The sequence below is a fragment of the Pleurodeles waltl genome, chromosome 3_1 (assembly GCF_031143425.1).
Source record: "Pleurodeles waltl isolate 20211129_DDA chromosome 3_1, aPleWal1.hap1.20221129, whole genome shotgun sequence".
NCBI classification, from domain to species: domain Eukaryota; kingdom Metazoa; phylum Chordata; class Amphibia; order Caudata; family Salamandridae; genus Pleurodeles; species Pleurodeles waltl.
In genome coordinates, this window is record NC_090440.1 from 1,741,020,369 (window position 1) to 1,741,233,165 (window position 212,797).

The window sequence follows — 212,797 nt, forward strand, 5'->3', positions numbered from 1 at the left end:
CAAAGACATTAATGTGCTTAAATATTGGAGGACACATATGAAATGTGGATCTTTTAAAAATAGATTTAAGAATTGGCCTCATGTTTGCTATATTTGGGTTTCAATAATGAGAACATCGTCTGACGGTTTAGCTTGAATAAAGTTGACACATTTGAAATAAACTGGGTAGAAAACGTTATATTTGTAAGTTTTGGGAAAATTCTTCTAGTAATCATCTCTCTTCACGCTGATACCTGAAATAAATGCATTTTTTTTGCTGAACGTTTTTGAATAGGCCAAAATCCATTGAGCAGACAAGTGTGGCGAAACTGCATTTCGATTTAATGTAAACCTTGCTTTAACTCCTTTCTGCATAAAACGTGCACTAACTGCTTGAATACACTATGCCATCCAAAGGATACTTTGTTATGCGTTTGTAGTATTTCAGTGTATGCACTTCCACTGAAGGTTAAAGAGAAACACATACCTGTTATTTGATTAAAACATCCTAACTCAGAAAAATCACTGACCATGTTTGGATACCTTGTGCATCGGGAAGCTCAGCGTTGGCAACTTCTATTCGTTTTTAAAATTAACTCTATCGCTTTAATCCAATCCATCAGATTCCTTCTTTCTGACCATAGCTATTCAGTTTGTAGCTGTAGAATGAAGGGTATACCTATTCTGTTCTCATTGCAGAGATGCAGATTGTTTCCACAGGTTGAGAGTGTGAGTAGAACATGCCATTACCTGACAGTCATCCAAAGCCTAAAATATTTGGACTGCAGTTTAACCCATGATTCCACCTCTTCATAAAATTATTCACCCACTAAACACGCCTAGGGTTGCCATAATAGGAATCACATAACAAGTAAGCAACAATTGCAAGCAGCATTCAAACAATGAAAACTGGGTTCCTTTGATAGAACTTTCTAGGCAGGGTTGCTTTCTTTTCGTAAGTTTAAGCTGCAAATTGAGTGCCTATAGAGTAAGTGAAATATTATGGCATCCCTACTTATAGCCATAATCAGTTCTTATGAATTGCAAGTTGGAAACCTCTTTGGTTATGCAGAAGCATGCAGATTTACCTGACAGAACACTGTGGAAACCAAAATGTTGTGCACCTGAAAGTCTGCAAAATGGCATGGAAGTGAAAAGCAATCAACAAAGTCAGAAATTGCTGGTATAGAGTATCTGCTTAGGTCGGTGGTGAACTAGATTTGAAAGCTGCATTTACAGTACTGTACCACGTAGTTGGATTAGAAATATTTTATGTGCAAGAATTACTTAGGCTTTGGGAAATGAGTCTGTCGTTGAGCAATGGCAACTTGATTTACTCTGTTCCCTCACACAGCACTCTGTCCCACCGGCACTGAAATATATATTTTTGTAATTTTCTACAAGGCTCATCTGGGCACCAGAGGAAACACGTGTAGATAAAACTATTAGAAGTTCACAACACATTTGCAACAGTTTTTTTTCATTTATTTTTTTTAAAGCCATTGGATTTGGCTTCAGGTACAGCCTTACAGAGTCCGAGACATTTCTTCTTTTTTCCACATTGACGTTCCATGTAGCAGCAACTAAATTCTTCCAAATTCTAAACAAAAAACTTGCTGCTTATGTCTCTTGTTATTGCACTTAGACTATTGTTCTAATATACTTGCCCTACTATTGCAACACTACAGCACTTCATAATAGCCTTTTGAGAATCTGAAAAGAAGACGCTTTTGCAGTTGAAGGGTTTTATTGATCAAGAATAGGTCGAAACACCGCTCTCTTCCTAACTGCAGTAAAGCGATCTTCTCCTACATGTTTTAAAAAAAAACTTGGAACATGGATTCCACCAACACATTGCACGGTCCAGTACATCCCTGTCCCATCCAGCCCGACATCTTTACTATGGGACTCTCACCAAATGCACTGCAATGGAAAAAAAAACATGTAACTGAACAAGTTAGTTTCAAGAACTAATTTAATGTTATTCTCATAGATGGGTAAAAGCGAATTGCAGAGATGTTTTTCACTGAGTGGTGGACGTCAAATCATGTCAGCGAGAAGGCATCCCTGCTTAGACCATTTTATCTATGTCACTCGAGACACCTGGATAAGAAACATCCTTATGATTTACTTTTTACTCATCTTTTTTATGTGATTGATGGCCTCCAAAACCACCTGTCCATGCTCTCAACTGCAACGTAGTGGTAGAGAAGTAATGGGGGAGCCGCACCTAACAAGGCCTCTGTTATGGATCCTAGTTCCAAAGGAAACAGATAAAGAATACCTTACCTGCCTTCATGAATGTCAATTCCCCAAAAGGCCAGGGGGCAGTGAAAGTGACATCACTCGACCATTGACCTCCCCTTTCACTTAAATATATACTTACACATAGATTCACACTTAATATACACACTCTCTCATATAAACACACTCTCACCCGCAAGCACGCACACAACATACATTTAAGGAGCAGCTCATGCAATACCACTCTTCCCCTGCCTAAATGCTTCCACACAATTAATACCCTAGACACATTTCTTATTCTTTAAAATTGGTAAAGGAATCTTCTCTGGAACACGACCCAGAATTACCACAAAAAAAAATCATGCAAAATCACAGCAAATAAACAGCACAAAGCAGAATAGCTACATATCTACTAAAATATGGATCTGCTTTGCTCTCACTGTGCTGGCACAGTTTTGGCTGCTAGGTGCCAATGCAGACACCCTTATGCCATCGTTCAACAGTATCTGCATTGTGGAAAGCAAGGTGAACAGGAAGCCCTCTCTTTCAGTGCAACAGTTATGAGCTGAGGCATTTCCCACTTCGTATTTGAGCTGTAGAATGCAGCACAAATGCAGAGGGAAAACTGAGGAGCGATGAAAACATTTCTTTTCATTACACCTGGCTCAAGGAGGCATAGGTCTGCAGTTCTTTGTAGATGGGGATTTGCATCAAAATCAATGAGTGGCTGCCTGGGAGTACTGATGCACCACCCATGGAACGCCCCTTGATGCAAAGTAATGCAAGGCAGAGCATTCCACAGCTTTGTGTTAATTTTGGTTATAATCCACAATTTTTCAGTGGATTGAGTACCATCAATGCACTTTTCATCGGGGTTTGCATTGGAAAAAGTAAAACAAATCTAACACAAAGGTATAGTATGCATTTAACCTAAACATTTGCCTCACCCAAGAGTTGCCTTAATTTTCCTTACCAGAGAGATAAGGGTTTTCAGGCACTACTATGAATAAACTATCTTTAGTCACTACTTGTCACTACTTGTCAGTTGCCTCATCAATACCATCCACATCATGCTGATATTCATTAAAGACTAGTAATGCACCCAGACAAAAGTTGTCACAGATTCACAGTGAGCCATTATATTGCTGTGTCCATTCACCTATGGCTAACCATTAGAAATTTGCAATATCCGTCAGACCCCATTTGCAGGGCTATGGTGCAAAATCTGCACTTCCGTGCCAAATTTAATCCTTTAAGCTCCAAAGTTGTAGTGGTAGTGATGTGAGTAGCCGCAGAAGTCTTGGGTTTCAGCAGCACGATCCACTGCTGGCACAGTTCTTGATGGCAGCAGGACAGTGTGCCTCAGTCACAGTTTCTTAGAATCAGCACAGTCTGTCTAGGGCACAGTTCATGTCTACAATGGTGATGACCATTGTCTGTGATTCCTGCCTGAAACTACCAGCATGGAGAGACTTCACCCATGCTCTTCAGCTCAAGTTTCGGTATTCCTACTTCTAGCAGATCCACACACCAGCAGGTTGTTGCTCCCTGGACAGTCACACCTCCTCCAGGTTTGGCAGGCTCCTTCCCCTCTCTCAGCAGACAGGTTCAGATGAGAGTAACTTTTGTTCCCTCTACGCAAGTGTTGGAAAATGGGTTATTGGCAAGGGCAGGTAGGTACCTACACTTAGCAATAGACCACTAACCTCCACTTAGGTCTCAGTAAATTAAACCCAGCTCAACCCTTGGTAGCTTGGCAACGAGCGACAAGGCTTAACTTAGGAGACTAAGCGTAAAGTATTCAAATATCACAAAACAGTAATTAAATAAAACACAGGAAGCAGTTTAAAAATTAAAAATCATTTTATGAAAATAGGACATATTTGTTAGCTTTCAAATGACACAAAAACGAATAAAATCGGATAAGGGGAACCAGAGATATGAATTTTTAAAGAATTATTGCTTTCTAGCGCATAGAAGCAACTAGCGTTCAAAGGGTTAAAAAATGGTCACACTGGAAAGGAACAAAGTCCAGAGTTCAGGCTACCCACGAGGTAACACTGGCACACTTACTTTCAGAAGTGTTTTATTCAGGAAAATGGTCCACAGCACCAGCGCAGTGTTCAGAGGCTCTGGTGTACCTCATGGGGTCTGGGACTACAACTCCCACAATGCACCTTTTCTACTTATGGAATTGCTCCAAACGTCTCCAAACTTCTGGATCTTCTTCCAAAGGTCCTTTTTGTGTCCTGGAAGTGTCCACAACTTGATCCAAGGTTCCAGAAGCTCTGAGTTGCTCCTTGGGAGTTGGGACTACAATTCCCAGAATGCACCTGGTCAGAATCATCAAATGGCCACTGGACGCTGGTATGCTGGGCTCTGCTTACAGGACTTGATGCAGGGGACTCTGGGCAGCTCCTTTGTACCTGTAGCAAATAGGGAGTCCCTTCTTCAAGCAGTAGAAGACAGGTAAAGTCCTTTTAGTGGTGAAGCCCAAGTGTGCAACTGGTGCAGTCCTCCAGAGTGCAGGGTGCTGGTGCAGGTCAGGGGTCCAGCAGGGCAGTCCTTCTCCTGTAGTTCTTCCTTGTTGGAATCTGCCAGTTTTATCCCTGCTCCTGGGTGAAAAACAGGGTGGTCCTGGTTCTCCAATCGGGCAGGGTCCTTCCCCCTGTGATGACCACTTCCTGGGAAGTGTGGAAAAAGTCAATCCCAGCGAGCAACATTCCTCAAAAATCCATCATGGCTGAAAGTGATTTTTGGAGGTTACATCTGGCTGAGCCCACCCACTGGTGTGGCTACAAATCCTAAACACACCCCTCTCCTGTCCTTTCCTAATCTAATCAAGGGGGCGCCTAATTGTCTAGGTTTGCAGGATGTGAGGGTGTTGCTGGGTTGCTCCAAATGTCCTTCTCTGCCTTTGAAGACCGGTTTGGCAGCCCTCCCTCTTCCTGCTTCACCATCTGCTGAGGGGAGATCTCCTCCCACAGGCACATCTCTTTGTGTGGAGCCAGGCCACTTCACACCTCATCAATGCAGCCTGGCCAGCCTGCCAGAGGCTGGCCAATCAGAGCACAGCAGCAAAAACTCTGCAGGGCTGAAGTTGGCAACTTTTCAGGTAAAGTTTAAAACTCTTTACCTGAACAAGTTATATTAAATCCCACAACTGGAAGTTGTGGGATTTATAGTAACAATTAATTTGATACCAAACTTCTGGTATCTGTTACTTAAGGGGACTTTTCAAATTAAAATAAAGTCTTCCCCATTCTAGCCTATGAAGGCCATTTACTACAATGAGGGAAAAACGAATTTGGCTGTTTTACCTCACCAGGGCTTATAAAACTATTTTTATAAGGTCCCTACTTATAGTTACATGGCACCCAGCCCTAGGGGCACATAGGGCACACCTTGGGGGTGACTTATATGTAAAAATAAGGTAGTTTAAGACTTTGGAACTACCTTTAATTCCAAAGTCGAATTTGCATGTAACTTTAATTTAAAAGCAGCCACGAGGCAGGCCTGCCTTTAAAATGACACGGGGCACCTCAGCAGTGCACCTATGGGTGCACTACCTATGCTGGGGTCCCTAAACCTACATGCCCTACCACATACTAGGGACTTATAGGTAGGTTGACTTAGCCAATTATAATTAGCCTAATATGCATACTGAGTTCACACAAAGCACAGGCCCTGGGACTGGTTAGCAGTACCCAGGGCACCATCAGAGTCAGGAAAACACCAGCAAAAAGTTAGGGGGGCTCTGCAATCAGCTCTATTCTCTCAGACAAGCCCCCCCGCCCCGCAGCCCACACGCCCAGGAGACTCAGCCCAACCCTTGGAGAGTCTTCCTGGCTTGTCAGGAAAGGAAGACGGTGAAAAGAACAGGCTGTCGCTTTGCAGGGCCTACTCTGCCTTACATCCTCCTGCCATGGTCACTCCCTCTATGTAGTGAATCCATCCCAACAGTGAAAGGACCCATCTCAAACTGAAACTTCCCTATAGGGGAGTCTGCCTCCTCTCTCTCTGCCAACTTGGGTAGTAAGGTGCCCACCTTCCCTACCCCTAACTTTGCTAGGGCAACCCCTAGCTTACCCAAAGAGGTCACCCAACACTTGAGCAACCCCACCATGACCAACAGGGTCAGGGGGCTTACTTTGCTTTCGCACCCCCGGGGTCTTCCTCCCAGGCCAAGTAAAGCACTTCCCGGAAGGCTAGCACCCAGCAGAGGCTACTGACAGCTGTCAGTACTCAGAACCACACCCTAATCTTTCCACTGACAGGTGGCTGAGCTGCTTTAGGGGCAATTGTGGGGCCCTGGCACCCCTCTTGCTGTCTAGAGTGGGGGCTACCACCTCCTGTGGCAGACACCCTCCTTCCACTCTCCCTTCTGTCAGTGCAGGGGCAACACCCTGCATCTGAACAGCTGCCTGACTACTCAGGACTTTCTTGGGGTCAGGTGAGGCCTCCCCAGGGTCAACTCTGGGCTCCCCCCTTACTGGGGCAGAAGGCCTTTGGCTCCCTGGAACCCTTTTTAAGAGTGGCCCACCCTTCCTTTTCTTCTTTCCTTTTCTTGGGGACCCCTGTCTCCTAAATGTAGGGACTGACTCCCCAGGACTTTTGGTTGGGGGGGGGCCCTGGGCGACTGCCCCATCTGGGACCAGACTCGCCTCTGGGAGGTCATTGCCCAGGATACAATCTAGGGGAGGTCAGCACTGACTACCACCCTAAACCAGCCAAGTATACCCTCCCTCTCTAGGGGCACTATGGCTACAGGTTTGGAGGTGACCTCCCCTGTGGCTATCCTGACTTTCCTGGTCTCTCCTGGGACATACATGTCTGGGGTCACTAGCCGGTCACTCAGTATAGTGTGACCGGCACAGGTGTCTCTCAGGCCAGTGGTAGGGATCCCATTCACCTGAAAGGGGTGAAAGTGCCTACTCCCACCCTCCGGTCTCACCAGATTAACATCTGGTCCTGTCTCCCAGCCCAATGCTGGCAGGACTTCATCATCTGAGGAGTTCTCCTCCATGGCTACACTAGACAGCCCAGTGCTAACCACCTTTTTTGGACAGGCTGCATCTCCTCTGAAGTGACCTGTCTGCTGACAGTCAAAGCAAGCCTAACTGTCCAAGAGCTTTTTTAACCCTGGGTATTCCTGTCTCTGCTTGTCAGGGTGGGAGTGGGATTTACTCTCCTCCTTCTTAGTGTTCTGGGGTACAAAGGGAGTCTCTGTGGTGGGCTTACCACCTCCCTCCTTAGGTTTCTGGGGCCCTGACCCCCACCCCTTTTTTGGAGTCTCCCCCCCCCAGGACATGACAACCACCCCAGTTCTCATCCACTCATCAGCTGCCTCCCCTAGCTCTCTAGGGTTGGTCAGCTTAGAGTCCACTAGATGCTGGCGTAACCTTTCTTGGATACAATTGGTGAAGATTTGCTCTCTCATGATCAGATTGTATAACCCCTCATAAGTATTTACTTTGTTACCATGAATCCAGCCCTCTAGTGCCTTAAGTGAGGTGTCTACAAAGTAAACCCAAGGCTGGGTACTGACCTTCTGGGTGTCCCTGAACTTCATCCTATACTGCTCTGGGGTTAGACCAAACTTCTTGGTTAAGCACCTCTTCATACTAGGGAATGAATCTGCCTTCTCCCCACTTAAGGTCAGAAGCCTGTCCCTCCCTGAGTTGGGGACCAACTCCCATAAAAGTGAACCCCAGTACTGAGGCCTAATCCTTCTCATTTGGAGTGCCCTCTCAAAGGCCTCCAACCACTTGTCTATGTCATCCCCCTCTACATAAGCAGGAACCACGCCCTTGGGTAATCTGGGGCAAAAAACCCCACCCATGGACACATCAGCATCTCTGTCACTGCCACCATCTCTTTTCTCTTTCTTTGCCCACTTTTTCTTTTCTAGGGCCAGCTTCTCTGCCTCCAAAGCTATAAATGCTAGCTGGGCCTTCAGCTCTCTTTCCCTGAGGGACAGGTTCTCTTCTCCTGAAGGGACCCCCTTCCCCCAGCTTTCTTTGGGTATGACCCTAGTGACTGTGTGTAGTGAGGACTGGTGTTCCTCATCCTCACTTAGGCCCAGATGCCCTCCCTCCCCTGAGTGGTTGGAGCTAGCATCCTCCCCTGCTGCTTCCTCCTCTCGAGCTTCCTCTGGGCCTACTTCTTGGGCCTCAGCCCATGCTGTCAGGGATTTAATCATGACCTGCTTCCTGAGGTCAGTGGTTGCAGGCAACCCCCTTGCAGTACACAACCCCCTAAGTTGAACTACTGTCAGTGAGGGTAGGCTAGCCAGATCACGCTCCATGGTTCCCTAGTTTTGTGTCAACAAAAACTTTTTGCAAAAATTGGAAACAATAATTTAGAAAAATCACAAATATTCAATAATTGAAATCAATCCAAATGAAAAACATTTTTTGCACTAGGACAATTTAAAGGATTTTTAATTTGTTTTACTTAAAACTGTAATGTGATACTGAACACAAGTACAGGATCCCACCACTGCGCACCAAAAATGTTGGAAAATGGGTTATTGGCAAAGTCAGTTAGGTACCTACACTTAGCAATAGGCCACTAACCTCCACTTAGGTCCAGCCAGGTCTCAGTAAATTAAACCCAGCTCAACCCTTGGTAGCTTGACAATGAGCGACAAGGCTTAACTTAGGAGACTAAGCATAAAGCATTCAAATATCACAAAACAGTAATTAAATAAAACACAGGAAACAGTTAAAAAATCCAAAATCAATTTATAAAAATAGGAAATATTTTTTTAGCTTTAAAATGACACAAAAACTAATAAAATCTGATAAGGGGAACCGTAGATATGAATTTTTAAAGAATTATAGCAACTGACGCTCAAAGGGTTAAAAAGGTCACACACTGGAAAGGAACAAAGTCCAGAGTTCAGGCCACCCACGTGGTAACACTGTCACACTTACTTTCAGAAGTGTTTTATTCAGGAAAAAGGTCCACAGCACCAGCCCAGGGTTCAGAGGCTTTGGTGTGCCTCTTGGGGTCTGGGACTACAACTCCCACAATGCACCTCTTCAACTTAGAGTTGCTCCAAACGTCTCCAAACTTCTGGATCTTCTTCCAAAGGTCCTTTTTGTGTCTTTGATGTGTCCACAACTTAAACCACGGTTCCAGAAGCTCTGAGTTGCTCCGTGGGAGTTGGGACTACAATTCCCAGAATGCACCTAGCCAGAATCCTCAAATGGCCACTGGACGCTGGTATGCTGGGCTCTGCTTACAGGACTTGATGCAGGGGACTCTGGGCAGCTACTTTGTACCTGTAGCAAACAGGGAGTCCCTTCTTGAAGCAGTAGAAGACAGGTCAAGTCCTTTTAGTGGTGAAGCCCAAGTATGCAGCTGGTGCAGTCCTCCAGAATGCAGTGTCCAAGTGCAGGTCAGGGGTCCAGCAGGGCAGTCCTTCTTCTTCTGTAGTTCTTCCTTGTTGGAATCTGATAGGGATCTGAGGTGTGGGTGCAGGTCTGCCAGTTGTATCCCTGCTCCTGGGTGAAAAACTGGGGGTCCTGGTTTTCCAATCAGATGCAGGGTCCTTCCTCCTGTGATGACCACTTCCTGGGAAGTGTGGCAGAAATCAATCTCAGGGAGCAACATTCCTCAAAAATCCATCATGGCTGAAAGTGATTTTTGGAGGTTACATCTGGCTGAGCCCACCCACTGGTGTGGCTAAAAATCCTAAACACACCCCTCTCCTGCCCTCTCCTAATCTAATCAAGGGGGCACCTAATTGTCTGGGTTTGCAGGATGTGAGTATGTTGCTGGGTTGCTCCAAATGTCCTTCTCTGATTTTGAAGACCGATTTGGCAGCCCTCCCCCTTCCTGCTTCACCATCTGCTGAGGGGAGATCTCCTCCCACAGGCACATCTCTTTGTGTGGAGCCAGGCCACTTTACAGCTCAAGGCAGCCTGGCCAGTCTGCCAGAGGCTGGCCAATCAGAGCACAGCAGCAAAAACAATACAGGGCTGAAGTTGGCAACTTTCCAGGTAAAGTTTAAAACTCTTTACCTGAACAAGTTATATTAAATCCAAGAAATTGAAGTTGTGGGATTTATTATAACAATTAATTTGATACCAACCTTCTGGTATCTGTTACTTAAGGGGACTTTTAAAATTAAAATAAAGTCTTCCCCATTCTAGCCTATGAAGGCCATTCACTACAATGAGGAAAAAATTAATTTGGCTGTTTTACCTCACCAGGGCTTATAAAACTATTTTTATAAGGTCCCTGCTTATAGGTACATGGCACCAGCCCTATGGGCACATAGGGCACACCTTAGGGGTGACTTATATGTAAAAATAAGGTAGTTTAAGACTTTGGAACTACTTTTTAATTACAAAGTCGAATTTGCATGTAACTAATTTAAAAGCAGCCAGCAAGGCAGGCCTGCCTTTAAAATGACACTGGGTACCTCAGCAGTGCACCTATGGGTGAACTACCTATGCTGGGGTCCCTAAACTTACATGCTCTACCATATACTAGGGACTTATAGGTAGGTTGAGTTAGCTAATTATAATTAGCCTAACTTGCATACTGAGTTTACACAGAGCACAGGCCCTGGGACTGGTTAGCAGTACCCAGGGCACCGTCCGAGTCAGGAAAACACCAGCAAAAAGTGGAAAATGGGGGCAAACAATTAGGGGGCCTCTGCAATCAGCCCTGTTCTCTCACAGTAAGACTTAAGTTGATGTCCTCTCATCTCTGGGAAGCTGGCTGTCAGAAAGACACCAGCTCTGGTTGCACAGCACCCCTGAATACTCTGCAAAGCACTCCCTTCGTTGGTCATAGATAACTGGGAGCAACAGCTGGGGTCGTTGCTCCCTCTTATATACATTTGAAGCAGACAGAGGATGTGAATTCTTTCTCTTTGCTTTCAGGACCGGTATGACATGGTTCTTCCTTCAAGTGTCCCTTTGAGGGGGCTCTCAAGCCAAAGCCTCTTCTAGAGTGATGTACCTTATATCAGTTTAGTCTCCAGCTTTGAGTCCCCTCAACAGATGTACAAAGAGATATGAGGTTTCTGCACCTAGCTATTGACAGTCACACTGCACAGTGATCACAGACGAAGCAAAAGACTGGGCTTGCTTATAGATGGGTCCCATTTACCCTAATAACAGAGACTGAAGCTCTTTGAAGTTAATCAAGTTTCTGGGCCCAACCCACAAGCCATCCTGTCAAGAGAAAACAACTCTTCCCACACCCCAAGATCTTTTGTTTCAGCTCTGACAGCAAGTTTGCACCTCATCATGGAGGGCTATTCAGGTGCAAGCTGCCAGTTGGAGCTCATGTCAATGGGGTTCTAGAGAGTTTATGCAGGGAAAAGGTAATTTCTAAAAGTACCGTCCCAAAATATTAATTACAAATCCAGCTTCACCCTGAATTGGGCTTCTAATAATGAATGAACTTTGGAGCTGTTTCCTAGTCAGAAATAACATTAATACATGTAATATTATATCCCAATGTGTTTCTATAGAAAAGCTAACTCTGCTGCAATGAAAATAACTGTTGGGGCCTTTTCACTATAAGAACATTAAACTTCCATATGTTCTACATTTGAATAGCCTGCACCCTGCCTTATGTGCAGTAAGGCCTACTTAGGTGGGATTTCTCGGTATTTAAAAGGAATGTTTATGCCCATCAAAATGGGTTATTTTGACAGGTTAAATTTCACTTTTAGAACTGCACAGCCTTGTTACGTTGGTAGGCATGCATCCATGTCTACACTGTCACTGTAGGGAGTGCCACAGTAGCTGCAGTTTAGTAGACACATTTAATTTGCAGGTCCTGGGTACACTTAGTATCATATACTAGGGACTTGAAGATAAGTTAACCATGACAACTAGGGCTATTACCAATTTCAACATATTTTAGGGGTTAGAGTGCAAACACTGGGTACCAGTGTGCAGAGTAAAAACAATTGTAAAATCTATCAAAAAGTGGAGGTGACTACGCAAAAAGGGGTATTTTCCTACAATTACCATTCTAAATTGATGGTGGAGAAATTTTAAAGTACAGTCATCATAAAGAGGGTGTTTTTTATGCAAGAAATTTGTGATGGGTAATGATGCCCAGAAAGCTTAGGGCCTGATTTAGAGTTTGTTGAACAGGTTGTTCGGTCACAACATGACAGACATCTCATCTGTTTGATTACAAGTGCATTAGGATGTAACACACCTGTAATAAGACAAACCAGATATCCATAACATCATGAAGGACTAATCCTTCCACCAAACTCTAAAACAGGCACGTAGTATTGATCAATAGGCTTCAGGTTTGTTGAGAGAAGAAATCTAATAGTAAAGGACACTATCCATCTGGTCATTGCCGCCCATGGACCTAAGAGGAATGGAAATTCTCAGGGCTATTACTGACTTCAAATGCTAATACAGAGTTCAACACTTGTTGCTACCATGGATTAGGGATTGAGGTAGTGCTACAGTACGTATTTCCTAATGAAACAAGAAACCAGAACAGAAATAATTCTTACTTTTGAAGCAGCTTTTCTCAAGTAAGTCCCTGTAATGGAATATGTAGCACAAGGACTGAAAAGGTACCTTTCCAACCCTAAAACGTGCCCAGACTAATCTCTCAGGGATGTAGCTACTACCTAGTTGGTTCCAGTCATGGACTGTTGAATGTATGAATCTAAGGGAAATTGAAGGCCTACAGATACTAAAGTACCATTAATGCAACTTACGCATTCCACAGCTAATGGTGTCCAAATATACATAAAGCACTCTGCTGCAGTGTGAGTTAGGGGGCTTGACGGGGCATGGTTAATCCCTCAATCCTAGTTGTCAGTAAATGATTTATTATTTGAAGGGGGTAAGAACCCACTTAAAAATAATCAAAATCTTGGTAAACCACAGAAGCCCCTTAATAAACGTGCTAAAACCTCTATTTGCCACAGCATAGAGCAGTCAGGGTTCACTTAGAGGCAGTACTCAAACAGTAATCAAATGAAACCACAACACAAGAAAAATCACAAACAGATTTAGAAAAATAGAGAATATTTTAACAAAATTACACCAAAATGTTAAAATCTGGGTTAAAGTCAAAAGCTAAGGTCGACTGTGATGGACAGGACCACATTCATCCCGTTGGAAAGTTGACTTCGAAATTGTTCTCGCGAAAGGGGTCGTAGATGAGCCATTAGCAGAGCAAGGTAGATCTGAAACAAGATTTGACGTTGGCAGGGTGCTGGAGAATGGGTTGTGGTTATCGAAAATGGTGAGGGAAGCTTCAAGTAGCCCAAGTCCAAAGCTAGTGCCCATAAAGGTCTAGAGCGTAAATCAGCAGTAGTGCTGTAGAAAAAGTGAGTTTTATCAATCTCCAGCTTTTACCTAGTCTGTTGGAATTGAACTGCAACAGCAAGATCACCATATCAGTTTTTAGGCTCTTGCATGGTAAACCGTGAGGACAATCATAACATTCTTGCCTTTTATACATCCCAGTGTGTCCCCACCACACCCCTCCTCTGCCAGGCAGGGGGGAAAAAGATTTCTGAATTCACCTTGATATGTAAAAAAGAGTTTGGGGGATAAAGCTCCTTGACCACAGAATGTCTACAGTCTGTGTTTTGGATTTTAATATACTTCATGTGGAGGAACTGGATAGCAATGAGCTAAATCTCCGATAGCAGCATTCACTGATCTAAGTGATAATTTAAATATGACCGATCTATGGAGATCAGATTTTCCTTATGTGCTCTAGGTTAAATTAATTATGTGCCTAGAACACAGAAAGGTCATTTTAGTAAAAATATGATGTTTGTAACACAACTTGACATGTCTTTCCCCTCTTCAGCGTGTGCTAACATGGAATAGGGATTGCCTTTCCCATATGTGGGAAACCTTAGATGGACAAACACTAGCATGTTTTACCACAGTACTGTCAGAGGTTTTCCTTATTAATAATGGGATTGACACCTCACAAATGACTAGATGAGGCTTCTTCGTGTCTGTTGTATGGAGAGGTTATGGTTATATCTGGCATACAGGGGAAGAAGGTTATAATAGAATACGCAGCCCAGATACTGGAGAAGCAACACGTGACGATTGTGGTTCCTGTGGCAAGGTTATGTTGATATGTCTGGTACACAAAGAGTTAGGCATGGTTTGTACTGAATTGTGTGTGCTGGGCTTCATATATGTTAAAATCATGCAGCTTTTTGCTCACAGTTTTTAATACTGTAAGGGTGCCAATATATAAAAAGTTGTGCATTGGTGTCTAGATGTAGAAGCTGAAGGTAAATATATTGATTTTTGTCAGATAAGGGCCTCGTGGAGACTAAACATGTGAGTGATATCTTTTTTACATTTCATTGGGCTCTATAAATGAGATAAATGGGCTCTTAAAGGAGAAGGATTAAAAAATAAAAGGTGTTTCTTGCCCTCATTCTGTCCCTTGATATTGCAGTTGATTTGGACTGCAATTTTATGATGGAGTTCGGTGTGACAAAGCCACAAGCCTATAAAGAATCTCAGTCAAGGGAAGCATCTTTGCCAAAGATGTCCTGCTTCATTTTCTGAATATACATAGAGACCATCAAGGATGGATTATTAAATCAATAATCTATGCAATTGTGATTAAAGAGAAGGTTAGCAAGCATTTGCAAAGCCACTGTGTGTCTCTTGCCGATGCTTTTTGGCCATATCTCTTGACTTTGCCAGTGAGTCGTAAAATGTGCTGGCATTGGTAAATCTAGTAGCAGAGACTGGCCATCTTGAAAGTGTAGTCTTTATACTTTCAATGTGTCTGCCATGTGTGATGCAACATGGCATGATGTAACCTGGCAGCCATCTTGAAAGTAGGGGACATATTGTTTTCATACTTTTGAAGTTGCTGTCATGTTGTGTCATGCAATGTGGCAACCACTTTGATAGTACAGAACATTATTTTCACACTTTCGGGGCGAGCACCATTTTGTGTTAACCCATGTTATGTCACACAGTGTGGCAGCTAACTTAACATTAGAAAAGATACACTTTCAAGATGGTCAGTCGCCACAATTGGCTTTCCAAATGCTGGTGCATTTAAAAAATGTGGGCATTGGCAAAACAAACAGTGGTAGACTATGAGTAGTGGGAGTTGGGTGGAACGAAAAGAGCTGAATGCTGAACAGAGAGGAGATATCAGAGGACTGGAGTGAGAGAAATGCCAGGAGAAGAGGAAAGAGAGGTGGAGGACGGTAGAGGGTGAGTTGAGCACTGAGGGAGGATGAAACTAAACAGGTAGGGTGGGACATGTTGGGGTGATAAGGGCAAATGTACTCTATACTAATATGGAACCTAAAGATGGTGCAGGACGTGTAAAGCTGCGCGGCAGAGTTAGCGACCCTTGACCCTAGCGTAGGTCGCTTCCCCCGCCTCTGCAGCTCCACCTGCCCAGGCTCCTGCCACCTCCCAGCAAGACCAGCTAAACCGTAAGTACTCCGCCCACCCAGCCCCTCGTTACTCACCTCTGTTTTTCTGAACTTCTGTCTTCTGCTCTGTCCTCCATCTTTTTCTTCGTACCTCCGCTGTCCTCTCTCTGTCCATCTCCCTTCGCATTTCTGCTCCTCCCTCTGGTAGCCATCTTCCTCCGGCTCTGCTCTTCTCCTGTGTCCCTCTCTTCCTCCTCACCGCACTTTCCTCGTATTCTGCTCTTCCTCTGTGTCCCGCTGCTCTTCTTTACCGCATTTTCTTCCTGCTCCGCTCTTCCTCTGTGTTCTTCTCTTCTATCTCTCCCTCCTCATCGCGTTTTCTTCCTGCTCTGCTCTTCCTCTGTGTTCTTCTCTTCTTTCTCTTCTTCCTCACCCCGTTTTTTCTCGTGCTCTGCTTCTCTTCTGTGTTCTTCTCTTCTTCTGCACCCCATCCTGCGTGTTCTCTTCTTCATCTGTGTTCTTCTCTTCTTCTGCACCCCGTCCTGCGTGTTCTTTTCTTCATCTGTGTTCTTCTGTGCTCTTCTCCTCCTCTGCACCCCGTCCTTGCGCGTACTTTTCTTCTTTTCTTCATCCGTGTTCTTCTGTGCTCTTCTCCTCCTCTGCACCCCGTCCCTGCGTGTTCTTTTCTTCTTTTCTTCATCTGTGTTCTTCTGTGCTCTTCTCCTCCTCTGCACCCCGTCCTTGCATGTTCTTTTCTTCTTCTGTGCTCCTCTCCCCTCTTCTTCTGTGGTCTTCTCCTGGACTCTTCCCTCCTCTTCCTCTGGACTCTTCTCTCCTCTTCTTCTGGACTCCTCTCTCCTCTTCTTCCGGACTCTTCTCTCCTCCGCTTCTGTGCTCTTCTCTTCTTCTGGACTCGTTTCTCCTCTTCTTCTGTGGGATTCTCTCCTTCCTCTTCTATTCCTCTCTTCTTTCTGACTCCTCTCCTCCTCTGTAATACCCTGTTCCCTATCTTCTTTCCCTTCCCCCCTACATAACCCCCCCACCCTCTGCTCTTCCGCTTGGCCCCACCCCCCCTGCTCCCATTCGTCGCCACGCCTCCCGCCCCCAGCTAACCCCTCCCCCCTCCTCCCTCTTATGGCACCGAGTTAGCGACCCTAGGATAAGTCGCTTCCCCCGCCGCTGCAGCTCCACCTGCCCAGGCTCCTGCCACCTCCCAGCAAGACCAGCTAAACCGTAAGTACTCCCCCCGCCCAGCCCCTCGCCTAGCCCCTCGTTACTCACCTCTGTTTTTCTGAACTTCTGTCTTCTGCTCTGTCCTCCATCTTTTTCTTTGTACCTCTGCTGTCCTCTCTCTGTCCATCTCCCTTTGCTTTTCTGCTCCTCCCTCTGGGAGCCATCCTCCTCCGGCTCTGCTCTTCTCCTGTGTCCCTCTCTTCCTCCTCACCGCACTTTCCTTGTGTTCTGCTCTTCCTCGGTGTCCCGCTCTTCTTCTTCGCCGCATTTTCTTCCTGCTCCGCTCTTCCTCTGTGTTCTTCTCTTCTATCTCTCCCTCCTCACCGCGTTTTCTGCCTGCTCTGCTCTTCCTCTGTGTTCTTCTCTTCTTTCTCTTCTTCCTCACCCCGTTTTTCCTCGTGCTCTGCTTCTCTTCTGTGTTCTTCTCTTCTTCTGCACCCCATCCTGCGTGTTCTCTTCTTCATCTGTGTTCTTCTCTTCTTCTGCACCCCGTCCTGCGTGTTCTTTTCTTCATCTGTGTTCTTCTGTGCTCTCCACCTCCTCTGCACCCCGTCCTTGCGCGTTCTTTTCTTCTTTTCTTCATCCGTGTTCTTCTGTGCTCTTCTCCTCCTCTGTAATCCCCCCTTCCCTTTCTTCTTTCCCTTCCCCTCTACCTGGCCCCCCCCTCTTATGGCAGCCGCGCCGCTGGCGCACCAAAGGCAAGCCCGTCAACGCCTGGACCGCGCAAAGCGCCATGACCCCTGGCCCCCAGCACTCCCAAACCCCGCATCGCCGCTACGACCCCACCTCCCTCCACGCTCTCAACCCGGGACGCTCTAGAACCTGCTTTCAAGCCAACCCAAAACGCACTCATGGACCTTTCGCATGCCTGACCTGCAAGCACACCTCCACCGCGACTGCACCCCGCCCGCCAGCCCACGTGCCAATAATCATCTCAAATGTATCCTCATCAATGCACGCACACTCCACAAACACGCCATTGAACTATGTGACCTCCTGAACTCCACCGGACGTCGCCTTCATCACTGAGACCTGGATGAACGCCGCCTCGGCCCCCGACATCACCATAGCCATCCCCGAAGGCTACAAGATCACCAGGAGAGACCGCACCAACCAAGTCGGTGGAAGAATCGCCATTGTTTTCAAGGACTCCAACGTCACCACCTCCACCGAAGACACCCCCCTCGCCGCCAAACACATGCACTTCCAGATCCACACCGACCCCAGGACCACCCTCAGAGGAACTCTCATCTACAGACCCCCTGGACCACGCGCCCTCTTCAGCGAGTCTATCGCTGACTTCATCTCCCCGCACGCCCTAGCCTCGCCGGACTATATCCTCCTCGGAGACCTCAACTTCCACCTGGAGCAGAACAATGACCCCAACACCACCACCCTACTCGACAACCTCGGTCTCAAGCAACTGGTGAACACCCCCACCCACATCGCCGGGCACACGCTCGACCCCATCTTCTCCGCCAGCAACCACGTATCCTTCAGCCACTCCTCCGTAATACACTGGACCGACCACAGATGTGTCCACTTCACCTTCAGACGCACGACTCTCCACCTCCGCACACAACCCATCCCACACAAACATTGGAACAAAATCCCCACGGAACAGCTTCTCTCCACTCTCAGCGACAACCAACCTACCTTCTCCACCGAACCAAACAACGCAGCCCTCAGCCTCACTCATTGGATCACTAACTGCGCGGACAACCTCGCACCCCTAAGACACGTCCCAAGAGAGACCAGCACCAGGAAACCTCAATGGTTCACAGACACCCCCAAGGAATCCAAAAAAAACTGCCGTACCCTCGAGAAAGCCTGGCGCAAGGACCACACCGCAGAAAACATGTCTGCCCTCAAAAATGCCACCCGCGAACACCATCAGCTGATCCGCGCCACCAAAATAACTTCCTTCACAGACAGACTGGACAAGAACACTCACAACAGCAAAGAACTCTTCAACATCGTCAAAGAGCTCTCCAATCCTAACGCCAACTCCAACACGCCCTCACAAGACCTCTGCAACTCCCTCGCTACCTTCTTCCATCATAAGATCACCGACCTACACGAAAACTTCGGACACCAGACCCAGTCATCCACCACAGAACCTACACATCACCCTCAACGCCTGGACTCACATCAGCGCGGAGGAGACCAAAGCTAACATGAACTCCATCCACTCTGGTGCCCCCTCGGACCACACTTCATCTTCAACAAAGCCGACGACATCATCGCCCCCCTTCTCCAGACCATCATCAACAGCTTGTTTGCTTCTGCCACCTTCCCCGAGAGCTGGAAACACGTGGAAGTACACACCCTCCTGAAGAAACCTACGGGAGACCCCAGCGACCTGAAGAACTTCCGCCCCATCTTGCTCCTCCCCTTCCCTGCCAAAGTCATCGAGAAGACCGTCAACAACAAGCAACTGACCAACTTCCTTGAAGACAACAACCTACTCGACCCCTCCCAGTCCGGATTCCGAGCCAACCACAGCACAGAAACCGCCCTCATCTCAGTCACAGACGACATCAGAACTCTGAGGGACAACGGAGAAACAGTCGCCCTCATCCTGCTCGACATCTCGGCTGCCTTCAACACCGTCTGCCACCGAACCCTAACATCCCGCCTGCGCTCCACCGGTATCCAAGGACTGGCCTGGACTGGATCACCTCTTTCCCCTCTAACCGCTCCCAAAGAGTCTACCTCCCTCCGTTCCGCTCAGACCCCACCGAGATCATTTGCGGCGTCCCACAAGGCTCCTCGCTCAGCTCGACTCTCTTCAATGTCTACATGAGCCCCCTCGCCGACATTGTACGCAAACACAACATCAACATCACCTCCTACGCCGACGACACTCAGCTGATACTTTCCCTCACCAAGGACCCCACCGGCGCCAAGACCAACCTGCAAGATGGAATGAAAGACGTCGCAGAATGGATGAAACTCAGCCGTCTGAAACTGAACTCGGAAAAAACGGAAGTCCTCATACTCGGAAACACCCCATCTGCCTGGGACGACACTTGGTGGCCCACGGCCCTTGGCACCGCACCTACCCCCTCAGACCACGCACGCAACCTCGGATTCATCCTGGACCCACTTCTCACCATGACCAAACAAGTCAACGCCGTATCATCTTCCTGCTTCCTCACTCTCCGCATGCTCCGAAAGATCTTCCGCTGGATCCCCGCCGACACCAGAAAAACTGTGACCCACGCCCTCGTCACAAGCCGTCTGGACTACGGAAACACCCTATACGCAGGAACCACCGCTAAACTCCAGAAACGTCTGTAGCGAATACAAAACGCCTCCGCCCGCCTCGTCCTCGACATACCCCGCAACAGCCACATCTCCGCCCACCTGAGACACCTTCACTGGCTTCCCGTCAACAAAAGGATCACCTTCCGGCTCCTCACCCACGCACACAAAGCCCTCCACAACAAGGGGCCCGAATACCTCAACCGTCGCCTCAGCTTCTACATGCCTACCAGTCAACTTCGCTCCGCCAACCTCGCACTCGCCGCCGTCCCTCGCATCCGCCGCACCACAGCAGGTGGGAAATCCTTCTCCTACCTGGCGGCCAATACATGGAACTCCCTCCCCGCCAACTTCAGGACCACCCTGCATTCCGGAGGCAGCTCAAAACCTGGCTCTTTGAGCAGCAGTAACCCCCTTCCCCTAGCGCCTTGAGACCCTCATGGGTGAGTAGCACTCTTTATAAATGTTTTTGATTTGATTTGAAAGCTAAATAACGAATCAAAGTACTTAAAAATAAAATAGAAAAATATTTCCTTGATGTCATCAATGGAATGATAGAACTCTGCCAATCAAAAACAAGGGGTAAGGGAGAAATTAAAACAAGCCAACCAGCTAGAACGGGGCTTACTGTCAGCTGAAGCTATCTTTTAGTGTGATACATAAAGGTCTAGTGGAGGAAGATTGTAGGACTATATCATCAAATACTAGGGGAAGGTTTACTAACATTGGATGCAGCACAACTCGACAAGACAATTTCCTTCACTACAGCAAATGGAAGTAGTAGGAATGCGCCATAGCTAATAAGATGTGGCACATTCCAGCTGTCTGTGTGATGGCACACTTGAGTGCCGTCTAGCGACAACGCAGGCACTTTTGTTCTATGTTGCAACGGTGCCTGCGTTGCAGGCAGGATTGTTTTGTGCGTGAAGGGGCATCTTCCTACACAAAAATAATCTTCTCAGACTTTCTTCCTCTTTTTATGTGTGCTGCTGAATGAAACACACTTAGAAAGAGGAAAAATAAACGTATTTCTACTTGTTACTCCTCGACTGGTAAAGTGTAGCATTTTGACGCATTCCCAGGTTTGCTAGTGCTAGTAAATCTGGGAATGTGCCAGGACCCATGAGTAGATGCATAAGAACACCCATGCTCCGCTGATGGAACTCCTTCCCATGGCAGAGTAACCCAAGTCAGTGACTTGCACTGCCATGTTACTCCAGATGTACTATGCCACTCAGAGCCATGCAGAGCTTTGCATGGCATAGTAAACCTTACTTGAGGGCTTGCGTCACCTTGCGTAATACAATGGCGACACAACCCCTTGGCCAAATCTGGGCCTAGGTTAAAAAAAAAACATGTGGAAAAGCCCTCTTATTTATAGTTATAACAGTGCCTTCATTAAAGGCTGGTCAGCTAACAACATGCTTCAAAAGGCCACGTCTTATGTTTCACTTGACTGGGACTTTTTATGATCTAGCTTGGAAACATTTGGCTTTGGAGATGCATGTGTTCATGTGCCACAAAGTAAAGTGCTTTAAAACATCATACCTGGAATAACTGATAACCTGTTCCCACAACTTGTTTCAGAGAAAGTCAAATGTCACAGCCGTCTATTGTGTCTACTTTTTTCTAATATTTTCTTGAGCAATGGAGACTTTTGGAGTGATAAGGGATCATCAAATTGAAGGCCACAGTACAGGGGTCACAGTTTCTACAGTCACATAAAATGTGGATGACTTTGCTTCCCTTAAATAATACTAATCTTGAGCATGTGTTCCTTAAGGAAACAATTAGTGATACCTTCTGGTAAATGATTAAAAAACAAATCCTTCTTTGCAGTCCCACCGGGAATATTAAGAGGACTTTATCAAAATGTAATTACTGAAAACTTAGAATACCTTGTGGTAGTACGCCTAAAGCATTACAAAGACCTTTCCGAGCAAACTATTGTGGTTTATGGATAAATCTGTGCTCTGTATAGTTGCCCACCAAGGGTGTTCGTTAACAAGATGTAATTTTGCCACACATTTTCTACAGATTTGCCTTTCCCATGTAGAGTTTTAATTAAGGTGCATGCTTAAGTGAAAGAGTTAGAGGCCACATTTATCGGGGTTTTAAAATGACTACAAGTTTCTAGAGAAATTGCAGCTTCCGGTGACAAAGGAGTATTAGGCGATTGCATCATTGTCATGAATCTTAGATGTAAACTGGAAGGATTTCAGAGGCAGTAAAAAGGTTAGCATTTAAGGAAAAGTGTTATCTGCCATAAATATCATCTGTAACCTTATAGTGAGTATGACCCATTATTGCAAAGCAAAAATTGAATGGTATTAAAATATACCATTCTTTCTATCTTATAGGGCTTAACTCAATGTATATGTTGGCAAAACAAATTAAATAGAGTTATTCAAGATTTAGGGCATTTTAGATTTTGTTGTAGGTGCTACAGATAACTGATCAACACCTTCACTGTAAAAAATGGAATTTATAACGATAGCAGCACCAAACTAATTAGCGTATATTGCACTTTGAGGGGCTGAAGTAAATCCATGGCAATTTCTTTTGAGGATGCATTTTAACAAGGTTAACATGGACATACGACATAGAAAGGAACAGCACATTGAAGAGGAATTGTGGCCCTGATTAAAGCAAATCCTGTATGTCATTCAAATAGGATAAATATTAATTTCTGACAGTGAATTCAAGGAACCTATTATACTACTAACCAGATGCATAAATTCTGGATTATCTGGTTGGACTTGTACAATCTATTTTAGATCCACATACGCAATAGACCATATGCTTTAGGTCTTTTCTATATTAGTGCAATGTTCACCTAATTGTTGTGAGATCTATAATGGATTGCTAAATACAGAACTTAGGGCCAGATGTATTGAGGTATTTTACATTTGCAAACTGTGCGAATGCCCGTTTGCGAACGCAAAAAGCCATTTCAGAATGTATGAAAGACATTCTGAACGCAATTTTAAGGAATCGCTAAAATAGCGATTCCTTAAAATTGCGACTCTCTAAATAAGAAATCGCAAATAAGGATTCCTTATTTGCGATTCCTTAGCACATGTTTGAAGCAATTCCTAAATGCGATTTGGGCATTTAGGAATCGCTATTTACCACCAAGTTTTGGGGTGCAGCAGAGGGGGCCTTAGGCCCCCAGCACCCTGGGGTTTTGCATTTCCAAAATTGCGATTTCTAGTTAAGAAATCACAATTGTATAAATGCAAAAAATTCGCACATAGGTGCGAATGGGGCCGGTATCGCAATTTGCGATTCGGTAATAGCATTTGCGATTTTTAAGAAATCGCTATTACCGATTCGCAAATGTGATACATGGCATTTTGCGAGTCGGAAATAGCGATTTCTTAAAAATCGCAAATTCCGAATCGCAAAAGGCCTTCATGATACATCTGGCCCTTACTGCTCGATATTCATTTTTATATGGCAGAAGTTAAATAAGGTTTAATTAGCTAAGTCAGGAAAGATGTTGCATAATATACATTATTGACAACAGAAATTATATATTCTAGATTTAGATTTGTTTGGATCCAGCAAATAGTAATTTTAAGTATAAGGCTACATGCGTAAAAATGCAGACCGCTCAATGAAAGTAATAAAAATCAATTGAAGAGAAATTGTATGTGTTCCTCACAAATCTTTCATGTGTTTGGGGCAATATCCGGCTCTTTGCCAATGGGCAATTTTGATGTTTTAATAATATTATAACTTTCTGGTTACGTGGATCAGTATGAAACTCCATTAGTAAAAGTGTAGGTGACTGCTTGGGGTGAGAAAAGTCACATATATAATGTGGCCCTTAGACTTAGCTTATACCTATAGTTGTCCAAAGTTTATCCCCTCACTGCCTGAACAAGCCAGAATGGGCAGACTTTAGTTTTACCATGTTAGATATTTAATGAACGTTATGTATAGTATGACCTTTTTGAAGTCAAAGAGATAAATCATGTATTTAGTAAATTATTAGGTGTGAGATTGTTATATCATTCTTGGTGTTTTAGTATAGCTTTCAGATTCAGTGTTGTGAATTTCTATTTATATTAGACATTGTATTATACATAGATACATTTATAATCATTGACCGTATTAATTGACTTATTTACTAATTTACTGTTTTTTAATATTGTGCCTTAAAATAAGATGACAAACTTCAGCAAGGGTTCGAGATGCAATTATGCATATGGGTGCTAGTCATAGATGCCCAGGAATAGACAATAGGAGCTCCCGGTTCTCCAGGACAGAAACAAGGTTGAGAATCTGAGGCATAGTGGGACAGCCTCTGTGAAAAATGATCCTTGATCGTCTCTAGGGAAACTCGCCCACGTGGATGATTAGTCCTTGTTTATTGAGAGGGAGAAACCTGGGCAGCAGGGTCCTTGAATACATGTTTCTTTCCTGAGGTGAGCATTATCAGGAAGTCAGGCTCAGGGAAGAGCAAGCATGTTGATCGAGTGGGTATTTGGGCACCACACCTGAGATATTGTATCCTTTTTAGGAAGAATACAGTGAAATGAGCAGACCCCCTTTAATTCAGGGTAGGGGTGACCTCCCCCGCCCCTGTAAGAATTCTTTGAGGTACTTGATCACTTGATTCCAGTGTCTAATTTAGAGCAGGCAGCCAGGCCTCCAGTTGAGAAATGTAACATTTTGAGTCCTCCATGAAGCCAATGTGTATCCTATATGGCATTACAACAAGCAACCTCAACTGCAAATAGGCATTCTCTTGTCTTCATGGATGAGGGTTGAACTAGCAGTTTTTTCTTGGAACCTTCTTCTGTTAAAGTTTGCGTATCACATAAGTATTATGTACGGTTGAAAAGATGTAGTGCAATAATCTATCAAGTCCTGTGGAGTTTGTGGGATTCACTGATCATTAGTTTGGTTCTGTTGCCAAGTAGTTCACTCAATCATAATCTGCTAGCTCTGTGGACTTTGTCTTGAAAGACTGACAATAAAATATGGTTCTTACTATATCGTCCCAGAAAATCAGCACTAAAGAGATCAAGGAGCGGTCTAACACAAGGGTATGCAAGGAATCAGCAGGTATCGGTGGGGAATAATGCAACTCCATTGCTCTGAATGGAGAAGAACCCTAAGTAAAGTAAAATTCAGTGTTGCACAGAAGTGCTATCTTACAGGTGTGTAGTTAAGTAAGGCATCTAATTACCCTAGCAGCACCTGCTTGTCCTCTGGATGTGGTGTTTAAAGACTTAGTTTAAACTGATGTTACCTACACAGGATTTTACACGTGCTCTGAATGCGCCCCTTCCCTGCCTCCAGCATAAGCCTCCTGCCTCATATTTTGTCAACAATCTTAAGTAGAAGGCGTCAGTTTGGAAGAGGGTGACATCCTCACAGATAGGGTCCCAAGAGGTGAACAAGCCCTCATAGGCCTTTTTGGAACACTCTCCGCAGAAAGACTGATTCATCGCCATGATAACGTAAGCTGGTAAGATGGAAATGCTCTCCAGGTTGGTGATGTGAGTTAAGAGCAAAAGTATGGACGTGGAGCAACAACTTGCTTTCTTGAGTAGCATACATATATAGAAGTGGTCTGTTGGTGGTTTAATGTAGTACTGAAACAAAACAGGCATCAAGAATAGCACATCTGAAATCTGTTCTAAGAAATATAAAATATTATATTTGTAGCATGTGTAGCTATAGATACACATGCTCTGCATACTCCTGCCACATAGTGTTGAGTGTTTGTAAGTTGTTTTTGACTCACACAATCTGTTGTGACTCCACTCTTAGCCCACAATGCACATAAAGACTACACTACAGGTTTTTTTTCCATCCATCGGGTTCAAATGTTTGAGGTCCAGGACCAAAAAACCTTTCTTTTCCTGGTTGTTTGGTGGCAGGAAATTGCTGCTGCTATTTTCTGTGTCAGAGATCAAGACCGTCCATTCCAGCAAAGAGACATAATTGCTGGATTGCTATTAATGAGGCTCACCTTGTAATGTCATCACAGAGTATCCCAAAGGATTGAGGTCATGTTTGAAGAAGCAAGATTGTGTGTGTGTGTGTGTGTGTTTTTGAGTGGGGGTTATATTATGAAGAGTGCACCCTTTCTATTTAACCCTAAGTGCAAAGCTAAATTTACTACACTTTAATGAGCTCTGAGTTGCCTTGCAGCTATCCCAAGGTGCCTGCTATTGGGGCAGAAGAATTTTTTTCATATATACTTTCATGTAGGAAAATCCTAACCAGACCTCACTTACACAAATAACCACACACACACACACCAAATTTCTAAATGGAGAAGGTTTATTTTTGAAGGGCAAACTTTGCAGGATCATAGTTTTACCCCCTATTGAGAAGGTTTGGGACTGGGCCCCACAATTCACTCTGGCCCTTGGCCTACCACACAGCCACTCCCGCCTTGGCCTCACACTTAGTTGCCACACTCCTCACCATATTCAAACAACAGTGACTCGGACCACAACAGCCCACATTTCCCAGCGGAATCCATATTATGATCTTTCACACTCGGGGAGGATTATCGACTTGACCCTCCCCGGACAATCCAGACTGAGACCTCCCCGACCATGTCAGGTTTTCCTCTCCTCCTGACAATACCACACAGTTGCAAAGAGAGAAGCACAGCACCACAATGTGAAACTTCATATAGTACAAGAGGAGGACAGTTTGTTGGTTGAGAAACTCTTCAGGACTGAAATCTCCAGTAGCTTTGAATACTCCTTAGCATAAGACCACAGAGACAACTTTAAAGACCTAGTCAAGGCTAGGGTTGCCAAACACTGGGTCAAAAAGAAACACAAAGCATCTAAAGACATGGTTTATATCAGGGCCAGGTCGTGCTTGATCCAGTAGTAGTCTGCACGGCTCAAAAGAGTGACGTAGCTCAGGAGACATTGGTGCTCCTCCCAGGTAGGGAGAGTAGTAATGTGGCTGGCAAGCGTGTCTGGTTTCACAGAGGAGATTGCCAGTTCAGTCTGACTGCTAACCAGATTCGACCACCATCCTTGGAGGAGATGGAAATAGTCATACACTTTACACTTACCCTGAAGCTTATCACCAGAATGACCATGATTGGTGGCAAAAGAAAAATGTATCTCCAATGCCAATGTCAGTCATTTCTTTGACACTGCTGATAGCCCCTCATCAGAGATGATTACCAGCATTCTGCTATGGTGAATCATGTGGCTGGGAGTCTCCAGCTTCAGGCTAGTAATGCATCAGCAGCTCCCCTAATGGCTTCATATTTTGCAGTAGTATTGCGAGCAAGGCTGCACATGCACTCTTTGTAAGTGTATCTAGTGAGACAATGGTCACAAGTGAAGGGTCGCTAGTAGGATCTAGTATGGGTGCTGCCCTTGATTCATTGTTTCCTTCTTTGGTAAAACAGCAAAAACTTGTAGCTGATTATGCCGTTTTTCAATCCACTTTCACAGGTGACCTTTATCAAGGATGCCTCACTCATGGGTTTGGGAGCACCACTCTACAAGATACATGGATGTGAGAAGAACAGTGTGGCCATATTAATTAACTCTAACTTATGGCAATTAGCCTAGTTCTCAGAACATTTTACAAACTTATTCAAGGCAAAACAGTTCTTTAAAGACAGTCATCATGAAAGCAAAGTACTGCATCTAAAACTCACTCGCTCCCTGCTGTCTTCAGTGGCCCCTAACATTTGGCATTGGGTCATTTGCATCATATTTAGATACTAGCAGAGCATGTGCCAGTGGTGGGCAACAACTTTAGGGATCTGCTAAACAGGAACCAAGTCCAGAAAATTGGAGATGTATCCCCATGTCCTCCAAGGTACTTTCCCCATGGAGCACTCCACCATTGATATCCATGTACCCACAGTCCCAGGGCAATGCAATAAGAATAAAATGGTTAGGGATATTTGATTATGCTTTTCTACCACTTCTTCTGATTCCATATTTGGTGAGAAAGATAGTGTCAATCACCCTCAAGCTTGTGGCTCCAATGTGGGTGAGGCAACCTTGATGTTCCGTGCTTCTGGATATATCTGTACACCTACACAAAAAACACCTACTGAGACAGGTTCTACTGACTCATGATCAGTTCACATGACCAGAACGCAGACAGCTGAATCTAGCCATCTGGTACCTGAGGTCTTAGAGTTTGGTTACCTCAAACCTGCTGAGCAGCATATGTAAAGCATGCATGCCTAGTATGCAGCGGAGTGAGAAATGTTTGTACACTATTGCATGGGTAACCACACACACCCACCCACCCTCAAAGTCTCTGTGCATGGAATTGTTGTTTCTAGCAGTTGCAAAACACGCAATTGGCATACATGTCTGTCTACATTTAGCTGTGGTAGCAACCTTTATCCAGAATAGCATATGTCTTTATTTAAGATTCCTGTTATCAAGCCCTTCATTGAGTGCCTTAAGTGAGTAATTCCTCAAATGACCCTTTCAGCACTAGCTTGGGACCTCAATATTGTTCTTTATCAGAATTACTAGTGCTCTTTCTCCCATCACTGTGCACCTGTGACATGTAATTCTTGACATGGAAAGTAGCTGTTATAATTGCTGTCACATCTCAAGAGGCTCTGCGAGTTTCAGGTTTTGATCATAAAGGAACCATTTGTTCATTTTCATAGAGGTGGGGTGGTTTTGTGGAAAAACCTAATACTCATGCCCAAAATGGTTTCCTCTTTTCACGTTAATCAGCCTGTTGAGTTAGCCATGTTTTTATTTTTGCACACCAAGATTCTGTCGCTTGACCACATCTATCATTCAGACACAGCAACTATTTTGTGGTTTTTGTGAAGCATCACATGTGAAACCCAATTTTCAAGGCAGATATTGCCAGTTGGTTTATTAAAAGTACACAAACATGTAATGCTCTGACTACATTCCACTTGTAAGAATCATGCCATTATGGCTTTTCTGGGAAACATTCCTTTAGCAGACATCTGCAAGCTTGCTACATGGCCAACATCACATGGATTTGCTAGACGTTACTGTGTGATCTTTTAGGCCAGTCAATAGGCTTTAGTTGGCGAGGCAGTGCTGAGAACTTGTTTCAAACATGCACACTATCCACTCCCTAGCCGCTGCTTCGATGAGAAACTGCTTCACAGTGCATGCAGAGCATGTGTACCTACAGCCACGCAGACTTTGATTGGAAACCTTTACCCTGTAACCATCTGCTTGTTGCTTGTAGTACTGTAGATACAATTGTGCCTACCCTTCTACCTAGATGCTGGTGAAAAGCATGTATGACAATCATAATATAATAATATTCAACAAAGTACAGTAAATACAAAGATTCACCAACCTTTTCTATCGTGAGAGCTACTTCTAATCATTGCAAATCATTGTGAGCTTCTAAAGGCCAAACATTGTTACCAGAGACCCCCAAGCCTACATTCCTCGACATTAAGCCTAATATCAATAGAGCCACATGTGATGCTTTGAACAAAATACTCTGACTAAGGACAAAATGACTAGGCTGCTGTACTGTGTGTGACAAGAACATAATGTGTGGGGAAGTATGAACCTGTGTGTATGAGTGGGATGTGTGCATGGGACACTGAGAGGCTGTGTTTGTACTTGTGAGACAGGAGAGACTTTTAGCCATATGTGACACTGTTACATAATATAACACACACGTACAACCATTTCTTTTAAATGGGAGAAATGTAAAGTGCAGAAAAATGTTCTGCAAAAATGTTCATAATATTGAAAATGTTTCTCCAGCTGAAAATTCTCCCATTTAAAAAAAAAAAAAAAAAAATGGGTGTATTTTTCAGTTATAAAAATGGCAATGGATCTACCAGCCACTGGGAACAAGGTGCCAGCTGTGTGTTACTGTGAAACTTTGAAATGGGAGAAAATTAAAGTGAAAAGTTATTGTTGTTAATATGGATTTCATAAACCGTATCATTAAAATTTTCTCCCATTTCAAAATGTTGCATTTATAAAAAGCAGGCATTTTGCTCCCAGTGACCTGTAGACTCTGCATGCTTAAATGGGAAAAATTTAAAGTGAAGGATCTTGCTTCATAAATCATTAAGACATAATTGGCTTCATTTAAAGTAGAAAAAACATTAAGACTTAATGTTTCATAGAAATATTTGTCTTCCCTTTAAATTTGTCCCAATAAACATTATGGCTGTATTATTCAGCAAGCAATATTGCAGTACCTTCTAGCTTTTGGGAGCATGAGGCCTGCTGTTTGTAAATGCCACACTTTGAAATGGGAGAAAAATAAAATTAAGAGTTATCTTAATCATTAAGTTAATTCTGCATTTAATTTTCTCCCATTTCAAAGTGTGGCATTTACAAATCAGTAACTTAACTCTTGATTTTAAATTTCTGCCATTTAGAAGTGTTTTGAAACATCATTTTTTCTCACCCTCCAATATTTAGTTGACAAGGGCTTTTATTTAAGAGTTAAATAATTCAGTACATCAATTCTTCACCTTTGTGCCTCTTCATGGGTCATACTTCTGAGTCCAGCACTGCCCGTTATCTGGCCCTGCTATAGGCAGCCTGTTGTAATGTAAATCAAACACATCCTTCCCTTAAATTTAAAAGGAAAATGGGACCTGGTGCCAATTTAAAAATGAACTCAAGCGTGCGAGCTACTGATAACTTGTGATTGACTGATTGGAGACACCTGATATATACTATTCTGTCTTTAACACTAACCTTCAATTATATTACTCAACAGCTGAGCAGAAAAATATCCAAGGTGGTCTCTTTGGCTTGGTGCATTGTGGGTGAGGATGGAGTCACAACAGAGCTTGTGGCTGAAAAAGAAGATTGAAGAAAAACAATTTGCTAATATCCACACCCAATACTAGATGGCAGTAGTATGTGGAACACGTGAATCTTTAGCACTAACATGATATAATCAGATGGTCACTGGGTAAGGAATATTGACCTTACAGCATGAACACATAGTGGTGCATTATACATCAAATCGCTACATATTTTGCATTAGTAAAGCCGCTTTGACATTCCTGGATTGTCTGAGCTGAAAAGGGGAGATGAACTGTTGAGAGCAATAAGACTTCTGTGATAGTACAGGGAAATGCATGATTTTCTCAATCTCCTCATCCAGCTTATAAGCAAGAGGGATGACGATGTGCAATTTGTGTTTATTGGATACCATAAAAGAAGAAGGGGATACCAGGAGGCGAAACATAACTCAGAGACTGTACAAAAACCACAAATAATCAGAAGGAGATACCAGAAGGCCAAACACAGCCCAGAGACTGTACAAAAACCCACAAATAATCAGTGAATGTATTGTGTTGTTGCTCTTGCTCTGCTGTTAGCTCTGCTGCTAGGAACATGAGCTGCAAGCATCAGCAAAGCCAGTGACTGTACCCTTTGTAAATTATAGATAGTAGCACCATACCTTCTCTTAAGCACACACTGTCAAAAACATAGTGCTCTCACACAGAAACATGTGGTATTGGTAATGGGCGGTGGTAGTGGTAGTGGTAGTAGTAATGGTAATGATAGTAGTAGTGGTGGCAGTGATGCTGTTGATGGCAGTAGTGGTGTTTGATAGTATTGGTGGCAATGGTAGTGGTAGTGTTAATAGTATTAATGTTGGTGATGATGATAATTATGGTCATAATGATGAAGGGGTGGTAATTCTGACTGGATTAGTAGATGTGATAGTGTTGTCTGTGATAGTGATTCTGGTATTGGTGGTGAACTAGAAATAGAATTACAACAAATAGTTGACAGTTATTATGAATATAAAGTGGTGCACTGAGGCATCACTCATAACAAGTATATAAATTACTTATGACACAGCTGACCTATTTAGCAGGCACTGCTTCACCTTTTAAAGTGGTGCGTGTTGGTAGAGATACTGGTGGTGATCTTGGTTATTTTAGTAAGTGGTGGTACTGATGAGGTCCTACAGGGGTGGTAATGGTGGGGTTAATTGTGTTGATGCTGGTAGTAATGGTTTTAGTGGTAGAATAGATGACAATGGTAATGCTAGTGGTGATGTTTTTTTAATGGTGCTGGTTGTGGTAATTGTGACTATGGTAACAGCAGTGGTGATTGGTGTGGTAGAAATCATGCTAGTATTGGTAGTATTGCTAATTGGGGTGCTAATGACGGTGTTAATGACACTGCTGTTAATGTCAATTGTAAAACATTTCGATAAGCACTACACTGCAAGAGTGACTACTGGATGCTCAGCATTGAAGAAAGTAGCACTCGCTAGGGAACAAATTCTGCAGCTCCACTCCTAAAGGGTGTGTAGCACCAAGATCTCTGGATGTACCATCATAGACTGGTGTGTTACTAAGGAGGAGGTTAGACCTTTGGTTTTCTTCAAATGAAGCACACAACTTCCAAGTCTCCCAGAGATGCTTCAGAGTGCCGCAGAGTAGCATAGTGGTTTCTCCCTATTGCTCCACAAGTTGTAGATTTAACTCAAAGGACTCAACAGTTTTACATCATAATTTATAATTCTCACCTCTAAGGCAGCTTTACCTATCTGTATGCAAAAGGCTGTGCTGGACCCACATGGCCTAAATTAGATGAAAATGGTGGGAAGGGGACACTTAAAGATATATGACCTAAGTAATTAAAACATGTGCTCTAAGATACTGTGCTTTACATAGCTTGCTACATGACCAGCATTTAGGTACCTCTTAATGAGCTTTCTGCATCCAGGCATCCTAAACGACAACAAACATATGCTTAAAACAAGCATTACCCTCTGGCTTTACAAGTGCTTGTTAGCAATGTGAAAAGAATAACACCATTTCTGTTGCAAATAATTAGAATTGGTTAATACAGATTGTACATATGTGACAATCAGTATGTGCACAGTGGATAGAGGCCATAGATCGGATGATCATGTAATCTGAACACAGTTATGGCCCACTTCCTTCAGCCTGCACTCCAGAGCTCTCAACTGTACCCCACTATGAACACCCACTCACAACCAGAACTCACCCAGATACCTAATACCAATGTTTGTTCTTTCAGTGGTTTTCCTATATGGGATATGAAACCAGACAGTAAAAGGACAGATTAACGCACACTGCCTTGCAAACCAAACACTGATTGGCTGTCCTGTGGGTTGATATAAAATGTGACTCATATTGGCTACAAGCCATTGGTGAAAGGGGGCTGACCAGGTGACCCACTCTATGTATGCTGGTCTTTGACCTCAACTAAAGTGTGGATTTCTACTCCATCAGAGCAAGGGCTTACCGAAGCTGACCCAAAGCTCCTTTCTGTATGTAACATTACTAGGAATATGATATATACATTTTCAAGATCATAGTAATCTGTCAGACAGCTAGAGATTTATCTGATCCAAACTTGAAAAGGAACTCACCCTCTAATGATTACTGCTACATTTCCTACAGCACCCTCCATTTTGTGCCAGGCCAATCAACTGCACTGTGACTGTACACATATACAAATTTCATGTAATGTTCACAGGGCACTTCTCCACTGGTGAAATCCTGTGCCACCCCTGCATCAGAAGAAAGGGGCAAGGCTGCGCTTCAGACGTGGCAAGCACTACACAAATAGATGCTGTTGAAATGAGGCCAATGGGCTAACAAATGAGGGAGACCTGAAACAAGTGTTTGGTTTGGAACATGTTCACTGAATATCAGTTTTGGCATACATGCAAGAATCTCTTCTGTTGTCCTAACTCTGTACACCTAGATGATTATATTCTTTATTTATTAACCATCTAATTTTGGAATTGCCTAATTTTTTAAGGTCTTTTCTTTCAATTTAATTTATGATTTAAACTGTACATGGCATAGAAAAAGGAGATAAAGTGCTGCTTATAGCCATTGATACAATGTGTGCCCTTAGTTGTTTGCATGACAAAAAACATACCACACAACAATATCAAGAGTAACTGAAAGCTAATACCTTTATTGACTTCAAAATCAATAGGGAGGACAATTAAGATATTAATAGAACCAAACAACCATGTGGCGAGATTTTCTTTGTAAGTAGCACTGTTTTCCAGTTTCGTGAAGTGATAATCCAGTGTTGAGACCTTATTTAGTGTTTGGCAGATGGGAGACCTATACCACAAAATGGCAGATTTTACCTTCACTGAATTGAGTGTACTGAAATATTTTTCACTCTAAATATCCCAAATAGAACATCTGCCACTTTATCGCAGATGTTCAGCTTCACCAAACTCTATCGATGGCCTTTTCTGTTGAGTAGCTTGCTACCAATCATATTAATATGTATTTTTGAGAAATAGACATCAGTAACAGTCTTTACATTTTAATGTTAATTGTCCAGTGGGGGAAGGCAGGCCCCTTGGTCCGAGTGTAGGATACCCAAAGATGCAACATAGTACATAACTTGAGTTGAGGAGATAGACAAAGTGTCACCTGTGCTATGTGTCCTAAACATTCCCCCCCCCTTTTTTAATTAAGTTGTGTTGATCTGACCAATTACTTGCCCTATTAAATGCATAATGTGGTCTTTGGATGTAAGTTTTCCAACTAAAGTTTCTGAGTGGGTTGAAGGCTAAAGAACAAGATTTTGGTTAATCTGAACCGGACTGGTGTAAGCGATGTGGAAGCTGTGATTTACCCCAGAGAAGTTTTTTGATGGGGAGAAGTAGGGTGGGTCATTCAATCCATCAACCTAACCAGTGTGAATATGGTATGTGTGGCTATTATTTTTTAGATTGTGCAGATTGAGGATGCACAGTGTATTTGCGTTATTATAATCTTTCGCGTGTAGAAAGCTTGCTTTGCTTTTCTGACTTCAAAGTTTCAAGCATGGAATTGCAGTCTTAAACTTGGCTGCTCTAGACTTGACTTATAGCATGAGCATGCACTTCCTTCATACTGAGAAATATTGCAGATCAGCGTAAATATTTCGTGCTTATAGAGATGAAATCAAATTACAGGCTTTCTCGCAAACAGACTAACAAAATGTGATAACATCTTGTATTTGTTTTTTCAATTTCAGGCACCAAGTAGTCTAATGGAGACTCTTAAATACGTTAGAAGGAAAGAAACCTGGAAATGGGTACGTATTTACATTTTGGATCTAATTTTAAAGATTATTTTTTAGATAGCATTTGACATTATATGCCCTTCACATACTGAAACCACTGAGATGTGTGGGCATTCCTAAGGAAACAGTGGACAATAACAGTGGAGCTTGTTGTGAAGTGCATAGAAATGAATGATGTGAGAGAATATTATAAGATGTATTCTTCCAAAGAAGACACCATACCCAAACACCTTAGGGTACCATGATTTGCATAATGGGGTAAGCGTCTTGCCTTTGTAAAGTATTTTGCCTCAGTCTGGCAAATTCCAATCATTGCTGGTCCTAATGTGTCATAATATTAACCATTGCACCTCTAAGTGAACAACTATGGTTTGTGAGGGCTGGGAATAAAACGTTGAGCAATAGTGACTTAAAAAAATTATTAAAGTTGGATGGGTAGAGGTGGGGAAGCAGTGGAGTAGCTGTGGATAGAGGCGGGAACACCGAGTGGGGCGATATTAAGGGGAGCATGAATACACATCCAATTTCATGGTGTGCTAAAAGAAAAAAAAATTGTTTCCCCCAGTGCAAGCCATGGAAGGACACAGGTCATACAATCAGAACATAGAAAAGAAGAAATGCTTCTAAAGAGGGACAAACTAAGAATAGACTGAGGGAGGAATAGCATTGATTAGGAGGCAGGAAAATTATATAGAGAAGAAAACAATCCAATCAAGAGGAAGAGGCAGATCCAAAACCTACTATATATATATATATATATATATATATATATATATATATATAAAACAGGATTGCAAATCCATATCTGTTCAACAAATTACTTCTTCAAAAAGAAGACAATGTTACAGCCACTAGTGTCATAATCCAAAAGTGAAATTAATCAGGCAGAGCAAACAAAAACAGCAAAAAACAAAGTTTGTTTTTTGCTGTTTTTGTTGAATATAACATATATATATATTTTAAAGGCATTGGAAACTATTGTTCTTTGATTAACAGATGTAAAAGAAGAACATCTGATGTAGATCTTTATTCTGTCTGGTGTTGCTTGGGCAGAGGTGGGAGTTGACTGACTTTATTTCTTGCAACTAATTCTTTTGAGGAGGTTTGCTTAAGACCTGAAAAAGATGGGGTTTTTTTCTGACTTTTACATTTCTAGTGCATGCTTCTGCATATGGTAAGATAGTGAGAAGCAAGTTTTTCAAGCTAGAACTTAGAGTTTACCAATTTTCCCCTTTAAAGGCTTTGCACTGCAGCTCTTTATACTTAGTTTTCTTTTTTAGTAATAGTTTTTTCCCTGGGTAATAGCGATCTCTCAATTAAGTCCAACTACCAAATAATTTTGAGTTGTGCTTAATTTAGTTGCATAGCGCATTGTGATCCGAAAGGATGTCAAATCAGGGGATGTGCTGCTGCAACCCACTTCTAGGAGGGCACATGCTGTGCCTGTGAAGCCGGGGCAATACTTATTTTGAGCCTTCAAATAGCCCTAGTGGATTGTTCTGGCTAGGTTGTAAACTCCACACTTCTGCCCTGAAGTGTAATGTTTTGCCCACGTTTTCTTTTAACATCTCAAGAAGACACTTGAACATGCTTGTAATGATCACCCGTCTCACTTGGGTGCTCTACCTGCCATATTAACATTCCAGCTGCATGGAAATGTGATATTTCTTTCCTGCGGGCATTTAGTGGGCCCTAGTCTTAAAATTGTTCTTTGAGGTACCCTTCCATCATTTTATAGCATGAATTGAATTGCATTCGAGGTCCGGCCTAAGAGGCATCCACTATTTTAAAATATTGTAAGTGTAATACCTTGTAAAGTAGTGTCATAGATTGTACATGTGTTCGGTCAGATAATTATTTCTCACATGCATGTCTAACAAACATCATTGTTTACAGCTGTAATCAAGTAGCCTCAAATTGCTTATGCAATACACTCCACATGTTAATTTTTTTGGCTGAGCCCCATGCATCTTGGAGTTGTTAATCCATTATGTTGTAAATGCTTCCAAATGCCCTTCCTGCACATTATGTGGGCTAATTCAGTACCCATTAGCAGTTCCTCTTCTTTAGTCATACCTTTTCTGTAAGTAGGGTCCCAGAAATTCAGAACAAGAACAGTGGCACGGACCTGATACCTAGCCTCTCAAAATGTCTAATTAAACTGCCAGCTTCCCCTCTGTGTTGTGTGTATACATGTCTATATATGTTGTTCGATATATATATATATATATATATATATATAATATGCAAGAAAGGACGGCAGCAGGGAACTCTGGGTAGTTCCCAAGTTTTAGGGGGAGATCTCTCCCCATAATAGCCAGGGTCAACTGGTTCAGAAAATCTGAGTGTTTCAAGTTCAGTGCATAGATTGCCATCAGCGGGAGGAGATCTCTATCCAAGTGTCCCTCTAATACCACATATTGGCCCTCTGGGTCAATTTTGCATGACACTTCTACATAGGAGACCCCTGGGGAAATTAAGGTTAGGACCCTCATGCAAAAGCAGAATACACTGTGCCACGTACTCTCTTCCTTCATTTTCTCTGCACTTTCTGCATATCAGTGGCTTCCAAGAATGTCTCATGTAAGCAAGCTCTATGAATGTGGTGGCATCTGAGATATGCATAAACCTCATGCCTTTTCCTAGGTGTTGCCTTGCCCGAATGTTTCAAGTCAGGAAATTATACGTTGGGACCAGTGTCTGTATGTTGTCTCCCATCTAACCATTCCTCAATAAGCCTCCAGTCACAAAGATAGTCCCACAATGTGTCCAGCTGGTGTCCCTCATTGAGCACCCATTGTATGTGACCTGGTCCAATCTCTGACTCAGCAACAACTTAAGTAAGCACATTTCCAACCCCCGCCACTCACAACTGGGCACTTATTAGGTACCCTGCCACTAAAATCGAAGGCATCTTCAACTGTGTGTGTATCCATAGGAAACGAGTAAATGTACCTTGCAGTAAATGTGATACAGTGAGGGTACCTTCATAGTGGTCTGGTTGAACTGGCTCCCACCTCCCCCAATGACCACCTGCCTCCCCAGGATCCCCTGACCTCAAGGTGTGCCCAGAATCTGCTATGAATGGCTGGTTCACAAGTGTTTCATGTATGTTAAAGGTCCAACCTGTTTCATGCAATGTCATCCACCGATCATGGAGTGAGAGCTGGACCATGAACTTCTCCTCCTCCCGAGGCACTTGAACCATTCGTGCCGGTATGAGTCTGAACCACAATCTAATGATAGAACAGTGAAGGGGTTCTTGCTGTGGTGCAACACATCTGCCACTACTTGTTCTCTTTTTTGGTGGCCTGTTTTGAGGATGGGCTGCTTCCCCTCTTCCAGTTGTGTCTCTGTCTCTGCATCCATGTCTCCCAGCTTCCCTCACGGGAGACTGTCCCTGTCCAAGGCAACTTGCCCTTTTCCTGTAGCCAGGCCCATACATCCTCTGATGCCTGAAAGGAATGAGTCTCCTCAACCCCTATCACCTGTAGTTTTGTGAGGAAGAGGAGGGCATATTTGAGGTTCCTGAGACGGAGTTGTTTTTTGACGGCTGCATGTGCATGTGAGCAGCTGCTGTATCTGTGCTGTGTAGTCTAGGTAAGCTGTAACAGTGGATCCTTCATATTTCCATGGGCCTTTCATTATGAATAGCTGTAAAATAAGATCTGCCTCTATAATTCAGTAGTCTTGCAGTTACTGGGTGGGGGGGGGGGGTGACATCCCGGAGTGCAGTGTGCTGTTTTAGTAACCAAGAATTTCGGTACCTTCCTGCAAGCACCCCATCTATCAGCTAGTATTCAAAGAACAACTCCATGTTTTGACCCTGTGAGTTTTGGTAATCCTGTGAAACGCATATTATTCCATCTTAACTGCCCGTTGGTGTCTTCTGCTCTCTGTTGTAGGCGCTCTAGTTCCGCTTTCATTGTTTGCATTTGGGAATGCACCTCCCTGAGGGTGGGACGCATTGCAGTTATAGCAGGTTCCACATCATCTCCCCTGTCAGACAACTTTCTGTGGTCTGCACGCAGTAAGGGGACTCCCTGGGGAAAATCTTCATGCCCTGACTTGCCTGTAAGATTTTGTCCAACCTCTCTGGGATTCTTTGTCAAGGTAGTCTCCAGTTGATTCAGTGGACCATCTCCCTTCAACATGTGTGGATGGTGCCCTTTGTGTTGCACCATGCTGTGGCGTAAGAGAAGGCCTCCGACCAATCCATTGGGGTTACAGCACGCTGGTCCCTCAAAAGCCACACTCAGTCCTCAGCAGCACCTGTCCATCTACGTTGTCACCGATAAGCCATCTGCCATGGTAAAAAGCACAACCTGCTAGTGCTTTAACCAATGGGAGCTGTGCCAGGTCTTCACCTGCCCAGTGTTGTCAGGGGAGTCAGAGTCCTTCCTGGGTCATCACACCAGCAGGAGCGTTTCCCCAAGAGCGGCAGTCACTATTGCCCATTCTGTGCCAAGGCAAACTTTTGCGAGGGAGGTAAGGTACAATGCAGGTATCACAGTTGGCCCTGCTCCCTTGCCTAACAGCATGTTTCCTTAAGGGCCCACCCCTCTAGAACCATTGCCTAATCACTGTGGTGTGCCATAGAGCTTTGCTTGTGGGGCAGCACCACTGCCAGCGAGATCCTTGCAGCACAGCCCCACTCAGGTCTGGATGGCCATAGTGCTGGTGGATCCGATGGCAGCAGTGTGTCTGTGCCCTGGGCGTTCCCACCACACACCATTTATTGGTGGGCTCACCCACCATTGATTTTACCACTGGGGGCCCCCATCTCCAGGCATGGAGCTCCCAAATTCGTGGCTTGTCATAGCTTGGGCCCCCAGCCACAGTTGGCAGCAGCCCCAATATGCTGAGTCATTCTTGCAGTCCTCCGCTCAGGCCTGTGATGCCCAGGACACAGCAGGGGATGTATGCTCCTGGGGAACAAAGAAGATGGGGTGATTAAGGTAGGATGATGGAGGAACAACCAGGACAATGACCGGAACTCAGAACTACATGCCTGTCACGGCTGCCATCTTGACCACGCCCCCAGCTAACTGTAACTTTGCACCACTGTCACTCCCTGTTTATGACCTTGCATATTATATCACTGACGACATGTTAAATTACATCATTGTGATGACATAATTGGTCATATCTCAAATGATATTGATGGCATCACTTATGACATGATCCACCAATTGTGGCAGTGTGCTATATGGTTTGTGGACTGGAAGTAATTCAACAACCTAAACCTGTGCCTGATCTTTTATAGCTATTCAACTGATAATGGTTATAGCCTTGGGCAATATGCAGGATACATGGTATTTTTGTCAACTCACCCACGTTTACTGTATCTCAGCCTTTTTGTACAGTTATTCACTCACCTAACAAACAAAATGTCTCTGAATTTTAATGAGGTCACTCACCTTTTGAACTATGAGCTATCTAAAAAAGTGTTTTTTCTCTGTTCACATTGATGGGATCACACACATGAGCTGCTATTTTGAGTCAATAGGTTGACTGGGTATGTATTAGCCACTGAAAAGACTCCTCTAGGCAATCCCTAGGGACAATCCTCCAACGGTTGGTAAAATACACTACACACATTCTTGAAGTTAGCAGATTGGCATGCAGCCTTAGAGCATTGCTTACAATCACTCTGAGTTCAGCCATTTTAAAGAGGGTTATCCGTACATTGTATGTTCTTTAGCAATGTGGAATGCACCAAAATCCTCTGAGTAGTTCTGCAAATAAATGATCAGACTTTACAGACTTCACATACAAATTATCTTCAGCACAGTAAAACAGCCATTTAACATGAGCATATGCTACAAGAGCAGCCCATAAACATAATAAAACTAGAGAAATGTAAATGATAAGGACAAGTGTCCAGTTATGTAACCTAGTATATTAATTTAAAAAAATGTGTTACTAAAATATCTCCTGGATTTATCCTCTATATCATTCATTGTTTATACTGATACACTTACCAAATATTGTACTTAATTTTACATGTGCACATGCCTAGTGATCCTCAAGTGGATAATCTATTGTGAACAGATGCTTTGGCTTTTTCTCAACAGTCTTTGACTTTGTCACAATCTACTTTGAAACAAGCCTCTGCAACCCACACCCGGTGTGCTCAAGCTTTATCTTGTTTAACATGGAGTACTGCTTAGATGTGGAACTTTACTGGTAGGTAAAACACTTCCATATAACTGCCACCAAACTCAGCCAGACTTGGCTGCAGGCCCTACACTATTTTTTTTAAAATATTTTTTTATTATGCATTTATAAGAACACATCCATTGTACCACATCTGAGAGGTCAGCACTTACATCTTGTTTGCTGATTAAAGCATAAGAAGCAACAAAGGCATATGCCATCTTACGCTACATCAATAGAAGGAGTCAGGGCTTCACTAAGTACAGTACAATGTTTCCATATTCTGAAACCTCCCGACGTGCACAATGAGGAATGAGAAAACATTACAACAACAGAAGGCTAAGTTCAGAAAGATCGAGAATAGGGAAGAGACAGAAAAAGTGGGGTGGGGGGGAGTAAAGATAGAAGTGAAAGAGGAAAGATCAGAAAAACAATGCAGCCGTCATATCACCAGTATAACTGCAGGCCGTGAGGGATAGCATGGAAGAAAAGCATAACTATTTGCATTCTCAATGGGAAGCATCGAGCCATCAGATGCCGCCAAATGCTTGGGTCTCCAAAAATGAGCGCAGGCCCCAAATGTCTCTCGGCCGGAAGCCCTCAGGCATCAGTTCCCAGTATATCATTAGTTGTTCTTGACAGAACGAAGCATTTCGCAGCTACTCACGACAACGAAGAGCTTGGCTACGCCCCCAGCACATCACGACCCTGCACTTAGGCAGCAGGAGTCCTACCAGTCTCCTGTGATCGGAGGGGATCTCCTCCACATAAACCAGAAGGGCAAGTTTAGGGGTATGCAGCAGTTCGAGATCAGTCATCTCCTCAATCATCCGCAACACCTCTGTCCAGTATTCGCGCAGCGCAACACAGCTGCACGTGAGGTGCAAAAAGTCTGCATCAGGGGCCTTGCATCTAGCACAATGCGCATCAACACGCAGACCCATACTTTGAAATCTACAGGGTGTATAATACAATCGATGTAGGAACTTAAAATGAATAAGGCACAGTCTGTAGTCATGGGACAACTCTCTAATATGCATGCAGCATCTTCGCCACACATCATCATAAATGGCCTCGCCGATGTCTACCTCCCAGTGTACTTTAGCTTTAATCTCAGGCATCTCGCTCTGCATACAAGCATAGAGCTTGGTAATAAGCCTGTGCAGGATTGCGTTTGATGCATGAGTTCCAGCGCTCAGCACACCGACGGCATCGCAGGGAAACAGGGGAAGCGCGTGCAGAACAACTTGCCAAATCTAAGTACATATAGTCGGTGCAACGCAGTATCTCGCCCATCGCTAAGCGCCACCTCCGAGGAGATAAGCAGCCCATCAGAAAACCAAGAGCCTAAGGTGGTTAAGCTAGACTTACGAAGAAACTCACGCACATGGGCATCTCCCGACAACTGCATGTCTGCGATATCCAATACCAGCATCGCAGGAGAAAAAGGCTCAGGCCCTACACTATTTGCCTACCATGCAACCATACATTATATTCAGTGAATGATGGACACTCTTTACTATGAACTTTCTTTTTCAAAATGGTGTAGGAGTTTATGGAGGAAGATGAACAGCAATCTCAAGGATGTGATCAGTGATGTCATCACTGATGTCGTTTGAGATGTGTCATTGAACATTTCATGAGTCATTTAGTATGGAAGATCATAAGCAGTGAATGACTGGGTAGCGCATTATAGTTAGTTGACTAAGCCATAACTGGCTAATTTAAGTGTTGTTTTTATTTTAAAGATACTTGTCTCATTCTGTCAGCTAACTAGAACATGATTTTAACCTTTGTTTTTCCATTTAGTACATATGCACATATATTTACGCCTGTGTGTGTGTGTGCGTATATATATATGTATATGTGTGTGTGTGTGTATATATATATATATATATATATATATATTAATACACACACACATGCATGCAGTACGTCTGTAATTCACGAAAGCCATCAATGCGCCATTTGATGGCAATCCCGAACCAAATGAATAAAGAATCCTGCCACACGTAATACAGATGCCAGCGAGCGAATCCCAGAATAATTCCGTTAAGCAACTTATCTGCTGATATCAGTTGTATCAATCCACCTTCCAATGAGTCAAAACGTGAAGCGCGAGTATGCGTGTGTATCGATGAAGTATCGTCGCTAGCATTGAAAGGAAACTAATACCTCATAAGCAAACAGTTGTTATCTTGCAATTGAGTCTAATTAGTACACTAGGATGTGTCTATGACAGTGTATTAGAATTGGTAAGGTCTGATTCTTCACTAATTGCTCTGAGTGTTTCATATATATTTAACAGGATTCTGTTTTATTATCACGCAAAACACTGGGATCACAATTTGAAAAAGTGTAGATATGGATTTTGTTTTTTTGTAGTCAAACGTTTTTAGGTTTCTTTTAGGTTTGCATTAAAATGTATTATGGTGACTAGAAGACAAATTTGATGGTTGCTAGTTGAGCCACGGAAAGGCCTACAAGTTAAAACATTCCAGTGTTTGGCTTGCGAGATGACCTTGACTGTTGCTCAGTTCAATAGATATGCTCTCAGGAAAAGCCTGATGTTATGTGTGACTCTTAGTTGTTGTTTTACATTTTTAGAAATAAACCTCAGGAGCATGGGAGCCATGATCAAGCCTCTGGCATGAGTTAAGAAAGAGTTAGCTATGTTGGTCCTTCACAGTGGCTGCTTTGTTTTAGACTGTTATAATGTAGTGGTGTGGGGAAAGTGGCATGGTAAGGAAGTGCTTCCTTAGTCAAAGAGTGGATATGAGTTGTTTGCTGAGAAGGATTCTCCTATGCCTTTAACTGCCCTTGTGTATATTTATTTTACTTTTCAGTGTGCCTTTTTTCCTAGGCTCAGAAAACTTGATTGTTCTGCTAACCATTGATTCTTCTCCCTTTTTCTACCCTTCTGTTTACTTTTCAAAGTGGGTCTACGCATCTGTGGGGTGAAACCCAAAGTGAAGGTTAAAATGCACAAGGGTGGGTGGAAGCTAGGAGAGGTAATGTTGCACAGGTAGGTAACTTTTACTTTTAATGGCAACACTGCAGGAAGGAGATACAGATGGAATCGCAGGCTGTGGCTGACACATCACAGAAGCTTTTAGCCCTGCTGCTAGGCGTGCTGACACGTGCAAACCTAAAGCCCAAGTCAAAGCTGAAACACATTTCTAAAAATTAAAGTTATCATCAGACACTGCTCTAGGGCGCTGGCCCTCCTGACTAAGTTTCCCCCTTCAAAATTGATCTCACGCCAACAGAAGCGGTTTTACATGTGGTAGCACGTTTCATCTTAGGGCAAAAGGAATGATCATGTACTGTTAACACACTTCTCGTTGAAGCCAGAGCGATGTAGAGGCCTTACACACATCTACTTCGCATCACCTGACTGCAAAGGTTTAGATTTGGAGGTGGGGTAGTCTGGACCATCACAGAATGCTAAGGCTCTCTGCTCCTGGATCCACTATCCTTTAAAAAGGAACAATTAATGGCCCTGTATTTTTCAGGGAGTGCGAAACAAGTCTGGAACTCTACCTCTGTGCCTACATACCAATACTTTACTGGCAATCTTTATATCGAAACTGAAATCCCTTCTATTCAAAAGAGAGTTTAGCTAATTTCTCTTCTTCCTAAATCATAAAGCTTGGTGTGCTCTGCTTTGATCCATTCCTTGGGAATTGTGATATTATTTGGCACCTTCCTAGTCTTGTACTTGTATTCATTCTGTTACTCAGTATTTATGTCTATGTAATGGATGCATATGATATAATTCTCTGCTTGTACTGTAAAGTGCTCTAACTTCGGGGAATGCTCTCACTGACCCACGTTCAGAGAATTACCTCTCCAGCTCGATATTTGTTGCCACCATTCTAGTCTTTCATTTATTTCATTGTGTCAAATGTTATTCAAGACCATGTAATCTATGTGACTTAGGCAACGCTCTATTTCATTTGTAAAGTGCTTGTACGCTTTTAGGTAATGTGTGCCCTATAAAAAAACAGAGTAAATATATAAATCAGTTTTAGACCATAATATTACAAAGCTTATATAGAAAATAAAAATGCTATACAATATGTACGTAAATAGGCAGTGCTCAAGATATACACCAAAAATGATACACTGGTGAGTATTTTAGTACATGTGCCAGTAAGCTTACTCCAGAATTATAAACAGAAACACCAGAATCATCAGTCTGTCTGTTTACTCTGTATTTATGTACAGAAATCGCAAATGACGTACTCCAACAGTCTGAAAGCTATGAGTTATGTTCCATTGTTTCACAAGAGAATTAACCATACTATTCCGTTGTCTGTTCCAGAACTACCAAGCATCATAAATTACACTGTATATGTAAATCTGCATAGCGAAGTTCGTACCACTATTGCTCCACATAGTAGGCCAATATGTAATGCTCAGTGGAGGTGAATGCTGATATAGTACTTTGTTGGTGTTGCTGCCTTGAGGTGTGGCCTCATAGTAAAGGGGAAAATTCGGTATCACTTCAACAGCTTCAACACTTCAACAACAAGCCTGCCACCAAATGTCTGTGCAGTAGGCTGATCCAAATGGTCAATGGCAGTGGCAAAAAAGCCAATACGTGTAAAGGGTGCCCTATTGCCCCACTTATGTTTGATGTGCTGCAGGCTGAACCAACATGCCAATTATACTTCAGTGATCAATGCAAATGTGCAGTCTATAGGCTACACTTGAAAAGGCAGAGACTCATTGAAAAATGGCATCAGCATAATATTACAGTCACTGGATTCCCCCAAAATCTTCCTAGCTGAAGAGCTTTTCCACATTATAAATGATTTCCAGACTTCCTGTGCTCTGGTACAAAGTACTTCTCACTTTTTCTTTTTGGGAGTGTTTGGTATTTTCTTTTCGGCAACAAAATCAAAACTATTCCCTCAGCCATTTTAGCAGAAATGGTCTGCACTCCATCTTTAACTGAACCCAGTCCATGCATAGTTAGCATGATACTCCCAGGCTTAGCTTCGTTATCAGAACAAGAGATCGCAGAGCCACTAAGCCCAACCACCAATCTGGCTGTCTCCTAGATATTAGCCCTGCAGGTTGGCTCCATGGTCTTGGACTCTTACACCTTACTGAACTAACCACTTTGTTCAGCTGTTCCCTAACTTTGGGTATCTTCCCTAATCAGTGGAAAACAGCTTTGGTTACACCTTCACTATAGAAGCTGACCCTTAATCCAGCTAATGTACCCAAATACCAACCATTTCTCATCTGCCCTACTCGTCAAAATATGTTGAACATTCAAAACTACTTCACCCACATCAGACTGGCTTTTAGTTGGGCAGAAGCACTGAATTGACTGTTTTCTCTGTTGTTGATATCATTTGCGGTTTAGTCCAGCTGTCTTGGTCCTTCTTGAGGTATTGGCTGCTCTTCACACCATTGTCCCTGCTATTCTTTTCTCCAGACTCCATGATACAGGGATTGAAGGTACAGCTCTAAAGTGGTTCACATCTTACCTATCCAACCCTTACCAAGGAGTGACTTTATCTCCTTTCCAATCAGAACCAAATCTCCTGTGTTTCTCCACATTGTTCAGTGTTGTCTCTTTTACTGTTTAACATCTACATGCGCCTGTTGCCTGGATTGTTGTCCCATTTGGATGCAAAAAATAAAACTTTGGACCCAGCACTTTTGGCCTCATTTAGAGTTTGGCAGAGGGGGTTACTCCGTCACAAACATGACTGATATGGGGATTGTAATAGGGCAGACTGGATATCTGTCATGTTTTGAGATGGAATAACCCGTCCGCTAAACTCTAAAAGCCCTTTGTCTTTTACAAATCAAGCATAGATAGAGTCTTTGTTGTGCTACCCAGAACACATTCATCATTGACTATTGGTGAGATATTGAATTCCTGTTTTTGTATCGCAGAATTGACCCGCATCGGCTGCTCTGCTAAAGTGGAGGAGCGTCGCCCCACTGGTTTGTGCAGTGAAGAACAAGGAAAAATAAAATACTGATAACGCAGGGTTAGGGTGGGGGTGGGGCGCAGCTGGGCTGGAGGAGTAGTGTAGTGTACCATAAGTGTGCATGACAATTTGGCCACCCAAACAGTCATGCACACTTAGCATTTCTCCACCCGGCTGAATTGCACAGCTGGGGGGAGAAAGTGTTCACGCTCCCACTCCATGTCTGAGCGCTGAACGAGGATGCTCAGACTAATCACAATGCTGCTGTCATGCTGGAGACAGCAGTGTCTTGTGATTGGCTTAGAGTCTGGGAGCCTGTGTGCTTCCAGGAGTCGGGGAAGAGAAGAGGACGAAAACGAGACAAAACCGTCTCTCCCGATGGAAAAGGTAAGTTGTTTATTTTTATTTTTTTACCGCCTGCCTCCCCTCTTCCCCCACCCTCCTGTTGAATAGTAGCCACCACTAGAATTGATGGTGATTAACTTTATTTTGTTGCTTGATTTCTATCTCCTTTGGTTCCACGTACCCCGCAAGTTTGTTATAGGCTCAACTTTCCCATTCCTAGAGGAAATGGGGACCTTTAGAAGAGAGGGGGAGATGTAATACCTAAATGACTTACTTTTTATGTTCTTTACACTGAGTTCTACTTTTATTTATCCTCATAATCAATCTGTCATCCTTTACAATCTGTTGTACTGCCAGAATACCAGACCAGCATGATTTAGTCGATGGGTAATGTGTAGGCATGGCAAAATCACGAGTGGGACCTGAGCCCTTTTATTTACACCTCAAAGATCAGGTGGGTTTTCAAGTTTCTGAAACGTGGACCCAAGCCAATGAAGTAATGACAATTCCAAGGACAATGCGTAGTGTAGATTGACAGTAAGTAAAGTACTTGTTATTTTCTGGTTAAGTTGCAGGGCTAGGTTTCTTCTCCTGCAGTCTCGGGCAAGGCAGGTAACCCAACTGCTGAAACAAGTAGTAGCCAGAGTGGAGACCCTAGACTGGATTTTCTACGCAGCCCACATCCTCCCTCGTGCTTTCAATATTTGTTGATCTTGTGGACAGGCAGAAAGTTTAAGAATTAAAAAAAATATATGAATAGCAAAGGCTCATGGTTCAAGCTTTACATTTTTCTCCTCTAGTACCCGGCTGTATGGTTATTTGTTAACGTTCACAGTTAAAATGTATTACGTATTATTATTATTATTATTAACAATTTAGCCAAAGGTTACCAACACTTTTGACTCTATGGATCTTCGGTACTCAGCTCAGGAAATGGATCATCGTTAATTTCATTGACCATTTTTTGAATTCCCGAAAGTGCTATTACTCTGAATTGTTATTATGTTACATCTGGCCGCATGGCTTATATTCTCAACATGTACATAAAAATTATTGTGAAATCTAGTAATTTAATTCAGCGTTTTAGGATAAATAACCTTATTATTTGAAATATGGATTGTTTTCCGTGTTAAACAGAACAATTTATTTTCTTAACAGTTTTATTTAAAGGTTTTCCAAGGGGTACGCAGAAGATCGTAAACTACCATGATCATTCCGATGTGTTCTGTGACACACAATTTTCATAAGAGTGAAAGGTGCAGCAATTGAGGATATAGTGCATCGCAGTGCTGGTTTTCTTTTACTACTAACATGGTAGCAGTTGTTCCCATTTACCTTGCCTATATAGAGCCCATAACATCCTTGCTTCACCAGTGATGTGAACACAGTATTTTAAGAGAGCCTGAAGGGAGATAGATTTAATTATGAGTACCTACATTACAAATGCCAATATGTCAGTACATTCATGGTTGAGAATACGATATGAGGGCAATATGACCTTTGGCTTCTGTGGAAAATGGGCTCCAAATTCACCTAGCTGTTTCACCTTATGTTTTTTTCAGAATACAGGAAATGTGCTCCATTGTTATACATATTTTTATTTGCCCTATGGACAGTGGTAGTGTGTTTCGGGATTTCTAGCTCTGTGTTATGGTCAGTTACAATACTAGAAGTAACTGTGAGATGAGTAGGTTCACAGAAGCATTGTGCTTATTCACATCTCCCAGCAAAACCACTAGAGAAGGGTGTGGAGAGTTGGACCCTATTTATATATTTTATGCAATTCACACTTCCTTTCTGATATCTTCAGCTCTGCTGCATGATCACCATAGGTGCAACATCATGCTTAACTGCTGGCATCGACTCCAGCACATAGAAGTGCCAAATATAGGTCCCACTGTCGATTTGGTGAGGTTCCCAAAAAATCATAGCTTATTTGTAAGTTTGATATTCAGGAAACTTATCAAAGATTTGGATTCTTTATTATATACTTGAGGAGTAGCACCTGGTAGTAGATCAAAACTATGCTATTTGTTGAATTTTGTGCAAAAATGTATTGTGTGAGGGACATTTTTCACTATATTTCTCTTGCATTTGATCTGGATCCAGAAGTGAGTTAGATATATTGCAACTTATCACTTTTCTTCAGGCCAAATTCTTTTTTTACAGGATATAAATCCCCTTGTGGTGATTGATCATAAAATATTAACATTTCAGTGGTGCACTCCCTCCCCCCCCTCCCTCTTCCCCCCCCCCCAGTGATCAAAGGCACTGTAGCCCAGGAGAAGTACAAAGTAGAGATTCAATGTCATGGGATTGAGAGGAGATGGAATCATGGTTGGCACCCATGATCTTCACACTGTAGAAAAGTACCAGCGAGTAATGCATGATAGCTAAAGAAAATAAAATATTCATCCCTTCTCTTCCAAAAACAATTTTTAATTGTAATCTCCATTCATACAAATTGAGATTTTATTTGAGTGCTGTAAAGGACCTTACCTGGAAATTTATGGTGGGCTAGTTATACAATTTAGACCATTTGTTACACTTTTGTTTTTCGATGAATGTCTACCATTCTAACCAGTGGGGTCTAATAAATGTTAAAAAAAACAACAAAAAAAAACGGTGGGAGTAAAATAATTTGTCCTCAGTTTGTGTGACCTATTCAGAAGATTTATATTCTACCTCAGCTAAACAGTGCATTGTGTGGGGTTATTAAAGTCTTTGTAGTATTGTGGTTCTAGAGATGGGTGTCTAGTGGCAGGTAATGGCTAAACATTTGCCATTTTCCTTGACCCACTGGAAGTTGTAAAATGTGGATAACCTCCAGATTAGTATTTTTTGCTGATAATAGATTGAGTTGAGTCTTATAACCTGAAACATTTTGAAATTGTTCCCATTTGTATATCAGTATGGCTTTACCTAAAAGTACAAAGCTACAATATTCACTTTCTTGTGTAGTACCCCATAACACTTCTACTACTCCCTCTATGCTGGGACACATGATTTAACTGCATAGGTTAAATTTTAAATGCAATGAAAATATACCTGTGTGCTCTCAGGGAGCAAGATGGTGTCGGCGTAGTGGAAAGGCTCTGAAGCCCCGCCCACCGGAACCAAGCACCAAGCCGCTGCTGCCTCCCCCGTCTCTGAGGAACGCCGTGCTGCAGCAGCGAGGATTTCCCTTGTCAGAGGAACCCAGCCGCTGCCGTTTGGATAAAGGATTGCCCCTGCTTCCTCGCCGGAGAACGCGGGGACGCGGGGGCTCCTGGCTCTTCGGTTTGCTCGGGGACCGGAGAGACGCAATTAGACGCGGTCAGCATTCAGCACTCTTAAGGCTGAACTGCGTTCAGAGTAAGGACTCTGAATTGCCGCGCGTCTTGCTCCGGTAAGGGGGATAGACGTGATAAGGCATCTGGAAAGCGCACAGTGAGTACAGTACAGTGATTTATTGTACTGGAGGCATGCAGTGACTCCTGAACTTTGCTGCTGTCCCCGGAGGGCTTTTGGGGGAAAAAAAAAAAAAGAAGACTCTTTTTTCCTTCTTTTGCTTGTATTCGCACTTAAAAAGAAAGGGCTCCAGGAAACTGGGGTATCTTTTGGGCTCCTTGAAATCTGACTATTTTCTGAGGGCTGAAGGCACCAGGCACTTGGAGGACGGAAACAGCCACTCTCAAAAACTCGCAAAAAAAAAGAACTGCACAGTTATTAACTAATCTCTGGCCTTTAAAAAAAAAAAAAAAGAGAGAGAGAAGAGAAAAGGGGGAGTGAAAAATATTCTCTGCAGCACTGATGTAGTTGTATAAACAGTAAACATTAACGGTTGGCGGTCTTCTCTGACTATTATTAAAGTACTTTGAACACAGGACTACGATATTAACTAATTGTATCAGATTCCCCCATTCGACAAAGCTCTCAGGGAAAACTGAGGAGTGAGGCTAAAATGGTCAAAGTTTCAGGAGGGGGTAACTGAAAATCTGAGAGCCTCAGGTGTGTATGGAATGCAATGTAATGCAGCTTGGTATCTGTATACCCCCTCATGGCTCTTTAAGGAGTGTTATTGAACGAACAATATCGGACGTACTAATTGCAGTGGCCGGAGTCACAAGATTTATTAGATTATTATCTTATGCTGTAAAAACAAATGTGGCGCCTAAAACCATCCGGAATCTTGGAGATAAGAGTGGGGGGGCTAAGATGACACGTATCGGCAAGGATAAAGGAGAGGCAGCAGGGGCAAATAAATGTCTGACCTCAATAACTGGCAAAGCAGCTGGGAACAATGTGTCCGGATCATTGAGAGATGCCAAGACGGGTAATAGCAATTCTCCCCCATCGGAAACAAGGCCGATAGGCAAAAACCAGTCAACTATTACGGCCTTTCTTGCATGCGGGGTGCAAGATAGTCTTCCTGCACATATAACCCCCTCCTTGGAAAGCAAAGTGTTAGGGGTAGAAACCCCTCTCCCATGTGCCAGTATAGAGACTGAAGATAGTAATAAAGAGATAAGTGAGAAAATACCCGGCCTCTCTGGGCTCAGGCAATCTCAAATACAACAATCTGATCAAAATGAGGAGTCCGAGCTTCAAAATAAGGAGGGAGCTATAAAAGCATCAGGACCCGCATTAGAAAAGGATGACCTAACTATCCCTTTAGGAAATGGGAAAAAATGGGATAAAGTAGTTGGAAAGGACCCCCAACTCATGGACTGGGGTAAAGATTGTAGTGATAAATTCTACTCTTTGACAGAAGAGTCCGATCTCAGCAGTGTTGACCGCAGTTTTAGTGAATCGGAAGGGAGTGAGACATCTGAGGCTGGCAACAAATCTCCAAGTAATGAACTTACAGTACGGCAATACCGACAACGGAAAATGGTCAGAATACGCCCTGGTTCTCAGGAGGGTGTTGAAAATGCAGCATCTATGAGTGGTAGGACTTTAAAGTGGGACTACTCTGGTATTGGTTTAATAGATATTCCCACCAGTGGCTCCCAGGGTCTTGTTAATGAGAAAACAGACATTGGAGCCTCTGCTGGTAGCCCTGGCAACGCATTTACGATGGGCACTGAGGCAGGGATCCTGCAGTCAATATATAACTCAATTAAAGAACAGCAAACTGAGACCAGGATCGAAAGCCGGCGTGCAAGGATCGCTACTAAGAGACTGCAGGGGACGGTTTGTAAAGTTGCGAAATCATGCACAGAGATCGAAGCCAAGCTATGCTCAATGGAAGAAAGGATCGTGGCGGTTGAGGAGGATGTGGACACTCTGAAAGAGCAGAACGCTGAGAGAGACGTACAATTGACAGATGTGATGTGGAAAATGGAAGATTTGGAAAATAGACAGAGAAGGAACAATCTTCGATTTTTGGGCATACCGGAGGGGCTAGAAGGAAATAATATACAGGCGTATATGGTCAATCTCCTGCGTGGGGCTTTTCCAGAGCTGGGGATCTGGGACTGGCATAATGAGTTACAACGGGTCCATAGGTTTCCAATAACCCAAAGGGAGGAGGGCCAACGAGCAAAATCGAAATATCCAAGAGCGATCTTGGTCTATTTCGGGAATTATTTGCTACGTCAAGAGATAGCTGACAAAACCCGTCCTAACACCCCACGCTCTTTGGACGGGGTTACTTTCTTTACCCGCCCCAATTTTTGCCATGCTACCGTGGAGCGGAGATGGCGGCTACGACAGCTTATTAAACCATTCTCCGACAAAGGAGGGGAAGCTTATTTGGTGGCCCCTGCTAGACTTAAAACAATAATGAATGGAAAAGTAAAAGTCTTTACCTCAGAAATTAAGGCAAAAGAATATTTGATGGGGGACAAGCAATAGAATATAGAAATATAGGGGAGGAAGTGGTGCTTGGGAGACGGATGGGTGGGTGAGCCGCTGTATTCACGACACCAATATTCAGGCCACCGGTGGTCTGATTGCTCAACAAGGTGGGGGGCAGTCCCGGGGGGGCGGGAAGGAGATGAGGTGGGGGAGGGCGGAGACTGGCCCAGGGAGGTGGAGGGGGGATGGGGGGGAACAGGGAGGAGGGGAGGGGCAAAGGGGGAGGGAGGGGGGAAAAACGAGGGGAGAAAATGGAAAGGAAAGGATCAAGAGAAGCGAGAGAAATAGGGTGGAAAAATAAGAAGTGCAGAGCAGTCGGAACAGAGAATTCAAGAGAAAGTGAAGCTAAATGTAAGGATCCAATTGAGCAGATGGAGGGGAAGGGGAAGGAGAAGAAGGGAGGAAAAAAAGGGAAACAACAAAAATAATAAATGGATAGGCTTAGAATTGCCTCAATTAATATATGTGGATTAAATGACCCTCGTAAAAGAAGGAGCGTGGCCGAGGAATTGAAAACTTTTAAGGCAGATATTTTTTGCTTACAAGAGACACATGTGGAATATAAAAATTCTGGGATCCTTGGCTCGCTTGGTATGAAAGTGATCGCTCGGACAGAACAAGAAGCCAGAACTAAAGGAGTAGCAATATTAGACTGAACTAATAAACTAAATATTGCTCGGCAGAAGGCAGATATGGGTGGAAGATGGGTAATAGTAGAATGTTGTTGTGGACATAGTAGCTTTACACTATGCTCTCTGTACGGGGTGGTTACAGACGATCCAGTAGTTGTAGATGCTCTTGCCATTGAGCTAACAGACTGGGCCCCTCCCTATATTATATGCGGGGACTTCAACTTCAACGGATCTTGGGAGGGTCTGCAGGATTTATTAGCACCTACAACCAAGAGGTATCAGGGGCGCAAACCTCGGGTATATAAGGCAATGGTCGCTATCCAGCAAGAATTAGGATTAGTGGACGCTTGGGTGAAGCTGCGTAAGCCAGACCCTGGATATACTTATTATTCATCCCCTCATGCGAAACTAGCATGACTAGATTATTTTTTAATCTCTCCCGTACTTTTGAAGCAGGGTAAGATTGAGCTATATTCACGGATTGTATCAGATCATAATCCTTTAGTTTTAGATTTAGAACTGGATGGGTTAGAGCCAAAGGTTAGTAGATAGACATTTGAACGAGGGCTCCTTCAGGACCCGGAATATTGTGAGCATATGAGAAAGTGGTTTGTGGAATTTTTGTGGTTTAATCAGGGGTCAGCTTCAGTAGAGATAATCTGGGACACTTTGAAAGCAGGAATTCGAGGCGAAACATTGAGATTTAGTATCAAAAGACAGAAGGATATCCAAGGTAGAATAAAAGAGCACCAAGTGAAGCTGCAGGAGGCAGAGAGGCAACTGATTATAGCTATAGAAGCTGGAGCCGATGTAAGGAGGGCTCAGGAGGAAGTTGCTATAGTAAAAGCAGCAATGAACATGGATACAGCCCAAAGAATAGCGGAGAAATATTTAGCACAGCGTGCACAAGGGTTTGAGTATGGAGAAAAAGTTGGGCGATTGCTAGCGATACGGGCAAGCCAGAAAATAGCATCTGGGGTTATCAGAGAGATTAAAGACTGGCAAGGCCAGATAGTAGCAGAAGTAGATGGAATTAGAAAGGTGTTCCATAGATACTATCAGGAATTATATAATGATATATCTGGACATCCGGAGGAAGAGATGTCGGAGTTTCTACACCCCATTAAGGTGGAGAAATTAGCCAAGAGTGACAATTTACGCTTGGGTGAGCGGATAGACATTTCAGAAATTGACAGGGCAATGAGCGATCTACCTACCGGAAAAGCTACGGGGCCCGATTCGATTCCTTTAGAATTCTTCAAAGTTTTTAAAGTATTACTATTCCCTGTAATGGCAGAGCTGTTCATTCAGGTCCAGAACTGAGGGGAAATCCCCCATCTTGGGATCTGGCCAATATAGTTATGTTTTTGAAGAAGGGGAAACCTTCGTCAAACCCGGCCTCATATCGCCCGATTACATTAATAAATAGTGATGTTAAAATATACTCAAAGATACTGGCTGCAGGATTATCGCGGGTGATCAAGAAGCTTGTTTCCCCTAGGCAGCATGGGTTTGTCCCAGGAAGAGATACTACTAACCATATCCAGAGAGTTATAGCACTCTTGGATGCTACGGAGGTAGCAAAGGAGCCTATGGCGGTTGCTTTATTAGACGCAGAAAAGGCGTTTGACAGGGTGAACTGGAATTATCTGTGGTATGTTATGGAATATCATGGGTTAGGGAAGAAATGTATTACAGCAGTAAGGGCTCTATATAGATCACCGGTCGTGAAAATACAGTTAATGGGAGGACAATCCGAGAGTATTGTGATCAGGAGAGGCACTAGGCAGGGATGCCCATGCTCCCCCCTCTAGTTTGCATTGTATATAGACCCTTTGCTCAGACAGTTGGAGGCAAATAACAAGATTCCACCAATACATAGGCTGGGATGGGATACAAAAGTATTAGCATATGCAGATGATAAAGCCATTTTAACACCCTCCCCCGACTCAGCATTGAGAGAGGTTGAAGAGGTGACGACAAAATTTGGAAAGTTTTCTGGATACTTGTTAAATAGCGCTAAAACGCAGTTCCTGGCTAATCAATACACAAACACCAAAGACAGTCGGAGGGTGGATCATGCAGTATATTTAGGTATCAATATTACACCAATGATAAATGAAATTGTTAATCTGAATATAGATCCTATACTGGGGAAAGCCAGAGAAGATATGTGCAGATGGAACAATTTACATCTGACTATTGTGGGGAGGTGTAATATGGTGAAAATGATCCTCCTTCCTAAACTGTTGTATCTTTTTCGGGCCATACCATTGAGCTTTAATAATCTTAGATTTAAAGAGATAGAAAGAGTGATTATGAGATTTATTTGGGCATATGGTAAGTGTAGAAGAGCAAGCAAATTTATGTCTCTTTCTCGAGAAAGGGGAGGTGGTCATTACCGAATATAAAATTATATCAAATTGCAGCAGCTTTTCAGTACATGCGTCCATTATGGGGTCCCAAGAAAGAAGGAATTACGGAAGTAGATTGCCCTAGTATTTATGAGTTGCAGATAGGATTAGACGCCAATGGGTGTCTGATAACATATCATGAGCCTGGATATTATAAGAAAACTAGATTTAAGGTTTTGGGAGCAGCATATAAGTGCTGGCGAGTATGGTATAAGAAGAAAGGACTCGGTAGATATAATCATTATACCATGATTGAGAAGAACCCATCGCTCCCGGAGATTTTTCAGGATAAATACATGGCAAATTGGGCTTCTTTAGGCATAAGTAGGTTAGGGAATCTCTTTGATAATTTCGGGGTGAAGGCATTTGGAGATTTACAGGAGCAGTATGGTCTTTAGCAAAGGGACTTTTTAAAATATTTACAGATACTGGATTTTTTAGGGAAAAAAACAGGAGGTGTGCAAGGATTTAGAAGTAACCAACTGTTAAACGATATCCTGGCCAATCCTAATATAACCATCAGATCAATTTACCCCTTAATGCTGGCGGATCTGCTAGATGATCTAGAGAAGTATAAGGAGAAGTGGAATAAACTACTGGTGGATGGAAGTAATAACTTTATGAGGTCATTTAAGCTGGGATGTACCATTTTATTATCTTCTTCCTTGCAAGCGCAGCATTATAAGACTATATTTGACCTGTATCATACTCCAGCTCACCTTGCCAAATGGAGGTGTATGGCAGGAACAAACTGTCCAAGATGTGGGAGGTATGGCACGGATATCGTACATATGATGGCTACATGTGGGGAATTGGAGGCCTCGAGGGAAGGTATTCAGTCGGTCTTGAAGGAGGTTTTGGGATGAGATTTCGTCCTTACTCCCGAGATTATGGTTCTCGGGGTAGCTGGCGATCTGGATGGTTCACAGAGAGCATTTATTTTTGTAGCCATGGCAGTGTATCGAATATGTATATCATCCGCATGGCTGAATGTACGACCCCCGTCTTGGCAGCAATGGTTGGCCAGGCTGCTTGCTGTATATCATCTGGAGATGGCATTATATGAACGCAAGGGGAAACACACCAGGAGGAAAGGGAAGGCAATATGGGAGCCACTTCAGGTCTGGATTCTGACTCATAATGAATAGCGTGTAAATAAACCCCCCCCCATCTATCTCTCTCTTTCCCCTGTCTGTTTCTCCACTATCAGCTCAGAATGTTATGTTCTCAGTGTTAAGTGATGTAAGAATATATTTGCTGTATGATTCTTTCCAATAAAAATAAAAAAAATAAAATATATACCTGAAAAAGAACTTTATACAAGGGCGAAGAAGGTCAAGTGGACAAGGTGAGTTTTGCATTCATCATGTATCTTTGTAAAGGCCCGAGGGCAGGTGGAAGCGAATTCTAAACACAAAAATCTGCATTTAAAAATGCCAGACCAAATCCAGCAGTCTGAAGATCTATTATTCTGTTAGGTACCCTCGATGCACTGCAAGCTTGCTTTCTAATTTGCTCTGGAGATGTGAGGGGTTTCTTAACATGTCCTTGGTACTTTGATGGCCTCTCTCATGCCCTCCTTCTCTCAGTAACAAAATGTGTGCTAAGATGGAATAAAAGTGCTTGGTATTTTCATAACCTTATACCTGTTTGTTTTATATTTTTATTAAAGCACATTCAACTTAATTCATTGTTAAAACTCCTGGTTCTGGCTAAAGAATGATAGCTTCCTAACACATCTGCAGTAATTGGTCATACAGCAAATATCAAACTTTAGCTTTCCACTGGGAGGCATAATGTATGCAGGGTATGCTGAGGATGTATGGAATAAGAAGTGAAAAACCTACAAAGTTTTTTTTCTTCTTGGTTTTTCAGTGCCTTTATAGAAAGGTGTGCTTTCAATTGTTCTCTTTGGCACAATGGGGCACATTTGGGAAGGAGGATTCTACTGCACTCAGTTGCCAGACTGACATGTGATGCATTTTACATTTGTTTTAAATCTCAATTTAAGAAGATCAAAGTTATGTTTGCATGCAGGAGGTTATCCGAACTGATGAAACTTTCCTTTTTTTGTGCCTCTCTGGACTGAAGTGAAGGGTGAGTATATCGCCTCTGATTTTTGTGAGTTTGTGCTTTGCATGAAACTTTGACTGGACCAGTTTCTGAGCATGTCTGAGTTATATGTTCTTTATGTATGTGCTGTTCACCTTCACTTCATCTGTGTTTACCTTATGTTCTTAATGTAGATAACAGACTCCATGTCTTGCAACTAATTTGAACAGTTAATAGTAATCTTAACTGGCAAATCAATTGCTGATGCGTAGCATTAAACACATTTGATTTCAAGGAAATCAAATTATAACTCGCCATGCTATATTATATGACCTAAAACTTTCAGCTCCCAAAAACTGATATATACATTTCTAACAGGAATCTGTAAAATAGCATACATGTTTGATGCTTTAAATTGAAAGTTTAATTTTACAGAGAAGCTATTTATTTGAACTTTTGCTTTCTCTAATCAACATTTTAAAGGAGTTTTTGTCAGATCAGTTTTACATGCCTTTGTATTATTTGCTCAAGTTTCAGAAACGTGTAAGGTTAGTTGGCGCGGAGATAGAGGAAAAAATGGCAGCAACTTTTGGAGTCGTTCTTGGTTCACATAGGGTTTGTTTAGGATCTTCCCCTATGTAGACGATCTTCTTTTGTTTTGTTATATTCATAAAATGTCACTTTTCTTAAGACCAGATCCTTATGGAACCTAGTTCTTTTCCAAGTGCATGGGCAGTGCAGGAGCTCCCTACAGCCCGTCTGTGCCAGCCTTTATGTGCCGGTGCTACAGCCATGTAAAATCTGGCGGGGGGGTTGTAAGATCCAGGGCAGCTCTGGAGAATTATGACCGCCAGCACTCCCAGTCCCTCTTGTGGAGGTGAACTGGCTTGTATGACTGTAGCGCAACTGCCACGGTCGTAATGTGGTGGTCAGACCACCGCCAAAGCGGTCGGACCACTGCTATGGTGGTTAGACCACCACCGCAACCCTGGCGGTCTAAAGACTGCCAGCGTTGTAATGAGGCCCTTAAAGTTCTTATTTTTCTCTCTTACTCCCACTTTATAACAACATGTTATGCTAGATCTTTGTCCAGAGATGGCAAGTAAGTCATACTTTGTAAGGTCATAAAAAGGTTTGTCTGTTTGTTTCTGTGCTGTGGACAGGTAGCCTCAACCATTAGAGAATTGCCACTCCATTATTTATGTGTTGGATGCCTGTGTTCACATCCTGAATTGGCCTACCACCATAAATATTTTCAGAGTAGTGCTGATTATTCTCACCTTCATTTTGAATTCTTTACCACGGATCTTTATCCAGGTCATATCATGTCCATGGTGGTAGCTAGAAATGAACAAGCATTCCTCCTTGGATAACAGCTTGATCTATGGCTTTGTCATTCCTGGATTGAGATGGCTTGGTTTGGTGACGGTAAGGATCTTTGATTCTTGGCCTCACAATCCATCACCCTTCTTTTTGCGAACCCACTTTTTCAGGGCCCTCATTCATTCCTTGGAAAGAACATTTTTCCTCCTACATGTATTTCACACTTCAGGAAATTGTATCCTATTTACAGTGCTGTGCTCCACAAAACCAGGAATTTCAAAGAGCAGGGTATCTTAAGACACCCTGTTTAAAAACGGCGTGTGTATCCGGTTGCACATAAAGCAAATCCACCTGTGCTTTTTTTCTGGAAAACAACAAAAAAAAAAAAGAAATCCTCATCCCTGTCCATTTCCTGTTTCTTACCAACTTAAAAAGCCTTTCTATGGCAGTTCTAGACTCTAGAAGACATGAAATTCACAAACTGATCTTCAAAGTGCAGTAAGCTTCATATTGATATTGTCCGGCCTAAAGACATGTTTTTGGTGCTTTTATGTCAAGATTTGTATATGGAAGATCTTGTTGATCTATCCGAGATCATTGAGAAGCATGCTCGGAGTCTCCAAAGTTGTCCTTAATTGATGAATGTGAACAGGGACAAGTAGGCACCATCTATTTACTTATTTTTAATGTACTATCTTTTGTCGGGAGGCACTTTAAATCATTGTTGCTAAAGTATATGTCAAGTTTTAATTTTGGCCCAATCCTTTCTTGCATTTTGTGAATCTGTGACTGTGAGAGCTACATGTTTCTTAAGTTGATATTCAGATCCGAGGGTCAGCAAGGGACAGGCTGAACTATATGCAGCTTTGTTTCTTTGTAGAGAAGAGGTACCCCCATGATATTGTGGAGGGATAGAAATTCATCCTTATAGCGCAATGGTTTCAGTTTTATCTTGAAGCCAAACTGATTTGGTTGGGCCCAGTCCATTCCTTGGTTTTGCTCTGACCAAATGAATGGCATCAGGGTAGTATTACTAGATATAAATGTTTGATTTGGAGTATGGAATATGTAATTTGGGTAAAGTTGTTGTACACATGTGGTGTTGTGATCTTTTGAGCTCTCGAAACGGTTTAGAGATGTTTGAACTTGATTTGGTGACCCACCAGGAGCCATGAAGAGATTTGAGACTCCGGGTTGGTAATCCTCAAACTTCTTAAAGCTCAAACAGTCCTAAAACATGGTTTTATGGTCTTCATACTTTTATAATCTCTTACTTTGTGGCTCTTGTCTAGATAATGTTATAGTAGCCTAATCTTGAAATCACTAAGTCCCTGGTCAGTTTGATGCCATGTGGTAACTTGCTTAGTGTGATAAACGTTTTGAGCACATTAATTGGTTTTATTAACCACCATTATGATTTGAAGAACGAAGAAATGTTTGAGAAACACCTTTCTTTTCTACTACATCAGATGGCCTGGATAAGTCTCTTAATTCTCCAGGCGACATGAATGGCAGTAGTCTGTGGATATTCGCAGAAGATTTTAATCTTTGAGCCGTTAATGAAGGACCAACTTTCCTTCAGTGACTTATGTGCTTCATGCTTGTGGAGAAAATTCTGTGATGAACTTTCTGGCTGATCAACCTACGTACTGTTGAATGTCAACCAGATATGTTTGGAAGAGTGTGATTAAAAATTACTTGGGCAATGGGTCTCGTGTAAGTTTTGAAGATTAATGGTAACAGTGGAGATAAGTGAGGTGGGACCAAAGAAGAGACCTGTTCCACTTTTGAAGAGGCAGATATAATCAATTTAAATTGCTGGATATAGTCTCATCAGGATGATTGGCACCACTCAAGGGCATTTCTGGACCATTTTCCAGGCTTTCTAACAATGTTTTATCATCCACTCTTTTATAAACAGTGGATAGGTTCTTTAGGATAAATAGCCCCTTTAATTAGACCTGAATGCAGACCATTCTGATATTGGCTATTGCCATTTATATACTGCTCTTGGGTGTGAAAACTGATCCTTTTATTGAGAGTATTATTTGATACTATAAAGTATTGTGTTTAGTATGCTACCACAACATCCACAATGTTGCTAGTAGAGGGCAGGATAAGTATTAGGGAATAGTTAGAGGAATCTAATGAGTCTGGCTAGTGCTTCTTTGGTAATGGAGAAAGTAGAGCTTGTTTAATGGCAATGATCACTGAACAATGTTGGTGAAATTTATTTATAACCTTTGTTACATCTACACCCAATAAGCTAACTTAGTTACTTATAGTGATGGCTATATGGTGCTCGAATTGTGTATTTGAGGCTTTCAAATTAGTGGGTGGTATGCACACTTTCTGAAGGCTTAATTGACGTAATAGTGAGAATGTTGTTTAGATAGTGGCGGTTTGATAAAAACGCAAAATGTTTCTTGCTGTTCTGAAACTTATGGCTCTTTTCAATTTTCCCAAAGAAGTGCATCAAAATGTAACGGTGTTGAAAGAAGAGAGAATTGCTCTTAAGTACCTCAGGATTTGTAATAGCTCAGGATCTGTAATACTTTAACTAGTTCACTAGATTGGTATAAAGCCTAATTCATTTTTTTGCAAATCAGGCTTTTCTTTGCCTTCTGGAATGCTTTGTAATATTCCACCATGTGAACTATATTCTGCTTTTTGTCAGTAGCTGCTTGTCAGTATCTCAGATTTCATTTGGCCAATTTAATTTTCTTGTTTGTTTGGTATAAATTAAACCATTTTACGACAGATTTCTGGGCTAATTGTATTTCTTTAGCTGCAGTTGAGCAACAGCATCAATTGGTATGGATGTTTTTGGTGGAAGATGTCAAGTAGAACGAACCCATTGGTTATTGTTTATAGAGATCAAACGATTAGCTGAAGTGGCAAATACTGCATTTTGTTTGGTTGACCATTTTGTCCGTTGTGAACCTAGTTGGCTTGGTTGAAAATATTGAAGGAGTTTTGCAGCCTCATTGTTGCATTCCAGATATGTCTGTAGTGTAGTCGGGGTCTAAAAGGAATGGATAGGAAAGAAAATGAGGAAATCACACCCAGGGCATGTGGGTAAGGTCTGGAAAATGCAACGATCCTCCAGCTACAAAGATGGAAGAAAAACACATGTCCTGAAGGGATTCTTTGACATGGGGTTATGGTCAAAGTGGCATTAGTAGCTTTCCAAATGCATGTTCCATTTATAGTGATCTGCAAGGCACCAGCTTTTGTACCACAAGCTTCTGTGAACCAACTGTGTTTGTAAGGCTTTTTCTTCATGATCCTGCAAGGAATTACTGGGCAACATACATGTTGGGTGCTGTTACTTATCACTGGTGCTCTAGGGCCCTGGGTACCCTTGCAGTACAATTTTTATTGACCGTGGTACTGTCTTGTAGGGAATACTCTGTCCTATGTGCAGTGGTGATGAACCTTTATCTGTCCTGGTTAAGCTTCCTGCCCTCCAAAAAATAAAAAAACACAAGTGGGCCATTGAGGGCTATCAATGCTCCTACAGCCACTGAATGGTTACACAGAATCTGGGCGCTGATGGTATGTGGCCTGAGTGTTTGCAAAGTTCATTCAGGCCAGGGATGGATTGAGCTCAAACTGCTAAGTGATGGAACACTCAAAATAAATGCACACGTTTAACATTGATCAGTTTTGGAAGAATTGGACAAAACAGTGTTCAAGGGCCCAATGTGTAAGCCTCCTGTCTCAGAGAGATGGTGGGTCTAGTTTCTGAAACTATTTGGGGGTGTAGTAATCTAGTTAGGCAGTAGCTAGTTGCTGTTCTATTCTGGATGGTAAGAGGGTGCTAGGAAACTCACCTCACAGTTAGCACCCAAGTTTGTTCTCAGTGTAATGTGCATATATATTAGCAAGAACCAGGCAAAATGTACGGTGTTAAGGGCATGCAGGGAACTAGAGGCACCCACTGATCAGAGTGTCATCATGGGAGTACAAATCTTGTAACAGTGATGAGTCGGAAAGTGTAGGTCATAGCAAGATGGTTCAAACAGTTCTGTAGCACTGGGCACGCATGGAAGACATCTCAAGGATAATGGATTCATATGAAAACTTCATTCTCTTGAACTCACGGAAGGAAGATACTGATGCCCACTAAATGATTAGAGGTTTCATTGACTTCTTACATTCCACATATCTACCTCCGGTAAATCAACCCAGGTACACCACACAGAACTGTAATGGCTAGTGTGCAGAGGGAAAGTTAAGTGGGTAGTGCAGACTGGTCAGCTGGCACTTTTCTTCTGAGTCTGTGGAATGTCATCAAGCCTCTCATGATGATGCATTAGTCCATGTCAAATGGGTTGCAGAACCTCGGAGTCTCCAAGGCCAACTCCTCTCACTGGTGTCCGATAGATCCAGGGTTTGTTATCCTCTCAATCACTGATGCCCGTCTTCTGACAGGAGAGTCTATCTTCTTGTCTTTCAGGAAGCGGCTGCAGCTTGAATCTCATCCCTAGACTGCACCCACAGCCCTTAAAGGAAGAACAAAGTAGTATTTGCATCCATGGCTGTCACATCTTTCACCTGGCGGGGCACTTTTGGCTGGGGACAGCTAACACCTGGGACCAGTCTATCATGGAAACTCTGCAGTGCATTGTTGGTGACATTTACAGCTTCTCTGTGCTAGATGATTGCAATCTACACAAGTTGGTCGGCTGAAATGTGTTGCCTTTAATTGAGATGCAGAAGACAGGGCACTACAGGGAATCTGATAAAGTCACTGTTAAAGTGAGATGAAGCCCTGTAAAACCCATTTCTCTTTCCATTCCAGTGAGCGGTTGTGGGGTAATCTTCTATCCTTAAATCATGGCAACAAATTACTAATGCCTCAGCATTAGTTTTCAGTTGTCTTTATATGTTGATTTTATTTAATCCTTGCTAAGTATCAATGTTGGAAAATGGGTTATTGGTAAGGGCAGGTAGGTACCTACACTTAGCAATAGGCCACTAACCTCCACTAAGGTCCAGTTAGGTCTCAGTAAATTAACCCCAGCTCAACCCTTGGTAGCTTGGCAACGAGCGCCAAGGCTTAACTTAGGAGACAGAGTGTAAAGCATTCAAATATCACAAAACAGTATTTAAATAAAACACAGGAAACAGTTTAAAAATCCAAAACCAATTTATAAAAATAGATTATATTTTTATCTTTAAAATGACACCAAAACGAATAAAATCGGATAAGGGGAACCGGAGATATGAATTTTTAAAGAATTTTTTTTTTTTTTAGCGCCTAGAAACAAACAGCGCCAATCGGGTCATCTGGTTGCACCTCGACCGGGGCAAAGTCAAAGTTTCAGGCCGACCGCGATGGATCCCTGCTCGGCTACAGGTCGCGGGAGGCCTCGGTTAAAAGTTTACCTTCACACTTAGGGGGTTATTCTAACTTTGGAGGAGTGTTAATCCGTCCCAAAAGTTTCGGTAAAGTGACGGATATACCACCAGCCGTATTATGAGTTCCATAGGATATAATGGACTCGTAATACGGCTGGTGGTAAATCCGTCACTTTTCCGTAACTTTTGGGACGGATTAACACCTCCTCCAAAGTTAGAATAACCCCCTTAGTCTTTTTTTTGAAGATTTTCTTCAGCTGGACGAACCTGCCAGTCCAATCCGACCTCCTGGAGCCCTTCTCCGGATACGCGATGCTGGAATCCTCGGTGGAGATTTTTACCTTCGGACTTAGTCGTTTTTTCGAGGTGAAAATCCTTCGACCGGGGTAAACCAGGATCTTGATACGACGTCCATGGAGCCCTTCTCGGATACGATGGCTGGGAGGTCCCGGACAACTTTTTACCTTCGGACTTAGTCTCTTTTTCGGAGATTTTTCTTTACCGGGACGAACCAACCAATCAGGCCGGGTCGTGGTTGAGGAAAGCCGGCTAGAGTTGCCGCGGCGGGTCGGTCCCTCTATGGAGCTTTTTTACAAAAATTCTCCAAACTTCTCCTAACTTCTGGGGCTTCACCCAGATGTCCTTTTAAGGTTCTTTTGGGGTCCACAGCTCACCCCAAGGGTCCAGAAGTTCTGAGATGGTCCTTGGGGGGTGCAGACTACAACTCCCAGAATGCACCTGGCGCAAACTCCTTTTTGGCCACTGGGCAAAAACTTCAGGAGTTGGTGCAGGGGACTCTGGATAGCAATTTTTTACCTGTAGCAAACAGGGAGTCCCTCCTTGAACCGGTTGAAGCCAGGCAAAGTCTTTCTTGTGGTGAAGCCCAAGTGTGCAGCTGGTGCAGTCCTTCTGAGTGCAGGTTCCAGGTGCAGGCCAGGGGTCTAGCAGGGCAGTCCTTCTTCTCCGTTGGTTCTTCCTTGTTGGAATCTGATGGGGATCTGAGGTGTGGGTGCAGGTCTGCCAGTTTTATCCTTGCTCCTGGGTGAAAAGCAGGGGGGTCCTGGTTCTCCAATCAGGTGCAGGGTCCTTCCCCCTGTGATGACCACTCCCTGGGAAGTGTGGCAAAAATCAATCCTAGGAGGCAACATTCTCTAAAAATCCATCATGGCTTAATCTGATTTTTGGAGGTTACATCTGGCTGAGCCCACCCACTGGTGTGGCTAAAAATCATAAACACACCCCTCTCCTGCCCTCTCCTAATCTAATCAAGGGGGCACCTAGTTGTCTGGGGTTGCAGGATGTGGGGGTGTTGCTGGTTGCTCCAAATGTCCTTCTCTGCCTTTGAAGACCAGTTTGGCAGCCCTCCCCCTTCCTGCCTCACCATCTGCTGAGGGGAGATTCCCTCCCACAGGCACATTCCTTTGTGTGAAGCCAGGCCACTTCACACCTCATCAAGGCAGCTTGGCCAAGCTACTAGAGCTGGCCAATCAGAGCACAGCAGCAAAAACAATGCAGGGCTGAAATGGGCAACTTTTCAGGTAAAGTTTAAAACTCTTTACCTGAACAAGTTATATTAAATACCACAACTGGAAGTTGTGGGATTTATTACAACAATTAATTTGATACCAAATTCTTGGTATGTATCATTTAAGGAGACTTTAAAAATTAAAATAAAGTCTCCCCATTCTAGCCTATGAAGGCCATTTACTACAATGAGGGAAAAACGAATTTGGCTGTTTTTACCTCACCAGGGCTTATAAAACTATTTTTATAAAGTCCCTGCTTATAGTTACACGGCACCCAGCCCTAGGGGCACATAGAGCACATCTTAGGGGTGACTTATATGTAAAAATAAGGCAGTTTGAGACTTTGAACTACTTTTAATTCCAAAGTCGAATTTGCATATAACTTTAATTTAAGAGCAGCCAGAAAGGCAGGCCTACCTTTAAAATGACACTGGGCACCTCAGCAGTGCACCTATGGGTGCACTACCTATGCTGTGGTCCCTAAACCTACATGCCCTACCATATACTAGGGACTTATAGGTAGGTTAACTTAGCCAATTATAATTAGCCTAATTTGCATATCCATTTTACACAGAGCACTGGCCCTGGGACTGGGAAGCAGTACCCAGGGCACAGCCAAGAGTCAGTAACCACCAGTACCTGTCCAAAAAGTGTGGGGGTGACCAGGGCAAAAAGGAGGACTTTCCTACAATCAATAATCTGCATATTCATTTTTAGCACAATTAGCAGTTCTCATAGTTTAATTGTACTAAGTTTATTTTGGCTGTTTTGTCACAGCGGTGAATTTTTCACGTGAAGGAATGCTCTGTCATCCGCTTTCTGATTACTTTTGTGCTTCACATTTGAAATGTAGCACTTAGCTTCTGAAACAACAAGTTTTTGTCTGTAACTTCTTAAACAACAACATGTCCGCCAAGTTCTGTGCCACTGTTACAGGTCTTCCTTCTCATGTGCAGGCTATGCAACAAGGAAGTGCCCATGAGGCCTGCGCTGTAAACCATAAAACAGTCCTGGCAAAAATGTTACAAATCAGTCCCACTTCGGAGAAGTGTTCCAGAAAAAGAAGGCCTTGAAGGCATCTTGGAGTCATGGCAGACCATTTCACCATCAAAGCGGCGCGAAAGTGGCCATTCCAGGTCTGGTGCCCATCTAAAATCAATGAAAAGAACGAACAACAAAATGGCATATCTGCACAATACCTAAAGGCAGCTTTTGAGGGCATTATCCATTAACCTTAGGAAGTTCGGCAGACTGTGATTTCTGCTTTGATACACTGCTTAAATAGTGGGATATAGCAAAGATCAGTGCCGTTTCTTCATTCTATGATAATGATGGTAGCACTTCTTCTATAAACATTACTGCTGGAGTCCACTGACTTGGCCTTTGCAAGAATTAAACGGTCGGTAACCCAGCACACACATTACCAAAAGACTAGCAGTGTTTCACCTCTACTGAGCATGAGCAAGAAGCACTATTTCCACCTCAACACTTTTGTAAGATACCTGTTACATGATAAATTTGGTCTTCACAATTTGGCGCACCTACAGTCCCACTGAGAAACACCCATCTCTTCCTAAATAGTTTAATATATAGAAAAAGCTAATATTTTATACATGAGTAGACAGTATGGCTCAACACGTTAAGCACTCACTGGTGGTCTATACAGTAAACTTTTGGGGCACAACTTTAAATGCCAGTAAGACTGACTCAGCCTTTTATTCTTCCTTGTCTGGTATATTAACACCGTGTTTTATACAGCACACAGAAACAATCATTGTGTGGAATGAATCACCACACTGAAAAATGTATTCTAAATCTGTATTGGTGATCTCACTATCACAGTATAAGCGCCCCTAATTTTTTTCAAGTACCAAATCTCATAATAATTATTTTACTGATGTCTAGAACAAATTATGTATTAGAACAAATTAGGGACAGTGCCCCTGCCTTCTATCAAAATGTGTTGTTTTGTCCTTTGCTTGTACTTTCATCTGCCTTCTGAGATCCTCTGCTAAAGACCTCTGTCTCGAGTTCCTTTACAGAGAGAACCTCCAGGGATAAGCAACCATAACTGACAAGATGGTTGCAATGCACATAATTTAAAAAGGGGGAGTTTATTGTGCCAAATGATTACTAGAGAATTTAAATACAGTGGTTGTAAGAATTGTACTGCAAGTCACATTATGTAGTTCCTTCTTGCTGTCCGATGCTTTCTGATAAAGCCAATATTCTGGACAGAGTGAACCTTCAAAGACCAAAGTTGCTTAAAATGTGTTCTGTTAATCCTTTCTACATATGCTGGTGGCTTAAAGCCAATCTGAGTAGGTGGGCTTGAGCGCTTTCCTGAAAGAAAGAAGATGGTTGTTTTTCCAATCAGAGGTGACTAGAATTTAGGAGACTGGGTTTAGACCAGTCCTTTCTTTAAAGTGAGAGTGTTTTCTGGACACGAGTAGCCTGTACACAAACTGGTTTATAGAGGACTTCTGCATTTGCTAACTTATAACTGTGCACTTCATTTTAGACACTCAGTTTGACTGAGTTAGAGTGGCAGTTCCAGTGCACCACATCTAATGCTTGTTAGTGACACTTCGTGGATCTACTTTACTCACTTATGAGATTCATAGTTTTGGTTGGAAAGCCATTTACCATTGCCAACCATTTCAGATGAGATAATGGATAATTTAAACACTTACAGAGCCGGAAAATAGGTTTCTTTGCCCTTTAACTTGACTGAGCTCAGTTAGGTTGATAACCCCAGTAAGGATGAATAATTTACTCCTTACTGGCACTGGGTAAGTGCCTATTGGATAACTTTTGGTTTCACCTCAAGGGTCATGTTGATTATTCTGACCTAGATGTCAACTAGATCTCATGCATGCTTGTCTATTCCAATACAGATGATAACAAATTCTGTCTTTACTGTGTTGATTTGTGGTGGGTTGCAGGCCTCTTGTTAGCCTGAGAGTGAGTCTGGCTCTTTGGTAGTTAGTGGTTTGCGCTGAGATCACCTTGACCAGGGTATTGTCAGAATATTGATTGATTGTGACAGTCTATTTGGCCAACAGTGTCTTCAGGCAGTGCCACCTAAAGAACACCTAATTTTGGAGAAAGCATATGATCTTGTCAGTGGTTACTATCAGCACTGTTCAGCAGATCATCATGTTTCCATGTGCTACTGGCTCGTAGATTTTCATTGACACACAAAGTGGTCGGAAGATTGCTCAAGACTTATTGAAACATCAGTAGCAACTAATGCAATGTATCAGATTAGTCTAAAACGTGTGTTGTTAGTGATAGCATCTCCACTGTTAATGGAACAACTTGCAGGAAGCCAGATTGTTGTGAAACTGTGACCTGTTGTTCATACATACCAGTGTTTCTCCTCTCACTTTCACTTGTTCATTAATTAACAAGCTGTATTGTAATGTTCAATGGCATGTGTAGCTGTGGATACACATGCTTTGCATAAGTCCACCATCTAGTGTTGGGCTTGGAGTGTTACAAGTTCTTTTTCTTCGAAGAAGGCTTTCGAGTCACGGGATTCCTCTCGGTGATACTGTGCATAGCCATAGAGTCCTTTTCCCGCAGTTGGGTTTGGACGTGTTCCCTCTTGCTCCTGTACATCTGAGTTCGGTATCTTCGGAACTTTCCTCTAACTTTCTATAAACGTTGGTATAGTTTCAATTGCATTTTCCACTCACATAGTCGATCTGATTGCAGTCATTGGGGTCAATTACATGCCCATAGGAGCGACCTCGCCCCTTCAGGGCCTACTTCGACACGTAGTTGAACAATGTTAGGCTAATGGAATGGACTCTGTTTCGGTTCTGTCCTCGCTATTGCTCCAAATTTCCCTACACTGATCAGCATGTGGTGTGCAATCTCTGCCTGTCTCTGGAACACAGAGAATAAAACTGCAAAGCTTATAGACGGTTTCACACCAAAAAGACTCTTCGTATCGAAGGGTGCGTCGAATGGAGATGGCATCCAAGTCGTCAGAGCACACACCAGACATCTTCGGAGAGAAACATGCGCAAGAATTAGGACAGCATGTAGCCATCTCAATTGCAGATTCAGATCGAGATTCTGATGTCGAAAGCCAATCCATCCCACCAGCGCAGTAGATGAGTACACCAGCCCCGTTGCACCAAACAAAGACTATTAAAATGACACCTGCATCGGCCTTTGGTCCTCCACTGCCTTCGGGCCATGGTCTGACCCAAAAATTACCTTTGGATGACCAACCCTCGGGTTCGGCACCAAAATAAAAGACCAAAGTGCATTCAGCCTATACTAAACAGCCTGTCACATCTGTTTCGGTACCAAGACCAAAATTAGACTTTTCCTCCTCAGAGCCGAAAAATTAACAGCACTTTCAGAACAGTTTGTTTCAGTCTGAGTAAAGCATTCCATATCCAAGTCTTAGGAATCATAAATTGCTGGTGTTAAATATTCTCCAGCTACTGAGGAGCCATCAGAGATACAACCTATATTGGGTGTTATGGACCCTAAACAGGGCAAGATTAATGTACAGAAAGAAACAGGAAGGATCAGAGCCTCTCCTCCTCCAACAATAACAAGAAAACTGACTTTTCAAGAGACTTTAGACGCTGGGCCCCCACCTATCAAAGTATTTAAACAGAAGGGGAAACAAAAAGCAATATAACAGCCTCAGCCTTCACCACCACATTCTCCTTCTCTTCCTGCTACCCCACCACTACCTCCTTCACCTACACATTCAACACAGTTCTTTACACAGGAATCATCTGCATCACCACATAGAGATGACTTAACTGAACCTCAAGAAGAGGTAGACCCATGGAATATATAGGACATAAATCCCATTCTCCCTAATGATCCAGATTTATACCCAGTGAAGCCATCTCCCCCGAAGATACCACTGCTTATAATCAAGTTATAGTCAAGGAAGCTGCGTATCATAAGGTACAATTACATACAGATCCCATTGAGGATGATTTTCTATTTAATACTTTAACATCTACTCTTAAAGAGTACCAGTACCACCCTATGCTTCCAGGCATGCTTAGACATGCTGGAGACATTTTTAAAGAACCTGTAAAAGCAAGAATCATTACACCCAGGGTTGATTTTAACAAAAAAAAAAAAAAAATAGTGCACCCTCTGATCCAGTATTCTTTATTTTTTAAATTTTTTGGTAAACCATTTTGTTTTACGTGAAATGGCTTAACAGTCCAATAGGTCACTGGTACAATCCGCACAGGTAAAATAATACACCATATAGATCCAACGCATGATACACCAATGCACACGCAGGAGCCACTGCCCCACTTGTCAGATTGCACACATCCCATTATGGTGAAACTAGGCTTCTTTCCCCCTCCCAGCTCCTCCACACCTTTGTGTATTTGGCTGGGCACCCTCATGCTTCATAGACCACTTTCTCCTGCTGAGCACACCAGTCTACTCCCTGACGCCATTTTACGATCGCGGGAGCGGCCTTGGCCTTCTAGTTCACTGCAATGCCCCTTTTGGCCACCAAGCAGGCCACCCCCACGAATGTCCGATGTGCTCTACTGCAACCCACCCTGTTGAGCACCCCTAGGAGAGCTAGTAGTGGAGCCACTTTGACTTCTACCTGTATAACTCTCGATCTCCTCGAGCACCGCCCTCCAGTAACAGGGTATATGGGGGCAAGTCCATACCATATGAAAGAATTCTACGTTGGGGCTTGCACAACGAGGACAGCCTACCTGGGGCTGCAGGCCCACTCTATGCAACTTGTGAGGTGTAAGGTATGCTGTGTGAAGAAAGTATACCTGTACCACTCTGAGTCGGGAGGTCGTAATTAGAGACCGTGGGGCCAACAACGCTTCCCTCCAGTCTCCATCGTCGATCGGGCCCATCCACTGCTCCCATCGCTCTCGGAGCTTGTCAAGTGTTTGGGTGGTGTTATTAACTAATGAGCGGTAGATGCGTGACACTCCCCCTCTGTCCAGGGCACCTATCGTAGTTTTGGCTTCTAAGGGGTTCTACAGATACTTATGAAATTGGGACTCATGCAGCTCAAATTGCTCCTGGAGCTCCTCAATTGATCTCATGGGGGAGCCAGTCCAAACATCACCCAGCTGAGAAATACTTATAAGGTCCCATTTATGAAATCCCCGAAGTGCTGAGACCTCCCATAGCTACCGTCCCTGCCACAGCGGCGTCTGCAGGGTAAGGCGGCGCTACCACCCCATCATTCGCTGCGCAGCCCTCCACCCCACCAACACCACCTGATTCACTTCCAGAGGTCACCATACAACCTCCCAAGCAAGCCAGAGAAGCCCATCGTCAAGAGTTCTAGCTGACACACTGGATCTGACCAGCCCCCTCCCAATCAGTCGTGGATGACCAATAAATGCATAGCTAAGTAGTATAGATAGAGGTTCGACATTCCCAATCCCCCTTAATAAACATCCCCTTGACAGGTAAGGAGCACTAGCCGGGGGTGCGAACCATGACATAAGAACCGCCGCACCACCACCTTCATCTCGCTAAACCACTTCCTATGAATATGGTGCAGAAAATGTTGAACCACGTAGAGGAGCCGAGGAAGCACCATCATTTTATATAGCGCAGTTCAGCCCAGAATGTTGAGGGGGAGCGACCACCAGTGCTGGAGTTCCTTGACTCTCCGAGTCAAGGGTGTCACATTGAGGGACCACGCTAACTCAGGCAAGAGTGCTACATGTATCCCAGGGTACCGGAAGCTATTACGGCAGAGGGGGATATCCCGCTGCCAATCATAGCTATCCCTGGCCGGGCTCAGCGGGACCAGGAGAGACTTACTGGGATTTAGTACCAGACCTGACGCTTCCGCGAACAGGCCTAAGAGCTGCAACACCCGCGGCCCGCTTTCAGCCGGGTTTGCTAAAAACACCAGTACATCATTTGCATACAGCGCAATGCGATCTTCCTGCCCAGTTGGCCAGGCCAACCCATCAATCAGGGGATCCTCCCTTATCAGCCTCACCAACAACTCCATCGCCAGTGCGGAGAGAGAGGGCAGCCCTGACGAGTCCCCCTCCGGATGGCGAGCGAATCCGACCACCCCATTCACCTGCACTCGGGCTGTAGGGTTAGAATAGAGGAACTTCATCAACGCCTGAAATCGCGGGCCGAACCCAACCCTCTCCAGCACCCCCTCGGAGATAGGACCAATCCACCATATCGAACGCCTTCTAGAAATCCACGAGAAGGAGTGCCAGTGGGGGGGGCCAAGAGGGCTTTGTTAGCCAGAGCTACGTGCAGCCGTCTGATACAATGCCTAGTACTCCTATTCAGCATAAATCCAAACTGGTCCAAAATGTATTAGTGAGGGCAACACCTTTCTCAACCTGGTCGCTAGAACTTTAGAAAAAATCTTAATCTCTGTGTTGAGGAGTGAGATGGGTCGATACTCTGAGCAGCTCTGCGATGGAGGCTTCGTCTTGGGAATTACTTCAATAGTTGCCTGGTTAAGCCCCGGCGGGAACCCCCCAGTCCTTTGTGCCTTCTCAAACATGGCTAGCAGGTGTGGGGCAAGCACATCTCTAAACTTACTATGGAGCTCAGCCGGGAACCCGTCAGGACCTAGAGTCTTACCCGCCGCTACCTCTGAGATGGCAGCTCCAATTTCCTCAACACCCAACGGCTCATCCAAGTCCCGTCTGTCGGTCACCGGAATCTTCGGAAAGGACACCTCATACAATAGGGGGTCGTCCCTCTCCGCCAGAGGTCTGGGGTGCTCCTCATAGAATCTTGCATAATAGGTGGCAAAGCTCTGCGCAATATCGCAAGGCGACCTGGAGATCACCCCGACTCATCAATGACTTCCAGAACGATCCTCCCCGCCATCAGGCCAGTTGCCAGTCAATGCAGAAGCTTGCCGTTTTTGTCTCCCCACCCATAAACCCGGGCCACGGAAGCTCGCCACACATGCCTTGCTGTCTCAAGACTAGCGTGCTTAATCTCCTGCCGAGTCAGGATGAGCTGCCTTGTGATTACCTCACTGTCAGCCTCCCCGAGTCGGCCCTCCAGGCGCACCGCTTGGGCCTCCCACACTGACACCGCCTAACTACACGCTTGCTCCCTCACGAAGAAGGTATTTGGCATGCCCCCAAAGGGTAGCTTCACAGGCAGCCCGAAGTGTACCCGGGGACGACACGTAGCCGAGGTTAACAGAGAAATATTCTGACAGGCATTCTCCTATGGCCTGAGCATAGTCGCCATCCTGAATAAACCACGCATTAAGCTGCCACATTGGGCGCTGACCCGCATCAACGTCATCCAGTCGAAGCAAGAGTGGCTCATGATCCGAGACCACGTGTGGGAGCATTTCCACCCCGTGACCCGAGGTACGTCGAGGGCTAGAACAAGAAAGAGGTCTATCCTGGCGTGAGTGTGATGTGCTGCCGATGTGTGGGTGTACCGCCGCAAACGGGGATGCCATGTCCGCCAGACGTTCCACCCAATTAAGCAGCCCTGACGCTCTGGCAGCCCGACTCGAGGACAACGGTCCCATAATGTCTAACTCTGGGTTCAGCATTGAGTTAAAGTCTCCTCCCAAAATAGTCAGTCCTGGGGGAAGCCCCGCCACCACATCCCTAAGGGTCATAAAAAGGCTTTGTAGTGCTCCCGGGGGGCATTCACAATAAGGATGTTGATGGGGCACCCTCCCACCAGCCCAGAGATCACCACATACCGGCCCTGGGGGTCCGAGGGAGAGATAGCCACCACCATGGATAGAGAACGGTGCACTAAAATGGCCGTACCCCGTGAGCCCCTGGAAAAGCCGGCATGATAGACCCTGTCAAACCCCCCTCTCAGCAGCATGGGGCATCGAGTGCCATTTAGGTGGGACTCCTGCAACAGTACCACAGACGGTGTGAAACGACAGAGGGTGCTAAACACCGCTGACCATTTGATTTTATCCAGGAGTCCGTTTACATTCCAGGATAATACTCGCTTTGCAGACTCGGACATAAGCAAAAGAGCAAGGACAGTGCACCCCATGCTCCCACCAGACATTTCCATTGTGACCTATCAAGCCAACCCTGAAAAATGAAACACTGAGTCAACCTTAGCAAAAAAACGCTAAACAACACCTGAACTCCCCCCAACTGCCCCCTCCCCATACTTCCACCCCAGAAACATCTGTCGCCCCAAACAGTAGATACAGAGGGCCATATGTAGGAAAGCTTTTTTCCATAGACACAGAATGGGTAAAATCCTTTGGTACATCTGGCCCAGAATGTCTACAGTGAATGTGGAATGCTGGACCCCTCCATTTGAGTCAGAGTTCTGCAATGCGGCCAATCACTGTCCCTCGCCTCCAGGGGGGAGCGCTCGCTCGAACTCTCCCAAATACTTACAGCACCCGGAATCAGAGTCAGGAGAGCAAGGGAGATTGGCTCAGGTGCTCCCCCTCCACGTCTCGAGTCGGCCTCTTCTCCTCAGGGCCATCTGGCACAGCCCCTCATCCAGCAGGGGCCCGGTGCGGCCGTACATCCTCTGCTGAATCTTCACGAGGAACGCTCCTCCCTCTCCGATGGGGCCGGGTGTGCCTGCTGCTCCCCACATCCCCTGGTGGGGGTCAGCCCGGCCCATCGCCAGCAAACCACTCCTCGGCTCAGGGGGCCCCCCTCGAGTCACACGGCGCTCTTCCGTAAGCCATTCTCATGCAGCCTCCGGCGAGTCAAAGAAGGATTTCCCATCCATCATGCCTTTGAGCTGTGGAGGAAAGAGTAGCATGTATGTCAGTTGCATTGCCCGCAGCTTCTGTTTGACTCCCTTGTATGAGCAGCGCCTGGCCTGCACCTCACAGTATAGTCTGGGAATATCAGGATCCTATGGTTGTCCCAGCGGAGATCCGACTGGGCCCTAGCCTTTCAAAGGACTACATCCCGGTCTTTGAAGTTGAAGAATCATGCTATCATCTGCCACCCAGCGGCGGCCGCGGCATCGGAGCCTTATGGGCGTGCTCTATGCCAAACCACGGGGAGAGACGCTGTTCCGGGGCCCACGATCGAATCCAACACTCCAAGAATTCAATCGCAGAGCTTGTCTCCATTCCCTCCGGAAAGCCCACAAATCGCAAATTATTATGCCTGGAGCGGTTTTCGGCATCTTCTGTTCTGTGGTGCAGTTCACCGGCACAGGTCTGCAGCTGGGCAACCCTAACCTTAAGGTACGCGATCTCGTCCTCAGCCTGAGAGACCCGGTCCTCAACCTCCTTGATGCGGCATACCGCCTTTCGCAGGTCCTGACGCAGGAGGCCCACAACCTCCTTCACTTCACCGACCTTGGCTTCTACTGCCAACTGCGAGGTCTGGATAGCTTGTAGAATCGTGTTCACTCCCCTGGCCGCAGTCTCCACCTCCTGCTCTCGCATTCCCCGAGAAGATCCTTGCTTAGTAAATTGGTCTATATGCTGCTGCGATGCCAGCTGCTGCTTGGCCGCTTTGTCTCTCCCCATCTCAGGTATGTGGTCAGGGCAGTGCCGCTATCGCCAACCGCCCTCCACCCATGTGGTCTCAAGGGAGCCCCAAACAGGGTCTCCAGCTGCACACTCCAGCCCCGGAGGGTATCTCTGGGCCGGTGGGCAGGTCACAGCTCTTATCTCCCGTGAAGCGCCAGCTCAGCCCCAGATCGTTGTCTCCACAGCTGCAATCCAGTGCCCATTCACACCTGACCACCAATCTGAGCTCACCGGTTGTTCAGCGCTCCGTGGTCTGATCCGAGAGTTGGCCCGCCCACCTCTCACCGGGGCGCCACCCTGCCCAAACATCCCCCCCCGTCCACACAACTCCTCCAAGGGTCTCTGTCTCCACACCCAGACCACCGCCACCTGCGCCCAACCTCCGTCTCTCCGGGGGGGGTGGGGATGGGGGTCGGTGAAGCGAGCCAGGGGTCCCAGGATGCCTCAGGTCCACGGAGGTTCCCCACCGGGCGCGTCCAGCCCAATCAGTCTACTGCTGCCAGCCCCTCACAGACCAGCCATCACCTTCATGGGGCCCCGTCTAGCTCATGTCCCCCCGCCGCCACAGCTTCCAGAAGGGCCACGACCGTGTTGACGTCCGCCCCGGGCTCCCTATTGCCAGCGTCCAGCCCAATCAGCCTGCTGCCGTCGGACCTTCAACAACTTCAACAGTCTTCACTTCTGTGGGGCCCTGTTTCCTTCACCGCCACTGCTGTCCCGATCAATGGGGCCCCAGCGCTGTCCACCCCGGGCGCCTCGGCTCTCTGTCTCCACCCAGGCGCCCCCGGATCCAGGATCGACAACTGGCCCTCAGTCTAGGCCCAGTCTAGGCCCGGCCGGGTTGGGGGTCCGCAGCGCTTCCTCCACCATGGCTATTGTTGGGGGGTGGGGGGGCTTGATCTTGGGGAAGCGCCAACTCCTCTTCCCGTCGCTCCTCCCCACCCCATGCCACAGCATGGACCACAGGGCGCGGCCTGGGGGGTCCAAATCACTAAGTCTTTCCTTCGCTGCCAGTGTGGCGCACTCACCAGCCTAGCAGCGCCGCCCTGGCGCACCTCCTCCGAAAGCGCAGCCGCTCTCACCGGCCTCCAAGACTCCGCTGTGGCCCGCCTCGTCCACGAGGCCGCAAGAAGGCCCGCCGCGACAGCCTCAGGCAGCAAAGCCCGTCCGTGGCTCCGCTGCATCGTCCACAGCAGGGGATCGGGTCCCCGGCCCCCCCTTCACCTTCTCCGCGCCCGGGGGTCTGCGGGCGAGCAGTGGGGCACCAGGACAGTGGGCCTCTCGCCGGTGGATGATGGAGGGGTCCAGAGCGCTCCTAGAGTGCGACAGCCATCTTGAAGCTGGTGCCACGCCCCCTCTGATCCAGTATTTATTAGGGTACAATTACCACCTGACTCCATAGTGGTAAGTGCAGCAAGAAAACATACCAATAGCCAGTGTACAAGAGATGCTTCTCCTCCAGACAAAGAAAGTCGAACATTTGATTCAGCAGGCAAAAGAGTTGCCACTCAGGCTGCTAACCATTGGAGGATTGCAAACTACTAAACACTCCTATTAAGATATGACAGAGCTCATTTGGATCAGATTGAGGACTTGCTACAGTATCTTCCACTGGCCCATCAAAAAAGGGGACAACAAATAGCATAAGTACAGGCTATTTCTAACAATGCAATTAGATGCACCATAGATGCAGCTGATACAGCAGCAAGTGGAGTCAACACAAGCATAATCATTAAGAGACATGCGTTGCTAAGAGCTTCAGGATTAAAGCCAGAGATACAGTAAACATGCCCTTCAGTAAAGAACATTTATTTGGGCATGAGGTTGATACCACAATAGATAAGCTTAAAAAGGACTCAGAAAGCTAAAGCCGTGGGTGCCTTATACACCAGACCCACTAGGTGCACTTTTCGTAGGCCACAATTTACAGGTGGTTTCAAACCATCAACCATAGAACCATCCACTTCATAACAAAAACAATGGCCACACTTCCATAACAGAGGTTCATTCAGAGGCTCTTACAAGGGATCTAATTATAGAGGAATAGGTAAATCAGCCACTCCCAAAGGCTCCTCCAACTCAACAAAACAGTGACTGTTGGGAGGAAGATTGCTACATTTTTACCCACAATGGCACGACATCACCACAGATCAAGGGGTTTTATCAATTATCCAACATGGCTGTTGTCTAGAACTCATCTCTACTCCAGGAAACATTCCCCCCTTGTTCACACAGACTTACTCAGGAACATCTCACTTTATTAAAACATGAGGTACAATCACTACTACTCAAAGGAGCCATAGAGATAGTGCCTATATCCCAACAAGAATCAGGAGTATATTCACAATACTTCCTCGTAACAAAGAAAGATAGTACTGTGAGACCAATTTCAGAACGCTTTCATAGTTCACTCTGCAAGACATAATTTCCCTACTACAAAAACAGGATTACATGACCGCATTAGACTTCAAGGATGCTTATTTCCACATTCCCATCCATCCAGCACATTGAACGTATCTATGATTTGTTATAGCAGGAAAGCACTATCAATTCAAGGTGCTACCGTTTGGGGTAACAACAGCACCAAGGGTGTTCACCAAATGCTTAGCAGTGGTTGCCGCATTCCTCAGAAGACTACACATACATGTCTTCCAATATCTGGACGACTGGCGTATAATCCAGTACAATTCAAATTTGTCAACAACTTACTCAGTATACCATCCTACTCAATCTAGGATTCCCGATCAGTTACCAAAAAACTTGCCTGCAGCCATCACAGATACTATCGTATCTGGGAGCAATTCTGAAAATTCAATCAGGATAAGCATACCCAAACCCAATAAGGATTCAAGCATTTCACAATCTCATATCTCAACTACTATACAACAACAATTATACAGTAAAGTTGGTGATGAAACTGTTGGGAATCATGGCTTCATGCATAGCAATCCCCACCAGCCTCAGGACCACCCAGGACCACTCCGCTTTCCGGAGACTCCTAAAGACCTGGCTGTTCGAGCAGCGATAACCCCCCCTTTTTCCCCTAGCGCCTTGAGACCCGCACAGGTGAGTAGCGCGCTTTATAAATGTTAATGATTTGATTTGATAGTACCCACTGCAAGACTACACATGCAACCACTCCAGCAGTGTCTTTCTTAACAATGGTTTCAGGCGCTGGGTCAAATTCTGGAGCTAGTGTTGCTGGACCTCCATACCAACCGCACTCTGCAATGGTGGAATTACTCCAACCTATCAGAGGAAAGGGGCGACCCTTTCAGGACCCTGTAACTCAGACCACAATCGCAACAGATGCATCGATGATAGGTTGGGGAGCTCATCTCAACAACCTCACTATACAAAGACAATTCAACAGACATATCATATAAACAACTTAGAATTACTAGCAGTATTCCTAGCACTCAAAGCTTTTCAGACACAAATCACACACAAGATAGTGTTAATAAGGACAGACAATATGACCACAATGTATTATCTGCAAAATGGTTGGGGGGGGAGGGGGAAGGAAAGGGGAGGAGGAAGGGGGGAGGGGCAGGGGAAACACTCATTTCAATTCTCCCTCTTAGCATAGACAATTTGGAAATGGGCAATTCACAACCAGATTCAATTACTGGCAACTAGCAGACCTCTTAAGTAGGACACAGCAATAAGTCCACAAATGGGAAATTCACCCACAAGTGATTCAACAATACTTCCAGATCTGGGGAACCCCAGACATAGACCTTTTCACCACAAAAGAATACGCAAAATGCCAAAGCTTCGCATCCAGGTACCCATATGCTCAATCCAAAGGCAATGCTCTATGAATCAATTGGTCAGGGATATTTGCTTATGCTTTTCCACCTCTCCCCCTAATTCTATATCTGATAAAGATGAAACAAACCTCATTCACCATGTTCTCATAGCTCCCACATTGGTACATCAACATTGGTACACAGCACTATTGGACCTGTCCGTAATACCACATCAAAAACTACCACTCAGACCAGATTTGTTAACTCAAAGGAGAGGCCAAATCCGACATCCAAATCCCAACATACTCAACCTGGTGATTTGGCTCCTGAAGTCAGAGTTTGGCTATTTAGAAATTCCATCTGAATGTATGGATATTCTAAAGGAAGCATGCAAACCCACAACTAGCCAGTATTATGCAGCTAAATGTAGGCGTTTTGTCTACTATTGTCAACCCCATCAAACCCAAAATATTGATCCACTTAAAGCTTCAGTACAGGATATTGTTTATTTGTTACACTTACAAAAAGCAAATTTGGCATATTCCTCTATTAGGATTCATTTAACAGCGAATACTGCTTACCTCCAAAATAGACAACATAATTCCCTGTTCAGGATTCCTGTTAGAAAAGCTTTTTTGGAAGGTCTTAAAAGAATTATTTCACCTAGGGTTCCTGCAACCCCTGTATGGAATCCTAATATTGTACTCACAAGACTTACGGGGCCACCATTTGAACCCATGCATTCATGTACTCTACAGTTTCTATCATGGAAAGTTGCTTTTTTAGTAGCAATTACTTCTTTCAGAAGAGTTCGCGAAATTCAAGCATTCACTTTAGAAGAACTTTTCTTTCAAATCCATAAAGACAAATTAGTTCTTAGAACAAGTCCAAAATGCCTACCAGAGATAGTTTCACCTTTTTCTTATCAATCAGTCAGTTGAATTGCCAGTTTTCTTTCCACAGCCAGATTCAGTGACTGAGAGAGCTCTTCACAGCCTTGATGTTAAAAGCCCTCATGTACTATATAGATAAAACAAAACATTTCAGAAAATCCAAGCAACTCTTGTGACATTCTCAGAACCTCACAAAGGTAATCCTATTTTAAAAAATGAATTAGCCAGATGGATAGCAAACTGTGTTCAAACATGCTATGTTAAAATTAAGACAATTACCAGTAACCCAAAAGCACACTCCATTAGAAAGAAGGGAGCTTCAATGCCATTCTTAGGAAGTATACCAATGGCAGACATATGTAAAGCTGCCACATGGGCTTCACCACACACATTTACTAAACACTACTGTGTTGATGTAATATCTCCCCAACAAGCAAATGTTGGACAGGCAGTGCTTAAAACACTATTTCAAACTACTCCAACTCCTACAGGCTAGCTACAGCTTATTTTAGGGAGGGGACTGCTTTAGAGTCTATGCAAAGCATATGAATCTACAGCTACACATGCCATCGAACGGAAAATGTTACTAATACAGTAGACATCTATTCGTGGCATGTAGTGCTGTAGATTCACATGCACCCTTCCTGCTCCCCAGAAGCCTGTGGCTGTTGTAGTATTACATATTGTAAATATGGATATACATTGCATGGAGATCTCATCTTCTTTACTATATATCTCCTAAATACTTATACACTCTTTACTTTACCCTCCTGCGAGAAATCAATCTAACAAAGCACTAGATGCCCATGCTCAGTATCACCGAGAGTAGGAGTTGCTCGATCCCGTGACTTGAAAGCATTCTTCAAAGAAAAAGAACTTGTAACACTCTGAGCCCAACACTAGATGGCGGACTTATGCAAAGCATGTAAATCTACAGCACTACATGCCACAAACAGATGTCTGCTGGGTACGTAGCATTTTCCATATCAACCGAGCAGACGTGTTGAATTTCTTTTTTTTTTTTTTCTACTTGCTCATCATATTAGAGCATTAAACAACTTGTAAGACTTTGACGTACAGTCTCCCCTCTTCTGCAGACATGCATTTCTATGCCTCGGGGCATTTTATGGGTGGAGTAGAACAGCAATGAGTGCCTAATCATTTTGAATTAACATCTACATTATAGCTGTTCTTGCCCGAATATCAACTTTATTTTAATTATAATTTGATATTCGGACCTTGACAATAGGAACCAAATAATAATAAATGTGTCTGTGGAGCTCAACAGAAAGACCGCATTGATTTTGCCAGCGTACTCCTCATCATCAGCCCGACTCTTTATCACGTGCATGTGCAGACTGGAACTGAACAAAATATGATTTCTAATGTATATAGACAGCTGCCTAAAAGCAATCAAAGACTGTTGGACTGTTTTAAGCACATTTATCACTGGAAGAAGGAATAACTTTTTTGTCCGCGTTGAAGACAAAATTTAAACACTACTCTTTTGCAGAATGAGATGCTCATAGATACCATTGACATTGTCTCTTCTACTGGTAATAGCCCTGAAACATTATAAAACCCTGAGGAACCTAGAAGTAATTTTTGATTGCAATTAATAATTCAACCACTGAAGGCATCACTACTCCGCAAAATCTGAACACTTATTCAAGCAAATGAGACCTGGTGCAGCATTTTAGAGCACACCTTATAGCCAGCTCTGACAGCTGTTGTGTGATCTTCATGGCTGCAAGTTTTCTGACTCATCACCGTTCATACAAAAGCAAGCAGCAAGTCTAGGTCTTAGTTAGAAGAAATAGGGCCAGGTTCTTGGAAGCTTTCCACTGGCCCTTGAAGTAATTTTGAATTGCATCCAGAATTCAGAGCACCCTACACAGAAAATTCAGATTCAAGGGCACAAGTTACATGCCGAAGCCAGCAATACATTGTTAAACGCGGGAACCTTCTTTCAACAAATCTGCTAACCATAATACATAAATATATAGTGTGGAAGCAGATTCTTTGACCCACAGGCACAAAGTTGTGGACCACTCTACTACCAGACATAGGGGCAAAACCCAACCAGCTCCTCTTCAGAAACAACTGAAAACAGAACTTTTCTATTAGCGGCTTATCGATAATAAACATACCCAAAATCAACATTGAGTTAGACCAGATGGTCAACTCATGGCTATGTGCAGGCCAAGTGAACTGTATCTACATTTGAAGCAAACATTTTTTTTTTCACTTTTACCTACAAAGATGAACTTAAAAAGCCTGGTTTTCTTCATCAAGACAGGAAAGACTTGTTTTAAAAGTGTCGTTTGTATTGAAAATCCCAATTCGCTAACACCTGTAAGCAACAGTTACAAATTCCATATTCACAGCCTATAGGTAATCCAGTTAAAAAAAATACAATGGATTCATTAGAGTTGTATGATCTGTGCTTCTTACACGTTTAAAATTCATACTCTCACCTTATTGCAGGACTGAAATAAAGCAGCTCAGAACTTTCCATATGTGTGGGCATTTTTGTAAGGCCAAGTGACTTTTGACCGATTTAGTTCCTGTATCTTTAATTTCCTTTTTCAACCTATATTTAGCAGTAAAATACTGAACAAGTTTCAAAAAGGTAATCTCCTTTCATTTAAACAATTAGTACAGCCCAATTTTCACTGAGGTGATCTCATGACATCATGAGGGTTGACTTTCATTAAAGTTCTTCAGAGAAACCTAGCCTTGTTAGCTGGTGCTGACTTTGAATGCTGCAGAACAATCCAGATGTACAAAAATGAAACTCTCAATCAAGGGAACAATTAGCCACTGTCCACTGGCACTGAAGCCATATGTGAAAGACATGAATATTGTGGTAGCGCCCAAAAAACAAAGAACACTGCACAGGAGTGTCTTCAGTAAGCTTAATTGTTTTCCTTACATCTTTCATTTTTAATGAGCATCTTTGCCAACCGAACCCCATAGCCTGCGGGCATATCCTGCAGGACTGCCAGCTACAAAGCATCAGATGCTCTTCCCTATTAAGATGGACCTTCTGACACTGGTGTTGTCTTTGTATCACTGTCATGCAAGACAAGACGTTCGAGAACAGCAAATATACATCCTCAACGTCCCAAGGCCCTGGTAGAAATCTCCTCACCAGTCAAAGACACCTTTTGTTTCACAAACATAAAACCTCGGCTGTGGGACTTCGTTTTCATAGAATAAAAAATACCAACTGGACCCCAACGGGCGATCCAGCTAGCATCAACACTTTAAGTGAAACTGAACGTTTGGCAAAATTTCCATGCCACACAGCGAGGAACTTTAAATATGCCAGACTGGTCTCCGCTGCATCACATGCAAATGGGTCCTCTGCAGCCCCAGCTGCTTGTAATATGCTTCTCCGAGTTCTAAATGAGCTACTTTTCTCAATAGGATAATACTTTGTAAGTGAAGACTACTTACTTTTGACAATCAACAATGTCCATTTAGAATCCAATATGTACCCAGATGGTCTTTAATTTTCATCACTTCGCACCTCTGGCAGTGGATCAAGGAATGTCAACAAATGATATGCCGTTCTTTGATACATATGAATATAAACATTAACGTATGTAAAAAGTCTTAAGAAGACATTTGACAGAACTCGCCGTTCCACACATTCCACATCTATTTCATATCCATACTTTCTTATGGTATACTATTTTAATCAATGAGTTTAAAAAAAATATATGTATATATACGTTGCTGCCACTTGATCACACAGAGGAGGAACTGGGCATTTTCCTTCCTCACACCAAGGGTCAAGGCACTGTAGACTTCTTGGCACCTTAATTTGAACATATAGAGCATGCTTCTATTCTCTCTGTCAGTAAATGTCTAGTCCTTCCTATGATATAAACTTGGGCGAAGTTTTTGCATGAAAACGTTCAGGAAGAGACTACTGATGATTCTTGCCTGTCCATGTGAAGCTGGATATCACGTTTGATGCCTGGGCTTTTTATTCAACTGATGGGAATGGGACAGAGGGGGACTAAAATAAACTGGCTTGAGGGTTTAGTTGCCAGAGATTCTGAGTACACTCAGTCTCTAAGAAGCAGTTGTGTGTCATCAGCGTGGGAATATAATTTAAGGCCATATGTACAAATTTGCACCTCTAGAGGGCTCGTGTAGGCCATCAGAACCCCGTTCAGAGGGCCATGGCCAAGCAGGAGTTACTGAGCCCAATCTAGGTGGTTGAGGCCTTTTACTTCTGATGTCCCAGGACCCACCCAACTGTGAATCCCACTCAACTGGGTAAAGCGCCCCCTCCTGCACCTGACTGTCCGTTAGGTAGCGTCGCTCGAACAGTCAAGGCTCCCTCGGTGGGAACTGTAGATACAGATCAGTGAGCACGACTCATAACTCAATGTTAAAGCAGCAGACACAATAAATCAACATCTCATCAAATACTTATTTTGTATTTCATTATTTTGTATAAAAGAAGAATTTTAATTCTAATTCCACACATGCAAAGGCAAAGATCACTCAAAAAGCAATAACACTGGTCCCCCTTGAGGTGGACACACTAGTTGTCAGGCCACTATCCGAGCTACTAACGCCTCTGTAGCAAGTGTTCTGTTATTACCCATTCACATGCAGCAACATCCAGGGAATGGAAACTACTAGGCTTATCCCACAGGGTATCCCGCTCTAAGACTCAGTCAATAAGATGTAGTAACTTAGTGTCAAGTAGGGTTCTAAAAACTAAATGAGATATATCCCCCAGGGCTCCGTAGACCAAGTTCCCAGCTTACCTGGTGGCATGACATCTGTCAGCAGTGCAGTGTGGTCCTTGCCCAGATCACCAAAGTTGGGCTGCTCGTGTTCACACACACACACAGCTCCTGGCAGGTGTTGGCTCCATGTTTAGCTGCGCTCACCAGTGTCCTGGAGATCGGAGTTGCATGGCTCCAGCCACACGTGGTAAGTCGTTTCTCTCTTTTGTAGTCTCCTTGCTCTGGCGGGGCTCTGATGACGTCTTTTCTGTCCTTGGACATCCTTGGGCATGAATCTCCCCACGTCTTGGTCATAGCACCACTTGCGCGTCACGGGCAATGGCCCGAACCTCTGGCCTCAGCGCTTCACGTGACCCCTCCTGGCATACGGGGTCACTCCAATGAACATCCCTTATTGGGTCTCGCTGGCCTCAGGATGCCTCTCCCGCAGGCCCTCCTGGGATATGGCGTCACTGCAAATATTCTACACACAAACTACGGCCTGATCAATGCGGCCTGGACAGTTCCCAGGCACACGGTGTAACTGAGAGAACAGGGCACGATCTGTTTCTACCAGAACTTCCCAGAGGGGTTAAACCACTTCTACCTACAGGATCTATGAGGTGCTGCTACCTGTCCCAAAGGGTTAGGCCAACAGCTGCAACATGGTTTGGGACTTGACTCAGTTCCTCATAATCGGGGGTGCTGCCGCCCAAAACTGAGCAGTCTTTTTTTTTTTTTTTTGTGAGACTCTCATCACAGCAGCACTTGACCTTGGTGCACGGTGGACCCTTCTGGCTTACAGGGTTACCAGACTCACCATGCTGCACCCAAGCAATGGTCTTGTCAGTGTAGCACTAGACCTCAATGCATGGTGGAACCACCTGGCATACATGGATGTCAAACTCACAATACTCCACATGGGTGACAGCCCGATCAGTGCAGCACTTATCCTTGGTGCACTATGGCACTTCCTGGCATATGGGGTCGCCATACTCGCAAAACTGCACATGGGAAGATGCCCGGATTAGTACAGCACTGCTCTTTACACCTTGCTCAGGGGGCTCTCATGCCTGGGCTTCAATCTGTATCTTGCTCCCTCCAACACGCTCCTCTCCCTCACGGGCACACTGGTCTTGGCGAGCAGGCAGGTACTGGTGCTCCAGATTCCAGGGCAGGTGGTCTTGGTTTCCCTGAGTGACGTTGCCTCTTGGTTGAGAAAGATCCTGATGTCATCTGTGGCGGCGATCAGTGCAGTGTCATTGCTGTGGTTGACTGGGAATCCAGGTTGTGAGGTCTAGAGAAGATGGCTTTGTTCTAGGTGTTTGTGGAGCTGTTGATTGAAGGCTTACTCGAGTACTTTGACAGGAGAGGGGAGCAGGGATATCTCTCTATAATTTTTTAGGTCACTGGAGTCGGCGGAGTGTTTCCTTACAAGGAGTCTGACCTCTGCATGCTTCCATCTGTCCTGGGAGGTTGCCAATGAAATGAAGATGTTGAGGATACTGGTTAGTTCTGTGCTTTTGGTTTTGATTCCGAGGTTGAAGAGACGTGGGGGCAGGGGTTCGGTGGTTGTCCCTGAGTCATGATGGTTGCAGTAGACTGCGTGGTAATTGGAGACAGGGTGGTTATCCTGGTTCTGGTGATATCCGATTGTGGGAGGTGGTCAAGATTGGAAGTGGTCGGTTAGTGAGGGGGGTCAAATTGTTGTAGATAGTGGTGATCGTGCTGTGGAAGTAGTTGAGAGGGTGTTGCAGAGTTCCTGAGATGGGTGGGTGGTGGTTTCTGTGGCTGTCGAGTTGGAGAATTCCTTGATGGTTTTGAAGAGTTCTTTACTGTGGTTGGCTTTGGTGTCAATGCGGGTGGTGATAGCTGCTTTCTTGGCTGCCTTGATGTGACAGTGGTAGTTGTAGAGGGCCGCCTTGTGCGCTGCTCTGTCGGAGGGGTCTTTGGTTATGCGCCTTGGATTTTTGGGTCATTGGCAGTTGCTTTTGGCCACTGAGCTCTTGTGTGTACCATCTTGCTTGCTTGGAGGTGTTGATTTTAGCTGGTTTCAGTTGGACCACTCTGTCAGCTCATTTGGTGATCCAGGTGGTGAAGTCCCGAATTACCTGGTTGAGGTCTGCAGTGGGCTCGGGTTGTGAGTTGCCTAGAGTCTGTGTTCATAGGGCATCACTTGCCTTGCCCCAGCTTCAGTGGGGGTGCTTGGAGATGGTCTGGGCACTGGAGATGGTGAAATGGACAATGTCATGGCAAGTCCAGGTGAGTTCCATGATGTGGGTGATTTTGTTTCCCTTGCTGGACGTGAAGATGGCCCCCATTGTGTGCCCTGCTTTGTGCGTGGGTTTGGTAACCAGCTGGGGAAGGTCTATGTGGTTCTCCAGAAGGGAGGTGGAGGTGGAGTTGGGGTTGTTGAGGTGGAAATGGAGATTGTCGAGCAGGAGGAAGTAAAGGGAGTCTGGTGAGGTGGCAATGAGGTTAATGATGGCATCTCAGAAGGCAGGGCGTGGTCACAGGGGTCTGTACATTAGGGTGCCTCATATTGTGGTGCTGGCATCGGTCTGGAGTCAGAAGTTGAGGTGTTCCATGAAGGCCTTATCGTTGTCGTTGGTGATGGTGAATTGGATGGATTCCATGAATATGATGGCGATGCCACCGCCATGCTTGTTAATGCGGTCTCTGTATATCATCTTGTAGCCAGCAGGGGTGGCGGTGGGGATGTTGGGGTTTGAGGAAGTGGGTAAGTCATGTTTCGGGGATGAAAGCAATGTCCAGGTCGTAGATGGTGATGGTGTACCAGATTTTCTTGGCTTGCTTGCATAGGGAGCAGGTGTTGAGCAGGATGCACTGGAGATGTTTTGGGCTGGTCGTAGTCCTCTTTGAGGGTGCAGTGCGGGCATCAGTGTAGGTCAGTGGGTCCCATTTGCAGGTAAAGTGGCAGTGCTGTCAGCTGAAAGGTCCTTTAGGCGATCATGGGGAGGCCGTGAAGCAGCTGTTGTTGTGGGGTCCAATGTTCAGGACCTGAAGCTCCTTGGTGGTGTAGCAGAGGAATCACAAGGGATTCTTGGGCTGTCCAGGTAGGGACGGGCACAGATGGACTTGCTTTGATGCACAAGTGGTGCGGCCGCACGGCGGCCTACATTTTATTTCCTGGGGTGTGGGAGGGGCTTGGGTGGGAAGACATGCTGAAGAGAATGTGGTTAGAAGGCGGGAAGGCTGCGGAGTGGCTGGGGGGTTGTGACCGGCCCAAGGGGTCAGACTTCTGATTGGCTGTCTTCATCTTCTTGTGCTGCAAAGATGAAGAAAATAGATGAATACAAATAAAGGTTTGATATAATAATAATAATAATAATAATAATAATAACAAAAGCAATAATAATAATAGAACATCTGGAGCGCATAGCTTCCTCTAAACTAGGTGTCCCACAGTTAAACTTCAGGCTCCTATATGCCAAACACTCACTACCTCAGAAAATCAGTACTGTCTAAACAAGTAAGTCTTCAATCTCTTTCTGAAAAGGAGTTCTGAAGGGGCCTGTTGAACAGACACAGGCAACAAGTTCCAGAGTTTTGAAACGCTGCATATACAGAGGGCCACTGTTTGACAGAACTTTATAACATTAGCATAATTCCTTAAATAAGATCCTCCTATTCACCGGGAGCCATTATTACTTGGCAAGTGAGGATCCCAGGGAGACACGATTTCAAAGATTAACCAGTAAGTGAGCTGCTGCATTCTGCACTCATTGAAAGACGCATCATACAAGACTGTGATTCCCTTAGATACAGCAAGTTGCAGTAGTACAGCCTCGAAATAATTAAGGCCTGGATCACAGTTTTCCTTGCAGTTTCCGGGAGCACATCAGGATCTTTTTCAAGGTTTTAAGGACTCCAAAGCATTTCCAAACCAAAGCTATGATTTGGCTGTCAAGGGACAGTTTCTGATCAAACTATATGCCCAGGTTTTTCAACTTGGGCTGAGGACCAGTTAACAGGCAAAGGGTTTGGGACCATCAAGAGGTCACCCAAATGTTGGGTTGTTTGCCCATGATCAGGATCTCTGCCTTCCCTGCGTTCAGTTTTAGAGAATTGTGCTCCATCCACCCAGCAACCTCCTACAAGTATCATCCGCATAGGTGATTACTGTAAACACATTGTGTTACATAATCTGGGGCAGGGAAAGCATGTATAGTTGAAATAATGTAGCACACATGGAGGAACCGTGAGGAACTCCTTCCTGTAGATTGAACACCCTCAAATAGAATGATTTTTGACACACCTGTAATGTGCGTCCCTGAAGAAAGGATGCTACCCAGCATAAGACTGTGTGACCAACACCGCATCTCCATAGGCACTCAATAAGCGAATTGTGTGATATGGTGTTGAATGCCGCACTGAGATCAAGAGAGTGACTGTCTCATGCAACCAGAATTTGATGAATGGATTCTGAGGCTAACAGCAGGGCTGCCTCTGTGCTGTGGGATGGGCAGGCAGATTCTCAAACCTCTACTGGGAGTCATAAATCCTTGCCAATTTGTCCAAAAAACTCTGAGCGAGGGTGTTACGGCCCTCCTCTGAAGGTATGGTAGATGCTGACATTCTGGACAAAGAAGTGAGCGATTTACAGTGGCAAACACTTCTTGTGAAGACTTCTGTGCTGATTGAAGTTTATTGGAATAATAGTGTCGACAAACCTGCTTAATATGTTGCTGATATTGCTTGAGTGCCACCATATAGTTTTACTGTCTGGATCATATGCCCACCTCCATAAGCTTTCCAGCCAATTAATAAACTTTTTCAACCCAATGAGTTCTTCATTAAACCATTCAGCAGAAAAGACCATTGAGATACAGGGGAAATTTGATCTAACGCACCAACAATCCAGTTTCTAGAAGGAGATTATCTTCCACACACCCATCTAAACTAAGTCTGCTATCCATTAAAGCTTGAGTGAAACTGGAAGTTGTCACTTTCGCTGACTGGTTATCTTGCACAGGCTGGGCCTGGGGATGAAACCCAGTAGGTGTTGAATAGAAGACCGAAAATGGAATAGCCGGATGATCTGATCATATGAGTGGAATTGTGCATTGTGAATTGTGCCTAATGGCACTATGATATTGAAATTAACCATTATTGCCATCAGACTCCATCACATACATCCGTAGATCATCCAATAATTTGTTGTGGTCATACTACATTTTTACACACTAGCTATCTTTGATGTTTTTGGTAGTTATATATCATTATCTAGTATGAAAAATAAAGTACACCCAAACAAGTATGTAGTGCAGATATTGCAAGCCTATTGGTAAAATGTGTATGTTGCTAGTCAGAAGAGGTTGCAGCCTAGCCTTGCAGTTAGAGAAGAGCAGTATATTGATATTCTATCACTGTGCCCACAAAATGACTGGCTAATCTAGATGTTCAAAAGCAAAAAAAAAAATTAACAGCATTTAATAATAATTAAGAAGCTTTGAGAAATAGTTGATGACACTTTACTGCTATCGAACAATGTTTTCTGCTCATTCTGTTTTAAGTGTTTGTAACCAGTGCTGTGGTTTTCTATGACTTCAAATAAAAATGAAACATATTTTCAAGACCAATATATGCATATTTTCGCACCCTATTTAATTTGTTCTTTGCAATCATATAGTGACCTTCATTATTTTATGACATCCCTTGATTAAATTGTGTTCTAGGCTTTCTCGTGGCAGTTTTAGCCCTAAGGCTCAGTGTGACCATCTTAGTACTTTGCCTGAATTTACTGTCACTCCTTTGAATGCTCTTCTGCCATCTTCCATGTTTTTATAGTTTCAAAGGAAAAGCATCAACATTTTTTTTTCCAAAAAAGAAAAAATGTTTGTCTTGCTAATCGAGCATCAGCATGCTTTGAGACTGTGGGATTGGTAGAACGTAAACAAGATCATTTATCAGTTATTGACTGGTGGTGGTTTGTAGTACTTTCAGCACCTTCCTTCCCTTCCAGTGTGATTTTAATTTTGGCTATATTTATTTTTAGTGCTTTGTCTTTTTTGCTTTCATTTTTACATGTTTGTGTTTGATGCTAGTTTAGTTCGGAGTTTAAAATGCTACATATTGTTGACTTTCTTCAAAGCACTAATGGTACGGCACTGTACATTTAATTCCTCACACAGAGAGGAGGAGTCGGGACAAACCGAAATGAATGCAGCAGCAGAGCCTCAGGACTTCAGCAGAACCAACTTTTTAGGGTGAGACTGAGGCACTGTGTGTTCTATGTGAGTCCTTTGATCCATAATGTAATTTGACATTAAAACTATGGCTGGATAGTATTTAATGTCTGCTTCACGTTTAAACTATCCCTTTAGTTTAGTTGTGTTTGCTTTGGATTGTCTTAGTTGAGTGCCAGCACTTCTTTTCACTGTTTGTTGCTTCCCAAGCTAAAATCCTCTGGTGTTTCCTGTTTGTTTTCACAACGTAATAAGTCATATGATGTATGTTCAGCTTTCCTGTTTCAAGACTTTGTAGCGATTGGTACCACAAAGGTATGTTTCACTTAAAACTCAGATGTGCAATCAAACTAGGACGATAATTTCCAAAATGTGTTAAAAGCATGTTCTTTCTCTCGGGGAGATAATCATGTGAATATGCAGCCTATATACTGTTCCTCTTCCCAATTCATACATCATCATGAGGTGAGTCTACACTGTGGCGAGTGATACTCTGCTGCCTACGGGGCCAACAAAACCATTTATGGGTGCCTCTAAAGGACTAATTACATCAAATACTCATGAGACAACTACCAAAGCAGCCCTACAGAATGTGATGACGTTTAGGTATTAGTTAGGCAGAATGTAGCTATCAACAGTGCAGTAGGTGCAGTGGCACAGGGGACCAGGAGTGTTATGGGCCCACTAGACTAAAATTAAGGTTGGCTTTCACTACTAAACAATGAGACGGAGGGCATTTCATTTTCTTCATTGGTGCCCATGGCAATTTGGCTATGTCATTTGCAACAGTAGGCACTGTACAGCTAAGGTAGACCAAGCACCAGGCCAGCAAGGAGCACAGGGTAGCCCTCCACCAGAACCCACAACAAAATAGCAAATTGGGATGCTAATGTGTCAAACCAGAAAGGGTGGAATGTCTAGGGGAAGCCTTGGTGAATGTCCAGTTCGAACATAAAATGTCACCAGCCCACATGACATAAGCAAAAGAAGGTAAGGTCAACTTACTGAGAGAAGCAATCCCTTTGGAAGAGTCAGACAACTGTGGAAACATCACAACCTCCCCATCTACAGCAGCCAACACAAAACTAAGGTGAAGGGCAAGAAGATTTACTGAAGAAAACAGGCTAGTAGCTAAAATCCCAGAGTCAAATAGGGATCACAAAAAACAAACAGGTGACCAAGTAAGCACAAGGACACCCAAATAAAACTTCCCTTTCCCAGCAGCCCAAACTAAAGGAGCAAGACATAGCACCTCTAAAACCCAAAGTTCAAAAATAGAGTCAAATGGGATAGAACCAAAGCAAGAAGGCTGAACCAGCATGTCGTAGCAGCAAATAGTTGGGAATCAACCCTGAGTGGAAAGAACAGGGATGCAGCTTAGAAATCCAACAAAAATTGAGTGAAAACCTCAATAAAAAGTCAACTCCTGCACTAGTGTGCACCATTACACATTCCTAGCCACAGCAGACACCAATGTCCACCCAAGAAAAAGGAGACACAAAGGCATTAAACTTCATGAGCATAAATATGGCGTGTGTCTAAGCAAAATAGACCTTGAGCCAAATAGGGAGCAAACAGAAAACATCCAACAAGCACCTGGTCACCCAGCAATACCAATAGAGTAGTTAAGGACAAGCCTAATAGACAAAATGTACAGAAACAACAACATGGCAATCGGCACACAAAGCCCAAGCCCATTAGGAAGTGAAGGTGTCTTGCCTGCACCCAGTCAAGGAGTGCTACCATAACCCCAGTCCCAATTCCAGCCAGGTGCCAGCAAATGGTAGACTAAGGGCCCCATTATGAGTTTGGCGGGCAGAAAACTCCGTCCGCTAAACTCACAATGGGGTGGCTGCTGCCTGTGCATCAACCTCCCTGCCAGAGCTATTATGGGTTTCCTGCTAGGTCGGCAGGCGAAACCTAAGTTTCCGCCCACCAACCTAGTGGGAAGACGCTACACATAGTCTCTGGCTCGTAATCGAGCCGGCGTCAATGCTGTCACCTTCAGTGTGCACCAGCACTCTCACAATGTTCACGGTCTGCAAAGCAGACCCTGAACATTGCAACAGTGCTGGTTAGGAGGGCCCCTGCACCCGTTCTCACCAGCCTTTTCATGGCTGTGCTACTGCTGGTGGAGCAGGGGGTCATAATCCCCAGGGCAGCGCTTCCCTGGCAGATTAGGACCACCACCATCCTCCAGACCTCCGGGATCCAAGATCCTGGCATAGCTGATGGGTCCCTGGCAGTTTCGACTGCCAGGCTTGTAATGTGGCAGTCTGTAGACCGCTACACTCATAATAAGGCCCTAAGTAGCACAACCCAACTCTCACCAAGCTCAGCACTGAGACAAGGAGACGTGGTCCAGGAAGACAAATAACACATCTCACCATCCCAAAGGTAACTCAAAGCTCAAGGAAAAAAGCCTGACCTCCACGAAAATTGTGGGGGCGCATGGGGGTTACCTTTCCTGCATCCTCTAGCACCACAGAGTAGGCACACCTTGGGGACCAAGACCAGCATGAAATAAGGGAAAAGTAAGGCAAACATTTGAACTATTACTACACAACCCCTTCAAGCCCAGCAGAGAGGCAATGATGCATCAAAACTAAACAAGATGCCACGAAACATGGAGACATGATACTACCCCACAAGCCATCAGGGAGCACAGGTGATGGCCAAAGCCTACTCTCAACAAGAAATAAAGAACAGCAGTCACCTGACCTGTAGCAAAGGTGCTCTAGAGCCACATTTAGAGCAGTGACTCTTCAGTTCCAAGCCCAGTAAAGAGTATCCAGGAGAGAGGGCCTACAACCAGCCTCCCATCTCAGGAGGTATCCATATCTAACATGAAAGGTCCACAGCATTGTCAAGGATAACTAACCTAAACACTAGCTGCAGGCCCAATAGGGATCTAGAGAAGGCCCAGCTAAAAAGCCCATCAGGAAAGCTGGGCCACACTCTGGTCAAAACAAGAGGCACCAGCATTGTGAAATGAGGCAACGTCCCTCAAGTCCAAAGACCAGCATGGCGCAGCACAGGTTTCGTCCACAATGCAGCCTGGACTCCATGTGTCATTTTAAGGAACATTATTGCTTAAAGATACATTTTGTAGTAATTATTTTTTAATTGCTTTTATTAACGTCTGATACATAGCTTCACTTTAATTCATCTTTTTTTCCCCTCATGGATTAAGGTGATTGTCCCCCTTCATCTCCCCCTTACAGGGAGACAACTCAATACTCGTCCCCTTTTTCATACTTCTTTTTCGTAATCTAACAGTTTCCCATAATCTTATTTTATATACCTATTTGTTTTGCATACTTGTGCCATCCTGATGTTTGGTCAACTTTTATTACCCTCCCATTACCTCCAACCCACCAGCCCCAAAGCATTTGGCCAATATCTATCTGCGAAGGAGCATCCATCACCTAACACAGAGAATGTTTGCCCCAAGCCCTGCAGGTGGCACACTGGTAAAGGCCCAACCTGAGGTGACAACCCACGCAAACTGACTGAAGTCCCACTTTGACATCAAGGAAAATAATCATAGCCCAATCCTGTTGTGAGCTGGAACAGCCCATGTGAGACTCCTGTACCAGATCAAATCGGCCCCAGTCAAACCCAGTAGAATGAGGTGTGTGTGCAGCAAAACACGTTGCTGGCAGAACCAGGACCATAAGCCCAGCAGTGGCCCAGGAAGCTAGCAAATGCAGCGACACAGTGAACAACAGAAACAAACTGCAAGCAACAAGGAAAAAAGGCACAAACAAGCCCCAAAACTTAAGCAGGAGGCTATAGACAAGAAGCAGCTGGTGACTGCCTCCTACCAAGGACTGACAAAAAAAAAGGGAAATATTTTGGTAAGAGGTTGTCCTTTATAGGTACTCCTCGACGAGGAAGAATTTAAACTTTGTTTCTTTTACTTAGGCAGTTGACTGCCTAATGGGTCCAACTGGGACTGACAATAGGCCCAGGCATCAAAATAAATGTGGCCCCACTAGTTAAATAGATAGCAAAAATAGGTGCCCATGTTTGAAAATGGAGGCAGTTTTGAGCTTGTAAAGACACACTGTATAGGTTTTTTGCAAAGTATGGAAGACGGCGTGGATTTGAGTTTGCTGCAGGTGATGTATGTTTTAATATGAATCTAAACAACAATAAAACCAGCACAGCAAACCATAAGCAGGCCTGCAAACAGCCAGAAAATTAGTCCACACACTGGCCTGTCAGACCACCCTGTAGGGCACTGTCAGTCCATCCCCGACTGCCTGTCTCTAGGATGTGAACACTGATGATGATGTAACAACTGGGACAAGGAAATGAAGAGGAGATAATAAACCTTATGCAAACACCTTTTTCAACAAATGTCATGTTCCCACCTAAAACGTGAAAGGACCCGACAACTTACACTACGATTAGTTGCAGTAGAGTAGGTATAGAAACTCTTGATGCCTAATTCATAAAGGCATTTTTTTCATTGTGAAATTATTTTTACTATGAAACGTATCAGGACATACAATGGTTAGGCACTTAAAATATAAAACCTCTTTCTCTTAAGCATTGATGGAGCCTGGGACCCTATCTTTTCATCTGGGGTCTGATTAATCTTTTCTTCTCTGTCCCAAGGGGTGAAGAAGTAATTTTACCAAATTTTTCAAACCAATCACAGTGCAACTTAATAGTCACACTTTAAACCTCAGAGTTCAAATTTAAGTTTCAAAGGCCTTTATTGCAGACTCAAAGCCAAAGTTACATGGGTGAATCTCAAAACCATAGTATATATCTACAAAACCACCAATGGAGAATTAAGATGTTGTACAATATTGAATTGAAGCAACAAAATGAAGTTCTCTTGCCAAACCATTGAATCTAGCGCCTAAAGTATTCTAATACTAAAGGAATATTCTGATAGCTTAGCCAACACATCTTCAGTATAAGATTCTGTTCAGGAGAGGTGCGGTGGAATAAAGCCACTTAGAAAACATGAGGTCTGTACCGCAGAAGGTCCGCTCTAAGCAAGGGTCAGAGAGAATCCGAATCGCTCTCCTTCTAACCCCACTTAACTCATAGTTTTTCCCAGGTTTGATGATATCATAACAAAAACCCTCATTTGGAAAAAGAAAGCTGCAAATCAATTATCATTAACCCTTCAGTCGTCCGAAGCCTTCGACACACGACCTTGATACACCCCTGCATTCTCAAATCTAAAAAGCTATAGCTATTCGTGCCAGGATACTCCTTTCGTCTGGTAGCGGTTCTTTCAGACCCTCTGATCTCTCGTGCACAACGAGTTCCTTGTTAATGTCAGCACCTGCAGCTTTTGAAAAACAAGCTTTCACGTTGAAGATTAGAACGTTAAAAAAGAATGCAGCCTTCACTCCAATCAACTATAATGAACATGAATATACTTTAGTTCAAATATGTTTTAAATGCCTTCCTTGTTGATTTTAAAAAATTATGAAGGCTAACATATACTATAAAATTGTCATTCTTGCAAACGAGTATTAAATGTGGCTTGCATAAAACACTAACTTTCATTGTGCACTTTTACTGATCTATTTCAGTCCACTATGTTTAACTATTTGTCTTACATGTTACATGTTTTTAGGAAGCATAATGGAGTAGCCAGTTTATGCTCCTTCAATCCTACCTCTGACGCGTAACATCATCAAAAACCCACTTCCTTCTTGAATGAGACTCTAAAACCTAGTAATTCTGAACAGCTTTCGTCTGGGTTCTTCCAAACGCTTCATGTCATTGTAATATTCACTCTGACTTTCTTCCAACTCAACCTCTGCTTTCTTTCTGCTTTGCTGAATCCTCATTCCTTAGAAAATGTTGTATCCAATCAACAGAATTATTACCACTATGGAAATAATCAGCAGTGGTCTCAACACAAGCCATACAATTCCACTTCCTAAATTTCTGAACCTTCTATCTATAGCAGAATATCCATTTCCATTCTTCTCATGCACCAGTTGCTTCCAACTCTTTCAAATCTTTTATCAACCCTGAAATATTCTGGATATACCTCTGCAAATCCTTACTTTTACGCGGAATTAAGGTACAACATTGTTAGACCTTAAGCATCCGACAGACTCCGTCTTCTTTTGTGAGCAATATGTCTAAGGCAAGTAAATTTTGTAAAACCATTGATCTGATCGCAGTCAGCTCAGAATCTATGACCAGTAACACTCCAGTAGTACTACTGGCTAGTTTATCCACTATATTTTTCAGCCTTCTAAACTTTAAATAATTCAAAATCACTCCAACAGACAGGATCAAAGCACCAAAAAAGTCTCCTTCCACTTCTCCTGCACTCACACCTCGCTTAGATCTAGAAACTTGAGTCCAAAGAGGATCGTCAAAGTGCTCCACATGGTAAGTTTTAGGAAAAACAATCCCCAACTAACATGTTCCATATCATCCTTTTGGCAATCTAAAATAAGCATGTTTTCCACAAACAAAATTAACTCCAGGTTTAACAGCGTCCTCCCCATCCAAATGGAACTTATAGTTCCCTCTGACATCAAAAGTGTGTTACCATTCACCTTTTCCCACAAACACATTATCCGTTTCAGAACCTTCCATCCGGATGCACAATCTTCCTTTCTTCTCCCAGTCTAGAGGTAAGGCAGCTAGGTTTCGAGCTAACTGATGTTCCATTTCTTTCGTCTACTTTAAGTCAAGTCAATTAACTTTATTCGGGCTATTGGCCACAAAAGTCATGCAAATATGCATACATACATTTTCCTTCCTTATTAAATATGTAAAACATATGTTTGCTAAAATCAAGATAAATTTTTATGAATACAAATTTTAAAACCATAATAAACAAAATCATAAGTCACAGCTATCAGCACTACACCAGTCTTGGAGAAAATACCTCTTTACCATGTAATCATAAAGACAATGATTCATATCTTTTCCTTCATTCACAAACCCTCCTAATAAAGTTTATACTGCAAGACATATTTCTGTACTAGAGATTTTCTGTAAAAAGATCAAGTGTTTTTTATATATTCTTAAATTAGTTTTCTATAAAATAGGAATTAAATACTCCAGCCTAAAAACTCTATATATAGGACACAAATGTAAAGTGGCTTGTGCTTTGTGTGGAAACATGGTCACAGTTACACAGAGGTAAAACATATTTACAGGTATTACACTGGGTGAAAACTACCTTATAGTGAATCAGACCACCTAAAAAGGTTAAGATAACTATGATATATGGGGTTCGCTATTCAAAAGAGATATACGGTTCCACACAATTTGTAGTCGCAATCTCGATATGCCTTTTTAGTGAAACCATGGACTGGGCCCTCCTTAATCTTACATCTGTACAATATATTAGAAAGAGTGAATTAACCTCCTCCTTACATGAACTGGTGATTTGATAAGGGTGGTTGAACAAATCCTTGAGACCTATGGCCTCGAGATTTTGTCTCAGATAAGTAATTCAGGGGAATGTAAGCCACACCATCTAAAATGAGACAATCAATAATACAAGACCTAACTAATCGCCGCTCCGGAATTAAACCAAGAATTGATCCATAGCAAAAGCGGAGCAAGTGTCGACTGATCTTCTAGATACCCCAATCCTAATTCTACATGGCATACGAGGGTTGCAGCTCCCACCGGAAGCATTTAGTACTCTACAAATGAAACTATTCTCGGCCTGTTGAAAGGCAGACTGACTTGGGTATCCCCATAGACTTTCCCCATAGGACCTGGCAGAAATGCTTTTAGTTTTATATAGAGTCAGCATTTATTTAATGGGCTTCCTACCAAAACTGTGTGAAAATCTAAAAATAGCCTATCTGTGTTTTTGAAAGGGTTGCACCTCATTTATTCAAAAGTGTGTTCCATTTAAAAGTGAAACGAAAAATAATCCCCAAATAATTAAAATCTTTCATTTTTTTCCAATGTGGCATTCCCCATGACGAAGGTAATTCACTTTTGAATCCAAATCACCCATAAAAGAGTGAAAAGAATCTAATAATATTTGAAGACTGTTAGCCGTGCGGTGTATGAGGACAGCATTGTCTGCAAAGAGGTGAATGGAGATTGGTTCGGAATCTATATAGGGGATATCCTACACAACTTCTGCCTAATATTTGGCAATTCCATTCATATATAATGCAAATAAAAAGGGGGCAAGAATGCAACCCTGTCTCACCCCACAGAAAGAAATAATGCAAGAAGTTGTTTCACCTGAGCTACCACAATAGACTTAAGCATTGGTGTAAACATTTGATTAAAATAAGCATTTCCAATTCAACCCCATTCTTCTCCATCAGTGACCAGAGCGTTGACCGATTCACAATATCAAAGGCACAGGATAAATCAATAAATGACAAGTGTAGCTACCGTTCCTTCGCCATTATGAATTTACCTGTTAGAAGATACAAGTTTAGGCACTAATCAACAGCACCAATACCAGGTCTAAAACCATATTGTATGTTAGACAAAATATTATGCTCTGTGACCCGAGATTCCAGCCGAGCTAGGAGTACATTTCCCAGGATTTTCAGCTGGAGCCTATTAAAGACATAGGCCTATAACAAGATGGTAATTCCCAGTCTCCTTTTTAAAGATTGTCTAAATTATGGCCATTTCGCAGGACTCCGTTATGAACCCAGTGCCTTCCCTCCACCACATTTCCCTAGTGCTGCTAAGACGCCTTTTACCTCAAAGGCTATGGTGGATTCCTGGGTAAGGTCAACCTGCCACTGGGATCAGCTTTATCAGTTACATCAGATGTTAGACTACACTGTTTCTTAAACATATATTCATAGTATGCCACCCATTGATCTGCTGGAATTTGGGCTTCATGTCGTGCAACCTCTTGCTAGAAAAAAAGGGTGATTTAAAATTCCCCAAAAGGCTATCATTCCGATTTGCTGCTGCTATAAGGTCCTCCAAGGCCTGTGTCTGAATTAAACCATCTACAAGGTTGCTTATATTTTTTGGGGTTATCAGTGGATAATTTTTCTGAGCTAGCTCTGCATAAAATGCTAAAATCTTTCGAGATTGTGGATACATCTAAATTATAGTTAAGATACCGTAATACAGTAGGTACATTTTGTAAGATTATTTGAGCATTAAGTTTATCCCACTTGATTCTAATCCCTCTTTGTTTGGGGATAAGTTATCTTATTACCTTTATTTTTGGTGGGTTTAATTATATATAAATTCAGAGTTAACGCTAAAGGATTATGGTCACTTATGAATGCGCAACTAACTTAAAATCTGTATAAACTTGTATGAGTTCAGGGGACATAAAATAAAATCAATAGTGCTGCACTTTTTACTTCCTGTAAAAGTTGGGATTAAATTTCCACTCAAAGCTGCCATATCATTTACACACACACGATCATGTTTCAGAATAATAGTATTCAAGATCTCCCCATAGGGAATGTGTTTGAAATGGGAGGTGTCTAGGTTCCACTGGTTTCTAAAGTTACAAACCCATCTCCACTGTGATCACACAAAGTAATATTGAAGTCCCCCCCACCGAAATCAGACTAATGCGTTTTGTATTTGTAAAGGAGTCAAGAAAATCCTCAAAAAGGACAGTAGCTTCTGTGTCCACATGATTAAAATTATTGTAATAGAAGTTAACCAATAAAATATTGTACTCATTTTAAAAAGGAGAGAAGCATGACCTGGAAGTTAGATGAAGACCATATTTTTGATAGGGTTGAGGAATATATATATATGAATATATATATATATATATATATATATATATTGGGCTCGGAGTGTTACAAGTTGTTTTTCTTCGAAGAAGTCTTTTCGAGTCACGGGGTCGAGTGACTCCTCCTCTTTGGTTCCATTGCGCATGGGCATCAACTCCATTGTTAGATTGTTTTCTTTCCGCCGTCGGGTTCGGATGTGTTTCCTCTCGCTCCGAGATTTCGATACGGAAAACTTTGTAAAACTCTCTCTTCGTCGGTATTGTATTGATCGGGTTTATCTTCTTACATAGACACAGCAGTACCGTCAGGAAAACAACTTTGTACGCCCTTTGGGGCCCACGTGCCCAACTCAGGCTGACCGCGTAGAAAGCCTCATGGAACGGACTTCATTCCGATTCTGTCCTCTGTGCCACGCGAAGTACCCATACACAGATCAGCATCTGGTTTGCAACCTCTGCCTTTCCCCCCAGACCATCGGGAAGAAAACTGTGAGGCCTGTCAATCCTTCTGATCGAAAAAGACTCTTAGAGACCGAAGAGCAAGAAGGCTCGAAATGGCATCGAAGAGTGGGGAACATCTCAACGTAGAAGAGGTAAGAATTGATGCAGACAGCAGTCTCAGTTCGAGATTCGGAGTCGGAGCAGGAATCAGAGGAAGACAGAGCAGTCACAGCAGGACAACATGTGAGTACGTCTGCCCCTGCACCCTCACAAAACAAAAAACAAAAGGCCTTGGGTACGCCACTGCCGGAAGGCCATGGCTCGGCCTGAAAAAAGACTGTCGGTAACCGACCTCCCAGTTCGGCACCGAAAAAGGCCAAGCCTTTCGAAAACCTCAGAGACGACAAAAAGCTCAGTTTCTGACTCCAGTAGACATCAATTTTTGCAGTCAAAAATAAGAAAGCAAGTTCGGAGCCGAGACCTTCATCGTCCTCATCTTTTTCGATCCTGAAAAAGCATGCTTTGGAGCACAAAAGGCCAACATACACAGAGGAGCATGGACTTTCAAAAAGACTTAAAGAAAGCCCCAACACCTCTGAAGAAGAATTAGAGGTAGAGCCAATTCTAGAAATTATGGATGAAAGGCAATCCAGGATCCACATCCATAAAGAAACAGGAAGAATTCTTACAGCACTTCCTTTAAAAATAAAGAGGAAGCTAGCTTTTTAGGAGGAATTGGACACTATGCAGCCTCCAGCTAAAGTACAAAAGCAGAAGGAGAAACCACCACCTCCTCAGTCTTCTCCTCACTCTCCTCCTCATTCTCCCCACCTACCTACCTCTCCTCCTACCAGCCCTACACCAATGCATTCACCCACTCATTCATATGATTCACAACAGGACAATGTTGATCCATGGTATCTTTATGATCCTGATCCCATTCCAAGTAATGATCCACACAGCTATCCCTCTAAACCATAACCACCTGAGGATAGTACTGTCTGTAACAAGGTGAAAGCTAGGGCGCAGCATATCATGGTGTTACCATGCATACAGAGCCACTAGAAGAGAATATTTTATTCAACACTCTATCCTCAACTCATTCTAGGTACCAATGCCTCCCAGTGCTCCCAGGCATGGTAAAACATGCAGATCAGATTTAACGAACCAGTAAAGGCACGCATCATAACACCTAGAATAGAGAAGAAATATAAACCTGCACCCTCTGACCCTGATTATATCACCTATCAGGTACATCCTGACTCTGTTGTAGTTAGCGCCACCAGGAAGAGGGCAAATAGTCAGTCATCAGAAGATGCGCCCCCTCCTGATAAAGAAAGCAGGAAATTCGATGCTGCAAGGAAAAGAGTTGCATCCCAGGCAGCAAATCAGTGGAGGATAGCCAACTCGCAAGCACTATTAGCTTGCTATGATAGAGCCCATTTGGATGAGATGCAGGACATAATACAGCATCTCCCCAAAGAACACCAGAAAAGGGCACAACAGGTAGTGGAGGAAGGGCAAGCCATTACAAATAACCAGATAAGATCTGCCCTAGGTGCAACAGATACTGCTGCTAGGAGTATCAACACTGCAGTCACTATACGTAGACATGCATGGCTCTGATCTTCTGGATTCAAGCCAGAAATACAGATGTCTGTGTTGAACATGCCGCTCGACAAAAAACATCTTTTTGGGCCAGAAGTAGACACAGCTATCGAAAATTTGTGAAAAGACTCTGACACAGCAAAGGCAATGGGTGCACTCTACTTTGCACCATATAGGGGGTCATTTTGTAAACCTCAGTTTCGAGGTGGTTTCAGAGCACAGCCCTCAGAGGCATCAACCTCTCAGACAAAGCCAACCTACCAACCGCAATACCAACGTGGTAGTTTTAGAGGCACATATAGAGGACAATACCCCAAAATAGAGGAAAATTCCAGGCCTCTAAGCAGCCGCCACAGCACCCAAAACAGTGACTTCCCTCATTCCCTTCCACTCCGCACCTCTCCTTTGGGGGGAAGACTACAACAGTTCCACACAAATTGGCAAAATATTACCACAGACAACTGGGTGCTATCAATTATCCGCAATGGCTATTGCCTAGAATTGATAAACACTCCTCCAAATATTCCACCACGGTTACACAAACTATCCACAGAACACACAATTCTGTTACAAGAAGAGGTCCAATCTCTACTAATCAAACAAGCAATATAATTGGTTCCACAGTCTCAGATAGGAACAGGAGTTTATTCACTATACTTTCTAATTCCCAATAAAGATGGCACCCTCAGGCCAATATTAGACCTCATGCATCTCAATCTTTACATCCTGTCAGAACATTTTCACATGGTAACTTTACAGGATGTCATCCCACTACTACAAAAACAAGATTTCAAGACCGCCTTCGACCTAAAAGAAGGGTATTTTCCCATACCCATCCATCCTGCACACAGAAAATACATCAGGTTCGTCATTCAGGGAAAACACTACCAATTCAAAGTGTTACCCTTTGGAATAACAGCGCCAAGGATATTCCCAAAGTGCTTAGCAGTAGTGGCAGCCTACCTAAGAAGACAACATATACATGTCTTTCCATATCTAGACGATGGGCTAATAAAATCAAGCAATCATACACAATGCCAAAATCATACGCATTATGTAATACAAACCTTACAAACACTAGGCGTCTCAATAAACTACCAAAATCACACCTTCAACCAGCACAAATACAACAGTATTTGGGTGCAATACTAAATACTCAACAAGCTCTAGCATATCCAAATACACAAACGATACAAGCTTTCCAAAATATAATCACACAAATACGAACAAATCAACAATAAACTGTCAGATTTGTCATGAGAGTTTTAAGAATGATGGCATCATGTATTGCAATTGTTCCACACGCAAGACTAAACATGCAGCCCTTACAACCGTGCCATGCACAACAATGGTGACAGGCACACGGTCAACTCCAAGATCTAGTGTTGATATACCTCCAAACATACATGTCCCTTCAGTGGTGGAATTCCATAAATCTAATAAAAGGACGGCCATTTCAAGGCCCTGTGCCTCAGACCATAATTACAACAGATGCATCAATGATTGGTTGGGGAGCTCACCTAAACAATCACAACATTCAAGGGCTTGGGATGTCAAACACAAACAGCTACACATAAACCACTTGGAGTTATTAGCTGTTTTTCTAGCACTCAAAGCTTTTCAACCTCTTCTCACACAGAAGAATGTTCTTATCAAAACAGACATGACAACATGACAATCTCGGCAGAAATCACCAACAAACTCACGAATGGGAGATTCATCCTCAAGTACTTCAAAAATACTTTCAAAAGTGGGGAACACCAAACATGGACCTGTTCGCAACAAGCAAAAACACAAAATGCCAAAACTTTGCATCCAGACACCCACATCCCCTATCCAAGGGCAATGCTCTATGGATCAATTGGTCAGGGATATTTGCATTCACTTTTCCCCCTCTCCCGCTCCTTCCGTTTCTAGTCAACAAGTTGCGTCAAACTTCACACTCAACAGGATACTCATAGCACCAACATGGGCATATCAACCGTGGTACACAACATTATTGGATCTGTCGGTTGTACCAAACTCCCATCCAGACCAGATCTTTTGACACAAAACAGAGGTCAAATCAGGCATCCAAATCCCAAGACACTCAAATACTAGACAGTGCTATGCAAACAAATGGAAAATATTTGTATATAACTGTCAATCCAAAAATATAGACCCTCTTACAGCATCAATACAAGATATTGTATATTATTTACTTCATGTACAAAAATTAAATTTAGCATTCTCTTCAATAAAAATTAATCTTACTGAAATTGCAGCATATTTACAAAGTATACAACATAGCTCTTTATTTAGAGACACATCATTCCACCCAGAACACCACCAGTTTCTTCTTGGAATCTAAATATAGTGCTTACAAGACTTATGGGACCACCATTGAGCCTATGCACTCTTGACAAATTCAATTTCTAACATGGAAGGTTGCCTTCCTGGTGGCAATTACTTCTTTAAGAAGAGTAAGTGAAATCCAAGCGTTTACTCTTGAAGAACCTTTCTTCCAACTACACAAACATAAGGTTGTACTATGAACAAATCCAAAATTTCTACCAAAAGTTGTACCACCATTTCATATAAATCAAACAGTGGAACTGCCAGTCTTCTTCCCACAGCCAGATTCTGTGGCAGAAAGAGCTCTACATACATTAGACCTCAAAAGACCTTTAATGTACTATATAGACAGAACTAAACCGTTTAGAAAGACTAAACTATTTGTAGCTTTCCAAAAAACACATACAGGCAATCCTATATCAAAACAAGGTTTAGCACGATGGATCGTAAGGTGCATCCAAACATGCTATATTAAAGCAAAAAGACAGCTTTTAGTTACTCCCAAAGCACATTCTGCGAGGAACAAATGTGCAACAATGGCTTTTTTTAGGGAATATACCAATGGCTGAAATATGTAAAGTAGCTACATGGTCAACACCACATAAATTCACTAAACACTACTGTGTAGACGTATTATCACGACAACAAGCCACAGTAGGTCAAGCTGTTCTAAGAACATTATTTCAAACAACTTCAACTCCTACAGGCTGACCATTGCTAATTTTTGGGAGGACAAACTGCTTTGTAGTCTATTAACAGCATGTGTATCTGCAGCTACACATGCCATCGAACGGGAAATGTCACTTACAGTGTACATCTGTTTGTGGCATGTTCTGCAGATTCACATGCACCCTCCCTCCTCCCCGGAAGCCTGTAGTCGTTTAAGTTACAAAATTTGTACATATGTAGATACATTTACATTTGCATGGACATCTCTTACTTTATACCTATATACTCCATCACTCCTTCCTTTACCCTCTGCTGGAAAACAGTCTTAACAATGGAGTTGATGCCCATGTGCAATGGAACCGAAGAGGAGGAGTCACTCAATCCCATGACTCAAAGACTTCTTCGAAGAAAAACAACTTGTAACACTCCGAGCCCAACACTAGATGGTGGACTAATGCACTGCATGTGAATCTGCAGCAAAACATGCCACGAACAGATGTACACTAGGTAAATGACATTTTCCACACACACACACACATATATATATATAATAATATCCCCCTTTAGCTCTACCCACGATAGAGGGGATTGCCAGTTCCAAAAAGGATTGGTAGCCATTTAGATTTGTTGCCTTCCGGGACCAAGTCTCTTGACAACATAAAATATCAACTTCATTTGCAAAGGCGATCCAGTCCAGATTTTCAATTTTTAATTGTGCACTTGCAATATTCCACAAAACAATTTTCACTCATTCCTTGGAGCAGATCAAATTGTATAGTTGCCCCTTCAAGTTCCCTCATAGGAGGAGGAGAAAAAAGCCTAAGAGAACTAGAACATGAAGTGAGCTATTGAGATGATGGTCAATCCATTTGATCCAAGGTTGAGAGTGATTCAAATCTGTTTTGTGTGGGCACCAAAAAACTAACATAATTTGAATTTTGATAATTTACTGCAAGTGCTACAGGTGGTCTATAGAAATTACCTAAGGGACAGACCTTAGTCGACTTTGCACCATGATTTGAATAATTGGAACTAAGTAAACTATGCTTCACCACATCTTCGTTTGTAAAAGTAACTACAATGCAATCCTTATTATCAGGCTTAGGCGATGATCCCACCCATAAGACTCTTCTTACATGATTCAAGTTAAAAAGCTGCCCAAAGCGATTTATTCTTGTTCCTAACCCATGTACTACTTTGTTTAAAAGTTCATTTTAATTCTCTGGGCTGTTACTCATTAAAGGCAGAACTCCCTTCAATATCACAATGTAAGTGGTGACTTGAGGAGGGGGATGCAAAACTGGAAAGGGTGAGGGCTTAACTGAGTGCTGGTGCAAGATTGAACCTGGCCCCTGTGGAAATTCTGAAGAATTAGGAGGTCTAACAATAGTATCATGCGCAACCCCTCCCGCACTCACCCCTCTTGAATTTGATTGACAGAGACTGCACTCCGGAGTGAGGAGAAATCTGTTGTTAACCTCAACTAAAGAATTTTTCCAACTCCATATTCTCTAGGAGGGTCATTATTGGGGATAAAGAGGATTGTATAGCTTTTTTAATAATTTGGGTTACACAGGTATTGTATTCTGCAGACACAGAGAATGCTCTGTCATCTGTGTTTACTCCAGATTAGTTTCCTGAGCTTTCAGCCTTGTTTTGAGGTTGCCTCTGGCCCCCATTATGCCATTAGTGGTAAATCCCACTTACCGCCACGCTGACGGCTGCCAAAATACCTCCGCTGTGGCAGATATCTGTTCACCATATTGTGACACACACACACACACACACACACACACCAATCCAACAAAATACTACCACATAGACAAATCCGCCATACCAAAGGTCAGTGATAAAGTGGCAATACCAACAACCATACCATAACGCCAATAGAACAATACCCATCACCTTATGACCCACGAATCACCACAGCGGACATTCAACAGCGGTAAACCTTTGGCGGTACAATAATACGATAATTGGCGCTCAGAATGGACACCCACATACAAAACGCCACCACATTGACCAATACTAAAAACACACACCTGACACTCATGCACACACCACTATAAAACACACACCTACATTACCCACAACCCCTTACGAACACCAATTGCTACCAGGAGGCCGAGAAGAAGAGCACGGAGACAACTAGACTCACACACCACTCACACCCATACACCATTCACACCCATATGCCCCTCACACACTCCAGATCACACATCCCACCACATTACCCAACACACCCTCACCAACACACATCACCCATGGCACCACAAAGGCACCCCTGTTTCACTGAGCAGGAGTTAAGGGTCATGGTGGAGGAAATTGTCAGGGTAGAGCCACAGCTCTTTGGAGAACAGGTACAGCAGATTTCCATTCCAAGTAAGATGGAGCTATGGCCGAGAAGCGTTGACAGGGTGACCGCCATGGGACAGCACCCTAGTACAAGGTTGACATCAGGACGAGGTGGAACGACCCACGGGGGAAGGTATGTTCCATATCAGCAAGGCACCAGCTCGCCATACAGAGGACTGGCGGTGGACCCCCACCTCCTCCCCCACAGCTCACAGCATGGGAGGAGCAAGTCTTGGCATAACTGCATCCTGAGGGTCTCGCTGGAGTTGCTGGAGGACAGGACACTGGTGAGTCAACATTTATTACCTATCAACCCCCATCTTCCCCACAATACCTGCATGCCATCTCACACCCTCCCATCACACCACTCCAACCCACACACTGCACCTAAACATCTCACTAACCCCAATGCCAAGCTCTGCATGCCAAACCAATGCATGGACACCCATCACTAAAGCATGCACAGCATAGGGAAACTAACATACCCACAATACATCACCATACACAAGCAAAAGCTGGCAGGGCAACACCAACGATAGAGGGGAAGCCAGGGATGTACAAATGTCATACACTTGAAGCATAATACATCATTACATTCCCACAGGTACCCCAGCCGATGTCAGTGGAGAGGAGGTGCCACCACTATCCAGTCCCCCAACAGAAGAGGCCCCCAGTGGTGACAGTAACTCTGGACTTTTGGATCTGGAGGACCTACCTGGCCCATCAGGGACCACTGGACAGCCGGTCACCCAAGCACAATCACAGACCACCAGAGAGCCTCCCCCATCAGGATCCAATACCACAGCACCAACCCAGCATACCTATACCTCTGTCCCCAGGACACGTCAATTAGCAGTGTGCCCACCTGTACAGGGACCCCAGGCTACACCTCATACCCAAGACAATCAGGGACCTGGGGTGAGTGGCAGTGGGCACAGCATTCAGGGGACAGGGGCACAGGCCAAAAGGGAAACTGGGAGGACTGCTATGCGCCAGGGGGAGGACAGGACCAGGGAACCGACTCGCCAGGAGGCACTCTCCAAGATCCTGGGAGCCTACCAACATTCCCAGGACATGATGAGCCAGATCCTTGACAACGTGCAGGAGAACAGGCAGCTGCAGGAGGGACAGTATCAGGGGATCAGGGATGACTTGCAGGCCATTAACAACACCCTGATCTCCGTAGCAGGTGTGCTGGCAGACATGGCCAACATCATGAGGGAGGCAACAGCACACCAGCGGACCCCTACCACTAGCCTGTCAACTGAACAGCCCTCCACCTCCACTGCCACGAGTGGCCAGGAGGCCCCACCACAGGACCCACAGGCCACCAGCACCTCTCTCCCTGCAGAAGGTGAACCACCGTGCAAATGTTCCCTGCAACCCAGACAGAAGCCAAAGACACATGCCAAGACCACCGCCAGGAAATGAGACTCTCCTGATTGTCCCCCTTGTGTCTCACTCAGTCACCTTGTCCACCTTGAACTGTCATTGCTCCCCTTCCTATGTCCCCTTGGACACTGTGCCTGTGCTACAAACAGACTGAAACAATACCCTGGACTTTCCTCCATCATCAACCCATTCCATTGCACTTTGCTCTCAATTTCTTAGCACTACAATAAACACCCTTGGACAAAACTCAACTACTAGTATTTCATGTATTGAAAACTTGTATTGCTGGAAACAGCTACATCCATTGCAAATGAACTGTACATTGTGAGAGCATAGAAACGATGACCTATAGCTGGCTGTAGTGATCACATCAGGACATTGTTGTCCAATCATCAACATCTGTAAAATTATAATCCACAGGTGACAGTAAGTAGAGATAAAAAGTGGGTAATGCCTTCATGCCACACAGAATACACCAATAGTCATAGAAATGTGAAGTTGCGCTTTCTTAACTGTGTGTCATTGGAAGTAATGACGGATAACTGATGTTCTGTTGTCCACATCCTCATCCTCTGCCTCCTCATCCTCACTGTCCTCAGGGTCCACTGCTGCCACAGGAGCATTTCCAGTTTCCTCCTCTTGCAGAAAAGGTACATGGTGCCTGAGGGCCAGGTTGTGCAACATGCAGCATGCCACTACTGTCTGGCAGACCTTCTCGAGTGAGTAGCACAGGTATCCACCTGTCAGATGGAGGCACCCGAGCCTGGCCTTCGTGAGGCCAAAGGTCCTCTCAATGACCCTTCTGGTTCGCCCATGTGCCTCGTTAGAACATTCCTCAGCCCTTGTCCTGGCATTCCTCACAGGGGTCTGTAGCCACAATATGTTTGGGTAGCCAGAGTCACCTGCAAGATAAGTGAGGGACAACATTTAGCCACACACTATCCTATGAAGTTAACATCAGAGGCATACACATACATACACTGTGTGGGAACCAAGGCTCACCTATAAGCCACACCCTGTGCCTCTGTAGGTGGGCCATCACATTTGGAATGCTGCTATTTCTCAGGACAAAGGCATCATGCACTGACCCAGGATATTTAGCATTGATGTGGGAGATGTACTGGTCCGTCAGGCGCACCATCTGAACATTCATGAAGTGAAAACTCTTACGATTCCTGTACACCTGTTCATTCTGGCTGGGGGGGGGGGGGACAAACGTGATATGTGTCCCGTCAATTGCCCCAATAATATTGGGGATGTGTCCCATTGCATAGAATCCGGCCTTCAAGTGGCCAAATCTTCCACCTGGAGGAAAGCTATGTAGTTGCACATGTGTTTTACCAGGGCAGCCAACACTGAGAACATAAGCTGTGACATTCCTGCTGCCAAGCTCACTGACACTTGGAAAGAACCAGTTGCAAAAAATGGAGAACTTACACAAGATGGGGGGGATCCCAGTCGGGTGATGGATGGATGAGATAAGGTCTGGCTCCAACTGGGCACATAGGTCTGTGATTGTGGCCCTGTCCAGTCTATAGGTGAGGATAATGTGCCTGTCCTCCAGTGTAGTTAAGTCCACCAGTGGTCTGTACACGGGGGTATGTCTCTATCTCCTATTCACCCGCAGTGGTAGGTATCTAAGGGACACAGGAGTGAGTGGGCTGTCGCAATTTGAACATCTAAACCACAACAGCAGTCCACATTGTGTACTTATGTATTGGGATAGTGTAAATTTAGAAGAATGTGCCTATTTATCCTGTGATGCATCAATTCTCGATAGGCCTGTTTCCCTCCCCCCCCCCCCCTTGAAATGGCCTATCCTGTCCTGTGTGGAGGAACAGGTGGAAGTAAGGTATTTCCACCAACATTCGGTGTCGTGGTGGTAGGCGGTCGTGCACCGCCATTCAATCCCTCATTCGATAATATTGGGCCCTATGGAGTACAGTGGCCAATGGGGATGTACACCAGAGGTGACGGTGTACACCGCTGTGGACATGACAGCCATTTTCTGATTCCCTACTTGTTTCCTGACCTTCAACAGGATTAGACCTGCACTGCATGTGCTGCTGTGATCTGCATCTGGGACCTACCATGCCCTGTATGACTGGGGAAAGGGCCCCAGCTTTCACTTCGGAGGAGTTGGCGTGACTGGTGAATGGGGTTTTACCGCAGTACGGACTGCTATATGGGCCTCCAGACCAACAGGCGTGTACACTGTGGGCACGATGCATGTGGCATGGATGCATGGAGATGTGTTTCAAGGCATTGTGTAAGTGGGGGAATTATCTGTTGGCAGTGTACATGTTGTCAGCTGGGGTATGTATGTGCCAATGGTGATGGAAAGGTGTATGGTGCGCCATGTGTGTGACAGGCTGGACTGTTACTGTAATGGTGTTCTATCTTTATTGCCTCTGCAGGTCAGCTCCCATCAAAAGAAGGGATTATGACATGCCATCGCCAAGGACGTGCGGAACCTGGGGGTCTATGGCAGGCAGAGCACCCACTGTCAGAAACAGTGGGAGGACCTGAGACGCTTGGCGCGGAAGACTGCAGAGGCCCAGCTGGGGATGGCCTCCTAATGAGGAAGGGCTGACCGTCGGACCCTGACCCCCTTGATGGCGCACATACTGGCGGTGGCCTACCCTGAGCTGGAGGGGGACTTGAGGGCATCACAGCAGCCACAAGGGGGTGAGTTCAGTGGGTATCATTACATATTTGGGCTGGTGGGGTGGTATCTGGGTGGTGGTTGTGTATTAGTGGGTGCCCCTAAGGCCAGGCCAGACATTGCAGCGTGGGTCATCTCTAGGGTAATGGTTGCATGTCAGATACAGGTAACCTAGCTTGTTAGAAGTCGCTTTCAGGTAGGGCATTGTGGGTCCCAGGTGTGCTGCATAGGGAGATGTGTGCTCTTTATAATGCCTTTGTGACTAGCCATATCACTGGTAGTGAAATGCATTTTGCTTAGCTCTTTTCCGTGTGCGTGAGGGTGATGTGTATGCCGACGGTGGTGTTAGTGCAGTAATTTACCTAGTGTTTCCTTTGTCTCTCTCCCCCCTTTTTTATTGTCATCCAGTCCTTCTGTGCATTAAGATCATCTGGCAGAGGAGCAGGGGCACGGCGACAGAGGGAGCTGCATCCCACAGGACCCTGAAGGCAGAGTCCACCGATGCTGAGGGAACCAGTGTGACGGAGGGCGAGGGGAGCACCATGACAGAGACAGAATGAGACAACACAGACTAAGATACCTTCTCCTATGGGAGCTCCCTGGTGGTGGCGGACACCTCTGTGACCACCCCAGCTGCAGGTACAGCTGCCATCGCCCGTACCAGCACTCCCCTCCCATTGGCCCCTCCGCGAGTTGCCCGTGCCCGCTCACCCAGGAGGGTGGGCATCTCCTTTGCCGCAGGCCCTGCCCCAGTGAGCCCTGCGGCCCTGAGTGAGGGGGCCATTCACCTCCTGAGATCCATCTCTGTAGGGCAGTCAACCATTGTGAATGCCATCCAGGGGCTGGCATCCCAGGTGCAGCAATGCAGTGCATGCCTAGAGGGCATTCATGGTGGATTGGCGGCCCAGCAGAGATCGATTCAGGCTCTGGTCTCCTCTCTGATGGCAGCCATTGTCCCCGTTTCTACCATCCCCCCTCCAACTAGCATTTCCCAGTCCCACTTCCCTCGACCCCAACCCATCCCAGGCACACATACAGACAAGCATGCACACAAGGTAACACACAAGACCACACTCCAACCCACAGGCACTCACACAAACACCATACATTTGCAGACACAACAACATCCACTGCCTCCACGGTCTCCCCATCCACCACCTCCCTCCCAGTGATGTCCACACTCACACCTGCATGCACTACATCAGCATCTACTATCAGCATCACCATACCAGGCAGAACACACACCTCACTAGCAGACACTTCCTCAACATCCATGCATGCGTCCCCTGTGTCCTCTCCCACCTTGTCTGTCCCCCCTCCTAAATGACACAAACGCAAGCATTCACACACCCAACAGCCACCCACCTCACATCAGCATACTGCCCATGCACCTGCACCCAAGTCCAGCAGACATACACCTTCAACAACCACTCCCTTATACACCACTCCCATTACTCCTCCCGCCCCAACGTCCCTAAGAAGCTTTTCCTTTCCCAAATTAACCTCTTCCCTATCCCCCCTCCCCCTCAACCACCACCGTCCTGCATGTATGGTCAGGGTACCAAGAACACAGCCAGCACCTCAGCCAAACAGTCCACAGGGACAGTGGTAGCACCATCTGCTTGTGGTGGTAAGGATACCAGACCTCCATCACAGAAGGGGAAGGAGCCAGCACCACCAGGGAAGAGTGTGAAGGGGCCTGCAGCACCAGGGGAGAGTGTGAAGGGGCCTGCAGCACCAGGGGAGCGTGTGAAGGGGCCTGCAGCACCAGGGGAGAGTGTGAAGGGGCTTGCAGCTCCAGGGGAGAGTGTGAAGGGGCTTGCAGCACCAGGGGAGAGTGTGAAGGGGCTTGCAGCACCAGGGGAGAGTGTGAAGGGGCTTGCAGCACCAGGGGAGTGTGTGAAGGGGCTTGCAGCACCAGGGGAGTGTGTGAAGGGGCTTGCAGCACCGGGGAAGAGTGTGAAGGGGCTTGCAGCACCGGTGAAGAGTGTGAAGGGGCTTGCAGCACCGGTGAAGAGTGTGAAGGGGCTTGCAGCACCAGGGAAGAGTGTGAAGGGGCTTGCAGCACCAGGGGAGAGTGTGAAGGGGCTTGCAGCACCAGGGGAGAGTGTGAAGGGGCTTGCAGCACCAGGGGAGAGTGTGAAGGGGCTTGCAGCACCAGGGGAGAGTGTGAAGGGGCCTGCAGCACCAGGGAAGAGTGTGAAGGGGCCTGCAGCACCAGGGAAGAGTGTGAAGGGGCCTGCAGCACCAGGGAGCCTGCAGCACCTGTGAAGAAGGGGAAGGGGCCTGCACCACCAGGCAAAGAGGGGAAGAGCCCATCCACCCCTGCCAGAAAGGGTAAGGGATCCACGACCCATATACAGGAGGAGACTGGGCACTCTACACCAGCGGAAGCTGTCAGGCTGACACCGACACTGCCACCACCACCAGCTGTCCCGGGGCCCCCACTGTCAGCTGTCGAATTGCAGCCATCAGTAAGTGCAGAGGCTGCCCAGGAGGCTCCTCCAATTACCACCACATTGCAGCCATTGGACAGTGCAGAGGCTGCCCAGGAGGCTCCTCCAAACACCACAACTGTGCAGCCCTCACTGCCAGCGGGCGCCATGTAGGCCACCATCCAGGGGCTGCTGTGCTGGCTGTCCTCTCCAGAACCAATGGGCAACTCCCCCACATCAGAGACTGTGGCCTTGCACTCCCCAGAACGAAGCAATCCCTCCAGAACTAGTGGGGATGTTTTCGTATTCGGCTGAGGAGCCCCTGGCCCCCCAATTCCCCTGAGGTGCCTTCCCACTTGCAAAATTATGCCCCTGCAGTGTTCTCTCTGGCTGTGTCAGGATACAGGTTGGGCCTTGGTCTGTGCCCTGTGGCCTTGTGTTCGTTCATGACTTTGGACGGGGCATTGGCCCTTTATGGACATTTGTATATATTTGGTTTGTGTGGTGGATTTTGCTATGCCAATACATTGTTGTTACTCCAGCATTGTGGTCCGTGTTTTATTATGCAGTGTGCCATTGGTTTACGTGTGCAGCTGGTTGTGTGGATGGTGTGTGTTGTGCATGTGTGCGTCACTCTCGTTTTCCTCCCTCCCTCCTTGTGTGCTAGGCGGCTGTACTCATCCTCTGCGTTGGTGTTCCAGGTTGACCATGATGTAGAAGATCATCGGGAAAACTTGCAGTTCGGGTTCCATGGCAGCGTGGTTCTTCCCTGTTTGTCCAATGGTAAGTCCTTTCACTTCTGACCTCTGTTTCCGCCAGGCTTCTGTTGGTGATGGTTCCACCCCCGAAAAGGTGGCGGTTTCGTGTTTCATTATATGGTGGGCGGTACTTTGTCTCCCACATGACTGTTTTTTTATTTTTTTAAGATCTCTTTTATTGCTTTATGATTGCATGAAAACGCATACAGAACAAAATAACTTCCCATCTTTTTATAACCCCCCTCCCCCTCACTCTCCCCTTCCGCACTTCTCATCAATTATACAGAGATATTTGTTCGGTTCACAAATGAGTCACTTATTTGGTCTCTTGTACGATCTTCAACTGAGATACCTTGGTCAACTATACATGATCTGACTCTAATGCATTTGCCTCTTCATCGGAGTTAGAAGTGTCAGGTGTTCTAAAATTGTCCAGTATCGTGTTCCAATGCTGAGCATTGTCTCTAGTTCCTAGGCCCCTGAGTGTTTCCCTTAGTAATACTGTCCCTTCAGTTTCTGCCCACTTGATTAATGTATTTCTCCAACGATTTATCTGTGGGCCATTAGAATCTTTCCAGTGTGAAGTTATTTCTCTCCTTGCTAGTATCAGAGCCAGGTCTATGAATCGGTTTGTGATTTTATGCTTGCTGGGGCGGGGTAAATCTCCCAACACCACCACCATGGCTGATCAGGATAATGTTCTGCCCGTGCAAGTGGAGAGTGCCTCAAATATCCCTGTCCAGTAGTCCCCGATTAATGGGCAACTCCAGAGCATATGTAGCAACCCTGCTGCTATTTCTGCACACCGAGGGCAGCTGGCGTCTTCTACACCATAAATATTTGATATCATATATGGGGTTAAGTAAGCTCTGTGACAAACATATATGTTTATTAATTTAAACCTGGCATTTCTGGAAACTGTATATATGTGTGTGGTTATTCTGGTCCACTGTGTGTCATCTATTGTAATATCTAGTTCCCCCTGCCATTTGGTCTTAAGTTTATTTAAGGGAAGACATATGCTGGCTAGTAGAGATGAATATATCCCTGATATCAATTTCCCTTGGTCTCCTATAGTGCATATTTGGTCACAGGTATTATGTCTGGGGGGTTCTTCTAGTCCTGTGCCCCATTGTTTACGAAGAGTCCTAGCAATTGCGTTAAAGGTTAGGAACAGCCCTGATGGTATCTGGAACCTTTCCTGCAGTTCTGCATAAGTGCACATTTTCCCATTATTATATAGAGCCCCTATGGTGTCGATTTGAAGTGCCATGATTTGGGTGATACCCCTTATCACATGATTACCTGTGACGGTTCCTATACAGATCAGGGGGGCCTCTGGTGAGTACGGTGTTCTGGTATGTGTTTGTTTTAGGTATTGTTCCCAGCAGTGACGCGATGCTTCCCGTTCTATCGGAAGTGGTTTATTCTGTTTCTTGGGGTTTAATAGAATGCCCAGAATTCTATCACGAGAGCAGTGGAGAGGGGCTCTCAGTGCTTCCCCCACTGGGGGTGCTCTGATGAATCGTGCCAGCCATTGGAGTTGGCTCGCCCAGTAGTATAATTCAAAGTCAGGAACAGCCAAACCACCTTCTGCTGTTGTTCTCTGGAGGGTGCGCAATGCTATCCTTTGTCTGTTGGTACCCCAAAAAAATCCTGTTATCAAGGATGAAATTGTTTTAAATACCACCCTCGGTATAATGAGTGGGATGGTTGCGAAGTAATATAACATTCTAGGTAATACTATCATCTTAATCAGTGCAACTCTCCCAGTGACCGCTAATGGAAGAGTTTGCCAGAATATCATGCTGTTTTTAATACTCCTAATCGTGCTCTGAATGTTCCCTTCTGGTAAATCCTCAGCGAAGTGATATATATTGACCCCTAAATATTTGAATGTGGATGGGGACCACGGGAGACCCCTAATGTCCATTGGTTTTTCGATACCCCTAGTAGCTGGAAAAATGGACGACTTCCCCCAGTTTATCCGGAGCCCAGATGCAGCCCCAAAGTTGTCTGACATTGTCATTGCCCCTGGTAGATCGGTCTCTGCATTCCGGAGGAAGAGTAACATGTCGTCCGCATAGAGAGCAATATGATGCGTCCATGCGTTGATTGTAATGCCTTCATAGAACCTCTGGGACCTAGCTGATTGGGCGAGAGGCTCAACTGCCAACGCAAAAAGCAAAGGTGATAGCGGGCAGCCCTGTCTTGTACCCCTACCTATGGCAAAGGAAGGGGATATTGTACCGCCAGTGCGCACTCTCGCTGTGGGGTTTGTGTAGAGAAGCCTCGTCCATTTGACAAACCCTTCTCCTAGTCCTAGCTGCAGCATCACTCGTTCTAAATATTCCCATCGTAGGCTATCAAAAGCTTTCTCGACATCTATCAAGATGATTACTGCTCTATTTGCGTCAGAGGGCAGGGCATGAAGGAGTGAAATCAATCCACGGATATTTTGGGCGGTGCTTCGCTTTGGGATGAATCCCGATTGGTCCTGATGAATTAATGAGGACATGTATGGTAGAAGTCTGTTAGCTAGTACCCTGCTTAGTATTCTATAATCTAAGTTCAACATTGATAGTGGGCGGTACGATCAAACTTCTGTAGAGGGTTTGGTGGGTTTCAGAAGGGGAATCCTTATGGCCTCTGTAGTGGAAGGAGGCAAGCTGTTGTTGTTCCATGCCTCTGCATATAAGATGCTGAGCTGGGAGGTTAATGAGTCCTGATACGTAAGATAGAACTCCAAACGGAGACCATCTGCTCCCGGTACCTTGCCCCTTGCCATACTCTGAATTGCAGTCTTTATTTTTGTAAGCGATATGGGGGTCGCCAGGGCTATTCTATCTTCCCCTTGTAATGCCGGGAGGTTGAGGTTCCCCAGATCATGTAATTGAGCTTCGCTGAGTACTTCGGTGGGGGGGGGCATATAGCTCTGAGTAATATTTAAGAAAGGTGGCATTGATCTCCTTCTGTCCATATACTTTAATACCCGGGGTGGTCTCCAACTCCACCACTATGGTTTGATGTTGGGGCGGTTTGGCCAGCCAGGCCAGTAGGGCACCTGCTCTGTCGCCCTCTGTATGTTGCTTCTGCAAGAATTGTTTGTAATCGAAGCAAGACAATCTAGTGTTAGTTTCTATTATTCTAGCCCTTGTCTCTTCTAGTTGTATTGAGAGGTCGGGTTGTGTTGGGTGCTTACGTTCGAGATCCCTAAGGGAGTTCTCGAGATCGGTTAGTTCTATCTCTAGCTCCTTCCGCACTCCCACAGTTGTGCTAATACAATATCCCCTGATCACTGTTTTAAATGAATCCCATTCGACAGACCTGGACAAGGCAGTCCCAGTATTGTTCTCGAAGAATTCCGTAATTTGCGTGCCCAATTGGGCTCTAAAAGCCTCTTCTTCAAGTGACTCTGCTCTCAGACGCAAAGTGGGAATCAAAGGTCTCTCGCCGCACCAGACCAAAGAGATCAATAAGGGATTATGATCTGAGATGGTGCGGCTAAGATACTCTGCTTTCGCCACCACAGACTGCACCTCTAGAGACGCCAAAAAGGTGTCCAGTCGTACATGCAGGTCGTGAACTGTTGAATAGAAAGAGTATTCTCTATTGGGGGGGTTAAGTTTGCGCCAACAATCCGTTAATTGCCAGTGTTTTTGCCACTGCTGGAAGTGCAGTGCTGTTTTATGGGTCACGGAATGTGACAATGGTGGGTGCGATCTATCCATTGCGGTATCCATTACACAATTAAAGTCTCCTCCTATTGACGTAGTATTAGTGAGAAGCGTGCTCATGATCAGTGATAATCTGTCTAGGAATCTTCCCTGTTCGTGATTTGGGGCGTATAGTCCCGCAAGAGTTACCTCTCTCCCGTCCAATCTACCAGAAATCATTACGTATCTCCCCTCAGTGTCGATCAAGGTATGGAGAACCTGTAATGGGACGCCTGGTCTGATCCATATCAACACTCCCCTTGCAAACGCTGAGTGGGTAGTGGCAAATATTTGTCCCCTCCAATGCTTTTTCAAGGCCTTGATCTCCTACTCCAACAAGTGAGTTTCTTGTAAGATAGCTATGTGCACTCCCCTTCGTTTAAGATAGCTGTGAACTTTGTACCTCTTGGACATGTTATTTAGTCCCCTGACATTCCATGTGATTATCTTGTATTTTGTGGTCATAGTTTAAGGAGGGGCGTAGAGGCGGTCAGCTAACACCGCTCTATTACTACTACTGGACATACCTATTGAGTTTCGTAATCTAAGGTGTGAACCGTTTGGACTGCGAGATAGATGTGCCTGATAATCCCTGAAAACAACACAACCAAAATCAAACCCCTTTTGTAACTCCCTCTCCCCAGGACCGGTACCTACAACTCTCCCCGTCCAAACCATTACAACTATTGTAATCTTAATTATCAACCTATTGGAGGGAGGCGTGCCAGAGACCAAGAGGCAGTGCCCCGGACCCCTCCCCAGGCCCGATCATGTGTAATGTGCCGGTTAAGAAATAACTTCTAGGTTCCTATCGCTCTATGTTCACGGTTGGGTTCTATCAATATCCCTAAACAGATTGAGGTTCCCCCACAATTGTCCGCTCACTTGCCAACTCGTTCTTTTAGTGAGGTCAAATAATCTCGTCCGCCGTTCCTGGGGTGATCAAAGGCAAGCCGACGAGAGTATCCTGTGAGGATATTGAGGAATGTTTGCAGTTTGAGTCAGCGTCTGATGCATCGTCTGGGGTCCGGTGTGTATGGAAGTCTCCCCTGCTTAACGCTGCTGCTGTTTCCACCACATCACGCATCTCCTGTTGTGACTGACGTTTCAATGGAGCTGCTTCTGTGGTCTTCTTCCGTGATCTGCTACGTTTCTTCCCGGGGTTTCGGAATGTCCTGTCGCGGGTTGCTCTGCAGTGGATGTTCACCGATTCAAGCCATTCCATCGCCAGCTGAGGTGTGAGAAAAAAATGGGTTCTGTTATCGTATTCCACTCTGAGTTTTGCCGGAAAGAGCATGGCATATTTTATACCATGCTCACGCATGGTTCGTTTTACTGCGATGTAGGATGCCCTTTGCGCCTGTTTTTCTCTCGTGAAGTCTGGGAATATCATAACCTTTTGGCCGTCAATTTGAATCTCTCCTAGCTGGCGGGATTGCAACAGTACGTATTCTCTATCTTTGTGGTGGAGTAATCTAGCGATTATTGGCCGTTGCCTGACTCCCGGCGGGGGTGGTCCGCCAGGGATCCTGTGGGCTCACTCCACCGCAAAAAATGGTGAGAAGCCCTCTGATGCTATTGTGTCCCTAATCCACTGTTCCAGGAATACTTCTGTATTAGCTGCGGAGGCCTCCGCCCCCCTCCGGGACCCCCACCAATCTGATATTGTTCCGTCGGGCTCGGTTTCCTGCATCCTCTGTCCTTGCCTCCAATGTTTTCAGCCGGGTGGTCAGGTCTTTAATTTCTGAAGATGAGTCTTTGTGCGCCGCTAATACCCCTGTCAGGGTAGTCTCATGCAAACCCACTGTTTCCTTTAATTTACGGTGGTCGTCTCGCAAAAGGGAAAGATCTGCGGTGAGGTTATCGATTTTACGCTCAAGCGCTTCTCGGGAGTCTTTAATGGCCAGCAGCACATTGTCCAGAGTTGTTTCTTGTTGTTCGTGCCCCGTATGCGATTCTCTGGCTGGCGTTGGGGGTGGATTCTCAGTGTGCAAGGAGTCCCCTGCTGGTGATTTGTCTTGTTTTTTTGGTTTTACCATTGTAACAGGTCTCAGATGCTTCTCTTCAATTTTTGAGACCTTCGGTCGTTATTATGGCAGGGTTTAAGCTTTGGGCCTGGATTATGGCACTACGCAGTGTTCGCTGATGTTCCGCTTCGTACTGTTACTCTCGTCATTATTGGCAAAAGTGTCCTTTGCGCCCTTCAATGGATGGTGTGGGAGATCTCACCTCCGCAGGACCTTCGTATCCTCTCAGCCGAGGTCCGCGGCTGTAGCTGGCTCCCTGTTCTGTCGCGGCCGCCAATTTGTGTCGCGGCAGCTGCAAAATTGTCAGGGGGAGTTTTTCGGGCGATCACTGCCCCAAAGTGGAGCGCTGCGGTTCCTACTTGTGCTATATGTTCTCCGATCGCTTCTCTACACATTTTTAAGACCTCCGGTTGTCGTTATGGCAGGATTTAAGCTTCGGGCCTGGATTGCGGCCTGAGGGCATCGCTCTATGCCGCATTCGCTGATGTTCTGCTTCATAATGTTGTTCTCTCCATTGGTGGCGACGGTGTCTGAGCCCCTTGTGTCCCTCGTCGGACAGCGCGAGGGTCCTCACCTCTACGAGACTTTCTCAGCCGAGGGCCGCAGTGAGCTCACTGTTCTGTCGCGGCTGTCCTTTTGGGTTGCGGCAGCCGCGAACTTTTGGGAGAGAGTTTTCCGGGTGATCTCTGCTCCAGGGTGGAGCACCACGGTTCTTACTTGTGCTGTATATTCTCCGATTGCTTCTTTTCAGTCCCCAAGACCTCCGGTTGTCACTGTGTCAGGATTTAAACTTCGAGCTTGAAATGTGGCCCGAAGGCGCCACACTATGCCGCATTTGCTGATGTTCCGCTTCGTACTGTTGCCCTCGTTGTTTGTGGCGAAAGTGTCTGATCCCCCGCGCCCTCCAACGAATGGTGTGGGGGCCCCCACCTCTACAGGACCTTCATATCTTCTCAGCTGCAGGCCGCAGCTGTAACGGGTTCACTGCTCTGTCGCGGCCGCCATTTTGGGTCACGGCAGCCGCGAAGTTGTTGGGGGGATTTTTCCGGGTAAACTCTGCCCCAAAGTGGATCGCCGCGGTCTCTACTCGTGCTGTATAGTCTCCGATCACTTCTCTTCAGTTTTTAGGACCTCCGGTCGTTATCATGGCAGAATTTAAGCTTCGGGCCTAGATTATGGTCCGGGAGCGCCGCTCTACACGTGCAGCTCCATTGGTCCCAGGCCACGCCCCCGTCTCCCACCTGACTGTTGTTGACTACTGCTGTGGTGACTGTTGTTTCCGCCATGGCGGTTGGTGTGTGGTACATTGGCTATCTAGGGGAGTTATCGCAATGGTCATAATTGGCAGAACTTACCGCTAGGCTGTTGGCGGTATTACTGCCACTTTATCACTCACCGCCAAGGTCATAATGATGGCCATTGTCTTTTACTTTCAAGGTCTTACTCTGCCTTTTTCCTCTTCCACACAGAAGGCTTGGAAATTCCTGACCTAGCTGAGTCATAAGCCTTGACTGAGGTTCCTTTTGAAGAGTCATCTGTCAGTGTGTTCTGGGTCTCAGTGATAGAGGTTTCTTGGAGTGTAACTGTGCACAGTTTCCTTCTATCGCTAATTCAGAATTACATGTTGCTGCACTAATAGCCAAAGCACTGGGAGAGGACCGCGATAGATGCCTTTCTACCAGTTCAATTTCTTTGTTTATAGCCACTGAAGCTCTCTGTAAATACCCATCCAAGTTTGCCCCAGATGTTAGTCGAGGGAGAGATCTTCCTTTTACCCATTTTACCTATTTGAAGGGCTGGAAGAATACAATTATAAAAACAAATTTACAACGCATGTTGGGAGGGTGGCCCAGCTCAGCCTCTGATGGGCTAGGACGGGCCTGCCTTTGGCCCAGGCTTTGCCCATGAGTGTCACGCACGGAGACTATTGGCGCTTTAAGCACTAGTGCTGGCTCCTCCCCCCACTTCACAGCTCAGGCTGGAGGTGATGTGATGCTCCCTGCGACCAAGAGTCCCACCAAGGAGTGTTGGGCCAAAGAAATCTCTAGGCACAACCGTTGCTGTGAGGAGACAGTTGGTGCTTTAAGCGCTAGTGCTTACCCCCCCCCCCTTCTCAGTTGAGGCAGGCTGGGGCAGATGTGATGCTCCCTGTGACTGAGAGTCCCAGGAGGGAGTGTCAGGCCAAATAGGTCTGTTGGTGTGTCCACTTATTTCGACTTGAGAAATGCACATCTAACTGTCAGCTGGTTCCAACCCTCTTCTGTCCTCAACTAAATTCAAGAATTTCTTCTAAACATCTTATAATATGCAAGTTAAATTAGGTCGATGTGCATAAACTGTGTCTTGAGTGGAAACAGGTTTGCAAAATCTTGCAATTATTTTTATTTCCAATGGAACTGGACATCTGTTCAAATAGTCAATAATAGGGCTCTCTGAAAGAACTAAATTGTAGTTTGAAAAGTAATACTGACCTGTCCCATAATACATAATTAACAAAAGACTACATGAAATTCCATAAGTCACAGGAACATGTTGATAGGTAATGCCTTCAGAAACATAAGCAGGCAATTGAGTGCATTCATAGCAATCCCTTGCTTCCATAGTCTCGCCACATTCATATAATAAGCAGAAATATACCTTTGCAGGATAATCTCCCTTAGATGCATCTAAGTGTAATGCATTCTCATCTAATTTACTACTATTCTGAGGATTACTAATTTGGGGGGGTCACTAGAAGATATTGCAGCATTTAGGTAACAAACCCTGGTGCCTAGTATGCTTTCTTCCACAGAAGGGAGGGCTATTAGCCACATCTGCCCCTCTGGGGCAGAAGACTGTGCTACTTTTGGGGAGGGACAGGGGCATTATAATGCCCTTTCAGCACAGTCTTCACCCCTAGATGTATATACAAAAAAAAAATCCCTGTTTTTTAATTTTCTTTCTCCCCCCCCCCCCAACCTTCCTGGGGGGACAGATCAGGGGCCACTGTCCCCATATGCCCCCCAGGGGGACAGAAAAAGAAAATGCCCACAAAAAAACAGGGGGAGGAAAACCCCTTGACCAAAGGGCTGCTCCCCCCGGTGCCTAGTGCGTGGATCCCTGCTTGGGGACCGCCCTCCTGCAGCAATCCCCAATCAGGAATCCACTAGTGAGGGGTACCATTGGAAGGGGGAGATTCTCTCCTTTCAAATGATATGTCACTTGTCTGCACGCTGATTGTCATTTCACTGAAACAAAAGAAGTGGCCTCAGAATATGGGGAAGCTCTCCCCAGTCTCTTGAGGCTGTTTCTTTAAAAAAAAAAAAAAAAATGAAAATAAATCCCTCTGGTGCCCGCACCAGAGGAATTTCAAGTGCCATGGGAATGGACTGCCGGGACCTGCCTGATGCTCATGAGCACCGTAGCGTCTGATGGCTCCCGGTCATCCGACACACCAAACTAGTTAAGGAATGTGGATTAATGACAAGAACACCAGCATTAATAACTACTTCAGCTACCAACCCTAGCTTCCCTAACCCCAAAATCTCAAGAGTACAGGTAAGAATACAATGCTTAATTGGACTGGATTTGGGGATTGTGGGGAACAAAAGAAAGAATAATAGGGAAGCTCTACCCACAGCTGAATACTCCAGTCCTGTAAGGTGGGCAAATTCGGTATAATCATTGCAGGCAATGGTTATTTGCACTGTATCACCTTTTTATAGTGTCTCCACCTAGAATGATCTGGAAGAGGAAGTGACTTCATGATCAGTAGTGACGGATGCCGTCTTGGATTGGGTACCAATGTGTTAAGTCAGTGACTCTAAGTAATTCCAAGCATCTTGGAATTGAAAACAAGCTGACTGAGTCTTGATTCTCTAACTATGCCCTTGTTGCCATAGCCTTCAATTCCCTGAATGTCTTACTCTTATTAGAACCTGCCAACTTTTATCTCTGGTCTGTGTAATGTGTGCGGACCCTTAAAATGTCAGTGGGTCCTGAAAGCAAGCAAGGAATGGAATTGGATGGTGGATTGCTTTTATCCCCATTTTGGAAAAGTGATATCTGAAACATAAAACACCAGTGTCTATGTAGATGAAAATTGTTTACTGAAAGTGCTACACATGGGCCCCATCACCCCAAAAGGCACCTGTAGTTCATAAGTGCATCTTCTGATGTTATTTGAAGTAAAAAGAGGAACCTCAGTGCAACATGCATGTGTTTTTGTGTTAAACCTAGGAGCGAGGACACGGCTATGAATGTGCAATACAAGTATCCGAGCAGCGCAAGTGTTAAGACTATAGTTGAATGTTGGTGCGCAAGTACACATGAGCTACAAAGGTTCAGACCTGGGTTGAGAGTGCCCAATGTCCTTCTAGCTGTTAAAGTATGTGAAGCTGCTATAAATGAACATAAAAGTGAGATAAGAAATAAAATGTGAAAAAGTCTGTATCCATACCTACATGCCCACAGTGGTAGGTGTGCTCTACAAGAAAATTAGGATGTGTACTTATAAAATGTGAACAGCTACCCAGTAATTATTTTGTGGCATTAGAGCTAGATGTACAGACATAGTGCAGATTCATAGAATATTCACATTTGCCAGGCACTGGTGAAATTAAAGGAATCTGATTCTTTTTGAAGATAGAGAGGAGGATTATTGCCCGATTTGGGGTGGAAGAAGGCTGTTACTGTCTTTTGAGGTCATTGGATTTGGGGTATATGAGACTTCAGTTCAGGAGAGGAGGCACAGGCAAACAGGCTTCTAGCCCTCTGCCGTGGGAGGTGAGGTTTTTTGCCTCTGGTGTCCCAGGGTCTGCCTTACTATGGCTGTGCAGACTGGACCCAGTACAAACCCTTCATCACTTGACTAGGTCTGCCAATAGCGAGCAGTGACAGGCTTCACAGGGTGGTAATATAGGCGTGCAACAACGTCGGAACTCAACACTTATCCATCAGTGCAATGATTGATTGTACAATCCAGTGCTTATCGTTTATGAAAAGGCATAAAAATAAAATACTGAACACAACAATATGCAGGTACAAATATCCACTTGTGACAGGGTTAAAGAAATTCCTCCCGGCGTGGCGAGGCAAGATGGCTGCAGGACATAAGCCCAATAGCTCCCGGCCTGTCTTTTTCATTACTATTATAATCCTGCAACATACTACGATGTGCGACCCTGCCACCTATGGCTAAAGTACCCCTAATGCCCTGTGAGATCAGAGCACGGTGAGACTTAGGACGGTGGTGCCGCACAGAGCTGGCACGGATCGAGAGAGTGGTGAGGCATGTGCCGCGTGACAGGCCGCAAAAGCAGCAGACTCGGGTAGCGGGCAGGCTCTGATAGCTTATTGCGCTGTGGCCACCACTGAGACTATCTTGCCGCACAGAACATGGGACCTGTACGGGAATGACTGGCTGCCATGTGGGGATGAGGTGAAGAGGAACTGAGGGAGGAGGTGCCCCTGACTGGCGAGCGATGCTCTGACCGAGGCCCGGAGACGCTCGCGCCTGAAGAGTCGGTCCTGGCTGCGGCCCCCTTCCCGCTCTGCGGTGTCTAGCAAGGGGCCGTGCAGCTGGGAATTCTAGCCTTGCACCCAGGGCAGATGTATGGAAAAAAAGAATAGTGCTGACCAGCGAGGAGGCTCGCCCGGCGGCACACAATGGGTGGAAAGTATGGGTGACTCCCTGATCCTGCATACATACTCGCTAAGCCTTCAACCAGCTCACTGTGGAAAAAAAAGGGTGCAAACCCTGATGTGGAGGATGGTCTACGGTGTCTTCCCGGGCCGCATCAGGAGCACAGGAGATCTGCAATGGTTATATAGAGACTCAGGGAAGCCATAGGAGATGGGCCCCAGAAATATTTGCAGGCATTGGCGACAATATAGGGAGTATCCGAGGTAGGGCTTTGACATGAACTGAACACTCATCCAAGCTGCACTCCTATGATGGACAGAGTGCGTCCAATGTGAAGGAACTGAAATGTAATACTGTGTGGGTCACTTTGCGGAACTGGAATAATATTGACTGTGACACACAGATCCCCAAGAGGAGAACAAAAAGGTGGTGGGGAGAAGAGAGCACCAACTTGGACTGCAGGAACCAATTACCAGACAGGGTGTCTGCTGGGGTGGCTTCATGAAGGTACTGTCAGCTTGATGGTAGCTTGAGATCCACACTGGACGGCAGGGGCGACACACAGCAGTGCAGGAGTGTGTGGAAGGAACCAAGTGAAGGCCTCCCAGGCTCAGGACTACAGGCGGTCTGGTGCCTAGGGAGATATCACTTGGGTGCAGGTGGAGGATCGAGGATGTCTACTCCCGAGGGCTAAGAGACCCGATGAGAACTTCGCTGGGGGAAAAGACTGGTGTGGGCATAGTTGGGGGGGCCAGGAAGTGTCAACCCCTGCCGAACAACCATGGGCAAGGCTAGGACAGCACGCTAGAACCCAGCGAATACCATCACACAATACTCCACCCCGTGGCACCCCCACTCAAAGAATAGCACAGCATTCTGGTGCGGGGGATGAAGAGACTGCACCGCAGGATGAGGTGGAGCCCACACGAGTGGACTTACTGGTTGCCCTTCAGGGCTGTGGAATGGCTCTGGAGCAAAATTTGGAGACGTTGTCAATAGATGTCAGCTTGTTGAGGGTGGACTTGGGCAAAGTGGCAGACAAAGTCACAACAGTGGAAGGCAACATAGCAGACATGCAAGGGGAAATGGTGGCCCTTAACTACGATAACCAGGGAGCTGGAGTGGAGGGCAAAGGATGCAGAGGGCCGATCCTGATGTAGTAATATTAGAGTGCTGGGTTTCCCAGAGGGAGTGGAGGGGAACTCAACAGAACAGTTCATGGAAACATGAGTGCAAGAACAACTCTAACTTTTTTGTGGTGGAGAGGGCACAAAGAGCGCTGGTGCAGAGATCGCCACCTGGGACATCTGTGAGGGCCATCATAGCCAAAATACTTACTGTGACAGGGACTGCATCCTACGGGTGGCTCGAGAGCGCACATGCTCAGCAAAATGGTAAGAGGATTTACCTGGACTACACTAAGCAAGTGCAGGAACAGCGTAAATCATATCTGGGTGTCGAGCAAAAACTACCGGCACTCCAGTTACAGTATATGCTCTTGTTCCTAGCCAGGCTGAGAGTGCTTGCCCAAGGGAAAGCACACTTTTTTGATAGCTCAGAGGAGTTGTGGGAATGGCTGGAGATCCAGAGGTTCACAGTCAGTGAGGATGGTACCCTGCAACAGTGCCCAGCGAACGGGCAGGAAGTGGGATGTGGGCATGCATCCAGCATCCGATGATGTTGACTTACAGGTCCCAGTCCAGGGTCGGACTTCATATCAGATACTTTGGTCACCCCGCAGATGGCTAATAATGCAGAGGCATGAGTTGCATTTGGTTGACAGATGCATGTAAAAATGAGTGGTAGGGGGGGTAGGTGGGCCAGTACTGTGCAGCTGCGGGTTGCACGCTGAGGGGGTGTAGCTGCTTGAAGTCAGTTCTTACCAGATATTATGCTGGAAGGAGGGGTTCGAGAATGGAAGAGGACTACATTCAATAATGATTGGCAGTGGATTGTGACATAATGGAGGTGGACAATGGGCAGGGAGCAGAAACAATTATTTGAGTTAGCTGGTCCCTGTTGGACAGGCTGGGATGCAGTGCACGTCCTGGCACATGCGTGGGATGGGCACAGATAGACATATAGTTGTGCTAAGTATGTCCGTGGGTGGGAATGGTAAGGGGAAGTTTGTATTGTGTTGTTTGATAGACTTTCATAGTGGGCAGAGGGAAGTGAGTAACATGACATGGCAGTGACTTGGCGGAAAAACCATAATGGATATGCCAAAAGATTGGGGCTGAATATGAACTCTTGATTTGAACGTCTGACAGTTAGGGACATAAACTAAGAGGTAAAGGGTACTCACATTCTTAGAGGCACAAAATCTCCATAGCCTGCTTGCAGGAAACGCACCTAGATGATGCAGGAGCGGCACGGCTAGCTAAGAATTGGCAGGGACAGATATATCACGCCTCACGTTTGACGTATGCTAGGGGCACGTTGATCTGGGTGGCGCCGGTTGTTCCCTTCACCCTTACCTATTTGGAGAACTATGTGGGTGGCAGATATGTACTGATGTGGGGTGAACTGGATTGCCATGACACAACTCCTGCACGCCAAATAATGATGATCTAACTTTTTTTTTCACTCCATGCTGGACCTGCTGATTCGCAATAGATGTGCCAACCATGTGGCTTGGTCATTTTAATTGAATATTTGACACTGACCTGAACAGAGCACCTCCTAGGGTGGCCACCAAACCCCTAATGACCAACATGCTTCGGGAAGTAATGTGGAACGTGGGATTGATGGGCATTTGGTGAATAAGACATCCGGAAAAGCAGATACACACGTTACTCGGCCACACAATAGATAAAGCACGTTGGACAGGATACTAGTGGTGGGTTTCCGCGTCTGGAGGACATGGAGTTGACACATACAGCACAATTCTTTTCAGATCACACATCTGTTAGCTGTGTCCTGCGGTGGGGAGGCAGTGAGCGGGACAGTGCAGCTTAGAGGATGTCTGTAGACGTACTGGAAGATGTAGCTGGTAGGGAGGTTCTTTCAGGGGCACTGACTGATTACATGACCATCAATTGGGGTACAGTGTCAAGCAGGGCAAAGGAGTGAGAGGCCCTGACAACGGTGTTAAGGGGACATTGCATGAGCTTAATATGTGGCAGTATGGAGTGCAGTGAGGAGGAGGCATTGGTTGAGCTGCAGACCGGGGACCAGTTGCTACCCAGATACAAAGCATAGGGAGCTAGCAGTGAGACTTTGTATAACTGACATATGGGACCCCCTCAACATATATACCCTACAACAGTACAGACACTACACAGAGGTGGGGGACAAATCAAGTAGACTATTGACATGGATATGCAACGGGAACAGCCATCACCACAAATGATGCACTTGATATGGGAGGATAGTGTCTGGTTTACCAGCAGAGCAGGGATGCTGGACGCCTTCCGGCAGCACCTTCGACGTGTATACACAGCAGACCCTGTCATAGTCCCATCACGGTATCTCCCATTACTGGAGGGGCTAACGCTTCGGCGGCAGGCATCGCAGCAACCGAATCGCTAGACGGCCTATTAGATTTGGAAGAACTGCGTACAGCTCTAAAAATACTAGCGTGTGAAACAAGGGGCCGGGAGGGGATGGCTTTACGCTCAAATTTTACCAGACATTCTTGGCGATGCTCATGAAGGAACTCCTGGAGGTGTTCATGGAGGTACTCGAGAAGGGGGTGCTGCTGCTGACAATGCGTGAGAGTGAAATACACATATTCCACAAGCCTGGCGGTGACAAAGCTGACTTTTCTGCTTATAGACCGCTCACTATGATAAATGTGGACATAAAAGGCCTATGCAAATTGCTCGCCAGTCGGTTGGCACCATATACCTCTCAGCTGGTACACGAGGACCAATGTGCATTCATCCCTGGTCATGGGCATGGATTTAAGACGCCTCGTGCTTGTCCTGCACGAGGTGGAAGGGCCCCGGAGAGGAGCTGGCTCTGGTCTTCATAGACCTGGAGAAGGCCTTCGACACAGTGGACTGGGGCTATTTACTTGAGGTGTTGGTACCGAGGTTAGGTGTGCCTACTACCCACAGAACCCACACTGATGGTGCGTGTTGGACAGAGTCAGTCAGTGGTGTGGGAGGTGGACACGGGCACCCAGCAGGATTGTCCACTGTCACCCCTCCTGTTCACGCTGGCCATCGAGCCATTGGCTATCTGGGTGTGTCGTGACATGGGCGACAGAGATATAAAGTTGGTTGACGTTCATCATATCATCTCACTCTACGCTGATGATGCGCTGTTCAACATTTCATCCCCACGTAGTGCGCTGCCAAGGCTGTTGTGACTCCTAGAGGAATTTGGGGACATATCAGGTCTCTGTCTTAACAGACATAAGTCACTCGTCTTCCCGCTAGCGGCATCGGCTACCACACCACTGGATCGTCTCCTGGAGCTGGGCTTGTTCTGGTGATGACCAACTTCAGATATCTGGGGCTGCAGGTGGTACACACCGAGGCACAGCAATCGTCTCGCAATAAAGGCAGTGGTTGACTCCATGAGTAAATCAGTCGCATTTTGGAACACTCTGCCACTCTTGCTAATAGGCAGGTTGGCGATATCCAAAATGGTTCTACTACCCAGGTCCATGTATACATTACAGAAGTCGTTTTGCCCCATACCACAGAGGGTTTTTAAGCAACTGACTTCGGTACTCACGTCATTGTTATGGGAGGGACGTCGTAGTACAGTGGCTCTGACCACACCCACCTGCCATTATGCAGACGGGTAGATTAGAGGTGCCAAGACTGGACCTTTACTGTTATGCAGCGCACCAGCAGCATCAGTGCGGTGGCTCATAGAAGATGGCAGTTGAGAAAAGGGATTGGTCACAGGTTTGGTGACAGCGGAACACCTCCCAGTGACATTGAGGGAGCTGGAGTGGAGGGAAGGATTCCATATGTAATTCGCCATACTGCAAGTATCTGGCAGCGGTTCGTGGAAGTGGTTTTGCAGAGAGCTCCTTTTCATCAAGAACTATGCCTTGGCTACTGGCTCCGGTACGTCAGATGATGACCAATGTGTCATTCCAGGCCTGGAGGGATGTACACAGTTGGGAGACCTATACCCAGGTGAATACTTTATTACGTTCCAGCAAGCCTGCAACACATTTAGGCTAGACCTGGGACATTTTCTCCATTGCGCAGGGCTGGTGGAGGTGGCCAAACAAATCGGGCCCACATAGCCCGCTACACCACAGACTTTGCGAACACTAGACGTCCTACTGATGCATGGCAGGGGTCGACATTTGATCGCACAACTGTATAAAGTGATGAGAGAGAAAGACCCGTCAAATGCTGATCAGGGCCCGAGCTGTCTGAGAGTTAGATCTGGAATCTCCATTTGCAAGACCCAGAGTGCTTGTTACTTGGATGGGGCAGCGAGCACCCATGATCACAAATTGGTGCAGGGAGGTGGGTGAATGGGCGATAGCCGAGGAGGTCCATATAAAGAAAAACAGACTGGATGAAAGGTTGGGGGATGATGTGGCATGGAGAGCAGTGTGTGACTTCTTTTCGAGACCATGTGCAAGCACAGTGATAATTAGTCTGCATGACCAGGGGGTGAGACCCCACAAGGAGGGAATAGGACTGCGCCCTCGGCGTAACTGGAATGTCCTGGATACAAGTATAATGTGTTTTTTTTTCTTCTGACGTATGGAGTCAATTGATTACATGCCCGAAAGATGATGCATTGTTAGAGGGCCTCAATGTGCTATGTGAGGAAATATGTATGCCACTGCCTCTACGCTAGTTGTTGCCTCTTGAAAATCAAAAATAAAGGTTTTATTTAAAAAAAAAAAAAAGTTCATCCCACCTTACCGTAACTAGTAGACAGCAGGATTCAGGCACAGGTGCAACACTACCCCCCACACTACCCCCCACATTCAGAGTTTGTGTGCTCAGTTTTACAGTCGTCATTGCAGTAGGTAACGTTTACCAATGCAAGTCCTTTTCTTCCACTGGTTGTGGTCGGCCCATAGCCCACATCAGGTCTCTCCCCTTGTTAGACTTTTCATCCTTGGCGTGGTCTCCCTTAACTTTTTGTCTCTGTTCCCCAGGTTGTTCATGTGTGCTGGAATCTGATTTTGCTGTTTTTGTTACTCTGGGCACTTTACCACTGCTAACCAGTGCTAAAGTGCAAGTGCTCCTTTACAAAATGTGTATGTGATTGGTTTATCCATGATTGACATATTTGATTTACTAGTAAGTCCCTAGTAAAGTGCACTAGAGGTGCCAGGGCATGTAAATCAAATGCTACTAGTGGGCCTGCAGCACTGGTTGTGCCACCCACATAAGTAGCTCTGTAATCATGACTCAGACCTGCCATTGCAGTGTCTGTGTGTGCAGTTTTACCTGTAAATTAGACTTGGCAAGTATACCCACTTGCCAGGCCTAAACCTTCCCTTTTCTTACATGTCAGACACCACTAAAGTAGGCCCTACGTAGCCTTAAGGCAGGGTGCAGTGTATGGTTAAGGTAGAACATATAGTAATGTGTTTTATATGTCCTGACATATTGCTAAATTTGTTTTTCACTGTTGCAAGGCCTGTCCCTCTCATAGGTTAACACGGGGGCTACCTTTAAATTTGATTAAAGTGTAGATTCCCTTTGGGAGCGGATGGACCTTGGGAGTTTGGGGTCTATGAGCTCACAATTTAAAAATACATCTTTCAGTAAAGTTGATTTTAAGATAGTGCGCTTGAAAATGCCACTTTCTTGCTTATGCCATTTCTGTGACTCTGCCTGTTTGTGGATTCCCTGTCTGTGTCAGTTTGACAGTTGGGCTGGTTGCACCTCACACTAGACAGTGACACAAAGGGAGCTGGGGTGGATCCTGCATATCCTGATGAGCCATCTGTGCTAGGAGGGAGGGGAGGAGTGGTCACTCGCACCTGAAAGGGCTGTGCCTGCCCTCACACAATGCAGTCTCCAGCCCCCTGGTGTGTGTCTGGGGCCTGGCCTGGGCAAGACAGGATTTCACATTCCAAAGAGACTTTACTTTGAAGTAGGCCTACTTCAAAGGAGAAACTGGGTATACGAAGGGCACCCAAAACCACAGACTATAGAACACTTCTGGAAACAAGAGGAACCTCTGCCTGGAGAAGAGCTGAAGAGCTGAGGAGAAGTGTTGCCCTGCTTGTGACTGTGCTTTGTGGAGCTATCCTGCAGTTGCTGCTTCTGCCAGAGTAAGAGGGCAAAGACTGGACTTTGTGTGCCTTCCATCTTGTGAAGAAATCTCCAATGGCTTGATTTAGAGCTTGCCTCCTGTTGTTTGAAGTCTCAGGGACAGCAAAAACTTCTCTCTGCCAGCACCTGGAGTCTCTGGAGAGACTCCTGCTCTGACAAGTGGTGCCTTATCCAGTCCCTGGGCCCTTGAAAGGAAAGCTGGTGGAAATCCAAGGAAATCGACTTCGGACGACCTCGGACCGATGCCGCTGCTGAATCCGGTGACGCCGCCTGCACCCGACGCCGTGACCTTCACTGGAACGCGATGCTATTCACAGGCCTGACGCCGCTGCAGCCCCGCTGAAGTGCGCGACTCCGTGGAAGTCGCCGCACCACGTCGTGACCGACGCCGCTCGAAGTGCGCGGATTCAACTGTTTCGCACCGACACCGCGATCCCGGACTTTGTGCATCAACTTGTTTTCACTCTTCACCAAATGTACTGTACTTGGGGGTCTGTGCGACCCCGTGTCTGGCGCCGCTGGTGTCGGCTTGTTGGGAACGACTCTGTCACAACGCCGTGTTAACACCTCATCGAAGCATTTTTGTTTCAAAGTGCTATTTTGGAGTTTAATATGTAAAAATTCGTAACTTGACTTGTGTATGTCGGATTTTTGGTGTTGTGCCATTTTTTAGTGTTTTCATTAAGTTACTGTGTGTGTTGGTACAAATACCTTACACCTAGCACTCTGAAGTTAAGCCTACTGCTCTGCCAAGGGGGTAAGCAGGGGTTAGCTGAGGCTGATTCTCTTTTACCCTGACTAGAATGAGGGTCCTTGCTTGAACAGTGGGTAACCTGACTGTCAACCAAAGGCCCCATTTCTAATACCCCTCTACTCCTGGAGGAAGATGCTCCGACTGTAGGTGCATTGGCACTCCGGTCCTGTTTACGGAAGCAGCTGTGGAGGCTGCTCCCTGGGTCCTGGCAGGCTCTGATATTGCTGATGCTCTCTAATCATTCGAAGGCCCTTTTCCAGATGCAGGTTAAGTCGAGTGGAGTCAGGTATCATGGAGCTGACAAAAGTACTTCACAAGGTGAAGATGCAGCTCTGACACCACTAATAAATGGACAGCGACTTTGTCTGCATAACTTTGATTACTTGGTGCAGTGTGCTTCAGCCACACTTCCCAACTTGCAGCAGCATGGTCTGCTTGGAACACAAGTTATTGGTCACAGCAGCAGTGTCTGCTTGGGCACACTTCAGAACAGTGCCACCATACAGGCTTACACTATCACAGCGGCGGAGTCTGCTAGGGCACACTTCGGCAGCCCCCTAGTGAAAGGTCCCTCCAAGAGCATGCCAATCACTTTCCCTCACGTCCCTCTGGACAGATGGACCCTCAGCTCTAGGGTCCACTGCTGCTAATCCTCTTGGTCAAGACCTCCTGCAGGATTGACACTCTCCTTCACTGACAGGTCAGCATCCAGGCACCTCACAGCAGGGAAACAGATCTTGTCCCTTTAGCTCTAGAAGCTGGCTGTCAGGCAGACACCATCTCTTGTTATATGGCAGTTCTCTGTGTACTCTGCAGAGCACCCCCTCCTGGTTTAAGAGAACTTGGAACTGGAAGGACAAGTTGTTCATCAGGTCCCACGTTAACACAGATACACTATACGGGGAATGTGGATTCTCTTTGGGGTTGGTTCTTCATTCTTGTGTCCTTTCCAGGCTGACTTCCAGACACAGCCTTTGTGGTGCAGAGCCGGGTTGTCTTCCCGTTGGAGCACTTACAGCGGAGGCACAAAAATGTGTGAGCTTTTGCACCTGGCTATCGGCAGCCACTCTGAACAGTGATAGGGAAAAGAGAGAAAAGGCAGGCCACCTGTAAAGTATCCTTCACTCTGTGAACAGGGACTCCAGTCCCACCCTTCCCCTTACATCTACCAAATGGCAGTACTTATAAAGACTAGCCAATAGCACCTTGCAGCAAAGGGACCTAATCACATTTCTAAATGTAGCTGTGTGTTCGCTTTCCCCTTTTCAAGATGTAGATCTCCTCCTTTCAGCTTCAAGATTGTTAGCAATTCACTTCCACTGTCTTGGCGAATAAAACCTCACCTCAGTCTTGTGCATACAGATAGGCTAGTGTTTTTCAGTATGGAAACTATAGGCCTCCATTACTTTAGTTCACTCATATACACAATGAAGGTTTGACTATTGACTCCCACCCACATATATACACAGAACCAAGACCTGGGGTGATAGCATTAGGACCTAGGTTAGCATCAGACCTTTACAGTGACACAGATAAATAGATCTGATGCACAAAACACGGTATGCTGCCACCACAACTTTACATGCTAAACCCATGATAGGGACAGTATCCTTCTGTCAGTCAAATGAGAGTAAACATTTTGCTCCCACCAGGATCTCAGTCATGTCGAGGGACAGGCAAAGAACTTCACGCACCAGATTAATTGGGCATTCAGGGCAGGGGAACGTGACTGCACACAATGAATATTCCCATCCCAAAGGGGACTAACAACAAAGAGGAATGAACAAAGTGTATCAATGCTCAGGAATGTGTTGAATGTTTTTTTTTTTTTTTTTTTTTGAAAACGTGGCCTTAAAAGTATTGCACTGTTCCACAAATAGCCAGTTCAATGATCTGCGTTGAGGATCAATGTGAAGGAAGGATGCATGAGAGCCTGCTTGCCAAGTTTTAGATCAGTTGGAGATATGGTATGAGTCTTTTCAGAAGGCCGGTATACAAAGAGTTGCTGTATTAAATATGCAATAGGAAAAGATCTTTGAGCATTGCTAAACAGCACTAATGATAATACTGTTTTGCGGAGCATACTTGGGTTATAAAAGCAAGAAATAATAATATCTTTAGTTTACTTCACAAAGGTCAGAGAGAAATTCAGAATTACTTATACTTCCCAAAGTCTTTGGGAGAAAGTGCTGCCCCATTCAGAAGTCTACCATCGGCGTTATGGGGATGGGGGGGGTGCATATAAGAGAGGCCCCTCCGAACATTAACATCTTGGTTCTGTCTCCATTCAACTTGAGTGAGTGCTTTGCCACCCAGTAAGCTACGGTTGACAACGTGTGACAGTTGCTGCATAAGAGAGAAACCAAAACCACGTATCAGGTCAGCCAGAGGTGTGGGTAAATATTAAAAGGGGTCATGCTCAGAAAGGAGCCCTGTGTTACCTCACCACCAGAAGCTTAGAGCGAGAGTGAAATTGAGTCAGAAAGACTGATTGCAAATGATCTTCCAAAAAGAATGGCTACCAAATGCCTCATCTTGAATGCCTATAGAGTGTAACCGCTGGCAAAGTGCGTTGTGGGAAACAATATTTGAAGTATTGCTAGGGCCCTAAAGCTGTAGTGTGGCTCTCTCACCTACCTGAAGTCATCCAAATGTCATGCGCATAAGGAGGTAAGCTGTGGTGCTATTGTTTCCAGTGTGAGAATAAGGGTGTCATTAAGACACCCCGGGTATATTGCATGGGCATGTACCAAAGATGTTTCAAGCACTATTGGAAGAAACTGAAAGAGCAGATTGAAAACCGGACATGGAATCAAATCAAATCAAATCATTAACATTTATAAAGCGCGCTACTCACCCGTGCGGGTCTCAAGGCGCTAGGGGGAAGGGGTTACTGCTGCTCGAAGAGCCAGGTCTTGAGGAGTCTCCGGAATACGGAGTGGTCCTGGGTGGTCCTGAGGCTGGTGGGGAGGGTGTTCCAAGTCTTGGCCGCCAGGTAGGAAAAGGACCTCCCACCCGCTGTGGAGCAGCGGATGCGAGGGGCGGCGACAAGAGCGAGGCTGGTGGAGCGGAGAAGACGGGTGTGGGCGTAGAAGCTGAGGCGTCGGTTGAGGTATTCTGGTCCCTTGTTGTGGAGGGCTTTGTGTGCGTGGGTGAGAAGTCGGAAGGTGATCCTTTTGCTGACGGGGAGCCAATGCAGGTGTCTCAGGTGGGTGGAGATGTGGCTGTTGCGGGGTATGTCGAGGATGTGGATGGCGGAGGCGTTTTTAATACGTTGCAGATGTTTCTGGAGTTTTGGAAGTGTCCTCCCTAACCATCTCCAGCACAGATTCCTCCTCATTAAAATATTGATATACAGTGTTTTCTCCTCAAAGTAAGAACAGATTGATTCACAAAAGGTGATAGAAAGGGAGGCAGAGAGAGGGGTAAGTGGGGATGAAAAAAAATCTTTTGTGATATTAAAGATGTCTATAGGAAGATTTTTTTGCAGAAGTGAAGGCAGAATTGTACTAGGCAGCTCTACCATCAAGCATTTTTTTAATGATAAATTGAAATTTAATCTCCATTGTTGATTTTGCGCCTTGCAAAGTCTTGGTGTTGACTACGTCCTCGGAGTACTAAGTGCCAAGGTGCTGTTGGACTCTTTCTGCAAGAATGCTTAAGCTTTCAGAGAGCAATCACATCAAGAGCAGATGTAGTCTAGATGTTGAAGCATGTAGTGGTAATATCTAGACATGGCTCTACGACCAGTACCCCTCCCTCCCCCTTCCTCCCCCCCCCCCCAGCGCCTTGAGACCCTAACAGGTGATTAGTGCGCTCTATAAATCCTTGATTGATTGATTGATCTAATCTAGATATCTCGGGTGGAGGTTTTGAAAAGCAGAATAAAACTTACTAGAACTAATTTTAGCTCGAGGACGTTAACGTTTATTGCACCCATGTTTATGGGGCAGGTGCCAGGAATAAAGAATAAGACCTGTAGGTTTTCTATCCAGAGCCAGGGGGTTGTCAACACCCATACAGCCTTCATTATGTGCAGGATGAGGGGCCAGCTAGCTTGGACCCAAGGTAGCCTATTGGTGTGATAGTGTCAAACTTTTCACTAGCATCAATTGATAAGGTGCAATCTCTGAAGACAAACTCTCTGGAATGATTACAAGAGATGAGATACATTTGGCTAAAGCAGTGCCAAAGTTAGTAGACGGATCCCGGGGTCCGTAAATTAATAAAATATCAAAAATAGAGCAATTAGTTGATATTGTCAATTGAAAATTAACTGATCTAGTCATTAACAATCTTTTAGCCACCCAGTAGGTAAAAAACATAAAACGAGCATGCAAGGAATACGTTTCATGGTAAGAAAACCGTCTGGTTTGGAATTTGTCCTTATGACGGTCTTGATCTTAGAGAGTGCTCGGTTGTCCGAATTCAGAAACATTCAGACAAGAATGCCAAGAAAATGATTGGAGGTCGGGAGTGTCAAACTAGGTGTGCGTTCTTCTTACGTCTGAACTTTGTTTTATTTAAGATGGTTAATTTGTATGGAAGCTTTTCTTGGTAATGATTGTAATGATGCACTTCAATATAGTTTAGCACATGATTAAAGTAATAACGGGGTTCCTTTGTAGAAATAAACGTCACAAAACATTTCCATTTGTAATTTTGAGGAATTATGTTTTCATGAGGGCTCATTTTTAAAAATCTGCTCATTCCACATTAGCCCTTTTTACCGTTATGTGGAATAGATGTGTCTGATGAACACGGCCCTTTACAGTTGCAAAGCCTGCAATCTGCGAAATCAGAGTTCGCAACTGTGGGTGCGCAGGACCGTAGAAATTCTGCATTACAGTGGTGCATAGAAACATCGGGTGATTCTGTGACCGTGTTAACCTCAAAGTTCGTGATTCAGTGTGTCCCTAGAGACCAGATTCAAACAGCATCTTAATATACAGTTTGAGCTGACTCAATAGGGGAGTTTGAATTGGATTTCAGAAATGTAAGAAAAATCATTAAGGCTTATTACAAATATTTCAAAGGCACAGTACAAAGATAATACAATGTGGACGCAGCAATAAATGCAGGAAAATGCTAAGACACAACTGTGCATCAAAATCAATAAAAACTTGGGCAGTATCCCTAGTCTTAGGAAAGGTCTTAAAAAGTTTACTGACTCACCTCCAGAAGAAGGGCATATACAGTTTTGATGAATAGGAATTATTAAAACTGCAAAACCAGGGCCAAGATGCCCCTGACCTTTAAGCCACCCATTCACCTGAAAAATAGACATAGACCCCGTTATTGAGCCATCTGGAGTCAACAAGAGCATCCTATTATTCTTTAATTGATAAGACCAACAATACAACTGTAGATCAAGAAGGGCCAAACCCCCAACACCCACCTTCCTCCTCAAATTTTTCCAGGAAAGGAGAATACCTTTGCTGGGCCAAATAAATGAGGTAATCTTCGCATACAGTTTTAGGATAACTTCTTTATCAAAATGTAAGGGCATATTATCAAATAAGAAAGTAATCTTCGGGAGCATAGACATCTTGATCAGATTAACACGTCCAAAAATCGAAAGCAGCAAATTTCCCCACTTTCTTAGAAGAGGGAGAAAGTCTCTCGATAGTATCAACATCTTCTATCGAGAGTAGAGAATGTGTGGCAACCATTCTATAGGAAATGGAGTGGACTTCTGCCGGGGGAGGAGCTGAAACAGTTATGGCAAGTATCCTTTGCTACGTTATACTCAATGGTCAAATCAGCAGCATTAAGAAGGAACCACCTTTTTACCCTTCACAGAGTGTTTTGGATCCCTGGGAGGTTGACAAAGATAAAGAGAAGCGGCTCAACCTCAGAGTTTAAACTGTGCTGTAGCTTAGAGGCAGATGATGTCCACATGTCTGCCGCCTGCCCCAAGTTAAAAAGATTCTGGTCAGTGGTGGGTAAGACAATCTCTGACTCCCTGGGTTTCGTAGTTGAAATGACCCGCCTAATTATGTTTGGGATTCTGACCGTGGACATGGACCCTCTACCCCTTTTCCTTTCTCTAATTTATGTTGAAGAATATAAAGGTCATTTTTCTGACCTCTTTTTTTTTTTTGCTGGTGTTAGGACTCTAGCATTGGTCAGCAGTGGTAAAGTGCACAAAGTGCTTGTGCTCTTTCCCCTAAACATGGTAACATTGGCCCCTACCCAATTGCTGTGCTTAATTTACCTATAAATCCTTAGTAAAGTGCGCTATGTGTGCCCAGGGCCTGTAAATTAAATGCTACTAGTGGGCCTGCAGCACTGATTGTGCCACCCACATAAGTAGTCCCTTAACCATGTTTCAGGCCTGCCATTGCAAAGCCTGTGTGTGCAGTTTTACTGCCACCTTGATCTGGGATTTAAATCTCTTTGCCAAGCCCTAAACTCCCATTTTATTACATATAAGTCACCCCTAAGCTAGGCCCACAGGGCAGGGTGCAGTGTATTTAAAAGGCACAACATGTACTTCTAAGATTTACATGTCCTGGTAGTGGAAAAACTCCCAGTATGTTTTTTCACTATTGTGAAGCCTGCTCCTTTGCTAGCTTTGGGAATTCCTTAATATACTTTTAAGCTGTAATTTCTGTAATTCCTGATCAGAAAGGAGTAGCTATGTCATGTTTCATATCTTTGGAATGGTAGTGATAAGTCCTTTTTACTTGCAAAGTCAAATTTACCAGTACTATTTTAGAAATGTCAGTTTTAGAAAGTAGGCATTTCTCTGCTCTTACTGCTCTGTGTCTTAGATCCTGTATCCAGTCCACGTCTGGTCTGTGCTGGGTAACAGCTCCCTTTGTGCATTCTATCCAGACAGCCATAAACACAGCACACTCAACTGCATCTGCATACTGATGGGTCTTCCTGGGAGGAAGGGTGGAGTTGCTCACACTTAAATAGGTAGTGGCCTGACCTATTACAAAGGAGTGATACACCCACTCCCAACAGATCTGGAAGCCCTGGGCTGAAAGAGGAACGGGTGCACTTCAGAACTATCAGGATTTTATTTTCAACGAGATATTTTATTTAAATCAGTAGACAGAGATCATAGACATGAAGGTCTAGTTATGTATGATCTACAATTGTTTATTGTGCTATGCTCCTCCTTCATTGATGGACTGTGCTGGAGTAGGAGAATCATGGGGGAACATTGTGAAATAGGGCTTCTCCTCCCTCAACCACTCTATACTTTATAAAATATGTATCTTAGACCATATTACGTATGCGCTCTGAGTATTGTAGAAGGGACTGTAGATGCTTGTGCAGCCCCTTTTGTAATGTGGATGTGCAGTAACAGGTTTTGCACCTAAGGGTTTCAAAGGTTACTTTCTCTCACGTGTGGGGGCATGATGGCATGTAAATGAGGGAACAAGTTTGCCACTGTGCCCTTGCCATATTACATTATGGTGATTGAGCAAACAAGTCTTTGGAAAAAAAAAAAGATGAAAATGCATGGCAGTTTCCATGGAGGCTCCATCATGACATACCCAAGGATTCCTTGCAAAAATGTTCTTCAAAAGTATGGTTGTACATAGTGCCAATAAGTCTCCCTTGTCAGCATGTTACTAGTGTAAACTTTATTCATCAATACAATACCATATTCTTTGAGTGTTCTGTAAAGGGAAGTTTACCTTGCAGGATAATTGTGAAGTTTTCCCTCTTGCTAGTAGACATGAAGAGAAGGGTATCACAAACACTATCTTTCAGCCCTCCCCCCACCCCCAAGTTGGTGCCCCAAACCACACAACATGTGACAAAAATAGGCAAGCCATGGGTTATCGGAAGATTGTGGTCTAGTGGCAAGAACTGATGATCGTGGACATAGGTGCCCGAAGTAGGAGTGGGGGTGTGCTGCAGCACCCTCAACATAACCATACTGGAGTTCAGAGTGTGAATGAGGAATAAAGATCCCTTTAAACTATCTTTATATTGTAATGTATTTGCACTGCTTTCAAAGACGGGGGTCAAATGTCTAGTTAGGCTGTCTTCTTATAAACTGCTACTTATTCTTTTGAAAGGCACATTATTAGTGTATACTTTACTTTAACGGATTACAAAGTGGGGGATTTTGTAATGTGAACTATGAGACAATCAAACTGTGGAAAGGGATTGGAAAAGGAAACTCAGTAGGATCTTATTTTTTCTAACACACAACAGCGCTTAAATACCCATAATTGAAGTGTACAAATATTTCTGAGGCACATTTTGAATTCTGAAGTGTGATTGAAACAGTGATTTTAACAGGATCTACATGTATAAAGCATCTTTACTTTGGTGAAGTGCAAATGATAAATATTTGCTGAAACTCGTTTTACACGCTATCATTTGAGTGCTGTATAGTTTCATCAGTCAAAATTTTGTCTTTGACAGTTTAGTCGGCATTTCAGTGGAAAATGTGTTGTCTGCAAATTACAATGTGCTACTTGACCATGCTCTAGTAATATGTTTGCAACAGTGTACTCCAAAATGCACCACCTGATAGATACTACATCCTTGCCAGCCTACTGCTAAATAGGGGTGGTTCATTTGCTATGCTTATTCTTTGTGCGAAGCTTGGATTGTTCCCCATCCCCTTGACTTCAGTGATATAACATTGATGGCAGACAGCACCTGAACTCTGAAAATTGTTCCAGCACCACTGATTTTGGAAGTGTGAAACCATTTGTAAATGCAGGCCTTCTCACCATGTCGTGATTGTAGCCAAATTACTTAATACCCCCGTTTTTTGAAAAACAGAAAGTGACATGACCTGATGTCTTATAGAGCTTGATAATGTCCTGACCACATTTGCACGATATAAAACTGAAAAAAATATTAAAATTGTATACTCCTAGAGTAGGATAATGATCCCACATGATGAGAAATTAAGTGCTGCGATTTCTTTAACCAAGCAGAGATTACAATTTTTGCCCTCATGAAGCACTATGGAGAGGTGTTGGTTTCCAATTAAATGATGTTTAGTTTCTTTATCAGAAAGATGAAATCCTGGTTTAGTGCTGCTGTGATTCATGGGCTTGCTAACTCAGTAGTACCTGATGACAACAGTAAATGTACAACTCACTGAGCCATCTCGCATGTGACACCTTTCCTTACGTCCTTGCTTAAATATATGAGCACCTTAAAGAGTGAGTACTGCTTTGGTCATTTATATTAATATCTATGGTGGTGACTAAAGGAAAAATGCTAGTTAAATTTACTTTATCATTTATAGTAGAAAATATAATAGTCAAACATTCCATTGTGCCACTTGTTCATGTCAAATGAGGCCTACCTCATTTCCAACATGTTTTCTTTACTGTTGGTCCTAGCGTTTTTTTAAAGTGTTTTTTTGGGCTAAAATTCGATGGCCAGTCTCCATCTCTATTTCCTACAACTCATAGCTTGAGTTGGAGTTAGTTCCAGTTTAATTTATCAAGGACTTTAGCGCAAAGGAATCTTTGCCAAAATTGATTTGTTCAGCCTCTTAGTAAAAAGTTTATATCTAGATAGTTTCTTCAATAACTATAATAGTAAATGTATTAACATGTTATGTAGTGATACAATAAAAGTGAACGTAAGAGCAGGTTGTGGAAATGAATCTGCTCCCTTTATATTATATTCACACACTTCTGTCTGTATTAGAAAGATTTCAGTGCTCAAAATCTCCATGGCTGTCTCATGCTCATGTGTTACTACTGTATGGATGTTGAATCCAATGCTAATGACAAAATATGGATTGGCAGACCTATAACATCTGTTCATGTAAGCCATCTGTAAACTCCAGCCTCAACACTGAAGCTGCTGTGGGAGTAATGCCAGTGATTAATATACCTTGAAGAGATGACGTTTTCTGTGCATTGCTTTAATAACCTTCCCATGCGCACCCCCACTTTACCCAGCAGCTGTCAGTCTTTTTATACCTTTTATCTTCCATGGCTGTTCGGTTACAGAACTAAGGGAAAGAGTAAACTCTTTCTTTCTAGCAGGGGTTTGTGAAGTGGTGGTAGCAATGGTGGGTACAGGGTTGTTTTTGATGTTTACTCTAAAGGTTATGAGGAACATTAGTATTTGTTGAGGAACCTAGGAGTCCAACCAGCAAGGTAACATTCATAAACCGAAGTGGGTAAGCACCCAAAGGGACAGGTCTGTAAGTGGTTTTGTTTCCTTTAATTTTGTTAATAAACACCCTCAATTTCATTTTAAGACGCTGAACATTCAAACATTGCTTGTCTAGATGGAAAACCAGCGTGTTCTGTCTCCTTTCACCCGTCTAGCCTTTGTCTCGAATCTCAATTAAATTCTATTTACTTTTGACACTTTTTTATTTTTCACAACCGCAAACCAGCCACTGCCTTTTTCTTGAGAATCCTCTTGTCCCACCACCAAATTCTTAAATGACTGAGATCTTGTTTTTTCTATTGTTATTATAAGCCACAATCATGAAAAAGATAACCTTTTGAACTGCGACCATCCTAGGCACCCCACAAAGGTATTTCTCACCGCCAGTATTTCTCTTTCAATCATAACAGACCATCTCTATCAGGGACCAGCGCCAATTGAGTTATCAAATGTGTAACACCAATGTCTTGATGTAATTTCAATTTTTTATGCATTTGTTAATATATTTTCACAAGACAATTCATATTCCATTGTACAAATGATTAAGAAAGTTTAATTGTTGAAGTGAAACATTTTTCATTTTCAAAAAATGACCAGCAAATGATATTATATAAAGTTTTTGTGATCTGTAATGTACATGTGATTTTTGACCATGTGTTATGATTTTAGAAGTAATGAAAATGCTATTTTTATCTTTTCCTTTAGATCCAGCGTACCTTCTCCACTGAATAAGGTAATTCTAAGTATTTTTGATTGAAGGCAAAACGCTTTAAAAAATCTGTGATGGATTAATACCTCAAGAAGTAACAAAATACATGGCAAGTTAGTTTGCTATATACATTTCACTTTATAGGAACACAAATCAATCCTGACAAGACTTTCGTTGAAAAAAACGATGAGCAGATGGACTGATATCCCTTTTTGCAGGAGGAAATGCCTATTTTGGGGGCTGCCTTCAAAGGCGGGGTGCTACTTAGGAATTAGTTAATTTTTTTGCTGGTGCACTCCTGTACTTTGGACACTGCACCAAAGATATGTATTAACAGTAGCTGCCACCACAAGATGAGGACTTCCTCATCAAGAAGTTCTCGAAGATCAAGTGGGCCAGACAGTGTTTGCCAATGCTAAACAGCATGGTTAAATTACTTCGAGGACCCAGTGAACGTGTCAGTGTTCAAACCTAGGGTGGAGAATAGGTGCAAAGCAGCCATGGCCGTCCTTTAGGGCGGAAGGGCCACACCCTCCCACCTTTTGCCCATCATGAAGAGTGCCTGTCAGGCTGAGCATAGATCAGCCAGACACACTCTTCATGTTCAGCTCAGGCAGCCAGGAGCAAGACATGTGCATTTTACGCAGACTCCTGGCTGCCTGAGCTGAACTTTGCTGGGCTGAGGAGGTCACAGCTCCTATGGGCGTGACCTCCTCAGCCCAGCAAAGGCGCCTCAAGGCCCTTCTCCTCAGTGACGAGGGGAAGCATCACCCATTGACTTCGACCTGGGCGCTTCAGGTTTAAGCCCTGAAGTGCCCAGGGCGAGTGTCAACCAGTGACACCTTGTCACAGAGTTGGGTGGGGTCAGAAGTCTCACTTACCCCCATCCCACTCTGTGACAAAGTTGGGACTGCTGCCTTCCCTCATTGGCTGACTGTAGAAAGTTGGCTCTGTATATACTATCTCAAAGTGAGAGATAGTGTGCACAGAGTCCAAGGGTTCCCCTTAAAGATTGATAGTGACAAATTAGATAATTCTAATGCTCTATTTTTGTGGTAGTGTGGTCGAGCAGTAGGCTTATCAGAGGGTAGTGTTAAGCATTTGTTGTACACACACAGCCAATAAATGAGGAACACACACTCAAAGACTTAACTCCAGGACAATAGTTTTTATATAGAAAAATATATTTTCTTAATTTATTTTAGAACCACAAGATTCAAGATTTGAAGTAAATACATAAAATGCAAGGTACTCCACACAGGTAAGTAAGGAACTTTGAATGAAAGCACCAGTACACACAGTATAAGTTAAAATGGCAATAAGCTATTTTAAAAGTGGACACTGAAAAAATCAACAGTTCCTGGGTAAGGTAAGTATGTTTAAGTTTCTGAGGTAAGTAAAGCACTTACAAGTTTAGTTTCCTGGGCATAGGCAGCCCACCGTTGGGGATTCAAGGCAACCACAAAGTCACTCACCAGCAACACAGGGACGGTGAGGTGCAGAGGTCAAAAGAGGGCCCAAAACACATAGGCGCCTATGGAGAACAGGGGTGCTCTGGTTCCGGTCTGCAGGCAGGTAAGTACCTATGTCCTCGTGGAGCAGACCAGGGGGTTTTGTAGAGCACTGGTAGGGGGGACACAAACAGGCACAGAAAACACACCCTCAGCGGCACAGGGGCGGCCGGGTGCAGTGTGCAAAGTTGGCGTCGGGTTTGCTATAGAAAGCAATGGAGGGGCCTGGGGGTCACTTAGGCGATGCAGGCAGGGCAAAGAGGGGCTTCTCGGGTCAGCCACTGACTGGGCTAGGAGGAGGGCCACCTGCTGGTCACTTCTGCACTGGAGGTTGGTTCCTTTCGGTCCTGGGGGCTGCGGATGCAGTGCTTGGTCCAGGCATCGGGCTCTTGTTACCAGGCAGTCGCGGTCAGGGGGCCTCTGGATTGTCTCTGCAGGCGTCGCTGTGGGGTGCAGGGGGGTTGACTCAGGTTACTCACGAGGTCACAGTCACCTGGGAGTCCTCTCTGCAGTGTTGGTTCTCTGACGCTCAAGCCGGGGGCGTCGGATGCATCGTGTGAAGTCTCACGCATCCGGCGGGAAGAGTGAGTTCTCTAAAAGTTGCTTCTTTGTTGCAAAGATGTTGTTGGTGAACAGTGCCGCTGTTCTCGGGAGTTTCTGGGTCGTTCAGTTTCAGGGCAGTCCTCTGAGTCCTCAGAGGTCGCTGGTCCCTGTCTGATGCGTCGCTGTGCAGGTTCTTTGAGTCTGGAGACAGACTGGTAGGGCTGGGGCCAAGTCAGTTGTCGTCTCCGTCGTCTCTGTAGGGCTTTCAGGTCAGCAGTCCTTCTTCTTTGTGTAGGTTGCAGGAATCTGATTTCATGGGTTCTGGGTTGCCCCTAAATACTGATTTTAGGGGTGTGTTTAGGTCAGGAGGGAAGTAACCAATGGCTACTGTCCTCAAGGGTGGCTCCACCCTCTTTGTGCCTCCTCCCTGAGGGGAGGGGGGTACATCCCTAATCCTTTTGGGGGAATCATCCAATCTCAAGATGGAGGATTTCTAAAGGCAGGGGGTCACCTCAGCTCAGGTCACCTTAGGGGCTGTCCTGACTGGTGGGTGACTCCTCCTTGTTTTTCTCATTATCCTCTCCTGCCTTGCTGCCAAAAGTGGGGGCAGTGGCCAGAGAGGTGGGCATTTCCACTACCTCACCGCCAGGTGTTACAGTTCCTGCAGGGGGAGGTGAGAAGCACCTCCACCCAATACAGACTCTGTTCCCAGCCACAGAGTGGCAAAGGCACTCTCCCCTTGTGGCCAGAAACTCGTCTGGTTGTGGCAGGCTGGCTGAAACTGGTCAGCCTAGCACTAGGAGTCGGACTGGTATTCAGGGGGTATCTCTAAAATGTTCTCTGGGTGCATTTTACAATAAATTCCACAATGGAATCAGTGTGCATTTATTGTGCTGAGAAGTTTGATACCAAACTTCCCAGATTTCAGTGTAGCTATAATGGAACTGTGGAGTTTGTGTTTGACACACTCCCAGACCATATACTCTTTATGGCTACCCTGCACTTACAGTGTCTAAGGTTTTGCTTAGACACTGTAGGGGCATAGTGCTCATGCACATATGCTCTCACCTGTGGTATAGTGCACCCTGCTTTAGGGCTGTAAGGCCTCCTAGAGGGGTGACTTACCTATGCGACAGGCAGTGTGAGGTGGGCATGGCACTCTGAGGGGAATGCCATGTCGACTTAGGTTTCCTAAATTTACACACCTTGATCAACATGGCATTGGAAGACCTTAAACATCTGCTGGGGGATTATCAAATGAGATTTTCCTTATAAAATTCAGGATCAGCTCCATATGGAGTTTTATGAATGAGACAAAGGGGCTTGAACTTGACCCTTCTCCTCAGGGGCAGCCAATGTAGCTCTTTTAATGTTTTGGAAACAGACTCAGACTATAATTTGAGTATCTTTTTTTTAAAGTCTTGCTGCTGCATTCTGAAGGCTTTGCAATTTATTCAGAGTACTCATGGACCCCCAAATAAAGGACATTGCAATAGTCCAGTGTAAACAAAATAAAAGCCATGACCACTGTTTACTAGAGCTCAGATGCAATATAAACCATGATCTTCCTGATCTTATGAGGTAAATAGAAGCAGAAAGACGCTAGTTTGTTTATTAGTGCATTAAGGGACAAACTGGCATCAAACATGATATCCAGATTTTTTTATGGTAGATACTGGAGTCGGAAGGAGGTCCAAAGATTGAGGCTATCAAGCCTGATTCCATGAGGGCGAATTCTTCCCAAACAAAAGTACTCCTATTTTTGTTAAATTAATTATCAAGTTGTTTAAACTCATCCATTGCAAATTAGCCCCCATACATTTCTGAAACCTTAAACTTAAAGCTGTCTCCGTGTCATTAGCAATGGAAACAAAACGCTGTTTATCATCGGCATATGGCATGGGGGAAAAGCCAAAGAAACAAATTAGTTTAGTCAAAGGAGCCACCTAAATATTAAAAAGAGTAGGGCTCAGAGATGAGCCCTGCGGGACTCTGCAGGGAAGGGTAAATGATTTTGACCTAATTTTCCCATAGCTGTAAATTGTTCTCTCTGTGGCAGAAAAGAGCGAAGCAGCTGAAAAGGTAGAGCCGACCTATTACAGTTTCTGCTAGCCGTGCTATAAGAGTTTCATGATCAATAGTATCAAAAGCTGCCAACAGATCTATTAAAATAGTGGCTGCCTTCCCACCGCTATCCAGTATACTCCTCACTTGGTTGGTAGCCAAATTGTGCTGTATAGAACACTTGGGGGCATATTTATACTCCGTTTGCGCCGAATGTGCGTCCAAAATTCTGACGCACATTCAGCGCAAACGTTGCCCCATATTTAAACCCTGACGCCCGATCCGGCGCAAAAGGAAAATGGCGCAATGTGCGTCAGTTTCTGGAAGCGGCACCCCGCCCTGCGTTAATGACATGCAGGGTAGGCGTTACCGTCCCAAAACCGACGCACACAGCGGCGCATCGTATTTATGCTTCCGGGCAAAAATGACTCCTGCGCGGTAGGCGGTGCAAAAAAATGACGCAAAACACGAATAACGTGAAATTTTAACGCCTGGGTCAGGGCAGGCGTTAAAATGGGGCAAACACACCTGTACTTAATCAGAACACACAGAACAAACAACAGAGCAGCAGAGCAGCAACAGGGAGACATGGAGGTGCTTTTTCTTCAGCGTGCACGTAGACGCAGAGCCCTGCAGCAACAACAGCAGCTACAACAACAGCAGGGACCCCAAAGACAGCGCAGAAGGCAGGAGAGGATATTCCGCCCAAGAACAACCCTGCATGGCCTCAGGGAACGAGACATCATCCAGAGGTACTGGTTGAACTGGCAGGCCATTCAGCAGCTGCTGAGAAATATTGAACAGCAGTTGGCCCCCACTTTAGTGACTCCCCGCACTATCCCAACAGAAACAAAGCTGCTTGCCGTACTTCACTTGCTGGCAAGTGGCTCGTTTCAGACAACTGGTGCCCTGGTTGGTGGAATATCACAACCATCTTTCTCCGCATTCCTGCCTAAAGTACTGGATGCCATCATTCGCCTGACACCCCGCCACATCTGCTTCCCTAACACACTGCAGATGCAGCAGGAAACTAAACAGGGGTTCCACGGCATCAGTGGCTTCCCGCACGTCCTTGGTGCAATCGACTGCACACACGTACGCCTTGTGCCACCTGCTGCAACTGAACACCTCTACCGCAACAGGAAGCACACACATTCAATCAACGTGCAGGCCATAGTCGATCACCAAGGACTGATCAGCAACATCGTGGCTAAATATCCTGGGAGTGTACATGACACATTCATCTTCCGTCACTCCACCATCAACCAACACTTCCAGGATGGACGATATGGCAACGGACTACTTGTTGGTAAGGACAAAAACCAAACTCATATACACACTGCTCAGAAACCCTCTAGGACAAACAACACATACACCACAATAGCAACACCTAGCCAGGAACACACTGAGGTACTCACATCACTAGCCATGTTTCTGAAGTCACCATTGAACCTCTCACACATTGGAATTTACTGTACAGCTTAGTGTGAAGACATTAATTACTGTGGTAGCCTAAATGTCACCTTGCAAATTGGAAGTCTCACAATAACCTGTACACTAATACAATGCATAAGTCTAAAGGTATGGGATGGCCTGGGTATGTTCATATGAACGTTTCAAATACACTTTCATGTTTCAACTCTGCATGGAACTATCATCACACCCCCAGTGAGGACACACGGACACCTGTATCACAAGTAACAATGCAAGGGAGGGCACACTGTACTGGAGAAACCAATACATCCTGCTGAGAAACAGTTAGCCGACAAACACTTGCTCAGCCAAGGAAAAAAACTCAATGCAAAAGTTTTCACCAACAACCATAGGTTGTCACATTAGTACACAAAAGAGTCACAGACAACACAACACAACTACTGCCGTCAAAGATCCGTACAACAGTGCCTCCTACATCTAATTGATCCCATTCTGTGTTTCTCTTTCAGCTGATCAGGGGTATGGCATCCTGCCTTGGATAATGACACCATTTGGGAACCCAAATACTGCTGCTGAGCGGGCATACAATGACGCCCACAAGAGGACACGCAGCATTGTGGAGCGGACCTTTGGGATCCTAAAGTCTAGGTTCCGCTGCCTTGACATCACTGGCGGTAGCCTACTCTATTCCCCAGAGATGGTCTGTAAGATCATACTCACTTGTGCCATATTGCACAATATTTGTGTAAAAAGAAATATTCCCCTCCTTGACCTGGACCCAGACATGCCTGAGGATGACGAAGAGGAGGATGCTGGCCTGCAACAGGAGGGGGAACAACCTAACACGGCAGCAGGAGTGCGTAGGCGCCAACAGCTTGTAAATAATTTTTTTTCTTAATGTATCATAATAACTTGTATTCCACACTCGTAAATAAACACAGATATCCAACACCACATTATACTTTGGCCTATGCATTTCTGACCACCTTTAGTTTGAAATCGCTGAAGAAGAATGTTGTCTCATTGAGCAAGAATGCTATAACATTCATCACAACAAAAATAAACATCACAAATGTATGCACAGAGGGTAGGATGTGACATGATACATTACAAAACACAGAGGCCAACAGGAGTACAAATGTGGCAATTACACATGCCGGATCCAAACACCTGAGACAGTCTCTCATCCAGCCCAAAATTTTAGATCATTTGAAAGTCACATCACACGTGTTCAGAGACAGGGTGGGACCATCCATGTGTACGTGACCATGTCACCAATGGCTTCTCTCAAGTGTGTGATATGAGCAATACACAATTGGAACAACATCAGCTGCCACTAACTCAGGAGGAGACCTTGAAGTCACAGTGACAACATACACCCAGACAGGTGATAGTGGATCCACATTCCAACACACATGTACACATATGTCATACAATCAACCTAATATTTGAAAGTAGACCATCACAGTTGTGTCCCAGTTAGAACCTAGCAGGAAGAATGTAACATGCCACTAAACCAGTTTATGCAGAAAGGGACACAGACAACAACAAAATTATTCTCATTGGCACATCAGGAACGCTCAGAGTCTTGCAAACAGTCATTGGAAAAAGGTATGCAAGTTTGCTCCAATTCATCATTACTGCAAACGTCAAATGGGCTAATGAGATGAATGAATGGTCAACAGTCCTTCATACCATATGGCCTTAGATTAGCCTGCTGCAGCAGGTTTGCCATGATATAATAAATAAAACCCATGGATACAGTAGCTATTCTGGATGGTCAAATCCTAGGGTGCTGGGGGCCTAAGTCCACCTCTACCGCCCCCCAAACATACAAGAATCTTGTACTTGTGAACTAAACACATGCATAAGGCACATGTGTGGGCTACATGTCAAAAGTCCAACACAAATCAGAAACACAAAATCATAATGGGACATGGTTAGCCCCATAAAAACTGTAAGTGACTATTGCACTCCCTGTTAGGACTACAGATAAAAGCATCACCATCATAATTGTGGACACATTTTGGAGAAGGAATACATCATGGTATCCCATCCATCATTTCAAAATAGCCATCTGCAATTACTCAAAATATGTAGACAAATATGGTCAATACATTAGTTAACGTATCCAAAACATTACAGTGTGAATGCCTTCTATACATCCAACAACGGACATGTGTCATATCCAAACACAAATGTGTATCACATAGCACCGTTTGACCATGACAAAACACCTTTACAAAGTTCAAAACATGAAGACATAAGGAAAAATTTGCTCCAAATTCTACGCATACAGCAAGGGCGTCATAATTTGTTCACGTACATGAGTGCACAGAATGCAGAGTCAAATATAAATGTATCCAAAAGTTTCACATATTTAGCCATCAAAGTATGATTTATATCATAATTTTTTTTGACTCAGCATCATGTGCACTCTTGTACGTGGAAAAAATATGACTCCCATGATGTATGTGTGGAAAAATTGACGCTACATGGACAATATGTTGGTCAGCTCATGTACATTCAAAAATTATTAAAATTCATATCATATTTTTTGACTCAGCATCATGTGCACTACTGTACGTGGAAAAAAATGACACCCATGATGTATGCGTGGAAAAATTGACGCTACATGGACAATATGTTGGTCATCTCATGTACATTAAAAAATTATTAATATTCATATCATATTTTTTGACTCAGCATCATGTGCACTACTGTACGTGGAAAAAAATTACGCCCATGATGTATGCGTGGAAAAATTGACGCTACATGGACAATATGTTCGTCATCTCATGTACATTCAAAAATTATTAATATTCATATCATATTTTTTGACTCAGCATTTAGTGCAATGTAATGCGTCAAACAAAAAAGACGCACAATTGTGTATGCGTGAAAATATGACGCATAACGGGAAAATAAAAACGGCGGCCATTTTCTGCAGGAAGTGATGTAATAGGATATCCTGTTTACAAAATCTGTACTGGGAGTTAACTTTCACTTTCACTTTGCAGTCTCAGATTTATCTAGACTGTGTGGTTGTGTGAAAGGTGTTGTCCTGTGTTTTACTGCTTTTGTGTCCTGTGTCCCTTGTATTTTGTCTTTTTTGTGAATCTATTCTTGTTCCATAACATTGTCTCAGTCTGTTTAGTCTTGTTTTGTCTATTCCTGTGATTGTTTGTATTGTCTGTGGGAGTCTGTTGTGGGTAGCATAGTTTTGGGGGTTAGTTGGGCTATTTTTCTCCTTTTTCCTTTTCCTTCACACCTCTACCTTTCCCCATTTCCCACTTTTACTTTCTTATTTCATTTGTCTATTTTTCTAGCAGTCAATATGTCAGGTAGGCCTCGCCTGTCCAGGATGGGTGAAGATGAATTGGGGGGATTCATATGGCTAGTTTTCCTCCCACTGATGCTGGAGGCTGGGGGCCGTGTGATACAGGGGTATCACACGGAGGCTAGGAAAATCCGGTGGGAGAAGGTGCGCCATCACCTGGTCCGGGTCTACGGGAGCATGCACAATGTCCATCAATTGAAGCATCGCTGGGCAGATCTGATCACCAGGGAACAGGACCTGCTGGACCACCTGGGAATCAGGATTGGTGGCCATGTTGGTGAGTACAAATCAATTACATGGGAATAATAGAAATCTGTGTGGGAACATGTGATGATTGTTACCCAATCTCCTAAATAAGTAGCTGACTGTGTGTAATGCTAGGGAAACCTAGGCCCATGTTTATACACATATATCCCCATTTTTGCAACACATTTTTACGCAATAACAGCAGCAAATTGCAACATCTATTTGTATTTTGCTATTTTGCCCCCTCTCTGCGTGACAAAATGATGCAAATGATGCGCTACAAAGGTATGCATTTGTGCCCTAAAGTGTATTTGTTGCAGAATGTGTATGAAGACCAATGCTAGCAGTCAGATGGCTCATTTTTGAAACACATACCAGATGCCAGTAGCTGTATGTAATGTAGTGTTGCATTTGTGTCAGACAAGCAACACGTTAACGGCTCTATTTGTACTCTACAGGTCATAATGGCCAGTGAGTAAGTCATGTAGAAACAACATACCTACATATGTAGACGCCATAGCTAGACAGAAAAATTGAAAGACATGATGATCCTATCCATGTGTGTTGCCTTCACGTCACATGAAGTTAGATATGTTGGCCACACATATGTCACATGTGTGTGTGGTTGATGTGTGTTGAACATGTCCACCTAGCCTGTTTGATTGTGAGTGGTCATGCAGTCCTCATGGAACCAGTTTTTGAATGTCTCTCTGGGATGCACATGCTGAGATGTATGGATAACATTATTGTTGGGGCATCCGAATGGAGGGTTAACTTGGACGACACATGACTGTCATGGCCACTGCATGTGTGTAGTAGGGTGTGTAACTGTAGCAGGAGACTCATCCAATGTTAATGTTGAATACAAAGTCATCCATGCAGTATGAGCATGTGGGAAAGTCTATCATTACCATGTCATATTCACACAGTGTCATTGTAACTGAAATTATTTGTCAGTTCACCCAGTCTGAGTATATTCTTCCTTTCATGCTTTACAGGTGGACCAGCCCCGTACACCGTGGGAGAGGTGGCACATTTTGACGACCCCGATACCTACAGTGTCGCCTGAGTGCTATTTTCATTGTTTGGTAATGAAGCATGATGGATTACTGTGTGTTCAAGAGAATTCATGATTTGATGCGCTGGCCGTTCATTGGCATTGTTGTTTTAGGGTGATATCAAATAGGACTTATGTTTCTGTAAAGCAATACCTAGCCATCTCTCAGATTGAGGGGCTGTAGGTCATTCCAGTTGGCCGGCAATGGGGAATGGGATGACTCATTTGGAATACACTGGTCAATGTTAGACTTGGTCAGGGACTTGCCATGAACTGAGTCTGCATATCAGACTGACAGTCTCCCAGATAGCTTAGGCACATGGCTTTGATGACAAGTGCATCTTCCTAGTTGAGGATGGACTGTGTACGCTGTAGGTCGGATCTTCCGGGGGCATGTACTTCCACAAGGTGAACTAGAAGTGTGTGTGACTTGAGTGCAATGGCCTAGGTGTTCTGTTGAATCATGAGAATGGGTGTTCTACCTCCTCTGTGTGTGTTGTAAAACATGCCTCACTGATAGTATGTCATGTTGGCCTAAGTCATATCATTTTGACATGTGTGGACCTGGGATGTGTCAATGTTTGGCTGACTACAACATGTTGCTAGCCCTTCATAGGTGTTGTGTGTGAAGGCACATACTTGTAGAACTTTCTATACACTCCTGGGTGTGCATTGAACATGGGATTGTTGGTTGTTCTTCCCACACCACCCTCAAATACTGGGATGTTACTGTGAAACAGGGTACCTAGGACTGTAGCAACCAGTATGTTACATGTACTTGACACCTTTTGTGACTTGAGTTAGTACCTAGGGCCAGATGTAGCAAACTGTGTACAAGTTGCAAATGTCATACATTTCTGTTTGTGAGTTGCAAACATCTGTTTCCTATTCCGAAATGTATTTGGTGATCATGAACATATTAGCAAAATGCTTTTCCAAATGCAAAATATGAAGGGGTTTTCCAGACCTACTTGCAACTCACAGTGGTAGGCAATTCCATTTGCAACCGAGTAGGTGGTTGCAAAGTGAGTCGCAGTTATCATCCACTTGAAGTGGATGGTAACCCACTTGCTAACTGGAAGGGGTCCCCATTGTAACCCTTCACCTTTGTGAGTGGACCTAAATAATCCTGTACAAAACAGCCAGTGGTCTAAGGGACCACTAATTACCATGAAATAATCCAAAATTGAAGTTGTTGTAATTTTTTACTAAGTGCAGCTCATTTTCCTTTCAGGTAAACGGCCTACACTTGGGGAAAAATAACCTGCTTTAGTTAAAAGCAGTCACGTCCATGGAGGTCTGCTGTTCCCAGCAGGCCTCCATCCCCGTGAGTGCCCATAGTCGCTAAGGTGGCGCAACTTGGAACCCACATCATTGATGTTCATGAGGTGGGTCTTAGCGACCCCATAGCGACTCGCAGACGGTGTCAGAGACACCGTTCTGCATTGCAAATTGCTAGTTGCATTTTCAAAATTCCTACATCTGGCCCCTAGTGTTGACATTTGTTTATGGCCCATGGGTTCAATCTTAGCACACAACTAATTCCAAATGGCATTGAGTGAGGAGTATGATTGTTATCACATAGAGTGACATATGTAGTGAAGTCAGTATGCGGAAGAGGTGCTGCCATGATGTCAAATGACTTAGGTATGATTTGGATGAGTAGTTTAGGGTGATGTCATCCATCATGTAGAGACATGGATATGCTAGGTGTGATATGCCCTTATGTATGCATGTTTCACATGTACTTCCTCTGAGCCTTTCCGTGAACTATGTTGTGACAATTGCTGCAACCAATACATTTCTAGTAATGGACAAATAACCCATTGTGCTATTCCACCCAATGCAAATCCAAGGCTAAATATTTGCCTTTTCTTTTCACAGCTGCAAACCTGAGTGCCGCAGATCGCAACCATTTTGAGCGCCGTGCAATGAGATACAGGCACATCCTGCAGGTGCAGTGTGGGTATCGGAGGATGGCCCGCAAGTACCATTCAGATCGGGCCTCCGGGGCGTGGTGGGCCACACCACAGGCTCCCCCTACAGTGCCACCATCAACCACCAACACCACATCCACCAGGTCTGCCTAAGTGGACCCAGCAACGTCTTCAGCAATGGACCCTGCATCTTCCTCCAGACCTGGACCCAGCCGTGTGGTGGTAGCAGGACTGTCCTGTGGCCAAACAACTCCTGCCACAACATCAACCTCCGCCGGCACGCAAACCAGCACAGACCCTCCTGTGGACCCAGCTGCCTTCCTGGCATTGTCCCGTAAATTGGACAAGTTGGTGAAAAAGGTGGACAACCTGAGGGAGGACATGAGTTATGTCAAAAAGAAGGTCCGCTCCATCAGGCGCACACTACGGAGGGCAAATCTGTAGTACTTTTGCCCTCTTGAACTTTTACCCCTCCCCTCTCACCTCTTTCCTATTTTATACTGCTAGTTGGGTTTTGGGGATTAGTTATAGGATAAGTATAGGTAATTAGCTTAGTTAGTGTTAGGGAACAGGGTGGGGGGTCCTTCTTCTTTCTATCTTATATTTTTTTGTGGGTGGGTGGGGGGCAATGTTGGGATTCCTGATTAAAAAAAATATATATATATATAAATGTTTTTTAAAAATATCAAAAAATAAAAATATATATGTTTGTTTAGGATAGTATAGTATGTGTGTAGGTTAGTAAGTGTTGCCCTGCATGTGTCTTGTCTCATAATGGTGGGTGGGGGGTTGATGTTTAGATCGTTTCGTTACATGTGTAGAGTAAGTTTAGCTTAGGTTAGTTAGGGACAGTTGTGGGTTAGTAGTAGTCAGGTTAGATTAGTGTAGGTTTATCTTTCCCTTAGTTGCCTCTTTTATTACTTCATTGAAATAAAAATTTAGTTAACCCTTTACATGATGCGTTAGGTGCTACATTATCATGGCCTTGACATCAGTGTAGCAGAATGTTTTAGTATGACATTTGTGTCCTATGCTCGCTATCCCCAGGATATTGAGGTTTAACATGCCAGCTACCCGTGTGCTAACTTGGTAAGTATCCACCATGTGGGAGACCCACCATTGGTAGTGTGCATTGATCACCAAGGGTTTGTTTCGGTATGTATCCTACTTCACAAAGAATGCTTCCAGACTTGTTATTGTGGGTAAATAGATAGGTCGGACAGCAGTGTGAAGTTCAGGGAGATCTTTGTAGATGAGGAATTGTTCACACTCTTGTCTTGTGGCTGTCATTGCTGACCTACATCATGTGTGTACTGATTCAGCATGACTTTCCTTCATGGAAGTATACTCCGTAAGGGTGATTGATGCAGTGTAATTTGTTAATGATTCCTTACATTTTACCGCATTTTTTCGTATTTAAGTATTGCATGGTGCCTACATTTCTCAGGCACCATTAGTTGTCTAGAATAGCTATAAATGGTGCATCATTCTGTCCAACACAGCATGATTGTGTGTGCTTAGTCCCTTCATCAGTTATTTTCCTCAGTATGGTAAGGCTATGATGCAATCCTGGCCACTGCACAGATGTTTCAGTATACATGAAATCAGGACAGTAGTATAGAGAATCTACATGGTTGCCACACAGCCACTTTGGAGTTACTCACAGTTGAAGTGTGAAATAACACAGAGTCACAATAGGTGTGCAAGTGATATTTATTTATAGGTGGTGTAGTGCAAAATGTCCATTCACCATGTTTGCTGAGTCCGTTCTGGTGCATAATTACATGGTGATCCTACAGAAGGGGTGTGGATGATGCTCCTGACATGCTGGGGTGATGTCACAGACAGTGCAGAGGGACAGGAATTGCCAAATAGTAGGAGAGAGACATTCACTGGCAATGGGGACAAGTCATACAGTGTATTGCCAAACAGTCATTGAGTGTAGTTGTAGTGAGACTGGCATTTGACAAAACGTAGGACCTTGGTCAGAGTAGGCCATGGTGCAGGGACTAGGGCTTCCGGGTACTCTTGCGTGTGAATGTTATCTGTTCCATGTCTTCTTCTTCTGATGTGTGTGTTGCCTGGTGTGTCCTTGTTGTTGTTGGTTGTGAAGGGGCAACACACACCTCAGTGTTAGAAGACATGGAGGCAGACATCCCGGGGGCTGATCCCTGTCGAGTTATGAAGGGCAGTACTGCAGCAAGGAGGGCCTGCTGGTTTTTCAGAATGGCAGCCACATCACGATGGTAGGCAGCCAGGTCGGCCCTGAGGGGTTCTATGTTGCATTTGTGCACACGTTGACTGGCTTGCAGTTGGAGTTGTTGTGTCAACTGGATGACAGTTGTGCAGATTTCCTTCTGTGTTTTTAAAAGTTCCTGCAAGAGCGATATTCGGGCTTGCATTGCAGCTGCCTGATCAGCAGTTGACATCATGCACGAACGCACCCCCTCAAGGCTGGCTGCCATAGTTTGCATCCCCACCCGCACCTCCTTGGCCAGCTCCCGCTGGAACCCAACGACGGTTCTTTCGAAGCTGGTGCCAGTGTCGTCAGAGTCCTCAGCTGTGTTGGAGCTGGCAGGTCTTACAATTGGGGTGGCGGGTGGTTCTCCTGTGGTGGCTGCTTCTTCTGTGCTCCTCCTTGTGACTGAAGGTGGGGTTTGGAGGCTTTCAAGAACCATTTGAATGGTCTCTTGTGGGATGTTTATGGGCTCGTCATCCATGTCATCAGGGAACTCAAGGACAGGCATATCGGCAGGAGATCCGTGTTCCTCTGCAATGAAACAGGGTACAATTAGTGTGTCTGTGTTGTGACAATTTTGCACTAAGATCCAAGCCTTTGGATGCCTTCACTTTGTGCTCTGTGTTTGTCTTGGTATCTGCTGTCCGTCATAGGGCATTGTTGTAGGCCTATGGCCCACCTGTGTGTCACATGTATGATATGGAGCTATCCGACATGTCTGCCTGATCGCCTCTAGGTGTTGCTTTGTAATTATTTAGGAATAGGCGTGTTTTTGACCTCCTCCTCCCTCGGTGTTTAACTATTGTTATGGAGGGACATTTTGTTGGTTGGGCTCTCATTATCCTACATGTGATTACTGGCTTTCTAGGCAGCAGGATAGCTAATGGTGTGGGGGACTAAGTCTGACCCACTTGTAACTAACTCTGTCACCCTGATATTTCATTTTGCTCAGACTAACTAGCAGTGCCTCTGGTCTCCCACATCAAAGGAATGTTTAGACATCCGAGCGCATGACATCTTTGGAGCTTCTCAGGGAAGTAGTGGTCACTCAGATCCTACACAATTATGTCTTTTCTGGTATGTTCCCATACACAAATGACAAAGACAGTATTTGTTTAATATGAGGTTTCATTGTACAACTGACTTCTTGAAATTTAGGTGTGAGCCACAATAACCCAAACAATACACACTGTTAGAATTGAAATAGTCCGCAGGAGAGTAATACATTAGTACACAGCTATCATGGTGCCTAACAGTTTCTACTCTCCCTCTGCTTGTTCTATGTATAGCACAGCATGTTAGGTTTGGAGCTTGCCTGTTGGAATCACTGAGGAGACATCATCCCTCATATCAGAGGAATGGCCTGTGATCTGGTTGTGCATCAGCAGCAAGGCAGGCAGCATCTAGTTGTGTTTCTCTGTTTGGAAACTCCCTCTTGCATATCTTGGGACAAGGAAGTGATTTTATAAGTCATATGTCATCGTGATGACAAAGTTTCCCTACGCAGGAATGCCAAACCTTAACCCCTACCACATCTATCAGCAACGTACCAGACTGTATCCTTGACTGGGGCACAGAGTGAATATGTTCTGGCAAACTCCAGTGCAGAAGTAGGCAAAACAGTGTGATTTGACTAATTGACAACACCTTAGGACTGGCTATTTGCTAAATTAGCTGATAGGAAGGGCAATGAGAATCATTTAGTGCAAAGTGCTCTGAGGCTCTTAGATGTGAGCAAATGAGTATGAGTACATTCAGGGTAAGATACACAAAGGTCTCCAGCCTGAGGCTAATGCGCAAAGTATACGTTACACTTGCCACAATACACTTTGACTGATTGTGGGTGTTGTGACTGCCCTGCCAGCACACTTGCCTCTCAGGACCTGCCCCATACACTTTTTATTCACATGGCATGAACTGTACCTGTTACCTGGCATTACCTATGCATGTCCATGTTAGGATTTGGTATGGATGTAAACATTGTTGATGTTTGAAGATGATGTTGGGTCATGTATGTCTAATAGGATTGGCCTGTTTACGTTATGAATGTCCTATTTGGTTGTCAGACTTTGCAGGTGTGTTTCAGTGACCAGTTGCCTGTGTCCCCTCCTCAGGTGTTGTCTGAGCAGTATGAAATTAGTGATGTAGCCTTGTTAGCCAGGCACGTGAGGGACCCTGACGTATGCAGCATGTGTGTGTCCTTAGTGCTGTGTGGCTCCTATTGCTGTTTAGTTTGGCTTATGTATGTGTCAGGTATGGACATTTGGCATTTGAGTGTACTGGTGCCTTTGTCTTATTTCTATGAATAGTTGGGGATGCCATCCTCGCCCCCTAATTTAGGTATGTATGTTCCATGGGGAGGTACCTGCCATTTGGTACTATAGCTGCACAGAGATGAGAGGTATTATTGTCAACTGTTGTGGCAGTTACATTGCAGTTGTTGTTTTGGCTACTGGATTACTGATAGGGACCTAGTTGATGTAGGATAGATTTTGCTATACAAGTGCCTGGATGTGAGTTTGACGTAGTGGCCTTCCCACCTGTCGCTGCTTTCCCTTGGCTCTATTGTTGTAATTACAGGATGGCCCCATGGGACTGTTGTTGGTGCTGTATTTTGTCGTGCCCCAGCTTCAGTCTGTGCTGGGCATGCCCCCCTGCCGTGCCCCTTTACCCATGCCACTTCATATATGTGCTGACTTACATGCATTGTGTAGTAGGTATCCCCCCCCCTGCTTACAGTCCCCATTATTGCAATTTATTTCCACATGTGACTTACCCTGCATGTGCGTTGTGTCGTGGTAGTCTGCGCTGTCCTGTCCTTGAATCCCTGTGACGATCTCCTCCGGGATGACGGCTGCGACCATCTCCTCCATGTGGTCCAGGGCCTCCTGTTGTGCTGGACTCCCCCCTCCAGTCTGCATTGCTGCCTTCCTGTTCCTAGCCATTTTCTCTTTTGTCCTACGTTTGCAGTCATGCCAGCGTTTCTTACACTCAGTGACTGTGCGGCGTTCTTCAGCCACACTGTTGATCTTGTCCACTATTTGTTTCCATATGGCCTCTCTCCTACTAAGTGGCAATTTAGAGGAGATGAAAAGTTGGTGCTGGTGTTCCGTCACCTCTTTCACCAGGATTTCCTGCTCCTCTTCACTGAAGCGACACTTTCTTTTTTTTTAAAAAAATTCCTGGTTCCTGTATGGATCCTCCTGGCTGGTTTCTGGTCTGCTCTCATCCTCCTGGGGTCTGTTGTGGCATCTGGGATCCATTTTGGCTCTCCTCTGCTGAAAGGGCAGTTTTCGCGCAAAAATGTAACGCAATAGCGTGAAAAAAACCAGCGCTTTCCGGATTGCGCTGTCGTAAATCGACCCACAGTGATGTGCGTCGCCTTTACGTTGGTTTCCTTTACAACGGAACGACGCTGTGTGCGTCACGAAATAATGACTCCCACCTGTTGGTTGCGCCGCCGTACGTCAAAGTATAAATTTGACGCCCGCATGGCGCTTCAAAATGGCGTTAGACGGCGCAAATTATTTTGACGCAAAACTGCGTTGGCGCAGTTTTGCGTCAAAAAGTATAAATATGGCCCTTGGTTCCCTTCTATCTCCTTCGACAAGGTGACGTTCATATATTTTTGGCATATGAAGGGAAGGACAGGGTAAGACGAGAGATGGGGCGATAGTTCTTCACCTCTTTAGGATCCATGGTGGGCTTTTTCAGCAAAGGGAGGATGCCAGCTTTCTTTCATTCAAGTGGGAAGGATCCTGACTCCAAAAAGGAGTTAAGTAGCAGTGTAACTGAATAACCAGAACACCGCTTCAACACTCATACTCGACCTCCCACACCGAACAGACATCACATTGCACCTTAGGAACAGAATACCTGAACACCTTTCCCCAACCCACCAGACACCTATGCTTTGCCACAGCCTCACGTGCACACATTTCCTGCATCTGCAAAATCGACACTGGAGGCCACTTATTCTCCTACCTCTCACCCAAGCCATGAAACAACCCCCACTCTATAGATCAGAGAATCCTCCTCAATTCATGAGTTTTGCAAGAAGCAGATGACTTGGCTCTTCGTATAATCACCTTAGTTACAACAAATCTACACACCTGCCCAAGCTCCTGGATACCCTCTTCGGTAATGATTGTGCTATACAATTCATATAATCTAACATGCAGGGCATAGGAGACGAGACACCCTTCTCCTGAGAAGGAGAGCGGGAAAATCAATGCAACTGAAGTCTGAGCTGTGCTGAGCCAGCTGAGCAATGATGTATTGCAAACTCAGTCAGCCTCCCCTAACGGTAGAAGATATGACTGATAACAGTGGAAGGAGGTGCAGTAGATGGCTAAGCAGCCTTATGACACATACAGAAAAGACAATATCAAACACACACATTAGGGTTACCTTAGATGCTGCTAATACTGCATCCAGACAAATTATTACCTGCAACCTTATTTTACTGCCCAGTCTAGTTTATAGTGTCCAGGTTCTATTCTGAAGAATTTGTTATGCAATCCAGATTTGTAGAGTGCACTATCCCCAGGGATTGTATCCTGGTGCTGAGCTTTGTGAATCTAGGCACACCTAGGGCACAGTGGGACACCTCATAGAGCTAGATCTTTAGCTTCTTGCAGAATTTAAGAAGTGAGGAGGAGGCTCTTGTGTGTAGCAGCAGGTTGTTACACACTTTGGGAGCAATTTAAGAGAAGGCTCGACTGCCGCACCTGATTTTCCATATGCGTGGGATTTGTGCAAGCAGGAGTTTCGACAAGTGGAGTTTCTGGAAGGTTTATGAATGCAGACCGATTGTTGAGGTATGCTGAGCCAGTGTTATGTAGTGCCTTAAAAGTGTGTTGTGATGAGTTTGAATTGTACTCATTCATAAATGAGGAGCCAGTGCAGCTCCTTCAGGTGTTTTGTGGTGCAAGTGCAATGTAGGAAATTGAGATTGATTCTGGTCACCAAGCTCTTCAGCTGGCTGGTAAGTTTCTGTTGCTGTTGTTGACAGCACTTTAGTTGTTTCCATTTGATGGTAAACACCTCTTTAGGCCACAAGTCGAAACAATGTTGGAAAAAATAAAAAAGGATAAGGCAAAAGCCATGGAGGCATTACAGAACTGGTCTCCAAAGTTGGGCTTTCCTTGAGAACAAACATGAGATACAGCAAAATCTGCAACCTGTTTCCAAAGCCCTTTGTACCAAGCCTGGAAGGCTATAACCTTGTATCACTGGGTGCTTTCCATCATCACCCAATGCTACTGAATGGAATTCCACACCATGGAATATTTCACCATGCTGCCATAGAATCAGCCAAGACCATCTAGAACAAATATTAGTTAAAGAAAAAACAGACCCTTTCCCACTGCATCAGTGAGAATATTGTAACTATTTTCTATACTTTCTAATACATAAGAATGATGGAATATTACAGTTAATCTACAACCACTCAGTCGATACATTCGTAGCACTGCAAGATCACAACTAGCCAACACATCTTTGCATTGTTTTGCATTGGACACTATTCAAAATCCTCTGCCTCAAGTATGCCTGCCTCTCTATCTTCACTGAGCTTCCCATCAGCACCTCAGGTTTGTGGTAAGTCGAGTTCATTATTAAGTCACAGTCCTATCCCTTAGTCACAACAGCTCCTCAGGTATTTATCAGAAGTCTGACAGGGGTAGCACAGAATCTTCAGTGTAACCATTCATCTCTTTCCATACCTGGGCAACTGGAAGCAGTCTCCTTTCTCCCTACCAAGAGGTATATGCCAAAAAACTCTTACATTGGTCCCCAACATAGGCATTTGTTTTTGGGAACCATCTCAGTAACAGTCACAGGAAAAACCTGCCACAGCAACAAAAGGGTGATAACATTTCAAAGGCTGCATTCTCCTTAACAGATGTTCTCTGACAGTGAGGATAAGAATGATACTTTTGGTGGTGATAGTATTTTGCGTTTTGCTACTCCCAAAAATCCAATTGCATGTGCTCCCTCTTCAAGATGTACTTGCAAGAAAATGGTCATAGGTTACTGAGCAGTGGCGGAACAAGAACTTATTCCTGGACCTGTTGAACCTTGAGCCTCTGCTTCAATTTACCATCAACAGTGACACTTCGCTCAAGGAGTGGGGAGCAACCATCAGTTCACATTACCGTTTTGGAATTGCTGATAATTCCGTTGGTGCTGCAAGAATTTGGCAACCTCATTAGCAGAAAATCAGTGCTCATTCCCACTGATAACATTACTACAATGTATGCCATTCAGAAACCTGCCGCCATGCTCTTACCACAGTTGTCTAAGCTAATGCAAACAATTTGGCAATGGGCCATTCTTTATCATGTCCTCTGTCTAGTGGGACACCTCTCTAGAGTGGACAATGATTTTATGTACCTGCTCAGCAGGATGTGTAAACAAAGATACAACTGGGCAGTCAACACCCAAGTGCTTCAACAGTACTTCTAGAGTTGGGATTCCCAGCAGTAGACCTGTTTGCCATGTGTGAGAACATAAAATGCAAAACATTAACTTTAGGTGCTCCCACTAACTACCTAGACCGCAAACTTTTAAGGCTGATGAAATATCTTCACGAGGGAACCTATGCAAGGGTCAGGTGGACCCAGGGAGGCGATCTTACATCCTCAATTTCTATTGCTAGAGGGGTTAGATAGGTGTGTGTTTTGCCCCCATCCTGTTTAGCCTCTATATTAATGGTGCAGTAGATCAACTAACTTGGTGCAGTCATGCTTCCAAGCTAACGTGAGTACCTGTTCCAATCCTCATGTTTGCAGACAATACTTTATTGATATCAAGAACTCCAATGGGACTCCAGAATGAACTAGATGCATTTACAATGTTTTGCGAGATGAGGGGGCTTGAGATTAATTCAGATAAAATTAAGTTTATGGCCTTAAATCCACATAAGAAATTTAGACGGAACATTAGTATTGGGGGTGTACCTATTGAACAGGTTAGCCAGCTTGATTATCTGATAATCTCTCATGGTCGACGTAAATCGAGAAGAGTGCTGTTTCCCTTCAGCAGTGGTCAGTGGCGATCAGAAGGAAAATGAAAAATTCCATGGGAGGGCAAATTTCGCCAGCTATTATGGTATATAAAGCTGCTGCAGCGACAGATGCAACTTATGGTGCCGAACTTTGGGGGTATTGTAACTCTCAGAAATTGACCTTGGTAGAAAATACTTTCTTACGTTCTTGCTTTATTTACCAGCTAGCCCACTACTTATTCCCCTTATATTCGATTTGGCACTTAACCAGATGCACAAAGTAATTGCCTTGAGACCACTCATATAATGGGTGCACCTCTGGTCCTCTGAGTATCTGGTTCCTTATCGAGCAGCCGTATCTGAGTTATTAATACTTTACAGTGTGGTATTAATACCCTGGTTTCAACACATTAGAGATCTGTGTCACTGGATCAAAATGGAGGAGGTATGGCGATCTCCCCAGACTATAATAAGAGATGTGATCTTTCGTATAAAGCAATGTTATTGGGAGGCGGTTTGGATTGAGGCATGGCTTAGCCAGATATCAGGCAGCAGAACGTACTGATTTTTAAATCACAAATGCTCACCAGCGTTTGAGCACTACATGGATAATATACAACCGGCCCAGTCTAAAAGCCTTTTTATTAATTTTAGATGGGGGATCTTGCCACTGAACTCTTTTACTATGGGTTGGAACAAAGCCAGCTATGTGTCTAGTTTTTATTATTACTGTCTGATGCAATTCGAGACCCTCGCCCACTTTGTATTCTTCTGTCCAAGTTATTTAACACCTAGGAGGAAGTTGATCACCCCCCTATGCAGGCTTTTAGGTGTAAGGACTCACAGGGAATCACTTTGTATATTGACAAGTGACTCCAGTGAAAAGGTTGTGTTTGCTGTAATCAGATATTTGCAAAGTGCTTAGTCCGAGACATCTAGGGGGTTTTGCACTTGGGTGGTTCATAACCTTTTACCGTGACTGCTGGCTGGAATTGTGCTTTATTGGAGTCTGAGGATGATACCAGACAGTGATGGACTCATCAGAGAAACTGCCTGTGAGGCCCTACCTACTTAGTGATATTATGGACTTTGATTTTAACCATGTTTTATGTATTTTAAATATGCTTTTTATGAACAGTATGCATTTATTTGGTTTGTGTATTGCTTTTATGGCTTTCAGCCGAAATAAAGCTAAATTATTATTATATTATATTGCCATAATCAAGTCTGGAAGTTACAATAGTATGGACAATGGTCTCTAAATGGTATTCTTGGACTAAATGCAAGACTTGAGTTTAGCAATGTAAAGAAAAAAAATGGCCTGACTTTGAGGTTCAAAGAAAGATCAATATCAAATTTGATACCTAAAATTCTTACTGATAAGGTGAGACTGGGGGAGGAAACAAGCTCATCTGGCCACCATCTGCTGGAATCTGGAGCGGACTTTTATCCCCCCCCCCCCCCCAAACAATATTTTTTGTTTTTTCAGAATTTCATTTGAGACAATTATTGTCCATTTACTCAACCACTTCTTTCAAACACTGCTTGAACAAAGTCAATGCATTCTTGTTGTTCTTCTGAAAAGACAGGCAGAGTTGAGTGTCATCAGCATATGAGATCACTCATAAGCTCCAAGATTCAATGAGGCTAGCCAAAGACACCAAATATAAATTAAAGAGGGTAGGACTCAGTAGTTATTTGCTGTGGGACTCCATAACAAAGAGATTTTGCAATAGATGTAAGTGTCAGAAAGTAAATGCCAGAGTTCTATCTTCAAGGAAAGATTTCAACCAAGCCAAGGCGTGACCTGACCTGAATGAGAGACCACATGAAATGCAGGTAACAGGTTGAGTAGGGCCACCATAGCCCAGAAGTACTAGTCAAGATTGTCTTTAATAAATTCTGTGACTTCTAACAGAGCAGATTCAATACTAAAATTCGGACAAAATCTGGATCGAGAGTCATGCATGAGATGGTTGGATTCCAAAAATGGGTTAGTTGCTTGCTGTTAATTATTTTCTCTAGCATCATTGAAACAGCTGGCAAAAGTGAAATTAGTCTAAAATCACATGGTGTTTGGGTCAGCTTTTGCCTTTTTTAATATTGGAAGCAGAAGTGCTTGTTTCCAGCTCCTGGCAACCGTAGCCAACTCTAAGGAATTTTTCATTACATTATTTAATATAGGGTTGACAGATCTGGATACTAGATTAAAGATGATAGTGGGGGCATTGGTCAAGAGAGGATCCAGATTTACAGTTGGCAGGTTCTTTAGGTAAATCTTTAGGTAAATCCTCAAGATACAAAGGTGTAAATGTGAATAACAAAGGTCCAGAGGGAGAGCTTGAGGCATAGAGGCTAACAGTTGCACTTTGTCCTGAGAATTGAGCAAATATTGTTTGTTTTCTTATAAAAGAAGTCAGAAAGATTGTCACATAGTTTGGATGAAGGAGTGATTTTATTTTCGAGACAGTGGGAGATAGAAAAGAACCGATAATACTAAAAGGTTACAGGGCATATTAGAAGCGGATGAAATTTGATGTGAGATGTATTCACTGTGTGTCTTGCTTATAGATTTGCAAAACGTCTTTAAGATATCCTTATAGTTCAGTTTTGCATCCTCTTCATATGATCTTCTCCATTTTAGCTCTAATAATTCACAAAAACGTTTTTCCTCTTAGGGGAATAGAGTGAAAGACCTCAACCATTCGAATTTTAAAGATTTTGTGCCAGGCTCTTGAGAGTTTTTGTGTCACTTCCTGAAATCTTTGATTTGTCAGTCTAGTAAAGAAACCAAAAATAGGCAGACCAAACAATTTTAAGAGCAGCTTTAACTTGAAAACTGAGAAGGTTGGAAAAAATAAGATCCCAAGTGTGGTCAGCTGTATGAGTAGAGCCAGACTCTAATTATTTTAAATTGACACCTTCTAATAATGCCTTAAATTAATTGGCTGCAGTACAATTCCGATAATTTATATGCAAGTTAAAATTACCTGGTACCATGAATTTAGAATGATAAAGAGATATTGTCCAATTACATCAGCAAACTATTGTAGGGAACCAGTATTGCAATCTGGAGGTCTATAAATTGGGGCACTTAATAGAGAGAAATATGGAGGCATTTTCATCGTAAAGATCTGCTCTTCATTATTTCTAATTACACTGATTTATGAAGTAGAATATGTAAAATTAGATCTAATTTACTTACAATAATTTCACCTCCCACTTTGCCCTCCCGGCTTAGGTGTTGTATTAGAAAACAAGGGGTGTTGCTTGCACAATACCTGGTGTAGATGTATACTTCAACCAGGTTCCAGTTAGGAACATAAAGTCACACTTATCTTCAAGAAGTAAGTTATAGATAGTTAAGGGATGTTTGGGGAAGGATCGATAATTGATGAGAAGTTGAAAAAGAAACAGCCATAGAAGCAGCATAGTTAAATACACTATTATTCAAGGTATTGGTGTTAATTATAGATGTATGTGACGTGTGCTGACTAGAAGCATGGGCATCAAGAGTGGATTTACAGGCTGTACGGGTGTACATATGGCCGTCACCAAAATCCAAATTACATTTGATTTGTGTATTACAATCATTTCTTCCCTGGAAAAGACCTGAAAAGGGAAGTTCGGCCAGGTCACAGCAGCTTGGCTGGCGCAGAAGGGGATCTGGGCACGGACAGGTGTAGACAGGGTAGCCTTTGGCACCCCATCAGCATGCCCACTGCGCATGTCTGCTGCACATTTGTGTCATGGTCCTGCTTTTATCCCCAAGAGATTGCTCTGATGTTGAGCAGGCTACAACCACTAGAACACCACTAAAACAAAATGGCACCTCTGTGGTGAAAAGTTCTCAAAATGTGTAAAAGACAAATGTTCCTGCCGAAAATAAAGTTAAAAATGCCATTCACCTCTCCTCCAACCCCTTTTAACAGATTTCCTCGAACAATTAAAAGGTATAAAATTTTTTAGCTCTTCAAAGATGCAATTACAAGGCAATTTATCCACTGCACATCTGTGCCATGGCCCTCTTTTAATGCTCAAAAGACCTCTCTGACATTGAGCAGGCTCCAACCACTAGAGCACAATGAAAACAAAATGGCACCTCTGTGGTGGAAGGTTAGGCCAGAAGGCCTGTGAAAACTCATAAAAACATTAACTCCCATTGTAGACAGTCACATTCAACTTGATAATGCACAAATTATTCTAAGCTGTAAGTGATTAGCGCTCACCTCATTATGCACACTTGTAATTCAACAGTATTAAGCAATTATATCGCATCTCTACTGACATTTTTTCAAAAAGCCCATCTTTAGCCTAATCATCCAAGTTTTCTGTGTGGCCTTTAGCAAGCTTTTCTCAGTGGTCTTTACAGTGAGCCTTCTACAATTAAAGGTCAAGTTATCTTACAAATGTTTTCTTAACAGGTATTCGTCCCTGGAATTCTAGGTTCATCACTGATCTTGAAATTATCTCCAAGATCAGTGCCCCAAATACCCTACCGAGATAAATAATGGTCAAGGGAAACTCCTGCCAATCGTTTTGGCAGGTCTCAAGTGTGCCACAAAAATTATTTTGTGTCTGGTGGTTGCAAAATGTACTGTTTGGAATAAGGATAGTCACTGAGGAGGGTCGCTTACATTTCAAGGCCTTCTATAAACTTCCTCTGTCACCAGATGGAATCGGACTGCTCTGCAATGTAAAGCGCTGCTGCCCCTGCTGTAGTTCTGCATTGATTGATGGTGTGCAGTGGGTTTGGTTTTCTTTCATTGTCCCGCCCTGCCCCACCAACCTCTCTTGATACAAAAAAGGGCTCCAGATGGCCATCACAGTACCCATATAGGACAATGATTCACAAGGTGCCCTTTTAGAAACCCAAATGTTTTAGGCCACACAGTTTTTGAGTACTTCACTCCAGCTGACCACACCCCTTCTGTCATTGTGCCTTCAGCATCATCTCCAGAACTGGCCTAGAGCAAGAATGTGGGAGAGCAGCAACAGACTCTTCCCTCACTCCCCTTGCTTTGATGCGGTAGGGGTAATAGACCCACAGGTCCTGCAGATTCAGAAGTTGCAGGAAGACACTATTTGATATTTATAGCACTTAAGAAAAGGCAAGGCTAACTTTTTTTCTGTAAGGGTACTGTAAGAGATTGAGTTGTTGGTTGACTGGGGTGTGAGCCCTGGTCAAGCTGCAACCACAATCCTTGTCGGGGTGAGAGACAAGTCAACCCTAAATTAACCTGTGCTCAACCCTCTGGTAGCCTGGCACAGAGCAGTCAGGCTTAGTTAAGAAGCATTGCGTAAAGTAGTTGTGCAACACTTCTATCAGTAATAAAGTGAAAACACCACACAAAAAGGATCCCACACCACATTTTTTATAAATAAAACCAGACCAAAATGAAAAAAAACACTTATGAGTAGAACTGGAGATAAGCAATTCTAAATATTTCAGGGAAAATAGCACCCAAGAGCACAAAGCTTCAACTGTGGGTATCTGGTTGCGTAGGACTTGGACCACCTCAAGTTCAGGCCAACCGGGGTGCATGAGCCTTCTAAAGGCACTCACTTAGCCCAGCTGCACAAAGCACCTTAAACCTGGTTTGTAGAGCGTTGCAAGGGTCCACGGCGAAGATAAGTTGTGCAGCCAAAGCAATGCTTTGATTGCAAGATGCTGAGATGCAAGGATCCCATCAAAGAGGGCTTGTGATACGAAGTCCAACGCTGAGGATTTTTTGCACAGTCTGGCCCAGGCGTCAGTTCCTAGGAGCTGCAATGCGGAGTCTGGTGACATTGTTGAAGCTGCCATCGAGGGATGCGAGGGCCTGCGCTGAGGGTGCATGGCGCAGTGGTGGTTCTGATGAGATGGTGGGCTGCAATGGAGGTCTTTGCAACAGAGGAGAGCCAAGCCAGTGGCGGCAATGTCTCAGTTCTGCTCTGAGCTGCACCACACAGCAGTAGAGATCCATTTGTTCCGCTGGGTCCACAAATGCTGACAGAGAATCGTAACTCCATTTCCAAGGGTCCAGACTTCTGTGTCACCACTTGGCAGGGTAGACTCCCAGATAGCTGAGTTCAGGTGCTGGAGTTGCGGTTTTTGGAGCCTTCTGCCTTGAGGCTCAAGTCAGGAGGCCAGCCATCTAGCCTTTGGAGCCACTCTGGGTCCTAGACTCAACAGATGGAGGTCCCGTCCTTCTCACCCAGGCAAGAGGGCAGCAGTCCTTCAGAGCAGCTGTCCAGCAGAGTGGCATTCCCTTCAGCAGCTCAGCAGTTCATCTTCCTGGTACAGTATCTACAGGTCCTGAAGTGTACTGAAGAGTTAGTGGCTGAGGTCCAATATTTATACCCAGTTCTGCCTTTGAAGTGGGAGAAGCTTCTAGAGGAAAGACTTAAGTGCACAGGTGCCCTGCCTTCTTTGCCCCCGCCCCAGACTAACTACAGGGAGTATGCAGTCCTTTGTATGGATACAGGACATAGCCTGTTCAAGTGTAAGAGTGGGGATGGGTCCAGCTCCACAATCGCATCCTGCCTGTGAAGGCCCATCTAGGGACACCTAAGCTCCCTATCCTGTGCCTCCATTTAGGAGTAATACACAGACCCCAACTGCCAACTACACTATAGGAAAGTGCCCTCTTTCTTGGCATGGTTTCCCCCATTTTCTGCATGTTATCAGTGTGCTTGACTGTGTTCATTGGGATCCTGCTAACCAGGACCCCAGTGATTATGCGCTCTCCTCTACATCTGGTTGCTAGTAACCTTTTCTTCCCACAATTGGCATACTGCCCCCCCCATATAAGTTCCTAGTATATGGTACCTAGGTACCAAGAGCATTGGGGTTCCAGGGGATTCCTATGGGCTGCAGCAGTTATTCTGCCACCCATAGGGAGCCCATGCAAAGGGTTCTGCAGGCCTGCCATTGCAGTATGCGTGAACCGGATGCACGCGCCCGGTTTCACTATAGGTCACTGCACCAGGTCACTAAATCACCCCTATGGTAGGCCCTCTCAGCCCAGAGGGCAGGGAGCAGGTACCTGTGTGTGAGGGCACCCCTGCACTAGCAGAGGTGCCCCCACAAACTCCAGCACCGTGTTACTGGACTTTGAGTGCGGGGACCCCATTTTATATGTGTACTGGACATAGGTCACTACCTATGTCCATCTACATAATTGTAACTCCGAATCTGGGCATGTTTGGTATCAAACCTGTTGGAATCATACCCCAATACTGTTGCAAGTATTGAAAGTATGAGTCCATGCACTCCGGGGGCTCCTTAGAGAACCCCCAGCATTGTTACCACCAGTCTTACAGGGTTTTCCGGCAGCCCAGCTGCTGCCACCCCTCAGACAGGTTTCTGCCCTCCTGCCGCGTGATCTGATCAAGCCCAGGAAGGCAGAACAAAAGGATTTCCTTTGGGAGAGGGAGGTAACACCCTCTCCCTTTGGAAATAGGTGTGACTGGCTTGGGAGGGGTAGCCTCCCTAAGCCACTGGTTTGCTTTGAAGGGCAAATTTGGTGCCCTCCGTGCATAAACCAGTCCACACCAGTTCAGGGGCACCCAGTCCCTGTTCTCACGCGAAACTGGACAATGGAAAGGGAAGTGACCAGTCCCCTGTCCATCACAACTCCAGGGGTGGTGCCCAGAGCTCCTCCAGAGGGTCCCTGGGTTCTGCCATCTTGATTCCAAGGTTGGCAGGGAACTCTGGGAGCATCTGAGTGGCCATGCCAGGCAGGTGATGTCCGAGGCACCCTCTGATAAGTGGTTAGGCGACCAAGCCCTCTCGTTGGGCTGTATAGGGTCTTCCTCTGGGGTGGGGCCTCAAATTTGGCTTGCAAGATTCCAGCAGCACTCCTCTGCAACCTCTGCTTCAACTTCTGCCCTCCGGAACCACGACTGAACCCACCAGGAACCTACAAGTTGCAGATCAACAAGGAAGAGTCTTCTGCAACATTGTATCCAGAATTCCTGCCAGCTTTGCAACATTTCCCTGGCTGTGCATCCTCCGAAAACTGCTACTCTTCTGCCTGCACAAGAAGAAGGAATCTCCCTTGGGGTGAAGACATCACTTCCCTGCATCCGCAGGTACCTGATTGCAATGACGACCGGCTGCATGGATCTCCCCTCATCCTGAGTGGTGTGGATCCTGCATCACGGTGGTGGTCCGGAGAGTTCCCCTTGGTCCTCCCTACCAGCTGTCGCACTTTGGTGCAAGACAGCACCCCTGTGCACTGCGTCCTTTGCAGCTACCAAGGCCTGTTTGCTTCACCTCCAAGGGGAACTTCAGGCAACATGTAGCTCCAGCCCCCAGCACTCCCTCCTGCAACTCATGGGCCTCTGCGTAGTCCTTCGGTGACGTGGGAACTTCTTTGGTGCTATGTGGGCTGCTTTCGCGACTTGTGTCCCTGCCAAGTGGGACAGATATGGGTGCTGCCTCTGCTCCTGTGGGCCTTCTGCGTCGCAGAGAGTCCCCTGTTTCTCCCCCTGCTGGGTATAGTCCTCCTGGACCTTGCTGGTTCCTGGCAGTGCCTCTTTTCCTGGAACCACGATTTTGCCTTTGCCAAGGCTTGTTAGTGGAAATCCTTCATCCACACCCATCTGAAAACCAGCTTCCAGCGTGGGACACCTTTTACATGCATCAGGAACTCTTCTCCAGGTGCAGTGCTGACTTGTCTTTCTTTTTCATGGACCAACTCCAAAAGGTACCTCTGGGTGGGTAGTATCTCCTACTCCCCCTTGGACTCCACAGACACTTCTGGACTTGGTCCCCTCTCTCCACAGGTCTCCATCTTCGGCAATCCACTGCTGATTTCTTGTAGGCTGTTCTGGGTGTCTTTGTTTTCTTCTTTTCATCCTTTGGGGTGGTTCTGGGGAAATCAAGGGTTTTACCCCTGCATTCCTGGTCACTGGGGGTACTGTATTACTTACCTGTGTGGTTTCTTAGTACTCCCAGCTCCCCTTTACACAATTTACTTAACTAGGGGGGGGGGGGGGGGGGGGAACCTGTGTTCGCATTCCACTTTCTTAGTATGTGGTTTGGGTTCCCCCTAGGGCCACCGTTGCTTATTGCTATTTTACAATTGTTTTCCAACCTTTTTATGCCTCTTACTGTTTTTATATATATATTTTTATATATATATAATCAAAACAAATCCCTTTCAGGGTTAGTGACGCATAAATTATGCAAAAAAGAATAGAGAACTCTGGGTAGTTCCCAAGTTTAGGTGGAGAGCAGCTCTAGTAAGGAGCACTCTGCAACACCAGCGACACTAGATTTTCTCACCTCAAATGTCTGTTTATCTAGCAAAGTTTTTAAGCATAGGATTAGCACAGTGCTATCCACGCCGAGTTAGATAGTGACAAAGTCTTTTGCCGTTTGTACAGCAAAATCTTTAAGCATAGGTTCGACACAGTGTCAACCTTGCCGAGCTGTAAAATGACAAAAGCCATTTACCACTCCAGGAACAGTATTACAGCTTTGGACTGGTAAAATACCGTCCAAGCTAACCTGGAATGAGTAAAAGCAACCCTGGACACGTGTTTCGCTCTCATTAGAGCTCATCAGAGAGGTTTAGCTTTGTCCAGACACATGGGAGCATCCAGTATAAGTCAAAACAAATCCCTTTCAGGGTGAGAGTGATGCATAAATTATGCAAAAAAGAATAGAGAACTCTGGGTAGTTCCCAAGTTCAGGTGGAGAGCAGCTCTAGTAAGGAGCACTCTGCAACACTAGCAACACTCTAGATTTGCTCCCTTCAAATGTCTGTTTATCTAGCAAAGTTTTCAAGCATAGGATTAGCATATTGGAGGGTTTCCTCTAGTCTTTTCTAGTCTTTTCTGATATTGTGTTCCTAAAATAAGATACCTTTATTTTTGTACAACCAAATGTTTTCTTTCTTGTGTGTAAGTACTGTGTGACTGTAGTGATATTACATGAGCTTTGCTTGTCTCCTAGATACGCCTTGGCTGCTCTCCATAACTACCTCTAGAGAGCCTGGCTTCTAGACACCACACACCAGGCCAGCTTCCTGCATACACCCAGTAATTTGTCCTAGAGACAGGCTGCAGGCACATAATAATTAAGGCAGGAAAATGCCAACGTTATAAAAGTGGCATTTTCAAAACTGTAATATAAAATCCAACTTCACCATAAGTTAGGATTTTCCATTACAATTCCAAAAACATCCAACAGGAATGAGTTGCCTGTTCCCACTTGGAAGTTACAGCTTATTACATGTTATGAGGTAACAACTGTGTTATCATTTGGGAGAGGTAGACCTTGCAGTAGGGAAAAACAAATTTAAGAGGTTTTCATTACCAGGGCATGTAAAACTAAAAATTACGTGCTCCACCTTTTTAAATACAGTTGTCCCTGACCTCTGGGTATCAAGGCCCATCCTTGGACTTACATATGTATTTAAAAGGAAGGTTTGGGCCTGGCAAAACAGACCTGAGACATGGTTCAAGTGCTACTTTAGAGGTTCACACAACCAGTGTGCCAGGCCTACTAGTAGCATTTAGTTTACAGGCCCTGGGCACAGGTGGTGCACTTTGCTAGGGACCTCAAGTCAATTAAATATGCTAATTGGATGTGTAGGAAGCTGGCTCTGTATATACTATATCAAAATGAGATATATTTTGCACAGGGTCCAGGGATTCCCGCAATTATAGCAAATACTAATGCTCTATTTGTGGTATTGCGGTCAAGCAGTTAGGCTTATCAGAGGGTAGTGTTAAGTATTTGTTGTACACACGCAAGCAATAAGTAAAAACACACACTCAATGACTTAACTCCAGACGAGTAGGTTTTTATATAGAAAAATATTATTTGGGGTGGCTGGGTGCAGTGTGCAAACAGGATGTCGGGTTCTCAATAGAACTCTATGGAGGGACCTGGGGGGTCCTTTAGACGCTGCAGGCAGGTCACAGGGTGCTTCTCGGGCAAGCCACTGACTGGGCAAGGGTGAGGGCCGCCTGCTAGTTGTTGCTGCACTGGTGGTCAGTTTCTCTCGGGCCTGGGGGCTGTGGGTACAGTGCTTCTCCAGGTGAATGATATCTTTGTCCCGGGCAGTAGCGGTCAGGGCAGTCCTAGGGATTCCCTCTGCAGGCATCGTCGTGGGGGTTTGGAGATGTCAGCCCAGGGTGGACACATAGTCAGAATCGCCTGGGGATCCTCTTTGGCTAGTTGGTTTCTCGGGACACATGCCGGGGACGTCGGGTGTAGAGTAGTTGGGGACTCACGCCTTTGGAGTGAGGTGGGAGTCCTTTAAAGATGGTTTCTTGGTCTTCTTGTTGGTCCGGTCCGCTGTCCATTGGAGTTTCTTGGTCCTCGGTGATGAAGGCAGTCCCCTGGAGGCTTTTCAGGAGTCGCTGGTCTTGCAGAACACGTTGCTTATTCTTTTGCAGCTTTTTAAAGCAGGAGACGGGCTGGTAGGGCTGGGAACAAGTCAGTTGTTTCTTTCTCTTCTTTGTGGGCTTTTGGGCGCAGCAGTCCTTCTTTCTTGAGGTCGTCAGGAAATCTGAAGAACTGGCTTCAGGGTCACCCCTAAATACTAAATTTAGGGGTGTGTTTAGGGTCAGGGGGTAGTAGCCAATGGATACTGTTCCTGAGGGTGGCTACACCCTCCTTGTGCCCACTCCCTCTGGGGAGGGGGCCACATCCCTATCCCTATTGGTCCTAATCCTCCAAAGCAAGATGGAGGATTCCTCATGTAGGGGGTCACTTCAGCTCTGGACACCTTAGGGGTGGTCCTGGCTGAGGGGATGACTCCTCCTTGTTTCTTTCATTATCCTTCTGGACTTGCCACCAAAAGTGGCAACTTGTCCGGTGGGGGGCGGGCAGCTCCACTGGCTGGAGTGCTTTGGGGCACTGTAGCACCAGGCTTGAGCCTTTGAGGCTCACTGCCAGGTGTTACAGCTCCTGCAGGAGGAGGTGTGAAGCACCTCCACCCAGGACAGGCTTTGTTTCTGACCACAGAGTGCACAAAGCCACTCACCCTATGTGGTCAGAAACTCGTCTAGAAGTAGCAGGCTGGCATAGACGTTACATAGCCTTACACTAGCAGTAGGGTTAACTTACAGGTGGCATCTCTAAGATGCCCTCTGTGTGCATTTTTCAATAAATCCCACTCTGGCTTCAGTGTGGGTTTATTGTGCTGAGAAGTTTGATAACAAACCTCCCAGTATTCAGTGTAGCCATTATGGTGCTGTGGGGTTCGTAATGACACTCCCAGACCATATACTCAGTATGGCTACCCTGCACTTACAATGTCTAAGGAATTGACTTAGACACTGTAGGGGCATAGTGCTAATACAGCTATGCCCTCATCTGTGGTATAGTGCACCCTGCCTTAGGGCTATAAGGCCTGCTAGAGAGGTAACTTACCTATGCCACAGGCCGGGGCTGGTGGACATGGCTCTCTGAGGGGAGTGTCATGTCGACTTTGTCTTTTCTCCCCACTAGCACACCCAAGCTGCAAGGCAGTGTGCATGTACTGAGCTACGGGTCCCATTTGGTGGCATGATACATACTGCAGCCGTTAGGGACCTTCCCTAGCCACAGGGCCCTTGGTACAAGGGCTACCTTTTCACAAGGGACTTAACTGTGTTCCAGGGCTGTGCAAATTATGGAACCAAAGGTACAGTTTTAGGGAAAGAACACAGACGCTGGGGCCTGGTTAGCAGGGTCCCAGCACACTTCCAATCAAAGCTGGCATCAACACTAAGCAAAAGGTGGGGGGTGACCATGCCAACAGTGGCATTTTCCTACAGGATGTAACACAGTGTTACCATGTTTTGAGCAGAGAGCACAAGCACATTAGCACTGGTTAGCAATGGTAAAGTGTACATATTCCTAAAGCAAGCAGAAATGATTCGGCCAAACTGGAGGTCTGAAGGCTAAAGGTTAGGAGGAAACCATGCCAAGGATGACAGGTCAAACAGGTACACAAAGCCCTTAGCTGCTTATTTACAGAATAGGGAACTCCACCCTACCTTTTAAATCTCAGATCCTAAAGCTTTTATGGAAGGGGTAAAAAGAGTTATCCTGTGGGAGCCTAACCCCAGTAATTTCCTAAACCCAAGTAGCCTGCCTAGCACAGTGTTTACCTTGGGCAATTCGGCTCCAGGATTTCTCATTGATCTAGCAGGAGGAAACACCCCTATCTTTCAGTCTATCAATTATTCCGCTGAGTAGAATCTGAAATTAGAAACCGAGACCACTCAAAATCATGAGTTCTAGGTCAGAATTGACTTTAAAAGATTCTATGCACCATATTAATTGAACGATACAGGAAAAAATGCATTGCTTGCCATAAAGGCTCAGATACAGTATACATAACTACAGTCTCATCATAAAAATCCTTAGTTCAGCAATTTAATGTCTCCAAATACTAGGTATGAAACTCATAAAGAGTACTGACATCATCCTAAGTGAGTAAAAGGAAGTCTCAAAATAACCAGACTGATTCTAAGGAGGAAAAGAAGATGCTGCCCCCAGTCCTTCAACTCCAGGAGCTTTTATGCACAATCTGAGTATAGCAGCTAGCAAAACCACAATTTCAGCATCTTATGATCATGGTTAGATTACATTGACAAATCAAAATCATCTTATTAATGAACCCATCTGAGGACAAACCCATTTCTTAAGGTAAGAGAAATCTTCTGCTTGCTTCCTCAGTCACTGCACTCCGGAGATGGACATCATAATATGAAACATTTCTCAAACAATAGCTCATATCCCAGTGAATATACCAGTGAGCTGGTTTAAAGAATTAGATGCGCTCCTCAGGGAGCTCCTATGGGACGGGAGCTGACAGCGAACATCTCTTAATCTCAGCTGCCCCACTGATGGAGGTGGATTGGGAGTACGGATTTTGAATTATATTACCTGTCGAGCCAGCTTCAGTGGGTAGCCAGATGGCCCGTGGGCGGGAATCGGTTATACTTGACCACAGACCGGGGCCATGTCAGAGTAGATCTGTTTCTAGAGCGGATGCTCAGCCCCCAGATCACCCTAACGGCACGAAATGCCATGCTGACAGTGGCCCTGTCCTGCTGGAGATGGTGCCTGAGATGTACGGGTGTGACTGTTGCCTACTCCCCTGAAATACAACTGACGGGGATACCCTTGGGGACATCGACTCACAATTTCTTGAGGAGCCAAATGAGGACCTGGATCTGGGCAGGGGTGACGACACTGGGGGATTGTTTCCGGGAAGGGGTCCTATGGCCATTCATGGATTTGGTTGAGGAGAGTGGAGTCCCAGGGGGGCAATTTCTCTTGTACCAGACACTGACGCATGTTATAAGGGGACTCTGGCTCACAGTGAACGCAGAACCAGAGGTGCATAAAATACTCCAACTCTTATTGACAATGGGAGAGGGTGCCGATTCGGTGACCAGGCTCTATAGAGCCCATAGCAAGATGACCCTGAAGTCTTTGCAGGCATTAAGAGTGAAATGGAAAGGGACACTGGGCAAGGAAATAATGGGCACAGAGTGGCAGAAAGTGCTGGCAAACCCTGTAGGGAATCACATAACACACGTCTCCGCTACATCCAATATAATTATATACACAGCACATATCTCACTCCACATAGACTCAGGGTAATATATGGTGGCGAACACAGGGAATTCCCCAGGTGCAATACTTTAGATTCAGATTTTGACCACATGACATGGGGGTGCCCCGGGATACAACGGTACTGGCAGGGGGCATTGGGAGCTTTGTGGAGGGTCCTAGACGAGCGGCTGGAGCTGGATCCTTCCCTCTGCCTACTGAGGCTATACTCCAGACCCACCTCTAGAAAGGTTGGCAGCAGCTTCTTGGACCTAGCCCTGGTGCTGCTCAGGTGTCAGATTGCCATGGCCTGGAAATCACCTACGGGCCCGGACCTGGTGGACTGGAGACAAGATGTATCAGTCTGGGCACAGGCTGAGCTGCTTACGCTGTGGAGAGAGGAGGCTCGGGGAGTGCATGCAAGTCCTATTGCTCCCTCGTGGGCCGGGGTGCTGGAGGCATGGGAGACACAGAGACGGGGGTAGGTGGGGACCTGGAAGCCGAGGAGGTTGTGCCTCGCTAGAAGTGGGCTCCATCCCTAAATTGATGGAATATAGGGGAAGTGATGTAACCCATGTCATTAAGCAGAGATCACTCGGTGTGCATTACTGGAGGTAGATGGACAGGGGCCACAGCTTTGACATCACGACATCTATACTGCCTCAACCAGTAAACCCTAGACAACATCTATAGCCAGTCGGGGGGAACTGTACTCCCCTACTGGGGAGAAAGAGGGGTCTCTGTAAGGATACTGATCTCCCAACTCAGATATCCCGGCTAGTCTTGAATACCTCATTTACACCACAGCATGGAACAGCCTCTCCAGCGCATTGTTGAATGTTGCCTTTTGTTGTGTTAATGGTGTGAATGGTAATATTAAGGATGATAGCGCATGACTACTAACTAAAGTGGGGTAGTTGTTGCAAGACTATGCGAATGAAGATTTATATACTGAATATACTGGATGCCATCAGTAAACCCAGAGGGGTCGCGATAGAACTGTAATAACATTGATCGGGACCAGCTGAAATGTCGGAACTTTCGCATTTACCAGCAGTTTCATGGAGATACTACTCCAATCCAAGAGTTGTACATAATTTGCAAAATACCAATAAACAAAGTTTGAAAAAAAACCTCATAGAATTATGTACTTCTGAACACCTGCATCAGAATTTCCAGCAGAAAACCTTCAGTATGATTTATCATGTACACCTTAAAAGTTTAATTCACAATACATGTTTCTAATACATTGTCCTTTTGTGTCCTAGCATTCTGTGCTCCATGGAAACTGTGGAAAAACCTGCAGTGGGCCACTGATTGGTAGGGGCGATGAGCAGGACATCGGAAACTGCATCCATATTAAATGAATGGTATCTCACATGAAAATGTGGCATAAGTACACAACATTAATAATCACACTTCTAAGCAAAGTAATAAAATCATTTTAAGTGCAGCATCATTAGTTCGTCAGTTACAACCAGATATGTCATGAAAATCATTAATTTGCACAAATATGTTGCACCTGAAATTGCACATTAAAAACAAAAACTTGTACCACCTCACTAGGAACACCACTGCCCCCTTCATGGGACCTGAAATTTAAACTCACTCAGCTTATAAGAGCCCCATTTGAGACACTACACACTTGTCCACTATAGTTCCTCTCCTGGAAAGTGGAGTCCCCATTGTGATCACTTACCTCCATAGTATATGTAAACTTTAAACTCTAAGAATTGAGGGGTCATTTATCCAAGTGCATAAAGACTGGCTTATCCTCATAACACACTGTTGTTTTCTGTCAAATTCTATCTCACCTAATCAAACCATTGATTAACTCTTTTTTTCCAACAATGGTCAGTTAAAGAACCAGCTTTACACACTTTCGTCGTTAAAAGAGCCCTTATGTAGTACATTGTTCTTTCCAAATCTATTTGGTTTACCAAAACGCTCTTTGCCCCTGTTCACCAACCTCAGTTTTGGAAAACCAGTTTCGAAGACCAGCCTTTTCATGTAGATTGTCGAATACATTCAGATATGTTAAGCCAGCACTCTTTGCCTAGGACAGAGACTGCTTGCAGGAAGGAAGCCACACCGGCTTTCCTAAGCAACACATCGCTCTCAGCCATCTGTAAAGTTACAACATGATCTGCTTTTCGCACATTCAGTAAGAATTACAGTGGGAAAATTCATGCCCGAAGGGTAGCCCAAATTGCACATAGTGTAACTTCTAATTTTGTTCTGAACATCTTTCATTACCTCTTTAGGGAAATGGGTACTATTTTTCAGTCTGTTCTGAGCATGAGATATACAACCGCACATGCAGCAAACGAGAAACATTGCTTACCTGTAAAATCTGGTTTCCTGCTTGTGGAGCTCTAGGTTCATGTGCTCTCCCATATTCCTGGATGTAAGCTTTCAATAGGACTTTTGACTTTACAGCTTTGCATCTCTACGTTCACTTGTTCTCACCAGCAGTATATAACAATCTATGACAGTATATGTTCTGGTGCATTGTGAGCTTCTAGGGAGGTGGTATGGGTCACCTTGAAACAGAAACCTCTTCTTCAAGGACAAACAACTTGCAACTTCCACACCAACAGTCCAAGGCAAGAGTGTGCTCAGCATGTTATCTACACCACTACAAGCTATTGTTAGAGGTAAGTAGTATTTTCCATACATAGGTTTCTTTCCAAACCAAGTTTTTAGGAAAGATTTTGAATATTTTTCCACTGCAAGAAAGCTCAAATATCTACCTAGGAAATCACTGTTACATTGTGCGATGGGTTGGGAGGGATTTCCTACTGAGATTTATGCAACATTTTTATCAGTTAGATGAATTACGATAAATACGTTTTAGGGCCCATGCTGCCTGAACAGTTTTTAATCAACTCAAAATTGCCACCATATATTTCAATGAAAACAATTAACATATTTGCAAAGTTAACATACTTTGTATGACCTGCTTCGTTCCGGTTGCCTTCTGAGATTTTCTTTAATACTTTGCAGTCTGACTCGATTGTTCATGCTTCAGCCATGGGAAATCAAAACTGGGTGTTCACTTGTTATAGGCCTTTTTAACTCTTGAGCAATAGACTGCAAGGGAAAGATTGAGAGAGCTCACAGGAAGACTAGGAGAGAGCAAGGGGAAGCAGATAAATGTGTCGGCCATACCTTTGCTTTATCCGTTCTGCTGAAACCGTCCGTTTTAAGATACCACCCGTTACCGAAGGGGAGACAACTATTTGAATGCTCTCTGCCAGATAATTCTCCTTAGTTTTGATTGATTGATCGATTAATTGAACTCTCGTTGGTAAAACGCCACCATTGAGAAATAAATTCACACCGGCCGGAGCTGCATTCCCATTGGGATGTCACTGTAGGAAAATAGGGTATTCAAAAGTGTTGGAAGCTTACAATGTAAATTGGATGAGGTCTGAGGTAGTCTGAAGTGTCAGAATCAAAAATGGCACCCCGCTACCTGGAGTGTTTTATAGGAGTTGCAAAAACACAGTATATTTTGAAAATACGCACCAGGCACCCTAGACAGTTTGAAAATGAATGTATGACTGCCAGGTCATTCAGCTGTCAAACTTTCATATTCAGTCGGTGATTTACTGCTGTTTGTAGTGTTTTTGTCAGGACTTTAAGAAGCAAAAAATGTGAGCTAACGTGGCTGTACTATGATACAAAGTGTCTTTCGGATTTATTTTTCATATTTTTCACGTAGGTTTTCTTCTATTTTTCCCTTTAACTATTTGTTATTTGTATTCATTAGGCTGCTCCAGCTACAACAGTTACGTCACCCAGTACAACCCCAGCAAAATCGGTTACTACATCGCCACCTATTGACCTTTTTGCAACGTCGTGCACAACAGGTGCAGCAAGGTGAGTTCTTGCATAGCATGAACTCCTTGAATTAGAACTAAAAACGTTAGTTTATTAGGGACTGTTATGGTGCTTTCTGTTTAAATTATGCAGTACTTATGTTTTAGCCCATGCGAACAGATAGGTGTACCTGTGTGCTGTTAATGGCTTATTGTGTGTTGTACAAAATACACAACGGGGGCTTTGGTTAGCTGTATGCTCATGATTGGGCGACTTTCTTGTCTTTCCTACTTAACCAGTTCCTCATTTAATGAGTTTACTCCCTATTCTTGTTTGTCCCACCCAAGTAGCGTTTCAGTCTCAGTGTGTTCTAATTTGAAGGCACGTATCTTTCCACTGCTGATGTTACACTTTGCATTGCATATGAGTTTTCTCTCTCCCTCTCTGTCTATTCTTGTCTCTCCTCCCCAGCCTATTTTATTGAAATCCATCTCCTCCATTCCCCCGACATACTATCAGCACCAGCATGCCCCCCAGGCCAGGGCATGCTCTGAGGGCCGGCTGCTGCTGTATCGACAAGCGGCTATTTTAAATCATTAACCATTCCAAGGTTGTTTCCCCTACATAGGCACGCATGCCAGGAGGGCATCTTTGAGGCTTTCTATACTTTAAGAATATTTAGATGCTAGCACGTCTGTTTCTAGGTCAACATACCAATTGGCTGAGGTAGGCCTTGCAAACTATGGCTGCATCTACTGGTCAATGAATTTGGCCCTGTTGATACTTTTTTTTAACCGACAATGAGTTTAGTAAGCTCCCATAAATGCTGCTTCATTTCTCCAGAATGCTTGCTCTGCTGTCTTTGATCAGTACATTAAGTTGTTCCTTTGCATTATGCTTTGTAGTGCAGTATTATCTTCATTTTTGCTTCAGTCTCACTTAGCGTACCTTAGCATACTACATTGTAATTTTTGCTATTAATCCTCCTCAATAATTCTTATAATTGTTTAAATATATATATTGCTAAAGTGGTCAGGTACAGTGCTACACAGAAGACTGATATAGTTGGCCATATTCTAAATAACCCTTTCTATCCCCCTGGTAGCCCTACAGTGCCTGCTTGAACAGTAAGCATGTTCATTTGTCTGCACTTAAAGGGATTGGGGTGAAAGGGGCAAGATCTTAACTGGTACTCCTGCCTATACAAACAGAACCAATTTTATTCACGTGGACACCAGCAGGAACCAAAAGATCCTTACCACCAAGCTGAATTCCCTAGGATTGCTTCTTGTCCTTGGGGCTCTACTCTCTGATGACCACACTAAAATTGACCAATATGCTGACATGACACAACTATACTTGAAACATTTCACCAGTATAGACATAAAGAGGTTGATTATGACTTTGGCGGACGGAAAAGCCTGTGCACCGAAGTTCCGACGGGTAGGTTTCTGCCAGTGCAGCTGCCTCCCCGTCTGCCCCATTATGAGTTTTCCGCTGGGTCAGCGGGCAGAAACAGTGTTTTGGCTGCTGGCCCAGCAGGAAATGGCCTACAGCATTGTCGCTAGCTCCTAATAGAGCCGGTAGCAATGCTGTAGTGCGTAGGGTGCAGCAGCACCTGTTGCAAAGTTCACTGTCTTCAAGGAAAACAGTAAACTTTACGATGGGACTGGCCAGCGGGGCCCCTGCGCCACCCATGCTAAGTGTATGGGCAGTGCAGGGTCCCCCTGTACCCTGTCTCCACTAGCAGTTTCATGGTGGTGCTACAGCCATGAAACCACTGGCGGAAAGCTGCCCTGCTGGGTTAGGACCACTAGCACTTCCAGTCTCTCCTGTAGCAGTAAAGGGGAGGTGCTGTCAGCCAAACTGGGGCGCTACCGCTCCGGTCATAATGTGACGGTTGGACCGCTACATTGGCGACGGCCTGACCCCGTTGTGACAGGTCGTAATGAGGGGCCACAATGTCATGCCTTCACCTCATTCAGCTTCCTGAAGCTTAACACCACCAAAATGGAATTCCTGTTATTTGCTAAGAACAGCAAGCAACAAGTATTTCAAACCTGGCTTAATGACCTTAACCTTAAAGGCTTCAAACCCCAATTTTCACTAATTAAGAAGGCACTTTTATTCGCCAAGGACACAAACTTTGATTATAGGGAACATATTGATAAGAAAACAGAGTACTGTATCCATCTATTGCTACTAAATTAAGTGAAACCATTCGTCCTAGAAAGCAACTTCAGGACTGCTGTCCAAGCCCTCATTCTCTTGCATTTGTGTGGTGACAGTGCCATGCACCATGCGCCTTGGCCTCCCAGACTCCATATTGGAAAAAACACAGATCAGCAGGTTTTCTGCATCTATACACCCAGGTTCTGGAACAACATCCATGTATCCATCAGGACCACCAATCCCTGCTCCAACCTAGAAAAGAGCTGAAAATTCACGTCTTTAAAGAACATTACATTATGATGCAGTAACTGTCCACTTCTGTATCCAGGACCCAATTACCTCTTTAATCCTCTGTTGACTGTATTTTTGCCTTTGGCCCTCTACAGCACTAAGTTGCCTTTTGGTCATATTACATACAAACATAAATACATACATATTCAGGAACTCTACATTTGGAAGGGTGTATCTGACAACAGCTCAACAGTACAGAATACAAAACCTTTCTAAGAGAAAAAACGAATGTATTGTGTCAGGTTTGTGCATGCACAGATACCTTACTAGTGTATTCTATGGACACTTCAATTTTGCTCACATAACTCTTTTTCGGTGCCAATGTTTACACATATTTTGCTACCACACTGCACACTTGTTTTTTAAGGTATCGTTCTCTGGCGATGAATATGGGTACCCTTGAAGGAAACTGACTAAGCTAGTTGATAAAATTGGAACACATGACATTTTTAGATATAGTTTGAATTCTGACAAGGGTGGGAAACTGATGGCACAGATTTGTGAGCAACACAGTCAAGGAGACTCCGTTCATTGCCTGGAAGGCGGGGCTTTATTCATATCAAGTCTTTTAGTATGCAGTATTCAAATTAAATGCCTTTTTAGGTTTTGGAGTGAGCATAAATATTGGTTCCTTAGCTGGCTATGCTATCGGACTCAATCTGCATTTCACGGATGAGGGCCAACAAGACCGCAAGGGCAGGGGTTGCTTGTGTTTCCATAGAAAGAGGGATTGTCGCATAGTAGGAATGGTTGAGTTGTGTCCTACTGGACCTAGACCAATTTCATAATGTTTGGTCCCTCTCTGTAGTGACACAATGAACAAGAAATTGAATGAAAAGGTCTACAGACTAAATACAAGTGACTGAGATTAATTCAGAAATTTATGAAGCAATTAATTGATATTGTGCTTTATCCTTTCTACTTCTCCATTGACACTAGATCTGGTGAGGGTAAATGTCTACAGATTGTTGTGGAATTCTCATGACTTGAAGGGTGAATCGTTGACAGTTTTAAATACCTTGTGGAAACACGTGTGCTCAACAGCTTTTCCAGTGTGTAGAGAACAACCGCTGATGCTGTTGAGTGAATTAGCTTAACCTCTAGATCCTGCGAGAATTAATTCATCGTGATCAAGAGACTGATTCCATTCGAGGTGTGTCAAAAGTCAGTTCTATAACCTTTTCCCATGGTTCTATGCTGTGTTCATCTGTGATGATGGTGCTAATTGGTTACAATATTTAGTTACCTGAGAAATGAGACATGAGAAAATGTTATCCAGCTGGGCATGTACCCCGAGAACCAGACCTTTTTTAGATGTGACTTCTCTCAGGCAATATTCACAACTTGTAGGCAGTCAGGCTGAGCAGGTGTCAAAAATACTGTCAGTCCTGAGTCCTTATACACATGGTGTCATCGTTTACTAGCCCCACATAATGCTTGTTCCTCCTTGTTACTTTGCTCAGTTGCTACTGCTGGTCTGTGGTAGTTGTACAGATAATCACCTAATTCTCAGCTTTCGACTGCTACTCAGCTATGACCCTGGTGCTGGTGCTTACCTTTTCAATTGATGGAGAACAATAGGGAAGAGATTCCTGGAGTAGTCAGTTATTGCCAAATGAGGGTGTCTATTTACAAGCAGCTGAAAATAACACTCCCACAAATTTACTCTGACTTTTTTTTATCAGTCTGCCAGTAGCCCTTATCATTGCATGTCAATGTTTTATTAATATCTGTAAACTTTCCTTTCTCAATATCCTGGAGGTTTGTAGACTGATGTAAAACAGAAGCTGTTTTGTCACTTGCTGAAAAATGCATAGTGTGATGTCTTACTTTTACTTGGTATATTTTAGTTCTTGTCCACCCTGTCCTGTATTTCAAATGTTGTGTAAAGGCTAGGACTGTCATTTCTGGGGTTTTGCAACATGTCTGCCTTCAATGTCAGGAACCTTAGCATGGATAGCCATGGAATTGTCTTTAGGTGAGACTCTAAGCTCACTCTTCACATTAAAATCTTCAAGAGTAGTTCAGACTTATTGAGAGATTACCCTAGTCGTCCTGGAGTGCCTCAGTGCCAACCAGACATGTGGGCTGTGTTTTCTTGGATGACCAGTTATGGCTATGCTGCCATCCTGGAGATGGAGACTTTTTAATGTTCACTTAATCTTCCTCCCATGGTAGTAATAAACATGCTCTAAATAGAGGAAGAGAAAGAATGGGTCATAGAGATCAGAATTAAAATGTGAAATATAATTTTATCAGCACACCACTTGAAAAATAAGTGCTACCATCTGTGGCTATGCACACTTTTTAACATCACACATTCTAGCAACAATTTCCTGTTTGTAAACCACAGAGAAAAACAGATTACTCTTCCATTTAAATGAGGTTGGACCATTACTTCTTACTCCAGAAGAGCACAAACCATATACTAAAAACAGGGAATGCGAGAATCTGACCCCCTCCCAGGTAAGTGGAGTGTGTAGAGGAGTGCTGGGGGTATGAGGAAAGCACAAAGGTAAGTACCACAACACCCCCCAGTGACCCTTAAGGTAGGAGTAAATTACTAGAATTTCCCCAAAACACCCACTCCGAAGAAAAGAAGAGAATTGCAAAACCCAGAGGGGAACTCCTGAAGACGAAGGCCTGTGGAAAGAGGGGACCAAGTCCAGAAGACACAGCCGAGTTCAGTGGGGGCAGGAGTTCCTACCCACCAGGCTGAGGAAGCAGAAGTTGGTCGACGGTGAGGAAGAAAAGTCAGCACTGCAGCCCTGGAGTTGAGTCGACTTCCTGGAGGATGCAAGTGATGTCCCACGCCAGAAGGAAGTTTGCAGTTGGGTGTGCATGTCCGGATTCCAACAACAAGCCTTTGTACAGGCAAAATGTGCGGTTGGCGGAAAGTGGTGCTGCTGGGGTCCAGCAAGGCCCAGGATGACTCAACCCAGGAGGTGGACCCAGAGGGGGCCCTCAGAAGTACCACAGGACGGGACACACAAGTTGCAAATGGAGCCCACGCAGTGCTACAAAAAGGGATCCCACGCCGCAGGAGAGCCAATCACTGAGCTGTGAATCACAGGAAGGAGCGCTGGGGGCTGGGCTACACGGTTCCTGAAGACCCCTTGGAGGAAGTACCAACAAGCCTTGCCAGCTGCAAAAGATGCAGTGCACAGGGGTACTGTCCTGTGTGGGAAGGCAAGGGCTAACAGTAGGACAGGTGGTAGAGAGAACTGAAGGGAGCACTTCTGACCACCACCCGTGATGTAGAATCCACGCAGTTCAGCAGGAGAGGGGATCCGTGCAGCCGGTCGTCATTGCTGTTGGCCCCTGCAGATGCGAGGGGTGGGTGTCTTAGTCATTCCAAGGGAGATTCCTTCTTTCCTGTGCAGACTGAAGGCGGGCAGTCCTTTGAGGATGGACGACTGGGGAAATGTTGCAGAAGCTGGAAGGAGCAGTGTAAACAATGTTGCAAGCAAAGTCTTCGTCTTTGTTGCATATTGTCAGGTCCTGAAGAGTTCAAATGCAGTTTCATTGGTCAGGAGTTGAAGTGGAGGTTGCAGAGGAGTCCTGCTGGAATCTTGCAAGCCAAATCTGAGGAACCACCCAAAAGAGAGACCCTAAATAGGGAGATTGGTCACCCAACTGGGTGGCCACCTATCAGGAGGGGGCTCTGACATCACCTGTCTGACCTGGCCACTCAGATGCTCCCAGAGTTCCCCGCCAATCTAGGATTCAAGATGGTAAAACCAGCAGATATAGATAAATTGGAAAAAGAAATAGATAGTGTTTCTCAAAAAGATCTGATTAAAAAGAACTATGAGATCTTAGACAGAATAGTGGAGGATTACCAAATCTGTTTACGTGAGAAGAAATTACGTAAAGTTACGCGATTACCTGGACTATAAATTAGGCAGGGTTTATACCTTTGCCTGTAAATATAATGTGAAGGTGCCAGACACAGGTGAGGATCTAAGTGATACTGATCTGTCCAATGGGAGTTCTGTAACTGCATTGAATAGTATGACATCAAATGAAACTGGTTAATCTAAATCAACTCTTCAGGGCACATCTAATTTTTTAGTGGAAATGAAAAGGTTATGGTAGGAACAAAACTGATCTGAAAAAAACAAAGACCAAAAGGGGTGGGAAGCGATGGAAACAAAGGACTAGAAAAACAGGGATCAGAACACAGTCCAAAAAAAAATAGTTTCCACAAAACCCCATGAAGAAGTCATAAATGGGTGTGAGTTGGTTATTGTAAACCTGTCTGACTGCCCTCTTAAAGTAGAATCTGATGTACTTAGTAAAGGTCTGGGGTTCTGTCCCACCCAAATGAATGGTCGGGTTAATGTCTTTGTAGATCTGTTCAAATTTACACGTCCGCTTAAATTGAAAGATTATTTTTATTCCTCACAAGGAATGATTACTCCTATGACAGTGCCAGATAAGATGTTTACTGAGGATTCACAGGCATCTACACATCTTGTCTCAAATCTATATGATTTACAACTTATGATGTCTTTGCAGGATAAGGAAATGGACATTGAGGACCTAAGGGCACATCTAGGTATTAAGGAAAATTTGGACGTGAACAGTGGATTGAAATCATGCTCTAAATACATACCTGCTAGAACCCATCATAACATTGATCTCTTTACCAGTTAGGTCACAAAAGATTTATATAAATGTTTTGACAAAAGGGCAGATAAGTGGCATAAAAGTGGTAATCTAACTGTATTGGAAAGAAAGGCCCTTGCGTCTCTAAGATCTGATCACACAATAGTGATCCGCGAAGCGGATAAAGGAGCAAATGTGGTCATAATGAAAAAAGGTGACTACATTGGGGAAATTGAAAGACAACTGGCTTATAACAGGAGTTCTCTTTTTGATCACAACGATCTTGGAGATCTAAGAAGATGTGTCACGGCTGACTCCAAGGGTATGAGGAAATACATAAAATAACAAGCCAGTCAGAAATGGATTAGCCCTGAAGAAGTCCTATGTTGAAGGACGAAACGTGTTGGCTGTTGTCACCACAATTTTATGTTATTGAGAAAAAGAGGAAGAAAATAAAGAGAAGATTTATCACACTTTTACTTCAAAGGAATTGGACTCTTCAATATAAAATTTGTTTATTTGAAAAAGTGGTGCACCACCATTATGTTTTTTGAATGTTTTTTCCTTTTTTCATAAAAAAGGTTACACCTTAGCAGCAGGTATTTGGTTGAGGTGCATACAGAGAACAATATAATATCTTGCTCAGGACCTAACTGGGGATATGTAGGGATAGGTGCGCATTTTATGAGTCTGCTGCGTTTGTTGGTTTCAGAGACTAAATTTTAAAAAAAAATCCTGGTGTCTAGTGGCTTCTGCCCCTGGGGAGGCAGAAAAGGCCTAATAAAAAAAGAAAATTGCCCCCTGGGAAGCAACCCTTGCCAAAGGGGCCACGCCCCTTATGCCAATGTGATTAAAAAAAACAAGCATTTGCAATGCATTGGGTCTCGCATCCGCTCGAGTTAGAGCTATTAGCGTTTTAAACTCCTCACCCGACTTTTCTTGCCACATAAATTGAAAATTGAAAGTTTAACACTTTCACATAAGGGAGCCGATTCACAGCGCCATGGCCTCCATGAGCATCAGCGTGAAGAGATACACAAAAGGAAAAGAAGTCCACTTGCAGCTAAACTTATCAGCAAAAGAGCAATTAGGCACGTAACAGGGGCGATGGCCAAGGCGGTAACAAAACCTCCCCAAGGACAGACAAAGGTAAACCATTTACCAATGTAATCAAAGGATTTTTGAAGGGCAAGCCCACAAACGAGTAATAGTTATGGGCGTGAGGTGGGCGTTGTTAAAAGCCCAGATAAACACCAACACGCTGCAATGCTCGACCTAAAAAAATCCTTTGTGTCTAGTAGCTTTTGCTCCCCACCCCCCAACCCCGGGGGCACATCGGCCTAATCAGTAAAGGCCGATCTGCCTCCTCCCCCAAAACAAACCAAAAAAAATAAATAGTGATCCCGGATGTCTAGTGGTTTCTGCCCACTGGGGGCAGATCGGCCTAATCCTAATAGTCCGATCTGCCCCGGGGGGCAGAAAAAGCCTAATAATTATTAGCCCCCCTGTGGAGCAGCCCTTGCCCAAGGGGCCACTCCCCTTATTCACATATAGGAAAAAAAATAAAAAATCCCCGTTGCCTAGTGGGCGATGCGATCGGGCTGCAGAAATGCTTACAGAGACAGGAAAGTAAAGTCCTTTCCTTTCATCCCTCTGCCTGGCCCCCCCTCCTGAGCGGAAGATAAATACTAAGGACAATATGGGTCCCAGGCACCATAGGGGTTAAGAAACAAAACATTTCTGGGAACAAGTCCTTAAGCATACTCTAGTGTGCATACCTGTGATTCAAACCGGGACAGGGAAGGTGGCGGAAGGAGGGATGGGGTGTCGGTGGAGGGATTTATTGAAAGATTCACACAATTTCTCAAATAAAAATAAAAAAAACAACAAGCAAGGGTTGGAGCAAGATGTATTCACAGATGGGCTTCTAATGATATCAGGAAGAAGAGTAGTCACAAATATTGCACTCTTACTTCAGTTTAAAAATCTCCCCAGCCATTGTCCTGGTGCGACCCCTCCATCTATGCTGAACAGCGAGGAAGACTAGGATCTCAGAGCAGTAGTGAAAAAGGTATTTAATATCAGATCCATTTTGTATTCCATAGTCTCACACCTCTCAAGACAAAATGATCTTTGAATGCAGAATGCACCCTTCTAAAATAAATGCCCTTAGCATGTCCACCATATTGAGGTCAAGTGGACAGAGTGCACTTTGGTAACTGTCTAATGGAATCTCATTCATTACTCTTGTGAATTATTGTTGAGCAGACCACATGACAATCTGCATGATCTCCTTCACACACTACAGAGAATCAGAGAAGTCTCTCTAAGCTGCCCAGGCAAGAAGTAAAGAAAGCAATCATCCATTCAGCAACCTATGAATGACCCCCTGGATGAAAAAGGTGCCACACACAGCTCTGCTAGTTTGTCAAGCATGTCTTATTCAAAAGCCTGAACTAATCAGAAGCTTATCAATGTCAGGGCTGTGTTGATATTTATGGGATTCTAGGCTAGTCAGAGGTTACTGTACTGCATCCTGTGTGAGGTTAATATTGTAATTTTCTGCTGGTGTCCAAGGGCCTCAATAATTGTGTAATTCAAAACGGAAAGCAATGCTACTCTGCTTGAGTATTTGAAGCTTTATTGAGGAACTTTTAATTATGCTGTATCTGATTTCCAAACCAATTTCCATCTCCTAGGGTTTACCCTAGAAGATAATTGGTTCGTAAATCAGATACAGCTTAATAAATAACATAAGAAGAGCCAGTTAGTGATGTTACTTTTAAAATTAACAGGTTTATAATTTAGAGGAAATCAAAAGTGGACAATTAAAATTTAGATACATAAATGAGGTGTGCAAGGAGAGGTTATGCGATGTCTCCAAGAAACCAACGAATTAATTTGATGGTTTGAAAAGCACGACAAACTTCAACAAGTGACTTCGTGATGCTGGAATACAAAACAAAAAATAGCAATATTTCATGGGATCATGATCAAGAGGTGAGGTGGTCTCCTAAGCAATGTAACTTAAGTCAAAAGTTTTTAATACCTTTCTAAAGAAAAGATGATTGCCGTTTTTCCTAATCTGCAAATGCAGATTGTTCATTATTCAGGACTGGAAAGACCAGTCACCACAGCAATCACTTTTCATTTGAGCAGAATGGAAAAAAAACATCAGTGGCTAGCCAGCTCAGAGGCCTTATTCCAATATAAAGACCCCTGAGGAGCCAATGGAAATCTCTGTGTGCTTTGAGGAATTAGTCACATTGCATCATCCATCTTTCAAAGGCTTCTGTCTAAGGCTACTATTTTATGAGTGCATTCGACCTGTCCTAGTACCGATTATTGTCAATAAAACCAACTGGCCTAAATTACTTAATAATAATTTGTAATAGGACAACAACTAAATCACTGTAACCTTATTGACAAGGAGCCATCAGGAAATCTTATGCTAGTACCTTGGGGGCCTAAAATATGACCTAAAAACTCTTATAGCACTGTATTCCATTTTAGGTATCCCTTGCAGACAATTCTAAAAGACGTTTTGCCTACAATGCATAGAATGGGCCTTGGATCAGCTCTTTTCTCACTATTGGATAGCTTTCTTGTCTATTGTAGTTTCTTGCTCTTAATTCTGTGGCTTTCCTCCCTGTTTTGGCGTTTGTCCAGCCCCTGGAGCATAGGTGTTTTACCAAATTTGAAAGTACTCAACTCGTTTATGTGGTTTCCAATTCCATAAACACATGCAGATTTGCTCCTGTAGGAATATATATATATATATATATATATATATATATATATATGTAAATATGTATATATATGTGTATAAATATATATATATATATATATATGTGTGTGTATGAATGAACACTGGATATTTAAATGGAAATGCTTTTCATTGTTGACAATATATAAAAGGTTATAAGGACTCATTACTTATTCACTAATGAATTTCCACATTCTAGAAAAGGGTTATGTGTATATTTTACTCATTGCATTTACACCAAGATGTCTCTCTTAGAGTTCCTGGAAATCTCCTGGGACTCTTGATGAATTTCTAAAATGTTATGAATCATATATATAGAAGTAACCATGAAGGGACATATTTTGGACTTTTGAAACATGGCTATATGTTAATCTAGATAACTGGGTGCTTCCTTGATAAGTGATGCATTGCATGTCTCACATTTTTCACCTAATAGTTCAACCATATGCCTCCATTTTGGCCTCAGCCACGCAAAGCCTAGATGTATGCTCGTTCCTTAAAATTAAATATAAAAACAGAATTTGTTCTCCCATTTGGGCAGACCCCAAAAAAATGTAGTCCTGTCTGTCAGGCATGTGTTCATCTTCTGTGCAAAATGATTCTGCTATTATTTAGCCTTTTGAATTGTGTGACCAACAAGGCACAATCATCATCTCACCAAGTTGCTTAATCAACAAGATCAAATTCTTCATCCACTCCAGTCTCTTTTGTTTTCTCACATTGATCATAGGAATGTACTGCCTCCGTCATCTATCCCTAAAAGCCTTGTACGGGCAATATCTTCATGCATTCATTAAAATCAAGACTTTGTGCCTCATTAAGAGTGTGGTGGTCTATAGACCGCCACACTCACTGTGGTGCTCTTGACTGCCACATTACAACCGAGCTTGGATCCTGGTGGTGGCGGAAATCCTTATCCACCAGGGCAGTCTAGGGATTATGACCTTGTTCTGTGCCAGCGATTTCATGGCTGTAGCACTGCCATGCAAAGGCTGGCGGAGAACAGGTGCAAGGGGCCACGGGGGGGGAATCCTGCACTGCCCTTGCACTTGACATGGGCAGTGCAGGCTCCCCCCTGGTCAGCACAATTGCAGTGCTTTGCAGACAGTGAACATTGTGAGGGTGCCTTGGCACCCTGCAGGCGACAGTATTACTGACGGCTCGATTAGTGTAACCTAAACTTAGGTTTCCGCCCACTGACCTAGCAGGAAACTCATAATAGCTCTGGCAGGGAGGTCACGTCATAGATGGCGGCCACCCTTCCGGGAGTTTGATAACTAGCTTTTTCTTGAAATACTCCTAGACTCTGTAATGCTTTGCCTCTGCAACTAAGACTACCCTATCTCAAATTTTAAAGCAAGTGTAAACATTCATACTGCAATTTCTTCCCACCACCTGATATGGGGTCCTGCCAGCGCATATCTTCTTAATGCATTGTAATCTCCAGACCAGTATTGCTTGTCGAAAGATAGTATAGCTGAAAAACGAAGATCTGAGGAATGGAAGTATAAACATTTGGTAACTTTTGCAAATTTTCTTAAATGTACCGTATGTACTCTAGCCTAGTGCTATATCTGCTTAAAATATATAGTGGTGATACGCTATTACTTAGTGAAAACCAAAGGAGTCTTAATGCCAGATTGTATGGGAGTTGGACCAAAAGACAGAGGACCGGATTTAGATTTAGGCAGAGGGATTACTCCGTCACAACAGGGACAGCTATCCCGTACTCTGACAACTAAATCCTATTGTTTCCTATGGAATTTAATTTCGGCAAACAGAGCATCTGTGACTGTTGTGACAGAGTAATCCCTCCACCAAAATCTAAATCAGGCCCAGAATGAGGTGTTGGCACAGTTGTGGGTTGTGTACTTTAGTGAGTCTTTAAATCATCAATTGTTGGAGTATGCTGCTGTAAGTGCGAGAGTAAGAGGTGTAGTGAGTGCTATTCTGGTGAAGTGAATATAGCGTTGGTATGACTGGGTGGATGATGTGAGTGATTGCTTGGTCATTATTGGGATGCATGGGTGTGAGGGGTGACATGTCTGTTTTATTACTATAATTAGTGGCTTTATTGGCGGTGTTAGAAGTGGTTTAAATGGTGAGTGACATATTAAGCAGACTTGGGTAAAACATGAGGTGTGTAATGAGCGATCAGAAAATTTAAGAGGTTGTAAGTAGATGATTGAAAAAGTATGATTGAGTGGGTGCTGTGTGTTGAGAAAATAGATGGCACCGCATGTGGCATTAATTCAGTGAGTTATTAATGATATGATTTCAGTGGAGCAGGTCTTCAAGTATTTATTTAAATCAAATGTATAGGCCTTAGTCTCTTTTTGACCCCAAGTCTGACTTGTCAACGTTGGCCTTTGTGCCTTTCTCTGGACTACTTAGTTTATCTTGCAAGTTTTCATGCATCAGCATGTCCCATTTCCTTTAAGGCCCAGCAACACAGGAGATGTGGCCTAATCAGTGAACCAGACTTGAGTCGCAGCCTCGGCTCAACATCCAGTGATTTTGGGCCAATCGCTTAATCTCACCTTGGCTAAAAAATAAAAGCCTGATGTAGTATGGTGCCAATGTAAATCAATTATTGTCCTTGTGTCAAGTTTGTGCACTATACAATTATGAAAAATAGAGATAAAATAAGGTACTGACCATGAATAAAAACATTTACACCTTTGAAGTCTCCCCTATTATCACCTTCCTATCCACACTTGCTAAATTTGTGTGTAGAAAATAAACTATTGATATGCTTGATATTATGACAAATATCTGTATTTTGATAAATACTGTAATTGATTTTCCGAATGGTTCTCTTTCTAGCCAATATTATGCTGGGCAACACTCCATAGTACATGTGTAGACAACCGAAACTGCCAATATTTGGGACCAAATGCTGTGGGTTGTGAAATAAAATACTTAAGATACTAAAATTGCTGTAACAATGAAACTTTCGTCCAACATATTCACCACAAAACATTGCCGTTTCAGTCACACCTTAGTACCTCTTTTGTAAAACTACTATGTTGCTAAACAATTTCACACCTTTTGCTAATATTATTAAGATAATTTAGGGAAATTATTCATGCTATTTTTAAAGGCCTAGTTACATACTTGAGCACCTAAGACTAGCAAACTACATGAACAAACAAGAATACTACAATATATAACCTGGCAAATCACAACCTACAACAGTAGAGCATGAAAGAGTCTTTTTTGCTAACTACAATATTTGTGACACATTAGGAAATTAAATATGTGCCTGAAACTAGTAGTTAAGAGCCTCAGTTGAACTTAGTCATGAGGTAACGCCCACTGTGGCCGTAATGTAACTCAGTTATTTGACAGACCAGTAAACCTGTAAATAACTGCCCCTTCTCTGCCCCCATGGCACCAAATGTGTGAATCCTGTGACTAAAATTAACGAATACCAAAAATAAGCATGCTTTTAAACTGTAATTAGATGATGTAGTTTGTTTCTTGCCCAACTCCACGTAGCTCCAGACACCACCTCTTTTTTTGCTTTTTCAATATTCTAAAATGTTATTGTGATTGGAAAGTTTCTAGTGAGCTAAAGCGGTAAGTAACCGGCTACTTTGTTTTATATGCACTTTGTAATTCTTTGTTTTCCATTTTAAGCAATGTAATAGTTGTTCCTCCTTTGCACTGGGGATCAAACAAGCCTTCTAATAGTACATCCGGAGTACCTGTCAGCTGTAGTACAAGTACCTCAGCAATACTAAACATGAGGTTATTCATGTTTTCTTAAGCAAAAGCTAATATATTTTCACTTAATTAGGTTGCCATATCGCAACTCTGTCTATATAACACCTTTTTAAAAACAAATTGCTATTTTAATTCCACCTGAAGTAAATGATCACATATTGTTTAAAACAGCAACTTGAATTAAAAAATAATGCTATGTTCTCTCTTATTTTTAGAACTTCAAACATGTATATGACCAAATATCTATAGAATAGGTTCTTGTATCTAGTTGATCTTCCAAGTGAATTAAAATGATAACACAGTCATTTTCTCAAGATTTAATGGATTGCATGCCAAGCATAGCTTCTTTTCTCTTTTATGACAGATATGGTTGTTGGAGTAGTGTTGCATGCTTTGATTTTATTAGTACATTCTTCTTCACTTTGACCATGTAATGATGTCAGTCGTGGATGGGATACTCCTCATACGATTGTCTATGATTTCATGGCTGGCTATTTAAATTAATAAAGCTGCGTGTGGAGCTGCAAAACACACTTAAGTTGAGTTGTTTTTTCTAGAATATATGTATGTATAACAGTGTGTATCTATGTGTATAGATGTGTGTGTGTGTGTGTATATGTTGTAGCTGCAGATACACATGCTGTGCATAGGTCCTGCCATCTGGTGTTGGGCTCTGAGTGTTACAAGTTGTTTTTCTTCGAAGAAGTGTTTCGAATCAAGGGATCGAGTGACTCCTCCTCTTCGGCTCCATTGCGCATGGGCATCGACTCCATTTTAGATTGTTTCCTTTCCGCCATCGGGTTCGGATGGTTTTTTTTTCGCTCCGGTAGTTTGAGTAGGAAAAGTACTACAAACTCTCTATTTCGTCGGTATTGTTTCAATTGCGTACCATCTGTCATCAACACTTCAATACCAGCAGATCCAGCTCCTTACTTGCCCTTCGGGGCACCTGCGCACAACTTGGGCCTAGTTGGGCTGACCAAAGCCTCGTCAAAGCCTCATGGACTGGACCCCGTTTCGTTTCTGCCCTCGGTGCCACGCCAAGTTCCCTTATACAGACCAACATCTTGTCTGTAACCTGTGTCTATCTCCAGACCACCAAGAGGATACTTGCGAGGCCTGCTGACCCTTCCACTCGCAGAAGACTCTACAAGACCGAAGAGGTGAAGGTTGGAAATGGTGTTGAGAAGCACCGAACGCCTCGACATGGAAGAAGAGGAGATTATGTGCACCGCAGTCTCCATTCGGGGTCCAACTCCGAGCAAGAGACCGACAATGACAGACCAATCACGGCAGGACAGCACGTGAGTACACCTGCCCCTGTCCCATCCAAGCCCAAACACAAGGCCTCGGGGACGCCACTGTCAGAAGGCCATGGCACCACCCGTAAAAAGACTTCCGGTGACCAAGCAACAACTTCGGCACCGAAAAAGGCCACGCCACCGAAGCCTTCGCACTCGAGCTGAAGCACAGGCTCCGAAATAGGCAAACACCGACCCATTGAGTCAAAACCTCGAAAATCCCTCTCGAAGCCGAGGCCAACATCTACTCCAGGCCTTTCGATCCCGAAGAAACCGGCTTCGGAGCCAAAAAGACCCATATACAAAGAGGAGCATGGACTTTCCAAACAACTTAAAGCAAGTCATAGATTTGCTGAGGAACTTATGCAAATGGAGGATTTTGCTGAAAGGCAGGCCAGGATTCAAATTCATAAAGACACTGGCAAGATCCTAACTGCACCTCTTCTAAAAAACAAAGAGGAAGCTGGCCTTTCAAGGACAATTGCACAATGATCAGCCACCAGCTAAAGTGCCAAAAACCCCAAAAAAATCTCCACCTCCACAGTTCTCACCTCATTAGTATCCTCCTCATTCTCCTCACCTGACTGTCTCTCCACCTACTACCCCCGCTGCACAGTCTCCAGTACACTCTGCAGATTCGCACCAAGATAATGTCAACCCATGGGACCTTTACGATGATCCCATTTCTGATAACAGTCCAGACTGCTATCTGTCAAAACCTTCCCCCCCAGAGGATCGGACCTCATACACTCAGGATCTAGCTAGGGCAGCGTCATACCATAATGTAGCCATGCACACAGAACCTCTTGAGGATGATTTTCTCTTTAATACGTTATCCTCCACTCACACTACGTACCAGTCTCTACCCATGCTTCCTGGCATGTTAAAACATGCACATCAGATTTTTCAGGAACCAGTTAAGGCAAGAGTCATCACTCCTAGCGTAGAAAAGAAATATAAGCCGCCTCCTTCTGACCCAGCTTTCATTACCTAGCAGCTACCTCCAGATTCCGTAGTGGTCAGCGCAGCAAGGAAAAGGGCTAACTCCCAGTCGCTAGGCTGATGCACTGCCACCAGATAAAGAAAGCAGGAAATTTGATGCTGCTGGTAAACGAGTAGCATCACAAGCGGCCAATTAATGGAGATTAGCCAACTCCCAAGCACTACTGGCTAGGTACGATAGGGCGCCCTGGGACGAGATGAAAGATATCATCCAGAATCTCCCCAAGGATCAACAAAAAAGAGCCCAGCAGGTAGTCGAGGAAGGGCAGGCTATTACAAATAATCAAATTAGGTCAGCTCTAGACTCTGCAGACACAGCGGCAAGAACAATCAATACTGTGGTCACCATTAGAAGACACGCATGGCTTCGGTCGTCTGGGTTTAAACCAGAAATCCAGCAGGCTGTCCTTAACATGCCATTTAAAGAAAAAAAGCTTTTTGTCACTCAGGTTGATACAGCCAATGAAAAAAAGAAAAAGGACTCTGACACTGCTACAGCCATGGGTGCTCTTTATTCAACACAGTACAGAGACTTATTTCGCAAGCCTCAATACAGGGGAGGTTTTAGAGCCCAAACATCTGAGGCATCTACCTCACAATCAAAACTGTCCTACCAGCCTCAATACCAAAGAGGTGGGTTTCGAGGAACTTACAAGGGCCAATTCCCCAGAGGTAGGGGAAAATATCAGCCATCAAAGCAAACCTCACACACAAAGCAGTGACTTGCTCCACATCTTCCCTCACCACACTTCCCCTGTGGGAGGAAGACTGCAAAGGTTCCACACACACTGGTTACCCATCACAACAGACAATTGGGTCTTATCCATTATCCACCATGGTTACTGCATAGAATTCGCGCAAATTCCTCCAGATATACCTCCAAAACCACACAAACTCTCCTCCCAACACATTTCAATGTTGCAAACAGAGGTACAGTCACTACTACTCAAACAAGCCATAGAGCTTGTACCACATCATCAAATAGGAACAGGGGTTTACTCCCTGTATTTCCTCATTCCCCAAAAAGAGGGAACATTGAGGCCAATACTAGATCTCAGAACCCTCAATCTTTACATCTTATCAGAACACTTTCACTTGATAACACTACAGGATGTAGTCCCACTTTTACAACAACAAGATTTTATGGCAACATTGGATCTCAAAGATGCGTATTTTCACATACCCATCCATCCAGCGCACAGAAAATATCTCAGGTTTGTAATACAAGGAAAACATTACCAGTTCAAAGTGTTGCCTTTCGGGATAACAACAGCTCCCAGAGTATTTACAAAATGCCTTGCCGTAGTCGCAGCCTACATAAGAAGGCAACACATCCATGTCGTCCCATATCTCAACGACTGGCTAATAAAATCCAACAGCCAGACACAGTGTCAACACCATACACGTTATGTAATACAGACCCTACACACGCTAGGGTTCTCAATAAACTACCAAAAATCTCACTCCCAACCAGCGCAAGTTCAACAGTATTTAGGAGCCACATTAAATACCCAAAAAGCACTTGCAAGCCCAAGTCCACAAAGGGTACAATCATTCCACAATATATTACCACAAATACAGCCAAACCAACAGTACACAGTCAAGTTTGTCATGAAACTGTTGGGCATGATGGCATCATGCATCGCCATTGTCCTGAATGCAAGACTAAACATGTGGCCCTTACAACAGTGCCTTGCAAAACAATGGTCACAGGCACATGGTCAACTTCAAGATCTAGTGTTGATAGACCGCCAAACACACATCTCGCTTCAGTGGTGGAAATCCACAAATTTAAACAAAGGGTGGCCATTTCAAGACCCTGTGCCTCAAGCCACACTTACAACAGATGCATCAATGATTGGATGGGGAGCACACCTCAACAATCACAACATTCAGGGACAATGGGACAACAAACCCAAACAACTTCACATAAACCACTTAGAATTGCTAGAAGTATTTCTAGCACTCAAAGCCTTTCAACCTTTTCTCGTTCACAAACACATTCTCATCAAAACATACAACATGACTACAATGTACTACCTAAACAAACAAGGCGGGACCCACTCATCACAACTATGCCTTCTAGCACAAAAGATTTGGCATTGGGCAATACACAACAACATTCACCCTGTAGCACAATACATTCCAGGGATACGCAATCAATTAGCAAATGTTCTCAGCTAGGATCATCAACAAACACACAAGTGGGAAATTCACCCCCAAGTACTTCACAAATACTTTCACCAATGGGGAACACCAGACATAGATCTATTCGCCAGCAGCGAAAACGCAAAATGCCAAAACTTCGCATCCAGATTCTCACACCCTCTACCAAGGGCAATGCTCTATGGATCAACTGGTCAGAGATATTTGCTTACGCTTTTCCCCCTCTCCAGCTCATTCCATTTCTGGTCAACAAACTGCGTCAAAACAAACTCAAACTCATATTTATAGCGCCAACGTGGGCATGTCAACCATGGTACACAACATTGTTAGACCTATCACTAGTACCACACATCAAGCTGCCAAACAGACCAGATCTGTTGACACAAAACAAACAACTAATCAGGCATCCAAATCCAGCAATACTCAATCTAGCAATTTGTCCCCTGAAGTCTTAGAGTTTGGATATCTACATCTTCCACCAGAATGTATGGAAGTAATTAAACAAGCAAGAAAACCCACTACCAGGCAGTGCTATGCAAATAAATGGAAAAGGTTTGTCTTTTACTGTCAATCCAAACAATTTTCACCTCTTTCCGCATCAATAAAAGATATTGTAGGTTACTTGCTTCATCTGCAAAAAGCAAATTTAGCTTTTTCATTCATTAAAATACATCTCACAGCTATTTCAGCATATTTACAAAGTATACCACACACATCTCTATTTAGAGTCTCTGTTATCAAAGCCTTCATGGAAGGGCTAAAACGTATCATACCATCAAGAACACCTCCAGTGCCTTCATGGAATCTCAATATTGTACTCACACGGCTCATGGGTCCACCATTCGAACCCATGCATTCGTGTCAGATTCAATATCTAACGTGGAAAGTAGCATTCCTCGTTGCAATCACTTAATTACGAAGAGTTAGTGAAATACAAGCATTCACTATTGAACAACCCTTTATACAAATACACAAACATAAAGTAGTACTTCGCACAAACCAGAATTCCTACCTAAAGTCATCTCACCGTTTCATATCAATCAAACAGTGGAACTTCCAGTCTTCTTCCCACAGCCAGAATCAGTAGCAGAAAGAGCGCTGCATACATTAGACATTAAAAGAGCTTTAATGTATTACATTGACAGAACAAAATCATTTAGGAAAACTAAATAGTTATTTGTGGCATTCCAAAAACCACATACTAGAAATCCAATCTCAAAAGAAGGACTAGCTAGATGGATAGTAAAATGTATCCAAACGTGTTGCCTAAAAGCCAAAAGATAGCTATTAGTAACACCAAAAGCACATTCCACAAGAAAAAAAGGTGCAGCAATGGCCTTTTTAGGAAATATACCAATGACAGAGATTTGTAAAGCAGCCACTTGGTCAACACCCCATACATTTACCAAGAATTACTGTGTAGATGTGTTAGCAGCACAACAAGCCACAGTAGTACAGGCTGTACTAAGAACACTATTTCAAACAACTTCAACTCCTACAGGCTGACCACTGCTTATTGGAGGAAAACTGCTTTGTAGTCTATGCACAGCATGTGTATCTGCAGCTACACATGCCATTGAACGGAAAATGTCACTTACCCAGTGAACATCTGTTCGTGGCTTGTTCCGCTGCAGATTCACATGCACCCACCCGCCTCCCCGGGAGCATGTAGCCATCTAAGTTACAACAAACATTTGTACATATGTATACATATATTTCACTTCCATTTGCATGGACATCTCTTTCCTTTATACTCTATCACTTCTACCTTACCTCTGCGGGAAAACAATCCAAGATGGAGTCAATGCTCATGCGCAGTGGAGCAGAAGAGGAGGAGTCACTCGATCCCGTGACTCAAACACTTCTTCGAAGAAAAACAACTTGTAACACTCCGAGCCCAAAACTAGATGGCAGGACCTATGCACAGCATGTGAATCCGCAGCGGAACATGCCACAAACAGATGTACACTGGGTAACTGACATTTCCCATATATAATATTTATATAGGCACTAGTAGGCAACTTTTTTTTTTGTACATTGATATTTGAACTCTTCAATTTAATGATTTGACGAACATTTATCTTGCTTGATTTGACAGTGTTAATTTATTTGTGTTTTTTTGCGGACGATGATGAAAAACCATTTTGATATTTGCTGTTTACCAGATTGATTATGTAACTATTGTATCCATAGATTATCTTTCCTAACAGCTAAGAGTACATACCAGTAAAATAGCTGGTATAATGGCAGTGCAGTTGGTGTAGGACAAAATCTGACTATTCACCTTAAATTGTATTTATGTTGTCAATTACTGGGAATACGTTTGCCCAAATTAACATAAGTGATAGTCTGTATTTTAGTAGTTTTATAATATTTTCATAAATCAACATTCAGTACATACTCAGAAGTGGAGTATAATACCACAGACAACTGGGCAAATGGTGGGAAGCAATGAAAAAATATTCAGGTGGTGTTATGGATTGCGCTGTACAAATGAGGAAATGCCAGACCTTAAAATGTTATTACAAAAACACAGCCTATTGCCACTTTCCAGAGAAAATAGAGGGTGTAAGGAAAGCAAGGCTAATACCTTCTAATGTGTTTTTTTTTTTCTGGTACAAAGTTATTTGAAGTCATGAAAACATGCAAAGTGCTTGCAGTAAATTTATTTTATGATCAAATTCAAAATAAAGTGTTTTTGTGTGCAGTGCCAGTAGACCATCCAATGATCTTCTTGATCTGCAGCCAGATTTTACATCATCTGTACAGTCTGCTCCAGTTTCTTCTGCAGGGACAAGTTCATGGGGAGGTAAAAATTTGAGTAATATGTTGTGTGTTTTAGAGTGAATGATTTGAACATTATTTTACTCAATGTGTTTTTCATTTCGATCAAATGAATCTGTCTTCTCATTTGGTATTTATCTCTTCCAGTATATCTAAGGCTAGAATCTTTATCAATGCTATTGTGTATGTTATTTCTGCACAAATGCTCGCCTATTTTGCTATCTCGTCACGCGCTAAGAGGCCATTTGCTCTGCCTTTTCATCAGCATTTAAATATAATTGCTCCATAACGGACTGGTTTTAGGTGTGGCGTGGGGTTGAACTTGTACAGTAATGTAGAAAAATATTTAGATACTCAATAAGTGACACTGAATGTCTTAGTCATTTTAATAATTGAGGCCACTGTCTACAATTTTGTGAAATGCCCTTCATGAAAGAGTCATACAAAGAGAGAGAGACAGAGCATTAATTCTCTTAAGCTTGACAACACACTTCAGCACCTCCTCTGTTGCAGTAAAAGGTCGGGGCAGTGCAGTGCACATTCATTTTCCCTTGTCTTTTGGTGGATTTGGTTTATAAGAAGGACTTCTCAGTCCGTGGCGATCTTCAAGCTTTCTCTGGTCAGTTGGAAAAAGTTGGAAAATTGTCAGATAGGGTAAATAGAAAGAGGTGCTGTGTAAAGATGAGGCCTACTAGCTGCACGAGAATTTGGTCATAGAGCATTGTAGCATTCAGTCTGATTAAGTATATAGTAGCAATCAAGATCTTGTGCCCTGGTCACCAAACAAATATGGCACTCTTTGCAAGAGAACTGCTCTCCTTCATGTGATAATTTGAATGCATTTGAATTATTGTTTATTCCACTACTTAAAATGTTTCAATATTAACAGTTATACAAGACAGTTTTCCATTAATCTGTCTAAAATATTATTAAAAACCGATTTATCAGATCTTGTCCCATTAGGAAAAAAACTAGTTTGAGGTATTTCCTCCATGGTTCAGGAAATTCAGAACATCGTACAAAGTAGACAAATGTTTGATTCTCTCCTCATCTAGGTCTCAGAGCTAGTGTTCGTTTCTTATCTGCTTAACATCATGCACACTCAGATTGCAATAGTGGAATATTAAGTAACTTAAGCCTAAAAAAAAATTTTTCCCTTTCTGAATTAATGTGGGATTCCATTAAGATTGTTTTTTCACAGCATATGTGCTTTGCAGATATTTTGTGTTCTCTTAATTAGGTGATTGTTCCAGATGAACCAAGAAATGTTTTGTTTTATTTGTTTTCTTTATTAATACTTTGCTATATTAATAACTTGCTTTTGTAACACAGACATAAAGGTGTAGGATATGCAGGACAGATTCTGACAGTGCCTGTGTAGTATTCTGGATGGAGAGTATCAGACAAATAATTCCTACGTAGTTAAGGTTGTGAGACATTCACTAACTTTTCATAGAATGGTGGTGCATACAACTTAGAACGATATGTAGCGTTCCAAAACCTAAATGAATGAGACTGTTTACATGGGTATATGGTTGTCGATCCTCTTGAAAATCCGACAATAATCAAAGACAATGGAAATGTGGTATGGCTAAACTCAAAAAGCAACCTGAACAACAATACCTAGAGGGAATATGCTTTAGGTATTGTTGTCCCCCCATGTAGTAAACTGGGCTGTTCAAAAGATCCACTCTCAGGAAGTGTTGTAGATGTTGATTACAAGACCTGTCAAAGCGCAAATATGTAAAAATGGCTGCAGTCCCCCAGCAGGATGTTTTTGGGGACAGGCACTGTGGTAAATGGCAGACCCTCCCTTAAGTTATCAAGAACCTTCATTATGGTTCAATGGGGAGTTACCATGCATAGGAGAGCTAGTTAGAACGGGTCTATCAAGACTTCCGGGATCCACATGGGCAGCGTTAATGGAATAAACACCACACTCAAGCATAAACATTTTAATGCACATCAAATATGAGGTATTGCTGAAACTAGTGAATGTATATAGACAACCCAGACCGTATGTATTACAGGTGGCAAGGACCAAGATTGGGGCTCTAGTAGTCAGGCGTGGACCTCCTATACAGGCTACAAATCCAAAGCAGTAACAGGCAAAGTGCCCACAAAACGTGACAAAGTACCATTTTGTATTGTTCATGGAACTAATTAGTTAGAGGTTGGATTTTATCATTCAGTGCCAATAAAACAATCATAGAATACTGATTGCACCTTCCCCAGGGAATAGTACTACTTATTGAAGAAAGAGGTACATTGTATGAAGCTGGCTCTCTTTATAGTGCACTTAAATGAAGTACACTGTGCAGAGAGTCCAGTGGATACCCAGTTGGTATTGCAAAGACAGAAGTAGATATGATTAATGCTCTATTTTGTGGTAGCGTCGGTGAGCGTTTATCAGAGGGTAGTGCTAAGCATTTGTTGTAGTCACAGAGGTAATAAATGAGACACATACTCAATGAATAAATCCAAGACAAATTTAGAAAAATAATTCTTTTTTATATATGTTTTGAACCCAAGAACTTCGTAATCAAGTAGACTTATCAGCATAAATGATTTGCAGTTTCAAAAATATACACAGCACAATTTTCAGAGTTCTCCCAATGTTATCCTATGGAGGAAAAACAATATTCAGCAAACACATGGTTAACAACGACTTACAAAGCCAATCTCAGGCAGTTAAAGAACGTACTAGGCACTGATCAGAACCACACTAATGGGTCACACAGGGCGTCACTAGGGCAGCCGCATGCAGAGGTGCAGTGTAGGATTGGATGCCCAAAGGTTTCCTATGGGAGTTTCACCCCATGACAAACAGGTAGCAGGCTCTGGCTGGGAAGCCAGTAGGGGACAACAAGCAGGTAGGTAATGGACTTGGGGTGCTCAGGGACATAGGTGCACATCTGGCCCTCTTCTCCTGTGCCCAGGGGTGACAGATGCAAGTGGTATCTTTATGCATTGAGTTTTTATGTCCAGGAGCACTCACCTTCAGGGGGTCCTGTGTGTTGAGGCTACAGGCCTCGCTGTGGAGTCCAGCAGGGATGGACCCAGGGTTTACTTAAGCTCTTAGGAGCAAGGGGACGTCATTGGCCCCCATAACACACCTCAACTGGGGTCAGAGGTCACAGGTGCAATGATTGCTGGAGCTGCCGGATTTTCTTTCTCCACAAGCATGTGGGAGAAGGGGCCTGCGTTCAGAGACTGCAGGCGTCTCAGGAGAGTCAAAGATGGGTGAGACCACACTGGACTTGTTCTCTTGGCAGCTGGGGACTGGTGTTAGCACTGTCAGTTGGCTTCACCTCAGGTCGTGGACGTTGGATGCAGTGGTAACTTCTGGTATCGGGTTTCTGGGGTCCACCAGCTGCAGAGTCTTTTTTTTTGTTTTTGGGAGTTTCTTGTTGCAGGGCAAGTCCAGTTCCCACTGGAGGCTTGAGTCAAGTTGGCTTCTAGTGCAGGATCCTTCAAGGTCAGCAGGCAGGCTGGAGTGGCTTGTTCCAGGACAGCTGCTTTTTCTTTTCCTCTTCTGTGGGTGCAACCCTTCTTTGTCTGGGTCTTCTTAGGCTGTCGAAATCTGAGTTCTAGTGTTCAGGGGTGCCACCTAAATACTCAATTTAGGGGCATTACTGGGGAGTGCCAGGCAGTAGCCAATGGGCTAACCACCTTTAGGCTGACTACACACTTCTTATGACCACTTCCTCTGGGAAGTGGCATAACCCTAGTGGCCTAACTCCTTCCAAACAAGGTAGAGTAATTTAAAAAGTAGTTTCCACATCAGCTCGTCCACCTCAGGGGTTCGACTGGTATGAAGTTGGCACTCCTCCTAA

General features: G+C 44.4%; 1 long non-coding RNA gene across 1 annotated transcript; it reads left to right on the plus strand.

Annotated features, from left to right (window-relative positions):
* The first annotated feature begins 92,823 nt into the window (after positions 1-92,823).
* LOC138283417 (uncharacterized) lies at positions 92,824-208,986 on the plus strand. Its single transcript, XR_011201246.1, has 4 exons — positions 92,824-92,876; positions 147,380-147,407; positions 187,090-187,199; positions 208,886-208,986. It is a non-coding gene; the product is annotated as an uncharacterized lncRNA (long non-coding RNA).
* The last annotated feature ends 3,811 nt before the right edge of the window (positions 208,987-212,797 follow it).